We start from the raw sequence: 275,599 nt of genomic DNA, 5'->3' as shown, positions 1-275,599 counted from the left end.
CAACCAGGCTCCCCCGTCCCTGGGATTCTCCAGGCAAGAACACTGGAGTGGGTTGCCATTTCCTTCTCCAAATAGAGAGCCTGGTTGACTACAAATTGACCTGACTTGAAACAGAGGAGAATGCAGGGAAATCTTTGGTTTCTAAATTCAGAGATGGACTGTTCTGTCCCAAGAAGACAAGATCGTCAAGTAAGTGAACACAAACAAGCATCCTAAGTGTGAGAGGCAGCCTCTGTACTTCCTAAGGATGCAAACCTCAGCTTAAAGCATCCAATTCCATGCCCAATGGAAGTGCAAGGCGCTGATGTTGGTTTCTGTGCATTCCTTGGGGGGTAGGGGGCTTTCCCCGCTATAACCTATCTCTCTATTGGTCCTGTATCTCCTCCATCAACCTGGGCACAAAACACAGTGGCTCCAGTGGTGCCTGGGTGCTCTGATAATTTGAGGGGCCCAGGCTGGGGCATTTAGCTTAAAAGTTAATTTTTGGATACGTTAAAAATTGAAATATACCAAGCGCATAACACTGTGCAAGTTCAAGGTGTCTGTCATGTTGATCTGATGCATTTATATATTGTGACATGATCGTCATCGTAGTGTTAGCTGACACCTCTGTCATATTGCAGAATTGCAAGTTTTTTCTTTTTTTGTGGTATAGATACTTAAGTTTTTTGAGTCTCTTAGAAAGTCCGACGTTCGTATACAGCCCTGCTGTCTATTATCACCGTCCTGTGTGCTGCATCTCCAGGACTTACTTATTCGCTGGTTGCAAGTTTGTGCCCTTCAGTGATCTTTCTTCTCTGCCCTCACCTAGTTTATTTTTCTATATTTAAAATTTAAACAATTAAACATAGCTTTTCAATTGAAGTATAGTTGGTTTATAATGTTGTGGTAGATTCTGGGGCACACAGAGTGATTCAGTTATACATATATTGGTGTTGTGATCAGTCGTGTCCAACTCTGTGCCGACCCCACGGGCTCTAGCCTGCCAGGCTCCTCTGTCCGTGGGATTTTCCAGGCAAGAATACTGGAGTGGGTGGCCGTTTCCTACTCCAGGGGATTCTTCCCGACCCAGGGATTGAACCCGCATCTCCTGTGTCTCCTGCATTAGTAGGCGGGTTCTTTACCACTGCACCACCTGGGAAACCCATACATAAAATTTTGCGGAAAAATCAGAACCAATTTTTGGCCAACCCAATATGTATGTGTGTATTCATATGGCTTTTCTAGAGTCCCCTTCAACCTGTGTCGCGGTCTGGCCACCTCTTCCTTTTCTGTCTCCCCATGTGATGGTTAATTTTGTGTGTGAACCTGGCTGGGCCATGCTACCCCAGATACTTGGTCAAACATATTCTGGAGGTTCCTGTGTGGTTTTTTGATGAGATTAGCATTTAAGTTGGTGGACTTTGGTAAAGCAGATGACCCTTCATAATTTGAGTGGGCTTCATCCAATCAGTTGCAGACCTTCACAGAACAAAGCCTGATGCCCCCCAAGCAGGAAGGCATTCTGCTAGCAGATAGCCTTTGGACTAGACCTGCAGCTCTTCCTGGGTCTCCAGCCTGCTGACCTACACTTCAGGTTTTGGACTCACTGGTTGCCACAGTTATGTGAGTTGATTTCTTAAAAAAGAAATCCTATGCATCTTTATTTTAAGGCTGTATATACACACACACTCCCCCCCACATCCTCCTGGTTCTATTTCCCTGGAGAGCCCTGAATAACACACCCCTCTCCTCTCAGCTTCTCTGCAGGACTTTGCAGCTTCTGTTCCATATGCTGATGCTTTTCCCTGACATGTCTACATCTGCGTTTGAGGAGCCAGCCCTGGACTTCCTACCCAATATTTGTTCTCCTTCCTCCTACCTAACAGAGCCTGGGTTTTCTTTGTTGCGACAATGTGCCTGGCCCCTGGTGATGAATTATATTGATCTTAGTCAGCAATATCTGCCCTAGTCTCCTTTGCTAGCTACTAGACTTCTTAGCCTCCCTTGTAACACAGTTGTGGCCAGTGAGATCAGGAATGATCTGCCCTGGTGCATCTGGGAAGTTTTCTGCTTTCTTGATTGAAAGGGGAGGTGGTGGCTGGCACTTCTTTCCTTTCTCTTTCTTCTCTCCTTGAACATGGACGTGATGTGTGGAGCTGTGGCAGCCATATTACAGCCATGAGGGGTCAGACAAAAGATGAAGTCTCAACATACTCAGGTGGGTGGGATAGAAAGAGGGAGTGAGACAGATGGTTCCTTGATTACATTTCTGAACCTTTGTCCCAGCCTCAGGCTGCCAATTGCCAGACTTCTTGTCTTTATTCCGTAAGTACCCTTCATGTGTTTTCTGTGACTTGCAGCTGAAAGTATTCCTGGTTGATGTAGGTAGTGTGTTCACTCTGCCTTTAAAATCATGAACACATCCTGGTTTTGGTTTAAAGAGATGCAGGACAAAGAATGTAAGTCAACTCTCTAAGCTTTCCATTCTTTGGTAATTGAACTCTGGTCTTCCATGAGAAAATCTCACTGAATGTTAAAAGGATAGCAGCCAACCCCAGACTCCTTGAGCAGAGGAACAGTGGCATCACGGGCTAGGGTCATCACGGAAACCAGGCAGGACCACTCGAGGGGCTGCTGATGGACCCTGATGGAGACATTACTGGAATCTCTGGCAATGGGGCTCCACCTAGAAAGGAGAAATGAGCTCTGGGAATCTGTATTCAGATGTCTGACTAACTTGCAGAGTCTGTGGTTGGCCTCTGGTTCTTTCTCCAACCAAAGAATGATTTGTTTTGAAAGAGATTTTAAATCCGAATTTCCAAACACAAATGCCTTGTAGCATCAGATGACTTACATTTGGAAAGAAATTTAACACCAGCTCATTTGTGTCAATACAAAGATACGAAATGTAGTGATCACAGGAAATTGATCGGAATTTGGGTAAGGTGACTTAAAGAAATAAAATGAGGATTATTAGAGATTGCTATCAAACTTCAAATCAGAAGGGAGGTAAAGATGAAGCACTTGTTAGGCAGATAATAAGATGACAAAGCCTCAAAATATGGCACTCACTGATCTTAATTATCAAGCTATCTGCTGGGTGTTTAATCAGTAGCACATACACTATGCTAATTATTCTGGCTAATTTGGTATAATGTAATTCTTTATCAACCTTGCTATGTATAAATTAGGAATTGAAATGTAACTAACACAAATTATATTTAAGGCAACATGAATTTCTTTATTTCATTGTGAAATCTTCTGATTTCTGTTTCTTTGTCTTTCCTTTTTTTGATTTGTTCATGGGACCCCCCCAACTGCCAACCATACCTCAGTCCCCTACAAGTTGAGCCATTGTTTGAAGAGGAAGGGACCAGGTACCAATATTTCTCCTTGAACTTCTTGGAAATCTTGTATTTGACTTTCTCCTTCACCAACTGCCCTTGAAAGGTACGGAATATATTTAAGCAATCAATGGTAGAGAGATCCTGGCTTTCTCTGGATCAGATAAAGGTCGCTTCATTGTTCCACTTGGAGGTTTAAATAATCATCAGAGGGTACCATGATTCATGATCTTTCCCAGTATCAAGAAAAGACCCTGATGCTGGGAAAGATTGAAGGCTAGAGGAGAAGGGGATGACAGAGGATGAGATGGTTGGATGGCATCACCAACTCAATGGACATGAGTTTGAGCAAAGTCCAGGAGATGATGAAGGGCAGGAAAGCCTGGTGTGCTGCAGTCCATGGGGTTGCAAAGAGTCGAACACTACTGAGCAACTGAACAACCATGATTCATGGGTTTCAGTGATATATTGTATATGACTTACATCAAGTTACGTGTACAGATGGACAGGGAGGCCTGGTGTGCTGTGGTTCATGGGGTCGCAAAGAGTCGGACACGACTGAGCAACTGAACTGAACTGAATAACACAGATCCTCATAGAATAACATAAATGCTATCTAAAATTTTTTGCATCACGCAGTTTGCATCTGATGAGCTCGGTATAACTGTGCAAAGAGACGAATAGTATGCCTTTGAGACCACCAGCCTTGGAAGTTTTTCTCTATCAATACTCCTGGTCTTGAACTATTGTGCAACAAGATAACAATGCCTGATGAATAAAAGGAAACAATGTGGATCTAATTTAGTCTCAGTCCTGTGTTAGGAGGAAAATCAATAAGTTGGTTGCCAGTGGAGGGTCGCGGTTTAGAAAAACGGTCAGTCGCATATATGCGGACCCCATTGTGACCTCAGGTCAGGAACAAGCGCCAGGCATATCAGGTTAACTCAAAGTGACCGTGGCATAATTCCACTGTGACACAGGTCCACTTCTGAGACTGAGTCCTCCTTTGAGCTCGAAAGGCCCTTGCTAAACTCTTAAGTCCTGGAGAACTCCTTCCACATGCGGGTTCCCTGAAGGTCAGCCCTCGAGTGCTCTCGGCTTAAATCTCACCGTCTAACCCAGTGGACTCACCAGCCTGGGGCTGACCTGGACTGTAAAGAAGGCTGAGCACTAAAGAACTGATGCTTTCAAATTGTGGTGCTGGAGAAGGCTCTTGAAAGTTCCTTGGACCGCAAGGAGATCCAACCAGTCAATCCTAAAGGAAATTAACCCTGAGTATTCATTGGAAGGACTGATACTGAAGCTGAAACTCCAATACTTTGATTGCATGGTGCAAAGAGCCAACTCATTAGAAAAGACCCTGATACTGGGGAACATTGAGGGCAGGAGGAGAAGGGGACAGCAGCAGAGGATGAGATGGTTGGAGAGCATCACCGACTCAATGGACATGAGTCTGAGCAAACTCTGGGAGACAGTGAAGGACAGAGGAGCCTGGTGTGCTGCAGTCCACGGGGTCACAAGCAATTGGACACAGCTTAGTGTTGAATAATAACAACAAAATACCTATACTTACTCTTTTTCAGATTATTTTCCATCCTAAGTTATTACAAGATATTGAATTAGTTCCCTATGCTATATAGTAGGTCCTTGTTTATTTTATGTATAGTATATTTGTTTATTCAAAATTCCTAATTTATTCCCCCCATCAATAAATACTTTTTGACCTCTCTTATATGCCAGGCACTTCTTGATATGCTGAGAATATAGTATACTATATACTGTGAAGTGAAGGTTGCTCAGTCGTGTCTGACCCTTGTATAGTCCATGTCTGTTTGGTCCATGGAATTCTCCAGGCCAGAATACTGGAGTGGGTAGCCTTTCCCTTTTCCAGGAAATCTTCTGGACCCAGGGATTGAACTCAGGTCTCCTGCATTGCAGGCAGATTCTTTACTATCTGAGCCTCTCCCCTAAACCCAGTTCTAGATAGTTCCTCTGATGAGTTCTACCTAACTTTCAAGAAATAGTTAATTTCTATTTCTATTGACACAGCTAGTTAATAGAATCAAACCCAGGTCTCCTGCATTGCAGGCAGATCCTTTACCAGTTGAGCCACCAGGGAAGCCCAAGAATACTGGAGTGGGTAACCTATCCCTTCTCCAGCGGATTTTCCCCACCCAGGGATTGAACCGGGTCTCCTGCATTGCAGGCGGGTTCTTTGCCAGCTGAGCTATGAGGGAAGCCCCCTAAAGTACTGTAGTATGGGGTATAGAATATAATCTATACTGTGGCATGTGGTATAGAATACACTGAAAACTGTTGCACACGTATATAATGTACTGGGTACTGTGTGCTCCTTATGCAGTCCTGTTGTACACGAGGCAGTCTTCTAAAGAAGCTACATGTATGAGCACTGCTTCTCTCCACATGCTGCGAGGCAGGGGCTCTCATCTTCACGGAGTAGTGAAGTAACTTCCCGGGGGTCCCACAGCTAAGCGGCGGGGCTAAAATGCAAATGCAGGGATTGGGATGTGCTCCTCAGAACTGTGTGGCCATTCTTGGCATTCAGACCCCCGCCAGGCCCAAATCTGCCCTCTCTTAGTTTCTTCCTCTGCCTTCTTTTCTATTTTGCTCTTTCTTTTGAGAGGCAGTCTTGTGAAAAAAGATGGGGAAGGGATGGGAGGAAGGTAAAGAGGAGCAAGGGCTGAGGCAGGGACTGGGAACATTGAAAGAACTTTGCGAGCAAAGGCCCAGGAGCGGCTGTGACGTAGGTGGGAACCGGATAAAGAAAGAATGGCAAGTGCTTTGAAATAATCTCGAGTGGCTAGAGGGTGTTCTCCTCATCAAGAGACACCTTGGTGAGCCGAGACCACCAGGGTCATGGCTTTTCAAGAGTGATCCAGCTAATTGTGGGTGTCACTGACATTGGTGGGAGGAGGCAGGACATTACCTATTGAGCCACAAAATTGTAAGGTGGAAAGTTTGACTTCGGAGGGTTAAAAGGTAAAATCAACCTGATAGGGACTTCCCTGGTGGTCCAGGGGTTAAAAATCTGCCTTGCAATGCAAAGGTGGCAGGTTCAATCCCTGGTCAGGAACTGAGACCCCACATGCCTCAGAGAAACAAACCCTGCTTTCCACAACTGCTGAACCCAAGGCCCTGGAGCCCGTGAGCCACATCTAGAGAGTCCGTGTACCACAGCGAAAGATTCTGCATGATGCGGTGAAGATCCCGAGTTCTGCAACTCAAGAACCGATGCGGCCAAAAAGAAATAGCAAATCAACCTGATGGAGCAAAGCAGTCTGTGTACCCCTGGTCTGACCTTGACCAATTCAAGGGTGCAGAGGCAAAGTTTGTAATCTACTTTCAGGTTTGAAGCCCTCCTGTCTTAGATAGTCTTGGAAATGAAGGAAAGGGAGCAAAGTGCGGAAGATGTGTATCCGGTTGAAGTTAAGGAGGGAGTGCCTCGCCATGACAAAGTGTTGAGGAATCTCTGTGAGAAACAGGGCAGGCAAGACAGGAAGGGTGGGCCAGCTCTCCACACGTGTGAGTGGGAGAGGAGCCCTGGGCTGGGCATGGGGTGGGTCTTGCCTCCTCCGCAGGTTGGGGAAGGGCCCCGAGCCCCTCCGGGTGCCCCGAGAACACCAGCTTCTCATGTTACATTCTGAAGGCCTTCCAGCTTCAGTCACGCACGTTTCAGAAGGGAGCATCGCACCAGCCATTCCAGAGGGTTATATGTTAAAAGCGGCTTCCCTGGCGGCTCCGATGGTAAAGAATCTGCTGGCAATGCAAGAGACTGAAGTTCAAGCCCTGGGTCAGGATGATCCCCTGGGTCAGGACGATTCCCTGGAGGAAGGCATGGCTACCCACTCCAGTATTCTTGCTGGAGAACTTCATGGACAGAGAAGCCTGGCGGGCCACAGTTCATGGGATCACAAAGAGCTGGACGTGACTGAGTGACTAACACTTTCAATTACACTTCATATGTTAAAAAATGAGACAAAACAGATGAACAAACACCTGGAAAGAAACACTCTGCCCACTGGTGAAGCTCCTGGCCATGTCTGTGACTAATTCTTTCCAAATCTACACAAATTGTTATGGAAAAGTACCATGTCTGTAAGGTTAAACTGTGTCTTCTCAGGTGGCCTGGTGGTAAAGAACTCGCCTGCCAATAGAGGAGACATGAGACGCGGGTTTGATCCCTGGATCTGGAAGATCCTCTGGAGGAGGCATGGCAGCCCACTCCAGTATTCTTGCCTGGAGAATCCCATGGACAGAGGAGCCTGGCGGGCTACAGTCCATGGGGTCGCAAAGGGCTGGACACGACTGAAGCGACTCAGCACACACGCACTTCTCTAGTCTGGGTCTGAAAATCTTTGACCTCAGGGACACACACGGTCCACGATCTACCCAACTGTAGTGGGCAACTTGGGAGATGGCCCTGATGACCCATCTCTGATCTCCGCATGCTGCGTCATCCCCTCCCCTCGAGTGTGGACTCGGTGACCTGGTCCTAATCGACACGGCACAGCAGAGGGGCTGGTTTTGCTTTGGAGGTTAGGTCACTAGGTCACAGAGGGACTGCAGCTTCTGTTCTGGATGCTCTTTCTCTCCTTCTCAAACTGCTCATGCTGGAGGAAGCCGGCTTCCATGGGATGAGACAGCATCGTGGAGGGTCCCAGGTGAGTGAACTTGAAAGTGGATATTCTGAGGCTGCCAGTTGTCACTGAGGGGGCCTGGCAGTGGAGTCGTCTGCCTAGTTGAGTCTTGATATGAGAGCAACTTCATGAGAAGCTTTGAGCTGAGCCTCCTCCAATGAGTCATGCCCAGATTTCTGATCCACAGAAACAAAAATCATAAGTGCTTGTTGCTTTATGCGGTTAGGTTTTGGGGGTAATTTTCTATGCAATAATACATAATTATTCCTCTACCTGAGCTACTGTTTTTAGAAAGCGGTGAATCTCATTCTTCCCTCTCTCTTTCCCCACCCAAGGATAAACCAACACGAACTCTGATTCAGAAGAGCAAAAGGAGAGGTTATTTTGAGTCATCAGAGCAAATGTCTCTTTATGAAACAGTTGCTGCATGAAACAAGAGAAAATTTGAGAAAATCTCCGATTCATGGTGCCACTGAGAATCTAGATGAACACTGTGTATACGGAAAAGGAGATCAAGGAAGATGGCTCTGAGGTGAGAACCATTGTTTTAAGTCTTAAAGTGAAATGCACACAGTGATTGGAGATTGCAGACAATCAGATCAGTGATTTAAAAGGCCAGGCAGAGAAAACTTCTCATGCTCAGACTATAAAGGGGACAAAAAGAGGCATATAAAGAAAAGTAACATTGAAGACAAATTCAGGAATTTCATTATATCTTAGGAGAAATAGGAGCAGAGAGAATATAACATGTAAACAAGGAAATAATACAAAGTAAGTTATACTGTGGACGGAATTATGTTCCCCAACCGAACCCATATGTTGAAGCCCTAACCGCTTATGTGACTCTCGTGGGGACAGGGCTTTTAAACAGGTGGCTTAGGTTCAATGAGCTGCTGAGTGTGGGGCAGGGCTGATCTGATAAAACTGGTGTCCTTACAGAAGAACCGCTAAAGACCCCTCTCCCTGGGCACACAGAGGGAAGGCCATGTAAGCACATGGTGAGGTGGCGGCCACCTATGAATAAGAACAGAGGCTTCAGAATGATACCTACTTTGTCAGTATCTTGATCTTGGACTTCCCAGCCTCCAGAACTGTGAGAAATAAGTTTGTTTTTTAAGAACCCCTGTCTGTTCTGGTTTATTGGGTTGGCCAAAAAGTTCATTTGATTTTTGCATACAATTTTTCAAAAAACCAGAATGAATCTTTTGGCCAACTCAATATTATGGTAGCCCATAACAAAAAAATGGGCTGTGATAAGTTTCCTGAGCTGAAGAATATCTTTTCTCCAAATTAAAATTCTCTTTAAGCATCTTTAAAAATAAAAGATTTAATTGTCTTTAAAGTAGCCTTCAAGAGACTTTTTGAAAAGATATTTAGAAATATGCCTGAACATATTCCAATGACATTTGGTATTTCAAGGAAAAAGGAACAACTCTTACAGGTTTACAGTAGAAAAGCCACATTACCTAACTGGTAGCAGTTTTCTTCATGTAATGATAAAGTGGTACAAAGCAACAGAGTAATCCCCACAAAGTTTTGAGGGGAAAATACTGTCTCAAAGAACTCCATTTTCAGCCAATCTAATGCTCATGTATGAGAAATCAGAAAGAGATCTTCAGTCATGAAAGGAATAAGCATCATTTCGTGGGAAAAAATGGAGAAAGATATCTGCAAAATGTCAAATAGACAAAGTGCTCACTCTCAGATTATGTGAAGAATTCCTACAAATCAATTAGAGAAAGGGAGACCACCAAGTATAAACATACCAGAGACTTGCATGGATACATCCTCAAATAGGGTATCCAAGTAGCAATACATAAATGTTGAGGGGCTTACTTTCAGTCAGTTCAGTTCAGAAGATCAGTTGTGTCTGACTCTTTGAGACCTCATGGACTGTAGCATGCCAGGCTTCCCTGTCCATCACCAACTCACAGAGTTTACTCAAACTCATGTCCATTGAGTCGGTGATGCCATCCAACCATCTCATCCTCTGTCGTCCCCTACTCCCACCTTCAGTCTTTCCCAGGATCAGGGTCCTTTCCAATGAGTCAGCTCTTTGCATCAGGTGGCCAAAGTATTGGAGTTTCAGCTTCAGCATCAGACCTTCCAATGAATATTCAGGATTGATTTCCTTTAAGATGGACTGGTTGGATCTCCTTGCAGTCCAAGGGACTCTCAAGAGTCTTCTCCAACACCACAGTTCAAAAGCACCAATTCTTCGGCGCCCAGCTTTCTTTATAGTCCAACTCTCGCATCCATACGTGACCACTGGAAAAACCATAGCCTTGGCTAGATGGACCTTTGTTGGCAAAGTAATGTCTCTGCTTTTTAATATGCTGTCTAGGTTGGTCATAGCTTTTCTTCCAAGGAGCAAGCGTCTTTTAATTTCATGGCTGCATTTACCATCTGCACTGATTTTCAAGCCCCCCCCCAAATAAAGTCTCTCACTGTTTCCATTGTTTCCCCATCTATTTGCTGTTTACTTTCGTTAGTTACCCAGGAAATGCAAATTAAAGCCCCACTGAAATAACTCTACACTGTCTCCAGAATGCCTGCAATTTAATTTTGATGATTTGAAGTCATTTCCAAAAACTACTAGGGCATAAGTTGATGCAACCACTTTAGAAAACTGGGATTATTTACTCAAGTTGAAGCATGCACAGCTAAGTACAAACGTGTCTCCCTGCCAGATAAATGCCCAACAGAAATGTTTGCACATTCCCATAAAAAGCATGTTCAGGAATGGTCATAACAGCATCACTCCTAATGCCTCAAACTGGAAACAGTTGGGTTGTACATTAACAGTAGAGTGGATAAATAATGGTGTTCCTACACCAGGAAGGATTCTGCGATGTAGGGGAATTTACCACCGTCGCCTGCACCAGAGCTTGACTCTCACAAACACAGTGTTGAATAGATGAAAGTGCCCAACACAAAGGAGTGAATTCCATGTGACACTGTTCACATGAAGACTAGAAAACGGGCGAAAGGAAACTACAGGAGTCGAAGTCAAGAGAGTGATTGATCTTTCAGGAGACAGGAGAGGGAGAAAGTGGGAAATTTCAGGGCAAGTTTTACTTCTTGATCTGGTTGGTGGCTGCAGGGGTGTTACTGATGATCCATGGGGCAGCTGAGTGTGTGTGTGTTAAGTTGAGTGTGTGTGTGTTTGTGTGAAGTCCTCTGTTTATGCTTCAGATATGTGTGTAGGAGCTTCCCTGGTGGCTCAGACAGTAAAGCGTCTGCCTGCAATGCGGACGACCTAGGATCTTCCCTAGGTGGGGAAGATCCCCTGGAGAAGGCAGTGGCACCCCACTCCAGTACTCCTGCCTGGAAGATTCCACGGACGGAGGAGCCTGGTGAGCTATAGTCCCCGGGATCTCAAACAGTCGGACACGACGGAGCAACCTCACTGTTTACCCTCTCTGTATATATCATACTGCATAATATGAAAAAGATAGTGATAGGCTATTGCAAAGGAAAAGGCAACTGAGACAGATACCAGCAGAAATATTCAGGGCAGCTTTTGTTGAGAGTTCCTTCATGCTCTGAACCAGAAAATGACCTGATTTGGGGGAGGTGGAGGATGAGTGGAGAAATCCCCCAGACAGATAGGAGTAAGACTCCCCTGCGAGCCCCAGGAGGCTCCTTGGGGACTGACCCAGGGCAGAAGGGTCCCTGAGTTCACCCTCCAGACTCCAGGTGTCAAAGGTCAGCCTGCCAGCCCGTGAGCAACTTATGTGGATGATGTTTGGTGTCTCCAGGATTGTCCAGTCCTCTGCTCTTCCCCTCAGTGACCTGTCACTGGTGAGAAGCTCACTCTTGGCGGTCTGGGTACCCACAAACCCACTGAAAAGAAAATGCTTACAAATCTATTAAAAAAGGCAGGCAGCCCAGTAGAAAAATGAGCAAGTGACTTGCAACTGGATAATGGTGTGAGAAAAAGAAAAACTCTTCTTAACCAAGATAATAACTGGACAGAAATCAGTAGGAAACTGCCAAGTGTCTTGGGCAGGGTAGATATGGTGTCTATTTTTATATGATAAATGCACAGCTGCAGTAGATACATATTTTATTTCATAGAACGTAAATCAACAGCACATATACTTTCCATCTGTCTGTGTTACATGGATATGTGTTCATATCCTAGAACATAAAGGAAATATTAACACATTTGCAGTGAATGTATTTATGTTCTCCGGTTGCAAGTGAAAAAAATGAAAATGTAACAATAGTCTTTGATAGGCAAAATCATCAAAGCACTTGGATATTTAAAACAAACATAAGTACTTTTTATGAACAGCTCAAAGGTTATAGGATAAATCAAATCAGTATAAGAAATTGTTTCAAATGAATGACAATGAGGGCACTGTATGACAATATTTATGTGAGACAGCTAATATTGTTCTCAGAAGAAAATTCATAGCCTTTGATGCTTTTATTATGTATCAAGAAAGAAGGAAGATAAAGGAATTAAGCATTCTTCTCAGCAACAGAGAAGTAATACAAAAATAAAACCAAGAAAGCAAGAAACCAAGTAGAACTAATAAATTTAGAAAATAATGAAATAGAATAACTTAAAAAATAGTTAAGATGGTTTAATTTAAGAATTTAAGTTAAGAAGCCTGGCGTGCTACAGTCGATGGGGTCACAAAGAGTCAGACACGACTGAGTGACTGAACTGAACTAAAGGTGATTTAAAAATTCAACATTATTTTGAAGAAAGATATGAAAAAATCTCTAGTAAGATCAGTAAAAAGCAAAAGGAAGGCAAAAATATGTAACCTTGGGAGAAAAGAGGCTATAACTAGATAAATAGAATTTTAAATCTTCAAGAAAATATATTTTAGTTTGTCTAAAAGTCTTAATGAAATGGGTAACTTTTTATAAGTTAGAAAGAAACAAAAACTAAATAAGGCAGGAACAGAAAACCACAACACGTCAGTTTTGTCAACAAAAGAGTAAACATAATCAAGGAAATATTTACAAAAAGCCAAAGTGAAACACAAAAAACATGATAGTAATCATAGCAATAATAACAAAACTAGACCAATTTCAATTACAAATATAATTGCAAAAATTCCATGTGAAACACCAGCAAATCAAATCCAGCAATGTGTTGAAAAAATTTATATGACCAAGTAGAGTTTGTTGTAGGATTGCCAAATTTATTAAAAAAAAATCTACTAATAAGTTTTGGGCTTCCCTGATAGCTCAATTGGTAAAGAATCCGCCTGCAATGCAGAAGATCCTGGTTTGATTCCTGGGTTGGGAAGATCTGCTGGAGAAGGGATAGGCTACCTACTCCAGTATTCCTAGGCTTCCCTTTGGGCTCAGCTGGTAAAGAATCTACCTGCAATGCAGGAGACCCTGGTTCAATTCCCAGATTGGGAAGATCCCCTGGGGAAGGGAGAGGCTACCCACTCCAGTATTCTGGCCCACAGAATTCCATGGACTGTATAGTCCATGGGGTTGCAAAGAGTCGTACATGACTGAGAGACTTTCACACACTAGTAAATTTTATCTCATAATATGTCAAAGAAGAAAACCATAGATCATCTCAATAGACATGAAAACAGTATTTTATAGCATGCAATGTCTATTACTTATAATAATACTTACTACTTGTAGTAGACTAGATCAAAGAATACTTTCTTACATGATAGAGATTATCTTTCTAAAAGTGCCAACCTACCTCATATTTGTGCTAAAACAGATTAGCTTTTACTACCATTAAGAACAAACAGCAAGCCAATATCATGTTATTACATCTTCCTTGTCTCACTTTGAAATCAACTGAGAGGAGCCATCAGACAGATGGCACTCAAAGTGTTAGCTTCACTACTGAGAAAGCCAGCTGCAGTAGGTGGCTTTAGATCTGAAACCAGAGGAACTTGCTAGCAATCCCTGAATTAGGCAAGGCACACAGTCCCTGACCCTCCTTTCCCCGCCCACAGCCAATGAGGACTGGCTGTTCCAGAGAGTCAGAGAGACCACACAGTCCCTTATTCTCAGATGGGCAGATCCCAAGTGACTCCAGAGGGGCCTAAGCCAGGCAAGCAAATTCTTTCTCCCAAAGATACCAATAAAGTGCTCCCAGAGTGAAAGATACAAGGCTAGAAGGAGGCCAGAAGCATCACATAAGTACAGGGTTTGTTGTATGGAAGCCTGAGGCCAAGGGGAGATCTAGCAGTGTTCTACACCCTTCAGGAAGCTTAGCCAATGTGACAATAGGGAGAAGAAAGAACAATACATATTAAAGAAATCAAAATGGGCAACCATTACTTGCAGATGACACAGCTATTTGGAAAATCCAGGGGAATCAACTGAAAAAGTACTGTGTGCATGCTCAGTCGCTTCAGTCCCGTCCGACTCTTTGCGAGCCCATAGACTGTGGCCCACCAGGCTCCTGTCCATGGGATTCTCCAGGCAAGAATACTGGAGTGGGTTGCCAATTCCTTCTCCAGGGGATTTTCTCAACCCAGGGATCGAGCCCCTGTCTCCTGCATTGCAGGCAGATTCTTTATCATTAAGCCATCAGGGAAACCCTTCCCCCAAATATTAGTTAGAATTTATAAAAATGTTTAGTAAGCTAGCCTATGGCTCTCCTCCAATTAAAAAAAAATTAGTAGCTTTTCTATATAGCAGCAAAGTACAAAATTGGTCAAGGTGTAGAGGAGAGAATTCTGGAAAAATAAATTCACGTCAATGTTCAGGAAATTCAATACAAGAAGAATGTTGAAAGTATATCTGCCTTATCAGAAAGCAAAAGACAGGATAGAGCACCCATGATTCTTCACTGTGGCAGTGACAAAAGATTGAGTGGAAGTTAAAAGGAAGAGTGTAGGAAACTCAGAGACGGAAACTATAAACAGGTTTAGATGATGAAAGTGTTGCTGCTCAGCCGCTCAGTCGTGTCCGGCTCTTTTGTGACCCCATGGACTGTAGCCTGCCAGTCTGTGTTCGTGGGATTTCTCAAGGAAGAATACTGGAGTGGCTTGCCATTTCTTTCTCCAGGGGATCTTCCTGGACCAGGGATTGAACCTGCGTCTCCTGCATTGGCAGGCGGATTCTTTACCATTGAGCGGCCTGGGAAGCCCTTAGATTATCAAACTGGCATTTAGTTCACCAGAAAGGCAAATATTTTCCATAAATGGGGTGAGATGGCTGGAAAAATGAAAAGTGACATCTGTCATATTATGTAGCAAAAGAAGTTCCAGAGGATTAAAAAAGCAAAATAAAAGTAAAATCATATCACTGCTCAAGGCGAAGAAGGGCTAAAGAAGAGTTCTCTAAGTATTAAAACAAGGACAGAATTTAGAAAAAGACATATTTGCTCAAACAAGCAATTTTAAACTTCTAAATATAAAAAAGTCCTAAAAACAAATGGTAAGAGCAACTGTGTGAAATATTTCAGAACTTTCACATGTAAAGAGCTTTTTATTATTCAATAAGCACGTCTCCACTGTGAAGAAAGCTGAGCGCTGAAGAATTGATGATTTTGAACTGTGGTGCTGGAGAAGACTCTTGAGAGTCCCTTGGACTGCAAGGAGATCCAACTAGTCCATCCTAAAGGAGATCAGTCCTGGGTGTTCATTGGAAGGACTGATGCTAAAGCTGAAACTGCAATACTTTGGCCACCTCATGCGACGAGTTGACTCACTGGAAAAGACTCTGATGCTAGGAGGGATTGGGGGTGGGAGGAGAAGGGGACGACAGAGAATGAGATGGCTGGATGGCATCACCTACTCGATGGACATGAGTTTGAGTGAACTCCTGGAGTTGGTGATGGACAGGGAGGCCTGGCGTGCAAAGAGGGGGTCGCAAAGAGTCAGACATGACTGAGCAACTGAACTGAACTGAACTGAAGCACATCTCCAAGTCTCCAATGGCAACAGGAGCCACAGATATTCAAGGCATCTCATGCAAAGGAGTAAAAATGCCAATAAATCTCTTAAAGTGATGTTAAACTTCACTAGTCTTCAGAGAACTGCAAATTAAAACCAGATATTAAATTGAAAAAGCTTCAAAAATGTATGTTTGTCACATGAAAAGATGCTCAACATCACTCATTATCAGAGAAATGCAAATCAAAACCACAATGAGGTACCATCTCACACCAGTTAGAATAGCTGCTATCAAAAAGTCTACAAGCAATAAATGCTGGAGAGGGTGTGGAGAAAAGGGAACGCTCTTACAGTGTTGGTGGGAATGCAAACTAGTACAGCCACTATGGAGAACAGTGTGGAGATTCCTTAAAAAACTGGAAATGGAACTGCCATACAACACAGCAATCCCACTGCTGGGCATACACCTCGAGGAAACCAGAACTTAAAGAGACATGTGTGCCCTAATGTTCATCGCAGCACTGTTTACAATAGCCAGGACATGGAAGCAATCTAGATGTCTATCGGCAGAGGTGGATAAGAATGGATAAGAAAGCTGTGGTACATATACACAATGGAATATTACTCAGCTATTAAAAAGATTGCATTTGAATCAGTTCTAATGAAGTGAATGAAACTGGAGCCTATTATTCAGAGTGAAATAAGTCAGAAACATAAAACACCAATACAGTATATTAACACATATATATGGAATTTAGAAAGATGGTAACGATGACCCTATATGTGAGACAGCAAAAGAGACACAGGTGTAAAGAACAGTCTTTTGGACTCTGTGGGAGAAGGTGAGGGTGGGATGATTTGATAAAATAGCATTGAAACATGCATACTATCATATGTGAAACAGATCGCCAGTCCAGGTTCCATGCATGAGACAGGGTGCTCAGGGCTGGTGCACGGGGATGACCCAGAGGGATGGGATGGGGAGGGAGGTGGGAGGGGAGTTCAGGATGGGGAACACATGTCTACCCATGGCTGATTCATGTCCATGTATGGCAAAAAACCACCACAATATTGTAAAGTAATTAGCCTCCAATTAAAATAAATAAATTAACTAAAAAAAATGTATGTTTGGGCGTCAAAGTGACTTTAGGGAAAGGAGTATTTATGTGCATTTCTGCTGGATATAAATCACCAGAAGGCAGAATCTTATAGCATATAATCTTACAGGTTTTATTTTTGGTGAAGTACTTATGAAATTATGCATGGAGAAAGATTGAAAGGACAGATTCCAAATGTTAACAGTGGTTATCTCTAAACGATTATTTTAAATCTGTATTTTTCTCATTTTTATACAGTAGAAATGATACTTTTATAATCATGCTGAAGTATCACCTCCCCAACCAATACTGTACATATATGAGAATACTTTAAAAAAATTTTGAGGAAAATGTAAAAGATGGACCTTCCCTGGAGGGTAATGATGTGACAATGATTAGCAGTGTGGTACAGGTGCAGAGGGGCTTCCCAAGTGGCGTTTCCCAAGCGGTAAAGAACCCACCTGCCGATGTAGAAGACATCAGAGACTCGGGTTTGATCCCTGAGTCAGGAAGAGCCCCTGGAAGAGAGTTTGGCAATCCACTCCAGCATTCTTGCCTGGAGAATCCCATGAACAGAGGAGCCTGGTGGGCTACAGTTCATAGGATCGCACAGAGTTGGACACGACTGAAGGGACTCAGCATGCATGCAGGAGTGTGGGGAACTCAAGACCATGGAGCAGTGGAGACGACCAGAACATGGTCTCAGTGGCTACTGGATCTAAAAATTGCTGAAGCTGAAAAACTATCATTCGGAGGATTGGGAGCCATTTCTGTGGTGGAATTTTTCTTTGGGAGGGATCACTTGATGAGCCCCTACAAGTTGGAAATAACCCAAATATCCAATTAATAGGAAATTGGCTGAATGAATTATGGTACGTTGATTCAGTGGAGTTCTACAGAGCTATGCAAATCTGTGACGACAGGATATTTCATGGCACGGAAATTTGTTTACAGTTTAGTGTTAAGTGAAAATCTGGTTTCAAAACTGAATGCATGCTGTGATCCAATATTTGTAAAAAAGAGAAAACTCTGTATTTATTTGTTTAAAGATTTGAAGGATGTATTTTATTCTACTCTGTTCACTCATCTGCATTATATTTTCTCCGTAATGAGCATCTATTTCTTTTATAAGAGAATACATAATAGATGTAGTTTATATACAGTTTATATAAAAATATAAAAAGGAAGAGAATAGTTTTCCAGTCAGCAAGACTCAACTATAAAAGGACTAAATGAACCAATACATCCAAAACAAAGTCAATTAGGCAAAAACACTAACAGGGGCCCCCTGTTAAAAGAAGACCTCTGGGCTCAGGACTGCAAACAGCGAAGACCCACAGGCACAAAACCATCTGTTTTCTGAGAAGGAAGCTGAGGTCGCCCTGGCCAGTTGCCGTGAAATACTTGAATTGTTTTAATAGCTCTGTGGGCTTCCCTGGTGGCTCAGATGGTAAAGAATCTGCCCGCAATGCAGAAGACAAGGGTTTGATCCCTGGGTGGGGAAAATCCCCTGGAGAAGGAAAAGGCAATCCACTCCAGTATTCTTGCCTGGAGAACCCAATGGACAGAGGAGCCTGGCGGGCTACAGGTCATGGGGTCACAAAGAGTTGGACATGACTGAGTGACTAACACGCACACACACTAGCTCTCTAGAGTTATTATAGGGAATTGGCTCGCGTGATTAGGGAGGTTGAGAAGTCCTATTGTCTCTGTAAGCAGGAGACCCAGGGCAGCCGGTGTTCCAGCTCTAGTCTGAGTCCAAAGGCCTGAGAACCAGGAGACCCTGTGGTTTAAGTTCTAGTCCAAGTGAAGAAAAAGGCTGAGGTCTAGCACAAAACAGGCACAGAGGACAAATTATCCCTTCCCCTGCCCTCTTGTTTTGTTGGGTTGGCCTAAAGTTTCATTCAGGCTTTTCCATAAAATGCTACAGAAGACAGGAAAGAGCTTTTTGGTCAACTTGATATTTGGGTCCTCAATGGGTTGGGCAAGGCCCACCCACGTTGGAAAGGGCCACTGGCTTTACTCAGTCTTCTAATTCAAATGCCAAACTTGCCTGAAACAACCTGACAGGCCAGAAACAATGTTCAAGCAAGTACCTGAAGACTCCGTGGCCCAGTCAAGCTGACACATCAACTTACCCATCGTGTCCCTGTGCTTGTGTGAGGCGGCAGAGGTTTGAACCTGGGTATTTTCAATGAGGTATAAGGCTATAGAGAACTGTCGTAGACATTGCAGAAAGGGGGTAAATAGTGGATCAGATGGGCTGGTCACCATGGTGAGGTGGGGGCCTGGCCTCCAGTGGAAGCAGGAACACACCTGATACTGGAGGCAAAGAGAAAGGAACAGATGCCCCAAAGAGAGAGGTGACGTTGTCCCCAGGTCCAGAAAAACAAGGGAGGAGGGCTTATGGTGTCTTTTTTTGAAATATGAGTCAAAGTCATTTGCTGAGGGCTAGGCCACCTCATGCAACGAGTTGACTCACTGGAAAAGAGTCTGATGATAGGAGGGATTTCGGGTGAGAGGAGACGGGGACGACAGAGAATGAGATGGCTGGATGGCATCACCGACTCTGTGGACATGAGTTTGAGTGAACTCTGGGAGTTGGTGATGGACAGGGAGGTCTGCCGTGCTGTGATTCATGGGGTCACAAAGAGTCGGACACGACTGAGCGACTGAACTGAACTGAGGAGAGGTGGTTCGGAGAAGGCAATGGCAGCCCACTCCAGTACTCTTGCCTGGAAAATCCCATGGGTGGAGGAGTCTGGTAGGCTGCAGTCCATGGGGTCGCTAAGGGTCGGACACAACTGAGTGACTTCACTTTCATTTTTCACTTTCATGCATTGGAGAAGGAAATGGCAACCCACTCCAGTGTTCTTGCCTGGAGAATCCCAGGGACGGGGAGCCTGGTGGGCTGCCGTCTATGGGGTCGCACAGAGTCGGACACGACTGAAGCGACTTAGCAGCAGCAGTGGCAGCAGGAGAGATGGTTAGGGTTCAGAGCTTGAATACAGCAGTGAAAACTATAATGGAAATATCTGGTGTGGTTTGATGGGCGAGGAAGCTGACTTGGAGCGGAGAGAAAATTTATGGATGGCATCGAGAATCCGAGAATTTTAGAGCACTTACAGTAGGGGAAGCTTTGTGCTTTGAGCATATCACATATCTCACTGTTCTCTGATCTATCAGAAAGGGTTAAGAAAAGACATGGCCTGTCTTTCATTTACCCTTAATCCAAAAGAATCATCTTAGTGAGGCCTCATCATAGGCTACAAAGGCTTGTAGAATAAAGTCTCTGGTGCCAGGGACAATTAGATAAGAATATTTAATAAGAGACTTGATCAGCTTGGCCATCAGTGATGGTGGCAGGGAGAAGACTTCTTGTTGTAGTAACCAGAGAGGTCATGGGCAGGTGGCTTTTGAGTTGAGTCTTAAGGAATGGGCAGAGGTTTGGTAGGTAGAAAAGTTCCCTCCCAGATGGAGAGAAGAGAGTGAGCAAAGGGATATGGAGGGACTACCAGGTCTGTGGACCTGGCCAGCACAGTGGACGTAATGCCGTGGGACGAGGTCAAGGGTCAGCATACAGGGTCTTCAAGGCCCCTTGATGTCCGACTCCTCAAGGTGTGTCAGAGTCGGTTTACGAAATGACCAGGGTAGTATTTTAGGAAGATGAATTCGGTGTAGCTTTATAGAGAGGGGAGGAAGGGGTGGCCTAGAAATAGGTTGAAGGCTCCAGTGTCACAGACATCTAAGAAGAGTCGCTAATGAGTGGCAAAACAATGAGATTAAACTGTCCATGTGATTATGCATGGAAACTTCTAATTTTAAATCCAGCACCCTAATGAAGCATAAATTATTTTGCCATTCAAATGTATTCTGGCTTGAAGCTCCCTCTCCGTTGGTGGCGAGAGGGGAGGAGGGAGGTGGGGAAGGAACCATAAGTCAACAATCAGCGTTAGCTGTCGTTTCTACTCAAGAGTAGGGGTGGAGGAGGTACTCTTGCCTGGAAACTCCCATGGACGGAGGAGCCTGGTAGGCTGCAGTCCGTGGGGTCGCTAAGGGTCAGACATGATTGAGTGACTTCACTTTCACTTTTCACTTTCATGTATTGGAGAAGGCAATGGCAACCCACTCCAGTGTTCTTGCCTGGAGAATGCCAGGGACAGCGGAGCCTGGTGGGCTGCAGTCCCTGGGGTCGCATAGAGTCGGACATGACTGAAGTGACTTAGCAGCAGCAGCAGCAGCTACTCCAGAGGAGCAGGCCATTCCCTGGGTCTCCCGGGCCCGCGTTTGTCAGCCTGGAGCTCACCGGTCCTGAACACGGACTGCGTTCTCTGGTGGTGATTGCTTCTTGGTTTGGCACCCTGAGCCCTCCTCAGGGTCCAGCTGGAGTAGAGTCTGGAAGGGTTTGGCAACCTCCAAGTCTAGAGTAACGGAGAAGCCCAGAATCACTGGGAAGAATTTCCAGGCACCGAGCAAGGTCATCCAGGACACTCAGGGAGGTGGGGGTCCACGTATGACCTGGCGGATGACGTGAGTGGTGTTGTTGAGCCTCTGCGGGAGGTTCAGACTGTCCCGAGGGGAAAGTTGGGAGGAATCCAGAGAGGGACACAGAAAACAGGGGATGTTGGTTACACACAGACGTGGCTGAGCAGCCCAGGCATGTGAGAACACGCGGCTCTGCAGCACTGTCCTCTGCCCTCAGGCGGATGGGCTGTGGGGTGGATCCACAAGCCCTGGTCATGCCATCGCCGCGCCTGCCCTGGCAGCAGACAGCATTGTCACTGGGGGAAGAACGTGTGTCTGGGAAGAAGAAGAGAGGGAGATCTCACTCCCCTGGGACCTGGACAGACGGCCCGGAGTTCAGGGACCCCCACCCACCCCTGAGGGCAACTCTCCCTGGGTGGGATTCCATCACCCCTGAGTCTGGGACCACCCACCTGTGGGGGTCAGGTGAAACAGAGACTTCTCACATTGGACAAGTCTGTGTTCTGTGTCTTTTCTCTTCCCTGACACCGTCTGTGGGTGGAGAGTGGAGACAGTAAAACCACCTCACCTCGCCTGTCTAGGCTTTATACGATGGTTTATAGGGTTTTATAAGACAACTAGTTACACACCTAGGCACTGGGTCAGCAAACACGGAGGGAAGGGAGATACTGGAGCACAGAGCACCCCAGGCTAACAGAGCAGCAGGTGCAAAGCCCCCGAGTGAAGAATATGTGAGGTGTGTCCGGAAAGAACTGGCCTGCCACCAGGCTGGAGAAGAACAGGGTGCAGACTGGGGCTAAGTCATACAAGGACCTAATGGTCATTGTCAGGACACTGGACCTTCTGCTCAGGGAGGTGGGAAGTTATTGGAGCAGAGGGATGACCAACCTGCCTGAGCTGCGGTGCTCAGGGCGGGCTGCAGGGGACCAGGGTAGAACCAGAAAGCTCTCACAGCAGTTCAGGTGAACACTGATGCATTGGTCCAGGGCAGTAGCTGTGGATGAGATGCGAGGAAAGTGGAATTGGGGTACATTTTGAAGATTGAAGAGTCAGGATTTCCTGATGGCCAGGGAGAGGAAGAGGGAGCCAAGGATGATTTTGGAGGCTGAGCGATGAAAGGATGGCGTTCCCAGGCTCTGAGTTGGGGGAGACCTGCGGAGAAACAGGTTTTGGGGGAGGGGAAATCAGAGTTTGATTTTGGACTTGTTAAGTTTGAGTTGCATTTCCAAGGAGGATGGTGAGTTGGCAGGTGGAGATACTCCCGCCGTCTTTAGCCTGAGAGAAAGATCCAGGCAAGAGACAGGTAAGTAGGAGTCCTCAGCATTGGAAGATGTTTGGGGCCTTCAGGCGGGATATTATCCAGGGAGTGGATGATAACAGGGAAGAGAAGTCAAGGACCAGACATCTGGGGCAAGGAGACAAGGAGGGACACAGGAAGACAAGGCTGACCGACGGGAAAGCTGCCTTGAGGAGTCCTGGAGGGAGGAGATGCTGCCTGGGGCGGAGCCATGAGCTGAGAAGGCATCCTGGATCTAGTGCATTCCATCTTTGGGGCACTTTGGTACCTGGAAGCTGGCAGTAAGCACACAGCCACTCTTTAAACGGTAAATGGATTTAAATGGTAAAGCGGATTCTTTACCAGCTGAGCCGCAAGGGAAGCCCACACAGCCCACAAAGTTTGCTAAATCAGCACTGGAGTGGATCGCAAAATGTGTTGCCAGGTAACCGGGTTTCCATCTGGGGATTCACATAGAACCAGGGGGCATGAATCGGTCAACCTCCCACGAAAGAGGAAACTGCCCTCCAGGAGATTTTTTTTTTTCTTTTAAACTCAACTTTCCTTTAGGTATAATTAAGTTTTAAAAATAATTTAATTTATATATTTATTTTTGGCTCTGCTTGGTCTTGCTGCGTGGGTTTTTCTCTAGTTGCCGTGGTTTCTGCTGTTGCGGGGTACGGGCTTTAGGTTGCATGGGCTCAGGAGTTGCGGCTCCTGGGCTCTCGAGCACGGGCTCAGGAGTTGAGGGGCACAGGCTTTGTTCCTCTGCAGCGTGGGATCTTCCTGGACCAGGGATCGAACCTGTGTCCCCTGCACTAGCAGGTGGATTCCTTATCACTGAGCCACCAGGGAGTCCCTATCGCTAAGTTCTGACAGATGTATTCAGTCATGTCCCTGCACCGCATCTGAGACTACAACATTTTCGCTTCCCCCAGATGTGACTTAAAAATTAATTTTTAATTTAAAAACAAAACAAACAAACAAAAACTTCCTCACCAGCCTCGACCCACTGCGGCAGACTAGCTTTGTATAGTGTACTGGTAACCTGGTGTAGCTTAAAGGCCACAGAGTCTGAAACCAGATTGAAGACAGCTTGGCAGCTCACAACAATTGTGTGTCTAAATAAGGCGGAAGCAGAGGCTCGTTTTCTCATCTGAAGCTCACATGGAGTGCCTCGCTTCCCAGGTCTGGCTCAGGACAGCCCCCCACGGGGAGTCCCAAGAGGTCAACCGCCTTGCTCAATGGACAGGCTTGTCCCCTTTGAACTGCATGCACTTCGGGCCACAGACTTAAAGGGAGGTGTGTGTCGGGGCTGAGGGTGTGGTAGGGCTGCCCCCTCGGCCCCCACCTGACTCGGGGCGAAGTTGGAAGCCTTTCCCTGGATGAAGGAGAGAGCTAGGGCTCCTTGACCAGCAAGGGCCACCCCAGGGGCCAGCACGGGCCACCCGGGGAGCTGGTTGAGGTTGTCTTAGGGATGCTGAAAAACCAGCTCGCAGCTCTCCCATCTATTCCCTGGTGGGAGGAGGCCCAGAGGAGGGGAGAGGGGTGGAGAGGTGACCTTTCTGCACTGGCCACTCACAGAACGGCCCACAGGGGCTTTCTCTCCCGGGATGTGCCCCCCCGCCCCAGCAAATGGCTGCTGAGCCCAGGCCTTCCAGCAGCGGGCAGCAGCTGACCCACCGCCTGGTCCTCTCCGGGGCTCAGAGCACTTGGAGCTGAGGCGGTAGGAGCGACTCCTGCGATGGTGATGGGTCACTGCCTGCAGGACGCTGTATGTCCATTTGTGAAGGAAGAGCTGAGACCGCCGAGTGCTGGGGTTTACACTCAGAACCCTTGCCCCTCAGTGTTTGCAGCTGGTCTGGTCAGCACCTTCCAGCAGCGTGCCCTGGGAGTTCAGGGATCCTCCCGGGCCTCAGTTGTCTCGTCCGTCAGCGGGGAGGACACAGCAGGGATGCGCCAACAGTGTGTGGCCGCGGCAGGGGTGCAGTCAGAGCTCCTGCTGTGCTTATGTGATGGTCGTCCGGTGAGATGTCAATGTGGCGCGCCAAGGGTGCCGTATCAGGACCCTGTGACTGTGGGCGTGACTTTTGTGAGGGCAGGACTTTCCCCCCTTGCCTGCAGAGGACGATGGATCTGTTTGCTGACGGCTCACATGGGGGCTTCCCAGGTGGCTCCGTGGTAAAAAATCCCCCTCCAATGCAGGAGATGCATGTTCAGTCACTGGGTTGGGAAGATTCCTTGGAGGAGGAAATGGCAACCCACTCCAGTGTTTCTTGCCTGGGAGATACAGTCCATGGGGTTGCAAGGAGTCAGCCATGACTGAGCACGCGTGCACATGCCTGACACAGGTGAGAAGTCAGGTGTTTCCTCCCAGGGGTCTTTGACTGTAATAAAGACCCTCGCTGGGGGTCTAGACGGTGTGATAAAAGAAGCACAAAAAGCCCAAATGTGGATGGAGGTCAGAGGGCAGTGGCCGGGGTCTGTCCTTTCCTGCTGTCTTGTGTGGTCTCTTTCCCCAGCTGGGCTTGGATTAAACCATCTTCAGGGTCCATTCCTGCTTGGAAGCCTTTGATATCTGAACCAAGTTAATGCTTAGAATCCCCCAAGGCTAAGTCCATCAGCATGGGGAAGATAAGGAAAAATTCATCAAATCTCTCATCTGCCAGCAAGACCTGAATTTCCGTTAAATTCCTACTCTAAAGCCGATTTTTCCTGCTGCTTCGAAGGGCAGAGGAGGGTTGCCAGTGGGTCTAATCAAGCCAGCCCCAGCTGCTGGCAAACAGGAGAGCAGTCTTGGCTTCCTAAGGTAATGAGAACCGGTTGCCGGGTTGTTACACTTTATTCTTTCCTGGAGGTTTGAGGAATCAAAACCAGGCTGCTTCTGAGCAGACCTGGACAGTCACCCGGAAGATGAGATCAATGTGAGTCTGAAAGTAAAGAACCCACCTTTTCTTTTCTAAAAAATTGTGGGAATATATCAGTTCAGTTCAGTCACTCAGTCTTGTCTGACTCTGTGACCCCATGGACTGCAGAATGCCAGGCCTCCCGGTCCATCACCAAACTTGCTCAAACTCATGTCCATTGAGTCGGTGATGCCATCCAAGCATCTCATCCTCTGTCGTCCCCTTCTCCTCCCGCCTTCAATTTTTCCCAGTATCAGGGTCTTTTCTGATGAGTCAGTTCTTTGCATCAGTGGCCAAAGTATTGGAGTTTCGGCTTCAGCATCAGTCCTTCCAATGAATATTCAGGACTGATTTCCTTTAGGATGGACTGGTTGGATCGCCTTGCAGTCCAAGGGACTCTCAAGAGTCTTCTCCAGCACCACAGCTCAAAAGCATCAATTCTTCGGCTATAAGCTTTCTTCACAGTCCAACTCTCACATCCATACGTGACTACTGGAAAAACCATAGCTTTGACTAGACAGACCTTTGTTGGCAAGGTAATGTCTCTGCTTTTTAATATGCTGTCTAGGTTGGTCATAGCTTTTCTTCCAAGGAGCAAGCATCTTTTAATTTCATGGCTGCATTTGCCATCTGCAGTGATTTTGGAGCCCCGCAAAAATAAATAAGTGAGATCCTAGTTTCCTGACCAGGGATTGAACCTGGGCACATAGCAGTGAAAGCACTAAGTCCTAACCACTGGACAAGCAGGGAATTCCGTGGGGATATATACATAACATGAAATCTGTTTTAACCATTTCTAAACGTGTAGTTTGCGAAGAGTCGGATATGACTGAGTGACTAACACACACAGACGTGTAGTTCAGTGGCTTTAAGTACATGCACGTCACTGGGCAACCATCACCACCATCCCCTCGAGAGCATGTTTCCTCTTCCCAAGCCGAAGCTCTGGCCCCATCAAACGCCAGCCTCCCCCAGCCCTAGGCAACCACTCTCCTGCTTGCGGTCTCTGTGGCTTTGACTCCTCCGTGGACCTCACACAAGTGGGATCATACACGATTTGTCCTTTGATGACTGACTTGCTTCACTTAGCGTAACGTCTTCAAGGTTCATGTGTGTTGTGGCCTCTGTCAGGATCCGCTTTCTTTTAAGACCTGGATTGTGTACAGACTGCATTTTGTTTATCCCTTTATCCATTGCTGGGCACTTGGGTGGTTTCCACCTCTACGGCTGCTGTGAAGAGTGATGTTAAGGATGAGGGTGCCATCCATTGAGCTTCCCTGTGACCTGCGTTCACTGTGGACCCCCCACCCCTGCTCAGAGGGGCTGCAGGACTTCCTGTTCCCAGCCCTGGGGTTTCTCTCAAAGAAAGCAATGCCAACCTGTTTCCTTTCTGGAATGCCCAGGTATCGTCCAGAATGCTTCAACATAGAGCAGAGACGAAATGATTGTGGCCTGGAAAACGGTAAGCCAGGGCTCCATTTTCCACCAAAATAGAATCTTAACACACTGCTCACAGCACCAGGTATTAGAATCAGCAGTGGGTATTAGAATGTGGTCAAAATTCTGATGGAGCCTCTAGGATGTGTTAGCCCAATTATGAAAACGCCCCCACACACACCACCCCTCCAAATAAGAACAAATGCTAACTTGTTGAAGGGCATCGTACAGAAATATTCTGGAGCTTTCTGAAATCTGGCAGGAACCACTGAGGCTCTGGCTTCCGCCTTCGGAATGCTCTTCTCGACAATGACTGTTTAATAAGTTCAGCTGCTTTTCATGGATGTTTCTGCAGGTCTTTCTGTGAATGTTTGAGGATGCATGTCTCCTTTTTTTTTTTTTTTTTTGTGGCAGGGATACATGTTTCTTGTTCTTCTAAAAGCAGCACGGAGCTTTTTAGTAGTCAAATTCCATTAAAAGGCGGGAAAGTGGGCAAAAGACACAAAGAGATATTTCTTTAATCCAGGTGACCAGTAAGCACAAAAACAGATGTTCAGCATCAGTAGCCATCAGGGAAATGCAAATGCAAATGACAACGAGATATCTCTGCAGAATCTATCAGAAGGGTTAAAGCAAAAGAGCGATGCCACCAAGTGTGGAGGAGGACGCGGAGAAACTGTGTCCCTCCTCAGTTGCTGCTGAGAATGTAACAGTGTTGCTGCTTCAGAAAATAGCCGGGCACTTTCTTGTAAAACTAAACATGGGATTTTCACAGACCCAGAAATTTTACTCCTGGGCACTTATTCCGGAGAAATGAAAATTTATGTTCACGCAAAAACCTGTACACAAATATTCATAGCGGCTCTTTTTGGATAATTAGCCCCAAATGAAAAAAAAAAAACAATACAAATATTTTCTTGCATTCTGTGTGTTATCTTTCCAGTTACACTTTCCAAAAATGATAGTTGAAATGCATCTAAGCCTACTTTGAAGATCACAGCAAAGCATCAAAATGTAAAGCTTCGATTTTGAAAGCTTAGATTCTGAGAACTGAGAATGAGTCGTGGACTCAGATGCCCAGTTTTAGGGACAAACAGACTGAAGTTTGGGCAGATTGAGTCTTACCAAAGGTCTGTGCTCATGCTCAGTCTCTCAATCGTGTCCTGCTTTGGGCGACCCCATGGACTGTAGTCCGCCAGGCTCCTCTGTCCATGGGATGCTCCAGGCAAGAACACTGGAGTGGGTTGCCATGCCCTCCTCCAGGGACTCTTCCCAACAGAGGGATCCAACTTGAGTCTCCTGTGTCTTTTGCATTGGCAGGTGAATTCTTTACCGCTGAGCCACCGGGGAATCTGAAGGTCTGTATGCACCTGTTAGTGACAAAACTGAGCTTGTACTGGGGTCTTCTTCCCTGTTCTGTGTTCTTCTTCTTCTTCTTTTTTGCTTTTTGTTTTTCTTTCTTTAGATAAAGCATAGATCAACTTTCATTTCTTACTTATTTAATGGTTCCTTTTGCTGGTAATACTTACATTTTTCTATCAGTGGGTAAGCTTTTGAAATGCTTTTCTGTCTTTTCCTTTCTGCGAGCAATACCTGCCAGGTGTTCAGTCTGGCGGCATCTGTAGTTGTGATGGAGTTGCTCCCTGAAGGTAGAAACTCAAAGGTGGTGGCTTCACATGGTCCCTACGTTGGCTCATTTCACGGTACCAAGCGTGGCTCTCGGGCACTGTCTTCTCTGATGCCCTTGCTCTGATTTCCGATGCGTAAGTAGTGCCTAGAACAGAACTTCTGAAGTTATACTTGCATGTGAGCCCCCTGGGGATGTGCTGGGGTACAGACTCTGATTCCCTAGGCCTAGGGTGGAGCCCAAGATGCGCCCCTCCGCAAAGAGCGCTCAGGGGCCAGCGGCACCGATATCATCCGAGAGAGAAAGAAGCAAAGCAGCAAAGAGAGAAAAAGTCGCTCAGTCGCGCTGGACTCTGCGGCCCCATGGGCTGTAGCCTGCCAGGCTCCTCAGTCCATGGACTTCCCCAGGCGAGAGTGCTGGGCTGCGTTGCCATTCTCAGAAATGCAGAATCCTGGACCCCAATGCTGACCCAGGGATGCGGAATCTTTGTATTAACGAGATCCCTGGGAGATTCAAGGGCACATTCAACACGGAGAGGGGCTGCTCAGGGATGCATATCGGTACAGTCACTGTGGGAGCTCCAAGCTGCAGGCGAAGATCCACAGACAAAACCTGCACCCAGGCTCTGCCGGGAGCCCTGGTGGGCCCTGGTGCCCCGCGCAGGCTCTTTAAGACCAATCTGGGTCATTTGTGCTTTTTCCCTTTCAGGCCACCTTGGGGACCCACCGCTGCTCCTCCTCCTTCCCTTCCCTCCCTGGTGGTCTCTTTCCTGACGCATGAATACCTCCCAACTCCACTGTGGTCTGCTGTGAACCCTTCCTAGTTAATAGGCATCTGTTTTGTGCAGTGGGCCTTCTCCCCATCTTACAAGCTGTGTTCTCACTGAAGTCCCAGGGACCCCAGACACAGAGGGGGTCTGGCAGGCAGGATTCCAAGACATTTTATTGACCTCCAGCTGCCCTGAGGCATCCAGAGGTGGCCACGTGACAGCAGCATCACATTTCAGCTGCCAGCATCCCTCACCTTCACGGAAGTCAGGGCATGGGCTTGGGGGTATTGTGCGGGGAGAAAGGCCATTTGGCTCATAGAATCTTAGGAGAGTTTATGAACCTAATAATGCCAGCAGGAGAGCTGGCTGAAAGCACCATAGTGTACCCAGCTCGTCTCCAAGAAACCAACTTTCAAGGAGAGTTTATTGGCCCCAATATACCATCTCCCTCATTCTCTTGGTTTGGCTTCCTCTTATCACCAAGACAATCTCCATTCCACACGGATTCACCAAGGCAACAGGAAGGAAGGCTTTGAAAGACGCATTCTATTCAAGGGACCTTCACTCTTTCCTCCACGGTCAATGGAAGTCATTAGGATTTAGCATTTCGCAATCATGGTCGTCAGCTGAGACGTGTGCTTGTTCAGGTACATCTGGATACGACAGCGATGATGGTTTGATAAGGGAACACTCATATTCTAATGTAATTGGCCAAGGCAAAGAGAAAACATGGGCAAACACAGATTTATTTAGTTTGGGGCAAGGCTTGTTGAATCCTCAGTTCCTTTTTGTTTTAAAGAAATAGTTTTTAAAAGATTTATTTTATCTTTATGACTTCCCTGGTGGCTCAGATGGTAAAGCATCTGCCTGCAATGTGGGAGACCTGGGTTCAATCCCTGGGTTGGGAAGATCCCCTGGAGAAGGAAATGGCAACCCACTCCAGTACTCTTGCCTGGAAAATCCCATGGACAGAAGAGCCTGGTAGGCTACAATCCATGGGGTCGCAAAGAGTCGGACACGACTGAGTGATTTATTTTTGGTGATGCTGGGTCTTTGTAGCTGCCTGCGGGCTTTCTCTAGTTGTGGAGAGCGGGGGTTTCTCTCTAGTTGCGGTGAACAGGCTTCTTGTGGCAGCTGCAGAGAAGCTGCAGCTCTTGTTGGGGAGCACAGGCTCCAGGGTGCACGGGCTGCCGCAGTGGCCGCACTGGGGCTCAGCAGTCGTGGCTCGAGGGCTCGAGGGTGTGCTGGCTTCAGCAGCTGTGGCGCATGGGCTTAGCAGAATCTTCCCGGATCAGGGATCGAGCTCGCATCACCTGCATTGGCAGGTGGGTTCTCATCCACTGTACCACCGGGGAAGTCCTCCTCAGTTCTGAAAAGGAGAGAAGGAAAAGGAGGAGATGTCAGGTTTTCCACTCGTTACATTTTCTCCAAGTCCGTTTGGCTATTAAGCCTGTCTGGTTAATAGCACATTTCTTGAAATGTTGGGTCTTTGCAGCCTTTACTCACAACTCTGTGTGTACATGACCAGAGAAATTAAAACCAGTTATGCCCCCTTTCTCAGTGCATAACCCCCTCCCATCCAGCACCCCACTTTTCTCCATTATAGCTCACACCCCTGTGGTAACGTGGGGGCATCTTTGGTGGGGACGGGAGAGTGGGCTTGCGTGGACTCTGCACTTGACTCTCAGTCTTCTGTCCTCGGAGACGGGTCTTATCTTCTCCCTGCCTTGTGCACCCCACGTTCCCCACTGGCAGAGTGTCTGGACTCAAGGGGAGACATTTAGATGGATGCCTCCATTGCTGGATTCTCTGTGCCAAAGATCTGCCTCTTCTGTGTCGTGCGTGGGGATGGCCCCAGTAGAGCACCCGTTTCAAGCATCTCCTCTGCATCCTGTGGTCCCCAGTCATAGAGCATGTGGGAGGGCAGAGCGCCATCCAGCAGGTAGGAGGGGTACAGGCAGAGGCTGGTCTCTGCCCCTTGAGCCTTCTGCCTGTACAACCAGCTCCACTGCTTTTGAGGGACTCCCTCTAAAATGCTATCCTCAAACATATTTTGAAGCCTCGCAGAGCATTGTCAAATGCTGACTTCCTCCCTCTTGTTTTGATCGTTTGAAAGTCCTCCCACCATCACCTCATTTTTTAAAACACACTTGTTTCATTGTTGTAAGAACACTTGAGATCTGCCCTTTTAAGCAGACAACATAGTCTTGTTGGGCTTCCCGGGTGGTTCAGTGGTAAAGAGTCTTCCTGCCAATGCAGGAGACACAGGAGATGCAGGTTCAGTCCCCGGGTTGGGAAGATGCCCTGGAGGGGAGCATGGTGACCCACTCCAGTATTCGAGACTGGAGAACCCCATGGACAGAGGAGCATGGCGGGCTGCAGTCCGTGGGGACGCACAGTCGGCCAGGACTGGTGGTGCTCACAGGCGCAGAGACTTGTTGACTGTGGGCACGATGCTGTGCACCCGGTCTCGAGAGCTTATTCATGTCGCGTCATTGGAATTGACGTCTGCTGACTCGCAGCTCCCCTTTCCCCTCCCCACTCAGCGCCTCATTTTGATGCAGATCCCGCTCAGCGGGGGCCAAAGCCGTCCTCCGTGACCATCGCAAGCAGGACACCCGGTGCCGGTGCCGAGTGGCAGCTTCTAGGGAAACTCCTCCCAGAGGTGTCCATCTCGCCAGAGAATGTGGGGAGTGGGGGTCTGAGTGAGGCTCTTTCCTTGCTCTCAAGGTTGCTGTTGTTCAGTGGCTTAGTCGTGTCCGACTCTTTGCGGCCCCATGGACTGCAGCACGCCAGGCCTCCCGGTCCATCACCAACTCCCGGAGCTTGCACACACTCATGTCCATCGAGTTGGTGACGCCATCCAACCATCTCATCCTCTGTCGTCCCCTTCTCCTCCCGCCTTCGATCTTTCCCAGCATCAGGGTGTTTTCCAATGAGTCAGCTCTTCGCATCAGGTGGCCAAAGTATTGGAGTTTCTGCTTCAGCATCAGTCCTCCAGATGACGGTAACGGGAGTTTATTTCAATCCTTTCCTGACCATGACTTCCTTGCCCCTTCCTCTTTCCCTTTGTGTCTGGTGTGGTAGGAGGGACTGGGGCCTTTTTAACACATCACAGCACAAGCATCGTGGCCTGCCTGCTTTCCCATTGGTGAGTGACCCTGGAGAGGGTGGCGCCAGGGCAGAACTGGGGCCCCTCCAAAGGCATCTGCGGACACAGAGCCTTCAGGAGATGTCTCCAACAGGGCCTGGCTCTTGCGATGTTGTTCCCACCTGTCCTTGGCCAGTTTCCAGGATGGCAGAAATGATGGACCGGCGTCCTCTGCTGGGAAGTCCATGACTCAGGAGACCTCAGCCCTGGAGGGCTGGTAGGAGGCCACAGCCCCGTAGTCTATGATTTTCACTCCCCGCTACTTTCTACTTTCAACTTTCTGTGTGTGTGAAACGTTGGCCTAGTTGGGCCACTTTTGAGAATCCATCCAGCAGAAACAGACAAGGCACGGATCAAAGCTATCCTTGAGATGATATTTGTCGTGGCAGCATTGTTGTGGCCCAGAAGGTCAGCTGCGGCCAGCTGATGCTACCGCTGCTGACATAAACAACATGTCCTTGCGGCTGCAAGGGGAATGGCCAGCAGCAGTCTTCCAGGTCCATCTCTTAAGCCAAAGTCATGGCCCTACCACGGGACTTCCCAGGTGGCGGTAAGTGGTAAAGAACTCGCCTGCCAGTACAGGTAGACGCAACAGACAGGGATTTGACCTCTGGGTTGATCTCCTGGAGGAGGGCATGGCAACACACTCCAGTCAGTATTCTTGCCTGGAGAATCCCATGGACAGAGGAGTCTGGCGGGCTAGAGTCCACAGGGTTGCAAAGAGCTGGACATGACTGAAGCAACTCAGCCTGCACACGTGGTTCTCCTAGGCAGACTCTGGCCAACAGTAATGATCGAGTAGAAGAAGTTAGTGACTGAAGACCCGCTGAAACACACAAGTAGGACTTGGAATCTTACTTGCATGATTTCCTATTGGACAGGTGAGGGCTTGGCTGGGACCATAGCACAGGCAGTCAGCTGAGACCCTCTGTTGCACAGCAACCTCACACTCCAAGTTGTGCCCTGTGGCCAGGCCCCGCCTTTTACCCAAGTCCATCCAGTGCTCAGTCGGCTCACACTTGAGAACCACTTTCATCACAAGGTCGGTAGCAGTCTGCGCCATGCACGGAATAGGCCCAAAGGAACTGCCAGTTCAGTAATCGTCTCTTCTCACTCATGCTTACTCTCCCGCCCCTCTTCCACATGGACTTGTCTGTTCCTGAGATGTCCCACAGTCCCCAGGAAGGGACAACCGTGTGATGGACATTTCCTGTGGATGTTTGCAGAATAGATGAGGTGGCAGGGACGGGCTGAGGGGTGGAGGTCACCCAAGCAGGCAAAAAAAAAAAAAAGGGCATTCTTTGAATATTTGTACATTTGCTTATTGGAGATGGCAGAATAGCCTGTATTCTATTTGTAAACAAAGATACTTATTCATAGGTATGATACTTACACCTGTGATACTTATTCATATGTACTCAAGATACATGGCTTTACCTTTAGAATAAGAGGTTTCTGGCATGGCCTGGGCTTAACAGGGCACGTCCCCCATCGCAAACTGATCGAGAGCAGTGCTGGCCACGCTCCACTTGAGGGCACTGTGGTCCCAGGGTTGTTCTGGTGTCCCTTCAGTTGGTCCCCTGGGCAGGTGCCTGACTGGTCCAGCTCTTCATCAAACTCTCAGTGCGCTCCTTGAAGAATGGGAGAAGTCTCCATCCTCATCGGGAACAGAAGCCTTGAGCTGAGTGTCTGGTTCTTCGGGGTTGGCTTTGCACAGGGCCCTGGTTGTCACAGCCATCAGAGACGCAATGTCAGTCTCTGCAGGGGTGGCGAGCTCTCAGCTGCCGTCTGCACAGGGGTGCCTGTCCCAGTTTGGTTCCTTAGTGCTGGGAGAGAGGCTGGGTCCACCTTCCATAGAGCTGAGGGTCTGGGGTGGAGCGCCCCTTGGTGCTGGCCTGTAGCAAGCTCACCGCCCAGCCTCGGGAGCCAAGCCCACGAAGCTGCAGTAGAAACCTGTGTGATCAGGTTGTCATCTCAGTGTTGGCTGACTGATCGCGCCTCCTTTTCCCGGAACCAGCAGAGAGGGCAGGAATGGGCTTCACCAAGGTCGAGTGCCGCCCGTGTCTGGATCTGGAGCCTTTGGAGGATGGCAGAGGCCCATCTGTAGGTGCAGGCCGAGCCCACACAGCTCGTATGCTCTCCTGCCACCGGACACGGCACCATCGCGCTTCAGGGACAAACACAAAACCTCTGTCATCCCGTGTCCCTTCAGCTCATTACCATAAACACTATTAAATCCTGGCAGCACAATAATCCCTTCCCTGTGTATGTGTGAGCATGTATTATGCAAGATTCAAAGTCACTTGATGCCAGGAGGACAGTAAAGAGACTCTCTGCATAGGGCAGAAATAATTTGCAAGACCAACTTGGGGTAGAGGGTTCTCAAATGAACTCCAGTGGTCCCACAGCTTTCAGAGGGCCAGGCAGGCTCCCCCTTTGAAGAGCTGCGTAACAAAAGGCCCTGGCTGGGGGCATTATAATTTGCTCTAACCAGTTCCAAAGGACTCCTATTTTCAACGATGTAAAGAGACATACTAATGTCATCGGACGTGGGCATTGTACTTAGTATAAATACACACACAAAAGCTATGCGAGGGTATTTTGGATGTCTGGTTGGGGCGGATGTAATTAAATTTGCCTTCAAGAACCCTTTGAAGTCTGTGGCTAACTGTTTTATATAAAGCTAGCATTCCCCATCAGCTCATCCTTCAATTGTAGAACTCTCGCAAATTGGGAAAGTTGCTGAGGCAGAATCAATTAGTTTCCACTTGGAGTAAATTCTGTCCTTTAGGACGGAGGCTGTCATCCCCACTCTGGCTGTGGCAGGTCACCTGGCGGGGGAACCTGCTGTGTTCAGGGAGCCGTGGGAGCCCCTAGGACCCGGTGAACACCGCACCCCCGTGTGTGCCGTGGGGAGACCGAGGTTTCTGGTTGGCACCAGCTTCTGCTCAGGCCCAGCCCTGCTAGGGTACCACCCAAGGAGACCTCCCCACCACTGAGCCCCATGAACTTGGCAGCCTGGCTGATGAGGAAAATGTCAAATCTCACTGGGTGGATGATGTTGGAAGTGGCCCATGTGTGCCACACCCAGAGCAGAAGTCCAGCAAGTGGGCTTCTTCTTTTTTCTTTTCTTCTCTTGTATTTATTTTTTTATTGAAGTATAGCTGATCTAGAGTATTGTGTTAGTTTCAGGTTTATGGCACAGTAATTCAGTTATTTATATACATGCACTAAATTGCTTCAGTCATGTCCGATTCTTTGCAACCCTATGGACTCTAGCCTGCCAGTTTCCTCTGTCCATGGGATTCTCCAGGTAAGAATATTGGAGTGGGTTGCCATTTCCTTCTCCAGGGGATCTTCCTGACCCAGGGATCGAACCCAAGTCTCTCATGTCTCCTGCATTGGCAGACGGGTTCTTTACTGCTAAAACCACCTGGGAAGCCCCATTTATACACATCAGTTCAGTTCAGTCACTCAGTCGTGTCAGACTCTTAGCGACCCCACGGACTGCAGCACACCAAGCCTCCCTGTCCATCACGAACTCCCAGAGTTCACTCAAACTCATGTCCATTGAGTCGGTGATACCATCCAACCATCTCATCCTCTGTCATCCCCTTCTCCTCCTGCCTTCAATCTTTCCCAGCATCAGGTTCTTTTCCAAGGAGTCAGTTCTTTGCATTGGGTGGCCAAAGGATTGGAGTTTCAGCTTCAGCATCAGTCCTTCCAATGAATATTCAGGACTGATTTCCTCTAGGATGGACTGGTTGGATCTCCTTGCAGTCCAAGGAACTCTCAAGAGTCTTCTCCAACACCACAGCTCAAAAGCAACCATTCTTTGGCGCTCAGCTTTCTTTATAGTCCAACTCTCACATCCATACATGACCACTGGAAAAACCATAGCTTTGACTAGATGGACCTTTGTTGGCAAAGTAATGTCTCTGCTTTTTAGTATGCTATGTAAACTGGTCATAACTTTATATACATATATTGATATAATTCCGGAGAAGGCAATGGCAAGCCACTCCAGTACTAGTGCCTAGAAAATCCCATGGATGGAGGAGCCTGGTAGGCTGCAGTCTGTGGGGTCGCTAAGGGTCGGACACGACTGAGTGACTTCACTTTCACTTTTCACTTTCATGCATTGGAGAAGGAAATGGCAACCCACTCCAGTGTTCTTGCCTGGAGAATCCCAGGGATGGGGGAGCCTGGTGGGCTTCCGTCTATGGGGTCACACAGAGTCGGACACGACTGAAGTGACTTAGCAGCAGCATTGACGTAATTCAGTTATTTATATACATATATACATATATCCTTTTTCAGATTCTTTTTGCTCATAGTTTATTACCAATATTAATATAATTCCCTGTGCTATACAGTAGGTCCTTGTTGGTTATCTATTATATATATAGTGTGTGTGAGTATTAATCCCAAGCTCCTAATTTACCCCCATTCCCCTTTGGTAACCATAAGTTTGTTTTCTATGTCTGTGAATCTCTTTTTGTTTTGCCAATAAGTTCATTTGTACCTTATTTTTTAGATTTCACACATATGCAATATCATATGATATTTGTCTTTCTCTGTATGGCTTGCTTCACTTAGTATGATATTCTGCCTCAAACAGCATTATTTCCTTCTTTTTTATGACTGAGTAATATTCCATTGAGTCAGTGATGAGTTGGTGGCTCAACAGACATGAGTTTGAACAAACTCCAGGAGATGGTGAAGGACAGAGGAGCCTGGCATGCTGCAATCCATGGGGTCGCAAAGAGTCAGACACGACTCAGCAACTGAGCAACAGCATTTCATTGTATATATGTACCATATCTTCTTTTATCCCTTCGTCTGTTGATTGGACATCTCTGCAAGTGGGCTTCTAAAGTGCTGGCAACACCTCCCCTTCAAATCCTGGCTGGTGAGCAAAGGACCTTTATTGTATTTGTGTCATAACTCGGTACAGTCACGAATGCACTTCCCCTCTCACGAGTGTTCTCATTTTGATAGAAGACTATTGGAAAGTTCTCCTTCAGAAGAAAGACTCTAAAGGAAGTTTCAGGTGGTGAGAGCGTGTCTGTGCTAAGGCACTTTAGTCATGTCTGACTCTGCAGGGGCAGACGAATATTGCCCCTGCTCTCCAGGGTGAGGAAGACCTCTCACCAGACAGGCCTCCAGCCCTAAATCTGTAATTCTGGGACATAAAATCAGCCAGGATGTTCAGAGAATCACATGCAGAGCACGGCAGCTCTGACTCCAGCTCTTTATCTTCTTCATCAGCACTGGGTCTGCTTCTGTTGGGGTAACCCCCACCCTGACCCCAGCACACTGCTCTGTTTGCTGTAGAGATGCTGAATATTCGGCTGCAGACAGAGGACTCTGCCTCGCGATGTTGTGGGTGCCTTCCTTAGGGATGCGTCCGAGCCCAGTTGTTTAGGAGTCGGGCTCTGCACCACCCGGTGTTCAGCTTCCCTCCCGGTCCCCCGAGTCGCGCGTGTGGTCCGCTGGTGTCTGGAGCAACTGTGTGACTTTGGGAAGGCCGACAACCTCTCTGAGCTCCATGTGGAGAGCGGGGAGTCTGGTTTGGGCTTTTTGTGGCCGTGCTCTTCTGAGCAGCCCTTCCTGCTCCCTGTGCAGCGGGGAGCCATGGGGGGCCAAGTCAGCCTTTCCTGCTGCAGCAGGGGGCCTCAACCTCATCCCACAGGGATCAGGAGGCGGATGTCTTCACCATGCACTCGCTGAGTACAGCTCGTAAACACACTGCCCGGCCCAGGAGTGCCTGCGGGGACACCTCCCTCTTGTGCTGCTCTTGCGGGGAGCCCTGAGGCTCAGGGATGCCAGCGTCAAGGGTATCTGCCATCAGCCCTGCTGAGAAAGTGGGGGCTATGGGGGTGTGTACATGCATGTGTGCACGTGAACGTGTGCTCATGGGTTTATAAGGGTGGGATGTGTACATATGTGAGTATCTGTGCATGTGTGTTTTATGTCTATCTGCGTGTTTGTGTGTGCGCTTGTATGTGTGTGGCTTGTGTGTTTTTGTGTGCAGTGTTATGTATTGTGTGTGTGTGGATGCATATGGTTGGACTGGCTCAAGGTCACCCAACTCGCTTGTGAATCTGGAGTCAGCTGGGCCCGGACCACAGGGCTTTCCAAGAAGCCACGGCCCTCCTCCTAGACGCTGGCTGATCTCCTTCCAGACGGGCTGGGAGAGACCTGAGGACAGGCTGGAGGGGTGGTCTCTCTACCCAGGGTCTCTAGAGATGAGCCCACACTGTCCCAGATGGGCCCACAAGGGAAATGGTCAAGGGGAAGGGCTGGGGGTGGGGGTGGTGGGGGGACCCTGCAGAGGGTCCCGGCTTCTGCACGTGCACCCCAGCCCTGGGGAGGCAGGGGAGTCCCAGGGCAGCCCCCCATCACGTCACCACATAGCATTGTCGTCTCAGGAAGCTGGGGACCTGCCGTGGAAAAGCAGGTGGCGCTCACGGAGACCTCACCGGGTGCTTGGCTCTGCTCGGCACACTGATCAGAGCTGGGATCGCTTGTCACTGCAGCTCCACGAGGCAAAGACCAAATGCCTGCCCGATGAAGACGTGGAGGGTCCACGGCCAGGAAGGGCGGTGGGTCAGTCAAGGCCTTTTTTCTAAGCCACTAGAATTGATGTGGAGACAGAATTTCTGAGATGCTTAATCTCTAGGCCAAAAGAGCGACACCCTGTACGTTTGCCATGTGGAGGACCTGGGTGAGTTGCCCTGTCTCTCTGTGAAGAGAGAGACTTCCGATGACAGTCCAGTGGGTGTGGGTTGGGGGAGTTGGAGGGTGGGGGTGGGTATGAGGGCGGAGTAGGGGGGCAGAGGCCAGGACTCCTGGAGGCAGACTCCTGGGCTCTGGGTTACTGCCCCAAAGCCCAATAAGCAAAGTGCACTGTGAAATGTCTACAAGGCACTAAACCCATAGGGAGTGTATTCCATGTGCCAGGGGCCCTAAATACGCTGTCTTAGGTAGTTATATGGGCAGTAAGTGCAGCCGTTTTGAAGATCTAAGGAATCAGGCAAACCTGCCATATACTCACAGAATCTTAGATTCTCCATTCAGAAATCGTTGCTAAGCTGGATCCCTTAGGCTAAGTCTTAGGGTGGGTGCCCCGGTCCCCATACCCCTTGTTCAGATCTGGCTCCATGCAGCCGGTATGTAAGTCTTTTATTGATGGCCCCTCCCCCTCTAGACTGCAAAGCAGTTCCGTTGAGCATCTTGGCACATAGAAGGTGCTCAGTAATAGACTTGGAGAATGAGCCCCACACCCCTGCATGCTGCAACTGTGTCTTCTAATGACTGGGGATGGATAAGGGACCACACATCAGTGAATGCGTGATTCTAACAGTGTATGGATGTCGCTCAGTCGTGTCCAACTCTTTGCGACTGAATGGACTATAGCCCGCCAGGCTCCCCCATCCATGGGATTCTCCAGGCAAGAATACTGGAGTGGGGTGCCATTTCTTTCTCCAGGGGATCTTCTCCACTTAAGGATCAAACCTTCGTCTGCCTCGTGGGTTGACAGGTGGGTTCTTTCCCACTAGAGCCACCTGGGAAGCCTAGTGGTGCAGGGAGATGTATTTTGGGTCAAGATCCCTTTGATTTTCCAAACCTTACTGTTGAAGTAGCTGCCCTCTTGGTTTCAAACCCATTGGTCTTTTGTGGTTTCTCTGTGCTCGTTAGTATCATCTACGCTTCTCTTAAAATCTTCAGACCTGCAAGGGCACCAGAGGCCACTTCTCTAAGTAGTTTGGGCCCCTTAAAATCATTAGTGGCTGAAGCTAGTGTCACTCTTTGAAATAACCGTGTGACACCACTCACAATTACTGTCTTCATATCACACATGGGTGGAGCATCAGGAAGAACCTCGAAAATAGTTTCTAGAGCATTGTGCACTTGAACTTTGCAGACATGCTCAGTCATATCCTACTCCTTGAGGCCCCATGGACTGTAGGCCACCAGGCTCCTCTGTCAACGGGCTTCCCAGGCAAGAATACTGGAGTGGGTTGCCATTTCCTCTGCCAGGGGATCTTCCCAACCTAGGGATCGAACTCGTGTCTCCTAGTTTGGCAGGTGAGTTCTTTAGCATCTTTGCCACCTGGGAAGCCTCAGCGTTAGGGTGTCCTAAACCGGCTAGTTCTGGACAGAGGTGTCTGTTTAAGGACTGACGGTCTCAGGAACATGCTCAAAGGAACACTGAGTTAGCCCACCGTGGTTCCGGATCCAAAAACAGAGCCGGCTGAGGGCAGAGCCACAGAGAGCTTTAATTCCACTTTAGTCAGATTTCATTGCACAGAAGCTCCCTTAATGAGGGTTAATGACATTCACTACTGTCTCCTTCACTTAAGAACGTGCTCAGGAGGGGCGAATTGTCCCATCATGGCCCAGGAACAGCTCAGGCCCCAGCTCAGAAGTGTCTGTTTGTCCTTCCTTCCTGCAATCCCTTCCTTCTTCCCCTCTCTGCATGCTTTTATTTTCCTTTCCTCCCATCAGTCAAGGCTGTCATTTCTCTGCATCAGGTAAGAACAGGGCTTGTAGCACATGGCTGCATCATTTTCCCAGGAAGACCTCGGATTTTAAACATGGATTGTGGGGCTTCTCTGGTGGCCCAGTGGTTAAAAATCTGCACTTCCACTGCACGGAGCACAGGTTTGACCTCTGGTTGGGGAAATAAGATCCTGCATGCTGAGTGGTGTGGCCAAAAAGTAAGTAAAAATAAATTAAACATGGATCCCTTATGGTTTGATGAACTGGCCAGTGGACGATGATGCAGTGATTCTCATGGCTTTATAACCTAGATTCTATTATTTGCAATGAACACCAAACCCTGGAGCCTTGAAGTACTCGTCTGGGGTCAAAACCAAGGGTTTACTCCCATGCCACGTGAAAAGAGGGCGATCACCCTGGAGAGATGAAGGTTTCCCTGCTCTCTGGGCTCGGAGTGGGGAGTCTGTCCCTCCCTCAGGCCTCTCGGAGCCTTGGCCAGACATGGTCTGGGGTGGTTAAGGGGTCAGCAGGCTGACAGGCTGAAGCCGGGGTTCCTTTGGCGAATCCATGGCAGTGCACTTGGAAAAGTGGTTTGTTCGCGAGAACAGATTCAGAGACTTTCCAGTTTATACAGAGCAGATTTGGTCACATGAGCCTGGGGCTGTCTTTCTCTCCTAATCTGTGTCCATGTCCTGTACAGACGCAGCTGAGGGGTCTGTGCTGATGGCCAGAAGATGCCTGGAAATCTGAGGGGTCTGTGCTGATGGCCAGAAGATGCCTGGGAACCACTGGTCATTTCGGGCATTGAAGACCTAACCCATTGAAAATCTCAGGAAAGTCTGGAGACAGAGCTTGGTATATAGAGGAGATTGAAGAATTTTCTGTGCCATAGCCCCAAACTGTGCAACAGTTAATTTGAATTAAATTTAATTAAATTTAGCTTGTCTCCTTCCTCTGTGTTCTCACAGTTTAGAAGTGGGTCACTTACTGTCTTCTACCAAGTAGCCATTCATGTTCTTACAAAACTGAATTTTATCTTCGACCCTCATCTTTCTATTCTTTCTTTCTTTTTTTCTTAGCATCTTTTTTACTTCTTTATTTAGCATTTCTCTTTTACAATTCTTATCCCATTTTATTTTTGGCTACACCTCACAGGATCTTAGGTCCCTGGCCAGGGATTGAACCCAGGGCCACCGGATCGCTGGGGAAGCCCCTACTCCATTTTCATGTTGTACTCTTCATCTAGCTGCTGGCCTGCCAGTGTTCCAGTGCTTCTCAAGATCAGTCACCTGGGAATTGAGGCAATGACTTCAGCCTCAGTGTTCCAAATATTAGCTCTGTGACCCTGGGTCTTAGCTTCCCCATCTTCAAAGTCAGAAGACTGAAATCATCAATTTAAAAATCCTTTTTTAGCGTTAGCAACCAAATTACTGAGTCAGTTCAAGAAAAACAGTATTTATTCCATTATTTAAAGTATATGAATAGGGAAAAGAATTAATTCATTAAAATATGTGCAAGATAATATACAGAATACATGAATTAATAAAAACCTAGAAGTATCAATGACAGACTGAACTTACTAGTTGTCAAATTAGAGTATTTTCTATTAACATTTAAATCTGGCAACTGGTAATGTTGAGATGAAGTGTCCAACTTGGAAAGATTGTGGAGTATGTGAAGAGTGAGTTCGGGTTATATACAAACTTTACATAGGCTAAGAAACAGTTACAAGCTGTAGAAATAGTTGTTACGGACAGCTAACTTGATGGTCAACCTGTGAAGACCTGAGTGGGAGCAGGGCTGATGGGTGAGGGGCCTCAGTGCAGGTCTTCAGATGGGCAATGGTCAGTCTCCTCTGTCAAGTCAGAGACACCTGCATCCCCAGCTCCTCAGAAAGGCATTACTTTTTCTTTTTCTCCTTTTTCCCTTTCTTCTCCTTTTTTCCTTTGTCCTTTTCATTTTCTTTGTTACCTCCTGTTAATGCCAAGGCTCGCTTTTTACCCATAGGGGTCTTGGCATACCAGTCCTGAAATCAAACAGATGTTTAGGAAAATATGAAAATGACATGAATTCACTGGTATGCCCTTAAAAATAAAGAAAAGCTTGCTGAAAGGAAGGGGGCAAGCAGTCATTAAACACTGGGCTTTTAAGGTATGTTCTTTCTTAGTGGGTTTTGTATATTTCTACACTATTTGAAATTTTCACTTTAAAGAGTTAACAGAGAGACCACTTGCCAGGTAAAACCAAGAGCCCTTCCCACTAAGTCACCTGACTTCCTGGGGGTCTTGCTCTAACCCCAAGTCACCAAGGTTTTCTTGGTAATGTGAATAGCTCCCTGTGGTTCAGACAAGACTATCAGCTGGACTTATGACCAACTATGAACCTTGGGAGGGCTTCAGACACTCTGAAGGAGACTGTTGAAAACATCACAGAAACACTGGAGCCAAACTATCCAAAAAGCACTCAGTAATCACAACTGGCCCTCTAATGGCATTTTGCTCAACCTTCACTTTTACTTGAAATCTGAGAAACACTTTGGCTTACAAACCCTGCAGTCGTGTTTCGTTAAATGACTATTGTTTGTGCTCAGGCTTAGTTGCTCAGCTGTGTCCGACTGTTTGTGACCCTGTGGACTGCAGCACGCCAGGACTGCATGTCCATCACCAACTCCTGGAGTGTGCTCAAACTCATGTCCATCACGATGGTGATGTCATCCAACCATCTCATCCTCTGTCGTCCCTTCTCCTTATGCCTTCAGATTTTTCCCAGTATCAGGGTCTTTTCCAATGAGTCAGTTCTTTCCATCAGGTGAAGCTTCAGCTTCAGCATCAGTCCTTCCAATGAACACCCAGGATCCCGATCTCCTTTAGGATAGACTGGTTGGATCTCCCTGCAGTCTAAAGGACTCTCAAGAGTCTTCTACAACACCACAGTTCAAAAGAATCAATTCTTCAGTGCTCAGCTTTCTTTATGGTACACAACTCTCACGTCCATACATGACTGCTGGAAAAACCATAGCTTTGACTAGATGGACCTTTGTTGGCAAAGTAATGCCTCTGCTTTTTAATATGCTGTCTAGGCTTTTCTATAGCTTTTCTTCCAAGGAGAAAGCCATTCCCTCCTCCAGGGGATCTTTCCGACCCAGGGACTGAACCTGTGTATCTTGCACTGCAGGTGTATTCTATACCCAGTGAGCCATCGGGAAGTCCTTAAATGACTATAATAAACATTTTTTATCAATTCTCCCATTGATGGACTTAGAGGTGATTTTCAATTTTTTGTCATTATGAATGCTGTTGAAACTCACCAGTTTAATATACATGAGAAAGTTTATATGAGAAAGCTTCTCTGGGGCATATACCCAGAAAAGGAATTCCTGGGGTTGTAGGTGGGTAATGAGCCTCTTCAGTTTTATCTGGTATTTCCAAGCCGTGCTCTGAAGGGGTGTGAGTAGGACACTGTCTCAGTCTGTGTGTGTCTAAAAACGTCTGTATTTTCTCCCATCTCTTGGATGCTGGTCTGTATGTGAGTATGTGTGCTGTGTGCTCGGTCATGTCTCTTTGTGACCTCACGGACTGTAGCCCATTAGGTTTCTCTGTCCACGGGACTCTCCAGACAAGAATACTGGGGTGGGTTTCCATTTCCTTCTCCAGCAGATCTTCCCGACCCAGGGAACGAACCTGTGTCTCCTGCATTGCCAGGAGAATTCTCTACCACTGTGATTCCTGGGAATCCCCTGGAGGCTAGTTTTGCTGGATATAGATTTTAGGCAGCCAGTTATTTTTCCTCAGCACTCTGAAGATAGGCTTTCGCTTTCCTCTGGTGCTAACTGTGGCCAAGGAGATGTCTGATTTCCCCATTGCTTCTCTGCAGGTGATCTGGTATCATAAGACTGGCCTGCCATCCTGTTCTCAGTTTGACAGTAATGTACGTAGACGTAGATCTGTTTTAGTCATTCAGCGGGGCATGTGGAATTTGTTTTTAATCTAAGAATTCATGTCTTTAACTTAAGAAAGTTCTTAGCAAGTATTTCTTCAAATAATCGTTCCTCTGGTATTTCCTCTCTTCTTCCAAAACTATTAGTTGGGTGCCAATGTTTTCCAAGGCTGTCACTTGCCGTTTATAGGCTTTATCTGTTTATTTTTCTGTGCTGCCTTTTGAGGGAGCTTCCTAGGACCATCCTCCACTCCACTAATCTGTTCTTTGACCATCTCTAGTCTAGAGTTCACATCTTTTTTGTTTTTTGACTGTTTATGTTACTGACTATATTTTTCATTTCTAAGCTTTCTGTGTTTTTTTTTTTTTTAATAATTATCTGTTTTTACTCCATTTCTGCCCGTCTTTGTTTCAAAACTTTGTATGTTTCTCTAATGGAAGTTACGGCTTCATTATATTAATCTAATGTAACTATATGACTATAATCTAACATAATGGATTAAAATCTAACATAATTAGATTTTTGTTTAAACTGCTGTCTTTTAATCGGTTTTGTTTGAAGACTGCACTCAGCACTAGACTTTCTGAAATGTTTTGGGATTTTGATGATCAGATTTGTCTTGGCCTCTCTCTCTTTCTCATTACGTCTCCGTTCCTGAGCAGCACTGAAGTTGCTTCCATGTGTTCTCTAAACCCACATTCAGAACCCAGTCTTACGGGATGTCTTATAGGATGCTCCTTGGTGATGCTGGGATGTCAAAGATCTAGTCATAGAGGCAGCAGGTTTGTCATTGTATCTGCCATGACTCCTAACCCTTTTTGCTTTCTATTCTTATTTCTCTCTGTGTGACATGTCATGCATCTGGCTGTCCCTGTGTTTGAGATTTATCTTTGTTTCTGGCACTTGGGGATTTTGTCATTCTTCTTTTAGCTTTGGCTTACCTTTCAACGAAAGGTGAGGTGGCCGAGCACTTAAGGTAAGAGACTCCTAATTTACTGAGACACAGGATGGACTGTGTTCAATAGCACTGGCTTCGGAGTAAGGTTTGAACGCCAACTCTGCTCCTGTTAAGCGGTGTCACCTGGAACAAGTCATTTTGCCTATTGGGTTTTTTTTTTCCTGGTTCTGTTTCATTTTGGCTGCTGTAGCACATTACTACACACTTGTGGCTTAAAACAAAGCACTTAGTATCTTACAGTTCTGCAGGTCAGAAGTCCAAAATGGGTCTCATGGGGTAGAATCAAGGTGCCTGCAGGCTGCATGCCTTTCTGGAGCTCTGGGGGGTGAATCCATCCCCTTGTCTCTGTAGCCTCCAGAGGCCACCTGCTCTCCTGGCTGCTGGCCTCATCTCCACCTTCGGGTCCAGTGAATCCTCGCGCGGCCATCCTGTTTCTCTTCTGAAGCCCTCTTCTGATTTTTATGAGTACACTGCACTCATGAGGATAATTCAGGGTGATCCATCTTCACGTCGGCTGATTAGCAACCATACTCCATCTGAAACCTGAATTCCCCTTTGCCATGTAACCTGACAAATGCCCAGGTTCCAGGGACTCGGGTGTAGACCTCTTTGAAGCTGAATATAACCCAGTTTCTTCATTTGCAAAATAGAGCAATGGTGAGGTCTGAATTCATAAGGTGCCTGGCTAATAGTCATAACAGTATCAACTAACATCGTTATGACTATTATATTCTTATCATTCAGTATGTTCTCCATCACGCCCATGGAGCAGGTACAGGTGTCTACAGAACCTACAAGAAAGATCTCAGTCTGATACACTGTCAGCAGCACTGTTAGGTGACACTTCTCAGGGTGACAATGATAGACCTGGTTACCAGCATCTACAGCCATGCAATCTCATTATGTGGAAGAGTGACAGTGTCATTCCATCTATCCATCTGCGCAATCCATTTGCCACTCAACAAGTTAACTGAACATCTAGCCGGGGCCAGGTGCTGTGCGAATCCTGGAGAAAAGACAGGAAGCGGAAATGGATGGGGGGTGGGGTGGGTTAGTGATGATGGTGGTAAAATGATTTAGTTCCTTTGAAAAACAAACATGATGGAACTCTGCTCAGTGTTATGTGGCAGCCTGGATGGGACGGGAGCTGGGGGGAGAAAAGGAGAAAAGATCCATGTATTTGTATGGCTGAGTCTCCTCGCTGGTCACCTGAAACTATCACAACACTGTTAATCGGCTATACCCCAATACAAAATAAAAAAGTTTGAAGTTAAAAAAAACCCCAACAAAAACGAGTATGAGCAGCAGATGCAAGAAACATATGCGTTCTCACCCCGGGTTATAAAATGGCAGCATTTCCTTCTTTTGAGTGATATGATGGGTTCTAGACACTGGATCTCAAGTACCTGTAACAGGTAGAAAGCTTCTAGAGATTATTTCAGACAGTAAAAAACCCCAATTAAGAGAAAACACCTAAACCTAGCTTCTCAAAATAGGGAGGAACATTATCATTCTACAAAGGAGAAATAACCTGGGAATTTCTAACAAGAATAGATTACTTGAAGAAGATTAATATTTGCAATCAACACTAACAAGGTTTAAATAGTTAATGAGTACAATTCAGACGCTTGGCAAAAACTTCAACTTGGAATTGTAAATATTTCTTCTGACTTTTCTAGAGCAAGGATCAGGAAGCTATGGCTGATGGGTCAAAGTTGGTCTGTGGTCTGTTTTTGCAAATAAAGTTTCATTGGCACCCGGCCACACCCATTCATTTATTTACTGTGTCTGGACACTTTTAAGGCAGGACATAGAGTTAAATAGTTGTGACAGAGAACACGTAGTTTTTGAAGCCGAAAACATTTACTATCTGGCCCTTTAAGGAAAAAGTCTGTGAACTCTTGTGCAGACTGTTATTTTTGGAATCAGTGTGGTGACTATTTTCCATCTTCATTGACCCATCAGTGGCAAAGCAGAAGGGGAACAATCTCTAGAGTTGGTGGAAACGTGACACATTGTAGAGGGAATTTTCCTAATCCCAGGCAGGCTATCAGAGATGAGAGGTTTGAATGAAAATTCCAACTCTCTTTCTGGTGACTGAATGGCCAAGATGGTGATGGATATAATTTCATGGATACAGTTTTCCTTCTTTTTATTCCTAGTTGGCCAATAAAACTGCCTTTAGGTCCAGAAAGAGAACACAACGGTACTCATTGTTATGAAAAGGATTTGGAGGGGTGCCTGCTGGCCTGGGCCTTGGGGGGTGAGGGTGTTAATTCTGACAGTGCTTGGAGAAGGCACATCGCTCTTGGCTGGTTCTTTTCCTCCTATGGCAGAGGGATCTGGAAGAAAACAATTCTGTGAACATCTCAGAATATGTTCAAAAATTAGAAAACTAAATTCAGCTGAATTTTCTCATGATTTCTTATCACAAGTGAACCCTGGCACATATGAGACAAATCAGCATTGGCCAGAAGTACACTGTTTAGGGAATGGTTTTCTTCAGGCAAAACCTGTTCCATTATGTGAATTGTGAAAGTAAAAACCAATGAGAACGGGTGTGTGTGTGTGTGTGTGTGTGTATGTATGTGCGCAAATCCAATAGTTTTGAAGCTGCTACTCAGTTCTGCAATTTGACTGTTCTCTTATAAGGTTCCCTTGTGGCTCAGCTGGTTAAGAATCCGCCTGCAATGCAGAAGACCTGGGTACAATCCCTGGGTTGGGACAATCCCCTGGTGCAGGGAAAGGCTCCACACGCCAGTATTCTGGCCTGGAGAATTCCATGGACTGTATAGTCTATGGGATCACAAAGAGTCGGACACAACTGAGCGACTTTCACTTTCACTTATAAGGTTACGATCAGAATTTTCCTAAGATTCAGAAGACACATGCTTTATTGCTTAGGCCAGAAGATACTGTGGACCCCAAATTTCACGTTTCCAAATTTCACTGGATAGGGCAGAGTCCAGATGCATGAAGAGGAGGGTGGAGGTGCCGTGTGTGACAAGCCTTTGTCGCTGAGACGTGTGCTGCATTTACCTTAAAGCTGTCTTCCTCCTCCTGGTAGACCGGATTCATGCTGGTGAGAGAGGAGATGAACTCGAGGGCGGTGAGCGGCTTGTGGGACTGCTGGCGGATTCTCCGCTCCGTGAGCACCTCCTTCACCACTTGGACAATGTGTCCCTGCGTGAAGCCGTCGGTGATCTTCGCCAGGCAACTGACATTCAGGGTGTCCGTGATGAGGCCGCCGTGTCGCTGAATGATCTCCTTCCACAGAACTGTTGTGTCCAAGACGATGGCAAAGACAGAGGACGAGAGTCAGCAAAGAGAAAACAGGGTTAACCCAGTCCCCGGGACAAAGCTGCCTCTCACCAAGAAAGGAGAGCACAGGGGGTCTGCTCCAACTCGTAATTCAAATGAGCATGGGGCCGAAGAACCAAACGCTTTGCCTCGAGTGATTTTTCACCCACAAGGCATGCACATCGATGGCCCTGAGTTCTACAGATCCCTGAGTCCCTTGTGAACTGACAAGAAAACATTTAGTAAGGGTCAGTATACACTATCATGTGTATTAATACAACTGATCGCTTGCAGGAAGCAGATTTACAGCATCGCGAACTCCACTCAGTGCTCTGCGATGACGTAGGGGGGTGGGCCACGTAGGGGGGTGGGCCACGTAGGGGGGTGGGCCACGTAGGGGGGTGGGCCACGTAGGGGGGTGGGCCACGTAGGGGGGTGGGCCACGTAGGGGGGTGGGCCACGTAGGGGGGTGGGCCACGTAGGGGGGTGGGCCACGTAGGGGGGTGGGCCACGTAGGGGGGTGGGCCACGTAGGGGGGTGGGGTGGGCTGGGGCGGGGTGCGAGGGTGACCCACGAGGGAGGGGATATATGTATACATTTAGCAGTCACTTTGTACAGCAGAAAGTAACACAATCTTGTAAAGCAATTACAGTCCAATTATAAATTTTCAGAAAAGGTCAGTAGAGATTTAGGGTGGTGCCTTCGAAGATGTTCAAAATCTTCCAAAACTGGAAATTTATGGTGTTTGGTTAAGTAGGAGTTTGACTTGAGTTACGAAGGTCATTTCGTATGTGATTTATACGTGTGGAACTGCAACACACAGTCTGATTTCCATCAGCTTTGCAGGGCTTGGTTCCTGTTAGGTGTACGACACTGCAGAACACGTCCTGTGAGCAGAGCCACACTCTCTGCCCCCAGCCACGGCAAACACGCACAGATGAACAGATCTACTGAGTGGGGCCCTGTTGCTGTCTGGGTTGGTGGGAACTTGGGTAACCGGGAGATTCCACTTAGGACACGGGGATGCTGTGAAGACAAATTAAGAAATAATCCCGGGTGCTTCTTAACCTTAAACCTTAACCTTAAAGGATGGTCTCCCACACAACACTCGAGTCATAACACTTTGAACACTGCATCCATTCTGTAAGGGAGATTCTACAGAAATAAATTGGGACCTGCTGTGATATGTTTATCTAGTAGTCATGTATGGATGGGAGAGTTGGACCATAAAGAAAGCTGAGCACCGAAGAATTGATGCTTTTGAACTGTGGTGTTGGAGAAGACTCTTGAGAGTCCCTTGGGCTGTAAGGAGATCCAACCAGTCCATCCTAAAGGAGATCAGTCCTGAATGTTCATTGGAAGGACTGATGCTGAAGATGAAACTCCAATACTTTGGCCACCTGATGCAAAAAACTGACTCATTTGAAAAGACCCTGATGCTGGGAAAGATTGAAGGCAGGAGGAGAAAGGGACGACAGAGGATGAGACGGTTGGATGGCATCACTGACTCAATGGACATGAGTTTGAGCAAGCTGGGGGAGTTGGTGATGGACAGGGAAGCCTGGCGTGCTGCAGTCCATGAGGTCACAAAGAGTTGGACACGATTGATCAACTGAACTGAACTGTGATGTGTTAGTTCTGTCCAGACAGTGAGGAAGGGACTGGCTAGGGACAAGACTGTCCATCTCAGAGCCAGCCCTGGCACAGCGAAGCCTGGGCTAAAAATCTCTAAAGAGTTTTGACCTTCTTTGAGGAAGGTTAAAGACAGTTTTTTATCAGTGAAGATCCCTGCATGATCTGAGCACTGACAGGTGTGTGGAATGACTTCATCATCCAAATACATTGACCCCTAAATGGGTGAAATGAAAAGTTCGAATGACTGTCAAGGGGTAGAATGACTTGGGACATAACTCTGACCCACACCAGAGAGTCTGGTTTTGGGGCCTCAAGCTACTTCTCTGTCCTCCGTGGTGGGGGATCCTTGGCTCCAAGGTGAGCTGAGTTGCTGGGAAGGGGGATATGTTACCATGGGGCCTGTGGTGTCTCCTAGCTGTGGAAGGTTAGCTGTAGCGGCTTGAGGGCCACAGTGAAGCCTGCAAGGGCTACAGGGGCCCCCAACCTGACCTAAAGCAACATCTACCCCCTGCATCTACGCTGCTACTTCCTTGGGGGTTTATTTAAACGTGAAGTCATCTTAAGGTTACCTGGAAAAATAGGAGTAGAAAGATTTAATCCTTAGGCTTCTGCGAGAAATAGGGACAAGAAAGTATAGAAAGCAATCGGAAGAAACCGTTCTGATATACGGTGGACGTTATGTTTTCTACAGTTTTTATTGTTATTTCTGTAATTACTATTAGCCATTCCATTTTGTGGGGATTCCCAGGTGGCTCAGTGGTAAAAAAAACCCGCCTGCCAATGCAGGAGACATGGGTTCAGTCCCTGGGTGGGGAAGACCCTCTGGAGAAGGAGATGGCAATGCACTCCAGGATTCTTGCCTGAAGAATCCCATGGATAGAGAAGCCTGGTGGGAGTCCCTGGGATCGCAGAGTCGGACACGACTGAGTGACTGAACAGCAACAACACTGCGTTTTGTACCAACGTTTTCTAACGCTCACTAAAACATCAACGATAGATATCAAAGCTAACGCAAAATAAACTGCAGAGTATTTTAGGCATATTTGTGTAAAGACCCTGGAGCAGGCAGCTATTACCCTTATCTAAATACAACTGTCACACATCAGAAAACATAGCCTGTGGTAAAAATACACGGCAGCGACAACAACACCCAGACCACACCGCCCCTTGGGATCTAGTCTGTTTTGATCACTTTCATAACATCCAAAGACTGTGCAAGCAGGTCTGAGTGGTAGCTTGGAAGCCAAGAAGGGAACACGCCTTGTGGCACAGCTGAAACCCCCAAAGCTGAGGAGCCAGAAAACACCCCAGACTGGGACCCAGAACAGCTTTAGTCTCGAGGGCTGAGGCAGCCAAGGGGCTCTCTGCACCCAGGGCTGTGTTTCAGTTTCCTCTCCTGGATGCAGAGGGCTTCTCAGTTCTTCAGGCTAATCTACACCCTCTTCCCCTTCTTTAGACTGAAAGGAATCCGGTCTTTGGGTCCCCTGCGAAGAACTGACTCAATGGAAAAGACCCTGGTGCTGGGAAAGGTGGAAAGCAGGAGGAGAAGAAGGCAGAAGAGAATGAGATGGCTGGATGGCATCACCGACGCGATGGGCATGAGTTTGAGCAAGCTCTGGGAGTTGGTGATGGACAGGGAAGCCTGGCGTGCTGCAGCCCATGGGGTCGCGAGGAATCAGACACAACTGAGTGACTGAACAGCAACAACTCCGCTTCTGCCGTTCCAGATTGAGTCCATCCTGACTGCTGCTTGAGAGGACACCATCGCTTAAAACTCATTTTCATGTGGGGTCTTGCACAAGCACGCGAGGGTGAATAATACAATTTGGATGAGCTTCTGGCCTCTAGTCTAGAATTCCAGAAAGATCGAAAGACACGAGCTGGACTCCTCCGAGCAGACACTGGGTCCAGGGTGGGGAGCCTGTGATGAATTGGGCTATTAGTGGAACAGACCCCAGGGAAGGAGCAGGAGGTAGAGCATTAGGAACGTGGAGAGACAGAAGCCCAAAGGGATTTCTGGGGACTAGACACAGCATTCATCAACCGGGGGGTGGGTTTTCTTTGCAGAGACATTTTGAAGGAAACATTTTGATTTGGGGAAAGGAGGTAGATATTGAATTATATTTGGTAAACCTTAAGGACCGTGTTTCCTCCAGCTTATCTACCCTTAGTTTCTCGGCCCCATCACCTGCCCCCTCCCCACCTGGAGGAATTTGAGAAGTTGGATGGTGGCTGTTCCACATACCTCCAGCGTTCTGCCTCCCGCAAACAGATGGACAAGCAAGGGCCCAAGTTATGAATTTGCAGGCCAGGCTTTACGGGCTGTGAGAGACCATTTTTGATCACTGCAAAGACAGGAATAGTCTTTCTTCAAGATAGATGTCCCAGTCAGTGTGGCTATGATAACTTCAAGGTCACTGGAGGAAACAGGCGGTGTTTATGATGTTGGCAAGAATGGCGGCCTCAACAAATCACCCACCAGTGAAGAAATATGTGAGATGCACGTGGCTGAGTGGACAGAGCCCTGAGCCCAAGGCAGCCGCTGCTGTGGGCTTATCATCTGCGCACAGGTGAAGGGACGCTTCCTCCTCCCCTCCCACGTAGCTGCGGGAGGGGGTTCAAGCTGGAATCTGGCACGTGATCTGAGTCCCTAGAGAGGCCTGGCACTTCATCAAAAGAACACAATTGTCCCTGATAGACATCCATAGCTCCATTTTTAAAGGGCCTCTGGTTTTGTCAAACAGTGGAGACTACTGAATCCAAAGTCAAGAATAATGTTCTAGCGCCTGAAAATTAACAATAGGCTACTTTATTCCATTAAGATAGCTTAAAATATATATACAATGCAGAGGGAGAGAGAAAGAGAGAGACAGACACACAGAGAGACCGGGGGAGAGATGCTGACAAGAGCCGGGGAAGCTCTGAAGAAGCTGGGAGCGGGGAGGCCTCTGCAGCGACTCCCGGAGGGCAGAGAACGCGGTGCCCACCCACCTCCTGTCCCCTTGGACCTGAGATCACGCAGCTCATTCTGGCCAACGTGGGTGGAAGTGCTGTGGGCCCCGTCTGGGTCTGGTCCCTAAAATTTCCTGAGAGATCATTGATAGGACCTTTTCCTCCCTTTGATGCTGGTTGGCCGCAAAGGGTCCAGTGGAGGGCTTTCAGGCCCCAGAAGACAGAGAAGCCCCTAGATGATGGAGAAATCAGTTCAGTTCAGTTCAGGCGCTCAGTCGTGTCCGACTCTGCGACCCCATGAATCACAGCACGCCAGGCCTCCCTGTCCATCACCAACTCCCAGAGTTCACTCAAACTCACGTCCATCGAGTCGGTGATGCCATCCAGCCATCTCATTCTCTGTTGTCCCCGTTTCCTCCCGCCCCCAATCCCTCCAAGCATCAGAGTCTTTTCCAGTGAGTCAACTCGTCGCATGAGGTGACCAAAGTATTGGAGTTTCAGCTTCAGCATCGGTCCTTTCAATGAATACCCAGGATTGATCTCCTCTAGAATGGACTGGTTGGATCTCCTTGCAGTCCAAGGGACTCTCAAGAGTCTTCTCCAGCACCACAGTTCAAAAGCATCAATTCTTCAGCAATCAGCTTTCTTCACAGTCCAACTCTCACATCCATATATGACCACGGGAAAAACCATAGCCTTGACTAGATGGACCTTGGTTGGCAAAGTAATGTCTCTGCTTTTTAATATGCTATCTAGATTGGTCATAACTTTCCTTCCAAGAAGTAAGCGTCTTTTAATTTCCTGGCTGCAATCAGCATCTGCAGTGATTTTGGAGCCCCCAAAATAAAGTCTGACACTGTTTCCACTGTTTCCCCATCTATTTCCCATGAAGTGATGGGACCAGATGCCATGATCTTCATTTTCTGAATGTTGAGCTTCAAGCCAAACTTTTCCCTCTCCTCTTTCACTTTCATCAAGAGGCTTTTGAGTTCCTCTTCACTTTCTGCCATAAGGGTGGTGTCATCTGCATATCTGAGTTTATTGATATTTCTCCCGGCGATGGAGAAATAACTGCATCCAAAGTCTTCCAGAGCTTTGTGTATAACACTGATTTATGAAGTCAAGACCGCAGTTTATGGAGACAGAAATGAGTGCATGTTGCAAACCGAGTGGCTAATAAGCGAAGAGATTTTCATGTATGGGGAACAAAGGGCTGTTCTTTCAGCAAATCACATTAGCCAGGAGCTTAAGAACAACCACAAAGGACCATATAACCTCTCTCTTTTGGTGATGCTATTGTGAAGGATTAACTGAAACCAGGTCTGACTAGTAGACTTTATCACTGTCATCAGTGCTAACCATTGCTGCTGTGTCATCGCTACCTCCATCTCCCCTGTGGCCAGCATCTCCCTCAGGCCCAGGCTGCCGTCACGACCACCATCCTCAGGCTGCAGTCACCATCACCACCATTCCCGCACCATCACCGCCTCTAAACCAGATCTATCACCACCACCACCGTGGCTGGCCAACATGACCCCTCAATGAGCTGCCCTTTGGCCTCCACAGGCTCTGTCGTCCACTGTCCTTGACCTTGGGCTGGCCTTGGGACTTTCTCTTGACCAGCAGAGTGTGGTGAAGATGACCCTGTGTGACTTCTGAGGCTGGGTCACAAGAATCCTTCCTGTTTCCACCTGAATCTCTTGAAATGTGTGCTCTCAGCATGTGATTTCGGGGACCCAGGTGCTGTGCAAAAGGCCACGGGGAATGGAGAGCTGGCCCCCAGCCCCAGCTGAGCTTCTAGCTCGTCCAGTCACAGAGGGAACAGTCTTGGACGTCCAGGCCTATCCAGGCTTCAGATGACTGAAGCTCCAGTAGCCGTCATGAAACACCTCAGGGGGAGGGAACCCCCAGCTGAATCCAGTGACCCCTCAGAACCACGGGAGGCATACGCTGCTGTTTCCAGCCCCTGGGGAGGACTGCCACGCAGCAGGAGACATGCAGACCCCACCGGCACCACTGCTGGCTCCCGAGTCATCTACCACACAGCCGTGGAAATCCTCCTCCTCCACAACCACCATCAGCACCCGTTCTCCTCCACCACCACCCATGCTGGGGGGCTGGGATGGTGCTGGGCATTCCAGCCATCTCATAGAAGGGTCACCACCGCCCTGCGAACTCCACAGTTCTCCTACGTTACAGATGAGAGAACGGGGAGGCTCAGAAGGTCAGCCAACTTTCAAGGTCACCAGTGATCCAGGGGCCAAGTTGGGATCAGGCCCAGGTCTGCCCAGAGCCCAAATCTCACAGTTCTTCCCCATTTCACTGCCCTGTCTCCCAAGGTCCCTTGTTGGTATGGTTCCCTGTTAATAATAGGTTTGCAAAAACGTGGATTTTGAATCTATCTGTTCAAGAAAAAAAAATGGAAAAAAGTAAGCTCTTGTATTTAGTGTTTAAGTCAATCAATATTCTCCTGAACTAATATTTTAAGACTGGAAAAAAACAATCGACCTCGGGAAAAGAAATGCTGCCGGATGAGAAAGGCAGCGCCACCACGGGACAAAATGCGGGACCAGAATCTACCTGTCGGAAGAAAAATTCACACCCTTGAGGCTTCTGTGTCCTTTCAGGCTCAAAATAATAGCCCTGTCCAGTTTCTCTTCGTGCAGGGAAAAACGATCATGCTAACAACAGAACAGAGGTGTGCGCTTTGTTCTTCTGACCTGGTGTTTGCGTTTGTAGCTCAGAGTCTGGCTGACGCCCTGGCACACTGGGCCTCACGCCCCCTTCTGATGGCCCTGGGTGACGAAGGCCACCCTCCCGGCCCCACAGCACAGCACGGCCATCGCGGAGAGCCCAGCTTCGCTGGCTGCATACGGGAAGGGGTGAGGGGGTACTTGCCAAATCTGGAAGCGTAGTCTGGTCTGGGAACCAAAATAATTTTTTGGTAAGCTTTGCAGAAAGGTTGAAGTTCCGCATCAAAAGGTCGCTTTGTGGTCCCCACAATTAGAATCCTGTCGTCTGGCTTCAGGAGTTTCAGCATTTTGGGAAGCTGCTTTTTCAGGCGCTTTGGTTCCATCTGGGAGAAACAGAGAGGAAAAAAAAAAATGAGCCCACATATAGAAAAAAGAATTAAGAGCTAAAGAAAATTCAGCCTCGGATGCATTGTGGGATGCCCTGACTAATGTGCTTTCGGGGCTGCTGGACATAATTTCCTAGAGTGTGTTCTGGGCCAGGTCTCAGGACGTGGTTCCTGGTTGGCGTGGTCTGAATTGCTGGCGCTTCCTTTCCTCAAATCTGATGTTCAGATTTGGACAGGGGGAAGGAGGGAAGCACCTGACCGAACGTTCTGGCATCTTAGCCCTAAGCATGGGAAACGGGGAGGATTTTCAAGCGGAAGGAAGCTGCCTGGGGTTGACAATGGGTTCTGGTGCGTTCCTCTGAGCTGTTTTGCAGGTGAACTCAAGACTTCCTTTGTTGATGGCCGTGACAAGGAGGATCCAAGGTTCCGGATCTCAGGTCTGAAAGCACCCCGTGACACGCAGCGTGACACCACTCCTCTCTGAAGCAGTCTGGGTGTGGTCCGAAGCTATCTTGTTCCAGCATAGCCTCCGCACTAACCGAGGGTCAGGAGCAAGAGGCGAGGCACTGGGGGAGGAGGACTTCCGGCCTGGGGGTGGTGGTGAGCAGAGTTGGCCTCGTTGCCATGGCAACGCACGGCCTTCAACCAGGGCAGCAAGAGGAGAGGGAGTGGTGAGGGGCGGTGGGGAGCCTCCACGGAGATGCCCAAGTGTAACCTAGGCCTCTTCGCTCCCCTTTGGCTCAGGGACAACTTAGACACGGAGTTAAAGATCTCACCTATGCTGGGGTTTCCTGGTACCGCCCCCCAGCACCTGTGAGCTCCTCTGCATAGATGAGGCCACCTGATGTTTGTTCCTGTGAGTCCTGCACCCTCGGGCTGAGAGACAGTCCTGTACACCCGTCTGCAGGAAGGGGCTGGGGAGGCCTGGGGAAGGGAGGGAGCATGGGATAAATTTCACCCTCGGGAATAAGAGCAAACAGTGGAGGGTACTGGAGGCCCAGGGGGTATGGGGGTGCCAGAGCTGTGTATGCCTTGCAGGGCCTTGGGGACAAGGCCACTGTGTGCTGGGGGACGGCCAGCCTGCTGGGCAGAGGGCTGGAGGTTGGGGGTTGGCGTGCAGCCCGCAGGGTGGGTGCCAGCTGGGGGAGGGGAGAGGAGGGACTGTTGGCCAAGCAGGGGCCCCAGGGCTGAGTCTCTCCTTTCTTCCTCCATCTGACCGGCGGGAGGGCCAGGTTTCACGGGGCACAGGGAAAAGACTGTAAGAAGCTGAGAAGGAGCACTACCCTGGCAGCGGGAAGCTGCAGGAACTTCGGCTTCAAGCAGGCCCTGGGTTGGGGCTTGCCTTGACCATAGGACAGGGCAGCTGTACTTCCGTGCCCATCTGCCTTGCTCATCACTTCTTATGCCCAGCCTGCGTGCACAGCACTGGGAGCGCCGACTGCAGGGTTCCAGGGCCCTTGCTCTGCGCCTGGCGTGGACTCTCTCACCTAATCCTCACCCCATTAGGGACTTGTTCTCACCCTCACCGGGGAGATGCTGGCCTGAGGCATGAGGCGGTCTGGAGACCTGCTCAGAGTTCACAAGCAGGACCCCGGCTGCCAGCACGGAGGCAGTGACTCCAGAACCTCAGTCCTCCTGCTGTGCTGGGGGCCCTGTCTCTCAGGGGGACATGCCGGGGTCTTGCTCCCTGCTGATCTGCCAATTCCCTTCCTGTGTAGGGACTACGGCAGTTGAGAACTGCAAAGGAGACTTAAAATACCTATTACTGTTATATTATGTCATGGCTGACTTTATTTCTGGGCTCCAAAATCACTGCAGATGGTCACTGCAGCCATGAAATTAAAAGACACTTACTCCTTGGAAAAAAAGTTATGACCAATCGAAAAAGTTAGACAGCATACTAAAAAGCAGAGACATTACTTTGCCAACCAAGGTCCGTCTAGTCAAGGCTACGGTTTTTCCAGTGGTCATGTATGGATGTGAGAGTTGGACTGTGAAGAAAGCTGAGCGCTGAAGAATTGATGCTTTTGAACTGTGGTGCTGGAGAAGACTCTTGAGAGTCCCTTGGACTGCAAGGAGATCCAACCAGTCCATCCTAAAGGAGATCAGTCCTGGGTGTTCACTGGAAGGACTGATGTGAAGCTGAAACTCCAATACTTTGGCCACCTCATGAGAAGAGCTGACTCATTTGGAAAGACCCTGATGCTGGGAAAGATTGAGGGCAGGAGGAGAAGGGGACGACAGAGGATGAGATGGCTGGATGGCATCACTGACTCTGTGGACATGAGTTTGAGTGAACTCCGGGAGTTGGTGATGGACAGGGAGGCCTGGCATGCTGCGGTTCAAGGGGTCGCGGAGAGTAGGGCACGACTGAGTGACTGAACTGAACAGATAAGTTATTATATTTATATCATTATTATGGTATGTTGTTCTTCAGTCGCTCAATCATGTCCTACTCCTTGCGACCCCATGGACTGCAGCACACCAGGCTTCCCTGTCTTTCACCATCTCCACATCCTCTGTCATCCCCTTCTCCTTTTGCCTTCAATCTTTCCCAGCATCAGGGTGTTTTCTAATGAGTCAGCTCTTCATATCAGGTGGCCAAAGTGTTGGAGCTTCAGCTTCAACATCAGTCCTTCTAATGAATATTCAGGGTTTCATTTAGGATTTCATTTAGGATTGACTGGTTTGATAAGGTATAGATCAGCTTTATTGATATAATTCATATACTGTATAATCCACCTATTCAAAACATATGCTTCTGATAAAATTAAAATAGTAAAAAAAGAAAATGTCTGACTGAGTGGTTTTTAGTATACTCATAGAGTTGTGCAACCGTCACCACAATTAATTTTAGAACAGTTTCATTGCTCCCCAAAGATCTCACCCATTTGTAGTTACTGCCCACTTTTTCCCAATTTCCTTCTCCCATCCTAGGCAATCACTAATCTACTTTCTCTCTCTATGGATTTGCATATTCTGGATATTCCATACACAGACTAGCTCAATCTGTGTGTGTGTGTGTGTGTGTCCTCTCTCATCTAGCATGCCATTCTTGAGGCTCACCCATGTTGTGGTATGCTTTAGTATTTCAACTGCTGCATGATATCCACTGCATGGTTATGCCACACTTTATTTATCCGCTCATCAGCTGATGGACATTTGGTTTATTTCTACTTTTTGTCTCTCCTAAATTGTGCCATGATCAACATTTGTGTATAGGATTTTGTACGCACTAATGCTTTCATTTTGAATTGCTAGTTCATATGGTTACTCTCACATTTAACCTTGACTGTTTTTGAAAGTATTTGCACCATTTTACAATCCTAGCAGAGAGCAGAAGATTTAAGTTTCTCCAGACTCTTGCCAACACTTGTGATTGTTTGTTTTCCTTAATTTTTTTCCCTTTCATTTAGCCATCCTCATGGGTGTAGTGTTATTTCGTTGTGATTTTGACTTGTATCTCCCTGGGGGCTAATGATGGTCACATCTTTTCATCTGCTTACTGGTCATTTGTATACTTTGAAAAAAAAATTTGTATTCAGATCTTTGGCCCTTTTTAAAATTGGGGTTATTTGTCTTTGTAATGTTGAGTTGCAAGGGTCATTTATATGTTCCAGATACAGATTCTTTGTCAGATACACGATTTGCCAATATCCTGAGTTGTCTTTTCACTTTCTTGATGATTTCTTTTACAGCAAACCATTTTTAGCTTTGATGAGGTCCAGTTTCAGCTTTCTTCTGTCACTTGTGCTTTTGATGTCGTGCCCAAGACACCACTGCTTAATGCAAGACCACAAAGATTCACGGCTCTATTTCCTTCTAAGAGTTTTATAGGCGTAGCTCTTTCTTTTCGGTCTATGAGGCATTATTGGTTAACTGTGTGAGGTAGGGGTCCAGCCTCATTCTTTTGCAGGTGGCAATCCAATGGACCCAGCAGCATTGGTTGAAAAGACTATTCTTTCTCCACTGAATTGTCTGGGCACCTCTGTAAAAAAATCAATTGACTGTAAATGTGAGGGTTTATTTCTGGACTCAGTTCTATTCCATTGACCGAGAGGTCTTTCCTGAGGCCAGCATCACACTGTCCTGATTGTTCCAGGTTTGTGGTAAGTTTTCAAACTGGGAAGAGTCCTCCAATTCTGTTATTTTCCAGGACTGTTTTGGCTGTTCTGGGTCCCTTGAATTTCCGTATGGATTTCAAGATCAGCTTGTCAATTTCTTGCAAATAAGCCAGCTGGAATCCTGACGGGGACTGTGCTGAATCTGTAGATCAATCTGGGGATTCCTGCTATATTAACAATATTAAATTTTTCATTCCACGAACATGATGTACCCTCCTGCTTATCTAGGTCTTCATCATTTTTTCAGCAAGTTTGATTTGCAGTCTTCAGAGGAGAAGTCTTCTACTTCTTTTGTTAAGTCTGTTCCCATTTTTTGGATGTTATTATGAATGGAATTGTTTTCTTAATACTAATTTTTTCACTGTAAGTGTATAAAAGGCAGTTACTTTGTATATTGGTCTTGTATCCTACCCTGTAATCTCACTGAATGTTTTCATTCGTTTCTAAAACTGCTTTTGGTGAATTCCTTTGGGTTTTCTACGTACAAGATCATGTCATCTGCAGTATAGCTTCACTTCTTTCTTCTCAATATTATGCCTTGCTTTTCATTTAGTTTTCTTCCCTGACTGCCCTGGTGCCTGTTCCTGTTCCGTTGCTTCAGTCGCGCCTGACTCTTTGCGACCCCAGGCTCCCCTGTCCATGGGATTTTCCTGGCAAGGGTACTGGAGCGGGTTGCGATTTCCTCCTCCAGGGGATCTTCCTGACCCAGGGACCGAACCCACATCTCCGGCATCTTTTGCACTGCAGGCAGATATTTTACAGCTGAGCCACTGGGGAAGCCTGACTGTCCTGGTGAGAACCTTCAATACGATGTTGAATAAAAGCCTGGCATGCTGCAGTCCACGGGGTCACAAAGAGTCAGACATGACTGAAAGACTGAACTGAACTGAAAAGAGGTCATCTTAAGGGAAAAACGTCCGGTCTTTTACCACTAAGGATGATGTTAGCTCTGGATTTTTTGTAGTTGCTCTTTATCAGGCTGAGGAAGTTTCCTTTTCTATTTTTTTTTTTAATCATGAAGGGGTGTTGGCTTTTGTCAAATGCTTTTTTCTGCATCTGTTGAGCTGATGCTGTGGATCCTGTCCTTTATTTTAACGATATAGAGTATTACATGAATTGATTTTTGGATGTTAAGCCTGGGCTAAACCCCGCTCGGTCACGGTGTATAATCCTTTTCCTGTGTTGTTAGACTCAGTTGAGAAGAGACTTTCTGTAATGTAACTCACAGAGAGAACAAGATGGGATTTTTACAGCAAAATAAATCCCACAGTCTGGGCCTGAAGCCAGACCACCAGGCAGCTTCCGACCATTTCCTCCTGCACTCACAGGATTCCAGAGCCTGCAAGTCTCCATCAGGAGGGAACAATGGCCTTGCAGGACTCCATCCAGGAAGCATGGGTGGGGGCTGGGGACAACAGAGGAGCTTAAAAGAGGGCAGAGCACAAGAGAGGGATGACTGGAAATGAGGCTTCCGGAAACCCCGGAAACCTGCTCTTGAAAGGGCTGCTCCCCAACCCTGACCCTAGGCCTTTGCAGAAACCTGCCGTTGCTCAGATCCATGCCTCTGGGCTGCCTGGGATGGGAGAGATGTCTGTTGGGCCTTGACTATGCTACTGAACGTCCCATGGGGGCCAGGCTGTGTGCAAAAATGAAAAGCTCAGGGACAGAACTCCATAGTGTTGTTGTTCAGTCCCTAAGTCGTGTCTGACTCTTTGAGACCCCATGGACTGCATGCACCGGGCTTCCCTGTCCTTTGGCATCTCCCTGAGCTCACTCAAACCCATGTCCATTGAGTCAGTGATGCCATCCAACCATCTCATCCTCTGTCACCCCCTTCTCCTCCCTCCTTCAATCTTTCCCAGCATCAGGGTCTTTTCCAATGAGTTGGCTCTTCACATCAGGTGGTCAAAGTATTGGAAATTCAGCTTCAGTCCTTCCAAAGAATATTCAGGGTTGATTTCCTTTAGGATTGATTTGTTTGATCTCCTTGCTATCCAAAGGACTCTCAAGAGTCTTCTTCAGCACCCCAATTTGAAAGCATCAATTCTTCAGTGCTCAGGCTTCTTTATGGTCCAACTCTCACATCCATACATGACTACTGGAAAAATCATAGCTTTGACTACACAGACCTTGATTGGAAAAATGAAGTCTCTGCTTTTCAACATGCTGTCTAGGTTTGTCATAGCTTTCCTTCCAAGGAGCACATGTCTTTTAATTTCATGGGTGCAGTCATCGCCCTCAGTGATTTTGGAGACCAAGAAGATAAAATCTGTCACTGTTTCCACTTTTTCCTCTTTTATTTGCCATGAAGTAATGGGACCCGGATGCTAGCAGTGATTGGGGGTGGGAGGAGACGGTGACGACAGAGAGTGAGATGGCTGGATGGCATCACCGACTCGAAGGACATGAGTTTGGGAACTCCGGGAGTTGGTGATGGACAGGGAGGCCTGGCGTGCTGTGATTCATGGGGTCGCAAAAAGTCGGACACGACTGAGCGACTGAACTGAACTGAACTGATGGTGCATGTGGGGTAACATGAAACTGCCCAAAGACTGGAAGGAAGTCTGATCCCAGGACCCTGGTGGGACTGGAGACTGCCACTCTGGCTGGGGGTGGGGCGGTGTGGCAGAGGTGCACTTGCAATGTCTGAACCCATTCCCGGCAAACTGGTTGCCATGGTGAGAGTGGTGCGGTCCTGCCTGTTCCGAAGCAGGAGATGATATTGCTGTGTCCTGTTAATGTCAGGGATGTACAAACGTAACCAGCCTGTTTGGGTAACAAATGTTGAGCCTGGACTGGCTCCAGAGTGACATCTTCGAAGATGGTGAGTCCCCTTAGGAGGGGATGAAAATGAAAGGTGAGTCTGCTTGGCCAGCAGCCCCCTGCCCCCGGGCTACCCCTGTTCCTGCTCAGAGCCGTGTCCATTACACATGAGACCCGCATGCTCATGCGTCACGCTGGCCAAAATCCCCACTGACCCCTGGCAGCCTTTGCAGCTGACGCCCCTACGGCGGGACCTGCCAGGGCTGCCCCACCTTATTGTTGCAGGCAAGTTCAAATTCCTGTCTGACGTGCATGCGGCAGTCCCCATGTGCTTTTCTGCAGCCAGAAAACCATGGCAGCCGCCCGGCCCAACCCAGCCCTCGTGGAGGCCCGCCTGGGATGCGGGGAGGTCCCACGCGCTGCAGCCACGAGGCTAACGGAGCAGAAAACTCCCCAGCATCACGTCCTGTCTCACGCTTCACTGCCTTCGTCTTGCACGCTGACAACAGGCTGACGGGGCCGCCAGGGACCGCGGAGAGGACGGCCGTCCTCCTGGAAGGGGAGCAGCTGGCGCCGGGGCCCGGTGGGCTGGGCGTTGAGGACATCACTGGGGGGAGAACTGGAGTGCCGGGGCTCTGGAGCCCAGCACCGTTGGCTCTGAGGCTGGAGGGCCCCCTGCGCAGTCCTCAGGATGCGGCCTGGAGCGTGGGCATTGAGGAGAGCGGACATGGGCCGCACGGGCTCGGAGGGCGGAACAGGAAGCCAGCGCTGAGGACAGAGCCGCGGCCAGGAGCGGAGGAGGGGCCTGGGCTGCGTCCCAGAGCCGCTCGGGACCAACCGTGCGCCCTCTCTGGCTTAGGGCTTCCTAAAGAATCTGCCTGCCAGTTCAGGAGGTGCAAGAGACGTGGGTTCAATTCCCTGGGTCCGGAAGATCCCCTGGAGGAGGAAATGGCAACCCACTCCAGTATTCTTGCCTGGAGAATCCCATGGACCGAGGAGCCTGGCGGGCTGCAGTCCACGGGGTTGCCAAGAGTCAGACAGGACTGAGCACATGCAAAACAGGGGAGCACCGCCTCCCGTCCCCCCAGGACCGCTAAGTGCTCCAGACCTATGCTATGTGCCCCGGGGCCTCTGCTGCAGCAGCCCGCGGGGTCCCTGCGCCCCGAAGCTCTGCACCAGGAGTCGTCACCTCTTAGGACTGGGCCAGCCTCCACACCGTATCTCCGAAAGGGCCTTGGCCCAGAGGTGGAGGCATCGAGGGTGGAGTTAGTCACTGTGGGTGAGAGCTTTTCCCAAGGGGTGTTCCTGGAATGCCCTTGAACGTCCTGGGCTGCAGCCGTGGCACGGGGGTGGTTTCTCTGCAGCTGGACATGCTTCTCTACGTCTCGGGGCCTTGGACGTGGGGAGCCTTTGGCCGGAGGCTGGGCTGAGTGGTAGTTAGGATGCTGGGGTCCTTGGGCGGTCAGGTGACGCAACGTGGAGCTTCTCATCTGTGGATGCAGTGAACGCCCTCGGTGTTCGGTGGTCAGCTTCAGAGCGTGACTGTTCAATGCTCATGGCCGCCCCGAGCCTTGCTGGCTGGGGGACTGGGCAAAGACAGAAGTCAGTGGCCGGGGGCAGGGAGGAAAGGAGAGGAGAGCGGCCCGGCGCTGGCCCTGGAGGCAGGAGGCAGCAGGCTTCCTAAGGACTTGGGGCCGGAAGATGCTCGCGGGGTGGTTCTCTGCCCGCGGGCTCTCCTCCAGCTGGGGGACTGGAGCTGGGGCCCCCGCAGGGCCAGAGGGGTCTGCATGCCCCCCGCCACCCGCCCCCCTCCCAGCAACTCTACATGACTGGGCTGATTCAGGCAGCCCAACCGCTCTTATGGACTTTTGGGGACCCGGGGACCCTTCTGCTTGTATTCATCAGGCGTCCTAGGATTTCCCCAGACTGTGACTCAGGCTCTAGTGCAGTGAATTCCCCTGACAGACGACAGACTTTTCTAACTCAGAGGTGGACAGAATAAATGTGCGATTTGTCCACGACAAAGACTGTGCCACCAACGGCCTTCACCTTCTACAGGAACGAGACTAGTCAGGGACCATACTTGCGGGGACCACAGCCTGTGCTCGAGGTGAGCAAGAAAAGGGCCGCTTCAGGGGAGGGTTCTGGGGCCCCTTCACGGTGACCCCCCCCGGCTGGGGTCGGGGGCGTCTGCTGAACCCACATTTATTCCCTGCAGTCAGCACTCCCTCAAAGCCTGCCAGTCCGTCCCCCACTGGCTCTCACATGGGCTTCTTCATCCCTCTTATTGTCCCTCAGCGCAGGGGTACAGGGGAGCAGAGGTAATTGCTGGTGACAGCTGGACAGCTTGAGGGGTTCCTGGGAGAGGATTTGAGGGGGCCTTTGTGAACTCAGAGGCTGGTCTCTCTGCAACTCTTTAGCCAGCTAAGGGGGTGGAGGCTCAGAGAGGTTAACTTACTTGCTCAGGGACACACAGCCAACTAAGGTGAAGGTCAGGGACACACTTCTCCTGAATTCTCATAGTCTCCAGCCTCATGCCCAGCGGGAGGTCCCTTGCCCACTAAAGAGACCGAACTTCCAATGACATTGTGTGTGACACCTTGGACTAAACACTTTCTTTCATCTTTCTTGAGATTTACTGTAGCAACTGCCTTCACACATCTACATGAACTTTTAAAATTTTATTATTTTTTAAAAAACTAACTTTTATTGGTGTCTAGTTGCTTTACTGCGGTGTGGACATTTTTTTTAATGTAGCAATGTCGCCAGCAGAGGGAGCTACCTACCAGCTTCCCAGATTAAATAATAAATGAGTCCTCTTAAGAGTTTCCAAAATGACAGGGCAATCAAGGCTCATTTGGGGAAGAAAAGATTGAGCTTTCATTCTTTATCCAAATCATCTCTACCTGCTAAAAATGATGTATAATACATAAGGATCAAAAGTGATTAAAATCCTTATGAATTTAATCAGAAATTCATAGTTAACCACTATTTGCTTTTGTGCAAATTGATGTGGAATAACAACCATGTGTATCTGCAAATTTTTTTTTTAACTTGTGGGAAATTTGCGGGTGATTTGTGGGGGTGGGGGTGGGGGGAAGTGCGGGGGAGGGGAGCCATTGAAAGGAGAGAAAAGGCGGAAGGAAGCAATTGACAGAGGGCTCCCGGGGGGACCCTGAACGTGGGGGCGCTTGGCGGGTCTATGCACCGTCTTTGTTCATAAATTTCAGGCCTTTGGCTATTTATTATGATGAACAATAGGAAATCCTAATAATAACTCCTGTGTGCGCCGTTTGCCCTGGCGGAGCAGAGTTCTCTCGATTGTTCCTTACTGCGAATCCTATGTTTGGGTTGAAGGCTCCCCTCCTCCCTTCTCCATCCTTTCTTTCATTTTTCTTCTAAATTATGCCTCGTAAAAATCAGACACTGGATCCTTTCAGATACAGACATGCGCCCAGGGCAGAGAGACGCTGGCCCCTGGTTTCCTTCCTCCCTTGAACAAGCAAGACCTTCTTGAGAGATCGAGGTGGTCCCTGGGACGGGGCCCCCTTGGGAGGAGAGAAAAGGCCCCACTGAGAATCCACCCGGAAGCCCTCACCTTCCTTTCCGCCTGGGGCACTTTTTTGTAGAAGGTTTTCTCGGTGTCTCCGATCCACACCACGGAGGGCTGGAGCTTGCGGGCCACCTGCGAGGGGAAAGGTTGGTTGTAAACGCGTTTCCTCTGGGGTGCACTTTTGACCCCCGCACTGGGAACAGCAGGACGGACGGGGAGGGTCCCCTGGGACAGCAGCGCCTGGCGAGGCTGCACTGCGCACGCGCGCTGCATCTTCCTTCGCCGCAGGATGTGGGCGCCGGTGGTCAGGATGCCCTGGGGGTCCCTACGTCCTGCTCCAAGGACCCCGACCGTCCACCCGCTTTGCCTTGAAATGAGCCAATAGTTTTCTACTGCAAACGAAGGGAACTGGGCCACGAGTTTTAATTACAGCCTACGCCCCACTCCCACGTTGATTCAAGTTTGCTCATTTTGAGAAAAGCCCGTTTCAGCACCAGGGCCCCGTTGATGCCGTTTGTTCGTCTCCGTGGGCCTGCTGCCTTTGTGGCCATGGTTTCATCTGGAAGGTGGCTCTGAGCCCCTCCCGGGGCGAGCGGGGCTTCGTGACAGCATTAGGACTTACCGTGGGCCCGTGAATAATTGCCACACAACTAACAATCTCTTCAAAGCCCCCCATGATAGCGGAGTTCGGGTATTTTTGCAACAATTTGTGCTTTGTGCAAAATTGTGCCAGATAAAAGCCGTCTCCAGTCACAGCGAATGCAGTGTTATGTACTCCTATTTTTATATATCTTTAAGCATCATTAAGGCAGCAGGTGTGATTTTTAAACCAAGACAGACATTTAATAATGGATGGAAAAGTCACTGGGAACACTGACTGGGTCTGTTTTCCCCCGGCACCACGTACCAGGGGAAGCAGATTATACAGGTTCAAAGACAAAAGTGGGTTCAGCTTGATCCCGGTGCAGGTCTGGCCCTGGGCTGGGACTTGTGTCCAGCCCCACACACGCCGGCACGTTCAGAAAGGAAATGGTGCCAGCCAACCACCCTCTGGTTGGCGTTATGTTTTAGACCCCGAGCCACAGAGCTTAGGAATCTGGAACCCCAAGTTTCAATCTCAGTACCCAAGGCAGCTTAATGGGAAGCATATAAAATAGCCAGTGAGCCAGGCTCGGGCCACACGCATTGCACACTGAGTCTGTCACACACAAGGTCACGGCCAGTACCGACCAGCACTTCCTCTACTCAGAGGATGGGACCTGTGGTAACTCACATTCATTACAACTCTATGGAGCAGGTAACATCATCACCGTCCCTGTTGGCAGATGGGGAAACTGAGGCTCAAAAACGCTACGTAACCTGTCCAAGGTCACGCAGCTAGACAGTGGCAGAGGCAGGATGCCAGGCCAGGGTGCTGGCTTCCACATCCTCAGTTCCGCTCACTTCCTTGAGCCAGACCCTCAGGCACCCTCCCTGGCTTCACCGGCCACATCGAACCACTGCCAAGTCTGTCCACCCCGCTCCTAATCTCTTCCAACCCCATCAGGTCATCCATTCCCTCAGCTCCTGACCTGAACCCGATTTCTCTCCAGTGGGCCTGCCCGCTGCAGCCAGTGCCCCGGGGCAGGCCCCAAGGAACCACTGTTCTGCTCAAAGCTATTTGGAGTTGCAGTTAAAAGCTTCTCTACTTCCAGCCCCCAAAGAAAATAAGAAAATGACATACTGGACATAAAAGGTTTTCAGCTTCTCAGAAAAAGGATACTTTGTAATAACAAAGGCACAATTTTTATTCTTTGCAATCCCTCCTAAAATAATCTTAAGCTTTAGAACGGAAACCGATGGTGAAACAATTTTCGCATGAACAGTTGTCTCCTGTCTCAGGCTAACTCGTGTGCTCGTGGAGGCCGCAGAACGGCCTCTCTTGTGTTCAGTCGGCAAACAAGGGCTTTTCCCCGGCTCTTTTTGTGTGCCTGTGTTCTCTCAGTGCAGCTGTTCTTAACGGGAGTTGCAGATGTGAGTACTAAGTATCCCCATTCCCCTTTTCTCTTTCTGCTTTTAGCAAGGTAAGCCGCACAGGTGGACTGGAAACACAGGCGTCATTTTAGCTTGGGGTAATTTTGAAAGCAGCAGTCTTATTTCCAGCCTCTCATCTAAAGTTGTTTTGGAAAACGTGGCCACAGCATTCCACTGACTGTGAACGCTAAGGCACCGTTCCCTCCTTCCGAGCGGTGGGGGAATTCCACACTTCCTGTGTTTCTAACATGCACTTGTGAAGGATTTCCTTCCTCAGGATGGTCACCTGCTCTGGGGCCCCCAGGGCTGTGTGGGGGGCTTGGGTGACCATGTGGTTTGGAAGGGCTCAGGGATTATCAAATGAACAGAAAACATTTCCCAGGCAAGTTCTTGGATGATACAACAACAGTACAAGGAACGGTCATTTGCAAGTTGCCTTGAGATCCGGGACACCATGGCTGCTCCTTTACCGCGTGGCTAGGTGCGTCTCACCCCCACTCCCCTTTAATACATGAGGTCGCCGAGGTGGACAGAGAGTCAGTAATGCGTTTCCCCCTCCACCAGCACGGGGACATGTGGAACCCGGAGGCATCCCTGGGTAGGTCTGACACCCTCAGGTCCATGCCATCACCCAGGCAGCAAGCTGCCACGTTGCCATGGAGACAAGATGCCTGTTCCACAGCATCTCCTTACCCCTGGCTCGTATCCTTTCCTATCACCTTTCATTCCAATAGGAAGAAAGGCTTTAAAAACCATCACTGTCTGTCTTGTCCTCCAGAGCGTGAACCTCTATTTCTCTGACTTCTTCGGTGGCGAGCCTGTTCAGGGGATGCCTGGGGAGCTTGTTCAGTCCTGGGCAGAGAAGGAGGGCACAGAAACCCGGGCCCTGCCAGGCCAAACGCCTCTCCTACCAGGAAGAGTGGAAAGACCTGAGGCTCTTTTCCTTGGGGAAAAGAGGACTCCGGGGAGCAAGTGAACTGTTTTCAAATAGTTGAATGGCTGTCGTGGGGAGGAAAGTGGTTTTTATCATTTTGGGTCCAGTATGTAGAATGATGGAGAAGGAAATGGCAACCCACTCCAGTACTCTTGCCTGAAAAATCCCATGGGCGGAAGAGCCTGGTGGGCTACAGTCCCTGGGGTCACAAAGAGTAGGACAGGACTGAGCGACTTCACTTTCACTTTTCACTTTCATGCATTGGAGAAGGAAATGGCAACCCACTCCAGTGTTCTTGCCTGGAGAATCTTGGGGACGGAGGGGCCTGGTGGGCTGCCGTCTATGGGGTCGCACAGAGTCGGACACGACTGAAGTGACTTAGCAGCAGCGTGTAGAATGAGGGCTTCCCTGGTGGCTCATATGGTAAAGAATCTACCTGCAACGCGGGAGACCTGGGTTGGATCCCCGGGTTGGGAAGATCCCCTGGAGGAGGGCATGGCAACCCACTCCAGTATTCTTGCCTGGAGAATCCCATGGACAGAGGAGCCCGGTGGCCTACAATCCATGGGGTCACAAAGAGTCGGACACGACTGAGCGACTGAACAACACTGTAGAATGAAATCCATTCTCTCATTTTCCGTTCAGAAAACATCGACAGAGGAGCTCTGATGTGCCGGGCACTGTGCTAGGTGCTGGGTTCCCTGACTTCAGGGAGTCCACCGGTGGGAGGGGACGGTGAGGTGGGGCTGGGAGGGTGGGCCAAGGCAAACGGGTGTCAGCAAGGACCACCTCCGACAGAAAGAGGGAGAAGGGGATGAGGGTGGCAGGCAGTCGTGGAGGGAGCCAATGAGGGCTAAAGAAGACAGAACCTGCAAGGGTCTCTAGAAGGTCCAGAGCCTGGAGGAGGGCATGCGTCTGCCACGCTAGGGGCAGGAGCGGGGGTGCAGGGCAGGGCTGTGCCCGCATGGGCTGCTCAGGTCATTCTGGAGGGTGTCAGAAAGGCCTTGGCCTTGCCACGGAGCTTGCTTTTATCCTGGAAGCTGTTTGGAGTCTATAAGGGACTCGAATCGTGACCTTCAATCCTGGTGTGTTACTGACAAATCCCTCTGGTGGAGAATCATGACCAGCTGGCGGGGGGGTGGGGGTGTCCCGCAGAGGTTGTGCTGGGCAGTGAGGCTGGAGGCAGGGAGACGGTTAGGAGGCTTTTGGAGGAAGAACAGGTGAGGATTTGAGCAAAGGAGTGGTGGGGGGAATGGGTATGAAGGGCGTTTAGGACCTGCCAGACCTGAGGGACTGCAAGGAGACCAAACCAGTCATCCCGAAAGAAATCAACCCTGAATACTCATTGCAAGCACTGATGCTAAAGCTGAAGCCCCCATACTTTGGCCACTGATGCGAAGAGCCGACTCATTGGAAAAGACTCTGATGCTGGGAAAGATTGAGGGCAAGAGAGGGGGCAACAGAGGATGAGATGGTTGGATGGCATCACTGACTCAGTGGACACGAGTTTGTGCAAACTCCAGGAAATAGTGAAGGACAGGGAAGCCTGGTGTGCTGCGGTCCACGGGGTTGAAAAGTCGGACACAACTGAGCGACTGGACAACAGCAGCGAGACGTGGTGATGGCTGGGTGAGGGTGAGGAAGCAGGGAGTTTCCAGGAGGCCTGGAGGCCAGGAGGATGAGGGTCCAGGAATCCAAACAGGGGGCCAGATGAGGGATGAAAGATGAGGTCCGTTTAGGCCACGGGAGCCGGAGGGCGGCTGGGCCTCCAGGCAGGAGGACTGGCAGGTCTGGGGGCGGGTGGGCAGGAGGGAGGGGGGCTGCAAAGGGCTCTGAGGCTGCAGTGGGGTTGTGGGAAGGGGTGGGGGACATGGGAGAGGGGAGGATACCAGCCTGAGGCCACGGATTGGGGTCTGCAGGGGGGAGACGCTGATGGAGGAGAGAAGGAAGGGGAGCCTGGGGAGGTCAAAGGGGCACAGAAGAAGGAGCGGTCTCAGAGCCCAGGGAAGGGCAGCGGGGAGCCGGTGACCCCAGGCAGTGCTGGCCAGAGGGTCTAGCAACCAGGAGGTCACAGGTGGTGTGGAGGGGACAGAAGGCATGTGACAGGCAGCTGAGGAGCGCATGGGACAGAGATAGGAAACATGGGCAGGGCAGAGCTTGCAGACGGCACTGGGTGGGGAGGTAGAGCCCAGGAGAGGATGACCTGGACGGGGAGACACCCTTTCTGCTGTATAGCCACCGGGAGTGGAGAGGACCACGGTGGGTGCAGGCAGGGTGCCCGCCAGTCAGGGCATGCCTACGGTGGCATCACCTTGAATAATGTGCCCTGCAAATTCAGTCCTTTCTTGCCACGCAAAAGGAGTATTGGTGACTTTCAGAATATACATTCAGACACGCCTCCTCTGCCGCTTTGCTGAGAACCACTCGCCAGTCCTCTCCTATCTTCACAGACCTTTCGCGACCTCAGTGCTTGCAAAGGCGAGATGGCTCGTCACACACTGCTTTAGATTCCTGTTCACTCTACACGCGGTTTATTTCTCCAACAGCCTTTTAACAAGAAGCTCCATCACTTATGGATCTAGTCCCTGTTTTTTGAGCATCTGGATGGGTTTCTGCCTTCTCCCTAAACCAGACAGGGCTTAAGACGGGCCTTTTGGGCCCATGAAGCTGCCAGGTCAGAGGACCTGCCTGCCGGCTTGTCACACTTGCACCTGTCTGGTCCACCTGCCCTGCTGCAGGCCCTCTGTTCACACACTCTGCAGCCACAATTTTTTTTTTCACACTTTTCTCAACAAAGTATTGACAATAAAAAAAACCTATTTGCTAATTTGTTAATGAAAAATGGTATCCTTTGCTCTTTTAATTTTCATTTAGTAATGGCAAGGCGTCGCGTAAATTACCCACAGACAGTCGGAGGTCATGGGCAATTAAAGGTAATTAATCCACAATGGAGCTTTTCCTGAGTTACTGGGGATAGTTTACCCCATCGCCAGTAGAGGGCTCTGCAGTCCTACCGAATTATCAATTCTGGACTAAAGATACACTTCACCCAGTTCAGTTCAGTTCAGTTCAGTCGCTCAATCGTGTCCGACTCTCCGCGACCCCACGAATCACAGCACGCCAGGCCTCCCTGTCCATCACCAACTCCCGGAGTTCACTCAAACTCATGTCCACAGAGTCGGTGATGCCACCCAGCCATCTCATTCTCGGTCGTCCCCTTCTCCTCCCGCCCCCAACCTTTCCCAGCATCAGAGTCTTTTCCAGTGAGTCAACTCGTCGCATGAGGTGGCCAAAGTATTGCAGTTTCAGCTTTAGCATCAGTCCTTCCAATGAACACCCAGGATCGATCTCCCTTAGAATGGACTGGTTGGATCTCCTTGCAGTCCAAGGGACTCTCAAGAGTCTTCTCCAGCACCACAGTTCAAAAGCATCAATCCTTCGGCGATCAGCTTTCTTCACAGTCCAACTCTCACATCCATACGTGACCACGGGAAAAACCATAGCCTTGACTAGACAGACCTTTGTTGGGAAAGTAATGTCTCTGCTTTTTAATATATTATCAAGGTTGGTCATAACTTTCCTTCCAAGGAGTAAGCGTCTTTTAGTATGCAATCAGCATCCCCAGTGATTTTGGAGCCCCCAAAAATAAAGTCTGACACTGTTTCCACTGTTTTTCCATTTCCCATGAAGTGATGGGACCAGATGCCATGATCTTTGTTTTCTGAATGTTGAGCTTCAAGCCAACCTTTTCACTTTCCTCTTTCACTTTCATCAAGAGGCTTTTGAGTTCCTCTTCACTTTCTGCCATAAGGGTAGTGTCATCTGCATATCTGAGATTATTGATATTTCTACCAGCAATCTTGATTCCAGCTTGTGCTTCTTCCAGCCCAGCGTTCCTCATGATGTACTCTGCATATAAGTTAAATAAGCAAGGTGACAATATACAGCCTTGACGTACTCCTTTTCCTATTTGGAACCAGTCGGTTGTTCCATGTACAGTTCTGACTGTTGCTTCCTGACCTGCATACAGGTTTCTCAAGAGGCAGGTCAGGTGGTCTGGTATTCCCATCTCTTTCAGAATTTTCCACAGTTGATTGTGATCCACACAGTCAAAGGCTTTGGCATAGTCAATGAAGCAGAAATAGATGTTTTTCTGGAACTCTCTTGCTTTCTCCAAGATCCAGCGGATGTTGGCAATTTGATCTCTGGTGCCTCTGCCTTTTCTAAAACCTGCTTGAACATCTGGGAGTTCACGGTTCACATATTGCTGAAGCCTGGCTTGGAGAATTTTGAGCATGACTTTACTAGCGTGTGAGATGAGTGCAATTGTGCGGTAGTTTGAGCATTCCTTGGCATTGCCTTTCATTGGGATTGGAATGAAGACTGACCTTTTCCAGTCCTGTGGCCACTGCTGAGTTTTCCAAATTTGCTGGCATATTGAGTGCAACACTTTCACAGCATCATCTTTCAAGATTTGAAATAGCTCCACTGGAATTCCATCACCACCACTAGCTTTGTTCCTAGTGATGCTTTCTAAGGCCCACTTGACTTCACATTCCAAGATGTCTGGCTCTAGGTCAGTGATCACGTTATCATGACTATCTTGGTCGTGAAGATCTTTTTTGTACAGTTCTTCTGTGTATTCTTGCCACCTCTTCTTCATATCTTCTGCTGCTGTTAGGTCCATACCATTTCTGTCCTTTATCGAGCCCATCTTTGCATGAAATGTTCCCTTGGTATCTCTAATTTTCTTGAAGAGATCTCTTGTTTTTCCTATTCTGTTGTTTTTCTCTATTTCTTTGCATTGATCACTGAGGAAGGCTTTCTTATCTCTCCTTGGTATTCTTTGGAACTCTGCATTCAGATGCTTATATCTTTCCTCTTCTCCTTTGCTTTTCGCTTCTCTTCTTTTCAGAGCTATTTGTAAGGCTTCCTCAGACAGCTATTTTGCTTTTTTGCATTTCTTTTCCATGGGGATGGTCTTGGTCCCTGTCTCCTGTACAATGTCACAAACTTTTTCAACAATGTCATATGCTTTTTCAAGTTCTGGAAAGGTGTAGCTAACAGTCCCTTCCCCATCCATATGAATTTTCTGGATTTGATCTTCTGCATTCTCCAAAGAAATGCTGTCAAAATCCGCCATCAGGATGAGATTCTCTTGGGTTGGGATATAATGGCTTAATAATGAAAACCAGTTTGTGTTTGGCACGCTTGAATTACTAATTAGATCTGCCCAAACGACCCTTGGAAGCTGTGGAAGTTCCTTCTGAAAGGGTGCTATTCTGCTTTTGCCACAGAGAACCCCAGGAAAACCCAGGTCCGTTTTTCAGGGGTTGTATCTTTACCAAACTGAAAAGGACTGTCCATCCACCCAGCCAATCATTGGCCCGCCCTTCCATCCATCCATCCAAGCCACACAGATTTGCTGAGCATCTGCAGAGGGAAGCAGGGAGGGCTGGGAAACACGGTCTCTGCCTGCAGAGGGAGTGGCCTCCTGTGTCTGAATGGGGGCTGTGGGCAGCGGGAAGTGGCCAGGGAGGAGCTGCCAAGCTGGGGAAGATCTGGGGCAGGGGCAATTGGGGGGTGGTGCTTACTTTCCTGAACTATAGTCACTCGGATTCTGCTTCCATATTTAATATGTGAAGAAGGCTCGTTCTCTACTTCCATTATTTAAAGATGACAATTTGTAAAATTTCTATTTCCCTGTATTATCTTTCATGTAATTGTAGAGGTCACTGGGTTGGCCAAAGAGTTTGTTATGGTTTTCTCATTATGCTGGATGTAAAACCTCAATGAACCTTTGGCCAACCCAATACTCCAAGTCCTTACTGGGTGTGAGCTGGGATAAACTGTGAATTTCAATCACAGGAAGAGCAGAGGTGGGTTAAACAGTCCAGAGCTGGGCGGGGCTGTCCCTTGACAGGAAGGAAGGTAAACGGAGGCAGAGGAGAGGACCAGGAGGGAGCTGGGGATGGAGGCACAGCGGATGGGCTGTGACAGGCGGCATGGGGAAGCGGGTCAGTGCAGTGGCAGGAGCCCACTGATACCCCTGCTGGATTCGGAGGAGGCTGCTGTCTGGAGGGCGCCAGGCGCCCGGCTTACAAGACCATCCAGACTGTCTCCTGGAACCCCTTCCTCCTGGTTCACTCCTAGCTATCCCAGAAATAATGGGTTCACGCCCATGCGCCCGAACTTGTGCCAACTTTGAGAAGCGCAGGAGTTAACGCTTGCCCGCAAGGCCACGCTCACCTTCCCCAGGCACTGTTTAGCCACATTCAGGGCACCTCCTTCTCGAAGGGTTTTCAAATTGGCTAAAAATCCTTCAGTGCCTGTGACATTGTCCCTGCTCACCCCCACTGCCCACCACGGAGCAAGGGCAGATGCGGACCACGCTTTACAGCCCCCAGCCGCTCCTGTGCACCTTGTGGTGCCCGCGGCCATCCTCATGGCAGGCGGCGCCCTGGGGCACCTGTGGTTGGGACCTGCCCTCCCCTCTGAGCCGCCCATCCTCCTTGGGGGTGTGGGGCGCTCTCGCTGCCTCTGTGAACTAAAACTGCTCTAGAACAGAAAGCCTATGGTTAAAAAAAAAAGAGGTTTTGATGCCTTTCAGTTCAGTTCAGTCGCTCAGTCGTATCCGACTCTTTTCGACCTCATGGACCACAGCATGCCAGGCTCCCCTGTCCATCACAAACTCCCGGAGTTTGCTCAAACTCATGTCCATAGAGTTGGTGATGCCATCCAGCTATCTCATCCTCTGTCGTCCCCTTCTCCTCCCGCCTTCAATCTTTCCCAGCATCAGGGTCTTTTCCAATGAGTCAGCTCTTCACATCAGGTGGCCAAAGATTGGAGTTTCAGCTTCAGCATCAGTCCTTCCACTGAATATTCAGGACTGATCTCCTTGAGGATGGACTGGCTGGATCTCCTTGGTGCCTTTGCTCAAGCTGAAGCCCTCCCTGTGGCCACGCAGGAGGCCCCCCCGCTTCCTGACAGTAGCCGCTCAGGGCTCATGGGCACCCGGCTCCTCCTCCCACCCCAGTGCCTGATTTCCGCACCTGATGCCCCACCAGAGCAGCTACCTTCTGTTTCTCTCTTTTCCTCTCCTTTCCTCCCTCACCAAACCCCCGCCACCCCCATTTGAGCAGTTCTGTTTTGGGGTGGGGGGTCAGGTGTAGGCCTTTGCTCTGTCCTTACTGAGTTTCACCTTGTAAAGGCAGGGCTAACACACTTGTTCTGTTTATTATGCATCTGTTTTATTTTTAAAAACATCCATGAATATCCACAATATCTTTGGATTATTAACCAGGAGCAGAGGTCTCCGTGAGCTACAGAGATGTAACTGGCGGGGCTCCCCTTCTCCTGCCTCCTGGGCCAGCTGTTTACACTAGCACATCTGGGTGAGATCCCTTGGCCAGCTGCCACGGGGTGTTGGCTGGGAGCCCAGCAAGGAGCCCTGGTGGGAGGTGCTCAGGCACGAGGAACATCTCAGCTCCCTTGGGTCCAGATTTGCAGGCCAGTGCAGGCCAGGTGGCCTTGACCCTGGCTGGGTGGCCGCATTAGCCCTGCTCTCTGAAGCCTCCCTCTGAGTCCAGCCCTCAGGGGGTTAGGTCTCCAACAGAGGAGGAAGGGGAGGAAGCAAAGTCCCCAGGGAGGGGGACCGTCTCTCCCAGACCTTAGTAGAGAGGATGCTCTGCTCTGGCCTGCCCTCTGGGGTGCCCTGGCCTCTCCTTAGCTTTCTTCCGGGCAGTCTGGAGGGTCAGGGAAGGGGGAATCCAGAAGGCATGGGGACAGCGGGACCTGCCAACAGGACGCGACAGTCTCTAGTTTCTTCACCTTCTCACGCTGAAATGTCCCCAGCTGATACTCTAGCCCAAGAATGGCCTTTGCGGTGGTTCGAGGGCACAGAGCTCACAGGGCTGGGGACTACCCAGGCTTCACTCCCCCAGAGGCCAGCTGGGGACCAGGTGACGGATTTTGAGTCACACGTAGGCTTAAATCCAGATGCCAGCCCCTTAGTTCTCTTGTGCATGCGTGATAAGTCACTTCAGTTGTGTCCGACTCTTTGCAACCTCATGGGCTGTGGCCCACCAGGCTTCTCTGTCCATGAGGATTCTCCAGGCGAGAATATTGGAGTGGGTGCCATGCCCTCCTCCAGGGGATCTTCCCAACCCAGGGATTGAACCTGCATGTCCTATAACTCCTGCACTGGCGGGCAGGTTCTTTACCACTAGCGCCACCTTAGCGCCAACTAAGAGAAGCCTTAGTTCTCTTGTACTTTTGGTCAAATTAAGCACGCCGAGCCTCAGTTTTCTGGTCTGCACAATGGGCACATTAATTCTCGCCTCACCAGGAGTTGGGGCAATCAACAGGGAAAGTGAATAGAAAACTCCTTGGCATGTGCTAGACTCCTGGCCAGACAGCACCTTCATCCTCTGATCAACCATCACAAAACACTAGAGGAGGCTGGCACCCTGCCTTGATAGCTTTTGTCCAAAAATTATCTATTAAATATGAATCACTTATCCCCTCAGGCTGCAGCTACTGAAGCCCATGCTCTAGAGCCGATGCTTCACAAAAAGAGAAGCCGCTTTAATAAGAAGCCAGGGTACCACACCTAGAGAATAGCCCCCACTCGCCGCAACTAGAGAAAGCCCACACTCAGCAATGAAGACCCCCGTGAAGCCAAAAATAATAAACAAAAAAATAATTTATCCCACAGTTCTTAACTGTTAGATGCATTTCTAACATGTCCTAACTAAACAGATGTATTGGAAAAGTAAATGGCAACCCACTCCAGTATTCTTGCCTAGAGAATCCTATGGACAGAAGAGCCTGGCAGGCTATAGTCCAGGGGGTCACAAGAGTCGGACACGACTTAGTGACTAAAGCACACCGCCAAACAGATGCATACTCCTCCCCCATCTAGCCTTACTGGGAGAGAGAACTTTAAGTGGCAATTGTTTACTTGTACACACATTTGTGGAAGGAGTGCACTGGATTCATTGTGTGTAGACTAAAGGAACCCCCCCATAATAATGAGAACAGAATAGAAAGTTTTGTCAAATTATTTCCAAATTTTTTTTTGTAGAAAATTTGAATTTGTGCTTGGAAAACAAATCAGAGACTTGTTTCACCAGCGTGTTTCCTCGTGCACTGGGTTTTGTGGGCGAAGGAAACGCCTCCAGGCAGAAGTGATGTTTTCTAAGAGTTGCGTTCTGAGGGCTGCCGAGAGGACCTCAGCCACAGGAATTCTTTACGAGAAGACGTGATGAGTAACCAGGCCCTTCTGTTATTTCACCTACTCGAGCAACTGCCTCAGATCCAAATTTTGCTGCCCTCAGGCCCGGGTAACAGGCCCACGTGTGGGGCTCTTCGCATTTCTCCGATTAATTAAAAGCAAGTACCTCTTTGCAATGCAGATAGCTGCTCTGCAGTCCTGCCAGGGCACTGTGGCTCAGAGCACGTGATTTTTAATTGAATGACTCCCACTCCCGAGACCTCTGGGCCTTCCATTAATCACTTACATACACAGTAAAGGTGAAGCGTAATGAGATGTGTGTCAGGCCTTTCGATGCAGGGCACACAGGCTGTATCCACATCTTGATGATCTGACATCCAGCATTTTGTGCTCCACGCAATGCCCGTTTGCAATGATTCAAATTAATGCCAAGACAGCTTGTCTGATATCAAGACAAACTTCTCAGCAGCAGAAGTAAATAAAACAACCATGCCCTTGGCTTTGTCCTAGAGTCTGAACGACAGAGCCCTTTGGTGGGTGGAGAAGAGAGGCTTAATTCAGAAGCTGAATAATGCAGGTGTTAGGCCTGGAGCCTCTGCACCCATGTCACGGCACTGCAGCCCTGGAAACTTACTTAGGTGCTGTGTACCTCAGTTTCTTAAATCAGCAAAATGGGTATAACGCTACTGCCCTCCTCCTGAGGTTACTGCGAGGAGTGTCTGAGTTAACATAGACAGGTGTGAGGTCTGTGACACCCAGACGCCCAGGAAAGGCCGGTGTTTTCACACTGACGTGCTTCTGTTGGTTAGTTGACAATGCCCACAAAATCCGGCATTTGGAATGAGTTCCCTGAGTCGTTCTTCTGGCAAGAGGATGAGCTTTACCCTTCCTCTGAAGAACTCAGTGCTTTGAGCTTGGTGGTTAAGTACACAGAGGCCACAAGTGAAGCTGTTGGGCTTCAAATTCTAGCTCACCTCCAAGTTCTTGGTTAACCTTGCAAGTATGCATGCATGGGGGAAGATTCCAAGAAGCTCAGTGGAAAGCAACAGCTGGGAAAGTAAAACAACTGAGCGCATACCTTAGCTTCTGCCAAGTTAAAGGAACTTGGTAAACAGCTCAAGATTCCCACTGAAACCTCAAAGTAAAGACAAGCTTCCAGGACTAAGAGCAAAATCAAAATAGACCCTCACTAATGAAATGGAAAACAAAACTTCTGCAAGTTCAAGCTGATCAGCCAGTAATTTAACTGCCTGTTAAAACTGAGCCTAGCATGCTTCAGGGTGTCAACAACATATTATCCACAATGTCTAATCTACAATAAAAACTTATTAATCATACGAAGAAACAGGCCTCCCTGATGGCTCAGTGAGTAAAGAATTCACCTGCAGTGCAAGAGACACAGGAGATGTGGGTTCGATCCCTGGGTTGGGAAGATGCCCTGGAGGAAATGGCAACCCACTCCAGTATTCTTGCCTGAAAAATCCCATGGACAGAAGAGCCTGGCGGGCTACAATCGCAGAGTCAGACATGGCCGAGCATGACCATGATACGACAGAGTGACACAATATGAAGAAAAAGAAACATGTGACACTTTAGTCAAGAGAAAAAGCAGTCAAGCAGAAACAAACCCCAAGATGTCCCAACGCGTGCAGTGTGGGGTCCATGAGGCTGGGAGGAGAAATCCCGTTGCCGAAACTTCCTCCTTTTTGTCTGTTAGGAGAAGATGGAAGAGGACCTGCTCCTGTCTGAGCAGCTGCTCACGTGTGACCATCTCCCCTAAAAGCAGATGCAGAGCTAACACCTAGCTCCATGTACTGGGTAATACTTATTACGGGTACGTCCTGATGGAGTCAAAGCTGGCTCACCTGGCATTCTAGCAACCGAACATGAACAGAACAGCCTAAGGACAACCGTGAAGTAGTCAGTCAAGTGAAGATGAAATCCTGTCATTTTAATATTAGATCTAAATATGTGGGGGCTTCCCTGGTGGTCCAGTGGCCAAGACGCTGCATTCCCATACAGTGGAGGGGCCTGGATTCAACCCCTGGTGGGGGAACTAGATTCCACATGCCATAACTAAGAGTTCAAATACCACAACTAAAGTTCCACGTGCTGCAACCAAGACCCGAATAGCCAAATAAAATACGTAAATAAAAATAAATATTGAATAAATATACAAACATTCAGTGTCAGAATACTCTAAAACTTGGCAATCCCTCTGTGTGTATCTATATGTATATTTTGCCTCTGTCTATTAATACAGATCTATATATCCCAGCTTCCCAGGTGGCTCAGTGGTAAAGAACTTGCCTGTTCAATGCAGGAGGCGTGGATTCTATCCCTGGGTCAGGAAGATTCCATGGAGAGGGAAAGGGCAACCCACTCCAGTATTCTTGCCTGGGAAAACCTGTGGACAGAGGAGCCTGGCGGGCTACAGTCCATGGGCTCGCAGAAGAGTTGGACACGATTTAGCAACTGAACAACAGTCTAGGCATCCAAATTATGTCATGGAATCATAGCTTTTAGGGCTGACAGTATCGTTTGATTTGACTTCTTTATTTTGGTGATGATAAAACAGAGCCCTGGGGAGGTGAAGAGTTTGTCAAGATCACAGGGCAGGGTTGCCTAGCATCTTTTAGGACCCTGCGACCTGACACTGGGCTGTTGTTCAGTCACTAACTCCTGTCTGACTCTTTGCCACCCCATGGACTGCAGCACACCAGGCCTCCCTGTCCTTTACTGTCTCCTGGAGTGTGCTGAGATTCATGTCCATTGAATCTGTGATGCTATGTAACTGGATATCTACACTACTCTGGTCAGCTTAGATTGCTGTGGGTTCCTCCTTATACTGGATGTGAGGAGCTGATTGCAATTCACAAGCCATGTGAGAAAGAACACTCCCAAATGCAAATATCTGATGCCGTTATTGGAGGGAGGTGGGCTGAAAAAAGATTTAATTTTTAAGGAGATGTGAGCATTCCCACGACAGAGGAGGCTGATCTGAACGGCACATGAGGGTGCTTACCAAGAGAGAAGCTGTGTCCGGCTGTCGGGTGCTCAGCGAGACGCAATAATAAAGCAAGTTACCGGAGGATGCAAAGGGGACGTTTAAGAGGGATGTGTATGTCAGTTAGGGAAAGGGACTGTGCTGGGTGACTTAAGGAAATTGTTGCTGTCATTCGGTTGCTATGTCCGACTCTTTGCGACCCCATGAACTGCAGCCTGCCAGGCCTCCCAGTCCTCCACCGTCTCCCGGAGATGCTGGACAAACTCATGTTCACTGAGGTGGTGATGCCATCGAACCATCTCACCTTGCAGCATTTGAAAGTGTAACATGAAAGGAGGAGGAGAACCTGAGATCGGGCAATGTGACAAATACCTTGAAGACCACATGCAGCATCATCTGGAGGCCGTTCTTGCCCGGGTATTTCCCGGTGATGTTGGCGGCAGACAGATTGAAGAGGTTGGCTCCCGTTTCGGTACAGATGGCATGGACCAGCATCTTCTTCCCCACCCCAGACGGTCCAGCCAGCAGCAGGGACTTCACCAAAGGGGCTTTCTCGTGCACGGCTGCAGAGCCTAAAAAAAGGCAGAAGCAGAGGCTCTAAGATCCTGCCAAAAAAACAAGTGGTTCTTAGGTCAGGATCCCGCAAGGCCGTGACTCCACGGCCTGACCCCAGTCTCGACAACAGTGACGGGTGTGTTGAAAGCGTTCTCCCCAGGGCCGCGCCTCCTGTCTCAGCCGGCTCGGTGACGCCTTTGATTTGCACGTCAAGGTGGAACTGTCGGGTCTCCTTGGGCGTCCAATACATCACTTCTCTCTCACCCTCACCCCAGCATTCCCCCTAAACTGGTAATTTTAAAGAACATTCCTGCGATGACTCCCCTCTGGCATTCTGTGGGGAGGGGGCAGGGGATTCTCTGCTTGTCAGCAACAGCACTACGCCCTTTGAAGGCTTGGGGAGATGAATGTGAAGCAGACAGGAAGATACAGGGGGAAAGGGGAAAAACCGAGATCCAGACGGCAGGAGCCTGCGCTTTAAACATTTTTAGTTTATATTGCCGTACAGTCGATTAACAACATTGGGTTGGCTTCAGGTGTACAGTGAGGTGGTTCAGTTACACACACACGTGTGTACCTGTTCTTTCTCAAGTTCTCTTCTCCTGAAAGGTGAGGACAGAATACTGAGCAGAGTTCCCTGTGTTATGCAGTAAGTCTGTGTTGGTTTCTCCTGCCCTGGGGGTCTGGCCGTCAGTGGGGCGGAGTGAACACGACCCTTGACAATGAAATGATGCGACTCATCGGGTCACGCAGAGGCCTCTGGCTTTTGCTGTCCACCACACTGTCCATGTCCTCTGAGTCCAGACTGGGACTCGGGTTCGCTCTCTTCCGTCATTCTGAACACGACCAGAGCACATGTTGGTGCCAACCAGTTAGAGAGCGGATGGAATGAAATCCTGGAGAGCACTGCGGTCAGAGCATCCGTGTCACACTGGTCTGCTGTGGGTCCACTGCTGGGCGCTCTGGGTCAGCTGGGAATGTATCAGTATTCTAAGTACGACTGTGCGTCTCTGTTTCTTTGTGTGTGATCGACAAGACACAGGGAATTGATCTGCGTCATCAGAAAGAAGGCTTATGGTTACCTGCTACGTGCCACAAAATGGAAGGTAGTTTTGCGCACCTTCTCTCTAAAATGAAATAACCCGGGCATGCGTCATCCGCACTTGGTGAGCGCGACGATACCGTGTTACGATGAAGCAGACCCTGATTCCATGATGGCAAAGAGAGGCCGTCCAGACAAAGGATCCCTCACCCTGGCAGTGGCGCCCTGAACAGTCAGGCCGTTTTGTAACCGGATGCTCTTACAGACACACGGTATTTAGACGGAGCCCTCGCAATGTGCCACGGGAGCGAGTTTCTCCGTCTGACTTGCTGGTAGGTTGTAAACCCGCGAACAGGTCATGGGAACAAAGGCCCCGCTGGGTCTGCGGCTTGGGGCGGGCAGACCCCTGCGAGGACTCCAGGTCCTCAGTGACGGAAGGAGGGTCCGAGCAGGATGTGTCCTGGGCACACTTCTTCCAGGGACCCTCAAGGCAGCCTGGAGACGACGCCCCTCAGGTCGATGATGCAAACCCACCACAGCCTCATTGGTGAGGCGTTCCTTGAAAACCCTGTCACCTCTCGGTGTTCTTGGCTCTCTACTGCCTTCCATCACGCTGCGATGGGAGTTCAGGGCGCATCTATTTATGTGGATCCTGTAAGAGTTACATATTGATTTTACTGACCCCAAATATGCAGATCCCCGAGGATTACGTATTTGTTTATGTTCTGCTGCTGCTGCTAAGTCGCTTCAGTCGTGTCCGACTCTGTGTGACCCCATAGACGGCAGCCCACCAGTCTCCCCCGTCCCTGGGATTCTCCAGGCAAGAATACTGGAGTGGGTTGCCATTTCCTCCTCCAATGCATGCAAGTGGAAAGTGAAAGTTAAGTCGCTCAGTCGTGTCCGACTCTTAGCGACCCCATGGACTGCAGCCTACCAGGCTCCTCCGTCCATGATATATGCATCTTATTTGTGTTGACCCGTGGGCTTCCCTTGTGGCTCAGCTGGTAAAGAGTCTGCCTGCAATGCAGGAGACCTGGATTCAATTCCTGGGTCAGGAAGATCCCCTGGAGAACAGATAGGCTCCCTACTCCAGTATTCTGGCCTGGAGAATTCCATGAACTGTATACTCCATGGGGTCACAAAGAGTCAGACACGACTGAGTGACTTTCACTTTCTTTGGAGAAGGAAATGGCAACCCAGTCCAGGACTCTTGCCTGGAAAATCCCACGGACAGAGGAGCCTGGTAAGTTACAGTCCACGGGGTCGCAAAGAGTCGGACACGACTGAGCGACCTGCACTGCACTATGTTGACCCCTAATTCCACGTATTATTTCTGACGTGAAGTTGAAAGAACGCGCTCTTTCTTGCCAATAGGTTTAGGTTCCTTTTAGGTCATGCATTTATTTATTTTTGGCTGCGCTGGGTCTTCACTGCTGTGCGAGTGGCTTTCTGAAGTGGCGGTGAGACAGGACTCCACTCTCGTGGTGGTATGAGGGCTTCCCGTGGCGTGGCTTCTCCCGCTGTGGGGCACGGGCTCTAGGGCCCACAGGCTTTGGTAGTTCCTGCACATGAGCTCAGGAATTGCGGCTCCGAGGCTCTGGAGCTCAGGCTCAATAGCTGTGGTGCACGGGCTTAGCAGCTCCGATCTTCCTGGATCAGGGATGGAACCTGTGTCCCCTGGATTGGCAGGCGGATTCTCCCTGGAATCAGCCGGCAAGTCCTGAACTTTAAGTTCGTATTTAAGTCAAAGTACAGGGACTTCCCTGGCGGTCTAGGGGCTTAGTCTCCTCGTTTACACTGCAGGGGGCTGGGGTTTCATCCCTGGTGGGGGAACTAAGATCCCACATGCCACGTGATACAGCAAAAAAGAAAAGTGGAATAAGATAAGAAGTGTCCAAACTATTCCCATCTCGCTTTAAAGCAAATTAAACAAGTCACGCGATTTACAGTTCAGGATGATCATCAGAGCACAGCCTGGCCGGGGTTCCTGCCCCTGTCCCCGTGACTCAGGTCACACACAAAGTCATGAGAACACACACAAAAGTGAAGGAGGGAAGCAGGTATTTCTTATGGCGAGCCCAGACTTTCCGCAGACTCTGGTCTGCTTGAACAATCGTGACTGAACCTCAGTGGAAGCTGGCAGAGTCTTGATTCTTTACATCTATGAAACATAGCTCCACGGAAGGGCTGGCTCTATTAAGGACCTGGTGACAGAGCCTGTGCATAAAAGGTGGGCTTAACCTTAGGCTGAGGTTACTTTGAATGATAGGGGCTTGCTTTGTCTGTCATTTCTCCAGCGTTTGGGCATCAGGGATTTCAGCCCAGAAAGTTAAGCAGCCAGGACATGAAAGCAACTTAAATGCCCCTCGGCAGAGGACTGGGCAGAGATGTGGCACACACAGAATGGAATACTACTCAGCCATCAGAGGAGCGAAACCAGGGCGCTTGCAGAGACTGGACCAACCGGAGAGCGTCGCGCAGAGTGAAGTCAGTCGGAAGGAGAAGAACAGGTCCTGTGTGTCAACTCACAGCTTCCCTGGGGACTCAGAGGGCAAAGCGTCTGCCCGCAGTGTAGGAGAGCCGGGTTCCACCCCTGGGTCGGGAAGATCCCCTGGAGAAGCACTGGCACCCCGCTCCAGTACTCTTGCCTGGAGAATCCCGTGGACGGAGCAGCCTGGTGGGCTGCCGTCCATGGGGTCGCGAAGAGTCCGACGCGACTGAGCGACTTCACTTTCCCTTTTAAGTCATACATGTGGAATCTAGAAAAATGGTAAAGATGATCTTGTTTTCAAAGCAGAAACAGAGACACGGGTGTGGAGAGCAAATGTATGGATATTAAGGGGGCAAGAGGGGGAGAATGGGACTCACACACACACACCACTGGTGCCACGTGTGAAATAGGTGACTCATGACAACAAACTGCATAGCATACGGTATAGGGAACTCTACTGAACGGACTGTGGTGACCAGAATGGGAAAGAAGTCCAGAAGGGGAGGGATACATGTATATGTACTGCTGATTCACTTCACTGTACAATAGAAACACGACACTGCAAAGCGCCTATACTCCAGTAAAAAGAAAAGAATGCTAAGCAGACACTCAAAGGTGCTACAGCTGTGCTTCCCAGGCAGTACCTTCCTGGGTGCTCCAGGATGCCTCAATCCGGCTGATCGACCCTTAATCACAGTTCTCGGTAGGAAGGGTTAAGCTGCAGTGCACGTTGACGACAACCAGGAAGACACGAGCAGACATCCCTGCTTCTAGCACAGGCGCAGCAGGGCAGGAGGAGCCCTTACCTAGTGGCAGGATCCCGTACAGGGTGACGAGTTGTCGGACATCCAGGAGGGAAGGCATGGGTTCTATGGACACCTGGCGAAGGCTCGTCCCCAGGTAGCTGTACTCACCTGGGGAGAAAAGAAACAGAGGATGAATGAACTGGAAACTATGCCAGTCTGAGCCTCATAGTTTAGTTGTTCGCAGAATTAACAAGTGAAGACTCTTGAGAATCCCTTGGACAGCAAAGAGATCCAACCAGTCCACCCTAAAGGAAATCAACCCTGAATATTCACTGGAAGGACTGATGCTGAAGCTCCAATACTTTGGCCACCTGATGTGAAGAGACAACTCACTGGAAAAGACTCTGATGCTGGGAAAATTTGAAGGTAAAAGAAGGTGGGGGCAGCAGAGGACGAGATGGTTGGATGGCGTCACCAATGCAATGGACGTGAACTTGAGCAAACTCGGGGAGACAGTGAAGGACAGAGGAGTCTGGCATGCTACAGTCCGTGGGGTCACAAAGAGTTGGACATGACTTAGCAACTGAACAAGAACAACAAAAATGAACAGAGAATACAAATTTAATACTTCTGAGCAAATATAATTGCATTATGGAAGAGTCATCATGAAGAACTTTTTAGATAAAGGCTTGAAGAAAAACTTCCAGCCACAGAAACATTTCTGTACTCGCTACAATAACTGGGAATTATGTTGAGTACGACTAACCTCCCAGTATTTTAAAAAATAACCTTTGAATGTTAGGCACGTGAAGAGCAAGTGCTATAATGAAGGACATATAAAGTAAATTAAAACACAACAGGTTTGGTTTAATTTCTATTCCAAGAGATTATGTCTAACATTTGCACAAACTTTAAAAATAACTTATTTAAAATGGATGTGAAATTTGTATTGGAGGTGTGTAAATCTGAACCCGAAATGCAATCATTTGAAAGGAAGGATCTGAGTCTAATTTGGGATAAACAGAAATATCTCCTTTTGAGGGTGATATTCATTAACATTTTTATCATTTTTAAATGATTACCAAAGGAATAATATCGAAATAAATCTTTACAGGTTTAATTAGAAGGCTTCAAAGAGCTTAATTGTAACTAGTCATAAATCTGAAGTGTTATTTTCCAACTAATTTAGATAAGGTCACCAGGAAAATTAGTTTGGCTGTCTCCATTTGTCATGAGGATGGACTTTTACATGCTCACTTGATTCTCTCTTGATCTGTACCTGAATCTGAAGAAAAAATATTTCATAAATGAATCACAATTTCTTGATTTTTTTTTCTTTTCATAACACTTGGGATCTTGCAGAGCGCAACATTATATACGTTCGACAGACACCTTTATGTGTGTATGAAAACACTAAAAGGACATTAATACATTCATGTGCCTATGAAGTCCTGAAAATATTGAGGGCTTTAAAGCATTTTCAAGTGCTAAGAAAATGAGAGTTAAAAACTAGATAATGATTGCTGTTTTGCTGTGAATGACAGCTTTTCAAAGCCTCCACATGAAAAAAGTCCTTGGCAAGGACAGTGGTCTTGGTGAAGGAGATGAGTGATAATGAAAGCTCGCCTTACGGCTTCTGAGCCCCATGCTCTGAAATGAGAAGGTAATAAACAGAAGAGTGGTTAATTTCGCCTTCACTGGAGCAGGAAGGCTCCTGCAGCCACTGTTCAGTCCAGCACTTGTTGCTGTAAACATGGCATTGGGGGGGATGTGAAAGTGACCCCCTTTTCCTGCTTAAGTAAATCAAAGCTAATACCTGAGGTGTGCCCTGTTTTGTAGACCCCCAGCAGATTTTATTTAGACAAATAAAGCTGAACTGGTGGGTGCTGGTTCCAAGACAGGGAAGGACCCTTTGCCAGGTGATGAGACTCATTCTGAAAGCGTGTTACTACGTTTGGCTATTTCCCAGCATGGAAGCTGTAATCAGCTTTTCCCATGGACTCATTCAGTACTTAGCGACTTCAGGGTTCCTTGCGGACACGAGGTCTTCCATGAGGGAGGGAAGACGGAAATAGTGGACGAAAAGGCACTGGAGATAGCGTGAAAATGGGCAGGGAGACCGAGGACAACAGCAGGGAGAGAAACAGAAGGTGTCACGGCTCGGACCGTGCCCTCTTAAAATCCGCGTGTGGAAGCCCCGACTCCCAGTATCTCAGAATGTAACCTTGTTTGGAAACAGGGTCATCGCAGAGGAAACGAACTAAGCTGAGGTTTTTAGGGTGGTGGTTGTTTACTCGCTAAGTCGTGTCCAACTTTTTTGTGACCCCCCGTACTGTAGCCCATCAGGCTCCTCTGCTAATGGGATTTTCCAGGCAGGCATATTGGAGTGGGTTGCCATTTCCTTCTCCAAGGCATCTTCTCCACCCAGGGATCGAACCCACGTCTCCTGCATTGGCAGGCACATTCTTTATCACTCAGCCACTGTGAAAGCTCTACACATAGGATATAGAAAGTCTAAAATCTCCCTTTAGCCTTGGCTCTAAGAAACATTTAAAATGTGTCTCAGTGGGGCTTCCCTGGCGACTCATTACAAAGAATCCGCCTCCCAATGCAGGTGACGTGGGTTCAATCCCTGGTGGATTCTTAGGGTGAGTCCTAATCCAACAAGGGTGTCCTTTATAAACAGGGGAAGTCTGGAGACAGACACACACACACACACACACAGGGAGGAGGTCACGTGAGGATGAGGGCAGGGGTGGGAGATAGAGCAGAAGCCGAGGAACGCCAGTGACTGACAGCAAACCACCAGGTGAGACGCCAGACCCAGGGCAAGGTCAGCGCGGGCCCCGTGAGCCCGAGGACAGCGCGGCCCCAGGGAGCAGGCCAGAGCGGGGGCTGGGACAGCCCAGGGCTTCCAAAGCGAACCAACACCGCCGACACCTTGGCCTTGGCCTTCTGGCCTCCAGAGCTGGGAGAGTGATTTTCTGTTGTTTAAGCGCCCCCTCTGCCCCGCTGTGGTGCCTGTTACAGCAGCCCCGGCAAATGAACACAGAGAGGAAAAAATGCAGAGAAGGGGGACATACACGCACAAGAAAAAACTCAACTCACGTCCGTCGGGTCGGCGATGCCATCCAGCCATCGCGTCCTCTGCCGTCCCCGTCTCCTCCCGCCTTCAATCTCTCCCAGCATCAGGGTCTTTTCCAGTGAGTCAGCTCTTCCCATCAGGTGGTCAAAGTATTGGAGATTCAGCTTCAGCATCAGTCCTTCCAATGAATATTCAGGACTGATCTCCTTTAGGATGGACTGGCTGGATCTCCTCACAGTCCTAGGGACTCTCAAGAGTCTTCTCCAACACCACAGTTCAAAAGCATCAATTCTTCAGGGCTCAGCTTTCTTTATAGTCCAACTCTCACATCCACACACGACTACTGGAAAAACCATAGCCTCGACGAGATGGACCTTTGTTGGCAAAACAATGTCTCTGCTTTTTAATATGCTGTCTAGGTTGGTCATAACTTTTCTTCCAAGGAGCAAGCGTCTTTTAATCTCATGGCTTCAGTCACCATCTGCGGTGATTTTGGAGCCCAAGAAAATAAAGTTTGTCACTGTAAGAAGGATTGAATTTGAATAACCTTGGCAGCTTAGCAGCTGTGATGCTAGATGACAGTGATATAAAGGAAACACACTATCTCTGGCATACCCGAGCTTGCGGTGGGAGCTGGCTGTTGGGCACAGGGCCAGTGCTCAGAGCTGGGCAGATGTGGAGGGGCACAGCAAGGAACCAGGCGGCGGCAGTGGGGAGCGCTGGAAGCTGAGCCTTGGGGGCCAGCCATGACGAACTTGAACATCCTCTCTACCAAGTCTCTTTCAGTCCTAGCTGCTATGACCCTAGCGGGTTTTGGGATTTGCGTGGTGTTGAGAAGAGAGTGGAATTACACATGCTAAGCCCCCCAGCCAACTCTAGCCTGGATGGGGAATTGGTGAGGCACAGACAACTTGCCCTGCTTGTCTAGCTTTGAGCCAGAAAAGGAGAAGGGGTAACGCCAAAAGGTGTTTCTCCTTCCCTAAGTCTGGAGCTTTTATTAGAACGCGTCTTGGAGTTGGTCCACTGGAGTTGATGGCCCCACACACAAAGTATCATCAGCCATGATGTGGTCTGCACTTCTGTTTTGGGAAACTTTTCATGAATGAAAATTCTCAGCATGTGTCTCTTTCTCTGCCTTGGTTTTCCTCTTCAGGGATGTGCATTATCTTTGCCTGCCTGTGTGGATTTTCTTTGCCTACCTTGAGTATTTGTTGCTTTCTTTGTAAATCTTTTAATCTCACTTTTCATTTCTAGTTTTATTTAAAAAATTTCTGTCTTTCACATTTCATTTCTCTTAAAGCTTGGTTTGTTGACTTTATTCATTCTTGTATTCACTGTAATTTAGTTTTTTCCTAAAACAATTTTTCCGTTTAAAATACTCCATTATTTCTGACTCATTTCTGCGTGTTTCTAATTCCATTTTGTGTATCCTTACATATCTTCTATAATTTCCTTAATGTTTATTTGCTTGGTTTGAAAGAGTAGGTTCTGCGTATGTCTGCTGTATATCTTTCTGTGATGTTACTTTGCTCCTTTTTCTTCCTTCTTTTAAATAGAAGCTTTGCATGGGCTTGACCTTGAACTTTTCATTGTTTAAATATATGAGCTAATATTCCAGTATGCTGAGAAGATAGCTGGGGTAGGGTAGCTTTATGATCCCGTAGAGCCCTTGTTTTGTGTGGTTTTCGTGTCTGTCATCAGTACGGTGGCTTGCTTCTTGTGATGTCCTGGCTCTGTTCCCCTCCCCCAGTTCATTCTGGTCTTTTCTCTTCTTCATCGCTGCTGTTCTTATTCAGATGCTCCAATTCAACTCTACTCCCAAGAGCTTCCTTGCAGTATAAGGCCCTGTCTTTGAAGGGTCAACTTCAAGAGTGTCTAGCGGTTGGACTGTTCTCAGTTGCTCAGACTTTTGGAGGCTGTCCATTGTCACGCATCTGCTGGTGCGGTGGGCAAACTCCTCCCGGTTCCAGCTGCAGTTACTACTGTGGTCCCGCTCTGCTCTCCAGGGAGTGCTTGATGGCTGCTTTGGGGTTCTTCTGGTTTTCTGTCCCCAGTGGCTTGTACTTTGGGCTTTGAGGGGAAACTTGGTTCATTTTGTTTTGGTGTAAATGCTGTCCATGGGCTGTTGCCATCTAGCTGCTTTGTCTATTTTTTATGTGGGGATCTCGGAGGATCCACTGCCACCTTTTCAAGATAAGAACCTTAACTGGGAGAAATGAGAAAAACATGGAAAAGGCAAGAGGAAGCCATGCCTGGAGGCAGCTTGACGGTGTTGCTGGGCTGGGTCATTTCCGTTTGAGGTCACTCTGCAGAGGCCGATTTCTACTTGCTTTGACCCCAGGCAACTTTAAGATGCTACCCGGAAACTGACAAAAGAGATCACTGAGAAAGTACGAGATGGGTAAGAAACCAGTAAGAAGGTGAGAAATATGTCCATTAATTCTTCAAGAACTGAGGAACTGATGCTTTCAAATTGTGGATCTGGAGAAGACTCTTGAGAGGCCCTTAGTCTGCAAGGAGATCAAACCAGTCATTCCTAAAGGAAATCAATCCTGAATATTCATTGGAACGATTGATGCTGAAGCTGAAACTCCAATACTTTGGCCACCTGACGTGAAGAGCTGACTCTCTGGAAAAGAGCCTGATGCTGGGAAAGGTTGCGGGCAGGAGGAGAAGGGGCAGCAGAGGATGAGATGGCTGGATGGCGTCACTGACTCAGTGGACATGAACTTGAGCAAACTCTGGGAAATAATGGAGGACAGGGAGGCCTGGAGTGCTGCAGTCCATGGGGTTGCAAAGAGTCAGACACGACTGAGCAACTGAGCAACAACAATTTTTAAGACTCTACCATCTGCCTGGCTCTGTACTAATACCAGGGATTCAGTGAAGCAATAAAAGACACGCTGTGAAGAGAGAAAGCAGACAGAACTCAGAGACCTCAACTGTGAGTATGGAGATAGACTTCTGCTAACAGTGGTATTTTTTCATATAAACAGAGTTAACAGAACATAATCAAGGCAATCCAGGAAAAAACCCTATAGTACTTGAAGAAGAAACAGGAAATGAATAGAAACCCAATACATATTTCAATACACAGCCTGGTAAAATCTTATAACATTAGGAAAAATGAAGCTTCTTCCAAGTGCCCAAGAAGGAAATGTGTCTCTATTTCAAAGGGATTAAAGTATCATATTTTGATCCAAGGGAAATGTTAGCCTTTTTGCTCCCGCAGGCTGAAACTGGGTCATTGTAAACACTGGAACGAATTACATGGATATGGGTGACAATACAATTATGAAAAGAAAAAAGAGTCCATGTGTCCGCACTGATACCACACAGTTTTAAAAGGAAGGTGGGAGGGAAATTTTTTCCAGAAGAATGGTACCTAATAAATAAAGGAGATAGAGCTAGAACATACCCACTTCACGACCACCAGAGCAACCATCAATGCAGGCAAAGACCATCAATGGATGCTAAAATCTTTAATATGGTTGGCAGCAGAATCTCCAGAGCCCCCAGGATCCCCCATAGATTATCATTGATAATAAAGGAGAAAATGATGCTTTACAATGAAGGGATCTGCGGAAGCTTCACCAGGGATGGGACAAAGCTTCATCATATGCCTCCAGCGTGAAAGGCTGAGGATGACACAATATTGCCACATTTTTTTTTTTTTTTTTGCCGTAAGAAGCATTCAACATGAATCAAGTCAGGAGGAAGCCATCAAACCAACCCAGCTGAAAGACAGTCTGTGAAACAGCTCAGACACTTTAAAACTGTCGGCGTTGGTAAGGACTGAAAAAGCCTGTAAACTTACAGACAGAAGGAATGAAGGGCTTTCTCTAAAGAGTCTGCCTGCCAGTGCAGGAGGTGTGGGCTTGACCCGAGTCAGGAAGGTCCCCTGGAGAAGGAAAGGGCAAGCCTCTTCAGTATTCTGGAAAATTCCATGAACAGAGGAGCCTGGCGGGCTGCAGTCCACAGGGCTGCAAAGAGTCAGACGTGACTGAGAGCAACTTATGCACACATGCAAAGGAATGAAAAGGACTAAAATGATATACGACCATCGCCTCCGTGATCACGGATGGCATTCTGGACTGAGAAAGACAGTTACAAAGGACTAATCAGGACTATCTGGAAAAACTGATTATTAACTGGATATTAGGCAGCTGTATGATATAAAATTTTTTGAGTGATTATCTATTTGTGTTTCTGTGGGAGGAAGTCCTCGCTGATTGTAGACGCACAAAAGTGAACACGGGGTTTGTATCAGGGTGGAAGGAGTTTAAGCTTTAAGCACACTTTCAGGTCCTTGGGCCTGTTTCTTTAAACACTAACTAAGAGAGAGACATCAGCTGAAGACGGTGATAGCAGATGTCCCCTCCTAATTCCTCCCAACTGGGGCTTCCCAGGTGGCTCAGTGGTAAAGAACTTGCCTGCCAATTCAGGAGATGCAAGAGATGTGGGTTCGATCTCTGGGTCGGGAAGATCCCCTGGAATAGGAAATGGCAACCCAATCCAGTATTCTTGCCTGGAAAATTCCACGGGCAGAGGAGGCTGGTGGGTTACAGTCCACGGGGTTGCAAAGAGTCGGACACGACTGGGCGGCTGTGCGCATCCCTCCCTATTACTCCCATGGTGGCCCCTAGATAGAATTCTGGAAGGAATTCCTCCTAAAAGGACGCTGTGTTGGAAGTACCAGGTGCTGCCTCTAGGGCATTTTGATAATCATGAGAGCATGAACAATTCTTCATTTCTTCAATTCAGCTTCAGCCAGAAAGAATGCCCTAGGGAGCCCAGCTAGTAGGTTTGGAAACCTGCTTCTCCTACATTAAGAGAGAGAGTCAAACCTACTAGATCCCAGGGCAGGAAGAGCTCAAACCAATTCAATCCAACAAACATTTACTACAAGCCACCAGGGGCCAGACTTGGGATAAAACACTGATGAAACGTACCTCCCTCTGTTAGGTCCTTAAACCCCAGGGGTGACATACATATGTGACACACACACGCATCATTGTCGGTGTGCTTTACCAATGTAATCTGAGAGGTTGACTTTCAGTGCCTGGATCAGTAAGCCTTCTTCCACGAGTTCCTTGTACAGAGATTCAATGGTCCTGGGGAAAAAGAAGACCATCGATTCTGTGAGCAAACACATCAAATCTGCAATGTTTATGTTAATCCTCACAAATGTAGCAAACTTCAACCAGGTCTAATTCAAAGTACATTCATATGTACACAAATAAATTGATGTTTGAATCGTTTCTACAATTTGGGGATGAATTAGGCTTTTTAAAAACAATACTTTCACTCATCCATGGGTATATCTGATATTTCCTATTAATAAGAATTATATCTTTGGGCATTTGAGACCAGCTATAACTCTTGAAGTCTGCCCTTTCTACAGCCTTCATAATGGTACAAATATGAGTTAGAAATTACCCAATAATAGTAATATAACGGGCCCATAATTATATATTCAGTTAGCATCTGCAAGCTGTAGCAGATCATTAATCCTTCATGAAATTGATGTTTCCTTTTAACTTCATAGCATAATAGTTCAAAAGAAATATCTATAAGGAACAAAGGCTTATAAGGGAAATCGTTTTAATGTAAAAGACAAAATGTCAGAAGCTGTGAGTGTAGTAATTCTTTAGGAGCGTGTTAAGCTCTTCTCTGCTGTTTACAGATGACAAAATCACTTCTCTAAGGGGGGGCGTGTGCATGCAGCCAGTACCCTGGCAATTTATACTAATTGGGGAAAAAATGAAGATAGTATTCCACTTAACGAATGAAACTCCCAGTGAAATTAAGTGGGGCTTGGGTTGCTGGAATTCCAATAGATCACATTCAAATACTGTCCAGTGTAGTCCTCCGAGATGTTTCGTCTTTTCCCATTTCATTTCTAGGGGCCTTATGGTTTGGTGCAGCCTAGTCTTTCGTTAGAATGAAGAACAGTTCAGTTCAGTTCAGTCGCTCAGTCGTGTCCGACTCTCCGCGACCCCATGAATCACAGCACACCAGGCCTCCCTGTCCATCACCAACTCCCGGAGTTCACTCAAACTCATGTAAATATGTTTAAAATGTTCTTTGTTCTATGATTCAAGTTAGTGTGATTAAAAAAAGACTCAATTCAAAGTGGACAACCAGCAAGGACCTACTATAGAGCATGTGGAACTCAATGCTATGTGCCAGCCTGAATGGGAAAGCAGCTCGGGGAGAATGGACACATATCTATGTATGGCTAAGGCCCTTCGCTGTTCACCCGAAACTACAGCAACATTGATACTCCAATACAAAATAAAATGTTTAAAATTGAAAAAAATCCTCAAGTACATCCCTGAGATTCAGCCAAATACTATTGGGATATATGTTAATTCAGTGACTCCAGCCTTTGGTTGACTGAAATTTTATTCTATCAAATATATTTAAAAGAGTGTGCTCTCAGCTGAGAAGTAAGCAAGTTTTCATTGTACATGGAATTTGGGATGATGTATCTCACCTATATCAAGGAAGTACAAGTTGCAGTGTTTGAACTTGAATATTTGTTTAATACAGTCATATGTGCAAAATATTAATATAAAATTGAAGGAGATTAACTAAAGTAATTAAAACCAAATATCTTAAGAAGTTTGGAACACAAACTTGGATCTTTCCAGTGAAATCAACTCTTGCTATGGAATAAAATAAGTTTCCCTCTAAAACTATGTATCTTATCAACTGTTGTAAAAGTGCTGATTTAAGGTTTATGCTAAGTGAGTGAGAGAAACAGGAGTTGTCTTACGGTCTTGGTGGAGGACTAGCCCACTAACTGAATCCTACTTAATGAGTAACATTCATTAAGTCTTAAAGTCATTAAGCTTTCAAAAATAAAATAAAAAGTCTTCCAGGAATGAGATGACTAGGTATTTCTGTACTTTTGGGCATAAAAGTGAATAAAATACTTTTAAAGACCATAAAATGGTCTTCATTTCACTAGAGAATTGCTTGTGGCCCATTTATGACAGTTCAACTGTAAAGAAACATATGCCAAGAACACATTCATTGTCTAACAGACATGGTCCACGAGCTGCACGCGTGTGTCCTGTGTGGTTAAAGCAGAGCTGGACTCAGTCGCGTGGTTCTTTAAACATGAATGGATAATGTTAACTTAGTAGCCGGCTCGTACTGGCAGATCTGAGGTGAGCTCTGGGTGGTATCCAGTAAAGACACTTAGCAGGATCTTCTCAGAAAGACTGATGGAAGGAAATGAGAGAAAAGTGGCATGGAAGAGTCACTAAAGACAGAGGTGGCTCCGCGTGTAGGCGGGGCTGGACCCTCCGGCTGGACCCTCCTCCAGGTCAGGGGCCGTGATGTCCCTGTGTCCCCAGGAGGCATCAGTATCGGTCACCAGTAGGCGATGCCTTCCCAGGAACTGGGGCGCCTGTATCTCAGAATGCTGACCCGGCAGCGGTCAGCCACCGCTTCTGACCTTGAACCTTTTCCCAAACAATGGAAACTCAGCAGCTCCTCCTTCCAGGGATATCCTAAGGAAGCCGTCTCTCCCCAGAGCCAAGGCCACACCCAGGCTAGGCAACATTACAGAGGCTTCCTGCTGGGGGCCCGGGGCATGCGTGAGCTCTGGTTCCCACTTTCCACGTGGATGATCCCAAGCTGGCTCCCTCTCTCATGGGTCCTCTCTCGTAGAGTTTGGGACTGTATCACTGCACCCGGAGCGGAACAAGTACGCATGCATGATAAGTTGCTTCAGTTGCATCAGACTCTTTGCAACCCCGTGGACTGTAACCCACCAGGCCCCTCTGTCCACTGGGTTCTCCAGGCAAGAATACTGAAGTGGGTTGCCATTTCCTCCTCCAGGGAATCTTCCCAAACTAGGGATCGAACCTGCATCTTCTGTGTCTCCTGCATTGGCAGGCAGGTCCTTTACCATGAGTGCCACCTGGGAAGTCCAGAGAGGAACTAGGGAACACACCTAACAGGGAGCAACCCCTGTCACCTGTGGACAAACCCACGGGGAAGAAAGGTATATATTCAAAATGATTCCTGACATTCCCTTAGAGGGGATTTTAATCAAACTCCGTGAAAATGTTTGAAAACCTTGGCCCTAACTATTTCTAATGCTAAAGCACTGAAGGCCATTTCAGCTTAAAGTGAGCTTTTTCAATTACCCATTAATATCAAAGTTCAGCCAATGAAGCTCAAGGAGATGGAACCATCCCTTTGTGATGAGTCCTCATCCTTTGCTTCGAGGAGCATTTATAAAGGGCCCCAGTGGCCAGACCCAGGGACAGACAGGGAACAAGAACTGTGTCAGCCCTCAAGTCTCAGAATTCCCTCAGAAGCTATAGCAGGATGCTATTTCTTAATAAACTTCTTCAGAACCCCAAGAATTTTAAAGCTTAAAACGTCACACGGCCTCAGAAGCGATGGGGCTGAGTCTGCATCTCCCAGGTCGAGGATGCCGGCGTGGGTGCAGGACTGCAGGGTGGTCCCCGGGCTTCACCCACCACCTCTGCCAGGATGAAGGGTGTGGCGTACAAAGCCGGGAGGGGCGGTGCCTCTCCCAGGCCAGGCCGAGAGGACCCGGGCCACGTCCCGGGCTCTGCTCTGGGTTGCCCGCCTCACCTGTCCGCCGTCAGGTCTTTATCCTTCTTCCCTTTCCTGCCTTTCTTCTTTTTATCCTTCTGGAAGAAAACGGAAGAAAAAAAAAACCCCCAATCATTCAGTAAAAACACAGAAAAATGAGCTCTAGAAATGAGCTGAGGAGCCTGGTTTGGGGGCTGGGGAACGGTAAAGTCAATCGTGGGACCTGGATCTGGAGCAGCAAGACTTCCCGCGCACAGGAATCTGCAGGGGAGGTGGCCACCCCGACACCCGCATGGACCCTGAGTTCCCAACAGGCCCCGGGCGTCCTGGCTCTTCCTCTGGGCCCGGGATGCTTACGACAAAGGGTGGGAGCGCCCAGTGCACAATCAGCCATGCTTGTCCTTGGTTCTGATCGCCTCTCAGCACCGGCCCCAAACCTGGAGCCACAAATGCCAGGCGGCCTCTGGTTTCCCAAGGGCTTTGCACTCAGATCCTTGTGACGGCTGAAGAGCGGTGCTGGGACGTGGTCCCTTAAAGCAGAGCTGATCTCTGAGCTCTTCTGTCGAAAATATGCCCACAGGATGAAGTTCAAGTTCCCCAGCCTGACCCCTGTCTTTCTTTGCCGTATCTCATGCTCCTTGGGTGACTCGTGTTCCCTGTTACACAGGATTCCCTTTGGGCCCTTCTTTTTATTAAAAATTAATTAATCTATTTTAATTGGAGGCTAATTGCTTTACAATATTGTGGTGGTGTTTGCCATACATTGACATGGCATGTGCAGTCCACGGGGTCGCAAAGAGTCAGACACGACTGAGCGACTGAACTGACCGACTGAGATGAATCAGCCGCGGGTGTACATGTGCCCTCATCCTGAGCCCCCTCCCAGCTCCCTCCCCGTCCCATCCCTCGGGGCTGTCCCAGTGCAGGGGCTTTGAGTGCCCGGTCTGATGCATCGGACCTGGACTGGCGATCTGTTTCACATACGGGTCCTTCTTTTCCTCCTTGTGCTGTGCAGTGGGCTGTCAGTTACGTATTTTACACACAGTAGGGTACATATGCACTCTGTCCTCCCCACTCTTCCACGTCCATTTCCCATTCACCCATGCTTTATTATTTTGATTACACCATAATTTATGTAACCACATCTGGTTGATAAACTTTTCACATTTAATTTTTACATAGCACCACATCACCAACCACCCGGTTTAAAATTCAGAACGCACTCTCGTCATTCCTGAAGTCTGTTCTCATGTGGTTTTCCAGTCTGTAAGGTAACCATCCCTCTGACTTCTCTGTGGACGCACATCACCTGTTCTTGGACATGGCGTCTTACAGTACAGACTCTTTAGTGTCTGGCTTCCTCCAACCAGTATTACGATTACAACATTCACCGATGTGGCTGCAGGTAGCTATACTTGATGTTTTTCAGTATTTTAAAAGTTGAAATGCTTTATTTTGAGATGATGTCAGATTCACATGCAGTTCCAAGAACTGATAGAGATGCAACCTTTAGAGTGTTTCTCCCAACGGTAACATCTTGCAGCACTTCTCTCAAGGTCCCAACCAAGATATTGATCTGACACGGATACAGTCAAGAAGGTTTCCTATCACCAAAAGGATCCTTCAAGTTGCTCTCTCTCGGCCACCCCAGCTTTACTAGAAACCTCTAATCCCTTCTCTGTTTCTACAATTTTTGTCCTTTCAGGAATGTTCTATCAGCAGAGCCCTAGAGTATGTTACTTCTTGCTTTTCACTCATCATAATTCTCAGGAAATGTTTCCAGGTTCACTATTCTTTCAATTGTTGTTTCTAGTTTGGGGCTATTATGAACTGATTATGGTACAACAAATGTGTATGTGTGTGTGTGTGTGTGTGTGTGTGTGTGTGTGTAAGCCTTCATTTATTGGCGTAAATGCTCATGAGTGTAATTGCTGGGTTGTATGGCAGATGCTGTGGGCTTCCCAGGTGGTAAAGAATCCACCAGCCAACAGGGGAGACACGGGAGTTCTCCTGTGCAGCTTTGATCCCTGGGTCTGGAAGATCCCTGGAGAAGGAAATGGCTACCCACTCGAGTATTCTTGCCTGGAAAATTCCATGGGCAGAGGCAGGCTACAGTCCATGGGGTTGCAAAGAGTCAGGCACAATTTACCTACTGAACACAGACACACACACAGTGGCGTGTTTGGTTTTTTAAGAAATGCCAACTTTCATGTGCTGACACACCACTTTACACTCCCACCGAGCTTTCAAAAGTGGGAGCAGTTTGTCCCTGCCCTCTTGAGCAACTGGCGATGCCAGTGCTTTTATTTCAGCCATCCTTGTGGGTGAGAAGTGATCTCTTTGTGGTTTTAATTTGCTTTTTTCTAGTGGCTCATGACAGACACCCTTTCTGTGCTCATTTCCCCTCTGTACATCCACTTTGGTGACATGTCAGTTCATGTCTTCAGTCCATATTATAATTGGATTGTTTTCTTTTTTTAAGTGTTGAGTTTTGAGTGTTCTTTTTATGTTCTACATACTAGATCTTCCTTAGATACATGGTTTGTGAATACTTTCTCCCAATCTGTGGCTAGACTTTTTACCCTCCTAACAGGCTCTTTCACAAACATGTTTAATTTTGATGAAATCCTAATTTTCCTTTAATGGATTTGTGCTCTCAATGCTAATTCTAAGAAGGCTTTGCTAATCTTAGATCCAAAACATTTTCCCCTATGTAGTTTTTTCATCAATTTTTAAAAAATTTATTTATTTTTTAATTTAAGGGTAATTGCTTTACAGAATTTTGTTTTCTGCCAAACCTCAGCATGAATCCGCCATAGGTACACATACACCCCCTCCCTCTTGAACCTCCCTCCCATCTCCCTCCCCATCCCAGCCCTCTAGGTTGATACAGAGCCCCTCTCTGAGTTCCTGAGACCTACAGCAAATTCCCATGGCTATTATTTTACACACGGTGACGTCAGTTTCCGTGTCACTCTCTCCACACGTCTCCCCTCTCCCCCCCTCCCCCCACGTACGTGAGTCTGTTCTCTATCTCTGTTTCTCCATTGCGGCCCTGAAAACAAGTTCTCCAGGACCACCTTTCTAGAGTCCGTGTATGTGTGAGAATACGGTATTTACCTTTCTCTTTCTGACTCACTTCACTCTGTGTAATAGGTTCTAAGTTCACCCACCTCATCAGAACCGACTCAGATGTGTTCCTTTTATGGCTGAGTAATATTCCATTGTGTATCTTCCCCTATATATTTTAAAAGTTATAGTTTTACATTTTACATCTAAGTCCACGATCCATTTTGAGTTAATTTTTGTACACGATGTAAGAATTAAGGTTGTTTTTCTTCTTTTTTTACTCTGTGGATGGCCACCAGCTCAGCACCATTTACAGAAAAGGTTTCTGCTTGAATTGCATTTGCATCTTTGTCAAAAATCAGTCAGGTTTATTTGTGCAAGCCTATATCTCAACTGTCCTGTTTCACTGATTTGTGGTTTAACCCTCTACCAACAGCAAACAGTCTTGATTATTATGGCTGTATAATAAGCCTTGAAATCACATGCATGGATTCTTTTTATTTTATTGCTCTTTTTTCAAAATCATCTTAGCTATTCTAGATTCACTGTCTTTCCATATACATTTTAAAATAATCTTTTCTATGTTTATAACTATCTTTCTTGGATTTCGATAATAATTGGATTAATCTAGTATACTGATGTGGAAAGAACTGACATCTTTACAACATTTGGTCTTCCAATCTATGTGCATAGTATGTCTGTCTATTCAGAGCTTTGATTTCTTTCATCAGCATGGTGTTCTTTTAGCATACAAGTCCTATACATGTTTTGTTAGCTTCACACCTAGGTATTTCATTTTTGAGTGATTTTAAGTGATATATTTTTCATCCTGGTGTCTACCTGTTCATTGCTAGTAGATAGAAATATGATTGATTTTTATACATTCCCCTTGTATCTTAAAACCTTGCTGAATGCACTTTTTTATTTCGAGGAGTTTTGAGAGTCCTTGGGACTTTCTAAATAGCCATTCATGTCATCCACAAATAAGGACTGTTTCTCTTCTTTCCTTCTCTTGTCCGGCTGCCTTGGCTGAAATGGCCAGCACTGTGTTCAGGAGAGTGTGCTGAGGGGGCACACTGGCCTTGCTCCCATCTTAGGGAAAAACATTCAGTCTTTCACTGTTAAGTAAAAAGTTAGCTGTGGGTGTTTTTGTAAATTTATCACCTTATGGAAGTTCTCTATTCCAATTTTTCTGAGGAACTTATTATGAGTGAGTGTTAAATTGTGTCAAATGCTTTTTCTGTATCAACCAATATGATCGTGTGATTTTTTTTCTTCTTAGGTGTTGGAGAAGACTCTTGAGAGTCCCTTATACTGCAAGGAGATCCAACCAGTCCATTCTAAAGGAGATCAATCCTGGGTGTTCATTGGAGGGACTGATGCTAAAGCTGAAACTGCAATACTTTGGCCACCTCATGCGACGAGTTGACTCACTGGAAAAGACTCTGATGCTGGGAAAGGTTGGGGGCGGGAGGAGAAGGGGACGACGGAGAATGAGATGGCTGGATGCCATCACCGACTCTGTGGACATGAGTTTGAGTGAACTCCGGGAGTTGGTGATGGACAGGGAGGCCTGGCGTGCTGTGATTCATGGGGTCGCGGAGAGTCGGACACGACTGAGCGACTGAACTGAACTGAACTGAACTGAGCCCATTAATAGAGTTGATTCCATTACGGATTTTCAAATATTGAATGAGGCTTGCATTCTTGGAATAAACTCCATTTGGTCATGGTTTATAATTCTCTTTACTGTTTTATTCTATTTGATAATATTTTGCTAAGGAATTTTGCATCTATATTCACACGGGATACAGGCTTATAGCTTGCTTTTTTCTGGTACTGTCTTTGTCTGGTTTTCATTTAAGGGTAATACTAGCTTGTTATGAAATGAGTTGGGAACTGTTCCTTCTTATGTTTTCTGGACATGACTGTGTAGAACTGGAGTTAATCTACCTTTGAATATTTGGTAGAATTCTCCAGTAAATCATCTGGCCCCAGAGATTCTACGTGGGGAATTGTTTTAATTACAATTCAACTTCTGTATTGTTGTAGAACTAGTCAATTTATTTATTTCCTATCAAATGAGTTGTGGCAGTTTGTATTTTTAGGGAAAGTGGGTCCATCTTGTGTTGTCAAATTATGTGTGTGGAGTTGTTTATAGTATCCTTTATTAAATTATTCTTTTCATGTCTGCAGTCAGTGGTGACAACCCTTGCTTCATTCCTGATGTTGGTAATTTGTGATTTTTTTTTTCCTTTGTTAGTCTTACTAGAGGTTTGTCAATTATTGATAATTTTCAAAAAGTCAGCTCTGTTTTATTTACTTTCTCTACTGTTTTTCTGTTTTCATTTTCACTGATTTCTGATCTTTTTTTCTTTCTGCTCACTTTTTTTCGCCTCTTTTTCTAGGTTCTGAAGGTGGGAACTTGGCTGACGAATTTGAACTTTTTCCTCTTTTTTTTCTAGTGTATCTGTTTGTACTTAGTCGCCCAGTCATGTCTGACTCTTTGTGACCCCATGGACTGTAACCTGCCAGGCTCCCTCTATCCGTGGGATTATCCAGGCAAGAACACTGGAGTGGGTTGCCATTTCCTTCTTCAGGAGATCTTCCTGACCCAGAGATCAAACCCGTGTCCCTGTGTCTCTGGTATTGGTAAGCGGATTCTTTACCACTGTGAAGCCCCTATTGGTATATACTTGTCTTTATACCAATCCAGTCATGTAATCTTTTTAGTATTTTTTCCTTCCAGGAACGGGCCCATGATGGCAAAAGTGCTGAGGGCCTAGGGTGACCGACTTGCTCAGTTCCCAGGGATTCTTTATCTACTGAACCATCAGGGAAGCCCCTGTGTATGTGTTTAAGGCTATAAACTTCCCTCTCAGTGCTGCTTTGCTTGTATCCCAGGTATTTTTATATCTCACACTTTTGTTACATGTTTTTATTTCTCTTGTTTTTCTTTGTCCTATGAATTAGAAGTGTGCTACTTAGCTTCCCTGTGCCTGGACATTTTCCTGTTACTTTCCTGTTCCTGATCTCTAGTTTGAGTTCACTGTGGTAGGGGAAGACACTCTTCATAATTTCAACTCTTTTCAAGCTACTGAGATATGCTCTATGGCACAAAATATGGTCTACCTTGGAATATGTTCTGTGGCCACTTGAAAAGACTATGCATTCTCTTTGTTGGGTGGTGTCACTCAGTAGTGTCCGAATCTTTGTGTAGCCTGCCAGGCTGCTCTGTTCACAGAATTCTCCAGGCAAGAATACTGGACTGGGTTGCCGTTTCCTTCTCCCGGAGATCTCCCCAACCCAGGAACCAAGCTCGGGTCTTCTGCATTCCAGGCAGATTCTTTACTCTCTGAGCCACCGGGAAGTTGAGTGGGGTGTTCTATAAATGCCAACTAGATTCTGTTTGTTGCTGGTGTTGCTGAGTTCTTCAATATCCTTGCTACTGATTTTCTGCCTAGTATCTTATCAATTCTTGAGAATGATGTGTTGAGTCTCCAATTGTAAGTGTATATTTTTCTGTTTTTCCTTTTGTTCTGTTGGATTTTGCTTCCTACATTTTGTAGTTCTGCTGTTTGGTGTATGAACATTTAGGATTATTATGTATTTTGTGGATTGGCTCTTTTACCACATATAATGTCCTTCCCTGTCTTTGACAATTTTCTTAGCTCTGAAATCTCCTTTATGTGATATTATAATAGCTTTCTTTTGATTGTTTGCATGGTATATTTTTCCCATCCTTTTACTTGTATCTGCTTATATCATAATATTTCAAATGAGGTTCCTGAAGATATAGTTGGGTCATATTTTTTAAATATACTTTGCTAATCTCTGTCTTTTAATTATTGTATTTAGACTATTTACAGTTATTGTAATTATTGATATGTTAGGACTTCAGTCTACCATTTTATTGTTTTCTGTTATAAATTCTGTTTCTTTATTTGGTTTTTCCTGTCATCCTGTGAGTGACCTCATTTTTTTTTTTAGGATTTCACTTTGATGGTGTTCTTTAAGTGTATCTCGTTGGACAGTTTTCTGGCAGTTACCCTGGGTGTTACATTAGCTATCACAGTCTATTCATGTCATATTTTGAGTGAAGTAGAAAAACCTTAATTCCCTTTATGTCCTTTAACTCATACCCCCATCATTTCTTAACATTTTAAAATATTTCCTCTGCATACATTGAGAACCATGTCAAACAGTATTATAATTTTTACTTCAATCAAATAACATAATTTAGAAAGGGTAGAAAAGCCTATTCTTTTTACCTATGTTTTTGCTTACAAGTTCTTTCTTGCCTTCTGATACTCCAGGTTTTCCTTTCCATTTAAAGAAGTTCCTTTAGAAATTCTCTGAGGGTGATTCTACTGGTGAAAAAAATCTTAGTTTTCCTTTATCTTGATTTCTTCCTCTTCACTGTTGAAGAATATTTTTGCTGGCTATAAATTCTGGTGGCATATAAATTCTTTCAGTGCTTGAAAAAGTATTGTATCCTTTCTTCTAGTCTCAATTTCTTGTGAGCAATCCACAGTCATTTAAGGTGTTTTTTTCCCCTATAGGTAAAGGGTCACTTTTTTTCCCCCTGGATGCTTTCCGGACTTTTTGTCTTCAGTATTCAGAAGATTAATTATGATGTAACTCAGATCAGATTTCTTTGGATTTATTTTGTTTGGGGTTCACTCAACTTTTTAAATCTGCATGTTTATATCTCTTTATCAAATTTGGGAAGATTTCAATCACTATTTCTCAAAATGCTTTTTCAGTTTCATCCTCCTTCTCTTCTGAGATTCTGATGACATAAATATAAGACTTTTTTTAACAGTCCCACAGTCCCTGATTCTCTGTTTAGCTTTTTGTTTTTTTCAGTTTTCTCTGTTGTTCTTATTGGATAATTTCTATTGTCCTATCTTGCAATTCAGTGATTATTTCCACTGTCACCTCTATTCTGCTGCTGAGCTCAACCAATAATTTGGATACTATACTTTTCAGTTCTAAAATATCTATTTGGTTCTTCTTTGTATCATATACTATTTTGTTGAGACTTCATATTTTTTAAATTTGTGTATAGTAGCTTCATAATTACTCATTGAGAGATTTTAATCATGACAACCTTAAAATGTTTGTCAGATAATTCTGACATTTCTGACATTTCAGACTTGGGATCTACTATCTATTTTCCTTCAGTTTGAGATATTTCAGGTTCTTGTATGATGAGTGACTTTCAATGAAACCTACCCCTTTTTGTATTATGCTGTGAAGTGAAAGTCACTCAGTTGTGTTCAACTCTTTGTGACCCCATGGACTTAGTCCATGGAATTCTCCAGGCCAGAATACTGGAGTGGGCAGCCTTTCCCTTCTCCAGGGGATCTTACCAATCGAGGGATTGAACCCAGGTCTCCCACATTGCAGGCGGACCCTTTACCAGCTGAGCTACCAGGGAAGCCCATTATGCTATGGGGCTCTGAATGTAGACCTTCTGTTTAAGCTCTGACGCCACCCTGGCAGGGGAACTGTGTGTATGTGTTGTATGGTTACCGTCAGGAAGGCAGAGGGATAGACTCCTCATGCCATTGTGGGGAGGAGTCCTTCTGTTTCTGGGTGCGGGGTGAGACCTCTGGCTCCCCCTGTGTGGTCTCCGATGACACTGAGGTAAGGGTAGCCTTGTCACCACTGGGAACTGGTGGAAGTCCTGACTGTCCACTTAGCTTCCTCTGATCCATCCCAGCAGGGAGGGAGGGGTGGTGACATTTTGGTCTTCTCTCACACCACTCCAGAGTGGATGTTGGGTTGCCTCCTATGTCTTCGTGGGGTAGGCTCCTCATGCAGCTTTGCTGCTGTGTACTGGAGCAGGGATCCTGTTTTTTTGATGTGTTTGAATGGCATGTTACTGTTGTTCAGTTGCTTAGCTGTGTCCAACTCTTTGCGATCCCATGGACTGCAGCATGCCTGGCTTCCCTGTCCTTCACCATCTCCCACAGCTTGCTCAGACTCATGTCTGTTGAGTTGGTGATGCCATCCAAGCATCTCATCCTCAGCCACCCCCTTCTCCTCCCGCCTTCAATCTTTCCCAGCATCAGGGTCTTTTCCAGTGAGTCAGTTCTTCACATCAGGTGGCCAAAGTATTGGAGTTTCGGCTTCAACATCAGTCCTTCCAATGAATATTCAGTATTGATTTCCTTTGAGATTGACTGGTTTGATCTTGCAATCCAAGGGACTCTCAAGTGTCTTCTCTGACACTGCAATTCAAAAGCATCAATTCTTTGCTGCTCAGCTTTCTTTATGGTCTAATTCTCACATCCATACATGATTACTGGAAAAACCATAGCCTTGACTAGATGGACCTTTCTTGGCAAAGTAACGTCTCTGCTTTTTAATATGCTGTCTAGGTTTGTCATAAGTTTTCTTCCAAGGAGCAAGTGTCTTTTAATTTCATGACTATAGTCACCATCTGCAGTGATTTTAGAGCCTAAGAAAATAAAATCTCTCACTGTTTCCATTGTTTGAATGGCATAGGGTGATTATTATCTAAAGTTTTCTTTGTTTTATATTGAGTTACACTAGCTACCTTTTGGTGAGTGCTTTGATGGTTTATGGCTGACTGTTCTTTTATTTTCAACATATCTATTCTTTATGTTTAAAGTATGCTTCTTCATGGAACTCTACTCAGGGTTGTATGTCAGTCTGGATGGAAGGGGGTTTGGGGAGAATGGAGATATGTATATGTATGACTGAGTCCCTCTGCTGTTCACCTGAAACCACCACAACATTGTTAAGTGGTTATACCCCAATCAAAGTTAAAAGTTTAAAGTGTGAGTACACTTTGTTTATTTATATCTTTTTGTGAACCCCATGAACGATATGAAAAGGCAAAATGCTTCTGAACTGTGGTGTTGGAGAAGACTCTTGAGAGTCCCTTGGACTGCAAGGAGATCAAACCAGTCAATATCAAAGGAAATCAGTCCTGAATATTCACTGGAAGGACTGATGCTGAAGTTGAAACTCCAATACTTTAGCCTCCTAATGCGAAAAGCCAACTCCTTAGAAAAGTCCCTGGTGCTGGGAAAGATTGAAGGCAGGAAGAGAAGGGGATGACAGAGGATGAGATGGTGGATGGCATCATGAATTGGACGGACATGAGTTTGAGCAAGCTCCAGGAGTTGCTGATAGACATTCCCTGAGCCAGGTGTGCTGTAGTCCATGGGGGTCACGAAGAGTCAGATACGACTAAGCAACTGAACTAAGCTGAACTAAACTGTGCTTCTTATAAGCAGCACAGAGTTTGGTTTTTTCCAGTATGGAAATTATTGTCTTTTAATTAGAACATTTGGTCTGTTTTCATTTCATGTAATTATGGATTTGGCTGAGTTTAATTCTATCATATTTGTATTTCCTTTCTTTTTATTATTTATTAATTTAGTTTTCTTTTTATTCCTATTTTTCCTTCCTGTATTCTTTTCAATTAATTTTTACTTTTCTACTTATCTTTGCTATTACTCTTTGGTTAAACATTTTAGTATCATTTAAAAAAAATTACAAAATACATCATTAGCTTATTACAATTTACCTTAAATTAGCCCTTCATGGTTTCCGGAGAAATGCAATAATGCCACACGTCCATTTACTGCTATCTGCCCTTTCTTCTGCTGTTGTTCTATATGTTATTTGTATATATGGTATAAACACACATGACTCTTACTATTTTTACTTTAAAAACCAGATTATTTTAAGAGTAATTAGCCTTTTATATTTACCCCAATATTTACATTTTTCAGAGCTGAAAATTTCTTTTACCTCTCTGTTCTCTCATCTGAACTAATTTTCCTTCAGCCTAAAGAATTAATATCCCTTTAGTAATTTCATATTGTGGGTCTGTTGCTGATAAGTCCTCTCAGATTTTGTTTGTCTGGAAATATCTCTATTTTATTTTCAGCTTTGAAGGATATTTTCATTGGGTATGAATTCTAAATTGGTAGTTATTTTTTTCCAGTCCTTCAAGATGCCATTCAATTCCTTCTGGCTTTCATAGTTTCTGCTGAGAGACTTAGTAGTCTTTCTTATTTTTCATTACCCTGAAGGAAATGTGCTTTTCAAAAAAAATCTAGTAAGACTTTCCTTTTGACTTTCAGCATTTTGACTGATGTGTCTGGACCTCATTCTTCTTGAACCTCAGTGAAGCTCTTGAATTCGTGGCTTTGTGTATTTCGTCTGAACTGGAAAATTTAACAAACGTTACTTTTCATTTATTGCTTCTGTCCCATCCTCCTTTTTTTGGGCAAATTCTAACTGCACGTATGTTGCAATGTTTGACTATGCCCCACATCTACCTTCTTCTCTGTTCTTTATATTATTTGTTTTTTTCTATATTTCAGTTTGTATTTCCTACTGATTTGTCTTTGAGGTCAACCTGCAATTGCGATGTCCACACTGTTGTTAAACGAGGTAGAAGATTCCTTACTCTTGGATACCATATTTTTCAGTTGTAGAATGTTCATTTGTTTCTTTAAAAAGACAGTTCTAAATTTCTGTCTGCCCACACTGGCCATGGTCAAAGCTGGGGGCCACACATGCTCCAGGTTACTGCAGGGCAGGATGAGGAAACCATGGCCAGACCACAGTGGGCCATCTCCCCAGAGCGCTCCTGCCATGGATGCTCTTGCCATGGCAGTGATGTCATAATGGGGGGCCACAGCCCCTGCAGGGTTGACTGACAGCCCTGTGTGTCTGAAAACTTGTTTCTGCCAGCACAAACATTTTGTCTGCCCCGTTATCTTGTGTACCTCAAATGCCTTGAACTGCGCTTGGCATACAGTGCTCAACAAACACTGCTGAAAGAGGCAATTAGTGAAGATGATCTGTCCCTCAGTATCAGATTCTGGATCTCCAAATCACAAGAGAAGGTGGACAAAACTGTAAGCTAAGTAGATTAAACTGTACTGTGAAGTATAACTGCTGACAGAAAGCCTTCTCTCTTGTTACAAAATAAACATGAAACCACAGTAACTCACTGGGAGGTTGCTTGTTGAGTATGGAATAGCAAAGAAGGTGGCTGGATGCTCTGAATTTTCACCGATGCCATGACTGTGGCATCTTAAGGCACTGATCTAGCTGAGAGGGGTCAATCTGCATAGGATCTAGCTTTGATGAATTAATTCACTCAATAGTATGTGCTGAGGACTTGCTATGTGCCAGAAAAGATTACAATAATGAGCAGCAAAGACACACAGTCCCTGCGCTTCAGTAGATATGGGAAGGCAGATACTAACAAAAAGATCTTGTCAGTAAATATAACAGGAAAACTATGATGGAGCACCAGGAAGCCACTGTGGCACAGTGCCAGGTGCATGCAGAGCAACCAGAATTACTCAGAGGCCCTAGAAGGTTTTCTTGAGGAGAAAGACCTGGACTGACCCCAGGGATGAGTAGGAGTTTAACTACACTGAAGACTGAGGGTGTGGGAGCAAAGACAGTTCTTGAGCGAGAGCAGCATGTGCAAAGACCCTGTGGTGGGAGGGAAAACAGTGTGTTTGGCAGACAAAGAGGAAGCTCGGGGTGCTGGAGTGCAGCCATGGAGGGAGAAGTGGGTGATGAGCCTGAAGAGGAGGACCCTTGCCAGGTCAGGCACGGCTTTGTAAGCCTGGCACAAGACTGTCATCTTTATCCTTGTGGGAACTAGGGTGTCATTGAAGGGTTTCAGTATGGAGTGCTAAGGTCACATCTGTATTCCAAGAGGGGTGCTCAGGTGACTGTATAATCTCTGGTCAAGTCGCTTTTTCTGGATAAAGCTGGAATAACACAGCCATATTGTATCTGAGTTTTTTCTCCTTTCCAATGTTCAAGGTTGCCCATTCCCCTTCTGCTAATGGTCTTCTTAAGGAGGGGATTTAATATAGCTAATTAAGTCTCAGCTTATGACACAAAATCATATTTATGTCTCCCAGGTCGCTTGGATTGGAATTTTGAGAACTCAAGCTCTACAGTTTCACAGTTACCATCAATCTGTTGGGGGTACCCTGAGCATATCTATTCTGTGTTCAACCAGTTTAATTCCAAGAGGGAAATTCACAGAAACCCACCCTGGGACACTTCATGAGCTAGGACATGGTGGAGGGCAGACACCAGGCTTCAAGGAGTGAGAGGGGCAGCAGTGCCAGACTGATGATCAGCTGTTGGTTAAGGAGAGGAAGCCGAGTCTCATCTGGAGGGGTGCAGCCGCCTCCTGTTTTCATTTTCCCTTTTGCTTCGCTTGATTTCCACATTCAGTCACCAAAGCATCACTTTTTGAAGATAGGAAATTCATTAACAGGGTCAACCAGTTGCACAAATAGGTGCCCTCACCTGTTTATGGGAATTACACATGGAGAACCCTCATCAGGCTCTGGGCTTCAGATGGGCTCAGATGGTAAAGAATCCTGCAATGCAGGAGACCTGGGTTCAATCCCTGGTCAGGAAGATCCCCTGGAGAAGGGAATGGATACCCACTCCAGTATTTCTGCCTGGAGAATCCCGTGGACAGAGGAGCCTGGTGGGCTACAGTCCACAGTGTCACAAAGAGTGGAACACGATTGAGCGACTAACCATGTGCTGGGCTACAATGATGGAGGCTCAGAAGAGGTGCATGAAGGACGTTCAGGTGTTAATCTGGAGTCAGAGGTAAGCTGTAAAACTAAACTGTAAAATCAACACAAAAGGCTTCAGCATAGAGTCACTGTAAAGACACCACACATCCCCCTGGGTTGGTAAACTAATCACAAATGCAGTTGAGAGTGTGACAAACTCAGGGAGTGTGCAAGTCCCAGGGAGGGCTGATGGACCGTGGGAACTTCAGAAAGCCCACACCCCCACCAGCTCCTCTACCTGGAGCATCCTGGCCCCAAAGGCACAGCTGGCTCCAGACCCAAGGGAACCACGTTCACCACACTACTGATGCCAGTTGTATGGGGGTTTCTTCCATCAAGAAATTTTCTGCAACACCAGCTGGGGCTCCTACAATCTAACTCAATTCTGGCACTGTCGACCTGGAGATACAGAGTCCGATCCCACAGGTGAAGGGTGATATCCCACAAGACCGCCCCCACCCCACTCCAAATGACAATCACAAGTCTAGATTGTCACCTGTGCTTCTGATGAACCGGCTGTAAATCGACGGTTCCCATGACCCCCTCCTCGGGTTTGATGAATTTATTAGAGTGGCTCACAGAACTCATGGAAACACACCTATTAGGTCATCAAAGGACATGATAAAGGACACAGAAGAACAACCAGATGAAGAGGTGTGTAGGGCAAGGTCTGGGAGGGTCCTGGGCACAAGTGCTTCTGCCTCTATGAAGTTGGGGTGCGATTCCCTTCTAGAAAAAGCAAGGGGATTCCAGAAAAACATCTGCTTCATTGACGATGCCAAAGCCTTTGACTGTGTGGATCACAACAAACTGTGAAAAGTTCTGAAAGAGATGGGAATACCAGGCCACCTTACCTACCTCCTGAGAAACCTGTATGCAGGTCAAGAAGCAACAGTTAGAACCGGATATGGAACAATGGACTGATTCCAAATTGGGAAAGGAGTACGTCAAGGCTGTATATTGTTACCCTGCTTATTTAACTTCTATGTAGAGTACATCACGTGAAATGCCAGGCTGGATGAAGCACAAGCTGGAATCAAGATTGTCAGGAGAAATATCAATAACCTCAGATACGCAGATGACACCAGCATTATGGCAGAAAGCAAAGAAGAACTAAAGGGCCTCTTGATGAAGGTGAAATAGAAGAGTGAAAAAGTTGGCTTAAAACTCAACGTTCAAAAAACAGATCACGGCATCTGGTTCCATCACTTCATGGCAAATGGATGGAGAAACAATGGAAACAGTGACAGACTTTATATTCTTGGGTTCCAAAATCACTGCAGATGGTGACTGCAGCCATGAAATTAAAAGATGCTTGCTCCTTGGAAGAAAAATTATGATAAACCTAGACAGTGTATTCAAAAGCAGAGACATCACTTTGCTGACAAAGATCCCCCTATCAGAGCTGTGTTTATTTCCAGTAACCATGTGTGGATGTGAGAGTTGGACCATAAAGAAGGCTGAATGTTGAAGAATTGATGCTTTTAAACTGTGGTGATGGAGAAGACTCTTGAGAGTCCCTTGGACTGCAAGGAGATCCAACCAGTCAATCTCAAAGGAAATCATTCCTGAATATTCACTGGAAGGACTGATGCTAAAGCAGAAACTCCAATACTTTGGCCACCTGATGTGAAGAGCTGACTCATTTGAAGAGACCCTGATGCTGGGTAAGACTGAAGGTGGGAGAAGAAGGGGGTGGCTGAGGATGAGATGCTTGGATGGTATCCCTGACTCAGTGGGCATGAGTTTGTGCAAACTCTGGGAGATGGTGATGGATGGGAAGCCTGGTGTGCTGCAGTCCAAGGGGTTGCAAAGAGTCGGACACGACTGAGCAACTGAGCAACAACCCTTCCAGCACGTGGCTGTGTTCACTCACTTGGTAACTCTCCAAATCCCGTGATTATTGGGGTTTTATAGAAACCGCCTCACACGGGCATGATCAAGTATTAACTCCATGTGCAGCTCCTCTCCCTTCTCTTGGGAATGGGGTGGATGGAACTGAGATTTCCAGGCTTCTGATTACGGCTTGGTCTTTCTGGTGGAAACAAGCCCCAAACTGGGAGCCACCCAGAAACCCACCCAGAATTGCTTGATCGTAACAAAAGAGGCTTCCAGTGCACTTACAACTTCGGGATTTACAAGGGTTCCTGGAGCTCCATGCCAGCCAGTGGGGGCCGAGACAAATACGAACGTTTACTATTATCTCACAGGACCGTAGTACATAACACTGAATACTGGGATCTGACTGGCCTCTAAACCTCTGGTAGATGGATGAGTGGCAACTTAAAATTCAATTCATCAGATTCCCTGACTCTCCAAGAACCTGCTCTTTGCCACTGGCCTCCTCCCCCACAGATCGACAGGGAGGTGGGGGAGGAGGCACATGTCCTAGAGCCTCTGAGAGTCCTCACACCACCTGTGGGCTTGGGGACCACGGATCCGCAGTGAGGAGGGTGGGGAGGTCACGCCCAGACTGGGTTTATCCCATTTATGATCCCACAGCCCTGAGGGCTATGCCTTTGGTGGACCAACGCACAGTGGACCAAGGGAAGCTCCCCGCACGCAGGCACGTTTCCTGGAGAGTAGCCCGGGGCAGCCAGGGTCTGCCTGCGGCACGCCTGGAGCAACCCTGGCCTCGGGGCTGGGCTCCTGATCACAGCCCAGCTCTGCCCTCTGCCTCCTGTGCGTAAGGTCGCCCACCTTTTTTCCTCCTCTCTTCTTTGCTGTTCTGGGTGATAGCGTCTTCTCTCTGTTCACAGCGAGTTTTAAGTTTTCTAGTTCCTGTCTCATCAGCTCATCAACCTAGGTCAACATAAAAGATACTACGTTTTAGGTGAATTTGCCTGCTTTGTGTTTTCTTTGCAAAGCTAGAAACAGCTTAAATTCCGGGTAGGTCACTGACAGGACGTTATCGAGAAGCACTGCAGTGGCAGACTTGACTAGGACTCCAGCACTGCAGCCGCCTTACCTGCGCTCTGATCTCTGACTCCAGTTCCTTGCGCTTGTCCTCCCTGATCAGTTCAGGGTCATAGTCCTGCGGGAAATTCCACGATTCGTCTTTATTCTTCCACAGGTCTGCACTCCAGACGGAGAAAGGAAAAGAAAATGATTTTTTTTTTCTACACAAAGACTAACAAAGGCAGTTTCGTGAAATATAACACAAACTCAATTTTCTACCCTATGTCCTTCTTTTCCACTTTCCAAATGGAAGAACTGTGCCTGCACAACATCTAAAAAATAAGAAAGTTGCTAATGTGAAAAGCTCCAATAACGAAGTATGAAACAAATGGTACTCTTCTGTACCATTACAGTCACGTATGGATGTGAGAGTTGGACCATAAAGAAGGCTGAGTGCCAAAGAATTGACGCTTTCACACTGTGGTGCTGGAGAAGGCTTTTGAAAGTCCCTTGGAATGCAAGGAGATTCAACCAGTCCATCCTAAAGGAAATCAGTCTTGAATATTCATTGGAAATGCTGAAGCTGAAGCTCCAACTCTTTGGCCATCTGATGTGAAGAGCTGACTCATTGAAAAAGACCCTGGGAAAGATTAAGGCAGGAGGAGAAGGGGACGACAGAGGATGAGATGGTTGGATGGCATCACCAACTCAATGGACAAACTCCAGGAGACAGTGAAGGACAAGGGAGCCTGGTATGCTGCAGTCCATGGGGTCACAAAGAGCGAAAATGACTTAGCAATTGAACAACAACAACAATTATGGGGTTATGCAATTATAGGTGGCTGTTTTTGCAATACGTTTTCCATTAGTTCTATTATTCAAATGATTCAATGAAATGGGAAAGGTTTTGTTGCTAGTTCAGCTTACCCGCGATTTACCTTGGCCTCTATTAAAAGCCAACACTGAACACACAAGTACCCATTACTCATCCTGAATTCAACAGCTGTGTTTTTGTATTGCTTTTGGGATGTTTTTGAAGTCATATACATTTTACATGTCCCTTTGGCCTTACCCTGGCAGTTAGGAGGATGGTTAGAGGAAATAAGGGTAATTTTGTATCACTGGAATAAATGGAAATAGAGCTGTTTTCTCAGAAGGGGAATTCCAAATGTTCACAGAGGTGCAGACCCCTGGACCCTGGCCGTGGGATTGGAAGATCTCCTAGGGGAAAAAGACTAGCCAATTGGGGAAGAGATCTCTTCCTTGAATTTGTGTTCAGATTGTGATGAAAATCTGCTGAAACCAAACCTGCAGCCACCACGCAGCTGGACCACTTCGCTGGGAGCTGGTCCCTGGGGGCACTGATGCTGTTCAACTTGGGAGGGCAGTGGAGGACCACGGGGCGGCCCACCTTCGTCTGACAATGGCTACGACTGGGAAGAAAGGGGGCCCGTGCGGCGTGGTAGTGGTGATTGACGGGGCGGAAGTTTCACAAGCACGGCCTCCCCTACGAACACTGATCCTGAGATCAGACAGGAGTGTGTCCCCCGACACAGCTGACCGAGTAGGGAGGGGCTGGCACTTACACTCAACACCCAGACGACAGCCACGGTCACAGAAATGCGTGTCTGGGTGCACAGGGAGCCAAGGGGTCAACCCTGCAGGCAGAGGGCAGAGAAGATTCTCAAGAGAGCTAAGTGGGCACACAGACGAGCAAGGAGGGTGGAATCTCTGGGTGAACCACAGAGGCCGGGGCTGGGCAGAAGCAGTGAGAAAGGGAAGGAGAAGGGATGAGACACAGTGGGAACTGCAGATCCCGGGACAGAGCAACAGGGCCACGAGCAGCAGACACACAAGAATGGACAGCCAGGCAGGGAATGGCCCCAAGGCTCCGGCCGGGGGGAACCCCTGTCAGGGGGATCCCGCATCCTACCATTGACCAGCTGCTGGCCTTACGTCGTCCTTTCCACCCACAAGGGGTGAGGGGCCAGGCGGGACAGTGGCTGTGCTAAAAACACTTAAAAGCACTTGTTTTTAGTGAGTGGAAGAGAGGACACAGGACCACGGGGCATGTCCTCTTACAGGGACCCGAGTCAGGACCACACAGGGCACAGATGGCGGGAGACTGGGAGCCCCGATTTTCCAAGTGTGGGTCGGGTGCACAAGCCCTGGGGGGACACCCTGATGCTGCTCCCAGAGGCTGGCAGGGAGGTTTCGGGAAGCCGAAGAGGGTCATCACAAACTGCTGACCTCACACAGGTCTGGTGGGCCAGCTCACTTCCTGGACAGCTTGCTGGGCAGAGGGGTCGGCCTGTCTGGATTTCAGGCCTGGCGAGGGCTCTCAGGCTTAGCAGTCTCCCCCCAGCTAAACCGAGGGCAGTGTGGCCCGTGCAGGGCTCCACCAATCCTTGCCAATCATAGGAAGGTGGGAAGGAGGAATCTACCAGTGATGCAAAGTTTCAGTGGCAGGTTTTTGAAAAAGATCATGTTGAACGTGCCCAGATCTTTTCAGGGTGACTACTGTGAATTTATAAGAAAAAGACAACACATCACAAGGGTGGTGAAATTTTCATGAAATTGATGCACCCATGGGTTCTTCCCCAGCAGGGTGGCCAGGTGAGAGGTGGCCCAGCCACCGCTGAGGCTCAGGCAATGGGATTCGATGATGGGGCTGGAGGGGCTTGGGGGTGTGCCTCCTGGACGCCCGTCAGAAGTGAGGGTCGAAGGTCAAGGGGAGGGAACCTTCCTGGTGGTCCAGTGGCTAAGACTGCGCTCCCAGTGCAGGGCGCCCAGGTTCCATCCCCGGCCAGGCAACTAGGTCTCATGCTGCAGCTAAGAGTCTGAAGGCCACAACAGAAAGAACCACAAGCTGCAGGAAGATCAAAGATCCTGTGTGATGCAACTAAGACTCAGCCAAATAAATCTATATTTTTTAAAAGTTCAATCAGGGCTTCCCCGATAGCTCAGTTGGTAAAGAATCCGCCTGCAATGCAGAAGACCCCAGTTTGATTCCTGGGTCGGGAAGATCTACTGGAGAAGGAATAGGCTACCCACTCCGGTATTCTTGGGCTTCCCTGGTGGTTCAGCTGGTAAAAAATCCGCCTTCAGTATGGGCGACCTGGGTTTGATCCCTGGGTTGGAAAGAGCCTCCAGAGAAGGGAAAGGCTACCCACTGCAGTATTCTTGCCTGGAGAATTCCATGGACTGTCTAGTCCATGGGGTGGCAAAGAGTCGGACACGACTGAGCAACTTTCACTTCAAGCAGAATCACCACCCGATGGTGGAGGTAGCCAGCCTGGGACTGCTGGGTCCCAAGGGGCAGAAGACCCGAACAAGACAGATGGGGACCAGGTGCGGCAGGGATGCGCGCACAGGAAATGGCTGGAAAGCCGGCTCTGAAGACTCATCGTTTTGAACAGTCATTCCCATGGAGAGTGTCAGCAAGAGAGAGCTATCCTGCTCATCAGTGTCAGGGCAAGAACGCATTGCCTACATGGTCGATACCACCCCTTTGATGTGAAAAAATGTCTTAAGTCATAAATATCTGAGAGTTTCTTCTTTGGCTTGAACCCCCTGGACGGGGGATTTTGCAGTGAGTTTGTGAGGTATAAGTACATGAAGGGCAGTTAATTCATGGGCCTGAAGGCAACTGCTCTTTCTCTGTGCATTTTCTGAAATCTGCATAAGCTTACACTGAGGGAAACTCTGAAATGTAAGAATAACATGGGTTTAAACATTTTTTTATGGGTTTAAAATAGTAATGTTTCCCCCTTGAAAATATAACTGCACTAAAATGTTCTATTTGTCAATAGCACCAGGACTTTTGTGCTGGGTCAGTGGTGAAGAATCCACCTGCCAAGTTCAGTTCAGTTCAGTTCAGTTGCTCAATCATGTCTGATTCTGCGATCCTGTGGACCGCAGCATGCCAGGCTTCCTTGTCCATTACCAACTCCTGGAGCTTGCTCAAGCTCATGCCCATTGAGTCAGTGTGCCATTCAACCATCTCAGTCTGCCAAGTAGGAGACGTGGGTTTGATCCCTGGGTCTGGATGATCCCCCAGAGAAGGACATGACAACCCACTCCAGTCTTCTTGCCTGGGAAATCCTATGAGCTGAGGAGCCTGGCGGGCTGCAGTCCATGGGGTTGCAGAGAGTCACGCACGACTTATCGACTAAAAAATAACACTCAGCAATAACAATAACAACTCTCTTCTAACAGATGACGACTGAATCTTGGTTGATGATTAAATCCCTGCAAGCAAAACCCACCTGCTTCATTAAGATCTTCCAGAGCAAAACCACTTTGTTACTCAAAGGAAGCTGCTTTTTCAGGGGATAGATAAGAGAGGAAGTAATGCATTTAACAGTGAAAGGAACACAGAATATTCAACAGAAAGCAGAGCAAGATATGATGATTCATGTGGAAGCAGTGGCACCTTGTGACATCCACACTCTGGAGCTGTGCCTCTGACTTACAGATCAAGCGCTTCTGAGCAGCCTTTGTGGGTTTTACCTAGAGGTTATGTAAATGGACCTAGTTTTCCACTGAAACTTTGTTTTTCTCATGACACTTTTGCACAGGGCACCTCTCAATCCTTTCAAGAATTTCATGGACATTTATAAATGCAGGAAGCTATTTATGCTCGCAAAGGGAAACAACTGACCGCTTTTTCCTGTAACAGCAGAGAATGAGTTTTTAATCTGAGAGTGGAAGAAGCCAGGGCCAGGGCAGTTTTCATCTGCTCAAAAGTGGACCGAGGAGGGGGCTTAATATCAGTGATTAAAATGCTAATGCTTTGTTTTGAGAAGGAAAGCCTTTGATTTTTATGAAAAGAATTCTCAGATGAAGACACTGAATTTCTGTAAATTACCAAAGACATGTCAGATAACTCATCAAACACCCCAACAGCCAATGAGGAAAATCATGGCTCATGTTTCCCGCTCCTGAAGGGCTTGTAGTTTTCTTAGCGTTGATGGAATTATAAGGTAATTACACACAAGGTGTGGATTGTTTCAAGAGCTTTGCTGTGTGGGTCTGTGGGCTTCCCATCGGAACGTGAGATGTCCCCCAAATTAATTTTTATCAAAATAATGCATGTACCTTAAAGCCAGAGAGTATTAAAAAGATTATAATTTAAAAAAAACTCTGCCTTCCAGTTACACCGTCCAAGGGTATTTATTCCTACATTCATTTGTTCATTTAAAATGCATTGGCTAGATTTGGTTTTATCCATATATCTGATTTATTCATAAATTATGAAATTCATGCCCTGTTCCTGGTGGCTCAGACAGGAAAGAATCTGCCTGCAGTGCAGGAGACCTGGGTTTGATCCCTGGGTCGGGAAGACCCCCTGGAAAGGGAAATGGCTCCCCACTCCAGTATTCTTGCCTGGTAAATCCCACGGGCAAGGAGCCTGGTGGGCTGCAGTCTGTGGGGTCGCAAAGAGTTGAACGTGACTGAGCGATTGACATACCTGCCCGGTCCTCACAGACCTGTTGTCCTGCCATGGGGAGATGGAAACACACCCCTGGAAGTCAGGTGGAGGTAAATACTGCAGCTCTGGGGTGGGCACCGGTGAGGCGGGAGACTGTCATCCCACCTGGGTCTCAGGGGAGGCCTGAAGGGACAAGCATTCCAGGCAAGGGGAACAGAAGGCGTGACAGCCTGGAGGTGTGAGTGTGAGTGGCTTGTGGGAGGAAGAGCACAGGGCGCACAGGAGGAGGGTGTGAAGGTCCGGCTTCATGCGGGCTCTTTTGGCTGGTATCTAGAAAGATAACATCTAGATAATATGCTTATATTGCTTCTTCTTCTTAAGTCCCAGCCTTTTCTTCCAACAATTTATTTTAAAGTTTTTATTGGAGTATAGTTGTTTTACAGTGTTGTGTTCGTTTCTACTGTACAGCAAAGTGAGTCGGCTCTGCCTGTTCATGCATCCCCTCTTTTTTGGATTTCCTTCCCATTCAGGTTACCACAGAGCACTGAGCAGAGTTCCCTGCGATATATACAGTGTGTCCCCATAGTCACCTGTTTCATGCATATGGTGCGTCCTCATGAGCTGTCTACTTTATACACAGTATCAGCAGTGTAGATATGTGGATCCCAACCTGCTTCTTGACTCATCAAGTTTAGACCCAAGCTCCTGACTCCCTGTGAAGGAGGACTTCTCTCTCTCCCACTTTTCTTTCTTCACCCAAGCAGTGACAATCAGAGTGTGTGCTGACTTAAAAAATAGTCACAACCTCAAAGTTGAGAGTTCTGTTTTTACTCAGTGGGAATTTTTAGGACTTCAAGCCCGGGAGACAGCATCTCCAGTGGCCCCGAGAGAACTGCTCTGAGGAATGGGGTGGGGTAGAGTCAGGTTACATAGACGTCTTTCAACAAAGGGCAGGTAGTCTGAACGTTAAAAGTATTTTTGTGAATTAAAGAAAGCCAGATATCTCGAGTTAAGGAACTTAGTGCTGTTCTGTGTACAGGAAGATGCAAGAGTCTGGGCTTGCTGAAATCTTTCCTTCATATGCATCTCAGCTCTCTGGGGCCGGTGTCCTGTGTGTTTCACATCCTGAGTTCCTTGGTGCTCACCATAGGGAGTGGCTGCAGCCTCATGGCTGCCAGACTATTGTTCTCCTTCCTGAGTGCCCTTAGGGCTCAGAAATTCACATCTGGAGGGCTGGAATCACTGATGGCTGTGACACCTGTGTTTACTGATGTAGCGGGAATACTCCATTTCTCAAGTTTAAGACACTAATGAGATGTCCAGCACCCGAGACGTCCCTCCGCACTGGCAGTCGCTCTCGGGACCCCCTGGAGGCGGGATCCACATGGTGAGGGAGTAACAGGAAAATGAAGGAGTGACAGGCAGGAAGCCCCAAGGACAGCCAGCAGGGCTCCAGAAGGGGGGGTTCTTTAGTAGAAAATGAGCTGACATTTCAAAGGCCTGGAAGGTATCTTGAAGGCTGGTGATACATACGCAGAATACAAGACAAAAGACGGTCTGTGCAGACCAGTACATGATGTCCTGTGACACGTGGCAGCTACTGTGTGGGGCCTAGCCCTGAGTTCCAGGGGCACCCCAGCCGGGCCTGTGACTCTGCAGGGTGGACTACTGTGATTCCTAGCTAGGTCCCTTGGAAGTGGCTGTGGCCAGACTAACGAGCCACCCAACTGGTGCCATGGTCCCCAGCCGCCCACCACCTCAGCTCCTGGGTGTCTAGTGAACCTGCTGATGGCATGGGCCGCCTTTGCACCTCCAGGTCAGCACTCCACCTGCACACTGGAGCCAATCAGTGTTTGTTGACTGAATATGTAAGTGAGTGGACATTTGACAGAAGTAATAGAGTTGCCATATGATCCTGAAGTCCTACTCCTGGGTATATATCTGGATGAAACTATAGTGTGAAAAGATACATGCATCCCAGTGTTCCCAGCAGCATTATTCACAGTAGACAAGACACGCAAGCAGCTTCAATGTCCACTGACAGATGAATGCATAAAGATATGTCCCATATATACAGTGGAGTACTTCTCAGCCATAAGAAGAATGAAATAATGCCATTTTCAGCTACATGGATGGACCTGGATATTATCATATTAGGTGAAGTAAGAAAGAGAAAGACAAACACCATATAATACCACTTACATGTGGAATCTAAAATATGACACAGATGAGCTAATTGTCAAAAGAGAAATAGACGCACAGAAATAAAGAACAGACACGTGGTTGCCATGGGGGTGGTGGGGGTGGGACAGGGGTGCCATGGGGGTGGGGGAGGGGAGGGTTGGACGGGGAGTTTGGGATTAGATCAAACTATTACATACAGGATGGATAAACAACCAGGTCCTGCCGTACACAGCACAGGGAAAATACATTCAACAATCTACAATAAACCATAATGGAAAAGAAAAGGAAAGAGTTGATATTCACAACATGAATGATGGCAGGTCTCCGACTGTACCTGCTGACCGGGCTGGGTGATGTTTATGTCTTCCTGGTTGTTGTAAAGAGAAGTGAGACGGGCGTGAAAACACGCCTTCCATGTCGTGGGCACCTGATCACTGTTAATTTACCCTCCGACCTTCTCCCTCCCCCATTAAAGCAGCTGCCAGGTCCTTCCGAGGTCACCCTTTCCCAGTGCTTCTGCCTTAGCTCAGTGTCTCCGGCTGAGTGGGACCCTGGCCACTAGTGCTGAGCGAGAGAACTGCAGGAGGGACATGGATGTACTTATTTTACTGAACCAGCCAGCCCATCAAAGCTGCCACGACTCTGATAGACCTGCTAAGGGTGAGGCTCAGCTAACTGGGGGTAGAAACCATCCGTCAATTAAAAACACACAGCAAGTAAATAACAGTCCCCCCTGGGGTCTGGCTAAGACCAAATAAAGAAGGAGCCACATGTGTGACTCAAGTGTGGAAATATTCTACTTCACACCCTTATAGCATTTCTCAGGAGTTTCCAAATAGCAATAATGACCAGGGTCACCCTGGCAGGTCCTTCTGTTTTGGGATTTATCATGAGGGTGGAGTGGAACCAAAGGAATTGGACAACCATTCCAGTAAATTATAATGAGAACATCTCAAAGGCCAGTTCTTACACTTGCTGAAAGAGCCAGATTACATTCTGAACAAAAGAATTAGGTGTCAGCGTGCAGGCACATGTGTCAGACTAATAGGATTACAACATTTTACTGTACATACAGCACTGATTTTCTTAATTTAAACAATCCAGGGAAAACCCTTCTTCCCTTTCATTCCAAGCAAGAGAATGTTCAGCTGACGTCTCAAGGGTTTAAAACAGAAGAGAGTGAGACATAGTCTCATCTTGCTCTTTTACCACCCATTTGCTCTGAAGGCACTCAAAGCAATTTTAAAAGAGAGATGGAAAGACAGACTTGGTAGTGAACTGCATGTTTGCAGCCTCTCGAGTTTGAGCAGACTCCGGGAGACAGTGACGGACAGGGAAGGTAGACGTGCTGCAGTCCATGGGGATGCAGAGAGTCAGATACGACTGATCGAGTCAACAGCAAAGCCTCTCGTGACGCGGCACCAACGTCTGCCCAACAAGGGCACCGCGTCCGGGAAACTGACCTTTGTAGACGTTATTGCCTTCCTCCATCGTGTGAAGGAAAACGCTCGGTGACATTTTCCACATCTCATCTTCCTCCTGCTAGAGCAGAGTGACGCACCTGTTACCGACAGGCACAGCTTGTCTGCTGCGATCACACACTGAGCAGCACGCACACATGTGGTGACGGGGACCGTGGAGAACACATGCTCGCTCCTGGTTTGTGGGGTGAGGGTCTGGCCCTGCATCCGCCCGCCTGGGCGGTTTCCCTGCGGACAGTCTGAGTGGAGGCCGCTGTGTCCACTGACCAGGCGGGGATGGTTTGAGACTTAGCGCCACCGGTGGGCTCCCAGGGGCCTTCCTGGCTCAGGTACCTCCCGGGGCCCCCAGCCCTGAGCTGGGTCCTGTCCTCTGAGGTCTGCCTCCCTCTTTGCTCCGAGAGCCGTTGCCCGTGTGAGTTCTGCTGCCTCCCTCTGCCATGTTCCCATGACCCAGCTTCGGGGCTACTCCCCACCTGCGTTCTGCTCCACTGCCTGTCAGCTCAGGCTTTGTAGGAGCCCAGGCTGCGCCTTTCTTTGCTGGCCTGTCCCCTCCCCAGGCCAGGAAGCCAGTCCTGAGCCCCAGCCTGAGTTGGAGACCTGGCCTCCCTCCTAGAGGCTGGTCCTGTTGGCCTCCCTGCCCTGGGCCTCTGCTGCAGAGAGAGCTCAGCCACCCGGAGCAGCCAGATCAGAGCTGCAGGGACCCTGAGCTCTGCAGGCGGAGGCCCTGCCCTGATCCCCAGCAGAAATACCCTCTGCCCTATGCCACCAGGGCTGCTCTCAACCGTGAACAGCCAGATCTTGCAAAGCCCCATCTGATGTTTCTGGGCAATCATGTTTATACTGTATGAAGAGTCAAATGCCCGATGACCTGGTTCTTGTCCCCCCAGAAAGGACAAACGAAGGATGCTTGTCTACATAATGTCCGTGGGGAGTTTTCCAAAGCACCTGAAGCTTTCCGTGTGGCTTAGGGGAGGAAAGGCAAGAAAGGGACAAACATCTCTGGTGGGTCAGGGGAGAGGACTTGCCCTCCTTTCTAGGACCTCGAGGCCACACGCCCTGGTGGTTGGGCAGTGCCCACCCTCATACCAGATCCCTCCCCACTCTCCTGCCCTGACTCCACGTGACTGTTGGGAGGATACAGGGAAGGAGAGCTCCCAGGAGTGATGAGAAACCCAGGAGGCAGTCAGGCTGCTGGGAAGACCCTCACTTCTTGGGATGGGGTCACGGAAGACCTGACTGAACCACAGCTCACGAAATCTGCCACCAGCCTTGCAGAACCTGGGAGAGAACCTGGACCCAGAAATGCTGAGGGCTCCAAGCCTATGGAGCAACTGACACACCTTTCAGGACCCACAGGAGGTCACAGCTCTCACTGGGGCAGGAGACCCACCCCAACCCACCCAGGACACCCGATTTTCTGAGAAGAACCAGCCAGAGAAATAAGAAAATGACAGTGTTGGATGAAGGCGTGTCCTTGGAGGAAAGAAATGATTCATGGACAGAGGGGCACCTAAAATAACTGACTAAAGAGCCTCTTGATGAAAGCAAAAGAGGAGAGTGAAAAGTTGGCTTAAAGCTCAACATTCAGAAAACTAAGATCATGGCATCCGGTCCCATCACTTCATGGCAAATAGATGGGGAAACAGTGGCTGACTTTATTTTTCTGGGCTCCAAAATCACTGCAGATGGTGATTGAAGCCATGAAATTAAAAGACACTTACTCCTTGGAAGGAAAGTTATGACCCACCTAGATAGCATATTAAAAAGCAGAGACATTACTTTGCCAACAAAGGTCCATCTAGTCAAGGCTGTGGTTTTTCCAGTGGTCATGTATGGATGTGAGAGTTGGACTATTAAGAAAGCTGAGCACCGAAGAATTGATGCTTTTGAACTGTGGTGTTGGAGAAGACTCTTGAGAGTCCCTTGGACTGCGAGGAGATCCAACCAGTCCATTCTAAAGGAGATCAGTCCTGAGTGTTCATTGGAAGGACTGATGCTAAAGCTGAAACTCCAATACTTTGGCCACCTGATGCGAAGAGCTGACTCACTGGAAAAGACCCTGATGCTGGGAAAGACTGAAGGAGGGAGAAGGGGATGACAGAGGATGAGATGGTTGGATGGCATCACCAACTTGATGGACATGGGTTTGGGTGGATTCCAAGAGTTGGTGATGGACAGGGAGGCCTGGCGTGCTGCGGTTCATGGGGTCGCAAAGAGTCGGACACGACTGAGCGACTGAACTGAACTGAACTGAGTCTTCCCAGAGATGGTACGTCCTCTCTCTCCCGGTGTCAATAAGCATTCGTGAATCTTTAGTATTTTTAGAGTCAATGCGTTACTGACCCGCGTGTTGTTGTGTAGTTTCCCTTTCGGTTTGGGAGATTCAGATCGGTCTGTATTTGGGGAGGATGGGACAGAGGAGAAGGGGAGGGAGATGAAGACAGGGATGGGGGCATAGGGGGAAGAGGAGGAGGGTAGGGGGCGGAGGAAGGGAGGAGGAGAAGGGGGAGGCGTGCTACTCCAGGGATGGGAGCACAGCTTCGGGAGCACTTTTCACAGAGGGAACAGTCAGTCCATGGGGGTCTGAGCTGGGAGGCTGGGCTGCCTTTGGGTAGCTGGAAATCAGTAGGGCAGCATGTATGGAACAGGGGCCAGCAGACAGACAGGAGGCTGGGAGACAGAGCAGGGACGGACCTTGCAAGGCCCACAAGCCATGATCTTCAGAGAGCATGACCTTGGTCTGGGAGCAGGGCGACCACTGGGGGTCCCAGCAGAAGTCCGACATTTCTGCATCTGCTCGTCGGGCCACGACTTTGGCTGGAGGGCGGGATGAGCCTGGAGGGGGTGAGGGTTGCCCCGCTTCTCTCCAACCAGTGTTCACTTTCCCATCTTCTTCTGCAGAAAATCCCCCTTAGGCCCCAGGCCAATGTCCCCTCCCCTGTGACGCCGTCCTGGATTCTCCCAGGTGGACAAGACCCTCTGTGGCTCAGTGGGATTTGCTTGTCCTTCCCGGCGCCTGCTTCCCTGAGTAGATGATCGGCTATTTGTGCACCTGACTTTCCTGCTCTCTCGGGCTGTGGGGCCCCCGTGCAGGGGGATCCCATCTTGCTGACGCTCATGCCGTATAAAAAACCAGCAGCAGGCCTGTTTCCTAAATAGGTATTTCACACATGTAAATAAAAATGAGCTTTATAGCTCTATTTGTGCAGCTTTATTTCTATAATAAATATCAAGTTCTCAAGGGAAGCAACACACCGCAGGACTGGTTTTGGGGAAACACCTGATCCCGATTGCACAGAATGACCGCGGCGACAGCAGTTCCCATGAGGCTTCACTCAGTGATGATGTAACTGGGCAACACAGGAGACGCCTCTTAACCAGAGTGAAAGCACCATGCAACGCTTCTGCCTTCCTTTTCAGAGATGGCTCTTTCTTTGGTCAACAGTTAACCAGATGGATCTTTGCCTCTGCCTGCTGTTTTAAACACTTCCCATTTTGACAATTATTGGGAGAGAAACGCCACAAGGAGGTTTTACCACTTCAACTCCAAAGCCATTGCTTTTTTTTCCTGAATCTTCCAGTGTGAAGGGGTCACACAAGTCCACTTGCATCGTCAGGGTGCCCACCTTGACCAATGCCCCTCTCTGATGGAAACTTCGTGGCCACGACTCCCAGGCTCAGCCAAGTGACTGGGGAGTGCTCTCATCAGAGAGACCTGCCTATCAGGGAGCAGCCTGACCCTGAGGCTGCTTATCCTTCCTGGTGCCTGCCTCTCCGTGTAGATGACAGACTATTTGTGTGTCTGACTTTCCTGCTCTCTCGGGCTGTGGGGCCCCTGTGGAGGGGAATTCCATCTTGCTGATGCTCGCACCCTATAAAGAACCAGCTCCAGACTGGTTCTGGCCAGCCACGCCAACTCACTCTGCACTGGGGCAGGGACACTCAGATGGACTGGCCAGCTGGCAGCAAGGTGGGAACATGGGTCCCAGCCATCACACAGCCTTCTGCAGGGAAGGGAGTGCACAGAAGAGCCGGTCCCCATGGACCTGGGTCCTGCAACACCCAGCTCCAGCCCGTGCCTGCCGGGAGTCTCCGTCACGTGTCCCCCACGTGCCCAGCACTGTCTTATCAGCAGAGCTAAGTGGGCTGGTGTTGCTGCCCACAGACCCAGTGAGTCACAAGAAGAAACAGGATCTGAGATATGCCCAGTCTTTCCACTCACTCAGAAATCTTACAAACATCATGGAGGCTCTGCTCGGTGCAAACGCCCGCGAGGGACGTCCAGAGAGGGGCCTGGCTCACCTTGGCTTCTCCTGCAAGCTGACGGCAGAGCCACGTTGCATGTTTTGCAAAAATGCTTATTTATTGTGCCAAGAACACGATGGCAACAATGTGATAAAATTTTTAAAAATCAAAGAAGAGAATCAGCTTCCTCACCATCACTTTTATCCAATGCTGCTGCTGCTGCTAAGTCACTTCAGTCGTGTCCGACTCTGTGTGACCCCATAGATGGAAGCCCACCAGACTCCCCTGTCCCTGGGATTCTCCAGGCAAGAACACTGGAGTGGGTTGAAACCTTCATTTTTCTTTTTCCTTTTCTGTACGTATAGGCGATGTCTGTCTGTTACAGCATAATCATAGTGATATAAAAGTCTTGCCAGCTGAGCAGACGAAACAAAGCATTTACTTTTAGTTTCTATTCCTTTATTTGGTGCCACTGAACTGTATTTTGTGTTTTGTTTGCTTTGTTTCTTTTGGCTTGTTTACCAACTTTATGACCTTATCTTGTTCACCTGTAAATGTTTCCTGATCACCTACTGTGTGGGGAAATTTCTAGGTGCTGGGACAGCAAGGACCCTCAGGCTCCACTCTGGGGCCTGCCTCTGAGTTCTCCTTTGCTGGGATTGTCAGATTAGTTGTTCAGTCGCTCAGTCGTGTCTGACTCTTTGCCACCCCATGAACTACAGCACACCAGGCTTCCCTGTCCTTCACTATCTCCTGGAGTTTGCTCAATGTCCACTGAGTTGGTGATGCCATTCAATTGTTCCTCCGTTGTCCCCTTCTTCTCTTGCTCTCAATCTTTTCCAGCATCAGAGTCTTTTCCAATGAGTTGGCTATTCGCATCAGATGGCCGAAGTATTGCAGCTTCAGCATCAGTCCTTCCAATGAATATTCAGGGTTGATTTCCTTTACGATTGACTTATCTCCTTGCTGTCAAGGGACTTTCAAGAATCTACTTCAGCACCACAAATTAGAAAGCATCAATTCTTTAGTGCTCAGCCTTCTTTATGGTCCAACTCACATCTGTTGGGCTTCCCTGGTGGCTCAGATGGTAAAGAATCTACCTACAGTGCGGGAGACCTGGGTTAAATCCCTGGGCAGGGAAGATCTGTTAGTCGTGAATGGCAACCCACTCCAGTATTCTTGCCTAGAGAATTCCATGGACACAGGAGCCTGGCGGGCTACAGTCCATAGGGTCACAAGAATTGGACACGACTGAGCGACTAACACACACACACATACACACACACACACACACACACATCTGTACATGACTACTGGAAAAACCATAGCTTTGACTATTCACACCTTTGTTGGCAAAGTGATATCTCTGCTTTTTAATACGTTGTCTAGGTTTGTCACAGCTTTTCTTCCAAGGAGTAACAGTCTTTTAATCTCAGATCAGTGGAAAGGGGTTAAATTCAAGTGGGGCCACATTTGTTAGGCTTTTTAGATGGGGGTATGCATCAAGGCATGTATCTGTTAACATGCAAGCCCAAACGTCAGCCTGATCACTTGTGGCTTTCAGATGATCTGATGGGCCCCTCAGGATTTGTGTCCTGGGGATGGGAGAGAGGTCACTCTGATGGGGAAAGAGGCTGATGACCTCTCACTGAACTCAGAATGAAATTATAATCCACTTTTAGATGCAAAAGTGAAAAATCAGCCCAAAAGTGGCCTGGGGGCACTGTGGACAGACAATAGCTTTTCAAGCTAATTGAATTGCATAGAGACAGGTCCAGGGATCTTCCCAGAAGAATTAACAATAAGCCAAGTCTGTTTCTGGCTGGAGGAAACAGAGGCAAGACTCTTGAGTATTTGTGCGATTGTGTGTTAGGAACAGGACAAAACCACTGAAGATCGTTCCAGGGACTTCCCTGGTGGTGGAGGTTAAGACTCCGTGCTTCCCATGCAAGGGGTGTGGGTTCCATCCCTGGTGGGGGAGCTAAGATCCCACATGCTGTGCAGCGCGGCCAAGGAAAAAAAAATATATATAAAGGAAAATAGTTCCAAATGGTTGAACATACGGAACACTGAAAAATAAGAGAGAAAACAAGAGCTGTAAGGATGAACTGCAGAGTGCTTTTTTCCCGTGTTTTCTCTTCCAAAGCCAACATGAGGTCCAGAGAGAGGCAAATGAAATTACGACAATATTGAAAGCATATTTGCAAAGATTGCTATTGGTCTGCAGAAATGCCCCTGAGGCACCAGCATCCTCCTCCATCAAGGTCCCCCTTTAAGGAGATCCCCTTATCTGCAAGCCTGAATGGCTCTGTGTGTTAGTTGCTCAGTTGTGTCCAACTCGTTGCAACTCCATGGACTGTAGCCAACCAGGCTCCTCTGTCCATGCGACCTGGGCAAGAATACTGGAGTGGGTTGCCATTTCCTTCTCCAGGGGATCTTCCCAACCCAGGGATCAAACCTGGGTCTTCTGTGTTGCAGGAAGATTTTTTTTTTTTTTTTTAAATACCATCTGAGCCACCAGGGGAGCCAGTGTAAAACCAAAGATTCCAAATAAAGACCAGTTTGTTTTCTTACTGTTGAATTTTGAGAATTCTTTATGTATTATAGATACAAATTCTTTGCCAGATAAATAAATGAAAATAACTTTCTCCAAGTCTATAGCCTATCTTTTCAGTCTCTTTACAGAACATAAAACAGCTATTAATATTTTGATGAGATCAAATTTGTCTCTTCTGTGAGTCATGCTTCTGGTGTTAGGTCTCAGAACTCTTCAGCCCCAGATCTTGAAGACTTTTTCCCCAAGGTTTTTATTTACAGGTTTTATTGTTTCATGTTAAAGTCCATGATACATCTTGAGTTAGTTTTTGTATCAGGTATGACATTTAGGTAGATATCCACTTTCTTGCCTATGGATGAAAGACTAATTTTTGGAAGCCCACCAGTCCCTAAGGAAGAAAACGCCTGGATCCATCTGTTTCCTTCTGTCCTTCGGCATCTTTGTGTTGAGGATCCCCAGGTGGATCCAGGAAAGGGATAGAGAACTTGCATTAATCTGAACGGGAGTATGTTTGCAAAGTTTCTTGGTGAGCCGATCAAATGACTATAAGAGTGCAGCTGCTGCTGCTGCTGCTTCTGCTAAGTCCCTTCAGTCGTGTCCGACTCTGTGCGACCACTGGGCTCCGCTGTCCCTGGGATTCTCCAGGCAAGAACACTGGATGGGTTGCCATTTCCTTCTCCGATAAGAGTGCTAGTCCGAGTTATTTTAATTTAAGGTGCTCTTGTCTACAGTTACGGAGATCCACACAGTGCCCCTAACTCTTCTCTCATGCTATGAAGCCCAAAATAAATTGGAAATCCAAGCAGGGACACTGTAACCTACAAGTTCTCGCCCCAAAACTTCTTCCAGTCTCTGCGTTCAGCGATCTCAAAGACACCGCAGGGACATTCATTCATCCTCAGATTCTTGGCTGATGCAGTGCCTACGGGAGCTCTCCCTTGCTGCTCTGGGGTCAAGAGGAGAGGCCCTGTGGGAGGGCCACGGTCCTGCAGGTAGAGGTGGCCCCAGGAAGGAGATGCTGTCATAAAGGGGTGGGCGGGGTTCTCTGAGCCAGACAGGCCAGCTGCTGTACCGCTGACTGTGAAAGCCCACCTCTTTCCACCACCAGCAGCACCTGCCCTGTCCTCCATCACGTTCTCAGGAAAAAAAAATCCACAAGGTCAACAAACCCACTTGCTTCTCTTTCAACTTGGGGAACGACGTTTGATTTTAAATGCACCATGTCTCGTGAGGCTGGATGCAAACTTCAGACTCGGACCATCCCCCCCCCAGCCCACACCTGTCCTTGGGTGGGACCAGGCCTCTTAGTAACCCTGCTTCTGGTCTCACTGCTGCTCCCACCCTGGGTCTAACTGACTTTGTTGCCTCAAATAATCCCTCTCCACTCCCAGTCCATCCCATGACAGGCCACACAGCAGGGATCTTAGACCACAACTTGCTGAACTCAGATCTACTCAAGTCACTACCACCCCGGATAGGACCATCTATCCATCTTCTCTCCGCAGAAGGCTCTGCCTGGCCCCGAGGTTTCATTCATTGCCTGCTGCGGACTCTGTGGGCTCTAGACGTCATACAGCCTCCCCGTCCTCCTGTCACCTGTGCTCTGAAGTTGTTCCCCGGTTCTGTGGCTTGGATATTGCCTAGAAAACCACCCCCGGCCCGCCTCCAGATCCACTCACTCTCCAGGCCCCTCCCAACAGCTACGCCGGGATAGTTATGCTCCTTTGCACACGCATCCCCAGTCCAGCTCCCCTCTCTCAGTCCAGCCCCCTCTCTCAGTCCAGCTCCCCTCTCTCAGTCCAGCCCCCTCTCTCAGTCCAGCTCCCCGCCTCTCAGTCTAGCTCCCCCTCTGCCTTGTTTAGCTCCCTTTCTAACCAGAGCTGCTTCTCTCCCTCCCTCCCTTTCAGGGGATGTTCTGAATAAACCACCCTCACAGCCTCCTTCTCAGTGTTTCCAGGGATCCCCACCCAAAGGACCAGTTACTGCCCTATTGATCTGCCTGCACCCTCCAAATTCTAACTCAGTCTAAAAAAAAAAAAAAAGAGAGAGCTCACTTGACACAGTTAATTTTTAAAATCCTCCCCCACTTGGCAAGATAATTTTGAAGCAGTGCCTAATAGGGAACAGGGACAATTGGAAGAATTTCAATTTTATTCTAAGCATCTCTTCTTCTAAATATGCATGGGTGAGTTTGACACTTGCAAATTAAAATTCGCTGTTAGTGAAGCTTGTTCCATAAAAATCTGAAATTATCAGCTACACAATCTGGTCTTTGTTGAGTGACAGCATTTTATTAACTAGCTATTAAAGAGTCACTTAATGATGAATGGCTTTGGACAAAAAAAGCAAAGTTTGAGAACATCAGCATTTATGATATAGTTGCATATGATGGGGATGATCCTTCAGAATTACTTAGACATGAATTTATACGAAAGGTACAGGTCTAAAAGTGATAATATGATTACGGAAACAGGAAATATTAATCTCTAAGAAGCCTTGGCACATTCAAATGATGTTGGTATGCTTCTTACGGATCAGATTATCTTTTCCATTGACTTTAAAAAATCCTACCCTGAAATCATTCCTAAAGCATATCAGGAAGCATGCCTGAGACCAGCTATTCAAATCTTTATGTGGAAATCAGCATTTTGACCTGTAGAAAAAGATATCTCTGACTGTTCATCCTGGTTAGAGGGTAAAAGGCAGGAGGCAGAGGCAACTAGCTCTGTTGAACTCACGCGGGTGTGAGCTCACCCCTAACCACAGGGGCAGAGCTGTCCGCTTACTCTTTTGAGTCTTCTTCTAACACTTGGTCCTCTATCAATCGCCAGCCCCGCATATATAGTCAGAAAACTTGGCAAAGATCTCAGATAAAAACATCTGAATATTTCAGCTAATCTCTATAAAGGGAAAACAAACCCTTTCCAAAATATCACCCTGGTAGCAAGGTTTAAAGCTTTGTAAGTCCATGAGATCAGGCGATAGCTGGTCCCGTGGGTGGGGTTCTCTGGAAAGAAGACGGAAGATGAGCAGGTGGTTTATTGGGAATGTCCCCCCAAGAGGGAGGGAGGGAGAGCAGCAGCCCTGGGCAGAGGGGGAGCTGAACTGGGATGCAATGGTGAGAAATCAGCAGTTAATCCCCAGGGCACCCAGGAGCTGGGAGAACCCTTCAGAGTTGTCCTGGGCAGTGAGGGGCTGGGTCTCTGTCCCCTAACTTATCCTTTTTTTTTTTAAAGATGATTCTATTTCTTCATATAATTAATTAATCTTTTGGCAGCACCTCACAGCCTGTGGGATCTTAGTTCCCTAACCAGGGATCAGACCTGTGCCCCCTTCTGTAGAAACACAGATTCTTAAACCACAAGACCACCAGGGACCTCCCTAAGGTGACTTTCCTTGAAGGCAGCTGGCCAGTACGGGGTGGGTAACCTCACTTTGAGTACCTGCCTTAGACCCTGAACAGTTGCTGGGGAGGGACCAAGTGTGAGGGGTCAGGACCCCATCCTATAGCTGGGGATGGAGCCCCTTGGTCCTGAGGGGGCGTCGCAGGGGCCACATGCATGCAGCACCCACTTCAGCGGAGAGGAGGGAGACCAAGGCAGGGGGGTCTTTCTTCTTTCATCCACGCAGCAAGAAACAGGGGACCCAATTAGAGAGGGACAGGGCAGTGGAGGCAGCTGCGAGATTCCCGCTCATCGCGTGCAGGGGGCGAGCCCCTGCCTGCTGTGTTGGCCACGATCAAGCCCAGGAATTTTACTTATTTATTGGCTTAGTTGGGTCTTCACTGCTGGGCTTTCCCGAGTTGTGGCGAGTAGGGGCTACTCTGCTGCCCAGTGCAGGCTTCTCACTGTGGTGGCTTCTCCTGCTGCAGAGGACAGTCTCTAGATGGGGAGGGCTCAGTAGTTGTGGAGAACGGGTTTAACTGCCCCGCGGCATGTGGGATCCTCCGGTTCCCGGGATCAAAGCCACGTCCCCTGTATTGGTAGGTGGATTGCCAACCACTGGGCCACTGGGGAAGCCCCACTCTGAGAAATTCTAAACAAGATGCTAGATCTTATCACCATCGCGACACCTTGCGTTTTCGTGGACCTTGGGGATTCCCGTTTGATATTCTCCATCACCCCCTTCCCTTGCTTACAACTTTGGCCTCCTGGGTCCAGTCACTCCTTGATGACACACCCGGTCCTGTTTCTTTCTTACTGTGATGGCTCCAGAGTTCCCAGGCGCCATCCACCACACCCAGTGAGCTGATTCCCCCACAGAGAAATTCGAGAGTCTGACGGTCAGGGGGAACCTGTCTCTGGGAAAATGAGAAGCGTGGCCTTGGCTATCTGAGCTAGAGGTGGCTCTCTGCCTCTGGACAGAGTCAGGGAGGGACATAAGCTTTCAGGATCCACTCTGATTTAGGTCGGGCTTTTGGTCAGCTGTGACATAGTATCTGGGCAAAAGGCTACAGTATATACATTCAGGTTTTCGGGTGGTGCTACCTTCCAGCTGGAATTTCATTTCCCAAAGAAGGAGTCTATGTTGGAGAGAACCACCACCCTGGCAGGGCCTCTCCACATATGTGGGCGTAAAGACCCCTCCAATCGTGCCCAGGACGTAGCACCTGCCTGCCCACCCACCACCCAGCAACCCCACCACACAGGGCAGGCCCGGCCTGCAGTGACTCTGAACTCTGCTTTCCTTCGGGTATTAAGAAACAGGTCCTATTAAAAACATGTCTGAGACGTCAACGTGAAGTGATAAATTGGAAGGAATACGCTTTGGTGGAAGTAGACAGGATTGTTTTGACTTTGTAGTGGTCATTTGGTTTGCCAAGAAATTTTCCTTATCTCTACAATGCGGGAGATCCGGGTTCAATCCCTGGGTCGGGAAGATCCCCTGGAGAAGGAAACGGTAACCCACTCCAGTATTCTTGCCTGGAGAATCCCATGGACAGAGAAGCCTGGTAGAGCAGTCCATGGAGTCGCAAAGAGTCGGACACGACTGAGTGACGGAACAGAACAGAATCCTTGAGAAAAGATGAGTGGGATCATCTGTCTTGAGGAATGAACATTCAGAGCAATCACATGTGTGACTAATGTGAGGTATCTTATCTGACTTGTTGAAACCACTCCTCAGGCTACCGGGTATTTACAAGTCACAGAAAAGATGACAACTGACTGTCAACCAACATTAAAAAAACCCCATAAAACAGCTGGGGGATAACATGGTTTCCAAGGAAATGAGTGACTGTAGTCTCAACAGACTTGAGATTATTCCAAGGATTCAAAGCAAAAAGGAAAAAAGAAAACTCCCAGTTTCTAAAACTCCGAATACCTTATTTTTTCCCTTTGTTTCCTTTTCTTTTTTCTCTTTTTTTTCCTTTTTTTGTTTCTTTTCCTTTTTCTTCTTTTTGGTTTTCTCTTCTTCATCTTGGCTTGCAATAATGTCGTCAATAACCTGCAAAAAACCAAAATCATCATAGCACTTTAAGAGAGTCGGATCAAGACAAGGCTTATCTTTCCGGTCCGGAAGGAAGTGTTTGCGTGGGTCAGTGTCCCTTCTCTGCTCGGCTCTGAACCCTGCAGATCCAGCCTCCAGGCCTCTCCACTCTGCCTGGCATCTGCCTCCAGCTGGATTCATCAGCAGAGGCAGTAGTGGGGTCTTGGACGGCAGATGGAGAGAGAGAGGCTGGACATTTCTAAATCCAGTTTCCTGCCAGTTCAGAGCTGCTCTGACTCCCAGGGGTCCCACCGACACCAGGGAGGGGGGTCTCAGTTTCATTAGCATCTCGGCTGCAGCCTGCCCCAGGCCTGCCCACACCTCTTCCCCAAATCCCAGCTGAGAGCTCCTGTGTTCCTTGCCTAGACTCCATACATCTCCTCTCAGAGTTGGTTTCTTTCATCTCTGATTTAATTTGTATCTCCTACAAAAACCCACTTAGTGTCCTAAAATTTAAAATACTGGTTAGGAACTTCCCCAGTGGTCCAGTAGTTAAGGCTCCAAGCTTCTAATGCAGGGGCCCTCGTTGGAGAACTAAGATCCCACATGCAGAGCAGCATGGCCAAAATAAATAAATAAAATAACAATAAGACAATAAAATAATTTTTAAAGAATACAGTACTGATTAAAAATACCTAGTTCACATAGGATTAGCATCATTGGAGAATTAGTAGAAGTTTGTAAAAAATTCCACATGTGTTAAGTTGCTTCAGTCATGTCCAGCTCTTTGTGACCCCATGGACTGTGACCCCATGGACTGTAGCTACAGTCCATGAATCCATGGGATTCTCCAGGCAAGAATACTGGAGTGGGTTGCCATTTCCTCCTTCCTGACCCAGGGATCGAACCTGAGTCTCTTGCAACTCCTGCATTGGCCAGGTGGGTTCTTTACCACTAGTGCCATCTGGGAAGGCAAAAAAAACCCCCATATGATTCCATTCACTATGATAAATATTCAGTGAGCACTCACTTGCTATGAATTCTGGGAGGTAAAACAGTGACCCCGAGGGGACACATACCCTGTCGGACCCTCAGGCTTTGCTCATCACTGATCACGTGAGTGAGACAAACCGCAGCACCTCTGAAAGATCCAGGTCCCTCTGCCTTAAAATGAAGTCAGCACTTCCATCCAGAGCACTTAAAACCGCCAGGCACGGTTCCAAGAGCTTCACAAAGGTGAGCTCATTTACCGCCGAGCACACTTACTGGGAGCTTGATCAACCTGTTTTATCGATGAATGAACCGGGGCACAGAGCGCAGTCCCATGCTCTGCTGCTGCTGCTGCTAAGTCACTTCAGTCGTGTCCGACCCTTAGCGACCCCACGGACTGCAGCCTCCCAGGCTCCTCCATCCACGGGATTTTCTAGGCAAGAGTACTGGAGTGGCTTGCCATTGCCTTCTCCGAGTCCCATGCTCACAGACACACAACTAGTAAGTGGCTTGAGCTGGGATTCAAACAGGTGCAAGTCGGGCCGAGGTGCATAATGTAGAAAGTAAAGAGGCAAGATGCCGAGCCACAGTCATACATTTAGCCTTCAGTGTGAAATGCAGCCAGTCAAACAAACGAAAAATAATACTTCGCCATTTCAGGATACACATAGGTGTCGTTAAAAGTGTAGGGGATGGGGAAACAATGGGGAAACAGTGGCAGACTTTATTTTCTTGGGCTCCAAAATCACTGCAGATGGTGACTGCAGCCATGAAATTCAAAGACGCTTGCTCCTTGGAAGAAAAGCTGTAACAAACCTAGACAGCATATTAAAAAGCAGAGACATTACTTTGCCAACAATGGTCCATCTAGTCAAAGCAATGTTCTGCCAGAAGTCATGTATGGATGTGAGAGTTGGACCATAAAGAAAGCTGAGCACTGAAGAACTGATGCTTTTGAAGTGTGGCACTGGAGAAGACTCTTGAGAGTCGCTTGGACTGCAAGGAGATCCAACCAGTCCATCCTAAAGGAGATCAGCCCTGAATATTCATTGGAAGGACTGATGCTGAGGTTGAAACTCAAATCCTTTGGCCACCTGATGCAAAGAGCCGACTCATTGGAAAAGACCCTGATGTTGGGAAAGGTTGAGGGCAGGAGGAGAAGGGGATGACAGCAGATGACATGGTTGGATGGCATCACTGACTCAACGGACATGAGTTTGAGGAGGCTCTGGGAGTTGGTGATGGACAGAGAGGCCTGGAGTGCTGCAGTCCATGGGGTCGCCAGGAGTCGGACACGACTGAGTGACTGAACTGAACTGGAAGGGGAAGAAATGTAAGAGAATGACACACCAAATTCAGTCCAGTGGTTACTTTTGGAGAGCAAATAAAAAAGGGCTAATACTGGACTTCCTTGGTGGTCCAGTGGCCCAGTGGTTAAGACTCTGCCTGCCAATGCAGGAGACACTGCTCCCTGATCTGGGAAGATCCCACATGCTACGGGGCAAGTCCATGTGCCCCAACTACTGGAGCCCATGCTCTCTAGAGCCTGTGCTCCCCCACAGGAGGAGCCACTGCAATGAGGACCCGGTGCACCACACACTCAGGGCAGCCCCGGCTCGCCCCCAAAACTAGAAACAAGCCCAAGGAGCAGTGAAGACCCAGTGCAGCCAAGTGAATCGCTGGTGGCTCAGTGGTAAAGAATTCGCTTGCAATGCAGGAGATGTGGGTTCGATCCCTGGCGGGGGGAGATCCCCTGGAGAAGGAAATGGCAACTCATTTCTAGTATTCTTGCCTGGAGAATCCCATGGACAGAGGAGCCTGGGGGGCTACAGTCCATGGCGCCACAGAAGAGTCAGACACGATTTAGTGACTAAACAGTGTGAAATAAATAAATAAAATTAAAAGAGGGCTAATATCATTTTATCCCTAGTGTGCCGTGCTAAAGCACTCTCCTGGGATCAAGTGTACACTGATTGCTCTTGGTGTGATTTACTGAAATGCTGAGGTTTATTTTCTAATATTGCATTTTTGAATTCATAGCTATGTTGTTTTTAGGAGCTTAATTCACACCTTTAAACGTGTTCATAACAGCTTTATCATGAACAAAGCAGGATAGTCAGGCACCACCTGGACTTAAAAAAACTGCAGCCCCGTGTCCAAGGCCACATCCTCCTGAGGCTCACCCACCTCCCGAGGTTCTAGTGAAGATCCTGGGTAGGGGAGGCTCAGGGAGGTGGTGTAGGGAGGTGAGAGGTGACGGACGTGTTGTGTACACTATTTGATTAAAAAAAGGGTGTCTTTAGACAGGATTGAAAGTCCCTTGTTGTCAGAATAGCAATATTTTCCTTGGGGGTCAGACTCACCTCAACTCGTAGAACCAAACCATGCCTGCCAGGACCTTCATGTTCTGGCACACTTATGGAAAATGGACATGTTTTGGCCTTTGGAAGTTTGGAAACTTTCAGAAACATATATAATATATATGTATAAAATATATAATATAGATATATGTACCCGAAAAGGGGATAAAATCCTTATTGTGAGGCAATACAATTCAGTGCATCAATTGTTTCACCTAGATCCTTACCCAGTTTATTATTTTCAAAAGACAAAATATTAACACCACCCACACTTCAGAAATTGTGAACAAGCACGTAGAGAAAGGTTTCCTCCCCATTCATAACTTATTTGACCATTCTCCTCCCAACGGAAGTCAAGGTTATCGCCAATCTTTTGCTATTAACCGCAAAGCTGCCAGGGATCAACGTATGCAAATGTCATCTTGCAAGTGTGTGAGCAAACCTTCTGGATAATTCCTAGGAGGAGAAGCGCTGGATCACACGCATGTACAAAACTGTCAAACTGCCCCCAGCGGGCTGTGCTAATTCACACTCCCACCAGCGACGCGGGCGGCTTCACGCTTTCCCGCATGCTCACTGACACAGTGCTTGTGTTTGCCAGCTGAACGGGTGAAAAATAGCATGTCATCGGAGTTGTTTCGGTTTTTCGTGTAGGTGCCAATGTTGAGTTTATCTGGCTTGTGCTCCTCAGCTATAGTAAAATCTCCCAGAATTAGAGATGCACTTTAGTGCCTGTAAAGTTAGCCATCGTGTCTGGAAAATCGAGGGGTCTGAATCTGGCTTGCTGCCTGTTTTCTTTCTGAAGATATAGGTCCGATTTTATTGAGGCGCATTTTACATTCTTTACATTTACCCATTCCATGTGGACAAGTCAATCATTTTTAGTGAGTTTATCACATTGTGCAACCATCACTGTAAATCAGTTTTAACACATCTCATCATTCCACTCAGATTCCCTCGTGTGCCTTAATTGTTTCCCTCTCCTGCCCTTCTTCTCCAGCACTAATCTACTCTCTGCTTCCATGGATTTACTCCTTTTGGACATTTCCTATAAATGGAATGGTCTCTCGTGTCTGGCTTCTTTCATGGTTCATCATGTTTTGAGGTTCACCCAAGTTGTGGTGGTGTTGTTCAGTTGCTAAGTCGTGTCCAGTTCTTTGTAACCCCAGGGACTGCAGCATGCCAGGCTTCCCTGTCCTTCATTATCTCCTGGAGCTCGCTCAGATTCATGTCCACTGAGTCAGTGATTCCATCCAACCATCTCATCCTCTGCCACTCCCTTTCCTTTGGCTTTCTCCTTTCGCTTGTTCCTTTTTTAATCCTGAGTACCATTCTGTTGCATGGCTATTCCACATCTCACCTACCAACTGCTGGAAATTTAGGTTTTTTTCAAACATTTGGCTATTATGAACAATGCGCCTATGAATATTTATGTACGTTTTTTGTGTGTGGACAAGCGTTTTCATTCCTCTTGGATAAAGTCCTAAGTGTGGAGCAGAACTGCTGAGTTATTTGGTGAATTTGTGTTTAACTTTTAAGAAACTGACAAACTGGTTTTCCAAAGTGGATGCACCATTTTATGTCCCCCGCATTGTAGGAAGGTTCCTTCTTCTTGGCATCTCAACATTTGTTACTGTCTTTTATTAGTAGTACATCATCCTAGTGTTATGAAATGACACTTCATTGTAGTTTTAATTTTCATCTTCCTAATGACATGAAGGAAACGGTAACCCACTCCGGTATTCTTACCTGGAGAATCCCATGGACGGAGAAGCCTGGTAGGCTACGGTCCATGGGGTTGCAAAGAGTCGGACACGACTGAGCGACGGAACGGAACGGAATGACATGGAGAAGGCAATGGCAACCCACTCCAGTACTCTTGCCTGGAGAATCCCATGGATGGAGGAGCCTGGTGGGCTACAGTCAATGGGGTCATGAAGAGTTGGCTATGACGGAGAGACTTCACTTTCACTTTTCACTTTCACGCACTGGAGAAGGAAATGGCAACCCACTCCAGTGTTCTTGCCTGGAGAATCCCAGGGACGGGGGAGCCTGGTGGGCTGCTGTCTACGGGGTGGCACAGAGTCGGACACGACTGGAGTGACTGAGCAGCAGCAGCAGCAATGACAGGTGGTGTTGAGCATCTTTCAGTGTGCTTATTATTGTACATTTTGGATACAAATCCTTTATCAGGTGTAAGTTCTCACTTATCATCTCCCAGGCTGTTCTCGTATTTGCATTTTCTTAACGGTGTCTTTGGAAGCCCCAAAGTTTTGAATTTTGATGAGGTTCAATCTATCAGTTTTGTCTGTCAGTATAGCTTTAATCTGCATTTCCTTTATATGTGTGGGGTTGATCGTCTTTTCATATGTTGAAGATATTTTATTACGTTTCAAATCCATTCAGATTTTCATTTCTGAGAACTGTCTGTTCATATCTTTTGGCTTTAAAAATACTGGGTTACTGAGTTTTTTTCCTTATAGAGCTCTAGGAGCTCTTTATATATTAGAAAAATGATCTCTTATCTGTGATACTCATCACAAATAATTCTTGCAGTGTGTCATCTGTCATTTGACTTTACTTGGAGTCAGTTTTGCCATGGAGGTTAAAAATATTTTTTAATGTAGTTTATCTTTTTTTTCTTTTATGACTCCCAGGTCATGCAACAGAGGTAAAAAGGTCTTTTCCACTCTGAGGTTATGACATATTTCTTTACTGGCTGCTTTTAGTTCTTTTGTGTTTTTGTTTTGTTTGACATTTAAAACTTTGATCCATTTGGAATCATTCTGGGGTAAAGTATAAAGAGACAGAGATTTAATTTTCTTCTTTTCCAGTTGACAACCTGGTTATTATAATCCCATTCATTAAATGGTCCTTTTACTTTTCCTTATACAAGAAGGATGACAGGCTTCTTTATTATATACTAAATTGTATATTTGGATATATTTCTTGATTTTCTGTTCTTTTTCATCTAATCATCTGCCTGTATCAGTGGGCTCTTAAGAACATGTTTCAATACCTGGCAGGGCTGGTTCCTCCTCATTAACCTTCATTCTCAGAATTTTACTAGTCACTCCTGGTTATTTACTTTCTGCCCAAAGTTTAAAATCATATTAGGCACCCTCTGCATGCCCTGATTATCTACTCCAACAAAATGCTATTGGTATTTTTATTTGGATCGTATTACATGTATAAATGATGTTTGGGAGAGCTGAAGTATTTATAACTGAACATTCCTACCTAAGAACACAGTATGCTTTTCCATCTGCTCAATTTCATTTTTCAGAATGTTTTAAGCTTTTATTTCCACACATCACACATTTATTATTAACTTTATTCCTGGATGTTTTATCTTTGTGTCATTGTTGCTGTGTAAATGGACTCTTCTTATATTTTCTAAATGTAGCTGCTGTTTGAACATACAAAAGCTTTTTCTTTCTGCATATGAATTTTGTAACTCCTCATCTTCTCACGCTGTTTAAGGTTTTTTTTTCAGTTTATTCTCTTTGCTTTTCTAAGTACAGAACATATCTGCAAAAAGTGATCGTTTTCCCTCTTCCATTCCAATTTATCACTCAATGTTCTTTCTCTTGTCTAAGAGTGTTCAATGGATCTTGCTCATCAATGGTGATGATGGCTATCCTTGCATTTTTCATGACATCAATGTGTTTCTTGTGAATTTCTTTAAGCGTGATATTAACCTATGACCTAAAAAATGTTTTGTCATGTTAAAGAAGTATCCATGTATTCCACTTTTGTCTTGTTTTCTTAATATCAAGAATGGGAGTTGACTCTGTAAAATGCCTTTCAGCACCCACAGTGATGAGCTTATGGTTTTCCTTTCGGATCTCTTTAGATAATGCAATGTATTCACAGACATCCAAAACACAACCACGCTGGCATTCTGGAATAAACACCACTTGGCTGCGGTGTTTTGCTAATACTTCACTTTGAGTTTTTGAATTAATACTCAAATGTATGACTGATCTGAGGTTCAATTTATATTCCATCTTTTGGGGGATTTGGCATCAATGTGATTATACTCACTTCACAGAAGGTCTTTTTATTGTTTTGTTTTTTTTACAAATATGAACGACTACACACACGCATGTTTTACTGATTATGCTTGGTCTACCTTTTCAGCTCCCTCCCCTCCCCCTTCTCCTTCTACTCCCCTCCTCCTCCCCCTCCTCCCCACTCCCTCATTAGTAACAACTGCCAAGATTCCCTGGACAGTTTCAGAGGGCCAGACTCTGTTCCCAGTACATTACACGTATCATCTCATCTAATGACTCCTCAGTCCAGGGAGGCAGGTCTGGCTGGTATCTGCATCCACAGACAAGAAGGCTGAGACACAGAGGGCCAGACCCTTGCCTGAGACTGCAGACCCAGTGGAACTCTGATTCTTCACCACAAGGCTGTCCTGGCTCTTCATCATCTGCCTTTTAAAAAAATGTTTGTCTATTTATTTGGCCATGCTGGGTCTTAGGTGTGGCAACCGGGATCTTTAGTTGAGGCATGAGAACTCTACTAGCTGTGGCAGGTGGGATCTAGTTCCCTGATCAGGGATTGAACCCTGGGCCCCCTGCAGGGCAGGCTCTTAGCTCTTAGCCACTGGACCACCAGGGAAGCCCCTCACCTGCCTTTTAGAGTCATGCTGCTCTGTGGCCCCCATTGCCTTGTGTATTAATTCTAGTGTATTAACCAGACATCCTCAGTCTTCTTTTGCTTTTAGTCTGATTGGACATTAACTCTAGTTTCGAGAGTTTCCGATGGACAATTTAGACATTCCACTAACATTCCTAATTCTGTAATTGTTACCTTTCTAAACTGACATGAAACACATCTGGCTGCCTGCCAGGGGCTTTCAAGACACAACCTGTGCCGGGTAATTTAGCTGGAGGGACAAGACCTAAACAGGCAAGAAAGTGAAATAACAGCACATCAAAATGACAGCGACTCTAGGCAGGGCTTGATGAACTGCCAACAAGAGGGTGGTTATTAAGTGGGGAGCAGGACAGGAGGGTGGAGAGAAGGCTTTGGCAGCTGGCGGTGGCTTCTGACGGGACTTGGGGAGGAGACCTTCTGCCTGACCTGAGGGCTCAGGCAGAGGGGCAGAGGGAGCCAGGGACGCTGACCGTAGGGTTGGCGTACTGCTGAGATCTCACCTACAGCGTGGCTTTTACCATTGCTTAATTAGTGCTTCACGTCACTTAACTAATTACCCAACTAACAAACACCGGCTTCCCTGGTGGCTCAGACGGTAAAGAATCTGCCCGCAATGCCGGAGAGGCGGCTTTGATCCCTGGGTTGGGAAGATCCCCTGGAAAAGGGAATGGCAACCCACGCCAGTGTCCTTGCCTGGAGAATTCCATGGACAGAGGAGCCTGGCGGGTTGCAGTCCATGGGGTTGAAAAGAGTTGATCACGACTGAACGACTAACACAACACACGTTAACCTGGTTTCTTCTTTGTCAATGCTGTGAACAGTGCAGACAAGAACGGCTATTTCAGTTATCTATGGCAAGAGTCAGCAAATTGTATCACACGGGCCAACTGTGGCGTACTACCCATGTTTGTAAATAAAGTTTTATTGGAACACAGATGTTCCTAATCATTTACATATTGTCTGTGCTTTCAGGTTATAATGGCAGAGTTACTTACTATTTATCTGCTAATGGAAAAAGTTTGCTATTCCCCTATGGCATGTTTCCTGTGGCAACTTGTCTTCTTATTTCCTTAGTATAAATTCCTTAAATAGCATTTACGGGTCAAAGGGTATATTTAATAAACATTTTAATATTTACTCATTCCACGGCCCTCAAAAAATGTCATGCTAATTTATGTATCCAGCTACAATGTTCAGGAGTGCCTTTTCCCCACATGTTTACCCACTCCAATTATTATCACAATCCAAAAATTTTAGCAATCTGATAGGTGAAAGGAGATAGAGTAACATCACTTTATATTTAAGTTTCTTTCCCAGAGAGTTTTAGAAAATTAATGTTTTTTAATAAGCCAATATTTTTTGCCTTCTTTTCTACCGAAGTGTTCATGTCCTATGCTCATCACTTACTAAGAAGATGAGAATCACTTGTTGTCATATAGCCTTCAAAGACAGGAGGAAGCATGAATTTCATTAATAAAAGTTTGAAAGTACATTAAGTGATGAACATCAAAAGTATTTCCATGTAAATATCTGTAGGGAAACAACCAAGATCTAATAACCCTGCAAACTTATTAACTCTCAGGTTTAAAGGATTACAATTATGATATAGATACATTTTATTTCTCAAGCATATCTGTACCTGTTGTGGGGTCTTGTTGGAAAAAATGATAGCGGAACCTCCTTCTTCTTCGCTAGGGTAGTCAGGAAAAGTGCCTGTCAAGTTCCTGAGGAGGAAAAAAAAGGCAGAATAAACATCCAGGAGCGCAGCCCTCTCTGTTGCATTCTTGAAGAGCTGGCTCTGCTCAAGCTCACTGAAATGAGTGACGGTTATTAGGATGGGGCTCCCTGCCAGTTGCTGGCCGGATACGCAGTCTCTAAGGAGCAGAAGGACCTGGTGACATTCAGAAGCAGGTTTCTCTCCTGAAAGCAACTGTTACTCTGAGTCAGACCATTCTCCTTAAAGCAGACTGTACTCTTCTGCCTCTTCTTTTAAAAAAAATTATTGCAATACTCCATGCTTGTGTTAAGAATGACGATAGAAGCACAAATTATTTCTTCCTGTTTAAAATGTAGGATAAACACAGGATTTTGAAATAAAACAGAAACATGGCGCTGTTCAAATTACAGACCTGGTACTAGTGCATGACATAGGCACGCGTGCTTTAGATTTCAGTGAGTCTGAGCCCCACATGTTAAGAGATAGGAATAGTCATTGTTTTCTGTAACCACATAGCTTCTATGTTTTAAAAAGCAGAGTTTGAAATTTAATGTTGAGAAATTTCAGAAGGGATACAAAGTTGATTTTTCCAAGAGAAACTACCTGGACACCAGTGTTATATTTATTCCATATAGAGAAAGAAAACATTTACCAAGTTAGTTTCATTGATCCAGAATCTAAGGGTTAGAAGATGCCCATGCTCAAGATGACTCTTTATTCTCAAACTTTTGACCTTAGTTGCTCTTGACACTTTTTTAAAAAAAGTTCTATTTATTTATTTTTAAAATTCTTGGCTGCACCCTGCATCGGGTGGGATCTTAGATCCCTGACTGGGGATCAAACTTGCACCCCCTGCATTGAAAGGCAGAGTCTTAACCACTGGACCACCTGGGAAGTCCCACTCCTGACACGCTTGATAATTTTTGATGATCCCCAAAGCTTTTGTTTATGTGAGTTCTAGCTATTGATACTTATTGTATTAGGTATTAAAACTGCAATCTTTCTAAAATATGCATTTTCATTAAAAACAACAATAACAAACCCATTATGTGTTCACATAAGTAACATTTTTAATGAAGAATATATTTCCCAGAAGAAAAAAAATTGGAAGAGTGATAGTGTCTGGCTCAGTGGAATCTAGCAGGATGCTTATATATGCTTCTGTATTCAATCTGCTGCAATATGTTGAAGTATAGAAAGAAAATCTGGCCTCACACAGATGTGTAATTAGAAAAGAGAGGAAAGTTTTAATAGCCTTTTAGATAGCTGTGAATATTCTCCTTTGACTCCACACCACAGCTTGATGGGTGGCAACTTCCTAAAGGCTGGTGGTGATGCAGAATCTGAAACCTTATCAAGAACTTTGCATTTCCTGCTACATTAAAAGTCATGCGTCTTGTGCGCTGAACAGATTTTCTTCTCAGACATGACTCTGTAACATCAGGTCTTGATCATTTCAAAACTGATGGTTCACTGACTTATGCAGATCTTCCCAAAGCTGATATACATTGCATAGTATCAAAAATCACAGTCATCAATAACTCCTAGACAGCATATTATAAAGCAGAGACATTACTCTGCTGACAAAGGTGCATACAGTCAAAGCTATGGTTTTTCCAGTTGTCATGTACGGATGTGCGAGCTGGACCATAAAGAAGGCTGAGTGCTGAAGAATTGCCGTTTTTGAAATGTGGTGTTGAAGAAGACTCTTGAGAGTCCCTGCGACAGCAAGGAGATCAAACCAGGAAATCCTAAAGGAGATCAACCCTGAATAATCATTGGAAGGATTGATGCTAAAGCTCCAATACTTTGCCACCTGATACAATGATCTGACTCATTGGAAAAAACCCTGATGCTGGGAAAGATTGAAGGCGGGAGGAGAAGGAGGCAGCAGAGGATGAGACAGTTGGATGGCATCACTGACTCAATGGACATGAGTTTGAGCAAGCTCCTAGAGATGATGAAGAACAGGGAAGTCTAGCTTGCTACAGTCCACGGGGTCACAAAGAGTCAGACACAACTGAACAATCGAACAACAACAACTCCATCAACCTCAGACTCTAAGGCTAAGCAATGGGAAGCTCTCAGGCTCACAGAGATGACTACAAGGTTTCCAAACTCATAATTTTTGCTAGAAAGCTTGGATTTTATTAGTAGCAACAAATACCCTCAGTTATTTTCTTTCAGGCTTACTTGGTTCTTTTTTGAGAAAGTGTCTCCTACAAACCTGAGTCTTAACAGCCAGAGTGTCAGTCATCTTTCCAGTGAAAAACGAGGTTCCGTAGAAAGTACTCGCTCAATCTGAAACTGGACAGGTGGCAGGTGCCCACCATGAATGGCCTTCACAGTTTGGGATGCAGCAGAAGGCAGTCACTCACCTCCAGGTCCCTTGTGTACAATAATGAAAAGCTATGTGTTCAAGGGTTAAGTCCTACAATTATTTTCTACTGTGTCCTCAAGGATTTTGTTAAATGAACTTTTTTAAAAGGCAGGTGCATGGCAGTGAGGATCTAGATGAACTGGGGCCATTGCCTTGGGTCAAGGTCAACACCCAGCAGCTCCCTAACCATCCACCCCCGCCCCAGTGCTTTGGCCCCTGTCCCTTCTACAGACTGCCCCCCAAACATCTTAGGACAGCTTCATCCCTGTCTACATAAAATCTCTCAGGTCTCCTGAACCTTTCCTGGGGGCTCACTCAGTTGGCATGTGACTCAGCTCCCCAGAGTAGCTCTGAAAGGAACTGGACACTGTGCAGTGTGCGGCTGGTGGGGGAGGTCTGCGGACAAACGTATCACTCTTGGGGATGGTGGGTGATCATCCACTACGTTCAGTTCAGTCGTTCAGGCCTGTCTGACTCTTTGTGACCCCATGGACAGCAGCATGCCAGGCCTCCCTGTCCATCCCCATCTCCCAGAGTTTGCCCAAGTTCATGTCAATTGCATCAGTGACGCCATCTAGCCATCTCATCCTCTGACACCCTCTCCTCCTCCTGCCTTCAATCTTTCCCAGCATCAGGGTCTTTTTCAATGAGTTGGCTCTTCACATCAGGTGGCCAAAGTATTGGAGTTTCAGCTTCAGCGTCAGTCCTTCCAATGAATATTCAGGGTTGATTTCCTTTAGGGTTGACTGGTTTGATTTCCCTGCTGTCCAAGGGACCCTCAGAAGTCTTCTCCAGCAACACAGCTCAAAGGCCTCAATCCTTTGCCGTTCTGCCTTCTTTATTGTCCAGCTCTCACAACTGCCTGTACGTGACTGGTGGAAAGACCACAGCCTTGACTATATGTAACTTTGTTGGCAAAGTGATGTCTTTGCTTTTCAACACAATATCTAGGTTTGTCGTAGCTTTCATTCCAAGAAGCAATCATCTGATTTCAAAGCTTCAGTCACCATCTGCAAAATTATTATGTGGTAAAGATCCTGACTTGGTAAATGGTGGTTATTCATATCACAGCTTTCCCTCAATTATAGTTTAAATCTTAATTTCACAGACATTTATCTTCAACTTTCATCATTTTGCTGATTTTCAAAGTTGCTGTGCAGCATGTGCTAGAATCCGCCACTGCTGTACCACTGCCTGCCACCTCCCCACTCCACACCCCTCCCGCCCCCACCAACCAATTTCCATTTGCTTTCAAATTGCTGCAACAGGCAAGGCCGAAGCAGGTTCTGCAAATGGGCATCCAAACTGCCAGATGGACCAAGTGATGCAGAAAATGGAACTCATCACATGGCTGCATGAAAAATAACCTGAACTACAGACATACAGATCGACAGAACAGGAGAAATAAGAGGTGAGAATCATCCAAAAACACAAAGTCTGAGAAATGGATGTGGCACTTGATAAGACAGGCCTCACCAGCTATTTGTGAGCTCTTAGCATTTCATCACCTCCGAGCAAATGCTGGCACATCTCATGGGGATTACGGTGGGGGGCAGTTCTTAAGTCACTGTCCGACTGTTCTTAAGTCGTGTCCGACTCTTTGCGACTTCATGGACTGCAGCCCCCAGGCTCCTCTGTCCATGGAATTTTCCAGGCAAGAGCTCTGGAGTGGGTTGCCATTTCCTCCTTCGGGGGATCTTCCCCACCCAAGGATCAAACCTGTGGTCTCCTGAATTAGCAGGCAGATTCTCTATCACTAGTGTCACCTGGGAAACCTCATGGGAATTAATTAAAGCAACAACTCAATTTTCTGGAACAATATTTAATTTGTATTAAATTAAGTGTAATTTCCAAAACATACACTTTCAGGTATTTATTAAATCCACTCCCTAAAAAGTATCTTGGAAGAGCAGTTCTCCTGGTTTCCCTTACCCTCCTGCTCTCCACCCGGGTACCGCTTCCCAATAAAGTCTTTTGCTTTGTCAATTAAAAAATGAAATAAATAAGGCAAAATAAAATTAAAAATAGGAAAATTTGAATAGGAACTCTGAATATGAACTATATTTATCAAATTTGAGATTTATCAACAAACTCGAGATGGTTGGATATTTCTCAAAATCAAATGATACCTCCCCAGCACGAAACCCAGATCACCCCTGAAAAATTACGAAAGAAACTGAGAAGCCATCTAGGCCCCCACCTCACCAGAGAATTAGCCTTCTAAGTGATGATGCCTGCCAGCTGCTCCAGCACTGGAAAGCTCCAGTAATCTGACATTTCTTCCAGTTTCTTTGATTGCTGCCAACCTTAGTTCTTGACTCAGAAAGCATCACCTGCATGTTGCACAGTCAAAATTACCTAGGATAATGGCCTCTGAGTCTCAGGCTCTTGCCATGCAGGAGAGCAGGTTTCGATCCCCGCGTCAGGAAGATCCCCTGGCAGACGGTATGGCAAGCCACACCAGCATTCTTGCCTGGAGAAGCCCATGGACAGAGGAGCCTGGCAGGCTACAGATCATGGGGCTGCGAAGAGTCAGACACGACTGCGTGACTGAGCATGCATGCACTCCTTACCTCTTGGACTCACTTACTAAGTAGAAACGATCATCGCCTGTGGGTTTGTTGCATGCACGTTTACAAAGCATTTCCACAGACGCCGTTCACAAATTGTTTCTCATTTCATCCTTACAGAAATTCTGTGAGATGAGCCCATCTCTCCTTTTTGCAAAGGAGGAAACTGGAAAATGTGAGAGTTTATATGACTCTTCCAAAGGCAAACAAGTCCTTCCTTCTGGGAAGAGCCAAGATTCTAACCTTGGGCTTCTGCCTAGATGCCCAGGATCCCCCACTACTCACAGTCACTTACTGGCTTTGTCAAAAGTCCTTAAACAATGGATTGCTTAAGTCTTCAGCTATCAAGTTTGTATTATAAACCTTTCACACATGGGCTTCCCTGGTGGCTCAGATGGTAAAGAATTGCCTGTAATGCAAGAGACCTGGGTTCGATCCTTGGGTCAGGAAGATCCTCCGGCGAAGGGAATGCCAAGCCACTCCAGTATTCTTGCCTGGAGAATTCTATGGACAGAGAAGCCTGGTAGGCTGCAGTCCATGGGGTCACAAAGAGTCGGACACAACTGAGCGTTCAGGCCTGCACTGTCACACGCATGGACCTTTCATATATACACATTTAACCCAGCAATTCCACTATTGGGAATCCCTACTGAAATAAAAGCAGAGACGTTAAAGCTTTGTGATGCATCTTTGTACTAGCAAAAGCTGTAAAAATAAAAACTGTAATAAGAAACTGAAAATAATCAGTCAGGGAATGGTTATGTAACCGTGGTTAAGTCCCAGTGTGGAATCCAGCATGGGACTAAACTTCACCTGCTCCGCTTTTCACCACCAGCTCTGAATAAATATTTAGGTGGATGTACACATTCAGTTTTCATGAAGATGCCTCGACTCTGTGTGAACAGGTGTTGTTGTTTAGTCACTAAGTTGTGTCCGACTGTTTGCGACCCCATGGACTGTAGCCCAGGCTCCCCTGTCTATGGAATTTTCCAGGTAAGAACACTGGAGTGGGTTGGCATTTCCTCCCCCAGCGGATCTTCCTGATCCAGTGGGTGAACCCACGTCTTCTGCATTGGCAGGCGGGGTCTTTACCACTGAGCCACCAGGGAAAGTGCTAAGTGAACAGAGGGGATGCTAAAGACAGGATTTGAAGGGAAAAACTGGGCTGGGGATCGATCTGGGTTATCGAAATAAAAGAGGACAGGACTTGTTCAGTTGCTAAGTCGTGTTCTGACTCTTTGCGACCCATGGATTGCAGCAGCCCAGGCCTCCCTGTCCCTCACTATCTCCTGGAGTTTGCCCAAGTTCATGTCCACTGAGTTGGCGATGGTTTGATGGCATCACCAATTCAATGCGGACAGGAGAGCGTCAAACAAGTGTGTGTTTATGTTTGCAGGTACAGGGGAAGGCTAGCACGGCACATCTGGATTAGCTAAGAGGGAGGGGCTCGAGGGAGGAGACCATTGACTTTTTTCTGTGCATAATAATTCAGTATTATTTTACTTGTTATGGCAAATAGGAATCATGTTTATAATGAAATAAAACTATAAAGTAAAACAATTTATAATAAAAAATTTATTTTTGGTGGGCTTCCTGTCTTATTTTAGGGTTTGATTATTATATAGACCCTGTAATTTTAACAGTGGAAAAAATTTTTGTTTCTATAGTTGGAAAATTGTGACCTTTCTCCAGGGAAGTTAAATCCTCTGTTCTGTTTCCTACTGCTTGTTGCCTTTAGCAATTAAGGCAATCTAGTTATTGCAAGTGTATTTTCCCATTCCTATTATTTTTTAAACTTAATTTATCATGTGCTATTTATTCCCATCTGCGTCTGTCAGTTCTGGGGCTCTCTCTCTCTTTCACTGATTCATGCTTGTACTTTTACATTAGTGTAATGCATTTACCTTATTTTTCTTTATAATATTCTTGAAAACACAGCGCCATTTGTCCTTCCTTATTGTTCTTATTTCCTGATTTTAACCCTAATGACTTTAATAATTATGTTTTCAAGTTCAATAAATAATCCTGTTGGGATTTTAATTGAAATTGTGTCCTGTCTATAAATTACCCAGAGCAGGCATGTCATCTTTCCATTTAACCAGAAACATGGCCCGTCTCACCATTTATTCAAGTCTTTTAAAATGTCTTCAACATCTGTAGATGTCTTAAACTTTCATCTCTCTCTCTTTTACAGTCTACCACTGATTTTTTAAAAAATACGTTTTTCTATTTTCTTAAAAATATCCTTCTTTCCTTTTGATGTCACTATACTGACAAAAATGTATACTGTGGTACTAATTATTAGGCCCGGAGTAGGAAATGGCAGCCAACCCATTTCAGCATTCTTGCCTGAAAAATTCCACGGACAGAGGAGTCTGGCGGGTTACAGTCCATAGGGTCCCAAACAGCTGGACGTGACTGAGTGAGCACGCAGGCACAAATTATTAGGGGACAAAATCTCCCATAGTGTCCTTTCCGTTTGTGGGACAACCTAGAGTGTTTCCTCGTTGGGTGCAGAGCTCTCTTGTTTTAAGAGTGCTTGCTATCTCATTCATTCTCGTGCTCGTTTAGAACTGTGTGTCAGGTACTGTTCTGGGCACAGGGGAATGCAGTAAGCAAAAGAGCAAACACATCCTTGTTTCTTATCCAGCTTACACTTTCATTGTGCTAAGGATTAACCCTTCTCTTTGGTTTAGAATTTTACAATAAGAAGTGGGCATTCCATCTCATCAAGTAGTTTTTCTGCATGACCTGGAACGATTATACTGCTTTTCCTGATATATACAATATTGTGTTTTCCTACCATGGGTCTACTTATATTTCTGGGAATAAACACGCGTGTATAATTTTGAAAGACTTGGAAACCTAAAAGTCCTCTCTGAAATAACAAGTGAGCCAGAGAGGAAAGGCAGAACACAAACAAGTTGGCTATGAACCAAGAGAACAATCACAGCAGACTGCATCCCACAGCACAAGGAGTCAGCCATGGAAGCGGAAGCCTTAGTCTCCCTTCTCCCGGACCTCACGAGCAGAAACAACAAAACCTGCACCGTGCTGAGTTCTGGGAGCAGAAGCTATAGAAGCACGTCTCCCAGGTGCTAGACGCCCTGGGGAGGAGGCCGCTGGGGCCGGGCCACGGCGATGCTCCGAGAAGGAGGTGTCCCTGGGTTGCCCCGAGAAGAGCCAGGCCTTGGTTGGTGGCCACAGGATACTCACCCTCCTGGAGAGGAAAGGGAGCCACTTTACAAGGCAGGGAGGGGCATGACCCGCTTTAGGTTTTTTCAGGATGATCCCTGCTCTCTGGGTCCACAGACCCTGGCTCCACGCCTTTGTGCACCTCCTTCCTCGAGTCTCTTCCTGGGACCCGAGGCTGGCTTGGAGCTAGCACTACACACAAGCGTGACGACACCTCCAGCCCACAGCAAGGGACTGAGGCCCGCAGGCCGGCAGCCCAGAGGTGCTGAACGCTTCCCACAGCCCGGAGGGCTCAGATGCAGACGCAACCCTGGGCTGGCAGCCTTGTGAGACCCCAAGCAGAGGACGCAGGTCAGCCCAGACTCCTACCCACGGAGACCGTGGGAGCAGCAGCAGGCGTGCTCTTCAGTGTGAGCCCGAGTGACGCTGTTATGCACTCAGCCACACTTCGTGAATACACTGTCATCGACCTGAAAACAGACTTGGGGAGCCAGGCTGGTTGTAGGGAGGAGGGTTCAGAGGCTACTGCCTCCAGGCTGGGCGTGATGCCTCTCAAACCTCAAGTGTCAGCGAAGTCAGAGGCTTGGGAGGTCGGTGTAGTAGTCGAAGCAGGGTTAGTCGCTCAGTTGTGTCCGACTCTTTGTGACCCCATGGACTGAAGCCCGCCAGGCTCCTCTGTCCAAAGGAAACTCCAGGTGAGGATACTGGACTGGGGTTCCATTCCCTTCTTCAGGGGATCTTTCCAAACCAGGGATCGAACCCAAGTCTCCTACACTGCAGGCAGATGATTTAATGTCTGAGCCACCAGGGGAGCCCTGGCAGGTCAGTGGGCTTGGGGCATAGTTTGAAGCTAATGGGGTTTTCCAGCCGACTGTGTGCCGGGCTAAGAGAAGATGAGGAGTTGGGGTGATGCTCGGAGACTGGCTGGGTGGGTTCTCATCTGCTGGGATGAGGGGCTGGGGGGAGCAGGTCTGAGGGGCTGAGGTGCCTGTTTACTTCTGGATGTGTGGAGCTTGAGATCCCCTCCCCCGGTACCTCCGCCCCTACTCCTGCTTGTCAGTGGGGATACTGGGCAGCAGTGATATCTCCACAACTGGAGTTCTGGGCAGTGAGTGCCCCAGGTGGGGATTCACGTTTGGAGTAAACCAAACAAGAGATGGAATGGAATGCTGTGAGCTAGGATGAGGTTACCATGGATACCGAGAAGGGCAGGAATCAGAGGGAAGTGAGGGAGGAACCAGCGATGCCTCTGAGTAGCTCCTATCATATATTTTCTGTTTGATTTTTCTCCTCTCTTTTAAGATTCCTACACTGCCACCATTTATGTCATGTAACCTATATCGGCCTCAAGACAGGGTTGTAACTAATATCAGCCTGAAGACAGGGCATTTGTTGGGCAAAGCTGATGCTTTCAGGAGCAGCAGAAGCCACTTCAAGTCAGATGGCCTTTCCAGCTATTTCTTGCCCTTTCGGGCAAGGGCCTAGGCCCCCAGCAGGTGGATTCCATTCTCCATCAGCTGCTGGTTCTCTGTGGTAAACTGAAGGGCTTAAATGTGACAACCTTGGATCTTGGTTTAAAAATGCAATGCTGGAGCTTCCCTGGTGGTCCAGTGGATAAGAATATGCCCGGAAGTGCAGCAAACACAGGTTCGATCCCTGATCTGGGAGGATTCCACATGCTGCGGGGCAACTAAGCCCGCGTGCCACAACCACTGAGCTCCAGAGCCCGTGCTCTGCAGCAAGAGAAGCCACAGCAATGAGAAGGCCAAGCCCTGCAACGAGAGAGTAGCCCCCGCTCCCTGAAACCAGAGAAGGCCCACGCACAGCAGCAAAGACCCGGAGCAGCCAAGAACAATATATTAATTAATTAAAAAAAAGAAAATACAATATTATTTCTGGATAACCTGATCAAGCGATCACATTGAAATGATCTGTAAAGAATCTTCCATAGCAATATACTCATTTTTTAAGCACTCTGTGCTCAGAACTTGCTATCATGGTCTCTTTTAATCCCCTCAACAGCCCTGAGAGGTGGCTGGCTGCTGTTAATATTTTTCAGATGAGAAAACTGAGGCTTGGTGAGTTTCAGCAGCTGCCCCAGCAGGGCCAAGTGTGGAGCAACCAGAGGACCTGCCAGGTCAGCTGCTCCGCAGTACACTTTACCTGGACCCACGGGCAGAGCTGAGCTGATGGCCACAAAAAGCACACGGGTTGTTTAGGCTTCAATAATAAAGCATTAAAATAAGTCTGTAGACCCAATAAGGAAGCGTTTAGTGGGAGCTAAATGTATAATGAAAATGGTATTTAACTGGAAATGGAGAAACCAGGGCTGCAGTCACCAATTAGAGGTGTGATTTGAGCAAGTCGCTCCATGAGCTTGGGGAGCCTGGTGAGTTTCCTTGTGTCAAATGATGCTGCTGAGCTACGTCTGCTCATTCATTGTTAAAAAGTAAGTACTGTGCGCCCATCAGACAATTTCTAAAGTCCCTTCCAGCTCTAGAAACTATAATTTATATGTGACGATGTTAATGGGGGAAGGGCAATGTTAATTTCTTACAGAATATTCAATGATTAATGTTGCTTTCTTATAAAAATACCTTCGACAGATCTACCTGCCTTTATATTCTTTTATTTAAAGGAGCTTGAGGAGGAAAAACAGCCACGCCTTCTATATTTCTGTTAGCAAACGTGAGGCTCCGAACATTTGGTAAAGTTCGGGCTGATTAAGAATTTATGCATACTGTCAAAAATTCTTGCACAAACGTGAAAAGGACCAGCTCTTGAGTCTGCAGTGATTTAGAAAGCAGAACTCCTAAAATGATAAACCTCCCCCCTGAGCTCTGACACCGAGCTTCAGCGGTCCCACCGTTTCAGATGCCCAGGACAGAGATTTATCTGTGTTTCATCAAGTATGAAAGATATATGGATGGAGGGGCTTCCGGCTGGTGCCCCCACAAGTCTTCCAGCCACCTCCATTAATGTCAGCAGGCTCATAAATTTCTCCTGCGTTCCAAAGAAAGCAGCTTGTGCCACCACACAGAAGCCTCCGAAAGTGTCACTTGCTGCCTATAAATTCACTTACACTCAATAAAGGCAATTGGCTACACATGGACTTAATGACCGTGGCCCTCGTTGGGAAACTGAGGGGTTTGCCGTCTCTCAAAGGAGAAGAGGAGAGAGTAGTGTGTAAATCGAGGTGATGTCTCGGTTTCACTTTACAAAATCTGATTTATTCCTTGATGTTTCTCCTTATTAGTGGGCTATTTATTAGCAGTTACCATTCCAGGAGGAAGCCTCCTTCTCGACCCCAAAGTATCTGTGTTGCTTAGGCTCGACTCCTACAGGAGCCTCCCTGCCTTACCCTGTGCTCACATCTATTTTATTAAAAGGAACAATGTATTACCGATAACGTAATCGACTATCTAGACTTTGGTTACTCTTCTGTTGAGAAAATGATTAATATGCTATATTTTCACCTGTTGTCTTAAATATTTATCTGTATAGAAAATTTAATATGCAAGAACAGATCACTTCAGGAACTAATGCAGAGAATTTTCTGTTTAAAGAGATGCCCATCCCTTTCTGTTTACACCTGTGTCATTTTAAACCCCACACATCATTCATTCATCGACCATTCTTCAGTCAAAGGAGCCTCTGCCCTTCCTAAGAGTCCAGAAAGCTTAGGAAGGCAGACACAAGGGGAAGGTGAGTTAGCAAAATGTCCACATTTGCGTTCCAAACTTGGCTCCTATACCCTGCTTTCAAAAAGACTCATTTACAGACAGCAGAAAAGGGAAGCTTTAGAGTTCAAGGTCAATTCTGAAGCTTCTCTGACCTCATTCTATCAAGTGACAAATACCTGTTTATGAAACATAAAGGCATGACAGTTCCTGTCTGGAGCAACACGCGTGCTGATGTCTGTCACCATACGACACACAAGTGAAGAGTCTGCTGAATCAAACCCAAAGGCTTTATACCCAAAGGATAGTCTGTCCAGCCTTGCAGGGTATTCAGTACCTATACAGACTCCCAAGCCATCCAACTTTCACAGTTAGAGTGGCGTCAGCAGAAAGCCAGTAGATTTAGGAGCTTTCATATCTCCAGGATAATACTGGCTTTAATTTTTTCAGTGATTCTCTGACATTCCTTAGGGGGATTACCTACACTTTCCCTCCCCCCTGAAAGGCATGCAGAGGCTGGTGGTACCTCTAACCCAAGGCCTTGCTAAGTTGCTTCAGTCATGTCCAACTCTTTGTGACCCTGTGGACTATAGCCTGTCAGGTTCCTCAGTCCATGGGATCTCCAGGCAAGACTACTGGAGTGGGTTGCCATTTTCTTCTCCAGTGGATCCTCCCGACCCAGAGATGGAACCCACATCTCCTGCATTGCAGGTGGATTCTTTACCACAGAGCCACTGGGAAAGCCCAAGGCTACTCAAAGTATTACCCCAGGTCCAGGACTCAGCATCTCCCAGGAGCTTGCTAGAAATTCAGACTCGACCCCAAAAACACAGGCAACAAAAGTAAAAACAGACAACTCGAAGCACATGAAACTAAAAGCTTGCATGCCACAGAAGAAACCATCAATAAAATGAAAAGGCAAGCTACAGAATGGGAGAAATAAACCATGTATCGGATAAGGGATTAGTATCCAAAATATATAAAGAACTACAACTCAATAGCAGAAGATCCCCAGATAACCTGACTTAAAAATGAGCAAAGGAAGAATAAACATTTCTCCAAGAAGACATAGAAATGGCTAACAGGTACACAAAAAGGTACTCAACATCACGAATCATTAGGGAAATGCAAACTGAAGCCACAACGAAGTGTCACCTCACGATGTTAGGATGGCTATTATCAGAAGAGGAAAGATAAGTGTTGATGATAAGCATGTGGGGAAAAGGGAACCTTGTCCACTGCTGGGAGGAATGTAAATTGGTTCAGTCATTATGGAAAAAAGTATGGAGGTTCCTCAAAAAAATAAACATAGAATTACCATAGAATGCAGCAACCCCACTACTGCGTACGTGAAAGTGTAAGTCGCTCAGTTGTGTCCGACTCTTTGCGACCCCACGGACTATACAGTCCATGGAATTCTCCAGGCCAGGATACTGAAGTGGGTTGCCTTTCCCTTCTCCAGGGGTCTTCCCAACCCAGGGATTGAAGCCAGGTCTCCCGCACTGCAGGCGGATACTTTACCAGCTGAGCCACCAGGGAAGCCCGAGAATACTGGAGTGGGTAACCTATATATATATACATCTGGGTATATATCCAAAGGAAATAAAAGTGGGATCTCAAAGTAATATATGTACACTGTGAAATAACAGAAAAAATGTCTGTTGGCCTCTGCCTCCAGTTCCTGGCACAGGAACTAAGTGCCTTGGAGACATTTCCCGGGAGACAGGAGAGTATTCTGTTCTAATAAGGTGATGCTTGCTGGGCTCCTCCGTGGGGGCTGGCCCCCAGAAAGACCAAGCCACGATTAGAAGCTTGGAAGTTTCAGCTCCATGCCCTATTGACTAGGAAGGCAGGAGGAGTGAACACTGAGTTTATGGTCGGTCATGCCTACGTGAAGAAGCCTCCATACAATTTCCTGAAGTTGGGGGGTTTGGAGAGCTTCTGGAGCTGCAAGGCTGGTGTCTGGAGGGGGCGTGGCAGCTGGTGCCTCTCCCCACACCTTGCCTGTGTATCCCTTCCATCTGGATGTTCACTTGCATCCTTTATCGTTTCTTTAACAAGTCAGTGTGTTGCCCTGAGTTCTATGCGCTGTTGGAGCCAATTTTCAAACCCAGGGGAGGAGTCCTGGAAACCCGGATTTACAGCTGAATGGTCAGCAGCACGGGTGACAACCTGGGGTTTGAAACTGACATCTGAAGCTGGAGGGAGCAGTTTTGCAGGCTGAGCCCTTAACATGGTGGGGGGGTGGTGGTCTGAAGCTCTCTAGGGAGGTCAGAGTTCCACGGAATCACAGGACATCCCAGCTGGCACTGCAGAGAACAGCGTAATGTGTGGACAACCCACACACACGGGGAGTCAAAAGGCAGCATGGCCAAAGTGTGTGAGTCAAGGACACGCACAGGAGGAAATGCTTTCCTCTGTTACACACATCTGTGTTCAATGCCCAAGAAGGCAATGGCACCCCACTCCAGTACTCTTGCCTGGAAAATCCCATGGATGGAGGAGCCTGGTAGGCTGCAGTCCATGGAGTCACACAGAGTCAGACACGACTGAAGTGACTTAGCAGCAGCAGCAGCATGTTCAATGCAGAGCACATCATGAGGAACGCCGGGCTGGAAGAAGCACAGGCTGGAATCAAGATTGCTGGGAGAAATAGCAATAACCTCAGATATGCAGATGACACTACCCTTATGACAGAAAGTGAAGAGGAACTAAAGAGCCTCTTGACGAAAGTGAAAGAGGAGAGTGAAAAAGTTGGCTTAAAGCTCAACATTCAGAAAACTAAGATCACGGCATCCGGTTCCATCACTTCATGTCAAATAGGTGGGGCAACAGTGGAAATAGTGGCTGACTTTATTTTCCTGGGCTCCAAAATCACTGTAGATGGTGACTGAGGCCATGAAATTAAAAGATGCTTACTCCTTGGAAGGAAAGTTATGACCAACCTAGACAGCATATTAAAAAGCAGAGACATTACTTTGCCAACAAATGTCCGTCTAGTCAAGGCTATGGTTTTTCCAGTGGTCATGTATGGATGTGATAGTTGGACTGTGAAGAAAGATGATTGCCGAAGAACTAATGCTTTTGAACTGTGGTGCTGGAGAACTCTTGAGAGTCCCTTGGACTGCAAGGAGATCCAACCGTCCATCCTAAAGGAGACCAGTCCTGGGTGTTCATTGGAAGGACTGATGCTAAAGCTGAAACTCCAATACTTTGGCCACCTCATGCGACGAGTTGACTCACTGGAAACGACTCTGATGCTGGGAGGGATGGGGGCTGGAGGAGACAGGGACGACAGGGAATGAGATGGCTGGATGGCATCACCGACTTGATGGACATGAGTTTGAGTGTACTCCGGGAGCTGGTGATGGACAGGGAGGCCTGGCATGCTGCGATTCATGGGGTTGCAAAGAGTCGGACACGACTGAGTGGCTGAACTGAACTGAACTGATGTACAATGCAGCGTTATTGGCAAGACGGAAACTACCTAGTATGTCTGTTGATGCATACATGGATAAGGAAAATGTGGTCCATACATGTGACTGAATATCACCTGGCTGTGAAAAGAAGGAAATCCTGCCATAGGCGACAACATGCATGCAAGGGCTCTGTGCTACGAGAAGCGAGTCAGACACAGAGGGACAAACAACGCATGACTCACAGGAGGAACCCGAGAGGGTCCATTCACAGAAGCAGAGCAGAGGTGGGTGCCAGGGGCCGGGGGAAACGGGGAGGCAACAGTCAGACGGTACAAGGTTTCTGTCCGCCAAGACGAGCAAGTTCTAGAGATCTACCACCACGTGGCATGGAGCTAGGGTTTACAAGGCGGCACACGTCACGTTTTTGCTAAGAGGATGTGCCACAGGCTCTCATAGCACAAGCAACAGTAAATCAAGAAAAGAATGGGAGGCAATGATAAAAAATTCAGGCTATTCCCACTGAGGACCTACTGAATCAGAGCTTCTGGGGTAAGGGGGATCTGTTCCGACAAGCTTTTCAGCTGATGTGCACTTTTTTCTTTTTTTCAGGCCGTACCATGTGGGATGTGGGATCTTAGTTCCCCAATCAGGGCTTGAACCCGTGGCCCCTGCATTGGGAGTGCAGAGTCTTAACCACTGGACCACCAGGGAAGTGCCACGAACTGCAGTGTGAGAGGCACTGCAGTCTGACCTGATGTTAATTACAGAGTTTAGCTGGACCTTCAGCTCAGCTCCGCACATGTATTGCATCTGCTGAATCGCAGGCCCTCTGCTGGGTTCAGTGAAAACCTGAAGAAGACACCACTGCCCTGTCCCTCCCCCCAAAAGCTTGCAATCCAGAGGGAAACACACAGGTTCGGTGGAGGGGACCTGGGGGCTAGGGGTGTGACCTGGAATAATCTATGGACCTTAGAGAGACAGTCTGGCCACTGCACTTGCAGAAGAGCCCCAGGGCCTGTCTTTCCATGGGACTTGGAGCACAGACAAGCCTATCCTTGCTGGGTGCTCCCTGTCTGACTTACTGTGACGACGGACAGCAAAATACGCGATTTAACGCAGGAGTGCACCCGTCCCGAAGGCCTCTGTGAGTAATACCTGAGACCTTGATTTCTCATCCACCTCTTCTTACGTCTCCCATTCAAACTAATATATTTTCCACCAAAGCCAACGGCAGAAGAAAAGTGCTTCACCGTCTCAGAGGAGTCATCCACACGTGTTCACGTCTCTTCCACAGACCACAGCTGCTTTGGAGAATTTGAAACTATAATTACACAAGGAATTCGAAATGATGACCCGCAGTCACCGCTCCAGCCCTCCATTTCCCTCTATCCTCCTGAAATCTCTTTTGAATTTCTGAAAGGAACTCATGCTCACAGGAGAAAACCTGGAATATAAAGGCAGGAGACAAAGCCGTGGCCCCATTCCTGGGAAGGTGTGGGTCGGGAACATGCTAATGGTTTCTTTTCGACGTTCTGCAAAGTCCTCTGAACAATTCTGAATCTTCCCCTGAGGACCAACCCGGGTTTCACACAACGATCAAGCTTGTGAAAGCCTCTGCTCACCCTGGCTTTAGTTCTACCAGGAGCGACCCCAGTTTTTAGTCAAGCTACCTGACTGCTCTGAGTCCGTTTTGTCACCTGCAAAATAACTGGAGTCAGCCAGAGTTCTCAAATCCCACGGTTCCTCTGTGGCTCCCTCCCATTTATTGACACAGACCGTCACCACGCTCTGTGGAAAGAGGCTCAGAGGCTGGGGCAGAGAAGGAGCTGGGAACAAGGAAAGCTCCGGGCTTCCAGGCGGCACCCAATGAGCATCCCAGCCGTAGGCAGCTGCCATCCTTTCCCACAAAATGACAGCAGAGTCCAAGATGCACAGGACAGGGTTTCTGAAGCTGGGATGTTCATAAGGAGGACACGAGCTCGGTGTCGTGGAAGCAGCAAGGTTTTTGGAACCAAGGGACCTAAGTATGAAGGCCTCTCATGAGTTGTGGACTCCAAGAAAGACACTCAACTGTTCCCAGCCCTGGGGTCCCAGAAGAGCATCCATGGGGAGAGCCTGGTGAGACCCTCCTGGAGGAGCAGTGGTCGGGGACGCAGGTCCAAAGGAGGGCCCAGCTTCCTGAGGAGTGAACAGTGATGGAAGCTGGTGCAGACCCAGGGGCCTAGGAGATCCCGGCTGGGGATAGCACGGAGCTGGATAGGAGAGATCCGAATGTCTTTTCTAAAAGAGACATTCACTTTTCCAGGCAGATGGGAAACTCTGAGGTTCTGCCCTGCTCCAAACACCTTCCCAGCACCATTCTCAGCAGATTTCTGCTCATGGCTGGGGAGGTCTACTGGGCAGTGAGAGAGGAGTTTATAGGTCTGTCTAGGTCCACAGGCCTTAAAATCACAAAGCTTCACTTGCTGAATGGTACCCCAAAGGGCGAATTTTACTGCATTTAAACTCTATCTTAATCTTCAAAATTAAAAAAAAAAAATTAGCAAAGCATTCCAGGACCTCTTCAGGAAGAATGTATATTTCCTGGTGATCTGTAGACGTGTTGCTCCTGTAGACAAGTCATATCCCGGCTCCCCACCCCGGGGGACTAGAAGCGCATTCCACCCTGTCTAATTTTTGTTTGCCGGCCCTGTCATTATCCCCTCGGCTTTATCCCTACCCCCAGCCCTCGCAGCCCTTCCACCCCCGCCTCCACCACCATCCAGTCCCTCCTGCCACCAGGAATGCAGCATTTTGAAAAGATGCTCACGGCTGCGAATATAAAGGCCCAGACCCAGATCATCCTAAAGGAAATCAGTCCTGAATATTCATTGGAAGGACTGATGCGGAAGCTGAAACTCCGATACTTTGGCCACCTGATGCGAAGAACTGACTCATTGGAAAAGACCCTGATTATGGGAAAGATTGAAGGCAGGAGGAGAAGGGGATGAGATGGATGGATGACATCACTGACTCGATGGACACGAGTTTCAGCAAGCTCTGGGAGTTGGTGATGGAAAGGGAGGCCTGGCGTGCTGCAGTCCATGGGGTTGCCAAGATTCGGACACTACTGAGCAACTGAACTGACCTGAACTGAACTGAATCTTTAATATTAAAAAAAGATTAGCAAAGCATTCCAGGACCTCTTCAGGAAGAATGTGTATTTCCTGGTGTGTGGGCTTAAAATATGGAACAAGGCTATGTCGTTTACACCATTTCCAGATTCCTCAAGATTACACGGATTAAGAGGAGTCTGCTAAGAGCCCAGGAGAAATGCCACAGGGCCAGTCCTAGAGCTGTCACCCTATCTGGGGGTCTTGTCTCTAGATTGAAGGTGAGCTGGATGCCAGGCATAGTTTCAACAAATTAAGATGAAAAATGCAGATGGGGAGAAATGGCCCACATGGGACCATTTGCAAAGAAACAAAGGCCTAGAATCAGAGCTTACAGGTGGCTCTGATGCCCGTGTGGAGGAAGGGGGAAGAGGCTGCGCATCTTCACTGACCGGAGCCCACAGTTCCATAGACTTCAAGGCTCTCCTTGAGTGAGCTGGATGAGGTCACCTCCAAGACTCCTTTATGACACTTTAAAGTGAAGGTCAGCCACAGATCGTGAAACTTAGATGACAGTTCAGGGAAAGTCTCAAGCCGAGAGAAATACCAGTTACAGTAAGAGATGATCTCAAAAGAAGTATTCCCATGACTGTGTCATCCAATATGGTAGCCTCCAGTGACACATGGCAGGGCTTCCCTCGTGGCTCAGTGGTAGAGAATCTGCCTGCCAATGCAGAAGACACAGGTTCGATTCCTGGGTCGGGAAGATCCCCTGGAGAATGAAATGGCAAACCACTCTGGTATTCTTACCTGGGAAATCACATGGACAGAGGAGCCTGGTAGGCTACAGTCCACAGGGTCGCAAAAGCATCGGACATGACTTAGCAACTAAACAATCACCACAGAAATGTACATAAATAACTATAGTTTAAAGATCACTTAATAAAAAAGACATCACAAAGAAAAGCATATGAACGGGCAGTTCACAGAAGAAATGCTACTAATGAAAAGACCCAAATATCTTCCAATTCCTCCAAATCATAAAATAAATGCTAATTAAAGGATTGCTGAGCAGTCACTGTTCCCATATCAAGTTGGCAAAATATTAAAAAGATAAAAGCTGATCCATTAACCAATGCATACATCCAACAGAATGTTAAACAATCATGAAAGACCTCTTTTGGAAAATACTTTAAGGACAAAAGGAAATCCAATGTTAAATTTTTAAAAATTAGAAAAAGGATTCATAAATCTAATTAAAATACGCATCATACATGAGAGAAAAATACTGGAGAGCAATTTGCCAAAAATTTTTGTAGTAGCTATCTCTGTATACTAAAATTGTAGATTTTCTTTTTAAACTCAATCTTGTAAATTTTCTACAATGAGCATGTATTACTTTTAACACTGGAAAAAAAGACTTCTTTTAAAATAATTTAAAAATTGAGAAAGAAATCCTAGTTTTGACAACTACAAGTATAGACTAAATGCACTAAGAATAAGTATTCTAGTTTATATTAATTGTAACTTGTAGTCATTTTTTAGTTGTCACTGTGTGCCCTGTTGGATTTATCCTGAGGATTGATCAATGTTTCATGTTTCAAAAGACAATATTTGCTTTTTATTTGTCTTTGATTTAAAAAAGCAAAGAAAAGTATTTTATCAAAGTCAATCAGATAAATGTAATCCAATTATGAAAATAAATCCACCCTTGATCTTGCATTACTTCAAAAGAATGGGTCTTTATGTCTGTGTGAATTATACACAGCACACCCATGGGACCTGCTCTAACTTAGCCTCCAAACTGCCAGGTCAGCAACACCAGGATGGAATGTTCTCAAGGGGACTGGCTGGGCTGGGAGCGCTGGGTCTTCAAAGGAAGCCCAGAGCCAGCGGGAAGGGTGGATCCCAGGAGACCCCGTGGTCTCCCATGACCCTTTCAGGATCTCATATCAGGGGACAACTCAACTAGCCAGCCTCCAGGCACCCTATTCTCTTATCAGAAGAGGATTTCTAAGAGTGCTCTGCAGGTATTGTATTAATCTACTTTTTTTTTTTAACAGGGTGTTTTAACATTTTAATGTTTATTTTGGATTTTCCCAAGCTAACTTCATGCCTTTCTTTACTTTCTAATATATTTTCAACTAGGCTTTTAATTACAAAAATAATGCTCATAAAAAAAGACTTCTAACCGCACAGAAGAATATAAAATAAAAAGTAACATCACCACATGAAGTATCATCACTTCATGGCAAACAGATGGGGAAACAACAGAAACAGGGACAGACTTTATTTTCTTGGCTCCAAAATCACTGCGGACGGTGCCTGCAGCCGTGGAATTATAAGATGTGTGCTCCTGGGAAGAAAAGCCATGACCGACCTAGACAGCATATTAAAAAGCAGAGACGTTACTTTGCCAACAAAGGTCCACATAGTCAAAGCTGTGGTTTTTCCAGTAGTCATGTCTGGATGTGAGAGCTGGACTATAAAGAAGGCTGAGTGCCAAAGAAACGATGCTTTCAAACTGTGGTGCTGGAGAAGACTCTGGCGAGTCCCATGGACTGCAAGGAGATCCAACCAGTCAATCCTAAAGGAAATCAGTCCTGAATATTCATTGGAAGGACTGAAGCTGAAGCTTCAAATACTTTGGCCACCTGACACGAAGAACTGACTCATTAGAAAAGACCCTGTTGCTGGGACAAAGACTGAAGCCAGGAGGAGGAGGGGATGACAGAGGACGAGATGGTCGGATGGCATCACCGACTCAACGGACATGAGCTTGAGCAAGCTCCGGGAGACGGTGAAGGACAGGGGAGCCTGGCTGGCATGCTGCAGAACACGGGGTCGCGGAGAGCCAGTCACGATGGACTGAGTGACTGAACAACACCAACCTCACTGTTCTTGTCCCCAGTGGCAGCCGTGCTCACAAGGTTTCTAGCGAATCCTTTCAAAAATTTTCCATGCATACACAAACACTTATTTTAAAATCCATGTATGAATATACCTTTGTATATGTGGGTATAGATTATATATATTTTAGCTTATTTGGGGTTGTAATTGTACACAGTGCTTTCAATTTGGTTATGTCACCTTTTAAACTGGATTTTTAAAGTTTATATAAAAGTAAAGAGGGCTTCCCTAGTGGTTTAGAATGGTTAAGCGGTTTTTATATATTATATATATATTTATATATTTTAGCTTATTTGGAGTTATAACTGTACAAAGTGCTTTTCAATTTTGTTATGTTACCTTTTAAACTGGATTTTAAAAGTTTATATAAAAGTAAAGAGGGCGTCCCTGGTGGTTAAGAATGGTTATGTGGTTAAGACTCTCCCTGCCAATGTGGGGGACACTGGTTCAATCCCTGGTCCAGGAGTCAAAAAGAAATGAACAAATAAGAATCTTTTTTAAAAAGTAAAGAATTATTTCATCTGCAGGAAATGTATTTGTGCGCATCTGTTCTCTGAAGTCCTCAGAAAAGAGAAGAAAGTTGCTGATAAGGAAAGTTCACGAACACAGGGCAGATCATCTTCATTAACTACTATAAGGAAGGTTTCAATTACAAACCAAGATGATTTAATCAGAAGGCAATTGTTTTGAAAGAGCTGCCTTTCTACCTAAATTTCCATGATTGCAGAAAACCATCCCGAGTGCATTTCCTCCAGACACAGTTATGTAATCAGATAAGAACGGAAAACCTCGGCCCTGCTGGGCTGCATGGGCCGCTGCTTGGATGGGAAATGTGATCACCGCCGTCCCTCTCTGCAGCGGGCACTGTCCTCATGGGGGCGTCCACTGCTTCAGGGGAGGGGCCTGGGGTGAGCAGCTGGCTACAACACGGCGGGAATAATTACTGCCTGCCTCTGGGGGCCAAGCCTCTCATCTCTCAACAGCCCCATGAAACGGGTCTGAGTCGTGTCTACGTGTCACAGATGAGACGGACGGCACAGAGAAGCTAAACCACCTCCCAAGGCTGCACAGCCGTCCTCAGGCTCCAGTGTGTGTGCCCATGCAGACCGCCTGGAGGAGGGACGGGGAGGACGCCAGCAGAGCTCAAGGAGGAGACAGAAAGGAATCGCAGGGAGGCCCTGAGCGAGGGTGTCACAAAGAGGCTGAAGCTGAACAATAAGCTGGTGATCAGGCCAACGGGGAAGAGAAGAGAAGGCAGAGACGTGAGGACACCACCTGGACCTTGGGCCCCACCCTCCAAAGGTCTCAGACCAGGAGGGCATGAGTGCTGGGACCCGGGCAGAGCCCCCGGAGTGGAGAGCATCACGGACCGCCTGGGCGATGCGAGGGGTGTTCCTGTGTGTGTGGCATGCGAGGGGGTTGGATGGAGCTGGGAGCAGGGAACCTGCTGAGGAGACAGCCCACTGGTCCCCGGAGGCCTGAGCATGGCACCCCGGGTGCTCCTGGGGAACATGGGGCTTGGGAAGGACTCAGCATCCCAGCAGGATGAGGCCTGTTCAGGAGATGAGAGGCCGGAATTGTGGCTGCCCAGGGACTCGCCCCGACTCCCAGCTGGTGCTACGAGGATTGGTAACTTCACTCTGCAGTCAGATGCCACGAGGGGAAGGAAAATGGGACACTCATGATGGGGAGGCATCTGAAGTGACTGCAGATATACTCCAAGTACATAGTTCACCTTAAAGAGACTATTTAAAACCAGAAGAGATTGCTACCTGTTAAGCTTTTCCTATACTGTGAGTGGCAGTTTAGTGGAGGGCGGTGGTGGGGCAATCTGAAAACAAGTGATTGGAATACTCAGTTTTGGTATTTAAGTAACAGAAAAACATGCTATTTTAAAAAATGAAACGCTCACATCTTTGCTGGTAACTATATCTTTTCTTTTATATATTTTCTAACAGCTTTATGGATGTATCAGTTCAGTTCAGTCGCTCAGTCATGTCCGACTCTTTGCGAACCGATGAATCACAACCCGCCAGGCCTCCCTGTCCATCACCAACTCCCGGAGTTCACTCAAACTCATGTCCATCGAGTCGGTGATGCCATTCAGCCATCTCATTCTCTGTCGTCCCCTTCTCCTCCCGCCCCCCAATCCCTCCCAGCATCAGAGTCTTTTCTAGTGAGTCAACTCGTCTCATGAGGTGGCCAAAGTATTGCAGTTTCAGCTTTAGCATCAGTCCTTCCAATGAACACCCAGGACTGATCTCCTCTAGAATGGACTGGTTGGCTCGCCCGGAGGGAGAATGCCCTGAGTTGCACACACATGATTGTGGACAGCACTCTGCTCTTCTCAGGCTGGAAGGAGGCCCTAGGCTCCTTGCTGGTTGTTGCCAGGAACTTCTATCAGTTCCTTCCAAGTGGGGCGCTCTGCTGGGCAGCAGCTGACCCTTCTCAGAGTCAGAGGGAGAAAGCAAGTGAGGGACCGAGGAAAGCAAGACGGCAGGGTCACCCCATCGCCTTTGCCGCGCTCTTTCCTAGAACTGAAGTTCTAGGTCTACATCACGCTCAAGGAGGGGAGGGCAGCACCGGGGAAGAGGCGGGGTCAGCAGAGGCCATCTGCCTACCACAGGTACTTGTTGTTGCTCTGTCCTGCCCAACTCTGCGCCCCCATGGACTTCGGCACAGGCTTCCCTGTCCTTCACTACCTCCCGGAGTTTGTTCATACTCATGCCCATTGAGTCGGCGATGCCATCCAACCATCTCATCCGCTGCCGTCCCCTTCTCCTCCTCCCTTCAATCTTTCCCAGCCTCAGCGTCTTTCCTAATGAGTCGGCTCTTTGCATCAAGTGGCCAAAGTATTGGAGTTTCAGCTTCAGCATCAGTCCCTCCAATGAATATTCAGGGTTGATTTCCTTTAGGATGGACTGGCTGGATCTCCTTGCAGTCCAAGGGACTCTCAAGAGTCTTCTCCAGCATCACAGTTCGAAAGCATCAACTGTTTGGCACTCAGCTTTCTTTATGCTCCAACTCTCACATCCTCACATGACCACTGGAAAAACCACAGCTTTGTCTATAAGGACCTTTGTTGGCAAAGTCACGTCTCTGCTGTTTAATACCCTCTCTAGGTTTGTCACACCTTTTCTTCCAAGGAGCAAGCGTCTTTTAATTTCATGCAGTCACCATCCACAGGGATTCTGGAGCCACAGATATAAACATTTCATAATGCAATGCTTTGCAAGGAAAGTTTGGTTTTCTTCTGCCAACAAGTTAAATTCCCTGGTCCTGACAAGTTCACCAAAGTCGGTCTCTGAGCATCTCTGAATCTGATGTGGTTCAGCAAGATGCCCATCAATGAAAACAAGTGGTGTGTCTGCCTCCACAGCTCTGGGACTCATCACAACCCTCTGCTCTCTTTCCTTCCCCTCTTGAAATAGACCTTAAAGCTGCTCCAACTGGGTTGCTTGCAAAGTGCCTGCTCTAATGGGTGGACATTTGCGCTGTGTTCTCCAAGTGTTTGTTCTACTGTACTTCTCTAACAAAGGAGCACATTCTTTGTAAACAAAAGGCACCTTTTGCAAACAGGTTTTAAACTGCTAAACATTTTAATTAAGACCCCCTAGTAGAGGCAGACCCTCAGTACAGACAGGTCTTAATGTACACAATGCCTTGTCGCCAGGATTGCTCCCCTCCCAACATTTCAGGGAGGCCTGGGGACCAGGCGTCAGGTCCCAGATTCAGCAGCTGCCTCGAGGGATTATTACAGAAAAGGACCCTGATTGAGACTCTAGAGCTTCGTACAATTAGGGTCAACCCCCAGAAGCATGACCTGCATGCGGCTGGATCCGAGACAAGACCTGGGCAGTGAGCTCCTGCTATCCTGGGGCTGTGTCAGCCACTCACGATGTTCAACTTCCTGTGGTTACGGAAGTATCATATGGACTACAGTTAATAAAACAGGAAAAAAAGCAATTTAATTAAAAAAATGATTTTATAATTTTCTAAAATGAAGCCAGGAAAGCACAGGCATCTACATAGCAACATGTTTCTACGTTTAAAATATCCCAGGATATCACCCACCACAGGAGAGACTGTCGGGACAGACGCCCTGAACCCACCTGCACTCGATGAACCAATGGCGGATCTGATCCTGAAGGTTCTCCTTGATGTCGGGACCTTCTGTGAGTTTCAGGTTATCCTTGATTGTGACTAAGGCATCTCTGTACTCCTCTTCACGCTTTATCTGAACCTTGTTCCTCAGGTGGGACAGCCTGTCAGCCTGGATTACTGCAGCACTGACTTCATTAAACAAAGGAGGTGGATTCTGAAAATACAGGCCAGAAGGCTGAGATCATGAAGGTTATAGTGCTGGTGAAAAATATTAGAGACTAGCAAAACATGTCGATATCTTCAATAGTGTCTTACCCAAGGCCCTTAAGAAGTACAAACAGGATGAAAGAATCAGATCTTGCAGGAGAACATGAAGGAGTGATTCGCCACCGTGGGGAGGAAGGATGAGATCAGTTCGTACATTTTCGAGAAACCGGCTGGGGGTGGGGCTAGGTAGCTTAAAAAATGCATACTTGGTAAATCGTTCAAAAATCATTCAGGTTACAGAAAGTAAAGCTTTTCTAAATCTTCTTGGTTAGGGGGAGAGAAAAGAATATAGAGTAAGAAAGCAAGAACCGATGAAAAGAGTTTGGGTGTTCTGATTTCAAGAAAAAATGCTACCAGGACTTCCCTGGTGGTCCATTGGATAAGAATCTGCCTGCCACTGCAAGGGACATGGGTTCAATCCCTGGTCCGGGATGATTCCACATGCTGCAGAATGTCTAAGCTTGTGTGCCACAACTACTGAAGCCCCCACACCCCAGAGCCTGTGTGCTCCACACGACAGAAGCCACCACATGAGAAGCCTGTGCACCACACTAGAAAGTAGCCCCTGCTCACAGCCACAGAAAAGCAACAAAGACCCACAGCACAGCCAGAAGTAAACACACAAAATTATAAAAAGAATAAATCATGTTAACAGCACAAGCTACCAATACTAAAACGCATTGATTCATAATATTTTGTGCTGGATTTTATTGTCTTCTCTGCTCTTGATGTTATTAGGTCTGTCTTGTCTGTATGATGGAATACCGTATAATGCTGTACTTCTGTGCGTACCTTCCCATGTTCATTCAGGTTAGCAGCTTGAAGTCAGCTACAGGAATATTTACACCATAGAAATGAGCAAACATGACAGATGAAGGCTTGATTTACTACTCTGATTTGACTGTGTAGACTTACGAAAGTGGTAGAGATAATAAAAGTGCAGATAAACATAAAAGTGTGTCATGTCTGTGTCACACCGTGAATAGCACAAAAACCTGAGGAAATATTCTTCCAGCATTCAAGAACTATCATCTGATTCAGCAAAGGAGGCCCTGACTTAAAAAAAAAAAGTTGAATGAGTGACGTTCCGGCATAAGTTTTGCTGTTTCCCTTTCATCTTCCTCATTAACACAAAGAAAAATATCAGTCAACATTCATACTGAAACGACGCTCATTTGTCAACTGCAGCCACAGGCTGACAACGGATTCATGGGGTTAGTAAAACTAAAGGAAGGTGCTCTGAGAGAATCCACAGCTGCGTTGAATGTGCAAGGAAGAGAAGTGCGTATTTCACTATTATTTGTAAACTGCATGTACATATCCTACATCAATGACATGGTAATAAACATAGGCATGAATACACTTGCATGTGTTTCTTTCCAGAGAGTCATGGTTAAGCATTATGCAGGAGATGTGGGTTCAGTTCCTGGGTCGGGAAGATCTCCTGCAGGAGGAAACGCAACCCACTCCAGTATTCTTTCCTGGAAAATTCCATGGATAGAGGAGGCTGGTGGGCCACAGTCCATGGGGGTCGCAAAGTTGGACGCGACTGAGCACAGGGCCTGGGGCCTGGGGCCTGGGTACATCCAAGATCAGAACTCACTTGCCTGTGACTCCTTGATCATCTGTGTACCGCTCCACTGCCCGCCTTCGGTGGGCCTTCCTTCCCAAAGAGGCGATTTGGGATGGGGTAGTTAAAGAGCCCTCGGAATCTGGGGCAAAGCTTCTTGTGGTTTAGTTGCTAAGTCCTGTCCTATGCTACTGTGACCCCATGGACTGCAGCCCGCCAGGCTTCTCTGTCCATGGGATCATCCAGGTCAGAATACTGGAGTGGGTTGCCATTTCCTTCTCCAAAGACTGAGCTAACTAACCTCTAAAGGTTTTTTGTTTTTGTTTTTTTGTCAAATCAGAAGCATAAACAAATCTTCCTCTTCCTGGAAAAGTGGACAAGACAAGCCAAGGGTCTGAAGCAGAAAGTGAACGTGGACCGCGGGTAGGTGGGGAGATGGGGTGGATACGGGGAGGAAGAACTAGCGCGTCTGATAATGTTCCACACAGACCAGTCGTTCTCACCCTGGTTTGTGCCTCAGTACCCTTGTCAGTCTAGGGGAGTCTACGGATGTCCTCTTGAAATAATGTTTTCAAACGCAGGCTTTCCTGGTGGCTCAGTTGGCAAAGAATCTGCCTGCGATGCAGTAGAGACCTAAGTTTGACCCCTGAGTGGGGAAGATCCCCTGGAGAAGGAAATGGCAACCCACTCCAGTATTCCTGCCTGCAAAATCCCGGAGCCTGGCAGGCTATAGCCCATGGGGTCACAAAGAGTCAGACGCGACTCAGCAGCTAAACCATCACCAAAGATAAAATGCACAGCTTTACATGGGAAACCAATTACACTGACACAGAGCTCTACCTGGTAACACTCAGGCTGGGATCATGGGTGGCTGAGAGGCAGGCCACAGAGGTAAAGGGCCATTCCCATCACATCCTATCAAGGGTGCACACTGGCAACAAGACTGATGGCTGACGACGCTTCCCCGGGCCACCTGACTTAGGCCTCACACTGCCCTCTTCGGAAGAAAGTCATTAAGTGCACCCCCAATTAAGAAGTGAAAAGTTAAGTTCCTCTCCGTGAGGATACAGCTTCTAAAATTATTTGGGATCATGCGGCATAGATGATTTGTCTCTTCTCTCACATTTGTTAATTTATTTGACCTTGTATTTATATCCGTATGGCTAACGGATATTCATTTTACACTGTGGGTTATAATCCAGTGCTGCTTATTATTTCCTTTTCAAATCGCCCCAGTTTTGACCACTGGCAGCTCTTTCAGTTGGCTCCTGTGTCACTTTGAAAAACTTCCATCACTACATGCATGTATTTGTGTGGTTTTGAAAAACATGCTCATTTTACATATACCTAATTTTAAAACTTCAGTAATTGTCTCCCCAAGTGTATCATACCCCCAAATCCAAAACAATAGCGAAAGATTAGTTGCTTCAATAAATGGTGTTGGGAAACAGGATATATAGACGAAGGAGAATGAAACTGAGCCCTGATTGCACACTATATACAAACATCAGCTCAAAATGGATTAAAGACTTCAACATAAAACACGAAGCCAGAAAACAACTCAAGAAATAAAGAAGAGGCTTCTTGACAGTTTTGGGTACAACACCAAAAGCACGGGCAACAAAAGCAAAACTAGACAAGCCAGACTATACCAAACTAAAAAGTTTCTGCACAGCAAGTAAACAAGAAACAAAATGAAAAGGCAACTTACAGATAGGGAGCAAATATTTACAAGCCACATATCTGACAAGGAGTGTGCAAAAATATAAGGAACATATGCAACTTAAAAATAGCCTAAACAGGCAAAGGAACTAAGAGACAATTTTTGCCAAACAAGACACACAAATGGCCAACAGGTCTATGAAAATGTGTCAACAACACTGGTCATCAGGAAAATGCAAACTGAAACCACATTGAGACACCGCCTCACCTCTGTCAAAACGGCTACTATCCAGCAGAGAAAAGATGGGAAACTGGAACGCTTGTACACTGTCGATGGGAATGTAAGCTGGTGCAGCCACTCTGGAGGTTCCTCAAAAAGTTAAAAACAGAACTACCATAGGACCCGGCAGTCCTACTTCTGCGTATATATTCCTGCGGATGTGAGGGTTGGACTGTGAAGAAAGCTGAGCGTCGAAGAATTGATGCTTTTAAACTGTGGTGCTGGAGAAGACTCTGGAGAGTCCCTTGGACTGCAAGGAGATCCAACCAGTCCATTCTAAAGGAGATCAGTCCTGGGTGTTCATTGGAAGGACTGATGCTGAAGCTGAAACTCCAATCCTTTGGCCACCTCATGTGACGAGTTGACTCACTGGAAAAGACCCTGATGCTGGGAGGGATTGGGGGCAGGAGGAGAAGGGGAAGACAGAGGATGAGATGGTTGGATAGCATCACCAACTCGATGGACATGAGTTTGGGTGGACTCTGGGAGATGGTGATGGACAGGGAGGCCTGGAGTGCTGTGGTTCATGGGGTTACAAAGAGTCGGACACGACTGAGCAACTGAACTGAACTGAATTCAAAGGAAATGACCTGAAGAGATAGCTACACCCCATGTTCATTGCAGCATTATTCACAATAGCCAAGGTATGGATGCAACCGAAAGCAAGTGCCCATTTTAGATCTGAAACTCCCTAGCCTTTTGTTATAAGTTTTTTTGGTTGTTGTTTTTCGTTACTGTTTTTTTTTTTGTCTTTTTTTTTTTAACAATTTCCTTCCTCTGTTTCCTTCTTTTTTTCAAGGAACTCCTGCAATTTTCTTTACACATATCCTTCACCCATCACTTTGTCATTTGGCTAATTTTTAGCAGATTTTCTTAACTTTTTTTTTCAACTTTATTTTTTGAAATTTCTATTATTATATTTTAACTCTTCAACAGCACTGTCCTGTTTTTTGGTTTTCCCTTGGTGGGGGGCATGGTGTTTTAATTCCTGGATTCAAAAATCTGCTTCTGTTTCTCTAAAGTTACTACTTTCAGAATTTTGCTTTTTATTTTTATTCTCTTCCTCTTTCTCTTTCCAGTTTCTTTTCTGTTGCATCTCTGTCTCTCCTAAGTGACTTGCAACTCTTTGACGCTCACCCTTATTTAGAAAGGAGGCTCCCAGACCTGTTTGGAAGCTGTGTAGGGTAGCCGTTGACTGCTGGGGGTCAGAGCTATTTTGTTGGAGGTATCTGCAGATGGGCTTCCCTGATAGCTCTGATGGTAAAGAATCTGCCTGCAACGCAGGAGACCAGAGTTCAATCCCTGGGTCGGGAAGACCCCCTGGAGAAGGGAATGAAAACCTACTCCAGTATTCTTGCCTGAAGAATCCTATGGAGAGAGGAGCCTGGGGGTATCTGAATATTTGTTGAGGTATCTGAATATCAGTATCCAAATGTGTTCCTTTTGAGATGGTCAGTTTCTGCAGATAAACTCCTCCCACCTGCTCTGGATGCGGTAGAAGCATGGCTGCCTGAGCCCAGCAGAGGGAGGGAGCTGTGGGTCTCACTGCCGTGAACACAGAAGTTCTCCTAATCCTCCCTCTCAGAACAGGATCTCAGCTCACTCCTCACTGGACAGAAAGAACAAGAAAACACAGGAGCTTACTCTACCAAGTTAACCCAAACTCACCGATATATCTGAGTTAGATCTGATAGACAGAGTGCCTGAAGAACTATGAATGGAGGTTCCTAACATTGTACAGGAGGCAGTGATCAAAACCATCCCCAAGAAAAAGAAATGCAAAAAGGCAAAATGGCTGTCTGAGGAGGCTTTACAAATAGCTGAAAAAAGAAGAGACTCAAAAGGCGAAGGAGAAAAGGAAAGATATACCCATCCGAATGCAGAGTTCCAAAGAATAGCAAGGAGAGATATGAAAGCCTTCCTAAGTGAACAATCCAAAGAAAAACAGGAAAACAATACAGTGGGAAATACTGGAGATCTCTTTGAGAATATTAGAGATACCAAGGGAAGGTTTCATGCAAAGATGGGCTCGATAAAGGACAGAAATGGTATGGACCTAACAGAAGCAGAAGATATTAAGAAGAGATGCCAAGAATACACAGAAGAACTATACAAAAAAGATCTTCATGACCCGGATAACGTGTGGTCACTCACCTGAGCCAGACATCCTACAGTGTGAAGTCAAGTGGGCCTTAGGAAGCATCACTACGAACAAAGCTAGTGGAGGTGATGGAATTCCAGTTGAGCTATTTCAAATCCTCAAAGATGATGCTGTGAAAGTGCTGAACTCAATATACCAGCAAATTTGGAAAACTCAGCAATGGCCACGGGACTGGAAAAGATCAGTTTTCATTTCAATCACAAAGAAAGGCAATGCCAAAGAATGCTCAAACTATCACACAAATGCACTCATCTCACACGCTAGTAAAGTCACGCTCAAAATTCTCCAAGCCAGGCTTCAATAGTAAGTGGACCAAGAACTTCCAGATGTACAAGCTGGATTTATAAAAGGCAGAGGAATCCAAGATCAAATTGCCAACATCTGTTGGATCACGGAAAAAGCAAGAGAATTCCAGAAAAACATCTACTTTTGCTTCACTAACTATGCTAAAGCTTTTAACTGTGTGGATCACAACAAACTGGAAAATCACAACAAACTGGAAGAGATGGAAAATACCAGACCACCTTACATGCTTCCTGAGAAACCTGTGTGCAGGTCAAGAAGCAACAGCTAGAACCAGACATGGAACAACAGACTATATCAAAATCAGGAAAAGAGCATGTCAAGCTTGTATATTGTCACCTTGCTTACTTAACTTCTATGCAGAGTACATCATGCGAAATGCCGGGCTGGATGAAGCACAAGCTGGAATCAAGATTGCTGCAGAAGTATCAATAACCTCAGATACGCAGACGATACCACCCTTATGGCAGAGAGAGAAGAGGAACTAAAGACTCTCTTGATGAAGGTGAAAGAGGAGAGTGAAAAAGCTGGCTTAAAACTCAACATTCAAAAAAGGAAGATCATAACATCTGGTCCCAACACTTAATGGCAAATAGATGGGGAAACAATGGAAACAGTGACAGACCTTATTCTCTTGGGCTCCAAAATCACTGGGGATGGTGACTGCAGCCATGAAATTAAAAGACATTTGCTCCTTGAAAAAAAAAGCTATGACAAACCTAGACAGCATATTAAAAGTAGAGATATTACTTTGACAACAAAAGTCCTTCTATTCAAAGCTATGGTTTTTTGGGCTTCCCTGGTGGCTCAGAGGTTAAAGCGTCTGCCTCCAATGCAGGAGACCCGGGTTCGATCCCTGGGTCGGGAAGATCCCCTGGAGAAGGAAACGGTAACCCACTCCAGTATTCTTGCCTGGAGAATCCCATGGACGGAGAAGCCTGGTAGGCTACAGTCCACGGGGTCACAAAGAGTCGGACACGACTGAGCGATGGAACGGAACGGAATTCAAAGCTATGGTTTTTTGAGTAGTCATGTACAGATGTGAGAGCTGGACCATAAAGAAAGCTGAGTACTGAAGAATTGATGCTTTTGAATTGTGGTGTTGGAGAAAACTCTTGAGAGTTCCTTGGACTGCAAGGAGATCAAACCAGTCAGCCACGAATTTCCCTGGTGATTCCTAAAAGAAATCACCCTGAATATTCATTGGAAGGGCTGATGCTGAAGTTTAAGCTCCAACAAAGATTGGAGATTCTGTCCTACTTTAGCCACCTGATTCGAACAGCTGATTCACTGAAAAGACCCTGACCCTGGGAAAGACTGGAGGCAGGAGGAGAAGGGGATGACAGTGGATGAGATGGTTGATGGCATCACTGACTCAATGGACATGAGTTTGAGCAAGCTCCGGGAGATGGTGATGGACAGGGAAGCCAGGAGTGCTGCAGCCCACGGGGTATCAAAGAGTCGGACATGACTGAGCAACTGGACAACAACACTGATACATCTCTTATGTTCCTTTGTTTTAAACTTTTCAGCATCAGTTTGTTTGAAGTTTCTCCCTTTCAACAGCATATAACTGGGGATTAAAATTCAATCTGAGAATTACAGGAAAGAGGAACATTATTCATTTAGATAAGTAAAATATTTGGAGCTAATTCTGCCATCTTACACTTTTTAACACAATTTCTTGTTTTTCCTTTTCTGTCTTTTGATGGCTCAGACAGTAATGAATTTGCCTGCAGTGCAGGAGACCCGGGTTCAGTCCCTCAGTCAGGAAGATACCGTGGAGAAAGGAATGGCAACCTACTCCATTATTCTTGCCTGGAGAATTCCATGGACAGAGGAGCCTGGCGGGCCACCATCCATGGGGTCTCAAAGAGTCAGACATGACTGAGTCACTAACAAACACCTTTTGTTGGGTTTATGTAGTTAGTTTTGTTCATTCTTGCCATGTAGTGGTTAATAAATTGTACATCTTATTTTTAATCTTCTGCCAGTTATTCTGAAGTTTTTTTTTAACACAATAATTATCACCTGTATTTCTATCTATGTCTAGAATTCATTAGTACCTCTACCATTTCTTTTAGCAAGTCTAGGACCTCTGCATGTGTTCACTGTTATTCCCCCAAACTTCTATTCTATAATCACAGACTGTGACTAACTTTAAAAATTAGTAACTGGATTTAGCCGCTGCTTTGGCTTCTCTGTTTCCTCTTCATTCTCTTCTTCAGTTTTCGTTTTGTTGAAGCGTGTCCTTGAGTGTAACTTTCAGAATGGATATAGTCAGCCATAAATACTCTAAGGACTTGCATTTCTAAAACGTCTTCATTTGGTCCCTCCCCCTCAAATGGCAATTTACTAGCAACCTTGGAGAATACTTCTACCAGGCAGAGCTGCCAGGAACTAGCTTGTTGGGACTTTAATGACTGCTGCTTTGTAGATAAGCTTTTCTGCTCTTAGGATTCTTTGCAGACTTTTGAAAATTCATCACAATGAATCTAGGTGAGTGCATTTCTTCATGTATCACATTCTCCATTTGGTGGGTCAATTCAATATAAAGAATTACCTCTTGGGACTTCCCTCATATTCCAGTGGTTAAAGACTCTGTGCTTCCAATGCACTGGTTGGATCACTGGTCAGGGAACCAAGATGTTGCATGCCACATAATGTGGCCAAAATGAGTAAGTCAAACGAAGAGATGTTTACTAAAAAAAAAGAATTATGTCTTCCCCTCTGTACATTTTCCTTCTATTATTTCTTTTATCTCTGTTTCTCCTCCTGCAATAAATATTGCATAAATGGCAGACCACCAGTTTGATCTGAACTTTTCTTTTGTATTTTCCATCTCTCGTTTATTTGCTTGCACTATGCTACAAAAGATTTATCTTTCACAATTAATTTGGCTTTCAGTTATGTCCACTTATTATTTGGAATTATTTAGAATATTAGGAGGCTTATTATTGTTTCAGTTTTTTGAGCATGCTTTTATCTACCCCAAATTCTTTCTTATTTTATATTTGCTCCTTTCTTGTTTTTAGTAGCCACTTTGTTCAGGGACACCACCCTTATGCAGAAAGCAAAGAAGAACTAAGGAGCCTCTTGATGAAAGTGAAAGAGGAGAGTGAAAAAGTTGGCTTAAAACTCAAAATTCAGAAAACTAAGATCATGGCATCCAGTCCCATCACTTCATGGCAAATACATGGGAAACAATGGAAACGGTGAAAGACTATTTTTTGGGGCTCCAAAATCACTGCAGATGGTGACTGAAGCCATGAAATTAAGACACTTGCTCTTTGGAAGATAAGTTATGACCAAACTAGACAGCATATTAAAAAGCAGAAACATTATTTTGCTGACAAAGGTCTGTCTAGTGAAAGCTATGGTTTTTTCAGTAGTCATATATGGATGTGAGAGTTGGACTGTGAAGAAAGCAGGGTGCCGAAGAATTGATGCTTTTGAACTGTGGTGTTGGAGAAGACTCTTGAGAGTCAGTTGGACTGCAAGGAAATCCAACCAGTCCATTCTAAAGGAGATCAGTCCTGGGTGTTCATTGGAAGGACTGATGTTGAAGCTGAAGCTCCAGTACTTTGGCCACGTGATGCGAAGAACTGACTCATTTGAAAAGACCCTGATGCTGGGAAAGATTGAAGGTGGGAGGAGAGGAGGAAGACAGAGGATGAGATCATTGGATGGCATCACTGATGTGATGGACAAGAGTTTGAGTAAGTTCTGGGAGTTGGTGATGGACAGGGAAGCCTGGTGTGCTGCAGTCCATGGGGTCACAAAGAGTCAGACATGACTGAGTGACTTAACTGAACTTGTTCAGGGAAATTATTTCAGGTAGAATATATCCTTAAATATACTGGTGAGTTCTTTTTTTCCACGTTCACATTTTTCCTCAAAATCTTGAAGAGCATTAAAGAAAGTACAGACTACCTAGTTCCACCCTGGCGGTGAGGTCGAAGCAAAGAAAAAATATCGTAGTTTGGTAAAATCTTCAAGTGATTCTGATAATAATCAGGTTTGAGGAAAAACTAGTTGGCTCTAGAAAGTGGTTTAGTCACTGAGAGGCCACAGGTCAAACCGGGCCCATTATTTTTGTGAATAAAGTTTTATTGGAATGCAGGCATCCCGTTCATTTACACACTGTCTATGGCAGCTTTCACACTGCAATGGCCACCCTGAATAGCTGGGACAGAGGCCATGTGGACCCTAGAGTCCACAAGGATGATGATGAAGAGAAAGAAGAGGAAGGGGAGGGGAGGAGGAGATGAGAAAGGGGAGGCAAGGGGGAAGGGGAGAGGTGAGGCGGGAGGGGCGGAAAGGGAAGCGCAGAGAAGGAGCGATGGAGGAGGGGCCGTCTGAGAGAGGAGTCTCAGAGGAAGGCGCAGGATGGCATCCTGAGTCTCTGCTGCACGCTCACTGCAGAGAAACAGTGTTTCAGGCCTTACAGCAAGCCAGCCGGGCAGGTATTCTTCTCAGATAAAGAAATGGGAGAAAACAACAGCAAACCAGGAAATGGAACTAGAGAGGCTAGTTAACGTTCCCAAACTCACACAGCAGGCAGATGGCAGAGGCAGCCACCGACCCCAGCTTCTGTGAGCCAAGACCATGCTCGGGGGTCTGGGGACAGAATCCCTGGTTTATGTCTTGGCAGGGCCACTTGCCACCTCCGTGAAAGCGAAAAAGGCGCCGATTCTCTTAAGGATGGGACAGCATTAGGCTGTGAGGAGTCCACGGAGCCCGGCACCTGGTCGTGCTTTATCGTTACAGCACCCACTTCTTAGTGGGTGAAACCCAAGGATGTTAGGGGCTGCCAGGACAGGGAGGCCTGGTGTGCTGCAGTCCATAGGGTCACAAAGAGTCAGACACGACTGAGCGACTGAGCTGAACTGAACTGCACCAGGTAAAGAAAGTCCCAGGGATAAGAGAAAGACATGAAAGTCATTTCTAAATCTGCGAAACAAGTGTATGACAAAATTCAAGGCCGTATTTACAAAAGGCATCAGCAAAACTATACATTTAAATCAATTACATGGAAAAAAGATAGTCTTAAAAGACTCATTTTAGGTCATGTGCTCAGATGCTCAGTTGTGTCCGACTCTTTGCGACCCCATGGACTGTTGCCTGCCAGGCTCCTCTGTCCATGGAATTTTCCAGTCAAGAATACTGGAGTGGGTTGGTACTTCCTCCTCCAGGGGATCTTCAATCCTGACTCACGGATTGAACCCAAGTCTCTTAGGTCTCCTGCAGTGGTAGGTGGAGTCTTTACCACTAATGCCAATATATATTTAATAATATATATATAAAAGTAAATTCCAAGTGGATGAAATAATTAAATGCAGCAAGTATGCAGGTGCAAACACACACACACACGATTCCCAAGAAATATTTATAAGTCCCAGGAGGCATTTCTCTACTTGAATTCACAATTGAGATGCTGTTAGAATTCACTTAATGACATAAGGTCAGTTGGAAAAAAAAAAGAAAATCACACATATAATACTCAATAAAAATATGCATTAGAATGTCTAACAAAATGAGCCTATTGTCTAAGTTTAGTATAATGAGAACATGATAATGTACAACTTTTGACTAGGAAAAAACCCCTAAAACTACTTTAAAAGTGAATCTAAAATAAGAATTACAGAATCATTTTAAAAAACAATGTTAAAAAACCAGTGATCTGAATTTGCTTCAATATGTAACTCAAAGTCATGATTTTGTGTCAAAATAAAGAGACAGGAATTCCCTTATCTAATCATTGAGAGAAATAACAAATTCTTATATTTTTCAGATAATGTTTTACATTCCTGGTGTCATGAAATACAAGTTTATAATTCACAGAGATTTTTATCTGATCTCTCCTAAAGTCCTTTGCTTTTATGAAGAAGTTCAAATCCATCTCTGCTACAAAGGACCCAAATTTCTTTGTCTCTGATGAAAGTGTAAATTTGTTTTAAGGTCATGCGTCAGTGTTCTGATTCTTTACCAGTGAGTCATATGACATTCCCCTCCACCCCCCACACACTACATTGTTCTTATGGTAAATTATAGCAGATTTTTTCCATAGAGTCAACAACTGTGTTTTAGCCGGGCTTGCCCCGCTTCTAATCCTTAAAAGTGAATTTGTGAGGGACTTCTCTGGTGGTCCAGTGGTTAGGAATCCACCGACCAATGCAGGGGACACGGGTTTGATCCCTGGTCTGGGAAGATCCATCGTGCTGCGGGGTAACTGGATTAACTAAGCCCACGTGCCACAACTACTGAGCCCGTGTGCCCCAGAGCCTGTGCTCCGCAACAGGAGCACCCCAGAGCCTGTGCTCCGCAACAGGAGCGGCCACTACTGAGCCCGTGTGCCCCAGAGCCTGTGCTCCGCAACAGGAGCGGCCACTGCAGTGAGAAGCCGCAACCAGCAAACAGCCCGATCAGCAATGAAGATCCAGGGCAGCCAAAAGTGGGTAAGTAAAAATAAAATTTTAAAGTGAATTAACGAGTAGGCGACTCTGACTTGTGTCCTCTCAACAGGGCTATACAAAGTGGCCAGCCAACTTTCTGACACATGCACGATCTGTGATGAAGCAGAAGCCTCCCTGCCCTCACCAGAGTTTTGTGATTGGCATGACACTCTGCCCCACACCTTCTTGCTCTACATCTCCTCACTGATGTTCCATCTATCTTCAGAGACAGAAGTGAGGATCTGATTACCCCATTGAACAGATGGGGACACTGAGGTCCATCAGCTAATGACCACCCCCCCTCCAAGCCGTCAAGTGTTAATGAATAAGCTGGCAATACGGTTTCTGGAGTCCTCCGGGTGTGTTTCCCCTATTACACCATGCTGGGCTGTTAATATGTGTGTATTCATGCGTGTTTCTTGAGATAGACTTTCTCTGACAAAAATACATTTGGGGTCGTTTGTAGTTTCTTTCTCTAGCCGCTTCTGAATTTAAAGGTTATAATATATTTAGGTCCTATGTTAATGAGTAACTTTTCCTTTGGGCTAAAACATCTTTTCTTCTTTAGCAACTTTGGTCATATGGAACTCAAATTTGTTAACTTGGCGCATAAACAGCAACTCATTTAAAAATAAATTATGAATATTAAAGGGAAATAGAGAACACGATAATATACTATATATGGAAATACATCAGCTGTAGAATAATGCATCTTAATGAAGGCTTCCCATGTGAATAAACCATTATATTTACAAGCTTTCCATGGTTAATGACCCAGAACTGGTTAACGAAACCTACGTTTATAGCAAGGTCCTCTGTCAGCAAAAATATACATATTAATAATTGATGGTGCCGTAAAAATAGGACATAAGATGATGCTTCCTGGGTTTGTGGAGAAATAGGACTCTATGGTCCATTAACTTAAAATGCTTATCTAATGTTTGATGGGCTTTGTCTTTAAAAATCCTTCTTCAAATTAGTAAGATAAAACGGACATTTGTCCCAATGACAATCTGGCCAGTTTATCAGTCTCGCAAATAAAGGATTTAATGCTGGCACCTTTTCCACGCAGCTCATGGTCCTGAGGATTTTGCTTCTCTTTCATGCTCTGCAGTCACGGGAGGAGAGGACGGAGCAGCGATGGGAAGGAAGAGGGCTCCCTGCCCACTCCAGCAAGTGCCCGGCGCATCAACGCAGAGATTAATCAGCTCCAGGTGCCCCCTGGACACAGCCTGGGAGGGCATCATTAGGGAGCACTCAGAGCCACTCCATCAACCCATCGGACACGCCACACGCTTCTGGCCTAATTTGCTCCTGGAATGCCTCATGCTGTGGAGTAAACTGCTCTTCAGTTGGTCTGTTTTAAGATCGTGTGTGTGCGTGTGTGCGCCTGTGTGTGCGTGTTCCCCAGTTTACAAAAATAAGTCCTTTGTTTCAGCATTTCATCTCAGAGCAACACATCTACGTTTATATACCTGCGTTTACAGAAACACACTTACTCAGGAAGACGAACCCAGCGAGCACGGAGTGAAGGCTGTGTGGAGAGGCAGAGCTGGTGGCTGTTTTGCCCTCTGCTTGCGCTTTAGTTAGCGTTCGTCTTTATTTTTGTTGCTGCTTCTCAGTCGCTCAGTCCTCTATGACTCTTTTCGACCCCATGGACTGCAGCACGCCAGGCTTCCCTGTCCTTCACTATCTTTCGGAATGTGCCCAAACTCGTGTCCATCGAGTCGGTGATGCCATCCGACCATCTCATCCTCCATCATCCCCTTCTCCTCCTGCCTTCAATCTTTCCCAGCATCAGGGTCTTTTCCAGTGAGTCGGCTCTTCGCATCAGGTGGCCAAAGGATTGGAGCTTCAGCTTCAGCATCAGTCCTTTCAACAAATATTCAGGACTGATTTCCTTTGGAATGGACTGGTTTGATCTCCATGCCACAATTTCAATGGGTACAACACAATGAAAAATAAAGCAATTTCCACCGTTATATCAAATTTCTAAAATTTTTAGTAAAGTCTGATTAAGTAGCAGCTGGCCTAGAACAGCACAGTTGAGCCTGTTAGCTGATTAGCACAGTGGTGGGAACTTAACTGGCTACTTTTGTGTCCTATTGTCTTTAAAAATGTTTAAAAATAAACACTTCAACAGCACTTACAATTTTTGAGTTTTTGAGACGCTATTTTGACTGGTTTGCAAATATTCATTAATTTATTTCTAACAGTAAATAAGCAGCGTAATATATGAATACCATTACTACATTCATTTTATAGATGCAGAAACTGAGGGACAGAGAGGTCAAAGAACTTGTTCAGAGTTACACAGCCAGCAAGTGGCAGACTGCGGTTTGACCTGAAGTGTGTACCTCTAGAGTCTCTGCTCTTAACCCTCTATGCTCTGTTGTATCTCTTCACTGATGCATTTGTTCTGGCTTAAAATATTTTGTGTGAAAATGGCTTTTTATGGGTACCGTGGATCATACTTTGAAAACCTGCACGTTTGTAATTTTAATAGATATTGCTGAGTTGCCTGGTAAGAGACTGAAGGGTTGATTTCCTGCCCCCGCCCCCAGCAGTGAACAACGGCTTTTTATCCCAAATCTTGCCCACACTGGGATTTTAACCATTTTGATGATGGCTAACTTAAACAGATAAAAATGGCAACGGAATAAACATTTTGAATCATGAATGAGGTATTTAAACCCACGACGATCAGCCATTTCAAAAACTAACAGGGAACACTTCATATGTCAGACACTGTTTCAAATGCTTTATGGGCACCAGTTTCTTTAACTCACATCCAGGAGCTGGGTGCCAGCACTATCTCCACTTTGCACGTGTGGAAACTTAGGCCCCAAGAAGCCAAGTCGCCTCCCCAGGTCACACACGAGTAAGTGGTGGAAACAGAACCTGAACCGGGGTAGGCTGGCCTTCCTTTCTCTTCTCCTTAGTGGACTCTGTAATGGGCCCAAATCTGAGATAAATAAAGGCAAATGTCCTGCCCTAGAATACAGATCAAGATCCCTGGGATCAGGTGACAAAAGGAAGAGAATCCTCTACCTCACTGAGTTTCTGATATCCTGGGGGCCTGCGGCAAGAAGAAAGCAGGGTAAGAATAACAACAAATACTTTCCGGAAATAAAGCCATGCACATATGGCCAGTTAATCTACAACAAAGGAGGCACAAATATGCAATGGAGAAAAGACAGTCTACAACAGACGCTGGGAGGAATACTGGACAGCCACATGCCAAAGAGTGAAACTGGACCCCCATCTCACACGATATGCAAGAATAAATAAAATATGGGTTGCTGTTGTTGTTTAGTTGCTAAGACTCATCTAACTCTTTCGTGACCCCGTGAACTACAGCCCACCAGGCTCCTCTGTCCATGGGATTTCCCAGCCAAGAATGCTGATAAAAGTAAAGTAAAGTGTTAGTCGCTCAGTTGTGCCTGACTCTTTTTGACCCCATGGACTGCAGCCCACCAGGCTCCTCTGTCCATGAGATTTTCCAGGCAAGGATACTGCAGTGGGTTGCCATTTCCTTCTCCAGGGGATTCCCAACCCAGGGATTGAACCTGGATCTCCTTCACTGCAGGCAGATTCTTTACCAACTGAGCTGCAATGGAAGGAGTGGGTTACTGTTTCCTTCTCCAGGGGATCTTCTCAACCCAAGGACTGAACCCGAGTCTCCTGCATTGGCAGTCAGATTCTTTACCACTGAGGCACCAGGGAAGCCCCAAGAATAGATTAGAGATGTCAATGTAAGGCCTGAAACTATAAAATTCCTAGAAGAAAACATAGGCGATAAACTCTTTAACATCAGTCAGAACGATATTATTTTGGACTTCTCTCTGCGTTGAAGAATTGATGGTATTAAACTGTGGTGCTGGAGAAGACTCTTGAGAGTCCCCTGAACAGCGAGGAGGTCCAACCAGTCAATCCTAAAGACAAGCAACCCTGAATATTCATTGGAAGGACTGATGCTGAAGCTGAAGCTCCAATACTTTGACCACCTGATTCAAAGAGCCAACTAACTGGAAAAGAGCCTGAAGCTGGGAAAGACTGAGGGTAAGAGGAGAAGGAGGTGACAGAGGACGAGATGACTGGCTGGCAACACTGACTCAATGGACATGAGTCTCAGCAAACTCCAGGAGACAGTGAAGGACAGGGAAACCTGGCATGCTGCAGTTCATGGGGTTGACTGAACAACAACTGTAAGTAAAGGCAACAAAAGCAAAAATAAACAATGGAACCACAAGCTTTTGCACAGTAAAGGAAATGATTGGCAAAACTAAAGGGCTACCTACTGAATGGGAGATAGTATCTGCAAATTATATACCTGATAAAGGGTTAATATTCAAATTATATAAAGAGCTTATCCAATCTAATGGCAAAAAACAAACAGCCTGATAAAAAAAATGAGCAGATGACAAGAAGAGGCATTTTTCCAAAGAAGACATACAGATGTCCAACAGAGACACATGAGAACATGCTCAACACCACTAATTGTCAGGGAAATCAAAATCAAAACCACAGTGAAGTATCTCCTCAGACCTGTCTGACTGGTGATCAAAAAGACAAAACAACAAATGTCAGTGAGGATGTGGAGAAATGGGAATCCTTGTACAATGCTGGAATGTAAATTGGTGCAGCCACTGTGAAAAAGTGGGCAGATTTTTCAAAAAATTAAAAACAGAACTACCATACAATCTGGCAATCTCATTTTGGGTACTGATCTGAAGAAAACGAAAACATTCAAAAAGATATATGTTCACTGAAGCATTATCTATACTAGCTGACACACAGAAGCAACCTAAGTGTCTACCCAGCAGATAAACGACTAAAAATGATGAAGATACGCAACACACACGCACAGTGGAATACTACTCAGCCATGCAAAAGGATGAAGTCTCACCATCTGTGGCAACAGGAATGGATCTGGAGAGGAATATGCTAAGTGAAATAAGTCAGACAAAGGAAGACAAATGATTTCATTTATATGTGGAATCTAAAAGTCAAAACACAGGAACATCAAAACAGAAACAGGCTCCTCGTTAACAGAGGACAAAGTGGCAGTTGCCAGAGGGAAGAGGGATGGGGGTGAGAGAAGCGGGCAAAAGGGATAAAGAGATACAAACTTCCAGTTATAAAATCATAAGCTACAACTGAAATGCATGGCCTAGGGAGTGCAGTCAATTATACTGTAAAAACTTTGTGGGTGGCCATTTCTAAATGCGATAAATGTCAAATCATACCTGAAAGTAACATGATCTTGCATGTCAATTACACTTCAGTAAAAAAAGATAAAACACTTAAACTGAAGGTTCCCAGTTAACCAGACTGTAAAATCCTATTTAACATGGTTATTGTTTTTTTTTTTTTCCTCAAAGCCTCCTGAGCTGGACTGACTTCTAAGTCACAAGGTTATTCAGAGAGTCCTCCCCACGCTCATCCCCCTGCTCAATCTGACAGCCTTCCATGCACGCCTGTATCAGCATCACTGCTTTCCCTGCTTTGCAAATATCTTCCTGGAATAACACACACAGTACATGGTGGGCGGTACCCACTGCCCCAGGGATCTCCTGAATTCTCCCTCTGCAGCTGCCTTAAGACTGGGACACTGTAGGCTTTCCAACAGCACTGCTTTTCCAGATCATACTTTTAACAGACTAATTTCAAGTTCATAAATCTGAATGAGACAGGCTGGGACCTGAGACCCTTTGCTGCAGTGCTTGCACCTGGACAAGTCTCCTCCAGCAATAAAACACAAAGAAACTGTAAGGGACTAAAAATGTGTGCATGTACAGTTGTGGTCAATTACAAACAACAAGATACAGAAAGACCAAACACCCAACTGCCACTCTGAGGTTGTTGTTTAGTTGCTAAATCCTGTCTGACTCTTTTTGCAACCCCATGGATTGTAGCACACCAGGCTCCTCTGTCCATGGAATTCTCCAGGCAAGAACACTGGCGTGGCCATTTCCTTCTCCATTTCCATTCCCAACCCAGGGTTCGAACCTGCATCTCCTTTACCACTGTGGTGTTGGAGAAGACTCTTGAGAGTCCCGTGGACTACAACGAGATCAAACCAGTCCATCCTAAAGGAAATCAGTCCTGAATATTCATTGGAAGGACTAATGCTAAAGCTCCAATACTTTGCCCTCCTGATGTGAAGAAGTGATTCACTGGAAAAGGCCCTGATGCTGGGAAAGACTGAAGGCAGGAGAAGGGGATGACAGAGGATGAGATGGTTGGATGGCATCACAGACTCAATGGACATGAGTTTGAGCAAGCTCTGGGAGTTACTGGTAGACAGGAAAGCCTGGTGTGCTATGTCCATGGGGTTGCAAAGAGTAGGACATGACTGAACTGAACTGAACACCTAGGAAGCCTGATACTCTGAGGAGATGAGAGAGAGTACAAGCAAGGTTCTGGGGGCGTGTTTCCTGCATACCCACCACCTTAGGGGTTGGCAAGCCGCCTAGACCATCTCCAGCCTGATCCCTGGACATACCCCTACCCTCACCCCATACAGGGGACAGCTCACACCCCCTACCCCCACCCTGGGAGTGAGCAAGGGAACCTGTTCCTGTGTTTGCTCCCCTTGCTGCAGCAGGGCCCCAAAAAAGCCTTGCCTGAACTTCTCCTACCTCATCAATTTCTATCGATTAAGAAGGCCAAGAACTCAGGTCTATAACATGAGCAGCACAAAACAAGGGCCAAAAAAGCTTCCATTTTGAGATCAGTGGCATGAGTATGTTGTTAGGCAATGACTTATTTTGAAATATTTTGTGTTTTGTTACAAAGAAAAGTCATCATGGGTCCTGACAGTCATCCTTTGCACAAAATCATTCCGTCATTATGACAGCGTAATGTAATTCTCCAAGATGATAAACATCAGCCACCATTTCTTGAAGGCAACCTGTCCAAGCTCCAGGCTGGGTCCAGAAGCCCTTCTAACAGCTCTGGGAAACAGGTGGTACATCCTCCTTTTACAGAAGGAGACACAGAGCCTCGGAGGGCAGGTGAGTATATGGCTCAAGGTGTCCCCACCCCCGCCCCACATGGATGAGGGCCCACCGAGATGCCTGCCTCTTCATCCCTCTGGCTGAGCAACCCTTCAAAGTCTGCAGAGACATGCATTCATTTCTAAGATGCTGCAGCCCCCAGACACTTAGGGAACATATATATATATATTTGCATTTAAAAACTAAAACAAAACTAATTAAAAAGTAGATACATCTCTTTGCTGACAAAGTTCTGCACAGTCTTTGGATGTGAGAATTGTTTTTCAGTAGTCATGTACAGATGTGAGAGTTGGGCCACGAAGAAGGCTGAGTGCTGAAGAATTGATGCTTTTGAAATGTGGTGTTGGAGAAGACTCTTGAGAGCCCCTTGGACTGCAAGGAGATCCAACCAGTTAATGCTAAAGGAAATCAACCCTGAATATTCACTGGAAGGACTGATGCTGAAGCTCCAATACTTTGGCCACCTGATGCAAAGAGCCGACTCACTGGAAGAGCCCCTGATGTTGGGAAAGATTGAGGGCAGGAGGAGAAGGGGGAGACAGAGGATGAGATGGTTGGATGGCATCACCGACTCAATGGGCATGAATTTGAGTGAACTCTGGGAGAGACTGTAGGACAGGGAAGCCTGGTGTGCTGCAGTCCACGGGGTCGCAAAGAGTTGGATGTGACTTAGCAACTGAACAACAGCAAAACAAAGCAAAACAAACCCCCATATATCAGAGCAAATCTGTTTTTTTAGTACATTTATATCTAGAAAACAACCAAAGGTCATTTGGAGCCAAATATGATGAATATGGCACAGCACCAAGCTGGATACTGTGGTTTAGGGTTGAAATCCAAGTGTGATCGTAAAGACCATTTCATTTTGGTTCTCGGTTCATTTTGGCTCTGACAGCAGTTCCCAAAGAGAAGCCTGGAAGTTCTGAGGACAGGGGACCAAGGGGAGCCCCTGGAGAGAGCTGCCTTTCTGGAGCATTCACTGGGGGCCCAAACTCCTACCTGGGGATTTGTTAATAAGAAAGAAGTCCAATTTATTGACCAAAAAATCATCTATAATGTAGCTTGTTTCATGTTAGACTTTGAAAATGAGCAGGGTTTTATGGTGTTTTGAGGATTTAGCTGATGTATTTCGAAGTGTCAGTTCCTCCTCTGTAATAAGAGTCCCCTAGTGTTCTTTATTATAATGCAAACATTGATAGCTTCAGGGTAACATAAAATACACCATGGTCATGGTGGTAGGACACATTATTTCAAAGGGATCCACAGAAGAAAATGTATTACATTCATTAAGTTTCCTCCTTGATCCACTCCATTGGCTCTGCCAATTAAAATAACTGCACATGAATTTTTAGAGTGCTATTTATTTTCCTTTGTAGATTTTAGAATATAAATATTTAAAATGGCAATATCAAAAAATAATTTATATGGCAATGGTAAAGGCAACATTTGGTCAGGAACTAAGGACATAATGATGTCTTTTGCTCTAATTCTGGATTCAGTTACTAAATAGTCACCCCTGGAAATATGCCAGGCTTCCCACAAAGATATAAACACTGTTTTAATCAGAGAAGGCAACGGTTTATATATTGACATAACAAAATAAAATAATGGAAAAATGAAATTTTAAAATGAGTAGACACTATCTTAATTAGTGATATAGTGGAAAATAGACTTAATTGAAAACATTCCTAGGATTTGGGGTAATGGATTTTTATGGTTATCAGTCAGCCAACAGAAGATACCATTCTTTTAAAAATTGGATCCATACATTTCTCAATGGTGTACAATTTCATAGAACACGTAATACCAAGAGAAGACATGCTTGGAGAAAAAGCAAACTGGAGAAAGTTACATTTAATACAAAACAGACAAGCTGTCTTCTTTCTACTGTCTAAACTCTGTATCGCTGAAAAATTAAAACAGACTTATTTTATTTAAGCTGAGCAAATACAAACGGCAAAGTAAAACAGAGAAATTACAATAAAAAACAAGCAATTCTATCTTTACTTGGTATCAGTGTAAGCCATTAAGACTTTACCATGGAAAAATAGCATGCGGCCATCCTCTAAGTTTCTGGGGTACTACATGTAGGTTTTCAGTAAATGTCGGCTGAATTAAATTAAATGGAAATGGTTAAGTCAAAACTGCTTCTTAAGTGAAATTTCATGTTAAACTTAGATTATCTTAGATTGAATCTTCTGACTGCTAGCTTAATTTCTGAAGTAGAAAATTAGAGATAACCACTGTTTTTATCAGTACATCTCTTATCTATGTTTCTCATTACCTGTCCACCTATGTATATATATCAAGCAATTCAGAGATCTGAAAAGAAAAATTTGATAATATTCTATGGCCATTTGCTTTTATTTTTAAATATGTCTTTTCCCAGTTAATGCAGTAAAATTTAAACAGTTTGGAAAATACAATCAAAACAAAAAACTTCCCAAGTCCTGACATTTAGAAGGAGCATGATTTAAACTTTCTTTTTCGTGTGCATAGATATATGTACATATTTAGTTTAACACATATGTGTAATTCTAAATCCTGTATTTTCACTCTGAGCATTTTCACATCAAAAATAAGTCATAAACATTTTGTTAATGGTGGCATATCATTACTTTAATATAAGTCCACCATAAATCATTTAACTCCATCCCTACTCTAGAACACTAGGATTATTTCCAATTTTTCATTAATAAAAACAACACTGTAGGAAATGTATATGCACATAAAGCTTTATTTCTGATGATTTACTTAAGATAGAAATAGAACTGGACAGAAGAATATATTTTCATGATTGTGTTGCCTCTTTCAGAAAAGCTGAATCAGTTTAACTCACCATGTATGAGAATAAACATCTCATCACACTCTTATCAGTAATTAAAACTTGATTTTACATTTAAGTCTTTAATCCATTTTGAGCTTATTTTTATGTATGGTGTTAGTACGTGCGTGCTCGGTTGCTTCAGTTGTGTCTGACTCTCTGCAACCCCATGGACTGTATAGCCCGCCAGGCTCCTCTGTCCCAAGGATCCTCCAGGCAAGAACACTGGAGTGGGTTGCCACTTTCTTCTTTAGGAGATTTTCCTAACCCAGGGATTGAACCCACGTCTTCTGTGTCTCCTACATGGGTAGGCAGATACTTTGAATGTTCTAATTTCATTCTTTACATGGAGCTGTCCGGTTTTTTTCAGCACCACTTATTGAAGAGACTGTCTTTTCTCCATTTATGCTCTTGCCTCTTTGTCATAGATTAATTGACCATGGTCAGTTAATGGGTTATTTCTGGGCTTTCTATCCTGTTCTGTTGACTTATGTATCTTTTTTTGTGTGTGTGCCAGTACCATACTGTTTTGATTACAGCAGCTTTGTAGTATAGTCTGAAATCAGGAAGTCTGATTCCTCTAGCTCTGTTTTTCCTTCTCAAGATTGCTTTGGTTATTTGAGGTCTTTTGTGTTTCCATACAAATTAAAAACACTTTGTCCTAGTTCTATGAAAAATGCCATTGGTAATTTGATAGGGATTATGCGAAATCTGAGGAGGGCACGGCAACCCGCTCCAGTATTCTTGCCTGGAGAATCTCATGGACTGAGGGGCCTGGCGGACTGCAGTCCACAGGGCTGCAAAGACCAGACAGGACTGCAGCTACTGATGGTGCAGCACGCACACCGGGGTCTGTAAACTGCCTGAGTGTGTAAGGTCGTCGGAAAACGGCAGCCCACGCCAGGACTCTTTCCTGTATGGTCGTCGGAAAACGGCAGCCCACGCCAGGACTCTTGCCTGGAGGATGCCATGGACAGAGGGGCCTGGTGGGCTACAGTCCCTGGGGTCGCGAGAGTCAGACACGACTTAGCAAATAGAGAGAGTACGGTTGTTTAACAATATTAACCCTTCCAATATAATTATGACTGGAGAAAACTTCCCTCCCAATAAGAATGATAAAACTTGCCTCTGTTACCAGTTCTAAGCTATACATTGTTCACGGTTTAACATATCTAAAATTAGGGATATACATATTACCAAAAGGGAGCTGTTTTATTTGTCCTAACATTTTCTTTCACTTTCCATCATAATGTATCCTATAATGAATGGAATCTTAGATTCAATGAAATACAGTGTCTCATTAAATTTTTAACTTGTAGCTTTTTGACATGTATTAACATGTGAATAGTCATGATTCATATAAAACCATTTCAGTATACATTTCAATGTCTCAGTGAACTAAAAAAAATTTTTTAACCGCGGTGAAAAATATGTAACATAAAATGTATTACCTTTACCATTTATAAGTAAACCATTCAGTAGTGTTCAGTATATTCACATTGCTCTGAAATAGATTTGGAGAGATTTTTTTTATTTTCCAAACCAAAAATTTATACGCATTGAACAACTGCTGGCTTCCCTCCACCATGCCCTGGCATCCACCCTTCTACTTCCTGTTTCTATGGGTTTCACAACTTTAGATCCCCTATAAAGACGGAAGCATGAGGCATTTGTCATTTCGTGACTGGCCTGTCTCACTTAGCATAACACCCTCAAAGTTCATCCCTGCTGTAGTGTGTGTGTCAAGATTTCCCTCTTTTAATGGCTGCATAATATTCCACCCTGCACAGTCTTAAAATCATACAGCTCTGTAACAACTGGCAGTGACTCACCGGTTTGGGGCTCACGGTTCCCCACCAACCAAGAAACCAAAAAGGAGCTGCGACCCCAGGGGTCTTCAGTCCCCCACATAAATGCTGACTTGTTTTTGAAAATGAAAGAGTAAAGAGAACTCAAGAATGCAGGTGATCAAATCAGGGTACTTCTTGAATCACACATGCCTTTCTGGGATGAGTCACCATATTCTTTGAGACAGTAAACGTTGGATACCACAGCTGAGACTCTGCACACAGGTGCAGTGGGCACACGCCCCTTCACCAGGGAAAGATGCTCTTCCAGGTGTTGGCACCATGGTGGTGAGTCCCTTCCTCAAGCAAAACAATGCCTGTTTTCCATCCTGTGTTGACAACAGGTGATGCACAGGGGCCAACGTGCAGGTGGAGCAGTCAGGATGCAGGGTCAGAGGAAAGCGTGTGTGCGTGCTGAGTCATTTCAGTCATTCCCGACTCTGTGCGATCCTATGGACTGCAGCCCACCGGGCTCCTCTGTCCATGGGATTCTCCAGGCAACAATACTGGAGTGGGCTGACATTTCTTTCTCCCACAGGAAAATGTATGCTATTGTAAAATGATTTATTGCATCATCTGGCATTTAGACCAGATCATGACAAAAGTGATGCAAGAGCAGAAAGTGGGTTCTGAGATCAATCAAAAAGGAGACTGTTTAAATTCTCTGAGGTTTTAGGATTTAAAGTAAATGAAAAGATCTTATCAGTGACATTATTGTATATAGAAAAAGTAGCATTTGGTCCCACACTCGGGCATTGCTCTATGACTTTCATCACTTTTGTCTTAAAAAACACAGAGTGGACCCTACAACTCCCTGATTACCATCGGACTAGGGCAAAGCTTTCCTCATACCTCAGTTGGTAAAGAATCCGCCTCCAATGCAGGAGACCCTTGTTCAATTCCAGGGTCAGGAAGATCCACTGGAGAAGGGATAGGCTACCCACTCCAGTATTTTGGGCTTCCCTTGTGGCTCAGCTGGTAAAGAATCCATCTGCAATGCAGGAGACCTGGGTTCGATCCCTGGGGTTGGGAAGATCCCCTGGAGAAGGGAAAGTCTACTCACTCCATTATTCTGGCCTGGAGAATTCCATGGACTCCATAGTCCATGGGGTCGCAAAGAGTTGGACACGACTGAGTGACTAGATAGCATATTAAAAAGCAGAGACATTACTTTGCCAACCAAGGTCCGTCTAGTCAAGGCTATGGTTTTTCCAGTGGTCATGTATGGATGTGAGAGTTGGACTGTGAAGAAAGGTGAGCGCCGAAGAATTGATGCTTTTGAACTGTGGTGTTGGAGAAGACTCTTGAGAGTCCCTTGGACTGCAAGGAGATCCAACCAGTCCATCCTAAAGGAGATCAATCCTGAGTGTTCATTGGAAGGACTGATGCTAAAGCTGAAACTCCAATAACTTTGGCCACCTCATGCATCGAGTTGACTCACTGGAAAAGAGTCTGATGCTGGGAAAGGTTGGGGGCGGGAGGAGAAGGGGACAACACCGACTTGATGGACATGGGTTTGAGTGAACTCCGGGAGTTGGTGATGGACAGGGAGGCCTGGTGTGCTGTGATTCATGGGGTCACAAAGAGTCGGACACGACTGAGCAACTGAACTGAACTGAACTGAGTGACTTTCACTTTCACTGTCAGGGCAAAGCTGATACACAGCACTTTCGTGATCCTTGCATGGGCTGAAAGCAGCTCCCACCCCACCAAGCTGCCACGTGGACAGTCCACATGGTAAGGGGCTGGGGGCCACTTCCAGCTAACAACTAGGAAAAAACTGAGGCATTCAGCCTGGCAGCCCACCAGGAACTGAACCTGGCCCACAACCACACAAGCTCTGGCACTGTTCCTTCCCCGGTTGAGCCTCAGATGAGACACCATCCCCAGCCAACACCCAGACGACCACCTATGAGCCCTTGAGCAAAGGACTCAGCAAAGCCCAGACCCCTGACCCACAGAGACTGAGGAAATAGGGTTGTACTGTTGAAGCTGCTAAATTTGTAGTAAAGTTAACTAAGGAATATATCCATTCAACTCTTGATTCAGTAATCATCAGATCCCTTGGAGAAGGGAATGGCAACCCACTTCAGTATTCTTGCCTGGAGAATCCCCATAGACTGAGGAGCCTGGCAGGCTACAGTCCCTGGGGTCGCAAAGAGTCAGACACGACTGAGTGACTTTCACTTCACTTCACTTCATGGGGATCACCCAGGAGAAGGCAGTTTTATTGGGGCAAACCCATTGTCTTGGTCATGAATACTAACAGATATTAATTAACAGAGTGGGGGCCACGGCTGATACTGGTGAGCAGCTCACAGCTTGTCCCCGCTTCGGAGCAGCCCACATACGCCAACAGAAGTCTAAACAGACACGATCCTGTGTCTCCAGAACCCTTCCCCTCCCCAGGTAGGCTTCTAGATAATACACGGGATTCCATTATCTTAAGTCACCGGTCATTTTGCTTTCCTTTCTTTTCTCAAACGCTCCCTAAGGAGGACACGAGTCTTACAGATTGCATGGTCTTTAAGAGAACCAGACGCTGATCTTGTCTACAAGAAAACTTACCATACCCAGAAATATCATCTCCTCTGCTCGCTCTCTCTCGGTTCTCTTGCACTGATGGAAACCTCGCCAAACCTAAAGACAAAGAAACGCTTGCTTGTTTAATACATAAAGATAAACCAAACATGGTCATACCGCTTCTCCCACATAACCCGCACACGCCAGTGATGCAGTGATGACCCACTCAAGGTTGCGCACATGTCTGTGTTGATGGAGCGCTTTTCCTTCTGTGATCACAGTGACATCGTTCAAGAAAGAATGAATCACAGAAGTGGCCTGTCCCACTGTCCACTGTCTGAGGACCCAACTGTGGACCCTGATGAAGAACCTTGTCCCAATATCCCCTATTAAACAGAAGGACTAAGGCAGTTCTGTCTTCCCAGGGACAAAAGAGGATCCACCCTTATCCAAGACCCTGGTAGGGACTGCAGAGCCCACTGCTGACCCAGTGACAGCCTCACACCTGTTAGGATGGATGTTATCGAATAAAGACATAACAAGTGTCAGGGTGGATGTGAAGATAAGGGAAGCTTCCAGTATGATTGGTGGGCATGGAACTGGGTACAGCCGCTATGGAAAGCAGTAAGCGGAGTGCTCAAAAAATTAAAAATAGAACTACTCTGTGCTCTGGAAATTCCACTCCTGGGTATGTGTTGGAAGAAAAGGAAAGCACTAACTTGAAAAGACACACGCACACCAACGTTCTCTGCAGCACCATTCACAACAGCCAAGACACGGAAACAACTTGGCAGACGAGCATATAAAGAAACCCTGGCATATACATACAAAGATGTATTATTCAGCCACAAAGAGAAGGAAGCTCTCATTTGTGACAACATGGATGAAATTTAAGGGCATGATGCTACGAGAAATAAGCCATAAGAAGACCAACAATTTACGGTTTCACTTACACGTGGAATCTAACAGTGCCAAGGGCATAGAAACAGAGTAGCTTTTGTGGCCGCCAGGGTCTGGGCAGGTGAGGGAGACAGGTGAGGGTGATCAGAGGACTATAACACGTTTGGGGAATGCAGAATGTACGGTATGGTGACCACAGTAAACAATGCTGTATCTTATACCTGCAAGCTACTGCGACAGGAGACCTTAAATGCTCTCAATATAAGAAAAAACGGCAGTCGTTTGAGGTGATGGGTGTGTTAAGTGTGACCAATGACTGCGGTCATCGTGATGAAATGCACACATACATCTAACCATGATGTCACACATGCAAAGTTCCACAGTGTGACATGTCAAATATATTTCCGCAAATCTGGAGAACATAAAGAAATAGCCTATAAGGTTTTTTTTCTTATGGTGAGATTCCTCTACCTGCATTTCTTCAAGAGAATCTCCCAGATTGCAGGATTGGGGCTAAATCTGAGGGTGGTACTTCACGGTTTTACAAGATCTCCGCTGTAACGTGGAGAAATATTACAGAGTGAGTAATATCCAAGAATTGTACAACTCAAGCTTTGACCTCAGATGTGTATCCCTTATCCCAGAGACTTCAAATCCCATAGAGAACAGACATTCAGCTGCCAAGTGGGGTTGGAAAAAAAATGGAGCGGGAGCTGGTGTGAGACACAGCTATTATTATTATTTACTTCTACTGTCTTTTTAAAATCTTTACTTGGAGGATAATTGATTTATAATGTTGTGCTGGTTGCTGCCGAACAACGATGTTCATCAGCCGTATGGACCCACACATCCCCTTCCTCTGGGCCTCCCTCCTATGTCCTACCCTCTAGGTCATCACTAAGTACTGGGCTGAGCTCCCTGTGTTACAGAGCAGCTTCCCACTATTCTACACATAGTATCGCGTACATGGGAGAAGGGAATGGCAGCCCACTCCAGTACTCTTGCCTGGGAAATCCCATGGACGGAGGAGCCTGGCGGGCTACAGGCCACGGGGTCACACAGTCAGACACGACTGAGAGACTGGGCAAGGGCACACATGTCAGGGCACACTCTCAGTTCGTCCCACCCGCTCCCTTCCCCACTGTGTGCCCAAGTCCATTCTCCATGTCTGCATCTCTGCTCCTACTTTGCAAGGAGGTTCATCAGTACCGTTTTTATATGAAGGATGGATAAACAATAAGCTCTTATGTACAGCACAGGAAAGTATATTCACTATCTTCTGATAAACCATAATGGGAAATATGAAAAAAAAAATATATATACACACACACGTATACAAACACACACACAACTGAATCCCTTGTATAGTAAAAATCAACAAAACACTATAAATCAGCTATATTTCAATAAAATAAATTAAAAAAGACTTTATGTCCCCACAGAAACTGGAAAGAAAGTAGCCTTTCTCTGCCTCTTCCCAGCCCCCTCCCAATTCCCATTCAAACACAGCTGGGGACAAGAGCTCTGGAATTCTGGTTCCCCTTTATGTCCTTATAGTGGCTTTCTTGCCAACCTAATTCTAATTTGTATCAAGCTGCAATTTTCTTCATTTTCCCATGAGCAACCTCAGTCACAATTTGAAAAAAGATGGGAGTATAAATTGAGGGGGTCATCTGACAAAGGCAAGGACATTTCCAGGGATCCTTCTGAAAGAAGCATCCATGTGTGGTCATCAGTGGTGTTCCCGGGAGCTTATGTGAATGGTACATGCTTCTGTGAGCTCCTAGGTGTGAACCCTGCTCCGTTCGATAATCACAAGTCTGTGTAAATGTAGTTTTAAAAATTCAATGAGGACTTGTATAGCAATACTGCCTCTGAAAGTTATAGATAATATTTAAAAATACTTCAATAAAAGGTCCTGAGTTTCATACCTATTTATAATGCAATCTGAAAAAAACATAAGCAACCATGCTTTATTCCCCAGGATAAAACAGTCTTTTCTGGAATTTAGTCCAGATCTACTAAAGGCTTCTCTGGTGGCTCAAGCCGTAAACAATTTGCCTGCAATGCAGGAGACCTGGGTTTGATCCCTGGGTGGGGAAGATCCCTCAGAGGAGGAAATAGCAACTCACTCCAGTATTCATGGCTGGAGAAATCCATGGACAGAGGAGCATGGTGGGCTACAGTCCATGGGGTTGCAAGCAGTCAGACAAGACCGAGTGACTAACACGATCACTTCCACTCTTCTACTAGAGGTGGGACTTGGGAATGTTGAGTTCTGGAGCTCCCCCCACCCCCAGTCTGCACCTCCCCCTTGTCCCCCATGTCCGAGGCTGCCCTGGCCACACCTTCTGGATCCTCAGCGCAGCAGCGCCTGCATCCGCCACTTTCTCGCCGAGTATCCTGGCTTGCTTGGCTCTGTATTCCTGCAGGTAGATCTGCTTCATGAACATGGCTCTCAGGCGCCCTTGCCGCGCCCTCTCGGCAATCTGGATCAATTTAACAGCCTCTTCTAGGGGGACAGGCTTTACTTGGTATTTCTGCAAAAACATTTACGATAAATCAATGTTTAAACACACTCATGACCTTAACTGATTCCAGAAACATCTCATGCTTACTTCTAACACCACCCTGCTAAGAGTCTCCAAACTACTGAGAGAACTGTAGACATTCAATATGAATCATTTTTTTCCCACGCATATGCATATTTTGATAATATGTCATGTTCATGCTGTGAGCCTGTATGTAAGGACCTGTTAAGCCTTCCTCTACCATTTTGAACAAATACTAATTAGCTCCACAATGTTTTAGGTTGGCAGCAGACTATATGAGGGATGCCAATGAAAACGGATCAAAATTAACCTGAAATGGCTACCAATGTTCCATTAACTTCATAGTAGAAATGTAGAAATTAAAAATATAGATCTACTATGAGAATTTAAAATGCGAAATACAGATGAAGGCAAATGCTGGCTTTAAAATCAGTTACAGAACCACGTAGTGAATGTGACTAACATTCAGACCATTTCAGGAGTATTTAACTTCCTAAGAGAAACCTCTCCCAGCACCTCCATATTTGTCCTTTAAAACATCTAAACGTGGTGGGAACTGCTCAAGAACTCTGTCTTTGGACATCTCACATGGGGGAAGTTTGGGCAAAGTCAGGGAGGGGCAGTGCGGCTCTTTGAGGACAGGGATGAGAGTAGCGTTGCTGCTGGTAGGGGGTGTGTCCAGGGTCCTGCGTGGGCTCAGGCCGGAGGCCCTCTGTCATCCCAGGAGAGAGGGCAAAGCTGTGGACCTGGTCTGGCTTCACCCAAGCCTCCTGCCTGGACAGAGGCAGAAGGGAGAGGCTGTTTGAAACCAAAAACCACTCAATCGTGGGCTGAGCCCTTGCCCAGCCCTCAGGGGGCAGCAACAGCCACACGTGGGTCCGGGCAGGAGGGTGCGGCCCACGGGCAGGCGCTGCAGCTCATCCCCTGGGCCACCGCTCCTCAGGACGTTCACTTCTCCGTGTAACAGGGGCGGCGGCGGGGAATGCAGAGAAAGAGGCAAGAAAGGGAGGGAAGGGCCATTTATTGAGGACCTAAAATTACCAGAAATGCTTTCCACACGTTTTCTCATCCAATTCACCAAGCAACGGCCAAGACAGCTATTACTGTGACCAAGGCTGGGGACTTCCCTGCTGGCCCAGTGGCTAAGACTTTGCTCTCCCAAAGCAGGGCCTGGGTGTGATCCCTGGTCAGGGAACTAAGATCCCATTTCCCACATGCCACGCGACAGAAACAAAAAATGAATTCTAATAAAATAGTTCTTCTTGGGGTATACATTGTGCATATCTGCAGGAAATAAACAGCTTAAGGCAAAAGCAGGGGGTCAGTGAGACACTGATAGGCCCAGGAAAGTCACACAGACACCCAGGGTTGCCCGGAACCCCCATGTTCCTCTGAGCACCCTTAGGGACCCCAGAAATGGGGCCTGGAAAACAGAGATGAATGGCTCAGCCTAAGGAGGAGAGAGGAACCGCTGAGGCTGAATGCTGGCTGAAGGAGGGGCAGGAACCTTTCTACCGCTGACCCTGCACAAACCGAGACGGACCAGGGGAGGAGAAACGGCAGGGAGGACATCTTAGTGTGACTGCACCGCGTGCGATGTAATCGCCCTTCTCGTCTTCCCAGGAGATCCTGTGGATTCTGCACTGCGTGTCAGTGCTCTGGGCCAGGGACTCCCGGGGTGGGGATGCCTGGTGGGGGTGCGGGCTCTGTTCTGGTGACATGGGAACTGGAGGCACAGACCCAGGAGCCCGTGGTAAAGGGATGGCTGGATGACCCCCAAGGCCAGATTCCCAGGAGTCCACTTGGAGGAAAGTTTGATGCAGAAGAGGGGCCAGATGTTTAGGGGAGGAGCAGTGGAAGGAGGGGTGGCCCTGAGTGAGGCGGGTCAGGCGAGGTGTCTGCAGGGACACTGTGCCACAAAAGGTTCTGCAGGAAGGCCACCTGACTGGCCGGCATGTATGGCTGGGGTGCAGTGTGAAGCCGCCCGTGCAAAACAACAGGCGGCTCGGGGCTCGGTGTGTGCTCACTCAGAGCAGGACCCGACCTGTGCCCCATGGCAGGCAGACAGGGCACGCGCTGCTCCCTCCCTACTGCCATCCCGGGGCACCTGGAATCTTCCTTAACACCGTGGCGCAGCACAGGCTGGCAATGCCCCCTGGGGCATACCTGTCTGAAGGCCACGGGAGTCATTTTCCCCTGTGTACCGAGGCTGTAGCCACAGTCTCAGCACGGCTACTAACGATGCCCCGTCACCCTGCACCGTCCCTGGGTGGATGGTCTGCTGTCGCCTTAATGCTTAGGCCGGGAAGACCAGCCTAGGGGCGGGAGGCATCACTCTGGAGGCAGGGAGGGGCACTGGAACGCGTCAAGTTGCGATGGCAGTGCCCTGTGAAAAGAGCTGCCCGCCAGGAGGCTGCAGGAAAATAGACGCAGAATCCACGAGAAGGCAGAGAGAGTGAAAGCCAAGACAGCTACTGTAACGGGCAGAGGCTGCAGCTGCGGGCGTCCCGGGGGACAGGGGAGGAGAGCGGCTAGAGCTCCCGCTGGGCTCTGCCCGGGGCCGTCCAGGGGGTCTGTGCGTTTCCCCCTTTCCCCAGACAGAGTCTACTCCAGGTGATCTAAGTGCCACTCAACTTGAAGTCACTTTTTAAGATTTATTTTTTTAGATGTGGACCATTGTTGAAGTCGTTACTGAATATGTTATAACATTGCTACTTCTTTTTTTAAAATCTTTTGGGTTTTTGGCCATGAGGCATGTGGAATCTTAGCTCCCCAACCAGGGATGGGTCTTGCACCCCCTTAATTGGAAGGCAAAGTCCTAACCACTGGACCCCCTGGGAAGTCTCCCTCAACGTGAAGTTGCAGGAGGTCAATCAGCATTTTCAGGAAGCGTGGTTTATGGCTCCTAGTTATTCAGTCCTTAATTACTCACATGAGCAACATTCAGCTTCGGACCATAGGCTGGGTGACTGAGACGAAACGTGAGACTGAGTCGATCCTCTGCTCAATCTCAGAGCTTCTGATTTAACCAAGACCGTGTTTTGATCGCTAAGGTCTTGGACAGGAGTGGCTACGACTTGTCAAGAACACACCGAAAAGTTATGCAATGCCTTACTGATTGAAAAACATGAGGGACGGGTGCTGCTGTCCTCGCACTGAGAATAGTCGTTTCCCCCACAGTGAGGAGCAGCAGAAAAGGAGGGTTACGGGATGAAGTTTATCAAAGTGATGTACAGACCTTTGCAGACACACCTGATCCACTTTCTGCTAATATCTGAGAAAGGATTTTCTCTCTTCCTTTTATGACTTCCAACTTCTCCCTCAAAAAATACTTGGGTATGGGGATATCCAACTGTTGCTAGAGAAGAGAAAGGAGAAACGAAAGAGCACTTTGGTCACAATTCCAGGGCCCAAATCCATGTGAATCCTACAGTCAGGACCAGGGCATCAGAGACTCACTCGACCACCCGCCCTCCCTTACAAGGTGAGGAAGCCAGCGGTGTGAAGACAGCTTGTCCCCATCAGGGAGGCGCAAATAAAGTCGAAAGGGCAAAGTATAACATATCTCATTTTGATCCTGATTGCAAAATTCCAGTAATCCATATCAATTAGGCCTCAAGGAACTAATGATAGCTTGAGGAATTTTCTTTTAAGAAATATAATCCTATCTGAGCCTACCTAAAATAATAATTTAAATTCGGATAGCAAAGAATTGAGCTATAGAGCTCTTTGAATTAAATCTAATAATTTAACATCAGCACATCGACCATTTGTATGTAAATGGTTATAATTAAAAAAAATAATTTGGTTTTATTTTTACCTTAATTACCCCATTGCAAAAATCATTTACAAAATGAATTTGCTTTATTAGAAAACTTGTTTCTATACACTAATATAAACTCCTGTTCTTCATTTGTGTACAGCTTTTTCAAACTATTGCTTAGTCACTACACTGTGTCCAACTCTTTGCGACCCCAGGGACTGCAGCACGCCAGGCTTCCCTGTCTGTGACCACCTCCCAGAGTTTGCTCAAAGTCATGTCTATTGAGCTGGTGATGCCATCCAACCATCTCATCCTATTAGTGGAGGTCAGATGAATGTTTCCCATTCCAAGGTCAATGATCAAAACGGTAGAAGTGTTACTAAAGGATCTGAGTCACCACTGACCCAAAGCAAAGGGGGAGATGCATATTTCTGGGAATTAGGAACCAGCAACCAAGGGGCTGCTCATCAAGAAGATGAGGGAAGGCAAAGGCTAGAGAGAGACGTCTTCTGGAAACAGAAGAGGTAGTGTTGCTGTTGGAAACGGGGGGGGTTATTTGTGAAAGGGTTGTCCTACGCCATTCTTCCAACTGGCTCGGGCAGATACCACAGTGACAAGTAAGACCACAACAATCCCAGTGTTCAGTAGACCCCAGGACGGTGCAACAATTCATCTGAACCAAAAGCTGAACGAACCCATCCTTGTCCACGGCAGTAAAGTCTCATTGAAGGGCTATGCTTCAACTTTCAATACAACATACAACCAGTCAATATGCCTAGAAAGTCTGTAGGTTATTGGTTACAGGCCTACATATCTTATTTACAACAAAAAGAAACTAATATGAAAAAAAAAATTAAGTACTTACAGGCGCCAACTTTAGATCCTGTAAGATATCATCAAAGTAATGGAACTCAGTTAATTCCAACTCAACCATCTCATTCTTCAGCTCCAGGATGCGACCCATCACTGCATCCAGGATTTTTCGGATCAGAATGCGTTTTTGTGGGTGGACTATCTGGTCATAGACGTTCTCCAGGTTTCTGAAGATCTGCACGTATTTTATGTAGAAGGTGGCTAACATCTGGAAGATGAACACTTGATTCCTTTGTGGTTCCACCATCTTCTGAGATTCTTTATCAAGCAAAGCATTGAGGGCTTCTTGGGTTTGATGCCACATCTTATTATACATTCTGAGGGAAGACAGAGCAGACAGTTCAGGAAGCAGAAATTACTTTGCAAGGCACAGATACTGGGCATCTTGTGTAACAAAAGTAACATACCATAAATGTGAGCTGAGAACACCGCATGTGGTTGCAATGTTCTTTAGACCACATATGTTCCCTTTTGTTGTGCATGTGAGTTTTGGATATGACTACAGCTATTATTATCAAAAATAAACAGTTTGAAAAGCCTTTCAGTGGAGGGGAGACCCTTCCGTCTAACTCTCCCACTCCTCAGCCTCCTCGGCTGCACGCCTCCTCAGTTAATTCCAACTTGACCCATCACCGCATCCTGGAGCTGAAGAATGACATGGCTCAGTTGGAATTAACTGAGTTACCAGCCGGCCTGGGAGGCTGGCTCCTCACCCTTGCCTGAGTCAGTGAGGGGTTCAGCCAGGGGTGCTGAGGAGCGGGAGGGTTAGATGGAAGAGTCTTCCCTCCATTGTCCCCTTCATCTACCAAAGGTGTAGGGTGGTGGTCACCCCTCCCCCAATCTCTTGCTGTTTTCCCAAGATTCAGCCCACACTTCTGTCACCCGGCCCCCTATTCGCCCCCCACCCCCATCCCCCATTTCCACTGAGCATGCCCTCCTATCCCTGCCAGGACTCTGACCAATACACTCATGGAAGAGACTTGTTTTCTTTCAGAATTTGGGCAATTTTTGGCTCTCATTTTATATCTAAGATCCAGTTCTGAAAAGCTAAGTGGAAGTTGACTGTGTGTGGGAAGGGACTTCTTATAACCAGCAGGCCTAACCTGGGGGAAAGGGGTGGGCAAGATCCTGGCTGTCTCCCTGGGAAGAGGGTAAAACCCGCCAATGTCCATCTCTCTCTGTAAGGTCTTCCCAGGAACGCGCCAGTGAGGGCGGCTCCAAACACCTGCCTGAGAAGCTCGTGGGTCCAGGAGGCTGCAGGCTCTCATGGCCTGTCCTGGGTCAGCCCAGACTCTTGTGCCCGCACCCACCTGTGTTCTGCATCCCGTCCCGGGTCCAGGTCACCTGCACTGGCCTCGGCCACCAGGATGGGAGCAGCTTGGCCCCTGTTCTCTGGGGTGGAAATGCCTTTCTGCCTATCTGTGACCAGTCCCCCCACCTCTGAACAACTTTCCCAGGGTCCTGCCGACTGCTGATCACCCACCTCTGCTGGCCTGCAGGTCACAGTCTCTACCCCAGCCCTCCCTTTCATCCACATCTGCTTTCCATCCCCTGACACCATCCTGCATCTCTGGTCAAGCGTTCTCGTGGCCCTTGTGTGTTTACAGCCCGTACTGCCTTTTCAGAGGCCGTCATGGGAGGAGGTGGAGATACATATGCTGGGCAACCCACCTTGTTGAATGGGGAGCCCCTCACCTCCTGCCTGAGGTCATCCCTAGGCGTGCCCTCCGGAACTCTCTTCCACCATCTGCCCTTCCTCCGCAAGCTCCTCTCCCTCCCGTGGGTAAGAACGTGCGAGCATCGCACCCTGAAACCACAGCCGCTGGCCCAGTTCCGAGCCGCGTGCCATCCTCGCAGCATCCATGGGGCAGGGCGGCTCCCATCTCTCCACCGGGGTGGGAGGTAGGGTCTGCCCTTCAGAGGAGAGGTCAGCGCCTGAACCCCGGTCTGCACAGTTGTGAGCTGAACCCACAGTCCAACCCATGCCGCCACCTCCATCTCCACTCAAAATAAAAGATGCCCCCCCGCAACGAGATGCCTAACCACAACATCTGCTGAGACAACAGGTAAGAAACAGGATTTCCACGTCCACCTGCCTGAAATTAATATAAGTTTAAAAGTAAAATTTAAAAAATAAAAGTTTCAGATAAATGAAAGTAACACTTAAAATGTTTCTTTTTTGTAATTTGTTTTTGTTTTATTGATCAAAATTTCTAAATAAACATACAAATGATTAACATTTACTAACTAGATGTCATGCTAAGTTATTTAATATACTCTGAACATTTTTCAAAATTAAGTACTGTGTTGTTTCTTCATTTTTAGTACTAGACTCTACTGAGCGACCTCCGCTCTCTCAATAAATCACCTTAAATTCAAAACAAACATTTGCTCTGTTAATTTGGAGGACTTGAAATAATCTAAGAACAAAGCAACATTCTTTATAGAGAAAGATAAATATGGAAATAATCGTCTTACCACAACCTCAATAGGCGGGACTTCTGTTTAATTTCTAAATCTACTGACACATGAGTGCTTGTAAAACAAGAAAGCAACTTAAATCTGCTACTGTTGCTATGCTCATTTCTATTCTTTAAAATTTTATTTTTTTCACGTATTTTTGACTTACAGTGTTATACTAGTTTCTGCTGTTTCTTTTTCCTATGCTTGGAGCAGAGACAGGAGATTATCATCTTCCTGGCCCCAAATGAAAAGCTTCTCTTGATGTGAAAACTCGTTTAGGTTCAAATGAAGATGATGGTAACGGCTCATATTTACATCACGTCAGTCACTGTTCTAAGTACTTTACATATATTAACTCACAAATCATCTAGACCCTATGAGGCGATTGTTATTATTATTCCAATTTACAGATGAGAAAATCGAGGCACAGAGAAGCTACTGCCCAGAGTTGTCTAATCTGAATGTAGGATTTTCAGCCTGGCTCCAGAATTCAGGCTCTGAAACCTAATAGACTCTAGTTTGTCAGGACAAACCCTGGAGGACCGAGGTGTGCTGGACACCACAAGAAAACAAAGATGTACAGTTAAAAACTGAACTTTTGGGCTTCCCTGGTGGCTCAGTGTTTAAGAATCCACCTGCCAATGCAGGAGACGGGTTCAATCCCTAGTCCAGGAAGATCCCACATGCCGTGAAGCAGCTAAACCTGTGGGCCACAGCTGAAGCCTGAGCAACCTAGAGACTGTACTCCAGAACAAGAGGAATCCACCACAGTGAGAAGCCTGAGCACTGCAATGAAGAGTAGCCCTTGCTCTCTGCAAATAGAGAAAGCTCTCGTGCAGCAATGAAGACCCAGCATACCACACACACACACACACACACACACACACAACTGAACTCCTCCTCCCTCCCAGCACCCCACTGAGTTTGGTGGCTGAATACAGCCCCTGCCACTCCACAATCTCTGGTTCAAGTACTAGATTTCTCCAAACTTGGCCATATTTAAAAAAAATTCTGCTAGTGAAACAGCACTCAGCTAGACAACTTTATTATAACAACAAAAAGCTACTATCAGAAAGTGAGAATTCCACTCAGCTCGGGCTGTCTTACTGTTTGCATGACAAACAGACACAAAGAAGCTGACCAGGTTCTTGGTTTTTCCGAAGCCCAGACTTCCAACATCTGAGAAGGGGCAGGACACCCAAGGCTTTCGCTGGCCCAACAGGTGACGCAGGCCCCACAGGCCAAGAGACTTAACACATGTTCCCCCAAAACAGAAAATTCGCTCATTGTGTGGACTAAATAAGGCTCAGGGCCTAGACCTGGCAGGACAACATTACAGAAGAAAATGACAGGCTAATTTTGTTTGGAACTCAGATCTGAAATTCTACTTAGCAAACAAAACACAGCATCAGATCAAAAGCAAATTGTTCCCGCTGATCAAGGAGGGGTCACCCGGGGAATTCACAAGAGTTCAACGTGGGGGAAAGCTGAACAAAATGCCGCACAGGACAGTAAAAGCTGTGGATTATTTCCACAGATGTCAAGGAGGTGCTCTATAAATTTAATTTATGGCAAATGCCTGATGAAGAATGCTGTCTACACGCCCCAGAGAACAGATGATGATAACCCTCTTCAAAATGCTGAAAACCAGAAACCAAAAATATTTTTGGTAGAAAAACACTAGAAAGCTACATAATACGAGTTAAAGAAAAGCATGAAGCATATAGAAAAGGGGTGAATATAAAAGATGTTAAAAACTGCTTGTAAATGACACCATTGCAAAATCCATGGAAATCAGTAACAAAAAGTAAGAAGTCAATTAGTATAGCAAAGTTGCAAGGCATAGAAAAAGCCCTCCAAACTAAACGCAGGGAAAATATATGAAAAATGAAACTCCATTCACAGTCCTGATTAAGAACACTAAACATTCAAGAATACATTTGGCAAAAGCCACACGAGATGTAGCTGAAGAAAATTCTGGAATGCGAGCTGCAGAAGGCTGGATCCCGCAGAAGGCAGTCTCTCAGTTCCTGTCTGGAGACCCAAGATACAAAGAAAGCAGACTCTTGAGACTGACAGGCAGATTTAATATTACCAAGAATTTGCTAACAATATCCGCAAGGCTCTATAAATAAATCCAGTCATAATTTCTAAATACAGGGGTGGAGTTGATAATAAAAGATAAAGGGCATTTATCAGAATTCAAAGCATTTACCGTGCCAGCAAGCGTTAACGTCTGTCCCGCCACCCATGGAGGCTGTGGAGGCTGTCTTCACAGGGTGCAGGGGGCGACCTGAATCCCATAAAGACCCACGCCCATCATAACAAGGGATCTTGGGTAGAGGAGGCCTCCTCCAGGGGCAACAGCAGCCAGATGAATGGATGGGACGCATTTAGAACTTCACGCCTAGGTTCTGCTTTGGGGCAGACCCAGCCCGGGAAGTCTTGCTGCCCTAATTCAGTGCACTCATTGGCTTGTTGCTGTTTAGTCGCTAAGTCGTGTCCAACTCTTTGTGACCTCATGGACTGCAGCACACCAGGCTCCTCTGAAAGTTCTCCACTACCCCAGAGCTTGCTCAAATTCATGTCCACTGAGTCAGTGATGCTATCTAACCATCTCCTCCTCTGTCATCCCCTTTTCCCCCTGCCCTCAATCTTTCCCAGCATCAGGGTCTTTTCTAATCAGTTGGCTCTTTGCATCAGGTGGCCAAAGTATGGGAACTTCAGCTTCAGCATCAGTCCTTTCAGTGAATATTCAGGACTGATCTCCTTTAGAATGGACTGGTTGGATCTCCTTGCAGTACAAAGGACTCTCAAGAGTCTTCTCCAACACCACATTTCAAAAGCATCAATTCTTTGGTGCTCAGACTTCTTTATGGTCCGGCTCTCACATCCGTACATGACTACTGGAAAAAACCACAGCTCTGACTAGACGGACCTTTGTCAGCAAAGTGATGTCTCTGCTTTTTAATACGCTGTCTAGGTTTATCATAGCTTTTTTTCCAAGGAGCAAGCATCTTCTAATTTCATGGCTGCAGTCACTGCCGGCAGTGATTTTGGAGCCCAAGAGAATAAAATCTGTCACTGCTTCCACTTTTTCCCCTTCTATTTGCAATGAAGCGATATTCAGCCTTGTTGTACTCCTTTCCCAATTTGGAACCAGTTTGTTGTTCCATGTCCAGTTCTAACTGTTGGTTCTTGACCTGCATACAGGTTTCTCATGGTCTAGTATTCCCATCTTTTAAAAAATTTTCCAGTTTGTTGTGATCCACATAGTCACAGGCTTTAGCATAGTCAATGAAGCAGAAGTAGATGTTTTTCTGGAATTCTTTTGCTTTCTCTGTGATCCAACAGATGTTGGCAATTTGATCTCTAGTTCCTCTGCCTTTTCTAAATCCAGCTTATACATATGGAAGTTCTTGGTTCACATACTGCTGAAGCCTAGCTTGAAGGATTCTGAGCATAACCTTGCTAGCACGTGAAATGAGGCAACTGTGCAGTGGCTGAAACATTCTTTGGGATTGAAATGAAAACTGACCTTTTCCAGCCCTGTGGCCACTGCTGAGCTTTTCAAATTTGCTGGCACACTGAGTGCAGCACTTTCACAGCATCATCCTTTAGGATTTGAAATCGCTCAGCTGGAATTCCATCACCTCCACTAGCTTTGTTTGTAGTGATGCTTCCTAAGGCCCACTTGCCTTCACACTCCAGGATGTCTGGCCCTAGGTGAGTGACCACACCATCGTGGTTAGCTGGGTCATGAAGATCTTTTTTGCACAGTTCTTCTGTGTATTCCTGCCACTTTTCTTAATCTCATTGGCTTCCATTAGGTCCTTACTATTTCTGTCCTTTATGTGCCCGTCTTTGCATGAAACGTTCCCTTGGTATCTCTGATTTTCTTGAGATCTTTGACATTACCCAGGGTCACAGAGGAGGACTCTCTAAAGGGCCAGAGCAGAACCGACTCCTATCTGGAACTTCTGGCCAAAGACCTTCCTGGGGGCTTGATCCTTCCAAGTCCCGGCAGTTGGGCTCCACCCTCTTTCTTCCTCATCTGCTGTTTTTCAGGGAACCCTTGTTGACGAGACCAGGCAAGCTTGTTGACTGACAGGGAACTATTAAGCATCAATGGCTGTGAGAGCATGCAACCCGACATCCTTACTGCTTCCCGCGGAGACTGGCTTCAGTGTTCCGGTTTCCCTGCTGCCCCTTCCCTGCTGGCTCCAACCCTACCACTCCCTGGACCCCCATCCTGTGTAGCCCCACTTCCCTTGCAGCCCCAGTCCAGCCTGACCCCACCCTGCCTTGAGCTCAAAGTCTCAGCATCCTTCCCCTGAGCCAGTGCCCAGGAAGACGACCTGAAACAAGGCAGAGGACAGGAGATGTAACTACTGAGCTCGTTACTGAGAAGGAAGTCACAGACCACAGATTCACCCTCTGAAAGTGCAGAGACCAGTGGCCTTCATCCACGGGGTTGTGCACCCTTCACCACCTCTGATTTCAGACCATTTTTGTCACTCTGAACAGAAGCCCCCGTGCCTGTGAGCAGTCACTCCCTATTTGCCATTATCCCCCATCCTCCCAGGCCCCTGGCAACCGCTCATCTAATCTGTCTCTGTTTAGCAGCCTCTTCTGGACGTTTCACCTAAGTGGAATCATATAACAACAGGTGGGCCTGGCTGATCAGCTCCTCCCACTCAGCGCAATGTTTCCAGGGCCCACTGTGCTGTGGTGGGTATCGTCACCTCATTTCGGTATATTGACCAATAACGTTCCATTGCCGGTATATCCCACATTCTGTTTATCTGCTCATCAGTTCAGGGACACACGAAGAGTTTCTGCTGTTTGGGTCTGGGGAGTGATGCTGCTCTGAGCATCCCTGTACAAGCTGTGCTGTGGACCTGTGTTCTTATTTCTCTGGGGTATGGCATGGCAGTTTTTAAATGTGTGAGTGCTCTGAGTTTAAAAGCAGAACCCGTCTCCCGAAGTAGTTGGTCTCGGGTGGCTCACTTAACCTCGTGTCTTCACTTCCTCAAGTGGCAAATCTGGATAATGACACCTGCCCTGGACACCCCACAGGATTACCGAGGAGTGGGATAACAGATGTGAAAGTGTTCTTGAAATCTTAAATGCGCCTTGTAAAGAAAAGGCAGTATTTTATTCATGGGACCACTTATAGTTTTTTTTTAAGTACTTGATTGGTTTCAGACTTCAGCATATGACCTAGAAATGTTACACATACTGAGGTCAGGAGGATCGTGGGTGCGAAAGACTGAATATGACGGCTGAGAGAGACCAGACTGTTATTTCTGCAGCTGGGCAGTTTCCCTATGACTGGGGGACCGTGAGGTGCCTGGGCTGGGGGGAGGGAAGAAAAAGACTCGAATATTCAGACACACCACGTGCTGGGGTGGAAAAATCCACATTTTGCAAAATGGGAACTTTCAGTTATTTTATACATGATACGCTTTTAAATTTTTCCAACTTTCCTATCTAGTTGTTTACTCTTTCTGGAATGTTCCTTAGTGTTCTTGCCTGAAGTGAAAGAAAGTGAAAGTGTTACTCACTCAGTCTCGTCTGACTCTTTGCCACCCCATGGACTGTAGTCTGCCGGGCTCCTCCGGCCACGGAATTCTTCCAGCAAGAATACTGGAGTGGGTAGCCACTCCCTTCTCCAGGGCAAGGGAGGCTTGGCCTTACTAAAGGACACAGCCTTTCCTGTGGCCCTCCTCTGTCTCAGAGCCCTCTGACCGTGGCGGGGAAGAGGGCCAAGTCTTTGCTCCTGGCTCAATTTCCAGACCATTCTCCTTCACTCCTTCCCACTCTCTAATCCTGAAACGCGCTTCATCCAATGGTGCTGCCCACAGCCCTTCAATGTCACCGTATCTACCATCTGCATCATTTTTCCACGCCCCACCAGGACACCTACCCTCCAAACGGAATCTTTACTGACAGCCTCTACCCTGCCTTCTCAGTTCAGTTCAGCCGCTCAGTCGTGTCCTACTCTTTGCGACCCCATGGACTGAAGCACACCAGGCCTCCCTGTCCATCACCAGCTCCCGGAGTTCACTCAAACTCATGTCCATCGAGTCGGTGATGCCATCCAGCCATCTCATCCTCTGCCATCCCCTTCTCCTCCTGCCTTCAATCTTTCCCAGCATCAGGGTCTTTTCCAATGAGTCAGTTCTTCCCATCAGGTGGCCAAAGGATTGGAGTTTCAGCTTCAGCATCAGTCCTTCCAATGAATATTCAGGACTGATTTCCTTTAGGATGGACTGGCTGGATCTCCTTGCAGTCCAAGGGACTCTCAAGAGTCTTCTCCAACTCCACAGTTCAAAAGCATCAATTCTTCGGTGCTCAGCTTTCTGCCTTCTCGTCTTCCTGCAATAAAGGAGCTCAGCTCCTCTCTCTGCATGCTGGGGCAGTGCCCTTGCTAGCAAGGACGTCACCCCACTTCTCCTTCCTCCTCCCATTTCACCCCACTTCCTTTACGCTGGCCATTCCCTTTAACAAACAAACAGGCTATTGTTTCCTATCTTTAAATCTGTCTCCGGGCCCCATCTCCCCTGCCACCAGCTGCAGCAAAACGCCTTTCACAACCCAGCCCTGCACCATCTACAGTTTCTCCCTCTTCCTCTCTCCTACACTCACTTGAGTCCATCTTTCTACTCCCTCTCACCCACGGCGATCACGGGACTCCATACTGCTAACCTCTGGCCAGTTCTCAGCTTTCTTCTGGCCTGTCTCGGCAGCCTCTGACAGTCTGCTACTCCCTCCTTCGAGAAACTTTACATTTATCTTCCTCCTGGCTTCCAGGGCTCCACAGTTGCGTTTCTTCCTCAACAATCATGCCTGTTAACTCCTCTGCTGGTCTCTCCTCCTCCACCTCTTGCCATTAGATGGCCAAGTCTGAGTCCCTGAAACTGCTCTCTCTTCTGTCTACACTCATCTCCTATCTCATAAAAATTGTCTACATCAACAGCTGTAGAGTTTATCTTTCATACACAGACCTCTGGTCTGAACTCAAGTCAGCTGCCTACTTATGCTCCCTGGATGTCCAACAGGCATCTCAAACTCAGCATCTCCGAAAATGAACTGCCTATCTCCCCAACCACGAAACTCTGCAAGCCCTCAGTCTCAGCCTCACTGCTTTTCTTTTCTGACCTGGAAAACATGATTACTGAGAGCTAGAAATCAGGCAGGAGTTGCAGTGCTTTTGGAATCATGTTCCTGCTGTATACGAACTCCTTAGCCTCTATATGCCCGAGTCCTCAACTGTAAAATGGAAATAATAATATTAACAGCTCTGAGAGTCAGCACGGTAACAGGTGTTTGAGATGACCATCATGCAATAACTGCTGGGCTGCTGCTCTGTAACTGGCACAACGCTGGGTGAAGACTCTGCGGCCACTGCCTCTTGAACTGGGGTTTCTTGCTGGAAAGCGAAGTGGTACAATAACGCCTCCTCAAGATCTTTCTTAACTTAAATATAGGGTCCAGGGTGTTTTCACAAAGCAGTGAACATTGCTGGGAAAGATTAAGATAAAAGCAGATGATGAACTGAACGCAGGCAGCGCTTCCTCAAAAATAAGTTCACAAGGGCTCAGTGGGCGTAAAGTAAGCACTGCGCCTGGAAGAGCTCTTCTCTACTGGAGGAGGGGGAGCACGAGGGGAGTTGGAGCATCTGACGGAAAGGCATGCCCTGTCCGCAAAAGCTGACAGTCTGTGCTGAGGTGTATCTTTATTTGCTAAAAGTGCAAAAAGAAGGGGTGTAGGAGAAAAGAAAAGGAAAAGAAGCAGAGCAAGCTATCTTTTTGTCTGAAGAAGCCCACTCCGCGGCTGCAGCCAGGCAGCCCCTCACTTACGCGTTCGACATGTTGGCTACTTTTCCTCTTTGCCTCGCCTGCTGGGAAGCTCTTCTGTCGTCCTCTGATGCTCGGTTGGCTTCAGGGTCGGGGCACCACCAGAGGGGCTGGGGGAAGGTGCTTCCGAGGGAGGGACTGGGAGTGGGGATATCCTCTGACTTCGGGACGGGAAAGGCGGTAGGAAGGGAATGCCTACAGTCTCCAAGAAGGGGGATTCCAGAGCCTTCCTTTAGGAGGCTCGGGAACTTCACTCTGGCCACCCAGCGAGACGCGCGAGGCGGAACCTAGCAACGGAGACGCTACGCCTGCGCAGTCTGCAGGCGTGCTCCCCGCCCCCCCAGCGCTATGCGCCTGCGCGGCTCCGCCTGCTGTTTCCCTGGCAACCGCGCGGGGCGGACGCTATTGCGCCATTGGTGGATGCGCTGGTGGGAGTCACCAGCTCTCGGGAACCACCGCGGGGAGTTTGCTTCTCGGAGGACCCGCCCGGCGTTCACCTGAACTGGCCCCACGTCCCATACACCCTCTCTTTGTTCTCCGCGCCAGCGTCCCGCTTTCTCTTTTGCCCATTTTCATCCCCACTTTGAGATACGTAGCCTTGGACCAGGTCCTTAATGACTATAGCCGCAGTCTTCCCATCTGTAAAGTGGTGTAGCAATCTTTCGTTCTTTCGAAACCTTACTAGGTAAGGTACCAAGCACAGACTTCAGTTCTAGGGGTGCAGAGTAGATGCAAATGCTACCTTTCTTGGGTTTAATGAAAATGGAATAAGGCGGCAGTGCATTGTGAGTGTAAGATGCCTTGTGGATGTTGGCTTTTAGCAGGTCACTGTGAGTGTTTGGCTTCTTTGTTCTGTCATCACCTTTCGAATCTGTTGAGATTTATTTGCAAACTTGATAACCTCCAGTACCTACTGGAACATATTCAGAACTAGTGCAGCTGAAAGGTATAAAGAAACATTTCTGAAACAAAAGAATGAAGTCTGCAGATAAAAAGGTCTCACTTTGTTCCAGGAAAAACTGACATAGAACAACCGACACTTAAGATAACCTGGGTATGTTATTGAACTTCAAGGAGAAGTGGTACAGGGAATCTAGCTGGTCTCGAATTTCTCCATAGTAGCTTTCCATTTCAGAAGAAAAGGTAGCGCTATTTCTAAGGTTCCTGAGGAAAAATGTGAACCAGGATATTTCTACTGGTTGTAGTTAATTTTTCCAGAATACGAAAGCTCTACGGCATTGTGTAAACCGGCCTGTTTTCAAATGCAGGTAATAGAAAACCACTGGGTTAATGTCCAGTGTCTTAAACGATAGGAGAATTTATAATCTTCCTTAGCAACAAGGATAGAGCTGAGGCTGTTTTGGAGCTGATTATTCAGTGGCTCAATGACACCACCAGTCTTTGATGGTCTTTCCATGTTTTGGAGCGGTCAGTCACCCTTAGGTGCTGGGTGAGTTCCCTCTGCAGTGGCTCTAGGTGTGACAGGCTCACTCTGCAACATCTTAAGATAGAAAAGGACCAGCTGAGAACTGCGACCTCCGTTATTGTTGTAGAGTAAGCAGCACTTACCTGCATTGAGAGAGAGGTAGATAGTAAAAGAACTGTATCAAGAAGTGTAGGCTGTTGTGTAGCCAACATTCCATGTGTGCCACAGCCCATGAGCTTTTCTAGAAAATAAAGCACTTGTTGACGAAATCCAGCAATTGAAAGATACAAGCCTTGTGAAATAGAAGAGCAGGCACTCAGTATAACAGAGACAAGTTGTCCCAAGGTCCACATACCAGGAGAACAAACATAATTGTTCTTTGATTACACTCCATGAGCTTTGCTTTCTATGCCAGGTACTGTTGAGGACCTGACCTATATTCATTCATTAAATCTTCCCACTAATTTTATGAATTGAGTAATATTTTCATCCCCATTTTACACATGTGGAAATTTCCAGGTAGAGACTCAGAGGTTAATTCTGTATCCAAGGCCATCCTCCAGTTCATGGTAGAGTTGCTATTTGGACCACCTGGTTCAGTTCAGTTCAGTCGCTCAGCTGTGTCTGACTCTTTGTGACCCCATGAATCACACACGCCAGGCCTCCCTGTCCATCACCAACTCCCAGAGTTTACTCAAACTCATGTCCATTGAGTCGGTGATGCCATCCAGCCATCTCATTCTCTGTCGTCCCCGTCTCCTCCTGCCCCTGGTACTCTCCCTTTAAAGACCACACCCCTAACTATTATCTTTTTGTTGGTAGCAACACTTATCTTACTGGATATTTGTTTAAAATTTTGGTTTCCTGTGAGACAAATGTTACTAAAGATCAGTTCAGTTCAGTCGCTCAGTCATGTCCGACTTTTTGTGACCCAGTGAACCGCAGCATGCCAGGCCTCCCTGTCCATTACCAACTCCTGGAGTCCACACAAACCCATGTCCATTGAGTCGGTGATGCCATCCAACCATCTCATCCTCTGTCATCCCCTTCTACTCCTGCCCTCAATCTTTCCCAGCATCAGGGTCTTTTCCAATGAGTCAGCTCTTCGCATCAGGTGGCCAAAGTATTGGAGTTTCAGCTTCAACATCAGTCCTACCATTGAACACCCAGGACTGATCTCCTTTAGGATGGACTGGTTGGATCTCCCTGCAGTACAAGGGACTCTCAAGAGTCTTCTCCAACACCAGAATTCAAAAGCATCAATTCTTCAGTGCTCAACTTTTTTAATAGTCCAACTCTCACATCCATACATGACCACTGGAAAAACCACAGCCTTGACTAGATGGACCTTTGTTCACAAAGTAATGTCTCTGCTTTTTAATGTGCTGTCTAGGTTGGTCATAACTTTCCTTCCTAGGAGTAAGTGTCTTTTAATTTCATGGCTTCATTCACCATCTGCAGTGATTTTGGAGCCCAGAAAAATAAAGTCAGCCACTGTTTCCCCGTCTATTTGCCATGAAGTGATGGGACCATTTGCCATGATCTTAGTTTTCTGAATGTTGAACTTCAAGCCAACCTTTTCACTCTCCTCTTTCACTTTCATCAAGAGGCTTTTGAGTTCCTCTTCACTTTCTGCCATAAGGGTGGTGTCATCTGCATATCTGAGGTTATTGATATTTCTCCCAGCAATCTTGATTCCGGCTTGTGCTTCCTCCAGCCCAGCATTTCTCATGATGTACTCTGCATATAAGTTAAATAAGCAGGGTGACAATATACAGCCTTGACGTATTCCTTTTTCTATTTGGAACCAGTCTATTGTTCCATGTCCAGTTCTAACTGTTGCTTCCTGACCTGCATACAGGTTTCTCAAGAGGCAGGTCAGGTGGTCTGGGATTCCCATCTCTTTCAGAATGTTCCACAGTTGATTGTGTCCACACAGTCAAAGGCTTTGGCATAGTTACTAAAGATAGCATTTCCCAAACCATTTTCCTTTAAGAAAAAAAAGTTGCTAATCATGTGGATACTCAAGAAAAGGTGACTTTGTCCTTAATAAAAATTTAATTATGCAGCTTCCTGATCATACCACCGTGTCTCTGAGCAAATTCATCTTCTCGGTCTTCTGGATATATATGAAATCATTTGGATAAACACTGATTGATGCCCATTCTGTATTTATTTTCTTGGGCTCCAAAATCAGTGTGGACGGTGACTGCAGCCATGAAATTAAAAGACGCTGCTCCTTGGAAGAAAAGCTATGACAAACCTAGACAGCATATTAAAAAGCAGAGACATTGCTTTGCTGACAAAGGTCCAGCTATGGTTTTTGAGTAGTCATGTATGGATGTGAGAGCTGGACCATGAAGATGACTGAGTGCCAAAGAACTGATGCTTTTGAACTGTGATGTTGGAGAAGATTCTTGAGAGTCCCTTGGACTGCAAGGAGATCAAACGAGTCAACCCTAAAGGAAATCAATCCTGAATGTTCATTGGAAGGGTTGATATTGAAGCTGAAACTCCAGTACTTTGGTTACCTGCTGTGAAGAGCCGACTTATTAGAAAAGACCCTGATGCTGGGAAAGATTGAAAGAAGGAGGAGAAGGGGATGACAGAGGATGAGATGGTTGGATGGCATCATTGACTTTTACATGTTTCAAACATGAGTTTGAGTAAGCTCCAGGAGATAATGAAGTACTGGGAAGCCTGGTGTGCTGCAGTCCATGGGGTTACAAAGGATTGGACATGACCGAGCAACTGAACAGCAACTCTATTCCAAGCACAATGGTTCTCATTGTGTAATAGGAAGAGATGGTCTGATATGAACGAATCCTGCCTTCCAGGAGCAGAGGCGGTAGCAACCCAGGGGAATGATAATCTCAGGCTTCCTTATCCTGGAAACATTCCTGGAGGAATGACAGGCCCAGAAGAGCCATCGGCACTTGTCTGGTTTACTTCTGTCTCAGATCCTTCAGGCCCTCAGCACATTGGTGTTTCTTGAGCGTCCCTCCTTGCCCACGCTCTGGCAGAGAGAGGGGCCTTCTGGCCTCTTGAGGAAGTTCACTTGCCTTGGGACAACTCTCACCGTTAGCCTTTGTCATCAAAGCTCTAGAGCAAAGCAGGATAGCCCTCTTCTTACAGGAGCAGCCTTTGAAATGTTTAAGCCCATTAAAATGTTTGCTCCCACAAGTCTTCTTAATTGCAGGGTTCGGTTCAGTTCAGTTCAGTCGCTCTTGTGACCCCATGGACCGCAGCCTAACCCAGGTCTTCAACACTAGTTCCCCTGCCATGAGTCACTCCGTATCTCTGTTCACTGTCAGTGTGCTTTAGATGTAGACCAACGGATCAGAAGCTTCCAGGTGCGGGCTGGTAGGGGCTCCATCAGGCAGCAACAGGGCCCCACGTTGGCCTTCGCCCCTTCCATCTGTCCTTGGGCAGCCACAGCCAAGCAAACTTCTAAATCAGAGTTCGCCTGCTGAGCCCCTTCTGTCACTCGGTGTGCTCCCCGTGCTGGCCAGGTCCTTGCCTTTCCTCAGATTTGACGCAGATCGTCGAAGAGAATGTTCTCTGTGAGAAAGCTGGAGAGCCTGACAGCACAGCGCCACCAGTGTGCGTAAGTGGGCTCCGTCTGACTCGCTATCCGCTCCCCTGCCGTCGTTTCAGCTCTTGGTCCTCAGCAGTCCATGAGGCAGAGGTGCACTCGAGTTCTCACCAGTACAGAGCTCTCTCTTTCTGCAGCTTTGTCCTTGTCCCCTAGGCTGGTCACTGTGGAAACTGAAAATTCAGATCGTCTCTCGTGCTTTGCTGTGGAGAACCCACTTGTCCCTGCTTCCTTTTTCTAAGAACCCACAAATTGGGATTTTTCTCACTTTATTTTTTTTTAATTGAAGGGTATTTGCTTTATAGAACTTTGTGGTCTTCTGTCATACATCAGCAAGTATCAGCCATAGGCATACACCTGTCCCCTCCCTCCCAAACCTCCCTCCCATCTCCCTGCCCATGCACCCTTCTAGATTGTCACAGAGCCCCTGTTTGAGTTCCCCGAGCCATACAGAAAGTTCCCGTTGGCTAACTCTTTTACACATGGTGATGTAAGTTTCCGTGTTACTCTCTTCATGCATTTCACCCTCTCCCCACCTCTCCCCACGTCCATACGTCTATTCTGTATGTCTGTTTCTCCATTGAGGCCCTGAAAATAAATTCATCAGGACCACCTTTCTAGAGTCTACATATATGCGTCAGTATATGATATTTATATTTCTCTTTCTGACTTACCTCGCTCTGTATAATAGGCTCTAGGTTTATCCACCTTATTAGAACTGACTCAAATGTAAATTGTTTTAATGGCCTGTTCTGGATCCACTATGAAGTTCACTAGACCAGAACCTAACCTGCTTTTCTTTTTTCTGAAACAACAGTCCCTGCTGTGCACTGAACCCTGCTTTCCAGGGCAGCATGGTGATTCAACCAGCCCGGGGACCTGGCTCCTCACACGTGAGTCTCCTGAGAAGTCTGCACCAAAGTTAAAACAGCCCAGAGAAGCTCCACCCTCCCTGACCCCTCTGTCCTCCCCAGTCCATCCCAGAGTCCTTTCCTGTTATATTCTCTCTTCTGGCAGGAAAATACCAAGTTCGTTTTGTTTAGTGGCCATACTCTCTGCTTCCCTGGACATCTGGCACCCTAATCATTATTCTGACTCCTCTTTCTATAATTTTCTCTAAATTGACCCTGGAGGCTCAGACGGTAAAGAATCTGCCTGCAGTGCAGGCGACATGGGTTTGATCCCTGAGTTGGGAAGATTCCCCAGAGAAGGGAATGGAAATCCACTCTAGTATTCTTGCCTGGAGAATTCCATGGACAGAGGAGCTTGTCAGGCTACAGTCCATGGGGTCGCAAAGAGTCAGACAGGACTGAGCGGCTAACACACACATTTCATCTAGAATGAAAATGCCTTTTTGCATGGCCTCATAATCTGACTGCCAGCTCTCTGGGAAAAGTCATCGCTCTCTGATATGTGCGACGTCCCTGGGCAGCTGTTTACTGATACCCCTTCTACACAGAGCCCCGCACTTAACGCTGTGCAGCTGACAACGATGACTGGGGAATTCTGCCCTCTCAGAGGAGAGGAGAGAAGAGGAGAGACAGGTCTCAGCTGATTAAATGCCACGGTACCAAGTCACCTGGGAGTTTAGAAGAGAGAAGGTTCACTGTGCCCTTGGGGAAGGAGAAGGGGTGATGCAGCATGTGGAATTTCAACTGGCTTTGACCTGAGAAAGCAGAAAGAGAACATTCCAGGCAAAAGAAACAATATGGGCAAAGACTTAAAAGCAGAAGTGTGGGGAGCTGTTTATCTGATGGTCTCCATTTCCATCTGATCTGGGAACAAGCTTGGCATCCTAGCGTGAGGCCAGATGGTGTCTGTGCTCAGTAGCTGCCAGAGAAGTTGGGACTGAACTCTATGGACCAGGGAGGCCCACTTGGGCAGAGGGTGGATGTGATCATGGGGCAGTGAGACCAGTGAAAAGTTGAGAAGTGCAGAGAGAGGATAAATGAGATGAGGTATAAATACAGGGGGGCAGCATTCAGCCATAAAAAGACCAACCTTCGAATGTGTGTCTTAATATGGATGAACCCTGAAATAAGCCAGGTACAAAAGGACAGATATTGTATGAGTTTGCTTAATGTGAAATATCTAGAATAGGCACGTTTACAGAGACAAAAAGTAGTTTAGCAGTTCCCAGAGGCTGGAGCGGGAGGAGGGGTGGAGAGTTGTTGCTGAACAAGAACAGGGTTTCGTCTGGGTGATGAACGACTTTGGAAATAACGCTGATGTTTGTGGAACGTTGTGAGTGAAGTTAGTGCCACCAAACTGTATACTTAAAACTGGTTTAAATGGCAAGTTGTGCACCATGTATATGATGCAATCTGGCCTGTGAAGAGTCAGTGGAGTCGGCAGCACACGCAGTTTGGGTAAGTCTCTCTGTAACCCGGGAAGACTGCACATCCATCTCTAGGGGCCAGCACACCTGTGTGCCTCTCCGCAGGGAGTGACCCAGGGTCACACTGCGTCTCTTCCACCCTTTGCACAATTACAGATTTCCCCAAAAGCCCCCAGCACACGGATCATGCTTATTAGTCTGTAAGTCACAGGATGTCATTTTTTCTCCTTTAATACTTTATTTATTTGTAAATTTACTTTTTGTCGGCACCACGCAGCCTGTGGGATCCTAGTTCCCTGGTCAGGGATTGAACCTGTGCCCCCTGCATTAGAAGCGTGGGGTCTTTAGTGCTGTAATTACTCCACTGATGCTCAAAAATAGGTTAGAGTGTAATCAGGCAAACTATAAGCTAGTAGTTCACTTGAAAATAGGAGCTGGGTGCTTTAAGACCATGAATGGAATAATTGCAGGCAACCAGAACATCAGACACCCTGTCCCAATCCTTCCATTTTCTGCCAGGGTGACTTGAAGTGGCCCAGGGAATGTTTCTAAGCCTCGGTGAGAATAGACCTCCCCCCGTCCCTGCCACCCCTCATCCCTGAAAGCCTGAGGTCTGTCGCCTCCTTCAATGTCTTTGAATTGCCTTGAGCTGGAAAACTGGATGTTACGACCCTGTGTACTTGAGATTCTGGAGGTTTAGTTCATGATGTTTTCCTGAAGACTTAGTACGTGAGCCTTGTTGACTGACAGTTTTCCCCACTTCCCTCACACAGCGCGTGGGACAGGACTTGTCTTTCAGAGGTGGCTTCCCTTAGCTCCGAGGGCGGCTGGTGTGCAGGTTTTCCAGGGAGTTTGGGGCGTGATGGCTGTGGTCCCTCCCCTGGCTCAATGGGCTTTGAAGTGGAATGGACCTTGGTTCAGCTCCCATGTGGTCCTCATATGGGCCTGCAGAGCAGCAGGCAGAGGAAACGGGATGGATAGAAGTGAAACGGTCTCAAGTTCAGCTGGAATTTAACGGTCTTCTCAACTTAGCCGTAAGGAGCAATTTCTATGTTTCTAACTATAAAATGTCATTCCACATAAATGTGTGCTAAGTTGCTTCTGTTGGGTCCGATTCCTGGTGATCCTGTGGACCACAGCCCGCCAGGCTCCTCTGTCCATGGGATCCTCAGGCAAGAATTGTGGAGTGGATTGCTATGCCCTTCTTTAGGGATCTTCCTAACCCAGGGGTCAAACCCTTGTCACTTATGTCTCCTGCATTGGCACGAGGGCTCTTTACCACTAGTACCACCAGGGATGTTATAAAGTATCAGATGTTAAACTCTACTATAACATGCTTTTGCATCTAATGTTATATCTGTGCAAAAGAAAACTGATAACCATGCTAACTTGTTGTTTGCTTACATAACTGGAAATGAATCAAGCATGGGTTTCATCAATTCATAATTATTAAAGTAAGCTTTGATAGATTGCTGGTGTTCTAATACTCCTTGTCTTGACCCTTTCTGACATCCCCTATTGTCTATGAATGTTATAATTCCCAAGAGGGACAGTTCCACTTACCTCCAAGGATTATGCAAAAGATTAAGTGACTAATGTAGGTAAAGCCCTTGGTGCAAATTAGAACCACATGCTGTGGTGTGTCAGATGGTTCCTTAAGGTCCTAGGAGAATCCAGGTGTCTGTTCAAATTCCCTAAGTCAGCTAGCAGTATTCCTAATTTGGGGGTTCACAGAAATCTTGGGTGTCAAAGATCTGCTCAATATGAGAGGTTCAGTGGATATACCATCTTCACCACAATGAATTACAAATTCCTCCATCTGTTGAAATTGACATTCCCAAGCAGAAGACATTTTGGTTGTGAACCTTGGCTTCCCTCTAGTCCATTAATTCGCATATCAAAGAATGTTTTGGACTGGAAATAAGTCTTATTTGATAAATTTTGTTGAGAATTTGTTAGTAAACAAATTTAAAAGGGATGTGAACAATTTGAAAGTTACTTTCTGGAATAGATTCCAAAGATAACAGAATCTGCAAACGCCAAAGCTATTTTACGTCAAATAAACATCACTTCCACCAGGAAATGAGTGTAACTGTGTGTGTGTTTCTTATAAGCTGCCTTTATTATCTATAAATAAAACTGCTCAGTGTGAGAAGAAAATAAAAAGGAACTAGTCAGAAGCAGGATGTTTTTTAATTTGTCATTGTCCTGTTTTGTTTCACACACACTGGGGCAGCTTTTGTAACCCAGGTGCAAAGGAGGTCACTTCTCATTGTTTTCACACCTGCTGTCTTTAAAATGAACACGATTTCCACAGGCCCATTGAGAAATTCAGCCTTAAACCTTCCTCAGAAATGGCTCTCTCCTATATTTTGGTGCCACTTCTGAACAACCAGCACGTGTCTGTCCAGTTTCTGCTTTGTTTTCTTTCCATTGGACTCTCATATGTGTTCCCTCCTCTTGGGCTATTTTACCCTCACAATGCTTATAATGAAACAATAGTTCTTGGTACCTCGGGTAGAGAGCCCATTACGAGTAACAGCTGCATTGTTCATAAAACAGAAGCGATACATTAATGAGGCTTATTTATTTAAAGACTTGAATTGCCAGTAGCCCTGACTACAGCTGTAAGATGAAGATCAGCAACAGAGAAAACATCTACTTAATCTATTAATTTTCTGTAATACACTGCCAGACTTCATAGAAATATAATCTGGGTTTTCAACAATCAGGCAGAAGGCTGGTAAGAATGTCTATATGCACATGTCTTCCTCCATCCATCTTCCAGACTCAGAGACGTAGAGAGCAAGTTAGTGGTTACCAGTAGGGAGGATGGCGGGAGGGACAGATAGGGGGAGGGGAGTACAAATTATTACTCATAAAATAAGCTGCAAGGATATATTCTACAGCACGAGGAGTGTAGCCAATATTTTATAACAACTGAAGATGGAGTATAGCTTTTAAAAACTGTGACTCACTATACTGTACACCTGTAACAGGCACTTTAAAGCAGTGGCCCCAACTGCTTTGACACTAGGGACCAGTTTTGTGAAAGATAGTTTTTCCACAGGCCGGGGAGGGGTGCTTTGGGGATGATTCAAGCACATTATAATTATTGTGCACTTTATTTCTATCGTTATTACATCTGCTCTACCTCAGATCATCAGGCATTATAGCCCAGAGGTTGGGTGCTTGGAGTGGAGTGAAAGTCACTCAGTTGTGTCTGACTCTTTGCTACCCCATGGACTATACAGTTCATGGAATTCTCTAGGCCAGAATACTGGAGTGGGTAGCCTTTCCCTTCTCCAGGGGATCTTCCCAACCCAGGGATTGAACCCAGGTCTCCCGCATTGCAGGCAGATTCTTTACCAGCTGAGTCACAAGGGAAGCCCAAGAATACTGGAGTGGGTAGCCTATCCCTTCTCCAGCAGATCTTCCCGACCCAGGAATTGAACTTGGGTCTCCTGCCTTGCATCCAGATTCTTGACCAACTGAACTAACAAGTACCCCTGCTTTAACGTATGATAAATGCCCCAAACTGTGAAACTCTTAAGCACTCAGCTCATTTTCTCAGCTTGCAACACAAGCTGAGAAAGATCAAGACGCAGAAGAAAGGCTGACTTCCAGAAGCATCCCTGCATGTCTCCTGGGACACGCCCTTCCTAATCTTACTCTGGGTCTGCTTCCTACTGCCCAACACAGAAGGTTAACTTTTCCCTCATAAAGGCAGGCTTTATGTGCACGATGGAATCATACAGCGATGCACAGTAGCTTTGATCCACCGAGTGTGCGAGTTCCGCTCACCTTGTTGCATGGAGATGAGGTTTGTTTCCGTGACTCAGTTGTCTCCCATCATATGAACAGACTTCAGCTTGTTATCCATTCTACTGGTGATGGACAGTTGGGGTGCTCCCAGCTAGGGTTATTACAGATAATCTGCTGTAATCAAGTTCCTATGTATCTCTTACCGCACATGCCTGTCTCTTGCTGGGTCACGGGGTATATGTATGTTTAACCTCAGTAGATGGGGCTTCCCAGGTGACTCAGAATCCACCTCCCACGCAGGAGACATAGGAGACAAAGGTTTGCTCCCTGTGTTGGGGAGATTCCCTGGAGAAGGAAATAGCAACCCACCCCGGTATTCTTGCCTGGAGAATCCCATGGACAGAGGAGCCTGGTGGGCTGCAGTCCATGGGGTCACAAGAGTTGGATATGACTAAGCATGCAAGGACAGCCTCGACAGATACCGTCAAAAAGTTTTCCAAAGTCACTGTAGCAATACCTTCTTCAGTTCTACCAATCAGTGTTCTGATTGCTCTACATGTTTGCCAATACTTAGTATTTTCTGTCTTTTTCTTTGAAATTGTGGTATTATTCAATCATTGTGGTTTTAATTTGCATTTTTCCTAACAAATACTGGTCCTGAGAACCCTTTCATATGCCTCTTTGTCCATTTGAGCATTTCTTGGGAGTGAAGTGCCTTTGCAAATCTTTCATCAGCTTTCATTGAATTTTCTCTTTTTCTTATTAAATTTTTAGAAGACTATGATGTACTCTGACAAGCCTGTGTTGAGTATATTTGTTGAAAAACCAATCCTCTGCTTTGTCTTTCCTGTCTCTTAATGATGTCTTCAGATGAACAGAATTTCCTAATTTTAATGAAATCCAGTATACCCATCTATTTCTTTATGATTAATGCTTTTTGAGTCCTGTTTAAGAAATTTTTTTGTCTACTTCAGGGTAATGAAATTATTCTTCTAGAGTTTTTCATCTAATATTATCTTATGGATAATGTCAAATTAGAATATTCTTCTAATCTTATCTTCTGTAGGCTGTTTGCTACCTTTCGCATTTAGATCTGTAATCTATCTAGAATTAATTTTTCCATAAAATATGAAAGAAAAGTAGTGTTTGTCACTCAGTCATGTACAACTTTTTGTGAGTCCAGGGACGGTAACCCACCAGGCTCCTCTGTCCATGGAATTATCCAGGCAAGAATACTGAAGTGGGTTGTCATTCCCTTCTCCAGGGGATCTTCCCGACCCAGGGATTGAACCCAGGTCTCCTGCATTGCAGGCAGAATTTTTTTACCTCATGAGCCACCAGGGAAGCCCTATAAAATGTAAAGTAGGAATTAATTCTTTTCCCCCATGTGTCCATCTCTAGTTTCCTTGTGTACTAATAGAAGGGTTGGTTTTAGGCTATCCAAACTTTTTAAACTTTTGATTCTTCCCAGAAAAGGCTTCCTTTCCCAAGCCTTGTGGGTTGGGAGCCATTATCTATGTTCCACCCAAAAGGCATGAGGATGAACAAGAAAAAATGACAGTGCCCCAGAAGCCTACAGGTGTCACTCAAAGGATCAAAGGAGTTCGATGTATGACACAGGGAACCCAAAGCCAATATTTGGTGACAACCAGGAGGCACGGGGTGGGGAGGAAGATGGGAAGGGGTTCAGGAGGGAGAGGACACATGTGTGCCTCCAATTAATATAAATAAATTAAAAAGAAGGAAAAAGAGAAAGGGTTGGGTAGGCTGGGTAAGGCCAGGCCTGTTGTTATCTCTGTCTTTTGAGAGAAGCCTGCCTCTCCTGGCTGGTGGTGGGATGGTGAGTGTCTCCAGACTCTGAAAGACGTTCTGGTTTCCTCAGGGTTGGGGCTGGGCATGAAGGCCTGGCCCCCGTCCTCCTGCACTGGCCAGGGCCCGGGTCTGCTGCAGAATGCTGAGATGTCTGGGGAGGATAAAATTCTCCTTTCTGCACAATCAGCAGTCATCAAAGGATTGCCTGGGTGAATTAGAAGAGGAGCTGGACTTGGGTCACTTTTCCTTTTTTTTTAATGATTTGGGGCTATATTACTATTAAACAATATGGGAGAGTGAAACTGTTGGTGGCTCAGTCGTGTCTGTCTCTTTGCAACCCCATGCACTGTACCCCGCCAGACTCCTCTGTCCATGGGGTTTTTTTAAACTATATTTCAACTAAAAAAAACCCACACCATTTTGGCTATTGTAATAATAAAAAATAATTAGTAGACATTATTTGGGTGATGGGTCTGTTAACGCCTGGACTCTGTACAACGAGTAAGAAAGTGAAAGAAAGTGAAGTGGCTCAGTCGTGTCCGACTCTTTGCGACCCCATGGGCTGTAGCCTACTATGCTCCTCCATCCATGGGATTTTCCAGGCAACAGTACTGGAGTGGGCTGCCATTTCCTCCTCCAGGGGATCTTCTGACCCAAGGATCGAACCTGGGTCTCCCGCATTGTAGGTAGATGCTTTACCGTCCGAGCCACTGGGGAAGTTCTGAGCCACCACAAAGTATGATGGAGATATTGCTGCGCACCTTTGTTCTGCGTGAGATTGTTGCAAGACTGACTGGACTCAAGCATGTGAGCTGCGCCTGCGAACATCAGCAGAAGAGAATTGGGGCCCGCGTGCGGGTCGTGCTCGTGCCTGCAGTGAGCCGTCTACCTCACCTGCCCCCTCTTCCCCACCCAGAAGTCCACCCACTGCCTTTTCTGTTCCCACTGCATCTTTGCGTCTTCCTTTTTTGCGCCTTTGCCTCTTACAGGATGCTAACACATGCCACCTTCTCTTGTCATTTCTTTTTACCTTTTATCTGTTCCTTACCCATTTGGAGCCTTTTCAGCCATAGAATTTGCACCTTAATTATTTTCTGGCATCCACTTAGGGTCATGAAAAAATAAAGGGATGATAATCCACTGTACACTTGGCACGTTGTAAGGCTGAGTGCACTCATCATGCAGCGGGGAGGGGCTGAGCCTGTCCTTGAGGGTCCTCGTTAGTAGATTTCACTGGCTTCCTTTATGTAACATTTAATGAGTGCCTGCTGTCACCAGGTAAATTGTCATCAAGTGTGCTGACTCTTCAGGGTCTTTGCCTTCTTAGAAATGCTCTGTGTTAAAACAGAGCAACTTACTTTGAGTAGCAGTGAGGCTTCCATCACGGCACAACATGCCATTTTGAATCACTTTTGCCGTGAGTGATCAGTTGCTTAGTTGTGTCTGGCTCTTTGTGACCCCATAGACTGTAGCCCGCTGGCTCCTCTGCCCACGGGATTCTCTAGGCAAGAATACTGGAGTGGTGAGCTGTGCCCTCCTCCAGGAGATCTTCCTGACTCAGGGGTCGAACCCACATATCTCATGTCTCCTGCATTGGCAGGCAGGTTCTTTACACCTAGCGCCACCGGGGAAGTCCTTGGCTTAGACAGTAAAGTGAAAGTGAAAGTGAAGTCACTCAGTCGTGTCTGACTCTGCGATCCTTTGGACTGTAGCCCACTAGGCTCCTCCATCCATGGGGTTTTCCAGGCAAGCATACTGGAGTGGGTTGCCACTTTCTTCTCCAGGGGATCTTCCCAACCCAGGGATTGAACTCAGGTCTCCTGCATTGCCGGCAGACTCTACCCTTTGATCCACCAGAGAATCCCAGATGGTAAAGAATCTGCCTGTAATACAGGAGACCCAGGTTTGATCCCTGGTCTGGGAAGATCCCCTGGAAAAGGACATGGCAGCCCACTCCAATATTCTTGCCTGGAGAATCCTATGGACAGAGGAGCCTGGCGGGCTACAGTCCATGGGGTCACAAAGAATCAGATGCAACTGAGCAGCTAACACAATACAAAGATTTTTTTAAAAGGATACTGAATGCAGACATTCTTTAAAATTTCACAGTAGTAACTAGTGGTCCTTAGGGCAACCTGCCCTAGCCTGGAGCTGCCAACTCTCCAGGCGGAGGTGAATCTAGTTTGCAGGGAGACTTTGGGGTGTGGTGGGCCTTTGACAACCACATGGTGTGCGACATACCAGCAGCGTCCACAGGGCTGCTAAAACCAGCTCCCTGCGGGTTGGCAAGAAGGCTGTTGCTCATAGTGTAAAATAAATACCCCGTGGTGGAGCCACGTTAATTTGTTGGATGAAGGAACTGAGCGGCACGTTGACCTGGTATGAACTTGTAGCAAGTTAAGAGGCGTTATTGAAAGTCTTTCTCCTTCTCCAGGCTCAGAGAGGGAAATCTTTGTCTTAAATGTGGGCACACAAGGTATGCTTTCCAAAATAATCGTCAACCACATCTCAACTTAGACTAAAAGTTTCCACTTGGGTAGAGTGTTTTTTACCAAAGTTTAATTATGACAAATCTTATGCAACTAGAAAGGTATGAAGAATTACATAATGAGCACATAGATTCCCACTCCAGAGATTTTAAAAACTGCTAATTTAGTTGAAGACCCTGAAGTGTCCCTCCCTGATTATCTGCTCTTCCTTTCTTTCCCCCAAGGTATCTATGAACCTGAATTTCCTACTTTCTATTCTCGTCCTTTTCTCTACAGTATCCACAAACTTTAGTTTCTCATGAGTTTCGACTTTATTTAAATGCTATCATAATGTACGTATTCTTTGATGACTTTCCTTTATCATTCAATATTATGTTGGGAGCTTCATCCAATACTCATAGCTCTGGTTCATTTTTCCTGCTATATAGTCATTGCAAAAGTATATCTAGCCATTCTTTGTTCATTGGACATTTGGATTTTTTCCAAGTTTTTCTCATACAGGCAATGACACTATCAACATTGCGGCCCACGATCCACTGTATACAAGAATTTTTTTCTGATTGAATAAATAGACCTAGGAGTGGAGTCCGAGGATATATCTCTCTTCAACTTAAGAGAATCTGCTCAATTGCTCTACAAAGTTTCTACATTGGGTGGGTTTTTTTGATGCTAGACTTAAGACTCTTAAGCTTACCCGTGAATTCTCACAACGCTGAGTGTTTGGAATCTCAAGCTGTTGATCAGACTAGGGCTGCTTCTCATTCGCTCCGTGAAAGATTAACCAAACCATCCACCAGAGTGACCATGTTTGTTTTCTTAATATTGAAGCCTTCTTCCCAGAGAACAAGTTTTTAATTCCGTTTCTTCTCCACCAAGGTGGGACCTGTTACTGAATGATGCCTTCCTGGCCAGCATCACAAACTACCTCGCCCTCCCCTTCCTGTACTTAGCCTCGTTCTTCTGTGCCTTTCAAAGACCAGATGAATCCCACCCCCACTTGCCACAAACCTTTCCTACCAGACCAGCCGCAGCAATCTCTGCCTCATCTAAACTCCTGCGAAAGCTGTTGTTTATTTTTTTAGGCTGTAAATGGCAGAGAAACCCACTCCAATGGGCTTAGCGAGAAGCACTGTTTATTGGCTGGCAAACCTGAAAAGCCTTGGGGTTAACACCGCCTTCATGCAAAGCTGGACTGAGGCTTGCTTTACTTATTGCAAACACCAGCGTCTCATTCTCTCTGACTGATTCTCAGTCCCTGCCTGGTGGCCTGGGATGGATCACTTCTCTTGATGACCCCAAGACAGCTGTACTTCTGCCCCCATGCAGTAATTCAAAGAATTATAGGGCCTATAACGTTTCCCTCCGGATGACTTCTTCATTTCTCTGTTTGTTTGTATAGGAATGCACAGATCTACACATGGTTAGAAGGTCCGACTATTGGCACATCTTTTCTGTTTTTCTGGGCCTTGGGAAGTTTGGTAATGATTTGTTTTTAATTACAGAAAGCGATACTGATTGATGGATAATAATTTTTTTTCTTTTACTACTGATGGCAAGTTGGATCATAGAGAAAGCAAGGGAACTCCAGAAAAAACATCTCCTTCTTCTTCACTGACTGCACTAAAGCCTTTGACTGTGTGGATCACTAAAACTGGAAAATTCTTAAAGAGATGGGAATACCAGACCACCTGACCTGCCTCCCGAGAAACCTGAATGCAGGCCAAGAAGCAACAGCTAGAGCCAGACCTGGAACAATGGACCATGTCAAAACTGGGAAAGGAGTATGTCAAGGCTGTATATTGTCACCCCACTTATTTAACTTCTATGGGCTTCCCAGGTGGCTCAGTGGAAAAGAATCTGCCTGCCAACGCAGGAGACATGGAAAACATGGGTTTGATCCCTGGGTTGGGAAAACTCCCTGGAGAAGGAAATGGCAACCCATTCTGGTATTCTTGCTTGGAGAATCCCATGGACAGAGGAGCCTGGTGGGCTATAGTTCATGGGGTTGCAAGAGTCAGACACAACTTAGCGACTGAGCATACTTGCCTGCCTGCAGAGTACGTGATGTGAAATGCTGGGCTAGATGACTCTCAAGCTGGAATGAAGATTCCTGGGAGAAATAGCAGCAACCTCAGATATACAGATGATACCTACTCTAATGACAGAAAGCAAAGAGGAACTAAAGAGACTCTTGATGAAGGTGAAAGAGGAGAGTGAAAAAGCTAGTTTAAAAATCAACATTCAAAAAATTAAGATCATGGCATCTGGTCCCATTATTTCATGATGCATAGATGGGGAAACAATGGAAATAGTGACAGACTATTTTCTCGGACTCCAAAAATCACTGCAGACAGTAACTGTCATGAAATTAAAACACACTTGCTCCTTGGAAGGAAATCTATGGAAAACCTAGACAGTGTATTACAAAGCAGAGACATCACTTTGCCAAAAAATGTCTGTATAGTCAAAGCTATGGTTGTTCCAGTAGTCATGTATGGATGTGAGAGTTGGACTATAAGGAAGGCTGAACACCGAAAAACTGATCCTTTTGAATTGGGTTGCTGGAGAAGACTCTTGAGAGTCCCTTGGACTATACAGAGATCAAACCAATCAATCCTAAAGGAAATCAGTCTTGAACATTCATTGGAAGGACTGATGCTGAAGCTGAAACTCCAATACTTTGGCCACCTGATGAGAAGGACTTACTCATTGAAAAAGACCCTGATGCTAGGAAAGATTGAAGGCAGGAGGAGAAGGGGATGACAGAGGATGAGATGGTTGAATGACACCATCAACACAATGGACATGAATTTGAGCAAACTCTGGAAGATGGAGAAGGACAGGGAAGCCTGGTGTGCTGCAGTCATGGGTCACAAAGAGTTGGACATGACCTAGTGACTGAACAACAGCAACAACCCATGGCAAATGAAAATGTTTTACTTTAAAGTTATCAGTGCTTTTCTCTGAGGAGGGACTAATCTCTTACTGAAGTGACTTACTAGTTGAAAAATATGCTTCTCAGCTCTCACCATGGAGTCATCCTGAGGCAGCAGAATCTAACCACACGTGCATGGTGTTCTTAAAGTGCTGGCGTCAGTTTCATTCAAAACCTAAGGTGTGTGTGATATTTTTATAGCCCATCCTAATTGCTGTCTCTGATCTGTGGCTATGATGCCTGTCTTTCTCCAGTTTACAAGGAGGAAATTATCCATTTTGCTGAATCTTTATAAATATTCAGTTTGATGAAATGAGTTCAAAGCATTTGCCAAAATGGCATTTTTCCCCCATGCCACCAGAAAAACAGAACTGACAGCCACAATTCAAATAACTAAAACCATTTTTTTCAACCAAAGTAAAAAATATATCTTTATCAAACAAACTTCGGTTGAGTGGCAAAGGACAGGGTGGTAAGCGTTCTGTGTTTTCTTGGAGCCTGGAAAATCTGAGGGTGCGCCAGTGCTTCCCATCCTCCCTTCTTGAGATAAGGCCTCTTTCACGGGCACTTCCCTCCAGCCCTCCCACCTGCTTTCTCTCCGCGGAGCTGCTTCCCTCTGCTCATCTGTCCTGTGCTTCACTGTCTTCTCTTTTGTCAGATTTCAGACTGTAAACTCTGAGCCTCCCAGTCCACAAGTAGGAAGCATATAACTGATAAAACACAATATTCATTCTAATATTTGCTCAAGAACAACAAGAGGCTACAAGAAAGGCCATGATTATCTATTGCCTAAATTGTAAATCATGTTTAGACAAGGTGAAGCTGTTTTTCACGTACTGCATCAGATAAATTTTGTACATAGGTGGCCATCTGTACTAAAAATTTTTGGCTCATTCATTTTTCTAATAGAATCTTCCTGATACAGGATTTTTAGTATACAGATTATTACTGATCATCAACAGTGAATATTATATTTAACCCACACATTTTTTAAAAATGGGAGGATTATGGATTTTTTTTTAATAAGAGAAAATAAAATGAGGCTATAAAACATGATGCTGTTTAGAAAAGTTCCATGATGGGCATCTGAAAAGATGGAGGAACAGATGTCAGGACCAGGAGACTCTGTCTCTCAATGTCTTCAGCTGTATGGATAAGAACATTTGAACTCAGTGAGGAAGTGATGAACGTGACTCACATCAGGCCCTCACAGGATGCTCTTATGTGATGCTCACCACAGAGATGGATCCAGAAATAACTTCCAAACTGGAAAGTCAGGCAGGTCTACAATCATAACTTACCTGAGGGAAAGGATTGCATGAAAAAACACCAATAAATATGCACATTATGTTGACAGGCACACAAACGGATAGAAGACATGTTATGTACTTGGTGAACAAATGGACAGGATTATGAGCATTATTCACAAGAATAAATCTGATTAGTAAATAAGATGGGAAAATGTCCTCTCCCACGAGTAATCAAAGGACATAATTTCATCCTCCAGGGGAAGTGATTTTGAATATTATGAGTGAGATAATATTCTCACTCACTCCTGGGAATTTCTCCTAAGAGAGGAGGAACTCTCAGTACAGTTTTATTTTCAGTAAAGAGGCAACATTCAATATTAGGAAAACAGTCAAACACATCACAGTAGCAGCCCCAGTGCAACCGTTTTACAGTTAATGTAGGAGATTATTGGCAAAACGAAAATACTTGAATCAGAATTTCCAGCAAAGGTACAAAAAGCAATCAGAAGCTCAGAGCTGAACAGGTTCTTAAATGTTATGTCATCCCCAAACCTGCAGCATAAAGGGGAGAACGGGCCATGTGAAATATGACTGGTTTTCCTTCAGTCCTGGGCACTGGTTCTGAGTTCAACCTGAAGGACAGGGAAGCCTGGCATTCATGGGGTCACAAAGAGCAGGACACGACTTAGAGACTGAACACCAACCACTGGAACAGCTGAAAAAGACTTGATGAGAAGTTGCTTTTGAATAGAGGTACAACTGTAGGAACCTCCAAGGAGACACATGAAGGCATGGAATGCTCTGTGAGTGAAGACAGAGATTAGTGATCAGCTTATGACTCTGGGAATGAATGGAATCTCAGTTAGATGGTGTGAACCATGGCACACTCACCCGCGGCACTTGGAGAGCTGTGTTGTATCCCATCCCAAAGGTCGGGGAGCAGAGGCAATGAGCACATCATCCTGGGGGCAAGGGCCGCCTTTGCCCTGCCCCCTGTGCCTCCTGGCACATCCTCCTGACAATTAGAGGCATTCTTACATATCTATATATATATAATCTATTTATTCATTTGTTTATTTGGTTTTTGGCTGTGCTGGGTGTTCACTGCTGTGCGGGTTTTTCTCTAGCTGCCCCGAGCAGGGGCTCCTCTGCGGTCATGTTGTGCTGGCTTCTTATCGTGGTGGCTTCTCTGGTTGCAGAGCACAGGTCTAGGCACTCGGATTTCAGTAGTCGCAGCACGTGAACTCAGGAGTTGTGGTTCCGGTTTACTTGCCCCTTGTCACATGGGATCTTCTTAGATCAGGGATCGAACCCTTGTCTCCTGCCTTGGTGGGCGAATTGTATGCAACTGAGCCACCAGGGAAGCCCTAGGGGTCTTCTCAAAGTGGACGGAGAGAGGGAGCTGGGTGGGCGTCTAGAAAGGGGGTATGGGGAGTGATGCAGCAGTTGTGAAGCTGTGCCAGTGAAGACCAGGCTTTTTGTTCATTAAATTAACGTTTCATGGGCGGGACCTGGCAGACAGTGGGAAGTAAACATGGAAGATACTGGCCTGTCATGGGACGGCCAACCAGGGTGAGTGGGCCTTGGTGTGGGAGAGCGCATGAGACTGTGTGTGGAACCAGCCGAAAGCCGAGGCTCTCTAAGGAGAAGGTCTGTCTCTGAGGGCTCAGCCATCTCCCCCTGACTCCAGTCCAGGGAGGGGGCTGGGGTCCTAGCTATGCCGTCAGGCAGCCCACAAGTGGTCAAGGCAGGGAGACAGGGTCTTAGTGGAAGCAGACGTAGGCCGTTGCCTTTGCAGCATCTCCTTGTGGATGGGAAGACCCAAGATCCGGGATGGGGGGCTCAGAAGCAGTGCTTTTGCCCCCAGAGTCGGTTGACCGTGACCAAGGAGAGCCCTGGCCTCAGCTAGGGCATCCTAGGGTGAGAGGAGAGCTGTCAGCCGCTTCCCAGGCCGTCAGGGATGGAAGCTTGACGTTGGAGCCCAGTATGTTTGGACGGCAGTCTCACAGTGGCTTTTTCGAAGGTAGGGTTTCTTATTGGCCTGTAGGCCCCACCAGCAGGGACAGCTGAAGGAGGTGGGCACAGAAGAAGTGTGGGCAGTAGCAGAAGATGGAGACCCACGGTGGGCACCTGTCTTAGCCTGGATTCCCCTCTGAAAAGCAGAGCTGGATGGAGTTTATCTGGAAAGTCCTCTTCCGGGAACAGGAGCAGGTTCTGGAGGGAGGGAATCTTGGGAGGATTCAGGCTGCCCCCGTGCTTCCCAACACTGGTCCCACTGCGGGTAACGGGGTCCCATCTTCTGGGACCCTCTAAGAGCCACGTGGAGAATGCCTCCCAGAATGCTCCACCCGAGGATGGAGAGAGACTAGATCACTGGGGCTCCTGCTCCCATGTCGGGAGCCCCGTACAGGGTGTCCCGCCCTGGTACTTGCAGGCTGTATGCTCTGGAGGAACCAACTCACTTAACTTGAGACTTAATTTTCTCGCCTGTAAAATGGGAGCATCAGTCTCAAGTTTTCGTATCCTGTGGGTGTTGTGTTGTTGTTGTTTAGTTGCTAAGTCATGTTCGACTCTTTTACATCCCCATGGATCCTCTGTCCGTAGGATTTCCCAGGCAGGAATATTGGAATGGCTTGCCATTTCCTCCTCCGGGGGAATCTTCCTGACGCAGGGATCCAACCTGCCTCTCCTGCATTGGCAGGTGGATTCTTTACCTCTGAGCCACCAGGGAAGCCCAGGTGTTGTGTTACCAGCAATGAATAACAAATGGAGGTGCTTCACATCTTGTAAATCACTGTGCAAGTGTGGGCAGACATCGACGTGTCTGGACTGTGTGACAGCTGGAACAGCCAGCCTCTGAAACTTTCGGAGTGACTGCTGCCTTCACGCACTTTTATATATACCGTCATGCCATCCTCACTGCAGTCCCCATCTACGGAGAGGGACACAGAAACTCAGAGGGACCAGGGCACTGGCCCCGGGGTCACGTGGGGTGTGGCACAGGGGACTTCCCCCGCCTCCGTTCTATTTCTTGGGAAGAGCATGGTGTCACCTGGCAGTGTAACACCCAGGCCAGCACCCTGGAGTTTGTGATCGCATTCTAGGAAGGCTTGTGGTGGGAAACCCAAACTGCCAGCTCCCGAAAGGGAGGCAGAGAGGGCAAAGGTCAGCAGGCAGCCTGCCTCTGCTGTAAGTGCGAGAGGCCGCGTGGGGATCAGCGTAAGGAAGCAGGGGATGGTAAACACGTGGGTTCTGCTTAGCACGGGGCCTCTTGGCTGGGGCTCTGTGAATAAATCCAGGGGCAGTGTCTGCAGCTCTCGAAATGGTCTGTAAAAAAGTGCGCATGGGGGTGTACGTGCGCTTTTCCAGGAAGCAGGTTCATAATTTTTATTAGAGTCTTAATGATCCATGACCCCAAGTTTTAAAGCCACTTCAGTCAGGCCACCCCAACATAAATACAAAAGGTGCAACCCCCCTCCGTGGAACACCTCTGGGCACAACGAGAACCTTCCAGTCTGTCCTTCAGAACAGCTTAGATTCCATGCATTTTGCTTTTTTTTAAACATGGTCTGCTTTTAATTTCACATTTTCATCTTTTTGCTACTGTTATTTATGAGCCAAGGTTAGTGGTTTTTTACGGGGAAAATGCATAATAATTTTATGATCAAAGTATTCCTTCCTACTACCTTTATTACTATTTTTTGCACTTTCTACAAAAGGTATAATTTCCTCATCAAATTTAGTTTCTTTCACTGACACGTATTCATGCTATTTCAAACAATTGAATGTGCTTCTTTCAGGGCACCAACCCTTGCAAATTATACCTTTTTTAGTTGCCAGACCAGGAAAATAAAAATAACCTATTGAGAAAGTGTTTATGTTCCAAGTAGGTAGTCTTTTAAAAATCATACCCCCGCACCACTCAACAGCTTTTGATTCAAAGGGCTCTTTTGTCTCTGGTATGAAAAGCAACACGGATAACTCAGATCCCCCTTCCCTTGTGTGGTGCTGTTAATATCCGGGCACCTCACACCTGGTGTCTGACTTCTTGAAAATTGGCTGGAAATCTTGAGCAATGTATAACTCCAACCTGATGAACTGTGGTTGCGTGTATCCTGCAAAGTACCTCTGGATGTCCCCTGAACAGAAAGGCAGAACAGGCCGCGTGACCAGAGTGAAACAGCAAGTAGCAAGGACGCGTTTTCTACGATGTGAAATAATGGATGCTCGGAAGGATTCATTTAAGCTGGAGGTTGGGCTCCATCTGTGGCCACGGGGGAAGCCACGTGCCCTCCCCAGGTGGGCCCCCCACTCTGACCCGTGGAGGGAGGGTGGGCACCCCTCCACCCTTTGAGAAACCGAAGGGCAGAACTGGCGCTGAGCGTGGCCAGGGCAGGTCAGCTGGAAGGGCTGGGTCCTGCAGGCTTGCTTCTGCTTTCTCTGAGGAGGATGGAGGGGAAGACTGGAGGGGAGGACTGGCCTGAGGGGAGGACCGGCCTGAGGGGAGGACCGGCCTGAGCGGCCTCTAGGTCAGTCAGTGCTTGTGTTCAGAGAGGCCACAGGAAACCACGGTGCGGGGTTGCCAGAAAAAACATGGGAGGCCTGTTACATTTGAATTTCAGATGAAAAATGAATCAGTTTTTACTATAAGTATGTCCCATGCATGTACATGCCACCCATGTCCTAGATAATTGCATGGGACACACTCGTCTTAAGAAAATTATTTGTGGTTTATCCGAAGCTGAAATTTAACTGAGTAATTTGAAATTTTATTTGATGAACCTTGGCAACCCCACTCTGGGGCAGAGAAGGCCCCAACAGGCAGTGCTGGTGGGACATTTTTTTTTTGGCAAGACTTTCTTAACATGCCTGTAAAGAATCTTTCTAATTAATTATTTTTTATTGGAGTATAATTGTTTTTGTTTTACAATGTTTATGTTAATTTCTGCTGTACAACAACAAGAATCAGCCATTGAAAGCTTGAAAGTGAAGTCACTCAGTCGTGTCCGACTCTTTGCAACCCCACGGACTGTAGCCTACCAGGCTCCTCCGTCCACAAGATTCTCCAGGCAAGAGCACTGGAGTGGGCTGCCATTTCCTTCTCCAGGGGATCTTTCTAACCCAGGGATCGAACCCAGGTCTCCTGCATTGCAGACAGACACTTTACCGTCTGAGCCACCAGGGAAGACCGTTTTCCCTCCCTCTTGAATTTCCCTCCCACCCCTCTAGGACATCACAGAGCCCCGAGCTGAGGTCTCCGTGCTGGACAGCAGGTTCCTGCCAGTCATCTGCCTTACACAGGGTGGTGCCTGCATGTCAGTGCCACTCTCCCCATTTGCCCCACCCTCCCCTTCCTGCTCTGTGTCCACAAGGCTCTTGCCTTTATGGGGCCCCCAGCTTCCAGGATTTCAAGCGGACGGACGCCTGCAGGGCTCCTCTTTGGGTCTTACCTCTCTCACTCAGTACGATTTTGAGATTCTTCCCCTTGTTGCCTTTATCAGCAGTTGTTCTTCTTTTTATTGTAATAATTATTACTGAGTGCTTTTCTACTGAATGAAAGCGCCACAGTTTAGCTATGTACCTCTGATGGGCCTTCGGGTTACTTTCAGTGCTCATCGGTTATGAAAAAAGCTGCTATGTGTTTCAACGAGCAATTTTTTTTGTGGACATACATTTTCATTTCTCTAGGGTGAAACCTTAAGAATTAAATTGCTGGATCTAATGATAAGTTTAGCTTCCTAAGAGACTGTCAAACAGTTTTCCAAAATGCCCATACAATTGTGTCCTCTTAGCAGCTTCCTTGGTCTGTTCAAGGGGCTTCCCTGGTGGCTCAGATGGTAAAGAACCTGCCTGCCAGCGCAGGAGATGCGGGTTCAATCCCTGGGCCAGGAAGATCCCCTGGAGAAGAGAACGGTACCCACTGCAGTATTCTTGCCTGGAGAATTCCACGGACAGAGGAACCCAGCAAGTACAGTCCATGGGGTCGCAGAGTCACACAGAACTGTGTGACTAACAGTAACTAACTAGTCTGTTGAAGGTGCTAGAACAAGCCGTCACAGGCTGGGTGACTTATACACAACAGAAATTCATTTCTTGCAGTTCTGGAGGCTGGGATGTATGGTAGAAAGTAAAAGGGGACCTTCATTTCCCTCCAACATATTGGCCGGTTTTTCCAGTGCTGTTTACTGAACAGACTGTCCTTTCCCATGGAATCACTTTGGTGTCTTTGTTGACAATCAATTGAGCCTGCTTCTGTGCCCCTGTTTCTGGGAACATTCTTGTCCTTCGACTGATACGTCTGTCTGAGACAGCCTGGGACCAGGGGCCTGGGGCCCTTTGCTGCAGAGCTCGCGCCTGGACAAACGTCTCCTGGAACAACAAAATACAAAGAAACTATGAGGGACTAAAAGTAACTGTTTGCATGCACAGTTGGGGCAAATTATGGACAAGATACAGAAAGACCAAAAAAATCCAACTGCCCCTTCGGAGGTGTTGGAGGAAAAGCAGGGTCTTGAGCGTGGTCCCTGCATACAGCACCTCCAGGGGGGTGGGCAGATCATGCAAGCTGCCCCTCCCCCTCACCCAGGGAGTGAGCAAAGGAAACTTGATTTTTGATCCCTTTGCACTGGCACATGAGTTCCATTAAAGCCTTGCCTGAATTTATCGTCTGGTCTCTTATCAATTTTTCTTGATTGAAAAGCCCAAGACCATGGGTCAGTAACAACACCACAGTGTCTCGGTTACTGTAGCTTCATAGGAAATCCTGCCAGAGTCCCTCTCACAGATAACTCCACTTTCTTGAGAAACCAAGCTAGGACAATGGGGGAAAACCTGATGACACAGCTCCTTCCTGGCATCTGTCTGTGTTTATGTCCCGATCTTTCCCTGAATATATGTTTCTGGACTCATATGTAAAAAGCATTAACTTTGGTAATCTTTAGGAGAGTCGCTCCAGGACACCTTCCCCAACCCGTTCTTCTCTGTGACCATTCTTTTTCTTTTCATATGGTATAAAAGTAAAAGCTGTTAAAAGTTCTTAAAAGTAACACTTTGCATTTTTAACCTCTTAACTTCCAATCGTCTCCTTGCTTTTGCTGTAAAAATGGCACCACGAAAGACAGACAGATGCTGGTGATGTATGTCAATTCCACTCATTTCCAGTCTTTTTTTTTTTTTTGCTGCCACAAACCTTTGGTGAGTGAAATGGGTGTCATACCCTACCCGATGCACTTCGGCAGTCCTGTTTCTCTTCTAGGTGACTCCCAGTGAGACAGGCTGGGACCTGGGACTTTGCTGCCGAGCTTGCACCTGGAGCAATAAATTACAAAGAAGCTATGAGGGACTAAAAATAGCTGTGTGCATGCAGCAGTTGGGGCAAATTATGGACAACAAGATACATAAAGACCAAAAAACCCCAACTGCCACTTCTGAAGAGCTGGGAGCAAAAACAGGATGTCAGGAGCAAAAGCAGCATATTGTGCATACCTCCTGCACCCAACACTACCTAAGGGGTGGGCAGCCACCTGTGTTACGCCTCCAGCCCAAGCCCTGGACCTGCCTCTTACTGTTCGTCAGTCACCCAGTCATGTCTGACTCTTTTCGACCCAATGGACCTCCCTATCCATCATCAACTCCCAAAGTTTGCCCAAGTTCATGTCCATTGCATAGGTGACACCATCCAGTCATCTCATCCTCTGATGCCCTTTTCTCCTTCTGCCCTCAATCTTTCCCAGCATCAGGGACTTTTCCAGTGAGTCAGCTGTTTGCCCCAGGTGACCAAAATCCTGGAACTTCAGCTTCAGCATCGGTCCTTCCTATGAGTATTCAGGGTCGATTTCCCTTAAGATCAACTGGTTCTATATCCGCTATCCAAGAGACTCGCAGGAGTCTTCTCCAGCACCGCAGATCCAAGGCATCAATTCTTTGATGTTCCGCCTTCTTTATGGTCCAGCTCTCCAATCGTACGTGACCGCTGGGAAGACCATAGCCTTGACTATACGGACCTTTGTCGGCAGAGTAATGTCCCTGCTTTTCAACACACTGTCTAGTTTTGTCAGGACCTGCCTCTACCCTCACCCCATATAAGGAGCCAGCTCACCCTCTCCCGGGGAGCAAGCTAGGGAACCTGTTACTTATTCTCACTACCCACTGCTGCAGCAGGGTCCCTGGTAATGCCTTGCCTGAACTCCTTGTCTGGCCTCAGATCAATTTCTGCTGATGAAGGAGGCTGCGAACCCTGCCCTTGTGCCCTAACGGCTTTTGCCCCCTTGTCCCCTGCTCAGAAATGTGCATCTACAGGAAAATGCCTGAGTCCTCAGTTTAGGGAAACCTCTGCTTTCAGCAGTCAACGCTGGTAAGCCTTGGTGCTTTCTTCCTTTTCTTTGGGCAGCGCCGGGTCTTTGTTGCAGTGATAGGCTTTCTCTCGTTGGGGTGCACGGGCTTAGTTGCCCTGCAGCATGTGAGATCTTAGTTCCCTGACCAGGGATCGAACCTGTGTTATCTGCATTGGAAAGCGGGTTCTGAACCCCTGGACCACCAGGGAAGTCCCCAAACCTTGGTGCTGTCTTGTGAGAAACAGACCGTTTGTGCCCCAGCAACCAGTGCAGATCCACTGCTGTGTCTTTCGTGCGACTCCGCACAGTGTGGCGACCCAGCGAGGACTTAGTGTTTGCTGGGCAGATGCGCACACAGGACCGGGCTGAGCCCGGGCGCCTCTGGCGGGTGGCAGCACAGGGCCCAGCCAGCTTCTGCTTCTCTCCCCAACTCCACGTTCAGTGACGGATGCCTCGTTGGTGCTTGGAATCAGTCACAGTGGGAGCATTTACAGTGTGGAAACTGGCAAGACCTACAAATTAGGACTTTTCCCCCACGGGACGGCTTGCTAAACACTTACCAGCACATCACGGGAACACTATTCATTGGACAGTATCATGGGGACAGTATTCATTGGAAGGACTGATGCTGAAGCTGAAGCTCCAATACTTTGGCCACCTGATGCGAAGAGCTGACTCTTTGGAAAACACCCTGATGCTGGGAAAGATTGAAGGCAGGAAGAGAAGGGGATGACAGAGGATGAGATGGATGGTCGGTTGGCATCACCGACTCGATGGCCGTGAGTTTGAGCAAGCTCCGGGAGTTGGTGATGGACAGGGAAGCCTGGTGGGCTGCAGTCCATGCAGTCGCGAAGAGTCGGACACAACTGAGTGACTGAACGGAACTGAACAGGGGACACAGCCTTCCTGCTGGTAGGAAGATAAGACAGCCAGTGAGTGTTCAGGTGTGCTGTTGTGTGCAGTGAGGAGGTCTGAGGATCTCAGGACACTAAGGACAGACATCTCGCTGCTTTGGCCAGATTTCCCGAGTACACTGTGAAAATTTGCAGAATCATGCAGTATTATGATGGAATCTGGCCCCAGAACAACCTTAGAGCCAATCACCAGCGAGGGCTCCTTTGGGGATGACATCTAATTAGTGAGAGAGACCAGTGTGGGGATGCTCTGGGCCCGTGCATCCTGGTCCGTGTCTGCCTTCCAGCCACTCACTGACTCCAGAAATTGCAAAAGATAAGGATCCCATTTTCAAAATTGCTACACCTACTTATGCAGAGGCACGCCGCCTTAAAAAACATTGGAAACATTCCCAACCGGCTGTAGTTCAGTCATTACCCTATAGCGTTTGGACTCTCTTGGGTGTTTCATGCCATCAGAATAAATTGGCAGCAAGAAATTTATAATCCCCTTTACACGTGTTTTGGGTTAGGAAGGAGTGGTGCAGATTTCGTTCTGGGCAGTGTCGTGGTATTCCAAGAGATGCTGAATTTCAGTTTGAATTAAGTTTACATATAAGAGGAAAAGTGTATGACGTTTCTTACCCACAGTGCAAACCTACAAAGAAAGCAGTAGTGATCTGGGACACTGCTCACGTAGGAGAATCCAATGTGGAATTTCTTCCTCTGTGTTTTGAGTGTCTTGTGAAAAACTCAGAGCACGCCATGCTGCTTAGTATGTTCTGTCATAGTTTCTGTTCTCTCGGGGTCTTTGAGTTAAGTTATCCATGGAAAACTATTTGTTTAAGACCGACTATACACAGGCTATACACGTAAATAGTTTACGAAAATATGGTGTGAAAGAGTACAGTTCTTGCCTTCCAGGAGCACAAACCTTTCATGGGAGACTGAGGTATGAAGTGATTACTGAGTAGTGTGACAAATGCTTTCCTGAACCTAAAAGGAGATCAGGGGGTCCTTCTGGACAAGCTGCTATTTGGGGTATAAATCCGTGAGCGGGACTCATCCTAGTGGGTAGACAAAGGAGGTTGCTTCAGGCAGACAGAGGAGAAAGTGCACAGGAGGAGATTTGCTCTTTGGCGTTCAGACTGTGGAGCAGTGGTGGGCGCCAAGGACAGGTTCGCCGTGTGCAGCAGGGGGTTGAAATGGAACCGGTCTGTCTCTGTTTCAGCTGTGCTCAGTCACTCAGTCGTGTCCAACTCTTTGCGACTCCATGGGCTATATAGTCCACCAGGCTCCTCTGTCCTTGGAATTTTCCAGGCAAGAAAACTGGAGTGGATTGCCATTTCCTTCTCCACTGTTTCAGCTGAGACCCCAAGAAATGGATGCTATGTTCCAAAGAGGAGTTTGAGGCCATGTGCAGATAGTGGTGAAAAAAAAAGCTGTTTAAACAACAAGGTCTTACTGTGTATTGAACTATATTCAGTATCTCAGAAAAACCTATAACCAATAAGGCAAAATAATCTGTATCTGTATATATATAGACACACATAACTGAATCACTTTACTGTACATCTGAAACTAACACAACATTGTTAGTCAACTCTACTTCAGATAAAAATTAAAAATAGAAATAAACCCATTACATGCAATGATAAATGATGGATTTTTAATAAAGGCTGTATTCTCAAAAAAATAGAATATTGGCATTGCTTTCCATTTTTGCAAATCTCTTTAATGCTTTCCTTGAAAAGGCAACTGAGTTCTCATATCTGCTTATACATTTAATCTTTTGTATTGTGTTGTTTTGGTTGAAGTATATGTAGAAAAATCTGGCTGCACATCAATGTGTAGCTGGAGGAAAGATTTGATGGATACCTGGAAGAGCCTCAGGGACCCCCAGGTGCTTTTGGACCACATTTTGAGAATGACTAATACATATATAAGTGCTGAAAACACCTTGTTCCCATAATAAGTAGATGGGACTAGAGAGAATGGTTATAACAGTAATGCACCTAAAATTTTCTATTATTAAGTACTATTTTTAATTTTCTAACAGGGAACAACTGAATTAGGGCCTCCTTTAATTGAAAATAAGTGATTTGAAATCACACACAAATACAGAAGTGAAAGCTGTTTCATTACCTTTATCTCTTCACACCCTCTGAGTTTGCCTGTGAGCTCAGCCATGTCTGACTCTTTCTGGCCCCGTGGATGCACCTGCCAGGCTGCTTTGTCCATGGGATTTTTCAGGCAAGAATACTGGAGTGGGTTGCCGTTTCCTCCTCCAGGGGATCTTCCTGATGCAGGGATTGAACCTGTGTCTCCTGCATTGCAGGCGAATTCTTTATCAAATGGGCCACTGGGGAAGTCCCCAAACATTGAGGTTACAGCAAAAGCCAGCTTGGAGGTGAAGAGAAGATTTGGGGAATTGTTAATGTGTTGTGTGTCCCATCCCATCCCCAAGAGGTGATGGCAAATATACAGTGTGGGGGAAGCGAGATGAAGCCCCCCACCCTTGCAAGCAGGTGACTGGCCTGCAGTCAGCATGGGCTGACCAGGATCGATATTCTTAAATGAAATCACATATTTTGATTACATCACTACACAGGTCATTGTCATTTCTGATCAGTATGGGCACTCTTATTGGTTGAATGTGATCGGAACAGTGGTGGGATATGACCCAAATTCCATCCCAGGGCACACAAAGAATCAGCCTGCCAGAGCAATCTGAAGGGACAGTGGAACCCCAAATAAAATTAACACATTAGTATACCCCTGAATTGTGCTTCTTCAACATAGTGGTTATGGAGCTTCCCAATCTTTTCCATGTAAAGAATCGTAGTTTTTTAATGGGCCCAGGATTTGGAGAGGCTGCAGACTTGGGGAGGCTGTTGTGCTGTTGTGTTGGTCATGACAGGAGCAGCTTTGTCATCCCTACCACTGCCTTGGGTGAAAGAGTGGCCTGCCTGATGGGGTGGACCCAAGTCTGGAGGCAGGGAGCTGAGTGAGGGGGCCACTGTAGGAGCGCAGGGCTTGTGTCTGAATCTGAGACTGTAGAGCTGCTGGCAGATTCCAGAGCGATCCAAAGACTGGATCAATGGCAATAGAGGCTGTGCAGACCAAGAAGAGATGATTCTTCCCAGCATTCTGGGTTGACCAGATGGACGGCTCACAGTCTTATGGCTGGTCCAGGGGAATATAAGAGGAGGAGCAGGTTTTAGGGGGAAGATGACTGGCTTGGTCCTGGAACTTGAGGTGCATTGAGGAAGGAGTCGACTGGTTGATGCTTGGAAAAGAGATCTGGGCTAGATTTGGAAGAAGGCAGAGGTAGAGAGTGTTGGCAATTATCTAAGAAACCTAGGAAGCATGGCAGAAATCTAGAAGACACAATACGGATTCCATTTATTTTAAATTGAAGGCACTTGGACATTTTTATAAGGGACCAGAGCCGCTGGTTTTCACTCCAAAGAAGATAAATCTGGTCTGCAGATGGCAGCAGGCAATCAGAGCAGAGATGGGAGAGACATGTGACCCCCTCACCCCCACCCAGAAGCCTCACATCTCAGGCAGCTGGCGCTCCGTGTTTTCTACAAGCTCTCAGGATAACGTTCTTGCTTTCCTTATGTTCTCTGTATCACCCTGCATCCTTCCTATACATCCTTCATTTCTTTGTTGGGAGCTTCAGTGAGGTTGAGAGGGCTTCTGTTTGTAGCAACTGAAAGATATGAGACACACACCTTGACCTTCAGGGGCTCTGTCACTCAAACACGTTTGGGAATCGGTGCCAAGCTCTGAAACACCCCTCCACTGAGAGTCCGCCGCACTCACCCCCGTCTTTTGTCACCCTGCCTAAGAAGACAGTGTTCTTGCTTCCCTCTTCATTCACCCTCTCAAAGTCAGGGCCTCTGCTTGGGTGTTTCTTTAGCACTTGTGCCCACGCCTGTAGGGCCTCGGAACGCTCCATCCATGCTGTATGGATTTATTTGGCTGCTCTGGATCTTAGCTGCAGCTCCTGTGATCTCCCATCTTCGTTGCAGCCTGTGGAATCTTTCAGTTGCAACAGGCAGAATTTGTAGTTGTGGCATATGAACTTCTAGTTGCAGCCTGTGGGATCTAGTTCCCTGATGAGGGATCAAACCTGGGCCCTCTGCGTGGGGAGCATGGAGTCTTCGCCATTGGAGCATCAGGACAATACCCCCCGTTGTAATTAAAGAGAGACGAGACTAAGGAATATGTTTCACCCTTCACAATCATGGAACCAGGATGTCACAGACATATTTTCATCATCATGTTCAAGACGTGGGACAAAAGACCAGCAAAACGTTAGGATTCCAGACAGGACTTGGTGTAAGAAACCAGTGGACACAGTCCATTTGTCTTTTGAGTGTAGTTCAAACCAATTAAGGCCAGGAAGTTCACCTGCGGCCTGCTGTTCTACTTTCTTTTCCTCCAAAGACGCTTCTCCCTTCCGTGGTGAGCAGGGACCAGGGGCTGCTCTATGGATGCAGTATCAGCACAGCAACTGTTTAACACTCTGCTTTGTATTTGGGTTGTAAAATAGGAAGATTTCATGGTATGTATGTTGGGAACTCTTCTCTCTAGGGAAATAACATAAAACTTCTGGGAATTTACGACCGTTACAGGGAAAGCGTGCTGTGTTTTCCAATAAATACTTCTATTTTACTAGAAAGAGAAGTCATGTTTATTTGTGAAATGATTTGCATGATTTAGCCTGTCGTGGTTGCAGTTCACATGCCTCAAACACACAGTAGGGTGAGAACTGAAAAGCCTGAGTTTATGGCATGTGGGAAAGGAAGTGAAGCTACAGAGCAGCTGTCGTCTGCGTTGTTTTTGTGCTTGACTACCGAGGAGGGAGCCATCTCTCAACCACGAGGGTTTTGCTTCCTTTTCAGAGATTCATCGCACGTATAAATGCAGAAAACACACCGCGGTGCTCCGTCACTTGCAAAGCACCAAAGCAACTGAACTTCCCTTCTCACCTCTCAAGTGTGTGGAATTGTCATATGAAGATGGTTGTAGGTAAAATGGGAATTTGATAACTGGTGGGTGTGCTTGTGAGGGAACCCAGCCTCCTTCAGGGCTCCTTCAGGAAAGATGTCTTCTTAGGATGGACCCATGGAGTCCTCATGGCTTCAGGGGTCAGTGAAGACTCTGCTTTGTCTCTCTCTGCAAGTCTCCCCCTGCACAAGGGCAAGGGTTGTTTCACTTGCATTTTTTCACTACAAATTTAAATAAAATATGTGATCAGTTCTTGATGGTTACAATCAGGAGTCTGATATAAGGCAGTAAAAGTGACCTGTGAGATTTATTTTATAAAATACAAAGATGGGTGGATATCATTCACCCTGGAGCAGATGCTCTGGCCACCAGCTGGGTCATCCTCCTGAGACTCTGCAAGGGTGACTCTAGAAAACATATCAAAGTATAAAGAAAGAAATAAAAACTGCCCAGAGCCTCTCAGCGCAGATAATGACTATTCATAAATATCATCCTTCTTTTTTGTTTTTTAACTTAGATCATACACTCTAAAGGTATAAGCACAGTTACTGACTCGGTTTGAGTTAAGAAATACTCTGAAAGGCAATTTGTTCTAGGTTTATCTGCAAGAGAATATGTATTCTTGTTCCCAAAGAATAAGCTCTACAAATATATAATAAGAATTTGTTTAGCTTTACCCACAAGCTTGTTATTTTCTTTGCTTGTCCTTTCTTCATAAATATCAGATCATTTCCCCCTTGAGATTATTTTATTTCTTCCAGATCTAGAACTTTTAAAGAAGTTACTTTGTGGAAGGTTTGTTGGTGAAAAACTCAATATTTGATGATACAAAAGAATTTTTGAAAGTATATATATCTGTGGTTGATATTTTATTGTCAAATACTTTTTGCGGAATGAATACTTGAATTAATTTTTATTTTTAAATTAAATAATTTTAATTTTATAGTGCTTTACAATTTTCCAAAGTTTCACACACATGATTTCATGCAGTCTCATAATAACTCTTTACCCCTGTATTGCCCCTTCCCCTTTTATCTTTCCTCTGGTAACCACTAGCTTCTTCTCCATATCTGAGGGTCTGCTGCTTTCCTGCTGTATTCACTAATCTGTTGCATTTTTAATATTCCGTCTATAAGTGACATCATACAGAATTTGTCTTTCTCTGTCAGATTCATTTCACCTATCATAATGCCCTCCAAGTCCATCCATGTTTCTGCAAATGGCAAAATTTGATTTTTTTTATGGCTGAGTAGAACCTAAATTTAAAATGAAGTGGATCTCTTGAGGTAATACACTCAAATGTTCTGAAATTGGTTCTGGTGATGGATACACAACTATAAATACACTAGAAATCACTTAAACAGGTGAAATTTATGGTATATGGCTACAAAACTTTTTTGTTTTTCACTCATTCTTTTTTAAAAATTAATTTCTTTTAATTGGAGGATAATTGCTTTAAAATATTGTGATGGCTTTTGCCATAAATCAACATGAATAGGCCACAAGTATACATGCATCCCCTCAATCTTGAACACCCCCCCCACCCCCAACTATCTCTCTGGGTTGTTCGAGAGCACTGGTTTGCACTCATTCTTAATAGATAATTATCCTGGGCTTATATTTCTAGATCGAGAGTTCTAGATTGAACATGTTAAAGATATTATCCCACTGACTTCCAACTTTCATTACCATAGCTGGACAAGTCAGATTTCAGTCTAATTGGGGTTCTTTTGTGATACTGTCTTTTCCCTGGGGTTACTTTTAAGATCTTTTATTCATGTTTCAGTTCAGTTTAGTTCAGTTCAGTCACTCAGTCTTGTCCGACTCTTTGCGACCCCATGAATCACAGCACGCCAGGCCTCCCTGTCCATCACCAACTCCCCGAGTTCACCCAAAATCACATCCATCAAGTTGGTGATGCCATCCAGCCATCTGATTCTCTGTCATCCCCTTCTCCTCTCGCCCCCAATCCCTCCCAGCATCAGAGTCTTTTCCAGTGAGTCAACTCGTCGCATGAGGTGGCCAAAGTATTGCAGTTTCAGCTTTAGCATCAGTCCCTCCAATGAACACCCAGGACTGATCTCCTCTAGAATGGACTGGTTGGATCTCCTTGCAGTCTGAGGGACTCTCAAGAGTCTTCTCCAACACCACAGTTCAAAAGCATCAATCCTTTGGCGCTCAGCTTTCTTCACAGTCCAACTCTCACATCCATACATGACCACTGGAAAAACCATAGCCTCGACTAGACGGGCCTTTGTTGGCAAAGTACTCTTAAAATTTTCAGTAATATATCTGGGTGTTGAACTCTTTGCATGCGTTCTACTTGAGAACTGTCATGTTTCCTGAACCTACGAACTGGTGTCTTTCATCAGTTGTGGAAAATGTGGAGCCATCTTTCCTGATTACTGTGTCATCCTCCTTCTCTTATGTCTCTCCTCCCGGAATTTCTATCAGGCATCTTACACATTCCTGTTGGTCCTTCCTATCTTTTCATTTCTCATTCCCATTTCCACGTCTCCCTTTTCCTACATTCCTATTTTTTAATTCAATTTATTTTAATTGGAGGATAGCTGCTTTACAATATTGTGATGTTTTTGTCATACATCAGCATGACTCTGACATGGGTGCACGTGTGTTCCCCCATCCTGAGCAACCTAGATATGTCCATCGGAAGATGAATGGATAGGAAAGTTGTGGTACATATACACAATGGAATATTACTCAGCTAGAAAAAAGAACACATTTGAGTCAGTTCTAATGAGGTGGATGAAACTGGAGCCTGTTATACAGAGTGAAGTAAGTCAGAAAGAGAAACACCAATTCTGCATATTAACGCACATATATGGAATTTAGAAAGACGGTAACGATGACCCTAGATGCAAAGCAGCAAAAGAGCTGCATTCCTGTTTTCTTGTTTCTCCCCAGCAAGGCCATTCCTGCGTCAGCAGGTTTGGATTTGCTGTTTGTTGTCTATGCTCATTCAGCCTTCCTCGTGCCTTGTCTGCTCACATATCCTGTGATTTCACTTCTAAGTTTATTTCACTTCTAAGTTTATTTCACATCTAAGTTTATTCGTGAGCTCATGATCAGTGGTCTTTGTCTCAGGGAGCTCTCTGAGGTCTGGGTTGAGAGCATCTCTTCCAGAGATTTGTACTCACTTCTGTCTGGCTCTTGCATGAAGGTCTACTTCAAACTAACTTTTGTGGTTCAAACTAACTTCTGGCCCACGAAAGTGAGACAGAATCAGCCCCAGAACTCACATAAGTCTGGCCTGTTATTATGAAGTTTGGGGATTATTTTTTCTCCCTGTAAGCAGGATCAAAGAATCGATGCTGTCAAACTGTGGTGCTGGAGAAGACTCTTGAGGTCCTTTGGACTACAAGGAGGTCAAACCAGTCCATCCTAAAGGAAAGCAACTCTGAATATTCATTGAAAGTAATGATGCTGAAGATGAAGCTCCAATACTTTGGCCACCTGATGCGAAGAGCCAACTCATTGGAAAAGACCCTGATGTTGGGAAAGACTGAGGGCAGGAGGAGAAGGGGACAGCAGAGGATGAGATGGTTGGGTGGCACCATCGACTCAATGGATGTGAGTTTGCACAAGCTCTGGGAGACAGTGGAGGATGGAGGTGCCTGGCATGCTGCAGTCCACGGGGTTGCAAAGAGTCAGACATGACTGAGCCACTGAGCAGCATCAAGCAGGACCAAGATGAGCAGAGGAAGCTTCTTCATCATCTCCCTGGCCAACCTCCTCTCGGAGGGCAGGGCACTGTGTGTGGAGGTCCCCGACCTGACCCTCCACCTCCGTCTTCTGCCCCATGTTTCTTTTCTTTTTTTCAAATAAAGGAAATATTTATAGTATAGCAAGTTTGCATATTTTTATATTCTATGTATGAACATCATTTTTTATATTAATGTATCAAGAATCTCTGTATTTGTATAAACAGAATCACCAATCCCAGGCCTGCCAGATAATAAACAGTTTGCTGCTAAGTCACTTCAGTCGTGTCAGACTCTGTGTGACCCCATAGACGGAAGCCCACCAGGCTCCCCTGTCCCTGGGATTCTCCAGGCAAGAACACTGGAGTGGGTTGCCATTTCCTTCTCCAATGTGTGAAAGTGAAATGTGAAAGTAAAGTGGCTCAGTCGTGTCCGACCCTTAGCAACCCCATGGACTGCAGCCTACCAGGCTCCTCCATCCATGAGATTTTCTAGGCAAGAGTACTGGAGTGGTTTGCCATTGCCTTCTCCGAATAAGTTTAGTGAACCTAAAATTCTAATTTGTAGGTCTAAATTTTATTTTAGTGATAATTCCTCTCAAATCAATGCCTGAAACTGCACTGCTTTATTTATATATTTATTTATTAATTTTTTCAAAAACAATTTTAGGAATCTTTACTTAAAAACAACCTTATCTTAAAATGGAGTAACTTTGGTTTTACGAGCAGCAAGCAAAGTACAGAAGCAAAAATGCATTACAGGAGCATTAAGTTCTACATTAGGTCACAGCGTCTAATCTAAAATCACACCCATAATATCATTTTTCAGGATATCTTGGAAATAGTTATTTCCCAGGATGTCTGAACCATATCTACTCTATTTTGACTTTTAATTATAAAAAAAAAATTTTTTTAAATAGCCAAAGCAGATTTCACCATTAATAACGTCAGTGTTTTTCTAGGTATGAGAAGATGCAAGAATTGGAACTCATAAAACCTTTTTCTGAAAAGATCTAACTATCTGAAGGCCTGTTCTGCCAGTTTTTTTTTTTTTTTCAGAGCACAGAGTGCCTCATTCCTGATTTTCACCCTGAACTTCTTTCAGGGGGTGTTGAAGGTCAGCAGCTTGCAATGGTCATGATGTAATCTTTGTAGAGGCAGCTGGCAAGTACCAACTTCCAGTCAGCAGGGTCCCTTCATAGCCACATATCTGACCATGTGACACCATTTCATGGCCATTGTGTCCCACGGTGCTGGGAAGGCTCATTCCCAGGTCTAGGGAAGTGATGGGCCACTCAATGTGCCAAAATTGGACCAGGCCTTGCAAGTAGCAAAAGTCTCTGGACCACTGTCTTACTAGCCTCCTGGTCCAGGAAAATATTTCCTCTTGTTGCTTTTTCCCATACCAGAGTCACATTATTACAATTATTGATCTCATATGGAACTGTCAGTTTAGCATTATATCACAGGCTCAGTGAAACAAGTGACACAGAAAATAAAATAGCCATAGCTAGCAGTTATTAGTAAAATAAGAATTATAAGTCAAGAACTTTCATTAGATAAAGCCTGGCATACCCCAAGTCACCTGACTTCATTCGTTAAATGATTATAGTCTGGTGTTAATCTCCTGGTTGTACATTATGGAGCATCCGACCTTTATCTGAAGATTGGTTACTGAGATAAGCCTTAGAAACTAACCTAGCGTGTCCTTTTTAATAACTTAATTAAATCTTTTAGCAGTATCACGTAACAAGGAACTGTCTCAGCAGTGAGTCTTAGTAAACACTAGACACTAACAAAACTAGAAACTTAATTTAACAATTTACAAAACTTAATATTCCGTGATTTTTCATTATGGAGGCCCTGTAGCCAGGGAGGCTTTAACCCATCAAATAAAAAATGAGGTTTGTCAGGGAGCTGGGAAAAGCCAAGCAGCCATCTTGGATTTCCCATAGCCCTGACTCTGATTTCCAGCTATTGTTTTTAATTTTCCAATTTAGAAGCAGACTGTTGCCATGGTTTAAGGACATTAGGATGACACAAGTCTAACAGAGTTTTTGTATAAGCAGAATGAGCTCTTACATGTCTACAAACCCGACAATTGGATTAATTTCTAAAACTAGCATAGGATCAGGACTATGGTAGAAAAGCATTTGATTTATATGCAGAGGGCTAAGAAGTCGAGAAAACATTATAAATGATCATACGAATCAGGTCCAGCATCTTGGGCAAGCTGTCTACCTCTGATTTTGTCGTCTTCTCAGCCTGGTGTAGTGTAGTTTCTTCTGAAAAAAGTCCTTCCATCCAGGTTGGAGACAGTCCTTTGAATTATGTCCTTTTTTAAAAATTTTAGTCCTGGTTGCAGGTCACGAGGCATCTGATCTTCATCCAAAGATAGATCATTGAGATAAGCTTCAGAAACAAACTTAGGGTGTTCTTTAAGAATTCAATTAAATTTTACATTAATATCACATAACAGCAAGGAACTATCCAAGAAATGAGTCTTACTACCTCCATTGGTAGACCACCATTAACAAACTGGAATTTAACATTTATTGAAACATCCTTTTCTCCCTAAAATCACCCTCATTTTTACCAAATATAACCAAATTAAAACTTGTTTAAAAAATAAATCTGTTCTCAATAAACTTGACCTGATTATTTATATAACCATAGACCCTTTTTTTTCTTTTTTGCTGAGACTTTTATGGAGTCTCAAACTTAATTTTATTTTTTTTAAGTGCTAAGGGGGAAGTTCATAGCAATACAGGCACACCTCAAGAAACAAGAAAAAAGTCAACTAAATAACCTAACTCTACATCTAAAGCAACTAGAAAAGGAAGAAATGAAGAACCCCAGGGTCAGTAGAAGGAAAGAAATCGTAAAAATTAGGACAGAGATAAATGCAAAAGAAACAAAAGAGACCATAGCAAAAATCAACAAAGCCAAAAGTTGGTTCTTTGAGAAGGTAAATAAAATTGACAAACCATTAGCCAGACTCATCAAGAAACAAAGGGAGAAGAACCAAATCAATAAAATTAGAAATGAAAATGGAGAGATCACAACCGACAACACAGAAATACCAAGGATTATTAGAGAATACTATCAGCAATTATATGGCAATAAAATGAATAACCTGGAAGAAATGGACAAATTCCTAGAAAAGTACAACTTTCCAAAACTGAACCAGGAAGAAATAGAAAATCTGAATAGACCTATCACAAGCACAGAACTAGAGGCTGTAATCAGAAATCTTCCAGCAAACAAAAGCCCAGGTCCAGACGGCTTCACAGCCGAATTCTACCAAAAATTTAGAGAAGAGCTAACACCTATTCTACTCAAACTCTTCCAGAAAATTGCTGAGGAAGGGAAACTTCCAAACTCATTCTATGAGGCCACCATCACCCTAATCCCAAAACCTGGTAAAGACAACACAAAAAAAGAAAACTACAGGCCAATATCACTGATGAACATAGATGCAAAAATCCTTAACAAAATTCTAGCAATCAGAATCCAACAACACATTAAGAAGATCATACATCATGACCAAGTGGGCTTTATCCCAGGAATGCAAGGATTCTTCAATATCCGCAAATCAATCAACGTAATACACCACATTAACAAACTGAAAAATAAAAATCATATGATTATCTCAATAGATGCAGAGAAAGCCTTCGACAAAATTCAACATCCATTTATGATAAAAACCCTCCAGAAAGTGGGAATAGAAGGGACATACCTCAACATAATAAAAGCTATATATGACAAACCCACAGCAAACATTATCCTCAATGGTGAAAAACTGAAAGCATTTCCCCTAAAGTCAGGAACAAGACAAGGGTGCCCACTCTCACCACTACTATTCAACATAGTTCTGGAAGTTTTGACTACAGCAGTCAGAGCAGAAAAAGACATAAAAGGAATACAAATTGGAAAAGAAGAAGTAAAACTTTCACTGTTTGCTGATGACATGATCCTCTACACAGAAAACCCTAAAGACTCTACCAGAAAACTACTAGAGCTAATCAATGATTACAGTAAAGTTGCAGGATATGAAATCAACACACAGAAATCCCTTGCATTCCTATACACTAATAATGAGAAAATAGAAAGAGAAATTAAGGAAACTACTCCATTCACTGTTGCAACGAAAAGAATTAAATACTTAGGAATATATCTACCTAAGGAAACAAAAGACTTATACGTAGAAAACTATAAAACACTACTGAAAGTAATCAAAGAGGACACTAATAGATGGAGAAATATACCGTGTTCGTGGATTGGAAGAATAAATATTGTAAAAAGGAATATACTACCCAAAGTAATTTATATATTCAATGCAATCCCTGTCAAGCTACCAACGATATTTTTCACAGAACTAGAACATATAATCTCACAATTTGTATGGAAATACAAAAAACCTTGAATAGCCAAAGTAATCTTGAGGAAGAAGAATTGAACTGGGGGAATTAACCTGCCGGACTTCAGGCTCTACTACAAAGCCACAGTCATCAAGACAGTATGGTACTGGCATAAAGACAGAAATATAGATCAATGGAACAAAATAGAAAGCCCAGAGATAAATCCATGCACCTATGGACACCTTATCTTTGACAACAGAGGCAAGAATATAAAATGGAGAAAAGACAGTCTCTTTAACAAGTGGTGCTGGGAAAACTGGTCAGCCACTTGTAAAAGAATGAAACTAGAAAACTTCCTAACACCATACACCAAAATAAACTCAAAATGGATTAGAGAGCTAAATGTAAGACCAGATTCTATAAAACTCCTAGAGGAGAACGTAGGCAAAACACTCTCCGACATAAATCACAGCAGGATCCTCCAAGACCCACCTCCCAGAATATTGGAAATAAAAGCAAAAATAAACAAATGGGACCTAATTAAAATCACAAGCTTCTGCACAGCAAAGGAAACTATAAGTAAGGTGAAAAGACAGCCTGCAGAATGGGAGAAAATAATAACAAATGAAGCAACTGATAAAGGATTAATCTCCAGAATATACAAGCAGCTCCTGCAGCTCAATTCCAGAAAAATAAATGACCCAAACAAAAAATGGGCCAAAGAACTAAACAGACATTTCTCCAAAGAAGACATAAAGATGGCTAACAAACACATGAAAAAATGCTCAACATCCCTCATAATCAGAGAAATGCAAATCAAAACCACAATGAGATACCATTTCACACCAGTCAGAATGGCTGCTATCCAAAAGTCTACATGCAATAAATGCTGGAGAGGGTGTGGAGAAAAGGGAACCCTCTTACACTGTTGGTGGGAATGCAAACTAGTACAGCCACTATGGAGAACAGTGTGGAGATTCCTCAAAAAACTGGAAATAGAACTGCCATATGATCCAGCAATTGCACTCCTGGGCATACACACCGAGGAAACCAGAACTGAAAGAGACACATGTACTCCAATGTTCATTGCTGCACTGTTTATAATAGCCAGGACATGGAAACAACCTAGATGTCCATCTGCAGACGAATGGATAATACACAATGGAGTATTACTCAGCCATTAAAAAGAATGCATTTGAATCAGTTCTAATGAGGTGGATGAAACTGGAGCCTATTATACAGAGTGAAGTAAGCCAGAAAGAAAAACACCAATTCAGTATATTAACGCATATATATGGAATTTAGAAAGATGCAAATGATAACCCTGTATACGAGACAGCAATAGAGACACAGATGTATAGAACACTCTTTGGGACTCTGTGGGAGAGGGTGAGGGTGGGTTGATTTGGGAGAATGGCATTGAAACATGTATGTCGTCATATGTGAAATGAATTTCCAGTTCAGGGTCGATGCATGTTACAGGATACTCGGGGCTGGTGTGTGGGGATGAACCAGAAGGAGGATAAAGGGAGGAGGGAGGTGGGAGGGGGGTTCAGGAGGGGGAACTCGTGTACACCCGGGGCGGATTCATGTCAATGTACTGCCCCATGTTTCTTGAGCAAACCCACCCGGCACGAGGAAGCAGAGAGGACACTGTAGACCTCTGGCCAGGAGCCCTTGCTCTGCTTGGGAATGGAGCGCTGTGTGGCATAGGCAGAGAGAAGCTGCAGAGCGTTGTCTGGGGAGACTTGCAGATGTTGGCTTTTTTTCTGTCATAACAGCCAATAAAAATTCACGTCAGCATAGTTCAGCATTTATTTAATTGTGACTTATATTTACTAGATGAGTTTCTTGCCAGCTAGCTCATTTAAAAAAACGTATCTCAAGAGGCAGCATTACCGTTTTGGAATATATTGCCTAAAGGCAGACAGCAAGGGCATACACATGCTAGCCTTAAAACTCTTAACTTGAACAGCTTTTGGTCACCAATTAGAGTTATTTAATTTAATAGAGAACCTTAATTTTCTTTCCTAAACCTTGGAAAGAAATGTGAAACAGCTTTAACGAGTTACTAAAAACCCTTGGCAATCTTCACAAACTCTGTTGATCTGAAATGAGATAAACTCTCCTCTTTTGCAATAAAATTGCACTGAGATGCTTTTGAGAGGTTGACGTGTTTCTGTCTCTGTCTGTCCATCTGGGGGAGCTTTGTCTGAGCTCATGACTTCCATGGAGAACCCTCCCCTCTGTACTAGCTTTGCCAGCTCCAGGCTCCACCCTCACTCCTGACCCAACCCTTCAGGCCTGAAGGCCTGCAGAAAGGGAGTGCTTCCACCTTTGTGGCCCCAACATGCTTCACAATCTCTGCGTGTGTCTGTAAACTGCCCATCGTCCTTTATGGGTCCCTGTTCAGTCACCCTTCTGGGTGTGCCATCTGCCCTTGCTCCTGCCTGGAAGGTGACTCTGGATACCCTGTGTTCCTCCTCTATGGGCAGAAGGCTTCCATCCTTGGGGTCCCCACACACAGCATACTGAAGGGCCCATTCCTCCCAGGGGAATGGATGAGGTATCTTTACCAACTGTTGGGTCTGGATCCCACAGGAGGCAAGCTGCCAGTAGGTTTCCAAGTGACTCAGTTTTTAACTAAACCATGACGGAGTGAAGATGCTCAACCAGGCAACGTCCTCCTTCCTTGGCTGCAGTTCTGACCGTGAGAACATGGCCACAGCTGGTGCCAGAGACTGGAGCAGGGATCCCCATCCCACGCTGCACCTGGAGCAGGGGAGCCACCACCTGTGTGCCTGCAGAGCTGTGACAGGTCCACAGGATTGGACTGTGTGCCCGGTACGTCCCCAGGGAGTGCGTTTTGAAGGTGGACATTATGTCTGTTTCCTGTCGTTTTTCAGTTGCCAAGTCGTATCCAACTCTTCGTGACCCCATGGATAGCAGCATGCCAGGCTTCCCTGTCCCTCACCATGTTCCAAAGTTTGCCCAGGTTCATGTCCATTGAATCAGTGATGCCATCCAACGTCCTATCCTCTCTAGCCCCCATGCCCCTTGGATGGCAAGGAGATCCAACCAGTCCATCCTAAGGGAAATCAACCTTGAATATCCTTTAGAAGGACTGATGCTAAAGCTGAAGCTCTGATACTTTGGCCACCTGATGGGAAGAGCTGGCTCACTGGAAAAGGCCTTGATGCTGGGAAAGACTGAAGGCAGGAGGAGGAGAGGGCGACACAGGATGTCTTATGTTTAGCAGAAGACAGTGGTCAGGGAACCATGAGTCACTTCACTTATTTCCAGAGGGCTGATGGGTGAGTAGTGTTGGCAAACCACCACTTTCTCTGCTGTGACTGAGGACGTTTCCACAGGACTCTCGTCCCTGACATAACCTTCGTCGTGTGACCGCTGGTGAGGACATCTGACCAGACAGGGCACTGTCTGCTGGGGACACTCACTGACCTTTGACAAGTGCCACCTGAGAGTGGATAATGGCGGACTTCGGCTCAGCATAGTGGACTCTTGTTTTGTACCCTGTCCTTTCCCATGCCCGTGGTCACCAGAGGGCCCGGCTTTCCGCAGGCAGACTGTGCAGTGTGGGAGCTGCAGGGGAGAAGTCAGTTACATCCTTTCTGGTGTCTGCGACTGGGATACAATGGGCTGGAATGCGTGAGCAGGAGCAGGGCTTTGCCGACGAGGCCAGCGGGGGATGTCGGGGGTGGGTGGGCGCCCTGGGGCCGTCTTGTCTACCAGGCCAGTGAGCTGACCCGTCTAGTCGGGTTAGAGACAAGCTCTCAGTTTGCAGAGGTGCAGATGCAACTGGTGAGTCAACATTCTTCGTGTCAACGAGCGGTAAATCCATGCTGATGGATGGCGCTACCTTTCGAGGAATCCAGCCTGGGGGACTGCTTTGCTTTGTTTCAGGCCAGAGTCTCATGCGAAGGGTGACAAAAGCCCTAGACCAGCTCCAGGTGAGGCGGGTTCTCTGGGAGCAAATGACTCAGCTTCTCTAACCCAGGCCAGACACGACTGAATAGCTGGGCAAGACTTTGGGCACAAAGCACGGCACCTCTCTGGGCCTCAGTCTCCCCATCTGCAAGATGGGTGTATTGATGCTTTCTGAAGGGCTGTTACCTGGGTTCAGAGATTAATGCAAAGTCTCTGGTAAAGAGTGGAGGCTCAGTGAGGATCTACTTATTCTTGCCATTGTACTTTTGCTGTGAAAACAAAGCCATTCCTTGTGTCAGTCCTGAGCCCCCTGCTCCTGGCAACTTATTGCTCAGTCTCTCCCTTGAACGTTGTTCTGAAGGTAGAGTCTTCTTCCCCATGGGTGTTCCCTCCTTGGTCTTCCTGGTCCCTCAGCACTGCAGATGCACCTGCCCTCGGCACTCTCTTCCACAGGGTGTTGCCCACCTCTGCATCTCATGTCCCAGCTGAGAGCCGGTCTCAGAAGGGCCTGGCTGGCAGGACAAGCAGCTGCCTCACTGGCACCCAATTCTACACCATCTTCAGAACATCCTGGCTCCTTGCCCAGGCCCCCTCAGGAGGCTGACCTCTCATGCTCCAGAGGCCCTGCCCCTCCCCCAGCCAGAGGAGCCTCACCATGACTTTGAACTGAAGGTGGCTGCTCGCAAGTGCAGCGGTGGGCCTGCAGGAAGGAAAGTGTGCTCCTGCCCACCTACAGAGAACTCAGAGTTTTTCCCTGTGGAACTCTGAGTCCCAAGCCCCGGGGTGGGCTGTCTACGCTGACACGAGGGAGTTGAACTGTCAACTCCCTCACCAAGTCAGGCTGCCACCCCTATTCACGTGCTAACTGACACCAAAGTCAACACGGGTTGTGTGGGAATGGTTCACTTTTTCCCTGCCCTCACCACCTAATCCACAGAAGGACGGCTTCTGAAAGGCAAGATGGAATATTTCCAAACAACAAAATGTGTTAGAGGCTGTTTGATATAGAGGACCTCTCCTTTCCAGTGTCAGCCAGCACAGGTTTATATTTTAGCCTAGATCTCCAAGCCCTCCACCAACTTTGACACCTGAGCCCCTGGGTCTCTGCTTCCTGCAGCTGAGACCTGGAGGAGGCTGGGCCCCACCTGCTTGGAGCCTGCTGGGTCATCAGGGAGACCATGGCCTTGGCTCAGAGGCCCAGCTTCTGGTCTGGCCGCTGGTCCCACCCATCCAGCCATGGGACTCAGGTACCCCGTTTGGACTCTGTGTGTGTATGCTAAGTCACTCAGTCATGTCCAACTCTTCGTGATCCCATGGATTGTAACCCGCCAGGCTCCGCTGCCTGTGGGATTCTCTAGATGAGAATCCTGGAGTGGGTTGCCATTCCCTTCTCCACTTAGGACTCCAGCTTTGCTCCTTATCATCAGGTTCTCTTCCTTTTCTCCCATTTTAGTAACTGAAACATGGTCTCTGTCTCCTGTGGAAACTTCTGCAGAGTTTCCGGTCCAGCACTTCCATTCAGAGTATTTACATTTTTGTGGGGAGACAAGATTTCTCAAAGCAAAGTGGGGACAATCTTTTTGAAGTATTCTTATTTATTTATTGACTATGTTGGATCTTCGTTGCTGCTCACAGACTTTCTCTAGTTGTGGACAGCAGGGCCTGCTTTCCAGTTATTGGGCACGGGCTTCTCATTGCTGGGGCTTCTCTTGTTGCAGAGCACAGAAAAGGGTACTTGGTAGTTGTGGGTCTCAGGCTTAGCTGTCCTGCAGCATATGGGATCTTCCTGGAGTGGGGATTGAAACAGTGTCCCCTGCATTTGCAGGCAGGCAGAGTCTTAACCTCTGGACCACCGGAGAAGCCCAGTGATGACCTTTTAAGGTGTAAATGTGCTTTGTGAAACCCTGAATGAGATGTGAGGCAAAGGAGACCTCCCTGGTAGGGGTCTCTGACCGAGGACGTGTGCCCTGATGGGCATGTCTCAGGGCAGCAGGAGGGGACAAAGTTTGGGGAGAGAGAAAGGACTCTTTCCAACTGCCTGTCATCCATCTACATTTTATTTCACTCATTTCTATTTTATGTGGTGAAGAACTGAGAAAATTAGCGAAATCAGAACTAACGGAACATATCAACATGGGCGCCACCATCCAAACAAAGCGCCCTGTAGAGTTTCGGTGTATTTCCTTCCAGTCTTTTCCTCCTCGGTTCCATCCTTTGCATGGTACTGATCGCCACGGGCTTCGGTGACCCCCAAATAGTTTATCCTCTGGGGGTAAGGATTCTTATTTGGAAAAAAAATGTAAATATCTGCTATCATTGAAAAATAGAAAATATAAACTGATTGTGATAACACCATGAGGTGCGTTTGTCTATAAAGTTTCTCTATACTAAGATCTGGGTGTGGGGACTGGAAGGGGTGGGGTAACAGGGCTGCAGAGCCGAGGGACGCTCCCCGACCCCCCAGCCAGAAACAGAGGGACCACAGCGATGTCCACAGGACTTTATGCTGGCCACTTGCACAGGCTCCTCCCTTCCCAGGCCCCAGGGGAGGCCCATGGTATCACACTGTTTGGAACATTTGTAGAAGGAACACATTTTAACTGACAGCAGGTAACGCATGTCTCTTCCCATTTCGATTTCAAGTCCCCCTCGTCCCTTTTCCTGTGCCTGGTGGTCTGGACTGGCCCAGGTGTGTTTAGTCATAATTCTGAGTTCTTTTTCTGAAAGGGTCAACACAAATGCATCTGTTCCAGGCCCCACAACATTGGATCCACCATCATGTAGAAAGGGTAAGGGCTTCCCCAGTGGCTCAGAGTAAAGACTCTGACTGCCAATGGAGGAGACATGGGTTCAACCCCTGGATTGGGAAGGTCCCCTGGAGAAGGAAACGGCAACTCACTCCAGTGTTCTTGCCTGGATAATCCCATGGACAGAGGAGCCTGGTGGGCTGCAGTCCACAGGATTGCCTGACGTTGGTGGGTCTGGAGGCACCTGAGATGAGGGTGGGAGGGCAGGGGGGCTCTCTTCCTATCTGCTGTTTGCCCTGTGGCTGCGTCCATTAGGTCAGCCTCTTCGTGGATAACAGGTGGGAAGGGTGATATGAGGATCCCTTCATAGAGGAATGGATCTTGGCTCCACCAAGGACTGAGTGGAAGATCTCGGCACTGGGTACATCCCACCACCAAGGCAGCTGCTTGTGACATTGTGTCACGTCAATGCCTGCTAAGTCGCTTCAGTCGTGTCCGACTCTGTGCGACCCCATAGACGGCAGCCCACCAGGCTCCCCCGTCTCTGGGATTCTCCAGGCAAGAACACTGGAGTGGGTTGCCATTTCCTTCTCCAATGCAGGAAAGTGAAAGTGAAGTTGCTCAGTTGTGTCCAACTCTTTGAGACCGCATGGACTGCAGCCCACCAGGCTCCTCTGTCCATGGGATTTTCCAGGCAAGAGTACTGGAGTGGGGTGCCAACTCTACGCTTCCCATCCTTTAAAGAAAATTCTGCCTGAGGCCAGAAAGACCAAGACACAGGGAAGCCAATGAAGAAGAACCAGAACAGTGAGAAAACAGATTCCTGAGGGTCTCAGTCAAGGAGAAGCTGGAAAATGACCTGGCTGCTTGGAACAGAACCCCCAGTTCTATAAATTAAGGCACAGATAGAGAAGCATCTGCTTCAAATTTGAGGTGGAAAGGAAACCCCTCAGCCCTGGATGTGTGTGAAAGAATACGTGAAACACAGCTGCTCAGAGGCCTGCAGAACCGGCTCTCTGGGTGGGAGATGGGAACCCTCCCCCACCATACCCCACCCCAGGCTTGTGTTCAGATGTTGGGCTTGTGGAGAGGAACAGTTTGGTTTGTGGGCATCTGATATGGTAAAACAAGAAGGAAGTGTCTCAGGAAAAAATACAGACTTCAGAAGAAGAAAGTGTTTTCTTTGGTGATATTTTAATTATTTCATCTCAACTTGTTTCAGCCATTTTGGGAAAATTGTCCAGTACTGTTGTTCCGTTGGTGTGGGGTTTTGTTTAGGAAATGCTTTTGCATCTCATCTCTGTAGCATTGCTAAATAGGATCCAGGACTCACAAAAGGTTCTTGCTGTGTGTGGGTGGGGCGGGTGGCAAGATGCAGTGTCCTAAGGAACAATGCTCAGTCATGGCTGAGAGTCAGCGGTGGATTAGAATTTAGGCGGGACTTGACTTAACCTCAGGGCTTCCCTGGTGGCTCAGTGGTAACGAATTCGCCTGCCAATGCAGGAGACATTGGTTCAACCCCTGGGTTGGGAAGATCCCCTGGAGAGAGAAATGGCAACCCACTCCAGTATTCTTGACTGGGAAACCCGATGGATAGAGGAGCCTGGAGGGCTACAGTGCATGGGGTTGCAAAGAGTGAGACACGACTTAGTGACTGAGCATGCACACATGGGACTTAGTCTCAAGGAAGAAAGTGTGGTTTGAAAAGCTCCCAGATGGTTATGGTGCCTGCCTCCTTCCTTTTCCTCCATTCCGCTAAAGCAGGTGATTAGGACACATCCCTTTACTCTCGAGAGGCTATTAGTAACTTGGTTCATTTTACATAATCAAGTGAAGTGTGATTGAGGCAGTGTCCACAGATTTAGGTAAAAGGTCTCTGGATCCTTGAGGGGGTGATGGATTTTGAATTGGAGGAACTGGGATGTCATCATGGGGAACAAGGTGGGCGTATTGGTCCGGGCCCAGATGGGAGAGAGAGGCCACAGGCCACTTGAGCAGGTCAGGTTTTAACATAAAGATATTAACCCCAGGGCTGAGACTGTAGACCTCAGTGAAGAGGGCACAGCCAGGGCTCTCTGGTGGCAGAGATGTTGCTATAGTGATGCCTCATCCGGCCTGACCAGAACCCTGTCCATGGAGAAACATCTCATCAGAGGTCACTCAGGTTTTGTACCAAAAAAACCCCACTGAGGTTTCCGTTAAAAAAAAAAACAAAACACCTAGGGGTGCTGGGGAAAGCTGCTGGCTACACCCAAACTAGGAAGCAAAACACTTCCTCCTGTCACTCTTGGGCTCCCTCGGGCCCCCTCCACCCACAAAGCTGAGCACCAGGCCAACTGGAAAGTAAAAATATTGAAAGGGATCATACCCATTTTCACAGGAAGAAGGAAAAGGTTGAATTAATAGCTGAGAGGCCATAAATAAATGAGCTTGACAGGAGGGTCTCTGAGTGTAAAGTTTGGAAGAGTCTTTAAAAGTCCTATTGTGGGCTTCTCTGGTGGTCCCGTGCTGAAGGCTCTGCCTGCCAATGCAGAGGACACACTTCGATCCCTGGTCTGGGAAGATAACTAAGCCTGTGCACCACAGCTGCTGAAGCCCATGCGCCTAGAGCCCGTGGTCCACACCAAGAGAAGCCACTACAGCAAGAAGCCCATGCACTGCAACTAGAGAAAGTCACCAGCGCAGCCAAAGTCTTATTGATTCCAAATGCTCATGTCCCCATCATGGGGTGGCCAAGTTGATAAGACATCCAGGGCAAGGCAGCTACCTATGTCTAAAATGGTCAGGCAGTCCCTCCACATACTGAGCCAGCGTCCATCACCGGTTCTAGTCTGGGGGACAATTATCTTGTCGTCCACCTGACAGCTCTTCTAATACATGAACCCAGACCTTCCACTTTGCTCCTCCCCCAAGTCTTCTGCCTCTTGCAAACTATGTGTCGTTATGACCGCCCTGACATTCAGAAGCTTTTCACTCCACCAAGCACAGGTATGAGACTGGGTAGTGTCTCCACCCAAAAGTTTGTGCTCTGGTCATGTGAAATTGAGCAGGACCATTTCATTCATAACTGATCCATCTCATTGGCCACAGTGGTTGACCTAAGGCCTACTTCCTGATCTACGTTAGAAATGGGACTTTTCAGAGACAGTAAGTTAAAAATAGATACTGAAAGCCATGGACAGAAACTCACAGACAGGAAACCACAGATTCATATAGACATAAATAAGTCAGTGAATAAACAGAAAGTTTGAGGAAGAATGAGATATTCGCATAGATTCAAAGTCCCTCCCCTCAAAATCACACAGGAGAAAAGAGTAAGACAGTGAAGAAGTCTGACTGACAGTTCCTGAACCAAGGGATCAAAGTGAACATCAGTGCAGTAATGAATCAAGGGATCAAGTGAATATTGTCAGTACAGAAGTAGAACCAGGGAACACTGTTCACCCCTGATGTGCTGCAGAGAGAACACACGCCTGTGAGAAAAGTGAAAGTCGCTCAGTCGTGTCTGGCTCTTTGCGACCCACTTGGACTATGCAGTCCAGGGGATTCTCCAGGCCAGCATACTGGAGTTTGTAGCCTTTCCTTTCCCCAGGGGATCTTCCCAACCCTGGGATAGAAGCCAGGTCTCCCGCATTGCAGGTGGATTCTTTACCAGCAGAGCCACAAAGGAAGCCCACACCTGTGAGAATCCTTGCCAAAAATGCATAACCTATATCTAAGTACAAGGAACCATCAGACAAACCCAAATGGAAGAACAGTCTGCAATATAACTGTCTTGTTATTTTCAAACCTGTCCACACCGTGGAACTCAAGGAAAGACTGAAAAAATGCTGGACAGGCAAGGAAAGAGATATAATGACTGGGGCAAGCCACGATTCAGAGGCTCCTTTTTCTGTACAAGACACTGTTGGGATAAATGACAAAACTTGAATGGGCTCTGGAGACTTGGAGGCATGAACGATTTGGTGTTAATTTTCTGGATTTGGTGGCTGCTTTGGGATAAAAGAAGGAGAATATCCTTATTTGTGACAAAAGCTCATTAAGTATTTAAGGGGGTGATAGAACATCATACCAACCACTCAGTCTTAAATCGTCAGGAAAAGAAGAGTCTTTGTTCTCTGCTTATAATTTTTCTGTAAGTTTGTAATTATTTAAAAATTAAAAGGACAGAGGAAGGGAGGAAAAAAAGAAGGAACAAAGGAAGGAAGAATGGAATCTCATTTTAATTTGACCTCATACGGTGTTTTAAGCTCTTTAGAGGTATTTTCAAGCTACACGGAAATGAGAATATGTAACCCTATGAGCAGGTATAAATTTTATTAGATCTACTTAGATGTTTCTTCTTTGATTGTCTTCAGGTTTAGGTATTTTTTAAGCTGAAATTACTTTTAGACTTTGAAGCTAAAATCTTTATATTGAAGTTTGTGGAATGTTAAATCACAATACTTTTGAATGTTGCCAAAGTTTCAGAAGAATGAGACTTGGTCTGACCTGATGTGCTTGGTATCTCATTAGGCTCTCCATGCTTTGATACACTCTCCTGGCAAAAGTCTCCTGGGCTCACTCAGAGATCAGAAAACATTGTATTCTGTGTCAAACCTTACAGTGAAGTAAAAGTAGAGGAAGCAGTGCTTCACTCAGAATTTTCTATTCAAGCTTTTTTTTTTCCTTTTCTTAACATTTAAAAGCTAAGAATGAAAAATTTCAAATATGGAGAACAGCAAATAATACAACGTATGCCCATGGACGCATCTGTAAGATTTAACAGGTGAGAGTATTTTGTCTAAAGAAATAAAAACATTACAGAGACAGTGTACATACTCCTGTTCCTCACTCCACTGTATTTCTCTTTCTCTCTGCTGATGAAACCTTTGTCCTCAGGTTGGTATATAATCGTTCTTCCATCGATGTAGGCTCTTTGTACAGTTCCACAAACAATATATACTTTTCTTTAAATGCTTTAATTTTTATATAAAGATTATCACTTTGAATGTATAATATATATATGTGATTCTGATGCTGGAGACGACTGAAGGCAAAAGGAGAAGGGGGCAGGAGAAGATAAGATGGTTAGATAGTATCACCTACTCAATGGACGTGAATTTGGGCAAACTCCAGGAGATAGTGGAAGACAGGGGAGTCCTGCACGCTGTGGCAAACAGCTGGACATGACTTAGCAACCGAACAACAGTAACAAATATGTACACTCTACAACTTTTCAGAATAGAATCAGTAAAATTTAATGAAAATCACAGGGCTTCTCTGGTGGCTTGGTTGGTAAAGAATCCGCCTGCAATGCGGCAGACCTGGGTTCGATCCCTAGGTTGAGAAGATCCCGTGGAGGAGGGCATGGCAACCCATTCCAGTATTCTGACCTGGAGAATTCCATTGACTGTATATGTATAGTCCACAGGGTCTCAAAGAGGCGGACGTGACTGAGCGACTTTCACTTCACTTCACTCACAGATCTCAAGTATAGAGTTTTATAAAATTTGAAAGATATATATGTCACCACCTGCCCAATCAAGATAAAGAACATGACCATTCACATCAGAAAATTCCCCTCCAGTTAATCCCCACCCCTACAGGCAACAACCATTTGATTTCTACTCTGATACTATAAATATCATTGTTCTTAAACTTTTCTAATTGCTATGGAGCCTTTGTTGAATATCAATGGACTGTATATTGGACTGTAAAATGAACATTTCATGCAAAGATGGGCACAATAAAGGACAGAAATGGTATGGACCTAAGCAGAAGATATTAAGAGGAGGTGGCAATAATACACAGAAGAACGATACAAAAAAGATCTGAATGACCCAGATAACCACGATGGTGTGATCACTTACCTAGAGCCAGACATCCTGTAATGTGAAATCAAGTGGGCCTTAGGAAGCATCACTATGAACAAAGTTAGTGGAGCTGATGGAATTCCAGTTGAGCTATTTCAAATCCTAAAAGATGATGCTGTGAAAGTGCACAGCACTCAATATGCCAGCAAATTTGGAAAACTCAGCAGTGGCCACAGGGCTGTCAAAGGTCAGTTTTCATTCCAGTCCCAAAGATTGTTCAAACTACTGCACAATTGCACTCATCTCATATGCTACCAAAGTAATGCTCAAAATTCTCCAAGCCAGGCTTCAACAGTAGGTCCAGATGTTCAAGCTGGATTCAGAAAATGCAGAAGAACCAGAGATCAAATTGCCAACATCTGTTGGATCATCTAAAAACAAGAAAGTTCCAGAAAAACCTCTATGTCTGCTTTATTGACTACGCCAAAGCCTTTGACTGTGTAGATCACAACAAACTGAGGAAAATTCCTCAAGAGATGGGAATATCAGACCACCTGGCCTACCTCCTGAGAAATCTGTATGTAGGTCGAGAAGCAACAGTTAGAACTGGGTAGGGAATGACAGACTGGTTCCAAATCGGGAAAAAGAGTATGTCAATGCTGTATACCATCACTTTGCTTATTTAACTTATATGCAGAGAACATCATGCGAAATGCTGGACTGGATGAAGCACAAGCTGGAATCAAGACTGCTGGGAGAAATATCAATAATCTCAGATACGCAGAGGATGCCACCCTTATGGCACCAAGTGAAGAAGAACTAAAGAACCTCTTGATGAAAGTGAAAGAGGAGAGTGAAAAGGCTGGCTTAAAACTCAACACTCAGAAAACTAAGATCATGGCATCTGGTCCCATCACTTCATTGCAAATAGATGGGGAAAAAATGGAAACAGTGACAGACTTTACTTTCTTGGGCTCCAAAATCATTGCAGATGGTGACTGCAGCCATGAAATTAAAAGACATTTGCTTCTTGGAAGAAATGCTATGACCAACATAGCATATTAAAAAGCAGAGACATTACTTTGCCAACAAAGGTCCATCTAGGAAAAGTTATGGTTTTTCCAGTAGTCATGTATGGATTTGAGAGTTGGACCACAAAGAAGGCTGAACGCTGAAGAACTGATGCTTTTGAACTGTGGTATTGGAAAAGACTCTTGAGAGTCCCTTGGACTGCAAGGAGATCCAACCAGTCCATCCTGAAGGAAATCAGTCCTGAATATTCATTTGAAGGACTGATGCTGAAGCTGAAGCTCCAATACTTTGGTCACCTGATGCAAAGAATTGATTCATTGGAAAAGACCCTGATGCTGGGAAAGAGATTGAAGGTGGGAGGAGAAGGGGACAACAGAGGATGAGATGGTTGGATGGCATCACCGAGTCAATGGACATGAGTTTGAGTAAGCTCTGGGAGTTGCTGATGGACAGGGAAGCATGGCCTGGTGCAGTCTATGGGGTTGCAAAAAGTCAGACACGACTGAGCTGAACTGAACTGATTGGACTGCACATGTGTGTCTATTTTTGAACTATTTTTTCTATCTATTAATATTTATCTATCAAGAGAATACCACACCAGATTGATCATGTATCTGTATATTAAGTCATAAAATCACAAAGTATAAGTTCTCCAACATTCTTTCAAGTTAGTTTTAAATATTTTTGGGTCTTTTCAATTGCCATTAAAATATAAAAATCAATCTATTAATTCTGCCAAAGAATATTCTGGCATTTTGATTAGGACTGTATTGAGTTTACACACAAATTTAGGAAGAATTCATGTGTTAACATGTATCGAGTTTCCCAATCCATGAACATGCTTTACCTCTTCATTCATTTTTGAGGTGAGCATAGGAACCCACTCCAGTATTCTTGGCTGGAGAATCCTATGGACAGAGGGGCCTTGCAGGCACCATTCCCTTTGGTTTCATTTAATTTCTCTCATGGCTGTTTAGTTCTCGAATTTGTTTTGTAGATTCATCCGGATTTTTTCTATGCAAATAATCATGTCAACTGCCAATAAAGAAAGTTTTACATGTTTTTCCCAATGGCAGCCCACTCCAGTACTCTTGCCTGGAAAAGTCCCTGGAAGCAGAAGCCTGGTAGGCTACAGTCCATGGGGTCGCAAATTGTCAGACATGACTGAGCGACTTCACTTTCACTTTCTTTCCAGTCCATTGCCTTTATTTCTTTTTTTCCTTATCGAGACTAGCTCAGAAACCAGTACAATGTTGAAAGGAGATGGTAAAAGTGGGTATCTTTGCTTGTTTTTAATTTTAGATGCAGTTAAGGTATTCAGTTTTTCAGTGTTAAGTATAATGTTAACTAAGTATTCATACATGCCCTATATGAAGTGTATACATTGGTTATATCAAACTAAGAAACTAAATCAAATCAAGATCATTTCATTTTCAGATTGCTAAAAGTTATCATGAATTGGTTTTGAAGGTTTTCAAATGCTTTATTAATTTAGTGAGTTCTATTAATTTTGAAATGTTTAACTGGCCTTGTATTTCAAAAATAACCCCCACTTAGTCATGATATATTATACTGTTGTATTTGATTTGCTTTTTAAAGGATTTTTATGTCTGTGTTCATGAGGGATATAGGTCTGCAAGATCTTTTTGGCTAATGTCTGGTTATTTCCAGTTAGAGTTCTTATAAATAGTCCTGTTATAAACATTCTGGCATTTATTTTTGCTGCAATATAACACCTTTAAGTTGTGTATCTATGTTGCAATGGAACTTCTGGGTCATAGGGTATATGTATGTTTAATTTTAGCAAATCCCACCAAAGTGGTTGTGGTATTTTGCACCTCCACCATTCGGGCACAGTGTGTCACTGGACGTGTGTGCTGTGAGCTACTTGCTACTAGTCTGCAAAGGGTTAGGCCCAGAAATCGAGAGTGAACATTTAGAAACTTCTAGAAATGTACCACAGCTGTGGCGCACGGAGCCACAGCCGGCAGCCTTGTGTGACAGTGCAGACCGACACTTCAGATGGCACGCCTGCCTGAGGGGGCCCAGGCAGGGGCTCCTGTCCTCATGCTTCTCAGTGGACCACGTGTTGGTCTGCACTGCCCGGGAACCTGCAGAAGGATGCTGGTCTTTCAGCACACGAGTGTGAGAGGCAGGGGTGTGTGGGGTTCTGGTGGCCCCACAGCCTTTGCTAACATTCAGTCATCTCATTTTATTCTTTCCGATGGGGGTCGAGTTGTCTGGCCCTGTTATTTTAGTTTGTATTTTCCCGATGACTAAGGAAGTTGTACACTTTCCATATGTGTTTAGGTCATCTGGAGATCCCTCTGTGTGAAGTATCTACCTGTTCTTTTTTTTTGCCCACTTGCAAGGTTTATAGTTTTTCAACTGAAATATTTTTGTCGTTCAGTGGCTCAATCATGTCTGACTCTTTGCGATCCCATGGACTGCAACACACCAGGCTTCCCTGTCCTTCACCATCTCCCACAGCTTGCTCTAACTCATGTTGATCAAGTTGGTGACGCCATCCAACCATCTCATCCTCTGTCACCCCCTTCTCCTCCTGCCTTCAATTCTTCCCAGCATCAGGGTCTTTTCTAATGATTTGGCTCTTTGCATCAGGTGGCCCAAGTATTGGAGCTTCAGTTTCAGCATCAGTCCTTCTAATGAATATTCAGGATTAATTTGGTTAAGGGTTGACTGGTTTGATCTCCTTGCAGTCCAAGGGACTCTCA

At 46.4% G+C, this 275,599-nt stretch overlaps 1 protein-coding gene across 1 annotated transcript; it reads right to left on the bottom strand.

Moving 5' to 3' along the window:
- Positions 1–42,617: 42,617 nt before the first annotated feature.
- On the bottom strand, positions 42,618–217,655 carry DRC11 (dynein regulatory complex subunit 11). Its single transcript, XM_055403644.2, has 19 exons — positions 217,406–217,655; positions 207,070–207,394; positions 205,680–205,799; positions 202,238–202,429; positions 199,035–199,106; positions 172,084–172,289; positions 146,648–146,732; positions 136,886–137,008; positions 124,744–124,822; positions 115,733–115,839; positions 115,465–115,566; positions 99,116–99,174; positions 95,525–95,607; positions 87,469–87,576; positions 82,947–83,146; positions 67,431–67,517; positions 56,765–56,942; positions 49,019–49,257; positions 42,618–43,110 (listed from the first exon to the last, which is right to left on the bottom strand). Exons 1-19 carry the CDS (start codon positions 217,414–217,416, stop codon positions 42,985–42,987), a joined length of 2,502 nt encoding a protein of 833 aa, XP_055259619.2. The 5' UTR covers positions 217,417–217,655; the 3' UTR covers positions 42,618–42,984.
- Positions 217,656–275,599: the final 57,944 nt, after the last annotated feature.

Source organism: Moschus berezovskii, chromosome 4 (assembly GCF_049115385.1).
Source record: "Moschus berezovskii isolate FMDL1 chromosome 4, NW_MosBer_1.0, whole genome shotgun sequence".
In the NCBI taxonomy this organism is placed as follows: domain Eukaryota; kingdom Metazoa; phylum Chordata; class Mammalia; order Artiodactyla; family Moschidae; genus Moschus; species Moschus berezovskii.
This window is presented reverse-complemented; position numbering and strand designations above follow the sequence as displayed.

What these genes read in the sequence shown, in the direction of transcription:
- DRC11 (XM_055403644.2), bottom strand. An exon ending in CTGCGCTGAGGATCCAGAAG is followed by an intron (nt 199,107 to 202,237) that starts GTGTGGCCAGGG and finishes CTTTGTCTTTAG; the next exon opens with GTTTGGCGAGGTTTCCATCA. An exon ending in CCAACAAGACCCCACAACAG is followed by an intron (nt 137,009 to 146,647) that starts GTACAGATATGC and finishes GGTTTTTTGCAG; the next exon opens with GTTATTGACGACATTATTGC.